Source organism: Eleutherodactylus coqui, chromosome 4 (assembly GCF_035609145.1).
Source record: "Eleutherodactylus coqui strain aEleCoq1 chromosome 4, aEleCoq1.hap1, whole genome shotgun sequence".
In the NCBI taxonomy this organism is placed as follows: Eukaryota; Metazoa; Chordata; class Amphibia; order Anura; family Eleutherodactylidae; genus Eleutherodactylus; species Eleutherodactylus coqui.
Window position 1 is genome coordinate 71,639,687 of NC_089840.1, and position 288,358 is coordinate 71,928,044.

At 43.8% G+C, this 288,358-nt stretch overlaps 1 protein-coding gene across 1 annotated transcript; it reads right to left on the reverse strand.

The window, feature by feature from the left end:
• Positions 1-7,645: 7,645 nt before the first annotated feature.
• NLK (nemo like kinase) lies at positions 7,646-153,048 on the reverse strand. The gene is made up of 11 exons (XM_066599640.1): positions 151,781-153,048; positions 82,779-82,908; positions 64,945-65,000; positions 45,756-45,862; positions 41,128-41,213; positions 36,794-37,003; positions 25,209-25,310; positions 17,749-17,835; positions 13,784-13,982; positions 12,479-12,572; positions 7,646-9,559 (listed from the first exon to the last, which is right to left on the reverse strand). The coding sequence occupies exons 1-11, from the start codon at positions 152,257-152,259 to the stop codon at positions 9,505-9,507; spliced, it is 1,605 nt and encodes a 534-aa protein (XP_066455737.1). The 5' UTR covers positions 152,260-153,048; the 3' UTR covers positions 7,646-9,504.
• Between the last annotated feature and the right edge of the window lie 135,310 nt (positions 153,049-288,358).

Here is a 288,358-nt window from a genome sequence, read left to right on the forward strand (position 1 = left end):
TGATTATTTTTTTCCCCCTGCTACTGGAACATCCGTTCCCTGCTGCTGTGACTCACCACCCTGCCGTTGTCAGTCTGCCGTCGTGCGGCTATCGGCAATGTGCTTTGGTCATCTGTCTCCACGGCGATTGCCAATGTGCTCTGCTCCTCCGTTGCGGTCAGTCAAGACCCCCGCTGCTGTCCTGCGCTGACAGTGTACGGCAATTGTCAAGATCCCCGCAACTGTCTTGAGCTGACAGTGTACGACAATTGCCAGCAGCAGGGTCGGGACACTGACAAGAGCGGGGTCTGGACGGCACACAAGATCAGACACCTGGAGATGGCAGGGCAGCGGGGACAGACACTCTATGGGGACAGTGACACCAGTGAGGTCTGCACGGCACATCGGAGCCGGAGATGGCAGAGCAGCAGGGACAGGTAATCAACGGCACAGTGGCAAAAGCGGGGTCCAGACGGCACATGAGGGCAGAGACACGTAGATAGCAGGGCAGTGTGGACAGCCAATCCCAAGCTTGGGGTGTCACCTGCATGTCAACCCAGCTCAATTAGGTCTCCACTCCTAGATTTCCGGTGGAGACAATACAACAGTACTGAATAGCAGTACTCTGCTGCTCTCTGCAAATTTTGAATTGAAAGTTTTCCAAAAACGCCTCAGGCAATTGGTATAAGTAACAGACCATTGAAAATCAGCAAGTCTGTCACTATACTGTAGTGACCATAGCCCGAGGACCATTAGGGACTTGATTCCAACACACACACGATTTCTTCCAGCACGCATATAAAGTTAAAAACGAAAGCAGACAGAAAAAATTAAGGTCTTACATGTTTCAAGCCTCACAAAAGCGGGCTCTTCCTCATTAGGCCTGGTCATCATGCATTTCTGTAGAACGGTCAGGTTTATAGAGTTCTATACGGACATGTATAATATAATTGTGCAGTATTTCTACAAGAGAGACTTTGCTTACCTTCAGAGGCCGCTTTTCTTTTTTCAGATATAGGAATACAAAAAGTTGACACGTTAGCGCCGGGGCAGACACTCAGGTGATTGATAAAGAGTTTTACTAATCAAAGGCTGTTATGACAAACATGTATGTTAAAGTCCCGACAGAATCGGGTTTTGAAGCCACAGTTGTGTCAGCTAAGCTCTAAATATATCCCCGGACTAGGTAGATGTCACCTTCGTAAATGTAAGCTAATGAATTGCTGTCAGTCACTGATCCAATTTAGGAGCTCAGTAATGAAAATCAATCTACAATCAAAAATTCTGTCACACCGCTCAGCGGAGAAACGAGCGCCTGTCATGTGACTTTATGTTCATCATCACTCACAGCAGGTGGCTCCGAGCGTACGACACATCCTGACTGATTCACCGAAGACAGATCCCCAGAGCGACAATCTAATAAAACCACGGCCAGCTTCAAACCAAAAATCAGCAGCCAACATGCCCTAAATCTCAGCAGTTGCATTATCTGGTGCGATCATCAGTCTGGGTCCTCCATTGATTTCCTGACATTACATCTAAAGCCCATGTAAAATCAGAGATCTCAATTTCCCGTGTTTCTCTTTACTTCTCAGTTCCTTAAATTTCACTTATTATGGGTGCAGAAACTTATTGCAGCCCACCCTGTACCGTACAGGTGATGTATAAGGCAGGGCATTTCCTCCTATGGGGGTACAGAGTGCATTATATGGCAATCAACTCAACATGCTGCATATTGGAGAATACACTCAACATTGAAATTGCAACGCCAAGAACGAGAAGCCATAAGTTTATGCAAAAGCGAGAAAGTAGAAGGTGTCGCTAAGATAGGCAAATGTTCACATTTTCACTTGGCTCCGATCTGTGGCATGCACGAGGGGCTTCAACACTATAAAAGCTAAATCTAATTTTTCCGGCCACATGAAACATCAAAAATCGGATAGTGTCTTGTTGTGGGGTTGGGCGATGGCTCCTGTTCACCAATGGGTCAGTTATTGCCACTTGTTGCAAACAGAGGGAATGAATTGTTGAACTGGAGACCACGTGGGCAATGGCATGAAGAGGCTTTTGCATTACCACACCAGTCCAACTCATAGGATTTTGGTGTGGGGTGGTATAATGCAAGGTAGCCGGGCCCCTCCAGTCTTCATTACAGATGCACTAAGAGCTCCCTCAAACGGGTGTATTTGTGCAGGCAACACACAGAGAACAGAACCCCTTGATTTTAATGGGTTAGTTCACATGAACGCATTTTGCGCATGCATTTGTCGCACAAAATATAGATGTAGAACATGTTCTATTTTTCTGCGTATATGTGACTTAAGGTCCCTAAGAAAGTCAATGGTGGAAGGGGGTGTGCGCAAATGAGCGTGAAATATACAAGGGAATGCGTGAAACACTAATTGCGTTGGAAAAAGAACCCACCTGGAACTGTAAGCAGTCTGTGCTACCATCGCCCGCAGCGTTGCCAGACTAGCCGAGCACTAGAGATGAGCGAGTATACTCGCTAAGGCACATTACTCGAGCGAGTAGTGCCTTAGCCGAATATCTCCCCGCTCGTCTCTAAAGATTTGGGGGCTGGCGCCGGTGAGAGGTGAGTTGTGGTGGGGAGGAGTGGGGAGGAACGGGGGAGAGAGATTTCCTCCCCGCCCCCCGAATCTTTAGAGACGAGCGGGGAGATCCTTGGCTAAGGCACTACTCGCTCGAGTAATGTGCCTTAGCGAGTATACTTGCTCATCTCTACCGAGCACATCTGGCATGTCATTGGTAGGCAATTGCAAAGGGAGCTGCCAGCAGAGAATCTTGTGCCCAAGTGCATTCAGCATGGCAGAACATCCCTACAGACAACCATTACCAACTTTATTGATAGCATGCCAAGGCACGCAAGCGCGTGTATTTCAGCGTGTGACACTTCATTTCGATACTGAATAAATAGAGACCTTGAATATTTTGTTCCTATTAATCTTGTAATTTCCATAAATCCACCAATGTTTGGGTGTATATAATGTAAGCCGTTTCAGTGCAGCAGGCAGAATACGGCTGGACTAACACTGTCTCCATATTGTAGAGCTGCTCCACAACATACTGTATACAAGTTACAGAGAGGACTTGGGTAGGGAAAAAGATTTGGCTACGTAGAAACCATCAAGCTTCTGCTAAAGGGGCTATTCTTCTGCATTTCCATACGATCAGGGTTTATTTGTGCCCTTTGCCCCCTTTCCTGACCATTCAGATTGTGGAGTTTGAGCCATGTGTTATTTTCACAGTAAATGGTTTTGTTCTCTGCTGACCTACATCGTTGTGCTTTTTCTTAGCACATATACAGTTTATATACAGTAGAAAGAGTGGAAGAAAACCCATCCAGCATAATTTTACCGAAAACTTGCCACAATTTTGTAATGTTTGTTTATGAGTGCAGGGGTCTTACTGGTAAAGCTACTACTATACATGTAAAAATCACACAGCCATAATCAAACATTCCAAAACCTGTGATTTCTGCTCACATCACCGCAGCACTTTGGTCTCCAGGTTAAAGGGGTATTCCAGGCTTTTATTATTATTTAAGACCTATCCTCAGAGTAGGTCATCACTGGCTAATTGTTGGAGTCCATCGCTTGAGATCCCCGCAGTGGTTGTCAGAGCCAGAAGTGTAATAGGCTTCAGTGGGAGTGAAGCCTTCTATTACACTGCTGGCTCTGGCCACCAATGCAAACGTCCAGCCCCGCTGCACCCCAAGTGGCAGATCCCCGCCGATCAAACTGATGACCTATGCTGAGGGTAGGTCATCAATAGTAAATGCCTAGAATACCCCTTTAAACTCTGTGATCTTAGCTGTCCTGAGACAGTGTGGTCACAGAGCTCCAATGAAGCAGTGAGTGTAAAGGGGGAAACTCTGCCAAGATATTTAAAAACATTCTACAAAGATAGCTGTTAGGAGGCAAAATGAACAAAATAAGTATTTGAACTTTTTTTTAAACAATGTTTTTTTTCCCTGTGCAGGTTAAAAAGTGTGTTCAATTGATTGTACAGGTCACTACATTTGTGGCAGTAGTAACCGTGCATTTTGTTTTTTCACACTTTGTTTTAATGTCCCTTTAGGGGACTTGAACCTGCAATTATATGATCGTTATGAGAATAAAATGCAGTACAGACGTTCTGCAATGTATTATCACTATTGCAAGCAATCTTTTTTTTTTTTTCTTTTTTTTTTAAAGCCAGAAGCCTCCTTCTATATACAGGCGCATAGGACGAGTTGTTGGCACGCGGTACATTATATATTGTGGTCCCGTAACCCTTTCCAGTCCAGTGTCGGAGTTCATCCAAAATTGAAATTTTGCTGCACAGCTCCCATGTCAGGTGAGGATCTAACACTTATGCAGAGGAGAGCTCGGACATCGGAGTTCTCTTCTCATATGTATATTACAGTATGCAGAGGAGAGCTTCGATGTCCGAGCTCTACTTTGTATAGTGTTAGGGCTCATGGCTACAACAGTTTTTTCACCGTGTGTATTGCATGGCCGTGTGCATGGAGTCAATGAATTTTCATTGACCCATGCAAAAAAAAAAAAAAAAAAGTGACGCTGTGCATGACCGCGTGCGTGATACGTGGCCATGAGTATTGCACTCACAGCCAAATGTGGTCCCTGCCGGATGATCCGTCATTACAAACAACCGTAAGACCTGCAGCATTTTACATACACGTTCGTGGACATGAGGGCTAAGCAACATATGATATACACATTGTATGCAGTTATAGCATGCCTCAGTATGGCACTGCATTAGATAGATACAATTAGAAATGCATAGTCTTATATGTATATAGGTATTACATTAATCTATATAATTACAGGGTTATTACAAATTATCTTCCAGATATGAAACACTCATAATTCACATTTAATTTTCAAAAAATTGCTAATAAAATCATGATAGTTCATTTTTGTGTTTTTTTGTTGAGTAATTCAAAGGAAATCAACAACGCGCTTCCCAACCCAAAAGTAAATAGGAGCTGGGGAGTGTGTGGGTGCCAGGGAAATTGATTGGAAAGGGTTAATCGTACTAAATCGGAAGGAGTCTGGGAGGTTTGATTCCTACCAAACCTTTATGGTCTATCCCATGTTTTACTCCCCCTCTGGTGAAGTTCAAGTATTGTCTGAAAATCTGTCTCTTTTCAGCCCACCGTACGTACGCTCTCCCATAAAGGTTTATGGGAGAGAGTGCACCTAGCGGTCTGAAAAGGGTCAGATTTTGAACAGTGTAGAAACAGGGCAGCGAGTAAAAGAAAGAAAAATAAATAAAAACACACCACTGTATCACCTCCCCAAACAGAATCATAACTTATCTTATAGAACTGTTTGAGGTGTCAGTGCCCCTTTAAGGACTGCGATTCCTCATGAAACTAATTGAATATCAACATACTAGCAAAAAACCTTGAACTCTGCAACCTACATTACAACCACTGGGTGGTGACAAAGACACGTATAGCCTAGACCTCATCTGAGAGCATCACCAAATCAGGTTCTAAAAAGCTGGCTCTCATGGCACTCATTGAGCCAAATGGATATGTGTGAACACATCTGTACATTATAGGACGCCGCCATGATTGGAGAATCATCCTAATAGGCGTTTACTGGTGTCTAAAAACATTCTATGGGCAGCAAATCAAAATGTAATCTAGTCAAAACATAACGCAACAATTCCTTCTTGTTGCCGGTCCGCTGTCTGCAGATACCACTGTGGCCATGAGAGATTATGTTGGTTTGGACGGCACGCCGTAACACATGCATCTGCCAGCGAGACTTGGCGACCCCCAGCAGCAGACTGGGCGCGAGGTGCTGCACTGAGCAGGTTTTAAAGTTCATTCTTGCACTCACAGAACTTTACTTTTAGGGACGATGCCTTAAAACATAGTCATAGTTTATACTTTGCATACACTTCAGACTTATTGGAAAAGATAAGTACACTTGTCTAATGTCCTAGGTATTCCTTTAACAAGGTGTCTGTGGTCCAGGTTCCTGCATAGCAGCTTAGGAAGTACACAGGTGTACTGCCTTCAATGGAGCCACGCCCAGCCAGCTCTTCTCCTGCACTGATCTGTGGAGTACTCAGCAGGCGGGGATTTAAAATCTCCACCTGCTGAATGGGCTGCCTCTGATTGGCTGAGCACTGTAACCAATCAGAGGCAGCTCTAAGTGGTCATTCATTTTAAATCCATGCCTGCTGAATACTCCTTCAGAGCAGTGCAAGAGAAGAGCCGGTTGGATGCGGCTGAGCCCCGGCAGCTGAAGAAAGGTGAGTATTTTTTTTTTAATCACCATGTTTTCTTGTTTTTCAGGGAAGGGCTTATATTTAAAGCCCTTCCCTGCAAAACAATTACAGGATGCCGGCAGCTGGATCCCCTACCGCAACTGTGACAGTTGTAGTGGGGAATTCTTTATTCCCCGCAGGGATGAAGAATTCCTTTGCTGCATCTGTCACAGATGTGGCAGGTGCAGCAGGGAATTCTTTTTCCTCGCGGGGATGAAGGAAACATCTGCCGCATGCTTCATCTCCACGGGGACATAGCAGCGGCGGACAGGTAAGTATTTTATTTTATTTTTTACACTAAAATTTTTCTTTTTTCTTCTGGTATTTTGTGCCGGACCCACAATAAAACCTCTGAAGGGAGGTTCCGTTGCAGATGTGGAACCACTCTTACACATCCAAGTAATCCTATAATTGTTTTCGCATGCCATATTGTACTTTATTTAGGTGGTAGAAGTAGACCGATGGTATTTTTAATATATACAAATCCTAACATTGAGGGAAAAAAAGAGTTAAATTTGTTTTTTAAACTTCCGTATGACCAATATATACATATACTCTGTACTAATTGTCTAGCAGATCTAACATTACCACTAATTTTCTAAGCACATTTGAAAAATGTTTTATGTTTTTGACCAATTTAGGAGAATTACTAATTTATCATTCATTTTTAAAATCTTAACATATATTGCTTTTAATTTTCATTTTTACTTAATTTATGACTTTTAAATGCAAATACCCAGTATTGATGATTAACTGATGTAGTAGCTAATTTATGTAATTATGTAAAAAGGTACTTTCACGTGTAGCAGAATTGGCGATTTTGTTCTCTGGAAAATCTGAGTCAAGTTCCGCATTACACCACTGGTGCCGATTTTGCCATAAATTTTGACGGTTATCCGCAACAAACGTTATCCCTACATTTGAAATGGGTGAAATCAGCTGCGGATCCGTGTCAAAATCCACACCAAATAATGTGGAGTTTGTGGCAGATTTTGGTACGGAAAATCCACAGCTCAAAATAGGCTTATAAAAATGGTTATATGTAGAGATGAACGAGCACGCTCGGTTACGGCTGCTACTTGAGTGAGCATCGCTCTTCTGAAATAACTGAATACTCGTCCAATCAAATGCGCAGTGGGGGGGGGGGGGAGGGGGGAGAGTGAGAGAGATCTCTCTCTCACCCACTCCCCCAGCATTTGCTCGGACGAGTATTCAGTTACTCAAGAAGATCGATTTTCGCTCGAGCAGCAGCCTTAACCGAGCGTGCTCGTTCATCTCTACTTATATGCAATATATCAATACCGAACAAATGGACATAAGTATAAATCAGCTTACAATAAATTAAAAGGAAGGAACAAGAAAGGTTTTATTGTCACATTTAATGTTTTCACCACTTTACTTCAAATCTACATTTTACAAAGTGACCATCGAGTGTCTCATATGACCATTATTTCAAGATATAGCCTTTCGGGTCTTCGGCTCCACTCATGGATAACATTTTCTTTGATGGTAAACTGTCTCTCAGATATTGTTGAAATGCTTCTTTTAGAGTTTGTTAGTAGGAGCCACTTTAAAAAAAAAAACAAAAAACAAAAAAAAAAAAGTAGAAAAGATACCATACCATTTCTTAAAATTTGGAATTCCAATATACAGTCTTTCACAGCAAGTTACTTCATTGAAGTTAAAACTTCCCATAAGCTTAAAAACCCAAAAACAGAAATAAAAACTTTTAGTCTCCTCCTATTACAATCCAGCTCATTTAGGATAAAAATATTATTCTAAAAGATAAATTACAATAACTTTAAACAATTAATAGTCCATTACAAATACCCTCCGTCTTCCCCTCAAAACAATTATTCTTGAAGTCATACAAGGCTAGTCCATTAAAATGTCTTGATATAGGTGAAAGCAAATCTTCTGTTTTATTGTATTGTAATGTTTACATATAAAAGTTGGAAGGAACATTCAAGTTTTAAAGTCTGCACACTGAACCTAAAAATAACAATTTGGAGTGAAACAAGCTGAGCTGTAAACTCCAGGAGGTAGAGGCCATCAGTTTGTATGTACATATACACAGAATATTCAGTGTTTTTTTTTTTCTCAAAGAAGAAAAAAAAAAAAAAAAAAAGAAAAAGATAAAAAAAAAAAAAAATTTTTCAAAAATTTCTACTGTGACATTTCAACACGTCCACAACAGCTCTAAGTACACATATACAATTAGAGATACTCCCTATGTTCAGTTCTAGCCTGGTTTTTGTCTGTCCTTCCTCATGTTGGAACTGTCCAGTGCAAGGAACAAAAAAAGAAATTTAAAAAATAAAAAAAATTCACAAAAAAAACTCTAAATGTGCCAGCTAGTGCGGCTTTGTACAGCGGGATGTGAAAAGGACCTTTACAAAGAAGCCCATCAATGGAATTATTTACACAGATGAATGATGACACATGCCCATGACTGAAAAGGTAAGAAAGAAAGGAAATCTAAGAAAAATAGATTAAATATATATTTTATATATTTATAAGGTGGGGGTGGGACCCAAGTGTCCCCCTCCCCTCTAATCACAGATGCACTCGTTCTAACCACAAACCTTCTGTCTTCACTAGATCAAAACAGCAACACGCTCCTCTAGCACAGTGCTGCAAAGAAGCCATCGAGTGTCGGAGACTGAACACCGGGTGACATCACCGTACTGTGGTCGGCTCCTGTTTTTGGGAAGTACTTCATGATTGGTCTCCAGATAAAATGTTTGTCATTCTTCCTAGCAATTGCTTGTATCAACATAAAATGAGGTTTAGGAATGGCTCAGTATAACAATGTTTTGCACAGTCTTTCATTAAAATATAAATAGAGCAAAAAATTCTTAGAAACTTAAAAAGCGATCTACAGAAACAAAAAAGGAAAAAAAAAAAAAAAAAAATCATTTATTCCACAAAATTTGGTGCAATTGTCAATTTGTTCTGAGCCTTAAAAATTGCTTAGAATTATTAAAAAGTAACCAATTGGGGGGCTTAAAATATCTTAAAACACAACCACTGACTTTGTCGGAGTGAAAGCCACCAGTACGCCATTCTGTCTTAAATAGAATATAGATTTTACATTTAGTGGTTGATAAGTTAAATCTTAATTAAGTAAATAGTACAAGCACGATCAAGCTTCAAGATTGCAATCCCCAGAATCCAGTGGAAAGCTACAGGACATCTTCAGTAGTAAAGTCTTCCAAACTATTCCCAAACCAGTGGAGATGGTGGCATCTCAGATGGCTGAGCAACAGTGGAACTGCAATGGTTAAAGAGCGCAAGAGTTAATCATAGCCATGGTGAACAGTGATCTCATATGCTTATCATTTATACATCTAAAAGGATTTGATTTCTTTGTCTACAAGGACATAACGTTTTTATAATCGGACCTAGAAACCCTTTTCTAGTGGTTGTCCACTGTTAGAAAAACATGGATGCTTTTGCCCGAACGGAGCACTCTCTTGTCCATAGGGTCGTGTGGGGTCTTTCAGCTCAACTCCATTGAGGTGAATGGGAACTCATCTGCAATACCAGACACAACCCACAGGCAATAGTGTTGCTGTGCTTGGAAGAAGGCAGCCATGTTTTTTCTAAACCCGACCACCACCCTTAAAGACCTCTCCAAAACAGGAGTAGTAGTATTTGACCATTTCATCATCCAAGTTACATGGTGACATCTGTAGCCTGTGTCCCAAAGGGGTTTTCCACATATGTTTAGGACAGGCCATGAATGTGTGATCTGTAGGCATCGGACCCTGAAGACTCCCCAATCAACAGAAATCCCACATAAATATAGGCCATCAATTTGTATTCCCACAAACCACTTTAAAGTTTCTCATTTCTACATTCTTGGGGTTTTGCCTATAGTGACTTTTACCTTTGTGATATCCTCATGCTTTTTCCGATTAAAGGGGTTGTTCGAGTTAAGGAAACCCCCATCAACGGGTCCCCCATGCATGAAAATGAAAGATGAGCAGTTACCGTTCACTGGACCGCCATTCATTTTCCACCACCGGCTGCGGTCTCCCTGTGAAGTCGCTTTGCATGCTGAGCCCGCCTACAAACAAGCTGCAGCAGCCAATGATAGTGCTCAGCCATCATGGCTGAGCTCTGGACAATGGCTGCTACATCAGGTTTACAGGACATCACAGCAGTCACAGGAGATGGCGGATGAAAAGGGGAATGTAGACAGGTGAGAAACTGCTGACTGGTTATTTTAGTGCACAGGGAACCTGTTGCCAGGGGTTTCCTTCCCTTTGACAAGCCCTTCAAGGGTCCATTTACAGACCCATTAAAATTCTAGGGTAGAATAGAGCAACGCGCAGCATTATTGTGTAAGGCACAATGCCAGACTCCCAATTACAATCAATGGGGTCCACAGGGGGCCGTCCCAATCCGTTGTACTGTAAAACAAATCCAGCACTTCTGGCATTTTCATTGTTTTGCTCCTACAATGCAGAAGAATGGAAAATGTAGTGCAGATGTGAATAGACCCCAAGGTTTAGTGCAGAGGTGGAGGATTCCCAGTGCCAATTCCACGTCACAAACCAAGGCAATATTACAGTGCAATACATGTGGACGGGGTTTTACAAATTATCTGTGTGGATATACCAGCCGGCTAGATGCTCTAATTCCCAGTTTGCTCATTTTATTTGGGAAATACACAGCTTTCCAACCAGAGATATCGCCTAGTTAATGTACAGGGGTGAAATCTGCAATTCTCCAGCAAAGTTTACAATTAACACAAGTGAACTTTGCCGTATGAAAGATATATGGATTTACACATTGTTCTTGTGTTACTGGACATTTTCTTTTATGTATAGTACCCTTCAGAAGTCTGTAATCCCCTTTAAAATAGAATATATGAAAGAAATTGTCAAAAACATAAATGAGAAGTATGTGTTTGTTGATGGTGAGTTACAAAAACGTAAGGCCCATTTACACGCAAAGATGGTTGCTCAAAATCCACTCAAAAGATAGGAAGATTGACCGTTTTGCGATAGTCTTGCATAAGCTGCTAATGGGCACTAATGCCCATCAGCAGCTTATTACATTCATTACCATGTAAATGAGCCTCCAGGAGCTGTATGCAGAGAACAGCAGGTGGTCTTTTCTCTGCATTCAGCTCCTTTGTTCTGCCATGGGGCTGCAAGTTGAATACAATGTAATCAGCACTCCCGTGGAGAACACAGCATGCGGTCCCTGCTATCAACTCTCCAGCCGAACAATGGATTTTATGCTCCCCAAAATTATCGTTCAGCCGAAAAGCAAACAATGGTAGCATTTACACGCAACGATTTTCGCTTAAAAGACGCATGTAAATGCTACTGTATTTTCTATGTTTTACAGCATCTCGCCTTTCTGCATACCGGTGGGAATTAGCGTTTGTCAGTACCTGCCCATATATCTTTGGGCTTGCAAGTATGGTCTTTTTCAGTTACTTGTGTATGGGCTATCCCTTTTTTAGTGATTTTCTTGCAACGTTAGTGTAAGGACTCACATAATATGAGGATTCTTAATGCAGGTTGTGAGCTCACATATTTGGGCCAAAGTATCAACTAATAGCTCCTATTTGCTGAAGCAGTTTGGCCCAGAGAGATCCTGGGGGAGCCTAGGGTGTCAGTACTCTGTGTGGTACATGCACAAGTCCACTTGATCTAATAGTATGGGCATTATTAATAGGCTGTAAGCCTGCATGGTGCACTACATATACTTGTGGGACTGGCGCTAAATACAAGCCTTATTTAGTATATAATACTAAGCAGCCCCGCCAGCAATGTGTGGTAGGTGTTTGAGTAGTTGTGCATCAGTGCTTCCTCCTCCATGTAGCATTTTGCCTTTCTGCATGCTGCTGGGTAGTGATGTTGGTTACTTCCCTTGCGTCCTTGGCCTTCTAAATATGGCCCTTTTCAGTGAGGTTTGTATGAATTTTACCCCTTCCATTTTTTTTTTCTTACTAATCTGTTGCAAGAAAAAAACAACAAAAAATGCTTCATCTTCCAAAGGACTCTTGGAATCTGGAAATAATGTCAATATATCAAACTGCTTGAAATACCCGCCCTTTGGCTGTATGACGGCCTTGCATACTCTCGCCATGTGGTGAATAAATGTTGAGGTTTATTGGTTGGGATCCTTGGTGGAAACCAAGGGTAACTGATCTAGTAAGTAATATACATACCTTATAAAGCTTTTAAAAGCAGCAGACTGAGGGTTAATGCACAGCGGCACTCGGTTCCCTTTTTGCTGCTCCAAAATGAACTGATGAATGATTTCTGTAGCATGAAAAAAAGTTAGGAAAAAAAAAAAAATCTTTGTGAATAATTTTTTTTAACCAGTGAACATATTCCAATTTTCATTCTCCTCTCTGAAAGCCTATTTCAGAGCGTCCAATGTCAAAATAACCCACTCATAAGCTTATTTAAAAAATGCTTAGTTTTCCAGATAGCCTTGTGTGTCCAATCTTTTTGTTTACAGCAAGTTGGCCAGCCAGGGGACATATGCACTTGCTATTCCCGCTTTACCTGGTGGCCAGGAACTCAGGAGCGCATGCACACTAGGCCCTGGCCCAGCCTCTGCTACCACTATCAATAGAAGGGCTTCTGGGTCGTGCCGCACTCGTTCACCCTGTATAGAGGCCCTTCTTTTGAATTAGAGCACAGTGGTAGTGGTGGCTGGGCCGCGAACTAGTGCGCATGGGCTCCCGAGATCCCGGCCAGCAGATGCAGAGGGATCGGTAAGTGTGCAAGCAGCAGCTACCTCTACTTGAAAGAAGGCAATAGAGTCGAAAAAGTGGACACAAGAATATCTGGAGAACAAGGCATTTTTTAAATAAGAATCCTATTGGGTGAATGGATTTCAAAAACACTGAAATGGGTTTTTTCAAGATGGGAATACCCCTTTAACACTTGAAATATGTTTTGCTACAAAGCAGAATCTTATCAAGTTTAGTCTTGATTTGCCTCTATTCCTTAGAGTTTTTTTTTAAGCTTTGCCATATCTAGAATTACCAGACTTCCATTTCTTCAGGGTTACAGCATTTTTGAAGTCAAGAATATCGCAGTTCCACAGTTTGCAGCACTATTCTTACCGTCAAAAACATCAGACCACCCGTGGAAACGAGATGGACCCCATTATAAAAGTCACTGGGATCTGTAGCAGAACAGACCTCCTACCCCTTAATAATAGGAGGAGATCCTTTTTTTGAGATGAATTCTCTTATTATTTGTGAAATAGTGATCATAAAAATTCATATTTTTTGAAAATTCAAAATGGCAGCAAACAGGACCGATTGAAAGGGATTTACTCTCCACTATAATTATATTTTAAGGATTCTTGCTCCCGGAATGCAATGGTTTGCTCGCATTATTTTGGCCATCTGTCAGACATATGCGACTGCATTGCTTATGTGTGTTTAGACACAAGTACATTCCTTCAAGTAGGAATCCATGACGGTACATCCCCGTCTACCGGAGACGTTACTTACCTTTCACCTGCCGTACAGAACTAAGGTTCTTTTCAAAAGTGTCATCGAATTTTGGATTTGTGATTGGCTCAAAGTCACTGGTGTAGACCCTGCCCGTGGAGGTGGAGAAACAGCATTTGCACATGCAGGTGTGATATCGCAGACGCCCTTCATCCAGGTAGGGGTGAGCCAACGCATCTTTAGCAGATATCCGCTTGGACTGCAGCAGAAGAAAGTTGGGATTTACTTATGTATTTCAATAAAGCTCTAAATACACTGGAAACTATAACTAGAAAACATCTTGTGAAAACCAGGAACTAAACCAAACTTTTCTTAAAGGAATATTACAGATACCCCTTTTCAAAATGTGTCCATTTCCGGCACCCCCAGCATTCAGGACATCTGAAATTCAGACAGAATGGGGGCTGCTAGCCCGGCCATTGTGGCTCATGGAAGGAATAGGATGTCCGAGGCATTATAGCCTCTCCATGCGTTAACTCCTTCACTCCTGAGCCATTCTTGTTTTTCATTTTGTTTTACTCCTCCGTTTAAAAATGAAAATCATAACTTATTTTTCAGTCGACAGCCATCTGAGGGCTCATTTTTTTGTGGGATGACGTATTTTTCAAGGGTACCATTATGAAATGAAAACCACAATTGCACAATTATTATAGCGGGGAAAGACGTTTTTACAGCATACACGGTGCGGCAAAACTGACAGATCACCTTTATTCTGTGGATTAGGATCACGCCGATACCCTATATAGTATTTTTGTTGTACTATTTAAAAAAACCCCGAAAACTTCCAATTCTTTGTCGCCATCCTCTGACTACTAGACTTTCATTTTTCCATCGATTAGGTTGTGTGAAGGCTTGCGTTTTGTATGACGACCGTTGGTTTTTATGGATGCCATTTTGGGGTACATATAACTTTTTGTTCTTTGTTCATTTTTTTTTTTTGGACACAGGGTAATCAAAAAAAACCTGCAATTCTGAGATTGTGTATTTTTTTTTTTCTTTCTTTCTGATGGCATTCACCGTGCAGAATTAACGTTATTTTAGGAGATCAGATTTTTATGGATGTGCCGATAATATATTCTTTATGTACATTTTTTTTTCTAATGGATTTTTAATTTAAGTCCCCAAAGTTGAGTTGAATTTTTATTGTGGAGGGGCCGTTGGGAAGCACCCTCCCTCTGCCAAGCCATTTAAATTCCACTGTTAGAATTGACCATTGCAGTCAATTGCTGGCTGTCAAAGACAGCAGACATCCGCCATGTACGGAGAGGGCTTGGCTCCCTTGGATACATGTACACCCTCTTATAGTAAGGGGTTAATAGGGCAAATTGACAAGTGTTGCCTTCATAAGATAAGCCCTGTAACTTATAGTAGTAGGCAACCATATGCTTTTCGAACACACCATCTACAATAAAATGTTGGCCACATAAAATTAGCCCGATACCCACTCTTGTGAAAGCTTTGGAAAACCGATCATATTTTCTCAGCAGTGAAATGAAAGCTGCGCTGTGATTGGCCGCTATGGGCAACACACAGATTTACTTTTAGACACCTTTCATAAGAGTGTGGTGCCGGGATACTTTTCCGTGGCCCACCTAGTACCACTTCTCTTATACTAGTTCTGTAACCGTCTCTCCACAGTTGATTGTTATAGCCCATGGATGCTTTCTGGGTAATGTATCCATGGACTGACTAAGAAGGACTAAAAACATGGTCTAGATTTAGCCAACCCAAAACCAATCCTCCTCCCACAAGGTTATTTATTTAGTAATAGGGATGGCTGTCTAATCACATGGCTGACACCAGGGTCCGTCCTATTCAGTCAGGACATGGCTGCATCATGCAGGATGTAAGAACGCTTTGTTAAATGCAAGTATATTAAAACACTTTTTGTAAAAAATTCCACGTTTTAAAGAATATGCTCAATAACTTGTGATCCATCCAATTCTACAGAAGATTCAATATGAGAAGCCTCACTACAGCCCTTCCTGAACCTTTCACACAGCAGTGTTGCAGTGTAGCTGTTCACTGACTGTAGGGTGTGACAATCAGAAGCCACTCCCACTTGACGGGCTGCAAGACAAATGCTTCCTGCTTTTTTACATTACATCACAGGAAAAATCTGCACAGGAAACGGCTGAGCTTTGATTTTATGAACTGCATATATGATAATTCAGAAGCGCTGGGAAATGATGCTTTTAGGTCTGAGATTCCCCTCAGGGGATGATACATGATGGGTTAATAATAGGCTTCCCATGAGAGCGAGGGCAACTGTGATGTAGGGAAACTAGAGTGTAGAATACACTGACAGAATTATGTGAATAACCCCATTCTCTATGATATATTGGAGCCGCTACGATGATGAATAAGCAGATTACGTGCTGGCTGCTGAAGATCCTACTTTACCTATACAGACCACAAGGGGGCGCTCAATACATACAGATCCACCAGTTAATTAAATAGTAACTGAATAAAGCCTAAGGAAAAAAAAAAAAAAAAAAAGAAAAAAGTTTGGCATCCTGGTAAGAGAAACAAAAAATAACCTTGTAGACATGATGCCTTTTAATGGCTGACAAAAAAAAAAGTTTTTGTGGCTACATAAGTCTGATGAAGAGGCCCGTGTAGCCTTATAAGCTTACTGAAAGTAGTAGCATTGAATTAACCTTTTCATACCGTGGTACCTTTAATAGGGGGAAAAGAAAAACACATGTCCCTGGGAGAACAATACCTGCCATTAGTACTTGGGTTTTTTTTAGATTTCGCTAATTGGGCTAGTGGTTATCTGCATTATAGCAGTTAGCTAATTTACACCACGTTGTATAGAGCAGAATGCACATCACACACTTGCACACGGGGCATAAGTGTTACCTTATGTAGGACTTTAAATGGAGAATAGTCCTAATGCCTTATGCATTGGCATTCCACTGATACAGCATCAAAGCTATAGATATTAAAGAGCTTTTTTTCCCCAGGCAAATACTATTGATGACGAATCCTAAAGATGGTTTCCAAGCAGTGGACCACAGCCAATCAGCTGTTCGGGCGACCGCTGTCAGCGCACAAAAGGGCATGAAGCAGGAGCGTATAGCTCTGACCCCAGTGTAGTGGCCAGGACTTGTAATTGCAGGCACAGCTCCCAATAAAAATCGATGATATCTGCATCTGCAATTACTAGCGCTGGCCACTACAGAGATCCGAGCACTGCGCTTCTGCTTCATACCCAGTGTTGTGGTGCTGACAGACCAATTAAATATCTGTTTGTGCAGATTTCACTTTCTGTTCTTTGGTAGCATTTGTGCCAGACAGAATAACGTACATTTCCAGGGATTCAGATGGAACCCCTGACAGGCGTTAACATTGTCTGAACAGTTTAATATAGAAACCCGTGATTGTTCCCAGCAAGAGAAACCAAATAATCTTATAGATCTGATACCTTTTAAGGGTTAACAAAAATACGTGATTTTACACAGGCCTTTGAGACCCACATGTATGCCTAACTCTCTCACCCTCACTGCCTCTGGCCTGCCTGAATATGGTGAGCAGGGCTTAAAAAAAACGGAAAGAAACGGAGTTGGGCCGTACGGAAATAAGTCAAAATCCTATAGCAGTCCATGGTAGTTATGGAAAGCAGCACCCTGGATTCAGCGGAGGTCAGACGTATGTAGGTCCCATAGACCAGACCCGCATAAAATCAGACCTTCAAGTCATATCCTTTGTACATGCCATTAAAGTCTTAGCGTGACGAATGCTTAACAGTGTCATCTGTCACCCACAGCCTAGGATAGCATCTGTTTAATGGAGACCTCATGACGTCCACATTTACCAGATGCCATACAGCAGTCGAATTCCTAGGGATGTGAAGTTTTTGCATTCAGCGTTCTATAAAACGGCTACGAGATGATTAATACATTTGTGATACAATGCAAGAAAAGCAAAAAAAAAAAATGTTGCATTCCAAAAATACTTACTGGATCAAAGACCAACATCCTGCAGAGCAGATGAACGGCTTCATGAGTGGCCTGGCTGGACAGTGTATACAAGACAGGAAGAGATGGCTGCAAAAGCAAAAAAAAAAACATGAGATATAACATGTCTGACTAGTGCATTAAAAGTGCTGAGTCGCTTCGGAGCCCTCCAGTTATGCAAGCAGACTGAAATTACCAATTTGGGTGATAGATGCCTGGAGTCAGCCAGCACTGCAGTTCTGTCTCCTCAATTTAATGTCAGCCCCGCACAGTATCGCAGCGAGGATCTTACCGTTTTGAAAGAAATCTGCCCTTGAAAAAGAACTACTGGTACTTTAGGTAATATTTATACTGCTGCAACTACCGTACTGCAAGATTGTGTCAATGCCTGGCACCGGGATCTCAGCACTTCGTGCCTCTGGTGATGAATGGCTGGTATATAGAGCTGACAACTTGCCATCATTCTTGCTGAGCCTACTTCATCAGAGCCTGTGGTCTAATACAGTTCACACCCAGGTTACAAAGTGCTGAAAAGAGGCCGCCGGAATTAACGACGCCGCTGAAAAACTGGGCTTTTTATGAAGCCACATGCCACCCAGGTGCCAAGACGGCAAGAAGTAGTACACGGGTGAGTCGTGTAAAGAGGCTTCCAGCTATAAGAGGGCAGGAAACAAATCATCCTGCCCGACTGGCACTTTATGGGGTCATTTAGTGGGTATATTTGTGCCTCCTATTTAAGTTTTATTAGGCTGTAAGATGGTAAAAGGTAAAAAAAAAAAAATAGGTTGACTGGAGGAAGGAAGGTTCCTTTTCAGATGGAGGATGAAAACCAACCATCCTCTAGCCCCATTTTATATTTCAGCTCATCCTTCTGCATTCTATGTCCAAAATGAGAAATTTACTAGATCAGAAGGAAAACGTCAGTGGGAAAAAACAGAATTTTCCCCGCTGGGTTGGAAAACTACAGCGGCCCGCTGCTAGGGTGGCCCGCTGCTAGCAGTCCACGCAAGAGACTAAGCCTTAGGAGTTTGGGATTTGAATGGCGGTACATTTCCTCTTGAGCTGTCCTGTAAATCATTGTGGAGCGCTGAAGTACACTGGATCTATGGCTTCATTCAATGCAGCCATGCAAATACGTAGCCTTCCCACCAAGGTTTCATACGAGCACTTTTTTAATACTCCCACAACTTCCTTCAGTATATTATAACCCAATAATCTTGGTACAAAAGAAATAGATTTGTCTGTCCAGGTGAGATCAGTCAGCAGACGCAGTCTACAGAACTGAAGCCCCGCTGCCACCAAGCACCCACCTCCAACAAAATCCATGGAGGCAATGTAATGCGGGTTGACAGCTGGTGGACACGGGTGAAGGGGGAAAACAAAGCTTTACACACGTCTACAATGCTGGTATTTGCAAGGAGGTTACACAGTGCAGAGGACATGTATAGCCTTGCAGGGTTTAACAGAATGTGTTACGCACTATGGGCAAGGTGGGCCAAGAAAACTCAAACCCATGTCGCACTTGCAAACCTGGCTTTTCTGCTGTGAGTGCGACGTCACATTTTTGGTGAGAAAAACATATTGTGTCACTTCAACATGCGATTGCATTTTTTATGAATGTGAAAATCGCATGTTTCAATAGGAAAAATAAAAGGGGAGGAAAAAAAAACAAACAAAAAACAAAATTGCATCACACTTTCTTAAAAAAAAAAAAAGCAGGCATGCTGCTATGCAAATTCTTCTTCTACCTACGACTTCACAGCAGAAATAGCTGCTGTCCTCACATGGGATTTTCCCCAAAGCGGGTGACCTCATGCCAACAATATTTCCCACCGTTATTTACCTTATGGGCTTTTATGTTTTTCTTCAATGATTTTTCTGAGTTGCGAGAGAATGGCGCAAATGTTATATAATGGAAAATCCACATCACAACAGTTCTTATGCCAACACCACAAAAACTGAATCCTTGGCGCCCTGCGGTGATCCTACACGGTCTACCCGCGGCAGACTTTTATACGTTTTTCTTTTCCATTTACATAGTGAAATAGGTTGTGGAAACTAAAAGCACAATCAGCCAAATAGCTAATCCTGACAATCATCACATATTTTGCCTTGAAAGGAGCTGTCAAACATGAGAGACAAACTGTCCTACTTTCCTAGATCTGTCCATCAGGCTCCATTTCACTGGTCTACATCAGGATGGCACATTGGAAGGGCGGTGCCCTCTGTTGGAGGCACAGTATAAGTGACAGTGGCAATCATGCCCCCGATGCCACATCAAGTCACAGGATTCTGTGCTCATCATATGGTGTCCCTGGATTTTGTGCAGCGCTGCATTTCTATGCTTCTGAGCAAAAAAACCCCAAAACAATAAACTTGACAATATTCAACTTTCTCAGTTTTCACACTGAATCACATGGAGGAAAAATTATCCTAACTGGTACATTAAATATTAACCCTTTCCAATCCACTGTCTGACCTCTGAAGACATTATGATTTAAGGCTGTACAGTTCTGATGTTGGAAGACGTCCGTCGGGGTTCTCTTACTGTATATTGCCAGCCTCTCTGCTGCCTATCCAATGTGTCACCTCATGCAGTACTGGCTTTAGCCAGCAGATAGCGCCGTTGTACGAGCTATATGATGTTTTGTATAACGGCAGAAAAAGAGTAAACCCCCTAGGAAAACCAGAATACAAATTGGACTGGAAAGGGTTAAAGTTGTCTATAGCCACCAACCATCTTCCAGGTCTTATATTTAAGAGGCCCATGAAAGAAGACATCTAACTGGACGTCATGAGCATTTGCCATTTTTCCTTTGCATCGGTCTTGATCAATCTTCCCATTGGGTGACTCTCCCAATATGGTCAACTTTGGAGTAGAAAACAGGACTCTACGGTGGAACATATTTTAGGTCAATGAGGTCTGTTGGGAACAGTCAGTGAAATCTGCTGCAGATCTGCCCCAAGTCAGTTGTATGTGAACATGTCCTAAAGGGTCACGGATAGATCAGGGACCAATAACTCTCCGAACATTCATTCAACCAATTGTCAGTTTGCGTGAAGGTGCCAGTAATTAGCCAGAAAAACGTTCCTCTGTTGAATTATCCATCTTCTATGGGGCACCAAAACTCATCTGTTAGCAGCACATCGCTCTGTGTAAAAATGGGTGCAATGCTGACAATAAACTGCCAGAATGATCATACTAATGGTGATCATTTGGGCATATACAGATGTGTGAATAACTCCATGTTTAACCCTTTCCAATCCACTGACGTCTTCCTACATTCTGATTGAAGCTTGTACAGCTCCAATGCCAGAAGACGTCTGAGAGGGTATTCTTACCCTCTATTGCCAGCCACTCCGCTGCCGGAGTCTCTCTGGCGCACACACACTGGCTTCAGCCAGCAGTTGGCACTATTGTATAACAGCAAAAAGAGAAAGCCTTTAAGGAAACCCTGAATCCAAAATTGGATTGAAAAGGGTTAAAAAAAACTAAGCGAGCACAAAAAAACCCCAAAAACGTGAAGACCTCAATCTGTGCCCTTTCCTGGCAGAAGATCAGCTGGTATAAAAGCACCTTATGGTGGAAAATGATGGATAGAATTTCTATTAACTTGGTAGAGCAGAGAAACGTATTTATATTTCTATGCTTTTTACATTCTGCCCCACATTTCTGATCTAATCCGGAATGAGCGCACATAGATCTAGCTGATCATGATGACGGACTGGATCAGACATCCCTGAATTCTACTCCCCTTTGCTCCTCTCCAGATTTTATGTCCTTGTACTATTGCAGCGCAGCCATAACATTCCAGTTCAATTTGGAAGTATAATAGACTTTTTTTCTTCTCATTGGCTTCAATGATTCCTGATGTAACGGCCCATTCCTACGCTCCTGAAAAAAAACTAACTGGTTTATTGAATTTCTAGTTTCTTGTGCTTACTGATTAAATTGTAGGCATCGCTCTCGTGGACGTTGCGTTTCCTGCTCTAATGGCTCCGATCACCCTATTCCTTCACCATCGGTTGGTCCTGCCGCTCGCAGCTTTTCAGCGCTGACAGATGGGGACTGTGGCTTAAGGGTTGGTAATACTCAGATTTTCTTTGCCTGCTGGGAAATGGATTTCTCTATTTTTTTCCCCTGTAACTATGTTTTTTTTTGTTGTTTGTAGAGTGACCCATTGCTTGGCTTATGACAAGCCTTCTGGTTACAAGGCAGGGATATTGTCATTTGGGCAAGGTGCCAAACTGATGCCCTGCATTATCTGTCCTGTTGGAGTATTAATGGAATCAGATCACAATAAATGAAAGTGACAGCACGCTGCATTCCACAGTAAAGCACAACTGGGTCAGCTAAAATAAACACATGATAATGGCAGCGCACCCTTAAAACGCAAAGGCCATGCTTTCCACGGATCTGGGTTTTTGTGAAGGAGCAAACATAGTTGCCCATTTGCAAATGTCAAGTTTCTTGGCAGTGAGTAGTGGCTTGTCCAACAATGGATGTACCCCCGTAGCAACCAACCAACACCCACTTGTGTCAAACCATCTAAGGAGTTTTTCTGACCAGATCTGGACTGTATGAAGTCACAGTCAATCTTCTGAACTCAAAAAAAGCAGCAAATATGGGTGTCAGGATGAAAAGTGCTTCTGAAGTGGTTGAGTGAAAATGCATCTGAAAAGCTTGACCGCTGGAGAAGCCATTAGCTGGCTTACTACGCAAATAAACAGCACTGACCCAGCTATGGAATAATCTGCCCTTTATCACATGGAGGCAACACAATTATATGGGACAAAGAGGGGGAAAAAAAAAAAAGTTAAATATGGCAGCATTTTTTAATTCTACACCACTAAATGAACCCTTAATACATAGGCATAATAGTACAAATAACTAGTAAGCGTGTCATTAACTGTGTATCGATTTCATTCTCTCTCTCAGACAGAGAAAGGAACGGGTATTTAAAGTAAAAGGAGTGCGGTGATGCGGTGGCGGCCGCTTGCTCCGTAAGACCACCTCTCGTGATGCGTGCATCTGGTCATATCTGTATCCAGCTTCCACTGATCTGATGACATCCACGTCCCTAAAGTGGCTGTGCCAAGGATTAAAGAGAGGAAAACCACAACTAATAGCCACTGCACAAGAACTCGACAGCTGCCCGGTCGGGCCGCCATATGCTCGCCTCTGATGCAATTTGTCGTGCACGCTGCCTATAATCAGGTTTACAGTAATGCTGGGTTTACAGACGTTTCTTCTTTTGCATTTTTTATGCTCTGCTAATACTAGTAAGTATAGAGAGTTTCTATAAATCGAAGGTCTATAAGGTGGCCCGCGGCCGTAGAACCACAAATAACGAACAATGCGAGAAGTGGGAGATCAGCGGTGTTATGTCCGAGTATCCCGGGTGCCCTGTAATCCCATGCAGAAGGGGTGTGTAGATTAAACGAGAATCGATGGGGGGGGGGGGGGATTATGAATGGCCCTGTTTAATGAGTGCAGATTAGAGATGAGCGCGCGTACTCGGCCACGCCCCTTTTTCGCCCGAACACCGCGATTTTCGAGTACTTCCGTACTGGGGCGAAAAGATTCGGGGGGCGCTGTGGGTGAGTGGGGGGTTGCAGCGGGGAGTGAGGGGGAGAGAGAGAGAGGGCTCCCCCCTCTTCCCCGCCGCTACCCCCCGCTCCGCCACGCCTCCCCCCGCCCCCCCGAATGTTTTCACCCGAGTACGAAAGTACTCGAAAATCGCGGTGCTCGATCGAGTAATTACTCGAAACGAGTATACTCGCTCATCTCTAGTGCAGATCAATTAGCGCTCGTTACTAGCATTGTATGTGGAAGAATCATGGCTCATCCAGTGGTTGTCTCATACAATAGCATTAGGCGGTAGGACATCTCGGTGTGTACATAGGGAGATCTGCCGGCAACATGCAAGCATTTTTATGCTTGGATACAAGACCAATTTAGTCGACAAGCAAGCAGTTTCTTATCGAGGGCACAAACAGGCTGATTGGGCACAAATGTTTTTACCCAATTGACCCACATAAAAGCGCTCGACTCTACGTTTCTGAAGAAATTACATTAAAACAATGATTTCACTGGACACAATCTTGCAGATCTGCTAATCAGAATGCGCCAGAATTCCGCCTCCTCTTGAATTAATATTGTGATCCATATACCATGTGCCACATTTATTACGCTTTAGGTACTTTTTGCATGGTTTCGGGGAAAAAAAACAAAACGGTGTGGCTCAGTGGAAATGGGTCTTGCTTAACCCCTTAAGGACCTATATATAGGTCGCAAGGAGCTGTATGACGTGGGCTGGGGAGCAGAGCTCGTTGCATATCCAGTGGCTATCAGCTGCTTAAGACAGCTGCCTACAATGGCTGCATTCAGCGTCGGCTCCGTTCGCAGTCGTTTAACTGTTAAAGTGCTACGGTCAGCGCAGACCATGGAGTCCCAGCAGCTGGCCGCAGGAGCGCCCCTCTCCAAGCATCTCATCATCCCGCCTGCGATGCAATTGTGGAAACTGATGGATTCTCATGACAGCCTGGAGCCTTGTGAAAGCTCCCAGGGCTTTTCGTGTATTTCAGGCTATTAAGCCTTCCCTGCAGCCGGTCACAGAGCGCCAAAGATATGCTGAGTTGTTCTGCAATTTGCTGATCGCTAGACACAAAAGGAGGATACCATTTACCTCTTCTCCATAGTAGACAATAGGGATATTGGTATTAACCCCTTCTCTATCCTGGACTAAAGATACTGCTATTAACTTTTCCAGTGCCTTAGACTTCACTGTTTGTTGGCGTTAACTCCTTTACTAACATGAAAGTGGCAGCTTATCTCTAGAAGTCCCAGGGTAGTAGGGTGTATGGGTGTAAAAGGATGAACAATGCTTGAGACCACCCTCTATGAGCCAAAGTCACCACCCTCTGGAGGACCGGGCATCTTTGCAGTTATCCTGGGAAAACTACAAACTGTTCCTACACTTGGGCCCTCCCCGTTGTCCATGTCAGCAATACAGGGGGCAATACAGTTCTATTTCAGTCAGGTAAGCAAATCCTAAAAATGTGCCGTATGCTAATTTCGGTCCAGATAGTAAAGTAAATAGGTTTTCATTGCATTCTGTAAGCAGTAATGGCAAGTGATAAGTGTGAATCCTGGATGCAGTAATTCTGCAATAAGCGGCTTCTTTGGACACCAAGACTGAGGCAGAAATGTTTAATTACAAGGCAAAGCACATCTGATGCCAATCCGAGGTGCCCGCTCAGTGGTTTGGCCGTTATCAGCTGCTGAAATATTACCATTGTGCATTTAGCCTTGAAGAAACTGTACGGAAAATAATGTCAGAGCTAAGGTTTTTTTGTTTGTTTTTTTAAATACACTTTTTTTACCCCTTCTATTTACTTGTACAGATGCATAATTTCCAATCGACTTAGTTTAATAACTCGTACAAAAAATCTGGGATTACCTGTTTATGAGGACCCCTGAGTATATGTGCCTTGGCGCCTTCACACGCTGTCCTCATTGCTTCAAGTGATGGTGTTCCCAACAAATCTGTGATCAAGTCCAACTGTGAAATCAACAAAAACACACCGTGAGCTCGAGTCTACTTTCGGTTGCAAGAACTTTACCCGAATTGAATCTGACACCTGCAGATACTCAATAGCTTTTCTGGCTTTGACTTGAAACGGCATTGAAGCCACCTGTATAATGCAGCTGCGTTTCCAAACAGGCCCTAAAGCACCATAGCTATTAAATGTTCTGCAGCTCACCCGGGACATCGGGCGTCCTTTGCATGTATGTAAAACAGATACAAATATTACTAGTACTATAACCTGCAGCAGTTGGACAGTCGGCTCAACATAATTCCCAAGAGGGGAGCATCGCTGGAGCCCTTTTGGTAAAAGTTTTTCAATGAAGAGTACAGTCAACACTAGACTGCAGCTCAAGGAAATGAAGAACAGGTTAGTTAAGGGAGACTCCATGCCGCAGCGGCATTGTAGTGTACAAAGTTCGGTAATCAATCCATTACAGTCACAAGGCTATGTACATCTCCAACCTCATGGATGACCATACACCACCACCCCCAGGTGATAGATGAACCCCCGAAAATTGGTCAGGGCATTAAAGGGTCAACAGCTCCGATGAGCGGCGCGACTTATCGGAGCTGTTGCGGGCGGATGTCAGCTGTAAGAAACAGCCGGCAGCCACGCTGTATAAAGCAGAATCGACCCCTGATCCCCCTCCATAAAAACCCCGGTACAGACATACATGCAAATGCACTTACAAACAGACTCCTGAAACGGAACGTGTTCGTAAGTAGGGGACTCTATCTATACGCCATATTTTTTGCTTTATAAGACGGACCTGATAAGACGCACCTAGGTTTTGGAGGAGGAAAATAAAAAAATATATATTTTGAACTCCCCCAGACCAGGCAGGGAGGTATTACAGGAGGAGTAAAGAGCAGCAGCAGTTGTGTATGTGTGTGTATATGTGTGTGTATATGTGTGTGTATATGTGTGTGTATATATGTGTATATGTGTGTGTGTGTGTGTGTGTGTGTGTGTGTGTGTGTGTGTGTGCGTGCGTGCGTGCGTGCGTGCGTGCGTGCGTGCGTGCGTGCGTGCGTGCGTGCGTGCACACACACACTTTCTGGACAGAATTTGTGCTCCTTATAGAGAAATTGGTGAGGATTCCAAATTTGTGCTCAGATGTCGTCAGGGCAGATTTATGGATAATAACTAGAGACGAGTGAGCACGCTCGAATAAGGCAGTTACTTGAGCGAGCATTGCTCTTCTCGAGTAACTGCATTCTCATCCGAGCAGGCTCGGGGGGGGGGGGGGGGGGCGGCGGTAGTGGAGAGAGAGAATGCAGTTACTCGAGAAGAGCAATGCTCGCTCAAGTAACTGCCTTATCCGAGCGTGCTCGCTCATCTCTAATAACCTTAACGCTGGGTTCACATGGGGCAGATTTGCCGCGGAAATTCCGTGCAGAATTTCGCTGTGGCAAATCCGCATGCGGCTACTAATCCCGGGATTAGCCAGCCAAGTGGACAAGATTTCTCAAAAATCTCGTCCACACGGGACGGCAAATCCGCTGGGGCTAAGCTGGCAGAAGCCGCTGCTGCGCCGCAGATTTGCCGATCGCAGCATGTCCATTCATTTCCGGCCTGGCCGCAGTGGAAGAGCGAGCGGCCCGGCCGCTTCAAAGCCGCCGCGGGTTTTGCCGCGGCGGTTCTCCCGGGAAGTTGGATGCAATGTTTGCATAAGGCACATATCTTATGTCCACCAGTGTTCTCCCTTGGAATATTCCAGTAGTGATCAGTCGGCATCGCCGGCATCTACTTTCCTCCATACAGTTTTTCAATTGCACGTATGTCCTGCTGAAATCCTTCACCATCATCATCCGATAAGACAACTGCATCTCTGCAGGAAGTAATGTTAGGTAGTTTCGATAAAGGAGGCCGGAGGTTTAGTGGTCAATATTCTCTAACAAAATCATACAATACTAATTACCCTACTTTTGTCTATAACTTCATTATCTATTCTGACAGACAATTTAGATTGCTGTTTTTGGATTCAGCACCCTGAATATAGGCAAGAATATTTTTTACACAGGAAAATACACCCTTGTAATACACTTTCATGGATAAAAAATACTTCATCCAACTATCAGATGAAAATTTTAAACGCAGGAGCAGACCTCTTTCCACGCGACAGTGTCTATATGGTCCTTATAGACGGGACGAGCCAGTGAGCAAACGATGCCAACACTTGTCCCAGTGATGCTCGCTCCTGTCCTGTTAACACAGGAGTATCGCTGGCATCGCTCACAGCACTGCTGGAATTGAGGCAGAGCGGACCAGGGAGCGTTCTCCCCCCCTCCCATCCCCCGCCTCTAGTCACAATAAGCAGACAGTCGTTCAGAAGTGAACGACTGCTGTTTAACACTGAATGGCTCGTCGTCCAGTTTTCTGCATGCAGAAACGTAACGACTCAACAATTTCTGCTTCAGTTGCTGCATGCATTTATTCAAGTGCACGAATTCAAGTCTCTAGGTCCAGATGAATTACATCTTAGGATACTGAAGGAAGCAGCAGAAGTAACGGCTGAACCACTTGCCGTAATCTTTGAAATGTCCTGGAGAGCAGGAAAAGTCCCAGAAAATTGGAGAAAGGCAAATGTTGTCTCTAGCTTAAAAAAAAACAAAACTACAGGCCTGTGAGCCTGACTTCTATACCGGGTAAGATCTTGAAACAAATTAAACCGTATGCATGCAAGTACTTAGATAAGAATGGATTAACCAGATTAATCATGCCAGGCTAATATAATTTCCTTCTATTACAGAATCACAGACTGGGTTGATCAGGAGAATTCAGTAGAGCTAGTATATCTTGACATTAGTAGAGCATTTCACAAAGTTTTGCATACCATCCTTATTGGAAAAAATGACCAAATAAAGGATTGCCACGGCAACTTAGGTGGATTCACAACTCTGTGTGATCGTACTCGAAGAATGATCATAAATGGCTGCACATCCAATTGAAAGAATGTGTCAAGTGGGGTACCAAAAGGTTCTGCCCTGGGCCTAGTATTGCTCCACATTTTTATTATTGATCTAGAGGAGGGAATTGAGGGGAAATTGATCTAGTTTGACAACAACATAAAGCTAGGAGGGATGGCCAACACTGGACAAGAGAGGATTCAAAAAGACCTGGACAAACTAGAACAGTGGGTGGCGACTAACAGAATAGTATTTAATAGGGAAAAATGCAAAGTACTACATTTGGGCAAGAAAATGAAAATAGCACATGCTGAATGGGAGGAATTGGGCTAAGAAACAGCACATGTGAAAAAGACTGAACAAGAGTCAACAGTGTGATGCAATATCAAAAAAAGGCTAACACAATTCTGGGATGTATTAAGAGAAGCATAGAGTCTAGATCACCTGAATTAATTATCCCCCTCTACTCTTCCTTGGTCAGACCTCATACGGAATACTGTGCCCAGTTCTAGGCTCCCCAATTTAAAAAAGTCATATTGACAAACTGGAGCAAGTTCAGAGAAACGTTACCAATATGGTGAGTGGTCTGCAAATCATGTCCTATGAAGAATGGGTAAAGGTTCTGAGAATATTTAAGCTTGAAAAAAAGAAGGCTGAGAGGAGACTTAATAGCGTCTACAAATATCTGAAGGGTTGTCACACTGCAGAGGGATCAGCCCTATTCTCATTTGCACAAGGAAAGACTAGAAACAACGGGATGAAACTGAAAGGGGGGAGACACAAGTTAATATTAGAAAAAAACTTTGACAGTGAGGGTGATCAATGAGTGGAACAGGTTACCACAGGAGGTGGCGAGTTCTCCTTCAATGGAAGTGTTCAAACAAAGGCTAGACAAATATCTGTCTGGGGTGATTTAGTGATCCTGCACTGAGCAGGGGGTTGAACTAGATGACGATTAGGGTTCAGATTCCCGCAGGAGCACATAAAGGGCCATTAGTTGACTAAAACGATCAGTATTAGATTTCACTTAATAAAGAATTGTTTTGGTTGAAATTGTCCATCTGCATCAACTCTCGGGTCCTTTGACATGGAGCAATTTGCTCTCGTATACAAGCACTGATTAACTAGATTGCTGCTAGTGTATCTGGCCTTTATACAAATAGATTCAGACTCCATGCAAGACAAAGCAAAAATCAATCAATCATCGCTGTTGGCGGCACATTCTCCATTCACAGGAGATATGCAGCAGACAATTCTTTTCGGCAGCACAGAATATGTGATGAGCTGATAAACAAGTATTTGCTTGCTCATCGGTGCAGCTTTACATAGTCTGGCAGTTCATCAAGCGGGCGAACGTGTCTAATTGTCAGCCCATGTAAAAGGGCCTGTAGTCGAATATGTATGGGCCCCTTTATGTGGGTCTTCAGCCTACTGCAGTTAGTGACAGGCAACTGGTTGGCAACCGCCATACAAACAAAAAACAGGGATCAGCTTGGAGATTCATTAAAAGCAGGATACACATGGCTAATATCTGTGGTTGTTACCCAATGCCCATTGCTGCTCTACAGCAGAATAGTCTCAGGGTTTTGCACCATATATGGAAATAAGGGAGATGGAATAAAACCTCTACAGTGCCACCTATTGAAAGGCAGCATTCCTTCAAGCCAAAGTCAGACTTTTTATACAAGCCTTGTAACAATGACTGGGAGAAAAGATAGCGTTTCTTGCACCATATACACACGCATATATAAAAATGGATCTAGTATAAATGTGTATACCTCATAAGATCCACATATAAATGCTTCTCTTTACCACAGTATGCCCCCAGTTGTAGGTTAGCGGTACTGCATTTCCAGAAACCCTTCACTCATCCCATTGCCCTAACAACCTCTCGTAGGATACTATTTACAATCAGGCTGTGAAATTGTCCGATACAATGTATTCTTTTAGTTCGCTCCCTTGACGCATCATCTCCAACTGTTCTTTTCCTATCCCGAGTTGTCGCTCGACTGAACACTTGCCAAATGACTCTTGAAAAGGGAAATAACATGAGGAGGAGGAGTCCGATATTTTTTGGCGTGGGAACGTCTGCATCACGGAGATAACAGCCACTAGCTGCTAGAAAGCTGTTAGAACCTGCAGATCTTTCATAAATGCGCAGGACGTGACAGCAGGCTTCAGATTTGACTTGGGTTTTCTTTAAAAGGTCTTCCAAATTCCGTAACAATATCTCCAGCATGGGTGCAGTCATCCCCCGCGAGCCTGCTTAAGCCTCTATTCCCGTATACTAGGAGCTTGCTTACTTTGCTGTGTGCAGGGGAAGGATGCACACCCAAGAGTCAAGGATAGAAGGAAAAAGCATTAGTTCTGGGAGTTGAAAGGCTTCCAAAAACAGCCTCTTTAAAAAACACAAAAGCTCCTCTATAAAAAGATCTCGGGCAGCATGTTACTAGGTGGAAGGTGTGTAAGATGAGTCACAGGGCGGGCAGCGCAGAGTTAAAAGCCATCAGTAGGCAAATATACCTGTCAGGGAAAGAAAAGGGTATAATTCAACCTCTATCAGTAGGGGTTTGTGCACCTGGTCCTCGGAGCTTGCCAAAGGATTGTTGTGAATGCTGCAGCTGAAGTAGTAATCGGAACAAATTTTCCCCTGAGAACGGTAATTGCTACAAAACGGCTCGGTGCGGCGTTGCTTAGGAGAAAAAGTCACCTGGGTATCATGTTCTTTTGAAGGGCTAAAGAAAATTAATAACATTTGTGAAGTAGAGTTTTTCTACTTGGGCGCTTCTTAAGAATGCATGTCACCTACTTACAAGATCTGCCACAGGACTGTCAAAAACGATGGCACCAGGGCTAGAACTCGGGAGGAAAATGCAAGTGTTGCACTTAGGCTACCGACACACTTACCATGTGTCAGGGGTATACTGGAGGCTCGGGTGCAAGTCGCCACAGACATCTGAAGACAGCCCGCACATTAAATGCATTTGGATGTCCTAATTCTCCTCCATGATGGGAACAAGAATAGGACATGCAATGGGTTTTTGTAACAGTCCATGTCTATGTGAAAAAGCTGGTAGTAGTGTGCGCTGCCGCGCTGTAAAATAAAGGGCCATACATTTGTGTCGGATGGTTTTTTTTAAAAAATCCAACACACAAATAAAAATGGCGAGTGTGTCAGAGGCCTAAGGCTGTATTCACATGGATGATTTTTGGATGCACGTTGTCCAATTCCAAGATGGACAGATCTCTCACAGGACAAGAACCCCTTCATTCGAATGGATTCATTCACAAGAGTGATTTTTCTCTGATGATGGTCCATTATTTATAGATAATGAGTTATTTTGATAGATCGGACTTTTACAGACGTGGTCATACCAAACAGGTTTTGGGGTTTGTATTTTGATTTCTTCTCATTATGAACAGGGGAAATTTTTTTTAACAGCCTTGATTTTTTTTTGTAGAATAACTTTTTTTCCCACTTATTTTTCAGTCTTCTAAAAGGGGCTTGAACTTGCAATTGTTTGATTGCTTATACCATATACAGCAATACTTCAGTATTGCGATAGTAAGCATTTCTGCAGGCAATTTATTAAGATGTGTTGTAGGCACATCTTAATAGACAGAACTACATGGCAGCCATGGGGGCCATAAGAAGGCCCCCAGCTGCCATTAACTTGGGCAGCACTCTGATCTCATAATAGGGGGTCACTTAAATGCCACGGTCAGAACTGACAGCATTTAAAGAGTTGACAGCTCACCCCAACTGTATATGAAGCAGACTGCTTTGAAGCTTTCTCTATAGGATGCAAAGGGGTTAAGCTCTCCGGGTTTGCCAGGGCTTGCCCGTGCCCGTACGGGTTTGCCAGGGCTTGCCCGTGCCTCTACGGGTTTGCCAGGGCTTGCCCGTGCCTCTACGGGTTTGCCCGTGCCTCTACGGGTTTGCCCGTGCCTCTACGGGTTTGCCCGTGCCTCTACGGGTTTGCCCGTGCCTCTACGGGTTTGCCCGTGCCTCTACGGGTTTGCCCGTGCCTCTACGGGTTTGCCAGGGCTTGCCCGTGCCTCTACGGGTTTGCCAGGGCTTGCCCGTGCCTCTACGGGTTTGCCAGGGCTTGCCCGTGCCTCTACGGGTTTGCCAGGGCTTGTCCGTGCCTCTACGGGTTTGCCAGGGCTTGTCCGTGCCTCTACGGGTTTGCCAGGGCTTGTCCGTGCCTCTACGGGTAGTCTGCTTTCCTTTTACTCTCTGGAAACACAGCTACAACATTTGGATTCCTGCGACAATGACCCCAATAGGGTAATTAGATTGTGAACAGAATTCCCATCAGATTCAGGATGGGCGGTGGAAAAAAAAATTCTGTGGAATAAGTTGGAGCTATTTAAAGCGGGGGAAAAAAAAAACTGGTATCTTTTTATAGCTTTCATTGATTACAATAATGGGGAAAAAAGGGTGTTTAGAATACATTTTGTGACAAACCAGAAGGACCAACCAAATAAAGATTGAAAACACCAGTGACTAGAGAGTTGGGGTCCTTTTAGAAGAGTCAATTTATCAATTGAACAAGCGAATGACAGAGTTATCTCATGCAGCCTGTAAGTAGGCAGATTCATCGCCGGCTCGTTCTAATGAGAAATCGTTCATTCTTTCATATTCGTTCTATTAGCGAATGAGAAGGACTGAATGAGCGCCGTTTAGAATTTAACAACAAGTGAACGAGCCAATGATGGTTTTTATGTCTGTATAAAACGAACAAAAAGTGATCGTTCATAATTGGCGCACGTTTAGATTAAAAGATTACCATTCACTTTCGGCCGTTTGAAAGGTAATCGTTTCGTCTAAAAGCACCTTAAGGCCTCGTTCACACGGCAACAGCATCGCCGTGAGAAAACCGCAGCGATATCGTATCACTGGTCCGTGCGATATCGCTGCAGTTTCTCATGGTGATGCTGCAACTTTGTGACACCACATGCGAGGATTTTCGGGGAGAAGACACGGCCGGGCTGACAGCGCTTCTAAGGTGATGTATGCTGTTTTTTTAATTTTTTCCTTGCAGCTAGGGCTTAGATTATAATTGACAGTACGATTTCCTACTGTCAAAGTTGCATCGCACTGCACAAAAATCACGTGTTTGTGCGATGCAACAGAGGGGAAGGCTCTATAGGGAAACATGGGCTACAAAACCTCACGAGTCGCGGGCATATCACCGGACCCGCATGGTTTTTGTGTCGGGTTGTTGCAGGCTACAAAACATCATACGTGTGAAGTAACTCATAGGAAAGCATGGGCTTCACATACATGCGAGTTGTAGCAACGCGACAAAAATCGCATGACTGTCTCTTGTGTGAACGAGCCCTAAAGCAAGTGATAATTATCGGTTATCACCGGAGACCATTCTACAGAACCAGGACTGCTAGACATCTGCATGATCTAGGCAATCAGCTCATCAACAGTCATGGTCTGAGGACAGATCTTTCCCAAGCTTTCCACTGATGAATTAATTCGCTAATTCCTTCCTCTCTTTCAAAAATGTTTCTGAAGGGACTAATAAGTTACAGATCAAAAGTACTTGAGGAATTGTACAAATGCCGTCTGAAATCTTTGATCTCATTTCAAAGCTTCCTTTCCATATATCCAAACAACTGCATGAGGAATCACAGGCGGAACAAATACTTTGCTACTTTGATATGTTAGGTGAAGAAGAGAATACACTGAATAGAACGCTAATGAGCAGGTTTTGGAAATCTAATTACTTTTTGATTTGTCAATTTTCCGACACCCTGCATACATAGTCGTCTCACTTCAATAGTTAGCTATTTTTGTTCTTTTTTTAATCCGTGACATGATGATTATGTTCTTGTTCAGTCTTTCTACTCTTCTTAGATGTTGGGTCAGCGTTACTTTTTGGGATGGTGGGACTTATTTGGAGTTTTACTTTAGATAGACATTTAGTTTTCTATAGCAGTTCAGCAAATGTTCCTTTAGAATTACGGATATGAAAAAAAGGAAAATAACTCCAAGTTCCAAAACGTAGAGATTTTATAATAGAAACCGGGGAGGGGCCACAACTGTAGGAGTCTGTCTTACAAATTAGCAGACAATCCTTTTTTAAGCCTTTCCAATCCACTGATTGAAGGCTGTACAACTCTGATGTCGGAAGACGTCCGGCAGGGTATTCTTACTGTAGATTACTGGCCGCTCTGTTGTCAGGGGCCTTTCCAGCATGTCCCACGCCGCAGTACTGGCTCAAGCCAGCAGATGGCGCTATTGTATAATGGCAGAAAGAAGAAAGACCCCTAGGAACACCTGAATCCAAAATTGGATTGCAAAGGGTTAATCTATAGCTGTACAGCAAGATTTTGACTAGTTTATAGAGGCTCTTGCCTCATTTAAGGCCATATTCACATGGCCGTGTGCAAGTTGCTCCTGTGAAAAACAAAAAACACAAAACATTGCACTCTTGTACAAGATGAAGAATGGGAATAGGAGATGCTGCAATCGGTGCATAAAAAAAAGTTGATTTGTCATGTTGGAATTTTTCACTCACTGGTCGGGTCGTTAATGCCAAATGACAGATCTATACCCAACCAATGGAAGAGCAGCCTAGGCCCCAAGATCACGGCAGAGATCAATCTAATTGATTTGTAGAATTATTGTTTTAAGTTATGGCATTGCTGTCCAAGATAAGAACCTTTACAGACTCAACATGAAAAATAAGTCCTTCAGAAAACGCCCATCTGAAGTCCCCAATGTATGGCAAGCTACAATGGGTTAGGGGCGCTCTGTCATTTTTAATTTTCTGCTCCTACGAGGGAACAGAAAACTGGACATAATGCAGATGTGAACGCCCGATCCTGAATAATGCCCCATGTAAACATGGCATCGAACAGCTGACAAATGCTCGTTGCCAGCTGATGGCATCTGTATGTGCACATAAAACGATCATTTGTTGGCAGCACATCTCTGTAAACGGGATTTGCCATCAATAATGGAAACAAAAGGCCACACAACACAATTGATCGTTCGTGCAGCCATTCATCCCACACACAATTGCCTATTGTAAACGGTCCTAGAAGAATCCAATATTTTGCAGTTGCAAAAACAGTCATTGCCAAAAGCACATCTCATATAAACAGGCGATGTGATGCCAATACATGGGGGATGAACATTGTATATATGATAGTTAGTCCCCCATAACAGTTGGCCCATGCGAAGGCCCTTTAACGAGCACCTATGGACTGGTTATATTATCGTCAGGGGCCAGAAATTCACCCATGTAAATGGACCTTAAAAAGGGTATATTAAGCAGTCTTTTAAGAAGCAAATGCTGGATACCCCTTTACTTTACTTAGAACGGAACAGAGCCAAAAGTGGTAGGATTTCCCTCTATTCCTGTTCAGTTTGGTAACTCCGGTGGGAAGAGGCCAGCTTAATGCCCATTTAGACAACGATTATCGCTCAAAATTCAGCCATCTTTTGAGCGATAATGGTTGCATGTAAATGTACCGATCTTTCAGTTTTCTGCTGAATGATGGATTTCAGTTCAGCTTGAAATCAGTCGTTCAGCAGATTAGCTGATAAGACGTACCGCACGCTGTGCTCTGCCAGCAGGCTCTACTCTGCCTGGGGACTGCTGATAAACAGCTGATTGCATGGTCTCAGAACAGCAGGTGGTCCTCTGAATACATTCAGCTCCCAGTGGCTTACACACTACTAACTGGTACTAATAGGAATTAGTACCAATTAGTCGATTAGGCAAAAAAAAAAAAAAAAAGATGGCTTGAGCCATCTGTGTCTAAATGCACCTTTACTGCACATAGACTAAATGCATTCTTACAAACAGGTCTTAAGACAGCAGCAAACAAATTACATAAATTGCAATCTATATGAATTGCAAATTGTAAGTTGATAAATGACACATTCCTGGACAATGCTGTCAATGTCATTTCCTCTATATATTTACATTAAACAATTGGAATTGGCCTTCTTGCAAGAAATCACAGAAAACCTACTATCTGTTGAATTAAGGATCTGGTTACTATACATCTATATCGGCTGGTGTTATACTTTGGGAGAAATCACTGACAAGAGTAATGCAGCCTGATTGCAGTGAAAGGACCATTGCAAACCATTGCCCTCTCCATGCAGAATGATGCTGATACAATAAAGTCAAGTTGTTTGCACAGATTTCTACATTCACTATGTAGCAAGTACAGATCAAAGCCAAGTGTAGGTTGATACAACCTCTTGTATCCAATGTTAACCATTCCATATGCTTTCCCCGAGATGGTAATCTGCTAAACAGCTATGACTTTAGACTTTCCTATTGCCAAGCACAGCTGACGCCGTTTTGAGATATGGTAAGAATCCGACCGACCTGATCATTTCTTCTACCAATGGAAGGCATCAAGGAACTGTCTGGTGGCCATAAAACCATTAGGTAACCAGCTGGATGCAAATACTAAATATCTAGAGTTATGGAATCTACATATAATTATGGGAATTCCCTACAACACAGAAGTTTTATAGATGACAAGAATATAAAAAAAGTTACCTGCTGTATTGGACTTTGTGCCTGAAATAATATTCGTCGCCCAAGCAGCTCTGCAAAGATGCAACCTACAGACCAGATGTCTATAGCGTTAGTGTAATGACGACTCCCCATTAGGATTTCAGGAGCCCGGTAATACTGAGTGACAACTTCCTGAGTCATGTGTCGAGATTCATCAAGTTCTTCTACCCTTGCCAATCCAAAATCACAAATCTATTAAAGCAGAGACAAAAAAAAAAATGTAGGCAATTAACAGATGTACTTTGTAAAATGAGGCTTGATGGGAACAAATACATGTTGTCCACTTTATCTGCTGGTCCCCCGATGTTTATATAGGCCGCAGGACTGGATACAATGTGATTTAGGGCCATCAGTCCTAGAAGGCGCTGGTGCATCCATTCCTGCATCAGTATATGATTTAGGCTGGGTTTACACAGGGCGGATTCCCGTCGGAAATCTCGCGGTTTGGCCGCAGCAAAAACTGCGAGATTTCCGCCGGGAGAACCGCCGCGGTTTAAGCCGCGGCGGCTTTGAAGCGGCCCGACCGCTCGCTTTTCCGTTGCGGCCAGCGCTCCCATAGAGGAGAGCGCGGCCGTGACATAAACAAAAAAGAAAAGGTAAATAGACATGCTGCTTCTTTTGAAACCGCGGCTGCGGCGGCCGCAGTTTCAGCCGGATTTACCGCAGCGGATTAGCCGTCCCGCGTGGACGAGTTTTCTGAGACATCTCGTCCAGATGGCTGGCTAATCCCGGGATTAGCGGCCGCGGGCGGTTTTGCTGCGGCAAATCCGCCCTGTGTGAACCCAGCCTTACAGGGGTGAGAGAAGAGGCTCACAATCTATGGAAAACCTGGAGTGGTTAAGGGATCGGACTAGGTTGACCTGTGGTTAGTGTATGTCCTGTGTAGGGTTATATTTTAGCACCAACCCCATCCCTCCACAGCTACCATAAGTTATAGGATTCTAAAAAGGTAGAAAATGCTATTTTCCAGTGCATCTAAAATGGAAAACTTAGCAACTACAAGTCCCTACGCAAGCCTACAATCACCGTATAATCTCATTCTGTAGTCACTTTTTTTCCCTCTGTTGCCTACATTTTACTAATCTAATGAATGAAGATGGTCTCTCCCTCCTTGAGAGCATATAATCATAATCTCCCCTCCAAATTGTTTCTTCTCTCCTTCACCCAAGTAAAGCCCCATTTACACGCAACGGTTATCGTCCAAAATTAGTTCAAATGATGACTTTCGAGCAATAATCGCTGCATGTAAATTCTACCATCGTTTACTTTTCAGCCGAACAATGATTTTTAGTTCACCATAAAAACCATCGTTCGGCCAGCCAGCTGATAGCAGGGACCGCACGCTGTTAAAACATAAGTGTTTTCAGCTGCTGTCCTGCGGCAGAATAATGACGCTGTATGCAGATAACAGGCCACCTGCTGTTATCTGCATACAGCGAAGTGAGGCTCTTTTACATGCAAATAAAGCTAATAAGCTACTAATGGGTATTCGTGCCCATTAGCAGCTTATGGAAAACGATCGCTCAAACTGTCATTCTTTTGAACGAACTTTGAGCTTAAAGGGGTTGTCCCGCGGCAGCAAGTGGGTCTATACACTTCTGTATGGCCATATTAATGCACTTTGTAATGTACATTGTGCATTAATTATGAGCCATACAGAAGTTATCAAAAGTTTTTCACTTACCTGCTCCGTTGCTGGCGTCCTCGTCTCCATGGTTGCCGTCTAATTTTCGCCGTCTAATGGCCAAATTAGACGCGCTTGCGCAGTCCGGGTCTTCTTATCTTCTCAATGGGGCTCCGTGTAGCTCCGCCCCGTCACGTGCCGATTCCAGCCAATCAGGAGGCTGGAATCGGCAATGGACCGCACAGAAGCCCTGCGGTCCACGGAGGGAGAAGATGCCGGCGGCCATCTTCACCGGGTAAGTAAGAAGTCACCGGGTTTGAAAAAAAAAAACAAACGTTTTGGCGCGGGACAACCCCTTTAATACAGTTCAAACTGTAAGTGTAGAGAGGGGAAATCTAAAAGCAGTTGTCCCCCTTCCAGCTATTGATGACTCATCTTCCTCAGGATAGTTCAACAACAATTGATTGGTGACCCCTAGGAATCCTTTGTTTCTTGGGGCGGATATCTTTTATACAGAGATGTAGGAAGCAGACAGCTCCATTCTTTCCACAGTGGCCCAGTTTGGTACTGCAGGCTGAGTCCCATTCACCTCAAAAAGAACTCAGTACCAACCCAGGCAACTGTGCAATGTAAGGAATCGTTTTGCTGCAGGAAGCAAAGACACTGAACTGGGGAAACAGCAAATCCCAGACGGTCCCAGGCAGCGGACTCCCATCAATCTGCTATCAATATTTTATCCTGAAGAGACATCATCAGCAGGTAAAAGTATGACAACCTCTTTGACCCCTTAATGCCACAGGGCGTATGTGTATGTTCTGGCTGTGGGGTACCTAACGCAACAGGGTGTACCCTTACGTCCCGTGGATAGCGCAAGATTAGGAGAGATTCCGCGCTATCCAGCAGCGGAAGACGGCTGTCACCTATAGCCGGCCTCCCACTGCAACAGCAGGGGTGCATTGGGACAGCGCCTCCACTGTTAACGCCTTCCCTGCCACAATCCATGTGGATTGTGGCATGTAAAGGGTTCACAGAGAGAGCGCGTTCTCTGTGATGTCATCAGACCCCTGCAAAGAAATCACGGAGGATCAACGGGTTGCCATAACAGGATGCCAGATACAGGCGCCCTGCTTTGCCATTGCCTATAATCGCTATTAGAAGCAATAAGGCACTGCAGGACTTCTGTCCTGCAATGCTTAATCATAGCAGCTATGGTACAAGTCCCCTACAAGGACATAACTAGTGTAACAAAACCACAACCTTTTTTGTGCTTTTTTTCCCCTCCATTAGTATAAAGAAAAATTTAAATCCCACATATTTGATATGGTCGTATCCATAATGACTCGTACAACAAACTGAACACATTTTTTGATTCTGCAAGGCAAAAAGCGTAAACCCCCCCCCCAAAAAAACTAAGGGAAAATACTTATTTGTTTCATTTTGCCTCCCAAAAAAAGCAATAAAAAGTGATCAAAATAGCCGTATGCACCTCAAAATGGTGTCCATAAAAACTACAGCTCGTTTCGCAAAAAGACAAGCCCTCACAGAGCTCCATCCATGGACAAATAATTACCAAAAAAAAGGGGGTTTTAATGCGGAAAAGCCACCACTAAAAACTACAGTTCACCACGCAAAAAACGGCCTCATGCGGCAGTGTCGACGGAAAAATAAAAAAAGTTATGGCTTTTAAAAAGTGGAGATGAAAATCCTCCCCAAAAATTGTAGCGTCCTTACACATAAAATAGGCCATGTCCTTAAAGGGTTAAGACTATGCAAGACAGTTGCTTCAAGGGGAAAAGTGGCATTGTGTGAAGATGCCGAGCACCATGTTTAGTGGTTGCAGCGGTGCCCCCTCCAGTGGGAAGGGGTGATGTGCAGCTGCACAGATCGCACACTAAGGCCGGCTCTAGGAAAAACAATGTAATACTTTGTGATAGTACGCCGTATCTTATAACTTTTGGTAGTGATTATTTCTATTTAGTGTCTTGCTACATATTTTATAAACGTTATGGTAACAGAGTCCCCTGCCAACACTATAATTTGTGATGGCTGCCGAGTGCACTAGGACAGCACGGAGGTCACACTACGGTAATCCCGTGACTCCTGCCCAACAGACGGAGCGCTGAGTGATTGACACCCACCCTCCAAGTTTCCGATAACTTGAGCTCAACTGGTGGGTCCAGCATCCGCTGTAGTAGTATTCCAGCGTGTAGGATCTTACTTTGCTGGCGGTGTACTATTATAACGCCGACATGAAATACAAAGTCGAGCTGTTACAGCACATTTGTGTCGTTTGCACCAGTTTTCTAATGCGACGTACAAGAAAGGTCAGGAACGGATGGCGCTATTTTCAGGCAGAAGGCGACGAACGTATAAGCAGAGTATCATCTACCCTGCTCCTACCCAAATGTCCAGCTCCCCCCCTCTGCACTACTCTGTACTATTAGATGCGCTCTTCTGACAACACTTAGTAAATAGATATGTGAACATAGTTATTATTTACCAAGATGGCATGAAACGTACTAATCAAACGGTTTTGAGGTGAGAAGTATTCTAGATTAGTGTCCGATATCATCAGCCATCCGTATAGGTTACATAATCAGGTGCACTGGAAGGATCACACACTCCACATCTACAGAAGAACTACAAGGCGCTTAATTACATTTGCATTAGCAAAAATGGAGAGGAGAATTACCTTGAGCACACAGTTGCTGTTCACGAGTAGATTCCCTGGTTTAATGTCTCGATGTAAAATGCCGGCTGAATGTAAATATTTCAGACCTGATGCCAAGAAAAGGAAAGAAGGAACAACACAGTTATGGGGCGGCCAGAAAAGGCATGCAAAGTGCAGAAATATGGGAAATACATGTAATAATCATTAGGAATGCACAAGTGTTTCAGTGTAGGTCCGTCATAGTCAATAGACTTCATAGATCCTGTACGGTGCACATGGAGTCCGTATAACCATGTGCTGGCATATAATGCTCCTATGACGCACCGGAGAACAGCTGCTATAGAGGAGAGTACCTCTGTGGTGATGAAGCATGCCATCTAATCAAAATAGGAGTTGAGTAGGGTCTGACTGCCAAAAATATTTCCCTCCACCTTAGAGAGGCACTATTTTGTTAGGGTTTATTCACTTTGGTGCAAGGGCTCCTTTACGGTTTTGCATGACTTTTTTTTTGAAAATTCATTGAAAAGTAAAAGAAAAAAAAATAAAAAGTTAATTGCCAGGGATCCACTTGATTGGCAGGCCCACTGTCAGTACAGCGGACCAGATGTGCATCACAGGGGCCAGGAGAGAAAGAGCCTTAGCTAGCTTCAAATCACTGAAATCAACGGGAGCTGAAATGGCTATTACACTTCCACCTCCGACAATGGGGTTTGACACGGAAATGCCAGAACGGTAATCGCTACTTCAGTGCTCATTGGCTTCACTGGGAATGAAGTCCACAAGGGCACTTCCTCTCCTGAACCTATGACCCATGTCCTGCCTCTTACACTGACAGTGGACTGGGCAATCGGGTGATCGCCGAGGATCCCAAGAGGCGGTACTCTGGCAACTATTAATGACCCATTCTGAGAATAGGACATCAATAGTTTGTGTCCAGAAAACCCCCTTAGTTCAGTTTCTCCGTTCCAAAAACACAACAGACAAATTCACAACACTGGTGTGAATGAGCCCTTAGTCAGGGGGGTGGGGGAGGAAGGGTGTTCCAGTCTGGAATAGAACCCTAAAGTTTCACAATGAAATACTGTAAATACTTTAGAAAGTATGGTGAACCGTTCCTGTAAAAATATTTCCCCCTATACTTCATATATGAAAAAAATTGAAGTCCAAAAACCGAATTGCCAAAATGCCTATTCTGCATGAAGAAGCAGTGCAACAATTAACAGGACTGACATTACAGGGCTAACTTTCCCAGACCCCGAATGGTAAATGGGCGCCCACCCCAGTATGGCTGCAATGCAGATGTGTAATTCAGCACTGTGCAAAAATTTATTGGGTGTCAGCCAGAAATACTTATGATAAAAAGTCAAAGAATCTAACTTTTGTTAAAGTCCCTCAATTACCTGAAGGGTACATCTGCTCAGCAGTGATATGTAAGGGCAGGGCTGGGCTTCCTTTTACCACAATGGTTTCACATCTTGTGTCTCGGTCATAATTTGTAGCAGAATGCTAATTGCCAGGAAGTGATAAATGGGGTCACACAACTGTTACATTAAGGCAAAGTGTATATAAAAGCCATAACTAACCTGCTCAGCAGTACAGTCAGTCCTTGCTGGAAGGTGACAATACGCTGCTGCTGGGACTTAATTCTAGGGGAAGGTTTTCCGCCACGTTAACATCTAGCCCGTCAGCGTACAGTAACCCCTATTTAACTGTGATAGTTCCCCAGTAACAGGTAATTATAACCTGTTATAACATTGTCGGCTGCTTGCTCCAGATCTCTCCCACACTCTCCTCCGAGCCAGCAGAGATTCATTCCTTACTTAGTGTTCACCAAGTCCTTGCCTCTTGTGAAGACACAGCTATGTTATGGCGATGCGGGCCTCCGCCGCGATAGGACTCGCTGTGTACCATGTTATGGCAGGGTGGACCTCCGCTGCGGTAGGACTCGCTGTGTGCCATGTTGTGGCGATGCGGACCTCCGCCGCGGTAGGACTCGCTGTGTATCATGTTGTAGCGATGCAGACCTCCGCCGCAGTAGGACTCGCTGTGTATCATGTTGTAGCGATGCGGACCTCCGCCGCAGTAGGAGTCGCTGAGTACCATGTTGTAGCGATGCAGACCTCCGCCGCAGTAGGACTTGCTGTGTACCATGTTGTTGCGATGCAGACCTCCGCCGCGGTAGGACTCGCTGTGTACCATGTTGTAGCGATGCAGACCTCCACCGCAGTAGGACTTGCTGTGTACCATGTTGTTGCGATGCAGACCTCAGCTGCGGTAGGACTCGCTGTGTATCATGTTATGGTAGGGCGGACCTCCGCCGCAGTAGGACTTGCTGTGTACCATGTTGTAGCGATGCAGACCTCCGCCGCAGTAGGACTTGCTGTGTACCATGTTGTGGCGATGCAGACCTCCGCCGCAGTAGGACTTGCTGTGTACCATGTTGTAGCGATGCAGACCTCCGCCGCAGTAGGACTTGCTGTGTACCATGTTGTGGCGATGCAGACCTCCGCCGCAGTAGGACTTGCTGTGTACCATGTTGTGGCGATGCAGACCTCCGCCGCAGTAGGACTTGCTGTGTACCATGTTGTAGCGATGCAGACCTCCGCCGCAGTAGGACTCGCTGTGTACCATGTTGTGGCAATGTGCACCTCCGCAGCGGTAGGACTTGCTGTGCACCATTTAATCCTATCAGGACAAGCGCTTCATTTCATTTATTCTGTAACCTTCTGTATGCAGCCTATCTGCCATACTGTAGCTGTGACCTGTCATTCCCACTGTCAGCAATGTGCCGGTGTGCACTGTTTGGAAGTACGAGGCCTTTGCATCGTCAATGCATCAGGCTATAAACCCCTTAGTGACCAATACACCTTTTTACGGCGGTCACTGGTGGTCTTTAAACCTGCAAATACATCTTTAAAGGCAGTGGCTTAGCCCGCTACTGATCCTGGCCAACACCCAGGATTGGAGAAACCTCAGATCCTGGCAGTTTAACCCCTTACATGCTAAAATCAATTAGCAGCTAAGGTAAAAAGGAGCTCTGTTGCATCAGCACCCTACAGTAGGATCGCAAGGTAGCAATGGGCTTACATAGCAGCCGGAAGCTTGACTAAGGCCTACAAGTCTGCCATACAACTAAGCCTATTAGGATGGATGTTGGCTATCTTGGCACACAGCCGCAGTGGCTGGCATAGGAGAGAACCTCATTCCGAACTGCTAACCGTTTAGGTGTTATCAATTTTTACATTAGCATTTAACTGGTCCTATAGAGGGAGCAGATTTCCTCTGTCATCTAAGCGGCCCACCTACGACCAGCAGTATACTGCAATACCGAAATGTATTGCAAGCTTAGGTTCCCTGTGAGGACTAAAAATAAAGTAAAAGACTTTTACCACAAAAAAAAAAAAGTGGGAAAAGGAGGATTTTTTTTGAAAAGGTAATATTTTAAACATAAAAAGGCAAAACAAAACTCCAAAACATTCAACATCACTGCGTTAGAATTGAAGTTTCTCTGGTCTTCCCATCTACAAATGTAATAAAAAGTCCACAAAATAGGACAATTTAAAAAACTCTGGCTCGCCTTGCAAAAGGCAAGCCTTCACACACAGACCTATTGATGAAAAAAAAAAGTTAGAGTTCAGAAGATGGCAACCAAGTTTTTTCTTGAAAAGATTTTTTAAAAATAGTTCAATAATAAAAACTTTATAAATTTTGCATTGCCATAGTCGTTCTGACCGACAGAATTAAAACAAAACAAAAAAAAATAAAAATTTCAAAAATAGGCCAATTGCAGTTTTTAATCCCATTTCACTCCACTTAGAAATGGTTTCAAAAATTTTCCAATACATTATATGGTACATTAAATGGTACTAGAAAAAAAAACACAACTCGTCCCCCAAAAAGCAAGACCTCATGTGACTATGTAGCCGGAAAAAAAAAATTAAACTAATCTTTTTGGGAGAGGAAGGAAAAAAATGGCCCAGTCCTTAAAGAGTGAAACATTCTTTTCACCCTTAACTTCTCAAAGAGGAGCAACTAAGCATTGCATGGTGCCCACTGAATCCAAGGTGCCAACTGTGTAATGCACAAACATGCCAAGTCACCCTGGGAGAGAAACTTTGTTGCAGCTGTGAAGTAAAAAAAAAAAAAGGAGTACAGAGAGCGCCCCTCTTACTGCCATATTACAGTCCATAGAAAAACTATTTGAAAAAAAGCTGACATTTGCAACTTTTAATATTTTTATCTAGTTTACCAGAGACGCCTTCGCCATGTATATACAGAGGGGCATCATTTCCATGGGGTAATTAGCTTGACTTGTCAAACTGATCACAAAACTTTATCACATGCTGGGCTCTGCAAACAGCTCCTGCAGGTCCTTTTACATGCAAATGAAAGTGATAAAGTGTTATTGGACATTAGTGTCCATTAACACTTTATGCAAAATGATCGCTAAAACTTTCAAACTTTTAATATGTTGAAAGATGGTCTTTGCATGTAAACGGGCCTCAGTACATGATCTTCTGTTGCATTCTAGGACCCTGCGGGGTTACCTACGCATCTTATCTTTAGCACCGTTAGATTTTAAATAGTAAATCTGCCCTACTGTGGCTAACACATTTTGGGTAACAGCATGCAATGAGAATAAAACTTACCTCTTAAAATCTGATACAAAAAAACCTTGACGTGATCCGAGCTGAGTGGCTGAGGAGAGACGATGATCTTATGGAGGTCGCTCTGCATTAACTCGGTGACAACATATCTGAGCAATCAGTTAAGGTGAACGCAGGACACTGGAGGTAAACAGACCTATTAACTTGAAAGGGAAAGAGATTCAACATAGTCGTAATCATCACGGCTGCAACAGCAGGAAAGCCGTGCAAACTCAACCCAACCTGACCGGAGAACAGATCTGAATTACACGTGGATGCGCTCTATTCATCTCTATGGGAGCTTTCCACTGTGGAATAATCTGTGCATGCCGTGGATGTGAGGCCTTAGTCTGCAGCACGGACTTGCTCGATATCTTATATAGCTACTATCTGGGCAATCCCAACACAACATTTCAGGCGTGCTCGAAAAACACACCACTTCATCGAGGCATAACATATCCCCCTAAACCAAACCCTTTTTACTCCCCCTGATAACATGCTCCCTGTCCTACCGACTGCAATCCACCTGACCATTGCCTACGAGTATAGCGTCCCTCACTCTCCAACTCGCCATACCTTGCACATCTTTACCTTCTGTATCACCCCATTATCTGTAGTATGTAAGCTCGTTGGAGCAGGGCCCTCACCCCTACCGTCTCCAACAGTTGATTACTACATGCAACCATGGTTTTTGTATCTGTTCTCCCGTTTTGTAAGAACTGCGAAATAATCTTTATATAGTGCCAACCTTATTAGCCATTTAGGAGCGCTATAAAGCGCAGAATACAGCAGCACTAAATGATATATATTATGGCTTCACTCTCCCAGGTTTGCTAGGCAGGGGTTTGTATTTTTAATTCCTATGCCTCTTCGTGTTAATTTAGTTCAATAAAAGTTAGATTTTAATGAGGGCATTCAAGCGGGGCTTTTATTGCCCTCTGGAGAATTTTGGTGTTAATTAATGCTCCGTCCATCTGACAAGACAGCGGACAGTGCAATGAAGCCACAAATAAGTCTCATGGTTCCAACACGTACAACTAGCGACTCCATGACTCCGGAAGCCTTAAGCGCTGCCATTCTAGAGCAGCGACTTACATACTGCACCACAGAAAGGAAAGTCCAACATCACAGCAGAGTCCCAGTAAAATATTGGGACACATTTACTAAGACCGCCTATGCATGTGTTCACACTTTGCAGAAATGCTGCGTTTTTTTCTGCAGTGGAAACTTTCACTATTAGGCCTCCTTCCCACGAGCGTGACGGGCTCCGCAGCGTAATATTCCGCTGTGAAGCCCGTCACGGCGCCCCCCAGAGCCCCTATACTTACCTGCGGGAGATAGCGTGAAATCGCTTCCCCGCCCACCACCGCCGCGTCACCGCTCGTCACCGCTCGTCACCGCCCACCGCTCTCGCGTCACCAGCCGTGTCACGTGACGCGGCCGGACCGCGTCATTTGGCGTCATATGACGCTCGGCGGTGGGCGGGAAAGCGTTTTTTCACGCTATCTCCCGCTGGTTACAGCGGGAGATAGCGTGAATGGACGGCTTCCATTGACTGCAATGGAAGCCGTCAGTGCGTACAGCCCGTCCTCACCCGCAGAAAATAGAGCATGCTGCGGGTGAGGACGGGAGAAATCGCGGTGCGTAATTCCGCGGTGGAATTACGCATCGTGAGCATGGAGCTATTAGGTTCAATAGAACCTAATAGCTGCGTGCAACGCAGCGGATTTTCGCCGCGAATTACGCGGCGGAAATCCGTTCGTGGGAAGGAGGCCTTAGGGCTCATGCCCACGAGCGTTGCGGGATTCACACTGCGATTAAAAACGCGACAGTGCCTGCGAGTGATCGCGGATTTCAGCAGTCTCCATTAATATGCTATATTAATAAAGACCTCCCGCAGCATAAATCCGCAGCAAATAGAACAAGCACAATTTATTTCCCGCTGCAGAATTCCGCAAATGAGCAGTGGTAGGCAGAAAGCTATTAGGTTCAATAGAACTGTAGAAATCCGTCCGTGGGCATTCACCCTTAGGGCTAATGCCCACAAACGGATTTTCACCTTGGTTCCCGCAGCGTAAATCTGCGGCTGAATTCTGCTGCTATTAGGTTCTATTGAGCTTAATAGCTCAGTGCTCACATGCGTAATTCTGCCGCGGATTTCCGCCGCGGGGAAAAAAATTGCGGCATGTTCTAATTCACCGCGTTTTTCCGCCGCGGGAGGTCTCCATTAATAGAGTATTAATAGAGTATTAATAAAGACCTCAGGATTTCCGTGGCAGAATTATGCGATTTCTTGCAGGCACTAGAGGTTTTTAAACGCGGTATTCCAGTGGCAGAAACTCACGGTTGTATCTCGCTCCGTCCGTGGGCATCAGGCCTTAAAGTGAATGGGATTAAAGCAAATCCTGTTGACATGTAAAGAAAAAAAAGCTCTGGCTTTTCTCCTGTAACTCCAACCTGTGGTTTTGTTGCGTTTCTGCTGCGGAAGTCTTGAGCGCACCGTACGGGTTAAGACAGTGCAAAATGCGTTAGCTCATCACAGCCGGACGGCAAGTTTGTCGAATTTTAAGACTGTTCAATCTCAGGTTTTATACCACCTATTAGTTGGCTTCGTTTACACCGACAATTGTGCCAAAAGCTTTGGCGCAACTGAGGGCACAACAGTTTTCGAAAAAGTGTTGAAAAAGGGTCAAAAAGGGTCTAAAAAACACAAAGTAAATGTGGCACAAAGCATATAAGAGGGTTTTTCAGGACCGTTAGATTTTGAATAGTAAATCTGCCCTGTTGTGGCTAACGCGTTTTGGGAGTTCATCTTCCTCATAGCCTATGGCCTTTAAGATCCAAGTGCAGACATACTTATTCATTTCCGACCAAGACCAGATATTTTATTGGGCCTCTGCCAAGACACTGGGCTTTCCTCTTGATGCTTGGGGCGAACCCTGATCTTTGGGCTAGGATCCCTGGAGGAGGTGAGCTGACCGAAGTTTTTGTTTTACATACTACAGTAAAATAAACCATGCACCAACAATTTTGACAAAAACAGTCGATGGTTTGGGGGTAAAAGTTCCCTTGCAAACAACGTCATATTAAAAACACATTAGGAAACATATCGATGGCCTCGCCACTGCATGAGAGTCCGGCCCCCAACTTCTGGTGGACACTGGGTGACAGAAGTTACCAACTAGCTTGAGTGTGGCCAACACTGGTGTAAAACTAAATCCGGTAGAGGAAACATGAGCAAATAAATCCAAGACCTCATTATGTTTCTCAGCAGCAACCACACAGATAATTTAGAAATAAATATAGCTGAAAAGAGCCAGGAAATATAAAAACAAAAAAGCAAAAATTTGACAGCCCATTATGTTGCGGCTCAGCCTTATTCCTGGTGTAATTAGGTCCAATCAGAAGCCAGGAAAACATGTTGCTTAGAAAAAAATGAACTAAGAAAACAATGTTCTTTGTTTAGAGAATCAGATGTGAGTCACAGAAAGACCGGGAGTTCAGTAGGGTCAACTTTTTGATGAAGGACTCCGAATTGACTTGTGTAGTATACACAGCTGGTAGCGATATGACACAATACATTCCCTGGTCTTTCGGGTATTCAATAACAAAAAAAATAAAATAAATGAAAGCCTCCAAGTATCTACTGTATAATACATCCCATATACCAGGCACTCGATGACACCTGCCCGTCTTCATGCCCGAGGTGCACTAAGTGGCACTCGCTTGAACGAGGCTTGAAGGTGCCATTAAAGTGAAAAGAAGCAATGCGATTATCGTCTGTGGGTAATTTAATGAGGGCACCAGAATAGGAATGAGTGACGAGAGCGTTTGATGTTCCTGCTTCCTCTAGATGCGACAGCCTCTCAAACAGATGGTGCCCAAGTGGGTTAAAACTTCCGTTCAAGCCCGCAAATGTGAGAAACAGACAGGAAAGCTGGCATCGTCCTACCAGCAGATTTCATTCACAAGCACTTCTATTTATTTTATCGCTGGCGTAACAGGTGACGAGTGAAAATAAATGATCCATGTTCACAACTTCAAAATTAGCTCATTTCTGGGACCTTTACCCACGTATTAATCATAGCTCGGGGAATTTAAAGAACGCTGTTAAAGCTCTTCAACTTGTTTTAAAGAAGAAACGTGCGCCAATCATTTCTGCAGAGAACATAGAAAATAAATACTGCAAGAGCAGCGGAGGAGAACATCTTTTTCTTTTTAAGGCAGGTACTAGAAAGGTCATCGTTCTAGGTGCTCCCATTACCGTGTTTCCCCCAAAATAGGTCCTACCCTGACAGTAAGACCTACTGAGGTTTGTGGGGTGGGGGAGGCTTGAAATACAAGGCCTCCCCCCAAAATATGACCTAGCTAACATGCACCCCCCCCCCCCCCCAAAAAAAAATCCTCAACTGGTCCACAGCATCCCGATGGTCTCAGGCGGTGCTGCGGCAAACTGCTGAGTCCTCCCCGTCTACTATCTCAGCTTCTGCTGGTGATCGGGATTTGAATACTCCGCCTCCAGCAAAGCGAGCGCTGTGCTTGGCTAATCAAGCGCCAGCAGCCAATCACAGCCATTCAGTGAATGACATTACTGAATGGCTAGGATTGGCTCATAGAGCGCCGGCTGAGATTGGCTGCTGGCGTTCAATTAGCCAATGACGGCACTCGCTTTGCTGGAGGCGGGGTATTCAAAGTCCTGTCACCAGGAAGCTTAGTTGTGAGAGGACACAGTTTACCGCAGCACAGCCAAAGACCATCGGGGGAGGCATCGGGATGCCGTGGACCACGTGAGTATAAGCCCCCCCCCCTCCAAATCCCCCAAAATAAGACACTGTGCCCTTTTGGGGCAAAAATTATAAGGCCGTGTCTTATTTTCGGGGAAACACTGTAGTAGGCTTCCAATATTTATAAATATGGGGAACCATGAGAAGTAAAGTCCCAAACCACAGATACAAAATCTTAAATTTACTCACTCCTTTTTCTTGCACCGCACTTTGACCCCTTTGCCTGACCTTTGGTGGACGATTGTGGTGTCATTAGATTAGTTACATCCTCACCCTGCCATAAAATCATTAAATTTGAGTTTGCACAAAACAGTCTGGTTCTTAAGGGGTTAAGTGGACCATAGTTACACCAATTTCTCCCAAAACTAATGATTAGTAAGAAATACAAAGATTCATAGACCCCCTCGTGGAAAGCAGTCCTTTAGTTGGGTGCAAATCAGAGTTGAAAATCCTTGGTCAACAAAAGCTGTACAAAAAAAAAAAAAAAAAGGCAGCACCTTAACCCTTTCCAATCCAATTTGTATCCTGGTTTTCCTAGGGAGCTTACTCTTTTTCTGCCGTTATACAACAGCGCTATATGCTGGCTAAAGCCAGTACTGCATGAGGTGACACATTGGATAGGCTCCAACAGCAGAGAGGCTGGCAATATACAGTAAGAGAACCCCGACGGACGTCTTCCACCATCGGAGCTGTACAGCCTTAAATCATAATGTCTTCAGGAGGTCAGACAGTGGATTGGAAAGGGTTAAAATTACGTGTTAATTTGGCGGATGTGCAAGATTTCAGCCATCGTGAAGGCTTAAATCTATCTGCAGCCATCTATATATACACGTATTTGCCACCAATTTTTTAATTCCTACTCAAGTTGGAACATGCAGGTCAATAAGGAAAAATATTTTTAAAAATTTTAAAAATTTTGACTAGTTCTGCATGAAAGCTTTTCTTCCTTATTAGCAGACTGCAGATTTGTTGTGCAACATAAATATCCTCCCCATCAGGGTACGCTGCAGTCACACCGCTAACAGGGTGTGTGATATTTTACTCCGTTCCGCTACATTTGTCAGAGCGGTCTCCTTCAGGCAACTTCAATGCATTGAACTCTTTATGGAGGGAAATAATGAAGTCCATAAATTCCGCTAGAGCATAAACTGCGCAGGTATTACAACAACTCAGTGGATAACGGACATTAACACCAAATGTCAGCTTCTCCACCGCTACCAAGATTGGGCCTTAAAAGGAAATGTTACACTTTTATTAAAAAGGGAATTGTTGTAAAGCAGCTCCTAGTACTCGAATATGAACATCTGTATGCGTCTCCCATGCTGAAGCCTACGGGTACCTTCAGACTTGCGAGAAAATTGCGTAATTTTCACGGGATGCGAGAGTGAGTGAAAGCGTTGAATTATGAAACCAATGATTTTCAATGGTTTCTTTCCCATTTGTGAGGTTTTCACTCGTGCGATGTGTGATTTTGACGCGATTTTCTCGCAGTGATATCGCGATCACCAGTGTGAAGGAACCCTAATGGTGCTATTACACGAGAGCTAGCGCTGTCTATTTCCTAAGAACTGTGGGGCGCCACCTGTGAACGCAGATGCCACCCAGCAATTAGTGCTGTTACAGCTCTTGCGCTAACAGTTGCCTCCCAGCAATTGCCAGGAAAATGCTAACACTAGCGCTTATGTAAACAGCACCGTAAGGTGTGCGCTTCATTAACACAAGATCCTGCAGCTGCATCTCCCTCTTCCCTTTCTACTTTCCTCTATATCAAAATATTGTCCACCTGTCCATCCGCAAGTTATGTGCTCCGCCCTTGATACATGACAGTGACCTCAAAGGTCCTCAAACATAACAATGTTGAGCCTGACAGCAGCCCTGTGCTTACAGAACAAGTGATGTCACCGTCATGTGATCAGTCACCTGGGCTCTGTGTCCATGAGTGAGTTACATGCCTCTGATCAGATGACTGATGTCATCACATGTCCTTCATCCCTGTGCAGATTACAGTTGGGCTACATCCCCTACAACCCCCCGCGGCTTCAGTTGCTAGAGAAAACTAACGACCACCTGTCTAAGTGAGTACCAGTGCCCGTTACATATGAAGAGGTCACAGTCATTGGGATCAGTAACCGGGGCTCCGAGCTCTGCCCCTGATGTATGTAACAGAGCTGTGTGTGTGACATGCATGTAGCAGAGCAGTGTTTGTTTGACGAGCGTGTTTCAGAGCTGCGTAGCACCACCAGAAATACCGATGTTATAATTTCCTATTACCAGTATTGTTTTAACAGACTAATTGCTTTAAAAGTTTTCTGAACATTTCCATGGTGTCTGCAGGCAAAAAAAGGGGAAATTACAGGGTACTGGGTTAGCAAAAATCAGGAGGGCCTTTCCAATGGGATGACAATTCTGAGGGAGAGACATATCTTTGTTGAGTCCAGGTTAACAAAAAAAAAAAAAAAAGACCAAAATGGTCACGATCGATTCATACATGGAATTTTTGCAACCAAAATATACATCGATAAAGACTGGCATTTCCCAAGACAAGCAGATATCACATTATTATTAACAAGGCCAACAACACACACACAAATAGAAACATTTTAAACCCCCAAGGCACCCCATTATACAAATGAGGCTATAAAGGATTGTGGAGGTGCCATGAGATTTTAATTTTTTTAAAAGCAAATCCAAATAAAAATAATAAAAAGTAGCACTACTTACCAGTCCGCTCCAGTGCTGCAGCTCCACGGCCCTCCTGGTCTTCGTCTTGGAACACCTACAGCCAGATAGAGGCCACAGTAGTCGATTGCCGTCCTCCTAGCATCGCAGCTCCCAACACCTCAGCGGTGATGCCAGGAGGATAGTACCCGACTACAGTGGCTTCCAATTTGGAACAGTTACCACCTGACTGCAGGGCTGCAAGGTTGGATTGCTGGGAATGAAGGAGAAGTATCGCTACTTTTATTGTTTACAGATTTGCATAAAAGTTAACAAAAAAAAAAAACCCTATGGCACTCAGACAATCCCTTTAACACAGCACAAAAAGTCCATACTGAGACAATTTAACTCATGGATGTCAAAAAAGGCACAAAAAGTACAAAAACAGGAGAAGACACCGAAAGCTCAAAAAGTGCCTCAAAATAAGCAACAGATATTGATAAGCAAAATGCAAAGCATCAGAAATGGATCTAATTAATCCAGAGTGATCTGACCTCAGATAGGTAAGGAGATATGGAAATGCATCTGAATTAAGGTCATTGTGTGGTGGAGTCCCACGCGCATCGCGACTGATCCAGAGGAACCTGTGGGGGCTCTCCTGCACTGCATTTGGTTGTATTTCCATACAATCTTTGTACCTATCTGAGGACGTATCTCACAATGGAGCAAGTACCTATTTTGACATCACACTACTACCACTTTATTGCAGTGGATTCCTTCCTTGTTCCATACATTTTCTTTATCCATATCTGATGATTCTGCTTATTTTAAAGTATTTTTTGTACTTTTCTTAGTGTCCCCTTATTTTTGTGCATCTATTAGCATCCATGATTTATACTGTCTTACTGGTTGGGGCAGGATTACAGGACAAGTTGCCAATCAGTAGGGGTTTCCCCACTCAGACCCCCCACTGATCCGTTTTCCCTCTGCCTGTCCCCACGCTGGCTGAGCTGAGCATGTGCGTTTGGCGTTCCATAAATTTTAATGAGGCTGATGGAAATGCCTTGGTTAATCTTCTGCAATCCCACTGAAAAAGTGAAAGGAACAGCAGAGCGCTTGCGTGACAGTCGCTCCATTCAGTTCCTCCCTGTGAGAGTGTAGTAAGCACGCAAGGAAGGACAGAGGACACCTCTGTGGGTTCAGCGGCGAGACCCCCTTACTGATAAGCAAGTTACCCCCCCCAAGTCCACAGAATCACTTATGATCTTGGTCAATTCCTTTAAGTAGGTTTGTGCGATGTTAAGCCTCATAGTATTATTGGGCATCTCTGATAGGTCTTGGTGGTTTAAAAATAGGTTTTTAAACTTATTTTTATGTTGTTGGCTGTTTTAATAAAATTTTGATATCCATATTTCTTTGGGAGAATGCAATTTTATTATTTGGCATGGCTATTCTCACAGATTGTAATATCCGTAAGTGTGTCCGGTCTCACCTCAAAAATTCCTTTTTCAAAGCCAATTCCGAACCAAGATTTTTTTACATCTCAGACAACACTTGTTTCCAAAGGTAGGGGTGGTGGGTGGCAAATTGGGCCATTAGCCAGAGCCCTTGTTTCCTATGTGAGCCTCTACCAACAGTTACCCGAGGAACAACCTAAAGCCCAATTTACATGCAAAGATGATCGCTCAAAAGATAGATGATTGACAGTTGGAGTGATCATTTTGCATAAGCTGCTAATGGGCACTAACAAGCTTATTAGCTTCATTTGCATGTAAATGAGCCTACCTTGGCTGTATGCAGATAACAGCAGGTGGCCTGTTATCTGGATACAGCCCCTTTGTTCTGCTGCAGGACTACAGCTGAATACAATGTTATCAGTGCTGCTGTGGAGAATCAGAGTGTGCAGTCCCTGCTATCAGCTCTTCGGCCGAACGATGGATTTTAAACTCAACTAAAAATCATTGTTCAGACGAAAAGCAAACAATGGTAGCATTTACATGCAACGATCATCGCAGAGCGAATTTTGAGCAATAATCGTTTCGTGTAAACGGGGCTTTAGTGGAGCAGATAACATTATAACCAGCAGTTCTGACAAATTAGTGGAAATGATCCTGGAGCATAATCAGCAATCTGCCCTAAATAGTGAACTACAGTTTAGGGTTGGTCAATCACTGCAGCAGAGTCCTGGATGTCTCCTGTATAATGGAGGAAAAAGGGACTTCTACTTTGCTCGTTTCCCACATGCTGCGTTACAGCAAGTGGTCAGGGAATGTCGCCCGAGGACATCCAACTAGGTAGATCTGAAGTGGTCATGAATGAAGAGATGTCCAGATCTACAGAGCCGTTTCCCGCTGTAGCATAGCTGCAGTTCCCACATATGAAGACAACTTATGAGTGGATATTTATTCAATTTACTTTGGCGTCTCTTGTACACTGAAACTATATAACATTAACTCCTGCTATTTACAGCTCATATTGATTTTACAGCTTGGCTCCATTAGAAATGTGAAGGTCTATTTCACTACTTCTTCCCATTAACACTCCATTACATTTGTAGCACAGTAATCAACAGGGAACAGGCTTACAGCGGCTAAAAGGCCAGCTTTTCGCTTAAAAGCCGTGATAATGGGGGGGGGGGGGGCGGGCAAGGGGAGTAATTCAACAAAAAGTTTCAACGCCACCAGTGTGTTCCACCCCTAGGGGAAAGGTGGAGCCCATAACGGAAGTAACGAACGCTGCTCTAAATCTGTTCATCCAGAAAATGGCAGAGGACTCCAACCACGTGGACATCGGACTCCTCCTATCATACAGGTTAATATGGAGGCAGGAGGATTAAGTGGTCATTTGCCTCATTTACCCCAAAACAGGTGGGAGAATTGAGGATCGAACAGAAAAATCCAAAAACTTGCCCAACTTTATCTAGAAGAGCGGTATGACAGAAGGGATCTTGGGACTCCTGGTTTTCCATTAAAATGATTGCCGCCGCCGCCCCCCCTCCCTTCCAGCTGTTTAACTGCCGGAAGCAGACAGCTCCTTCCATTGCACAGTGGCCCAGGTTGGTACTGCAGGACGAGTAACGAGTTATGATGTATATATGAAGTGGGCTAAGGAGCTGAAGTGGCTTCATACGTGGGGACCATCAGCTGTTTGACAGCTGGCATCAATGGCCGCAGTTAGATCCAGCTCCAGTCATGGCCGTTTTAACTGCTTACATGCCGTTGTGAAAGCAGATGATTGGTACTGATCAGCTGGCCTGGTAGTGGGTGGGTGGGGCACCTCTGGCTTACCATCGGCCTATTTGCAACGTGATTGTAAGAAGCCAACGGGCTCACATGACAGCCCAGAGACTTGTGAAGACTCCCAGGGCTGTCATGTATTTCAGCATATTAAGCAAGAATAATTTTAATTAAAAAAATAAAGAGTGCGTATGTGTAATGTAAATATATTATATATATATATATATATATATATATATATATATATATAAAATATAAAATTTATTCATTCATTCATTCATGTAAAAAATAGATAAAGTTACATAAAATGGTATTGCTATGTCCGTCAGCCTAGGTGCCTCCTCCCCGTACACAAATACCCACAGCTTTCCTTAAAACCTAAAAGGGATTTTCTGAGATTTTGTGTTTTCCATTATTTAGTCCAGGACTGCTGTCCCAGTCACCCTAGGGCTGGTTCCAGAAACTCCTGCAGTAGTTCCTTGCTCATGTGACCACAGCAGCCAATCACTGGTCTCACAGCAGTCATGTGTGCATGAAGGTCTCCTTCATGCACAACTCCCTCCCTCCTTCTCACTGCAGTGACTTCTGTACATAGACACAGAAGTTGTTTGAGGCGTCTCGGCAGACAGAGAGATGTCTGGCAACTAGTGAGCAGAAGCACAAGCCATTGATGCTTATCTCTAGGAACAAGTTGTGAGCCATTCATATATCCTTAAGTAACAAGACAGCGTTCTCCATAATGCAATGTGGATGGTAATTTGTGGAAATTGTACTGTTTGTACATTCATGTGCTATTAACACCCAAGTGCACAAGGAGCGGATGCAAAGCCATCTAATGAATTCTCCTCAGATCTTACAAGTGCAGTGAAGTAGGGACGGCCGCGTTAGTAGAGAACAGATTCTGTGATGCACTTAGCAGGCAAATGGCAATTTAATGTTGTTAGTTTCATGTTCCATTAGATCACTGATGAACGTTACACACTGGATTCCGGCTTTATTTTATACTGCAGACAACTCCCAGAACCTCCCTTGTATTTAACATGTAAGGACCCTGTGGAAAGGATCGGATGTTTTATACATGCAACACAATTTAGCCACAGGCGGACTTTAAAGGGTTACTGGTACACAAGGGCAATTAAGAGGAAACAACAGATTGCTACATGGATATTACATGACATCCAGACTGTTATCTAGAGGTCATGAATATATGTAGGCGGGGCTTGCTGCATTCGCTCTTCAGATATTCATTTATATATATTTTATTGCTGCTACTAATGCGCTATAGAGTATTGGTAGTGCGAGACTTTCACATTTTTAAAGGGGTTGTCCAAATTAATTTTTTTTCTAAATTCCTGCTCCCTACATGTAAAAGTTTTATACCGCCTCTCACAGCGCCTCCACCGTGTTCAACACTGCAGCTCTGGGCTCACCCTATGTTGCTGTGCTTACATTGCTTACATGCAGCAGCAGACTGCATAGGACATCACAGGCTGCTGCAGCCAATCAGAACATTCAAGTACCAAGGTCTGTGATAGGCTGCTGCAGCCGGTCAGCATGGACCTGACAGAAGGAAGCAGTGATGGTAACTCCGAAGAGCCAAGAAGAGCAAGTAAACGATTGTTTATTATTTTTACAAGTGGAGGAACAGGGAAAAAAAAAATTATATAATATATATATTTTTATTTATTTATTTATTTTTTACTTTTTCCTGTTCCTCCACTTGTAAAAATAATAAACAATTGTTTACTTGCTGCTCTTGGCTCTTCGGAGTAAGTATGTATGTATAATTTTTTTCCATTTTCTGCATCCACGTTCATTTTGTATAGGACGTATCATATACTGCTTACTATACATTTTCTCTTATTAAAGTGAACCACCACAAAAAAAAAAAAACACTTAAAATTTTATATATATTTAAAAAAAAAAAACTATGAAACAAAAAAGGCCATTTTCATCGAATTTATAAATTCGCTAACCCGCATTGCCGCGCAGACCTGCACCTCAAACATTACAAGACTTGCTACATTGATCAAATGGAAATTCATAAACGGCCCGTGTTAGCGCACACTACAATTACCAGACCTGCAATTATCACTCTTTTCAATAAAGCGCAGGCACTGAAAGTAATGATTTGTAATCTTACAGACGGGGCCCCGAGCCGCTCGTATCCAACACCCAGCGAAGAAAAACGATTTCCAGTTGTGAGAAATAAAAATAGACCATGAAGTAGTAGGACGGTATTATAGAGCGGGGATAATTATTGCTTATTCTACTCATAAACGTGACCTCCAAACATGGTTTTCCAACTCCAAACCACATCAACCTCATAGAATCACTGGCTAGCAGAAAAAATGTATAAATATAATTGCTTTCTGAAATAAAGCCATGCCCCACATCACATCCAGATAATGATTTGGCTGAAAGAAAAAAAAAAAAAAAAACATAAAAAACACACAGCATGGTATGGAAAAGCTACAACTTAAAAAATAAATAAATTGTAGAAAAACGTGCAGTATCAGTTAAAAAAATATAAGCATCTCTCACAAAGTATAACCACATTTGTGGTTTATATTAAGCAGGTGGGGCCCAAAAACTGTGTTTAGAAGAAAAGGGGGGTATTGGGCCTTTTAAAATAAATGGCATATTGTCGAAACAGGCCAGCAATATTATATTGGTGAAGATCTGACACCCCAGCCAATCAGCTGCAGTCTCTTAAGGCTGGGTTCACAAGAGGCGGAATGTTCGCACGGAAATTCCGCATGCATTCTTAAGCCTGAGACCAAGCAGGATAGTGGTCGCGATTTGAAAAAAATACACGCTGTGGACAGTTGGCGCGGATTTAAAACCCCCGACATGTAAATTGCATCGCCGTTACCACTGCGGGCTCTCTTCTCCCTATATACACAGCCACAGAGAACAATGACAGAGTAAAATAGAACAAACTGCATTTTATTTTCCACGAGAGGATTACGCAATTTTGACACGCTAATGTGAGTGAAGCGGCGTAATGCAACGCATTTGATTAAATGGCGTATTGCCGCGGATCATATGCTTCAGGAACCTACAATTCAAATTTGGTGATGTGAGACCGGTATAACACCATGTGTAGGCTGCGTTCACAATTGGCATTTTTTGCTGCGTTTTTGAACCCCAGCAAAAAAAAATGTAGAAAACACAAGTGTATCAAAAAACACAAGCATTGTTTAACACTACCAGTAGCTTCTAAAAGCACATAAGGTTTTAATAATGCATACAGGTTTAAAAAAAACAAAACAAAAAAAATGTTTAAAAAAAAAACAAAAAAAATACAACTTTATTTAAAAGACAGGGAAACAAAAGATGAGGGCAAGGCCAAGTCCACATCAATTAGTCACAGACATAAATAGACTATAAATACAAATACAGACAATATATTGAGCAGTTCTGCATGATGAAAGAAATTAGGAGCCCAACTGTGAACCACAGCCCCATCCCTGAGGGCGCCCTATATCTAACAATGAATAAGAAAATAAAACAAAGGAAGAAGAAACAGGAAGAGCAGAAGCAGGAAAGGTGAGGAAGGGAAAAAAGAGGGGTGGGGAGGGGCAAATCGAGTGAGTCAATCAGAGGTAATATAGACAGGAAATTAGGTCGTATCTCCCAAAAGAACACAATAGTATGGAGTGCATTGAAATTCCATCCAACGCGATCAGGTCTTATTAAAAGTATTATGCAGGAAGGGGGTAATAGTCACCATGCACTTAAAGGGGTTGTCCGAGTTATGAAAGGGCAGCATAAGGAGTTTCCAATGGTGTGAAGTAACAAAACAGCCGATACCGCTCACTGCGCCAATTATTGACGAGTGCTGTCATTGGCTGCAGCGGCAAGTTTCCGGGCTGACTGCAACCTGTCTACAACAAGACAGCGGAGACCGCCGATGAGGGATGTACACAGAGTATCAGCCATTTTGCAATTTAACACTGCGGGGGACCCCTTCTGCTGCCCTTTAATAACTCGAACAGCCCCTTTAAGTTAGTTTTCCTTGGAAACCCATAGCGAGGTTATGGGAGAAGTCTGCTTCCATCACTGAGAAATGCAAGCTCGGGCAGCTGGTACTGAATGGCAGAGAAGGGCTCCCTCTTCCTCAACACCATATCAACAGGTAGGATCCACACTCGGCATAATTGTATGAAGATGTGATGGGACCCTGTACCGGTGACCTAGTAACTTGTACCTCGCTTCCTGAACACAAACTGATCGGAGACCTATGTGTGAGTATATAGCTTTGTTCTCTGTTCGGAGGTTAAGGCAAGACACAAATCAATTTCCAGTTTAATGTAAAACCGTGAGGAAGTTGATCCGGTGGGGATTGAACGCGATAAAGGTAATATGTCAGGCAAAAGACTGGAGTCAAGGCAAAGCTGTTCGACAGAGGACAGCGCTTGAAGAAAAGACAACCCGGTAGGGAGAGAAGGTAAAAAATGGCGAAGCTGAAATATTCTCCAAATCCCTAGAAGCACAGTCAGGCCAGGACAGAGGGCCAATCAGGTCTGTCCCCAAAATATACAACACAGAACAAATTTGCCGAAATCCATAAATTGAAGTCCAGGTCTTCCAACCCACAGAGGAAAAGCCAGATAGCTCAACATTGGAAAAACAGGGGAGGGTAGAGGAAGGATATAGGACTAAATGCTAAAATTAAGAGTAACAGTGAATTGTCGCCTCAGAGGTTGGGTGGGAGGACACAATACTTGATAACAACTTGAGCCACAGAATTGCCAATAAAAAAACAAACTGAAAATGACTAATGGGCACCCGGGGCTGAGGTTGGCTGTGGCAGAACCAATCAATTATGTGGGATAGATGAGAAGGAAGCTGGTATGACGTAAATGTTAGATAGCCCCACCCCCCTCACCCTCGGATCCACAAAGCAACACGTGTTTAAAGCCCATTTGGTCACAATGATTATCGCTCAAAAGCGGTCTTTTAAAGCGATAATCTTTGTGTCTAAATGTGCCCATCTTTCAGTTTTCTGCGAACAACGGTTTTCAGTTCTGCTTGAAAGCCATCCTTCAGCAGAACAGCTGATAAGCAGGACCGCAGGCTGTGCTCTGCCCATAGAGAGCTGCTTACAGAGGATAACATTGTATCAGCTGTCAGCCCCGCTGGCAGAGCAAAGCGAAAGTAATCAGGGAGGCCTGTTCCCCGATTACAGCTCCAGGCGGCTCACACGCTGCTACTTTGTACTAATAGGCATTAGTAGTTAATGCTATCTTTTGAGCGATCATCTTTGCAGTGTAAATGCACCCTAACTATTGTGGGTTTATTGTTCCAGACAAAGGAGTTTTGCATTGAAACAAAAGCTTTAAAACAAAACAAGCAAACTAAAAAAAATTAAAAACATTTAAAAAAAACCCCCAAAAACAACTAAAAGCAGGCCTTTACAGAACGGACCAGAGAGGGAGAAGGAGTAACACTTATGGCCTCACATTTAGAGAGGTTGATTCTGGAGAGCTGACCAGAATTCACACATCACGCATGCTGCTTTTTGATGCTGTTGAAAAAACTCAGCAGAAAATGCCAAGTGTGACCCGAGCCTAAAGCCGACTTGTATTGTCCTGCTAAGATACAGCATGATAGACCATTTGGGCGAATTATTAAGTTACACAAACTGAAGACAGAAGTAAATCTACATCATTGTATTACTCACATCTTTATGTGAGAAGTTGCGGACTACCATCAGCCTGGCATTTCAGCAGGTGAGGTTGGCAGTTTTGTCTACAGCCCACTTGAAGGCTAATGGATTAGCAAAAATATAGTAACAGATTATGACCATCTTCGCATAGCAAAAGTGAGGCCAAGCCAGTAACAGCTGCTCCCCTTTTAACCTCCTTGAAACGGGCAATTACGCTAAAAGTGCGCACCCACAGAATGAAAATGGGTAACCGTAGGATCAGACAAGCGAGCGTGCCACTCTTGCATTCATTTACTGCCTGTATATGGCAACCAGCGACCATTTTACCAGATGGGACTGAAGCCCCCCATTCAGGAGATAAGTGTGGGTCTCAGAAATGGGACCGGCACCTATCAGACATTTATGCCATATCCCGGGGACATGCCATAAATGTCTATGGGTGCTTTTACAAGGGACGAGTTGTCGGGTACATGATGCCCGAACCCTTGTCCCAGCGATAATCGGTCCTGCGTTTTTACCTAGGAACAAACACCTCTGACTTCGCTGAGTGAATGGAGGAGGAATGGGGCCGGGAATTGTTCTCAATCGTCCTTCAGACGGTGCATCCAACTACACCAATGATTATTTGTTCAGCTTCTCACTGGATGCCTTATCAGGCGGATCTTAAAGCGGTATTACAGTTATAAGTAGAGATGAGCGAACGTACTCTGCCACGCCCCTTTTTCACTTGAGCACCGCGATTTGAGTACTTCTCTACTCGGGTGAAAAAATTCGGGGGGCGCCGTGGGTTGCAGAGGGGAGTGGGGAGGGGGGGGAGTGTTAGAGAGAGAGAGCCCCCCCCCCCCCCGTTCGCCACTGCTACCCCCCGAATCTGTGCACCCGAGTAGCCAGGTACTCGAAAATAGCGATGCTCGATCGAGTCATTACTCGAAACGAGTATGTTCGCTCATCTCTAGTTATAAACTATTGATGGCCCATCCTTAGAATAGGCCATCAATAACACACTCCTCGTTTAAAAAATAAATAAATTAAAAAAAAAGCAAAAAACAACAACAAAGCACATAGAAAGTTTCTTTCGATTCCGACAACTTCTATGTGCGATTGTAACATTGATACTATTACAATATCAGAGCAAAAGGATTATTTATTTTGAAAAATGGAACCCTTGTAGGGAAGCTCTTGTACCCGGTTGTACCGCCTGTAGCTTGGATACAAGATGTGACACGGGCAGGCTTGGAGGCTCTAGTACCCTGTTTTATCCAAGCTAGAGGCAGTACAATGGGGTACTGGAGCCTCCATGCCCGCTCGTATCACATCTTGCATCCAAGCTAGAGGCAGTACAACAGGGTACTAGAGCCTCCATGCCCACCCGTATCACATCTTGTATCCAAGCTAGAGGCAGTACAAGATGTGATACGGGCAGGCATGGAGGCTCTAGTACCCTGTTGTGCTGGACTTCCCAGCAGGATACCAGCTGAAAAAAAAAATGCCATCAGCGCCGCCTGCTGAGAAAATCAGCGTGCAGCACTGATAAATCGTTGATTTCTAGCTAGCTATAAATGAGCGATGAATGAATAGCGCACGAACAGTGCATGATGGCAGCGCATTTAGACAACGATTATGGCTCAAAAGATGGCTTTTGAATAATAATAGTTGTGTCTAAATGGGCCTTTACCAATCGCCTATTGATGGCCTGTCCTAAGGTGGAGTTATCAATCGTTTACAACCCGACAACCCCATTAAAGGGGGTCTTTTGTAATGAGATAATCCGTTTACGCAAACATGCTAAAAAGGGTGCACGATCCTTGTGCGAGATGAATGTGGTAAGAAATACATCCTGTTTCTCTGTGGCTATTTATATAAATGTCATGAAACATTGGTAACAAAATTGCTGAGTAAAACCTACTGAACATGTATTTGACATCGCTGCTGCATTAGACAAAAAGCATTACAAGAGGTCTGATCAAGATCATCAGGAGCTTAAAGCCCCATTTAGACGGGACTAATGTCGGGCAAACAATGCAGCATTAATGATGAGCGATGAGTTTAACTATGACAGTACAGTGTAAATAGCAGCCGTTCAGTATTGAACAGCCACTATGTTAACTGAATGGAGAGGGGTGGGGGGAGCGAGAACTGAGATCTGCTCCTGTCGCCCCGCTGTGAGCCAGCGACACAAGCTCCCGTGTAGGAGTACGGGAGCGTGTATGTAAGGGGATGAGTGGCAGGCATAGTTTGCCCGACATTCGTCCCGTCGAAATGGGCTTTAACTAGAGATGAGCGAGCGTACTCGGAAAAGCACTACTCGCTCGAGTAATTTGCTTTATCCGAGTATCGCTGTGCTCGTCCCTGAAGATTCGGGTGCCGCTGCGGCTGACAGGTGAGTCGCAGCGGGGAGCAGGGGAGAGCGGGCGGGAGAGAGGGAGAGAAAGATCTCCCCTCCGTTCCTCCCCGCTCTCCCCTGCAGCTCCCCGCTCCGTGCCGGCACCCGAATCGTCAGGGACGAGCACAGCGATACTCGGATAAAGCAAATTACTTGAGCGAGTAGTGCTTTTCCGAGTACGCTCGCTCATCCCTAGCTTTAACCCTTTCATGTAAATTTACTGGGAAAAAAAAAAAGTTTTACATTTAAGTTCTTATGTAACATAAATGGTACTCACTTCATGCATAAAAGCAAATCCACATTCACACATGCCGGGACCATTTGTATCTTTAAAAAACCTACGCAGCTTCACGTTCCTAAAATGAATGCACAAACCTTGGGAATGGTTCATTAGATACTTTGTATTATCCCACTACATTTCGGGTAGGCGCAGCAAACGCCTGAACACAGAGGATACATTTCTTCAAAATAATCAATGTGAGGCGGCTGGAGAATATCAAGTGCAGAGAGGACCTGCAAAGAAGAAAAGACAAAGTCACTGGAGTAGCGCTGTAGTATATTATCTTTATGGCACGGAGCAGGGATAACAATGTGCCGCATAAATTGATTATACATATAAAAGAATGCATATTATATTACCTTACAAAGGACATCCAGCAGCAGACAGACACTGTGCTGAAGATAATATATTGCAAGGCAGATGAATACACTGAAGACTTAAAGTGGCATTCCCATCTCCATAAGTCATCCGCTATACACAATATAAGTGCTAATTGCTGATCGGTGCGGTCTGACCACTGGGACACCCAGTGATGCCGAGATTTCACACCCAGTACATCCTGAAGTTGACAGCAGTGCATCTCTGCTGCCAAAACTTCAGGATAAACCAAGGATGTCACCTCAGGATCGACGTGCCTGACATGACCATTTTAGTTAAAAAAAGGGCACTAATGTTTCAGACTAGTTATGCTTATGTAATAGCCTGTGAGATCAATCTTGTAATACTGTAAATCAAGCCTAAAATCACTGCCATTAGGGGTCTCCCTTTCAGCTTGCCTGCAATCCACTGCCTGTTGCTAGGCATTGAGCTTCTCTAGATAGTTTGACGCTAGGAAGTTTTACTAGCTATGGGGGTGGGGGTAAATCTTGTCACGTTCTAACAGCTTTATAAGTGAGGTTTATGGTGAGGTATGGGGAGGTGATGGGGAGCCAGGTAATTTATTTATTTATTTTTTTTATACTCTCCCAATCTTTCCATCCCACGCTTCACCCGGTGAAGTCCACATGCGGCATGAAAATCTAACCGTGTGTTCGCTCTAGCATGGACTTCTGCACCATCAATATTAGATTGTTGGGTTAGGGAAGGGGTGGCACGTCTGTCAGCATATCTGCTAATCGGCTGTTTCAAGAGGTTGTGTTCTGATCACTGTTTACTAGGTACAGCGCTGTACTTTTACTAGTGGCTGTGACTAGTATTACAATACAGCTTTATACCAGTCAAGAGAATGAGACTGAGCTGTAATACCAGGCATAGCCACTATAAAACATCCAGGGCTGTGACTGGTAAAAAGACCCACGTCCCCTTCAATCAGGGTGCTGACATTTGGACCCCAACAGTCTAATCTGATAGCTTATACTCAGGCTTCTTTTATGTGGCGCAATTTACTCCTGTGGACGACTGGCAATTAACAGGACTGTTCTTTACATGTGCAAGTTCAGACTAACAAAGCATTCATGTGATAGTTTGTCCCGCATAGAGAATCATTGCCGTTGGAAGCGCATCCACAGTAGCAAATGGCAGCAAACTATTTTTTCAGCTGCACTGAAGTTTGAATTGCTGGCAAATGCTGATTACGTGCGGCTTTATGGGAAGGGGGGGGGGGGGGGTGAAAGTGGGGCAAAGTAACGTTCATACAAGGATTTGTTGGCCTGTGTAAAAAGGGCCCTAAGGGTAGGCCATCAATTTTACAAAACTTTAAGTGATGCACCTGTTAAAAAGAAGTCAAGCCAATTTCTCGATTCTGTCCTCTCTCATCAGTCACTTAAGAAAGAGCGTTGGACCAACATAATTACGTTAAGAGCAGTTACATTTTTTTGCTTGCCACAAAGAAAGCCAAAGTAAAAATGAAGTACGTAAAGCGTAAAGTGGATAATTTCTATCATCTAAATAGATATAGTTAAAAAGAAAGGCGATCACCATCCATTTGCACTAGCTACAGAAAAAAAAAAAAAAAGTCAGTTTTTTGAAAAATGTCGTACTATGAAAGGTTACCACCAAGAGCTGCATCACTGAAAAAGGCATTAAAGGCCATTTTTTATTACTTTATTGCTTCAATGCACCTAAAAAAAATTTTGAAGGGAAATCTAAGTATCCTACCTTTGTGTCTACAGCAGCAGAGCAGACCCATGTGCCTCCGTTGTTACAAACTACAAAGCCTGTATAATCAGTCCTGGATTTAAAAGTCAACCTGCCACTGGGTTCATGCTGTCCCAACCACAGGCAGCACGAAACCAGGAGAGATATGCCCACGGCCCCCCACTTATGAAAGACTGCAGTGCCTGCTATCCCGCTCGCAGCATTAAGACTTGACAGCCCCTTTCCCTTTTATGTAAAGGGAGAAAGCTGTCTATCTGCATTGTATGGGTGGAGAGAAGGCAGCTTAGCCCGCTTCTGACTCAGAAGTCAAACTTCAAAGTGCGCTTGTTTGAAACGTTGCAGTGTTTCAGAATTCAAAACCCCTTCGGGGGCAGTCCATATACATGTGCTAGGTTCATGCTGCCCGGGGTTCCCTTTAAAAGAGAGTTTACAAAGTTGTAAAAACATGGCTGCTTGCTTCTAAAAACAGAAGCTCGCTCGCCTGTCCATGGGTCATTTCTGGTTTTGCCGCTCAGCTCCACTGAAGTAAATAGGGCTGAGCTCTAATATCACAACAACATGGAGAGGTGTGGCGCCGCTGTAGAAATTAAGCAGCCATTTTTTATCCTGGCCATCCCCTTTAAGCAACACTCCAAACTTTTCCTCCCGCTGTCTTTCAAACTGATAGCGGCAGTGAAACAGTGAAAAGCTATATTTGAGTTGTGTAGTTCTAGGTGATGCATATAACGATTAGTAACTCACAGCTATTAAAGATGACTCTAGGACAAATTAAAAACATGACTTATTTTTAGGGTTGTGAGAATCGTGCACCACCCACTTACACTTTTAAAGCCTTACTTTTCCTACAGTACATGCAGATACAGTCACAGTTCTTACATATATCTTACTACCAGCTTACATGACGCTCAAAAGTCTATATACATACGTACACAAGTCGTTTTAATGCAGGTTGTGCAACAATGCATTGGGCCAGTGTTTCCCTAATTCCAGTCCTCCTGACATTCCAATTGGTCAGGTTTTCAGGATTTCCATAATATTGCAAGGCGATGTAATTATACTCGGTGCCTCAGACATTGAGACAGGTGTACTTATGATAGGATATCCTCAAACCATGACCTGCTTGGGGGGGGAAATTTTGGAAACCTTGCACTGGACCATTGTTGACCATAGCTGGGAGCAATGCGAATACCGGGCAAGATTCTATGATGATTCGAGTCCACAATGACCCAATCGCTGATGTAGATTTTTCTCCTGCAGCTTAGTTTGTGATGAAGGCCTTTACTTATAGCGGCTGTCGCCCGCCTGTGATAATTTCCTGTAGTTTTACTCTTTTTGACCCAATAGAGTATATGGAGAATGCTCCTGTGTACGTAAACAACTTGATGATTAAAAGAGTTAGGGGAGGATGTCAAGAATCGTTCTGACGTAGAGGCGAGCACAGTCGAGCAAACCCCGGTGCTCCAACTAACATGTCCAAACACCTCATTGTTTTATAGCACAGATGGGCTATAACAGCAGACCACAACGTTCAGCGCCATTGCTGTCCAAGAGGAACAAAAAGACAAGCCTACAGGAAGTAGAAGAGCTCAAAATTAGTTCACTTAGGCCTCCCGCACACAGGCATACGGCAAAGCGCAGTGATTTCAATCGCGAAGCTTCGCCGGGATTTTACTTTCGGTTGACAGCGGAGTTTAGCATACCTCCCTCTTTGATAATGTGCGCCAAACTTCCAAAATAGAACAGACTCCGCTCGAAAATCACGGTGCTGGAAAACGCCACAATGGAGCGTCTGTCTGAGAGACTCCATTGAAAACAATGGAAGCGTTATACCGCTATTAGCGGAACGCTGAAAATCACCCCACAGAGAAATTTTAGATGCCTACTTGTTTCGAGCAGGAGCTCGAAACATGGCGTAGGTTTTTTTTTCTTCTATATTTATTGCGGATCTCCCATGGATTTTATAATTAAAATCGGCCCGTGGACATTGGGCCTAACTCATTTTTCGAGTTTGCAATCAGCACCCAGCCTCACACAGAGGTGTCCTTCAGTGGAGCTCCTGACATGTTCGGATAAGCCTTTGAAATCTATATTCATGTCTGAGTGTTATTAGCTCTATATTTAGAAGCCGACTTGTATTACAGGTCAAGTGATCCTGTTATAATTAAATCAATTATAGTATTGTAGTGTGTAGTTAGTATTGAAAAAAAATTGCCATTACACAAACAAATGTGTGATTAGAAGGATTTCACTTAGATGAAGGTAGAAAAGGCATCCTGATAAGAGTCTGCCGGTTTTCTTGGATAATTACATTGAAGGTAGGTCATGTGTTCTCTTTCTAAATCCATTAGCCATGGCCATGCATAATCTCTCAGTACACAAGTCTTAAAGTGAATGTTTAATCGGAAAATGACCTATTGTATAAATCAAGTTTGTATGTTAAAAGGCACTAAACTTCTCAGACAAGCTATGCTCATCTAAATAGTCTATCTCAGCAATCTAGAAATATACCTTCAATAACTAAGTTATTGCTTTATCACTTAAGTCTACTGCCTGTTAAGTACTGAGCTTCTGTACTGACTAAAATCCTCCTGGGACAGCAGAGGAGTGGGTATTCAGGTACTACCTCCCGGCTGATTGGACCAGAGAAAGAAAGGAAGTGCAGGACAGTGAACTACTGGCAGAATGCTAGGCTTGCAACATGGCTACTGCCTAAAAGTCAATTACAAAACAGCAAGGAAGCAGAAAAATGTGGAAAACAACCTGAAAATCTAAACTTAAAATCAAGAAACAAATGTATAAATAGCAGCAAATGAGTGGGTATGGGGTAACGGTCATATTTTAGAATTTTTTTTAAACTCTGTGCGCTTTAAACACTTAAGAATTGTTTAAAAATGGTTTGTTTTGTATTTTCGATGTCACAAACTGTTCCAATTAAAAAAAGGGGAAAAAAGTATGCGTGTGCCCCCTAAAAGTATGCCATAACCAGTATAAGACGTCCATCTTGTGCTATGTATGCAGTCCTTGAACAGCTGTTAGTCCATACTGCTGTGAGATGTGAGCGTGTTGCGCATTTGGAAATCTAGATCCTGGATCTAAATGGGCAGCTTGCAACATCGAGATCCATTGACAACATGGAAACGAGTTTGCTGTTCACTGAGCAGGAACTCATTGAGAAAAATGAGGTGGTAGATGGTACCATGGGAGTGCAGGATGATCTGGCACTAAGCTGGGTGACTGTTAGGAGGGATAGAGGGAAAGTGCCAGGGAGGCTAGTCCTGAATTGGCACATCCCAACAGGTCTGCAAAGTAGGCAGATGGGGGGGGGGGGAAATGCAATTACAGGATTTGCACTATTGCAGCATGATATGCCTTCTAACCGCCAGGGCGAGGTCTGCTCCAGTAGGAAAAAGAATAGGAGCTCAGGGCAGGTTAGACAGGTTCGGCCATGGGAGACGCCATTATTATGGGGAAAAACAGGGCAATCCGTCACAAAGACCGGGATTGTCCGTGTGTTGTCTTCCTGGCGCTCAAGTTCAACACATCATAGATTGGTTTGACACATTAGGGGTTGGTGAGGATTCAGCAGTCATGGTACACATTGGCACTAATGGTAAAGTTAGATGTAGGTGGAAAGTCCTTAAGCTCACATTTTAGTTCCCTAAAATCAATCATTTTTAAGACAAGGACCTCTAAAAGTAGTATTTTCTGAAATACTACCTGTACCATGTGCTACACAGGTGCAGACAGCTGTTTAGGGGGGTTTACCCCGATATAATTGTATCTTGATGCCATCGGAAGCTAGGCGTTTGACAGGAGGAAAGACTGTCACATCCCTAGCTTCCCATTGGCTCAAGAGGTGAAGGTCCTGGAAGGAGGTAAACTGCCTCCGTGGCTGTTAACTGCGCTCTGTTTCGGCAGCTAACCACCTGTACCCCGGCTGTACTGCTGTTTGTGGCCCGCTGCTGTTTGAGTCTCCCGGCGCAGTAGGCTCCCGACACCTTCAGTGGCGCAGTCGGCAAAACCGCTTCACGGCCCTCTGGCCTCCCTCATGGCCACCCCGGTCTGCACTTCTACACAGAGCAGGGTGGCGGCTTGTGAGCAACCATCGGGAAGGGGTTTCAGGTGGGCCAATGCGCGGCTGCAGCGGGGGCCGGGAAGCATCGCAAGTGCAGGGCATCCTGGATTGCAGCTGCATCACAGAGTGGGGTGCCGACTTTGGCCAACCGTCGGGGAAGTGGTTTAAGGTGGCCCAATGCGCAGCTGGAGCGGAGGCCGGGAGGCAACGGGGGTGCTGGGCGGCCTGGATTGCAGCTGCACCATCTTAATGGGCTGGCAGGACCTGCAGCCAAGGCAGATGTCCAGCCAATCAGGTACAGGGGGTGTAAACCCTCCTCCCCTGTCAAGCTTGACTACACCAGGTTTTTCCTGCTAGCGGCAAGATACAATAAGTAGCGACGAAAATGCTGAACTTTAGGAAGGCAAAGTTCAATTGGCTTGGAGATGCCCTAAACCTTATTGACTCGGACAATGTCCTCCAAAATAAGTGTACAGACAATAAATGGGAAAGGTTTAAGAAGCATCTTATATACTCTGTCAGCAGTTCATACCTTACAGGCATAAAGGAATTAGGAATAGGGGAAAACCAATGTGGCTCAATGAAGATGTAAAGGGGTAAACAAACAGCAAAAAGAAAGTGTTTAAAGGGGTTGTCCCGCGCCAAAACGTTTTTGTTTTTTTTTCAACCCCCCCCCCCCCCCCCCCCGTTCGGCGCGAGACAACCCCGATGCAGGGACGTAAAAAAAAAAAACCGCTCAGCGCTTACCTTAATCCCCGCGCTCCGGTGACTTCTATACTTACCGGTGAAGATGGCCGCCAGGATCCTCTTCCTCCGTGGACCGCAGCTCTTCTGTGCGGTCCATTGCCGATTCCAGGCTCCTGATTGGCTGGAATCGGCACGTGACGGGGCGGAGCTACACGGAGCCCCATTGAAGAAAGCAGAAGACCCGGACTGCGCAAGCGCGGCTAATTTGGCCATCGGAGGGCGAAAATTAGTCGGCTCCATGGGAACGAGGACGCTAGCAACGGAGCAGGTAAGTGAAAAACTTTTTATAACTTCTGTATGGCTCATAATTAATGCACAATGTACATTACAAAGTGCATTAATATGGCCATACAGAAGTGTATAGACCCACTTGCTGCCGCGGGACAACCCCTTTAAAGTACTAAAACAAGAAGCCAGAAAAGCAGCACGAAAAACTTAAGGGAAAAAAAAAATTATGGAAAAAGCAGCAACAATGGAGACTGACACTCATTGCCAAAAAGAGTAAAACGAACCCTAAAAAACTGTTCATCTATATAAATAGTTAAAAAAAAAAAATTAATACAGAGTACTGGCCCCTTAAAAAAAACAATGTAGGAAACTCTGTAGAGAGCGATAAGGAAAAAGCAAAATCTGTTAAATATTTTCTCCAGTGTATTCACGGAGGAAAAGGGAATAGGTGAAATGTAGAGTTATAAAGTAAACTCTCCACTATATGCCGCTAGTTTAACACAAGAAGGGACGCAGAGCTGCCTTAAAAAAAAAAAAAAAAAAAAAAAGACAAAATTGCCGAGTCCTGATGACATACACCCCCGGGTTCAAAGGGAATTAAGTAATATGATAAACAGACCATTTTTCCTTCTACTTAAAGGATTCTTCAGTAATGGGGTCTGGTTCCACTGGATTGGCACACAGCCAATGTGATGCCAATATTCAAAAAGGGTTTAAAAAAGTGAACCCAGAAACTACAGGCCAGTTAGTCTTCTATTGTGGGTAAAATGTTTGAAGGGTTTCTAAGAGATGCCATCCTGGAGTACCCAAATGGCAATAGTTGTATAATATCAGCATGGGTTTATGAGGGGTCGCTCCTGTCAAACCAACCTGATCAGCTTCTACGAGGAGGTACGTTCTAGGCTGGACCAGGGAGAATCATTGGATCTTGTGTATCCTGGACTTTTCCAAAGCGTTTGATACTGTGCCACATAAAAGGTCGGTATATAACATGATAATGCTTTGTCTGGGCGAGATTATGTGTAAGGGGGTAAGGAACTAGCTCAGTGATAGAAAGCAGAGGGACTGGCTATTAATTGTACTACTCTGATTGGGTTACTGGTAGGGTACCAGAGAGAGAAATACTGGACCCTATTCTTTTTACATTTTTAATGACCTGGTAGAAGGATTGCACAGTAAAATATCTAATATTTTCATGGCAATTACTTTGCATAGTTTGTATCATCTGCAAAGGACAGTATGCGGTTCCAAATGGATCTGGATAAGTTGGAGAATTCAGCAAAAAAGTTGCAAATGAGGTTTAACATTGATTAATGTAAGGTTCTGCACATGGGCAGAGGAAATGCATGTCACCATTACACAATAAATGGGAAACCATTGGGCAAAACGGACTTGTGGATTTTAGCTCAACTGAAGCAACCAATGTCAGGCAGCTGCTGCAAAGGCAAATAGGATCATGGGGTGCATCAAGAGGTCTAGGGGCACATGATGAGAACATTGTTCTTCCTCTTTACAAGTGACTGGTGAGACCACACATGGGATATTGTGGAAGGACATACGGTTTGAACAGGATCAAAAGTGGGCAATAAATTGAATGGGTGGACTACAATACCCAGAAAGGTTATTTCGCTTAGAAAAATGACAGTTGAGGGGCGAATAGCTATGTGCAAATATATTATAAGATAATACAGAGATCTCTCCCATCATCTATTTATACCCAGGACTGCGACAAGGGGGCGCCCTCTACATCTAGAGGAAAGAAGGTTGTTTAAACTTCTAGAAGCATAAGATTGGCCTGGACACCCTGAGTGTTACAATACTATGTTGTAGTCACTAATTACTTCAGAAGGGTTGTTGGTCCGGAGATTTACTCTGATTGCCAGATTTTGAATCACGACAGAATTTTTTTTCCCCCTAAATGAGGAAAATTTGTTTTTATCTCATGTAGTTTTTCTTGCCTTCCTCTGGATCAACATGGTGGGTAGGGTGGGGGAGTCATAGGCTGAACTAGATGGACAAAGTAGGTTACAAGTAGGAAAAATCTAATGCTTGGACATATCAATGGCAAAAGAAGACCCGGCCGCCAAACATGATGGCTGATACTGGCATGGATATCACAAGTGAAAGAAGCAGTGCAAAACCGAAAAACATGGAGGGAGCTCGCCTTTAGGGTCGTAAACGACTAAACAGCTAACAATAAAGTAAGTTAAGCTGAAAAAAGACTTCTGTTACTATGTTAACAGACAACAGAAAGTGGAGGAGGATGATGAGAACTCATGCTGGCCATAGATGTATATGAAGAGAAGAGGATGCGGGGTGGGACAGAGCAGGAGGCAGACACTCACACAAACCTGGCTGCTAGGGCTAATGGTGAGCCATTTACTGCTCGACAGTCCCTACTGATACCACATCTACACTGCTCAGTACTACGCCAGCATCCTCATAAATGCAGTTTTGTGTGTATTACATTGAGCAGAATGTACGGTTTTCTCCATGTTCAGTGTATAGAAGACAAAACAGCAGGCTTCTCCCAACAGTTCAGAGAGAACTGAAAATTAGATCTACACCCTGCAGAGGGGAGAACTGGTGATAAATGCAGGCTACGAGTCATAAAATGGACAGATCGTGTTATTTCTCATGTATACACTTTAAAGTTGTTAGATTAAGTTTTTAGCTGTCATTAATCCCAATGTAGGTATTAAAATAACTTTTCAGTTTACTTGCATTACCAAAAATGCCTGAGTTTATGATCCAGCGATGATGTATTATACACTCATCTCGTGCTCCGCGTCCTGGATTCCACTCTGCCAATATATGGTACGTCAGAGACATGTCATTCAGGCAGCTGTCTCATGTAACATTTGGAATTAGGAGGCGAAGCGATGATTAATGTTTTTTCCACAGATATGCAGGATCTTGTGTAGTATAGTGTTGTAAAAAGATTTTATATATATATATTTTTTATATCGGTCTCACACGGGTGTAATTGTCGTGCACACATTTTTCCCCGAACACGTAATGCCAATAGTCCATTAATTTGCATTGGGCTTCTCACACCTGTGAGTTTTTTTTGTGTACTCGCACATACACGGCAAGATAGTTCTGTGGATTGGCGACACGACGCATTTCATTGTCTACTTGCTGTGTGCTCTTGCACGGCACGCCAGCACACATTTCGCGTGAGCGCGACCTTAGGGCTCCTACCCACTTGCGTTTTCTTAACGTTGCGTTTTTTTTAAACGCGATTGGCAATGGGACTTTCTAATGTTAAAAACGCATCGCAAGTTTTTGCTTTGCGATTTTTGCGATGCGCTTTTAACATTAGGAAGTCCTATTGACATGTCCCACGTTAAAAAAATAGCAAGTGGGTAAGAGCGCTTAGTCAACTTGCTGCACAAAAATTGGCATTTTTTTCCTTCATTTTTATTCCACTCAAAAAACTTTTATGGAAAATGACTTACTATAATTTACACTAAAAACTGGAGTAAATTAGGGTGTATATCTGTCACCCTATAGCTGGCACAGATTAGTCTTTCTGGTGCACAGACTGGACAAAGATACAAATTTATTAAGGGAAGTGCACCTGTCAATAAATTTGGCGCATTTACACCCGCGCACTGCTACTAAAGACTGGCATAAGGTCATCAGTCTTTACTAAATGCCTCCTGTGTCTAAAAGTTAAGAACTACATAAAAATCCAATGATAAATATGGAATTTACAGTCCTCCCTCAGCTCTTCAGCGGTTTAGTGCTTTCTTGGCTCTTCAGCGGTTTAGTGCTTTCTTGGCTCTTCAGCGGTTTAGTGCTTTCTTGGCTCTTCAGCGGTTTAGTGCTTTCTTGGCTCTTCAGCGGTTTAGTGCTTTCTTGGCTCTTCAGCGGTTTAGTGCTTTCTTGGCTCTTCAGCGGTTTAGTGCTTTCTTGGCTCTTCAGCGGTTTAGTGCTTTCTTGGCTCTTCAGCGGTTTAGTGCTTTCTTGGCTCTTCAGCGGTTTAGTGCTTTCTTGGCTCTTCAGCGGTTTAGTGCTTTCTTGGCTCTTCAGCGGTTTAGTGCTTTCTTGGCTCTTCAGCGGTTTAGTGCTTTCTTGGCTCTTCAGCGGTTTAGTGCTTTCTTGGCTCTTCAGCGGTTTAGTGCTTTCTTGGCTCTTCAGCGGTTTAGTGCTTTCTTGGCTCTTCAGCGGTTTAGTGCTTTCTTGGCTCTTCAGCGGTTTAGTGCTTTCTTGGCTCTTCAGCGGTTTAGTTCTTTCTTGGCTCTTCAGTGGTTTAGTTCTTTCTTGGCTCTTCAGTGGTTTAGTTCTTTCTTGGCTCTTCAGTGGTTTAGTTCTTTCTTGGCTCTTCAGTGGTTTAGTTCTTTCTTGGCTCTTCAGTGGTTTAGTTCTTTCTTGGCATTTCAGTGGTTTAGTTCTTTCTTGGCATTTCAGTGGTTTAGTTCTTTCTTGGCTTTTCAGTGGTTTAGTTCTTTCTTGGCTTTTCAGTGGTTTAGTTCTTTCTTGGCTTTACAGTGGTTTAATCCTTCCTTGGTTTGGATTTTCAATGGTTTAGCCGCCTTAAAACTTCACTCATTGTTTCCCTATAATGTCCTTGATGGAACTGCAATCTCAGAAGCATAGATGGAAAAAACATCATCCACTTCAGGGATTTTTTGAGCAGGCAAGAGACACAGAGCTCTTTAAAACCACAGAGAAATGGGAATTATCTTTATTATTTAGTTTAAAATATCACTAATTCCATTACTTTTTAATTCAACACAGACTTTTGTAATTCATAAGAATCAGCTGTTCAGGCTTTTTTTATTTATTTATTTATTAATGCAGACCCCCTGCCGGCACAGGTCTAGGACCTCATGGCCGAACTACTGAAGGCTTCCATGTCCACAATGGGGACGCATACTCCAAAGAGAGGGAACTTAGCCCCATTTTACATGAGCATATGCGCATTTGCCTCAGCGCAACACATTTGCGCACTGAACAACGTTTTGCATGTTTGTTTTTTAGCACGTACCGGCGTATTTTACTGTACTTTTTCCACACATAGGGCATGTTCATTTGCACATGTCAAACAAAGAGGCACCGATTGAAATGGCCAATTCATGTAATGAGTTCCAGATGTGTTTTTCCCAGCAGAATTATGCATCGCCTTGTGTATTGTGCGAGCATTTGTGCACAACCAATTGACTTCTGTTGGGACCTTTGGCGCGTAGATAGTTTTGTTTTTTTGCGCAATTGAAATGTACAGAAAAAAAATACACACATATGAATGAACCCACTGAAAATCAATGGGGTGTATTCTGTGTATTGTGCGCGCAAATTTTGCGTTCACAAATACGCCCGTGTGAAGGGCGTTTTAATGATGCATTTTTTTAGTCCCCAGAGGGACTTCAACTTGCAATCGTTTGATTGCTCTTACAGTATAATACAATACCATAGTATTGCATTATACCATGTTCTGACACGCAGTGTATCAAGACGTGCCACAGGCAATCAGAAATGGCAGCTGTGGGGGCTTGGCAGCCCCAGTTTGTCATGGCGACTGAATGGTACACCTCTCGATCTCATCTTTAAGGGCTGTTCAGGACTTCCGAACACTGATGAGGACATTTAAATGCCACTGTCAGAATTAAAAGGTTAACAGCCACGGTCCGTGTGAATGCTGATCAGGACAATTGCAGGTGTATGTCTTCTGTCAAAGACCTCTAGCGCCTGATGTGTATGGAGTGGGATCGGCTCGGATTCCACTCCATACAAACCCTGCGTGCCCGGGACATAACTGCATACCATTGGGCATGAACGGGTTAAAATTACCTTAGCATTTTTTGGTTAAAAAAGGGTCTCCCAAAATAAACGGTTTCCCAGCTGGGACCTCAGCAATGAGGGGTAATCTGGAAGTAAGTTTTCAATAATCGCCTACAGTGCCATCACAGGAGAAGTGAAGCATTACACACGTCTTATGAAGTCAATGGACTTTACATAATGTGCTCAGTCCTCCAGAAAGATTTTTTTAAAGTTGCTCTTTACTGCATTAACATAAAGGGCTCCCTGCATTCAGGACGCCGATTTAATCTAAAGAATTCCTCCCAATAGTGTACACAAAAATGGACTGTCTAAACAGACAACCCCTTTAAAGAGAACCTGTCACATTTAAGAAGCAGTCCAATCTGTAGACTGATTGTTATAGAGTACAAGAAGGCGCAGACTGATCTATAGGTTTGTGGGGAAAAGTTCAGTAAAACTGAGCAGTAATGAAAAAAACAAACATTCTAGGCTTAGGAGTCCAGTGGGCGGTCCTATGAATGACAGTTCTCTCTATCTACACTGATAAACAGAAGGTTGTCCCTCTAGTAAAGCTGCCCACTGGACTCTTAAACCCGAAGGAGCAGGAATTATAAATGATTTTTACGTTCTACTGAATCTTTTCCAGTAAAACTTTTCCAGTTTATCGTGCCCTATAAAAGCTGCCCACCGATCAGACTGCATGATCAACACAACGGGTTCCCTTTAAGGGCATGCTTTTAGTGATGAGCGAGCATACTCACTAAGGGCAATTGCTTGAGCGAGCTTGACAGGTGAGTTGCTGCAGTGAGCAGGGGGAGTGGGGGGGGGGGGAAGATATGGAGAGAGAGATCTCCCCTCCGTTCCGCCCGCTCTCCCCTGCCGCTCCCTGCCCGCCGCTGGCAGCCGAACCTTTTCTCTCGAGCGGGCAGGTACTCGCTAAGGGCAATGCTCGCTCGAGCAATTGCCCTTAGCGGGTATGCTCGCTCATCACTACATGCTTTAGTTAACCATGAGTATTTGAGCACATCCACCAGCAGAAGCCAATTTGCTGTGTCCTATAGGAGTTTTATATCTCCTGGCAGACTTTATGGGCAGCACTTTTACAGCCACTTATTAAACACGGGATTGCGGGACACATGTGATCACTACCTCGTGCGGCAATGATACGCTCATAGAATCTGGTGCCATCTAGCAGTATTTGTCATGAAGGGAAAATGGGAAGGTGGCAAGATTTGTTTTTGCCTTCATTAAACATTTGCTAAAAAGATGTAAAGAAAAAAAAAGTGCTAACACAAAAAAAAAAAGGGCAGTCAAACTAATTTCACAAAGCCGAGTGCAATATTTGCCATGAAACTCCGCCCCAATATTGCGCTCGCCAACATGCGATATCCCCACGGATGAGAGGCATATTTGTGCTAAAACCGCCTTCCATTACTTTGGGGAGATAGTTTTCAATGCGAAACCTGTCATTGCATCACGCGCACCTGGCACACAGTGCAATGCTTTGCCGGCCCCATTGAAGACATTGGGGGGTGCGATGCGAGGGCATGCCGCGATGAGGTTCATATTCAGGCGTTTCGCAACGCACAAATTTCACACGATTTTCTCGGTCATGTGAAAACCTACGTTAGGGCTCAGTTCAGGGTTTATGTCTCTGCTCCATTTTAGGAGGAGAGAATGTGAAATAAAATTTTTTTCAAAAAACAACCTTAAAAGGCTTCCTTTTGCTTACATTCCACCAGGATTCCGTTTTTCCCTTTCTTTTTTTTTTTATAAAAGAGAAAAACAGCGCTCTGTCGCGTGATTTTTCTGCCCAAAAATGGAAAGTTGACAGAATCAAGATGCAAGAGGAAGACTTTACATGTGGTTTCCCTTTTATTGAAACCCCCTTTAAATTAAAAAGGGCGGGGGGGGGGTTCCTTTTTTCCATTTTATATCAGTTCCTCGCCTCCAAAAACAGAGCCGGACATCCTGAAGTGAGCCCCAATACAGGTGTGAAAGCAGATTTACCAAGGTATACCACAGCATCCAGTCCCAGAGCCACTAATTCATCACCTGTAGCAGAAGCCTGGATGAAGCTTTGCTTGTATTTCAGAGTAATGCCATCTCAGCACTTCTATAATCTGCTTTATGAGCTCAGCAGAACAGGCGTTGGGCCTCCTTCACAGCGCCAGTTACACTTCTGCTCAGTTACAGGAGCAGAAAAATGAAACCGATGGAGGTCCCGGATTCCCCCTAAGCCGGACATACCCGAATGACTAACGGGGTCCATCAGGTTTCCATCGTGGCTTCCAGCATTTTACCAGAAAAAAATTAAAAAGTAGCGCTGCTGCACTAATCACCCCCCCCCCCCCCCCCAAGTAAATTTTGCAGACCTCCAACACAGACGTGAATGAGGCCTTAAGACTTTCAAAAGGTGAAACCTACAATTTAAGGGTCTTTATGATTACAAACTTACTCATTTACATATAAAATTTTAAAAAGTCAGTTTTATTGTTTTAACAGCGCTTACTCGTCCTCCAGCCAACGATCTAGCGCTGCTGCCCCTTGATCCTCTGGACAGAAGCCCAATGACCTGCCACCCAGTGGCCAAAGCATCATCACCCGTTCTCCTGGCATCAGTGCTTCCAGAGTTCAGAATGGTGACACTTTGGCCACTGATTGGCAGGCGGCAGTCACCTTACCTCTGCTGTCAACACAGACCAGGCAGATTGAAGAGCTGATCGCCGAGGACAGGTAAAGTAACCTTTAACTGTTAACATATTTGGATTTATTTTAGAAATCCAGTTTTTAAAATGGAAAACCTCTTTAAAAAGTTGACCCGATCTACTTTATACCAATAGCTGTTGCCAACCACCACTCTGTTCAATCAGCTTTGCTGGGCGTAAAATGTATCTCCATGTTCTCTGGTTGGCCACAACACATCTAAAATAAACGTATGGCCATTAACCTGTATATGCGTGGGGAAATCTCTTGGAAAACTTGTCCATGGGCCTTCATTACCCAAAAGGAGGCCAAAAGACTGTCCTTTTTCAATTCCGTCAGATGAACACATCGGCATACTTTACTGTACATGAACATGGAGCAGATTCTGCGATCCAACCCCGTGGGACATTTTTTAAAAATCCACTATACTACCCGGTATACCCCTTTTTGGTCCTGGTAGCCAGTGGTCCATGCTAGTCATTGCATGGCTTTACAGTTGCATAAGGCAAAGCTATAGGACAGGGAATACCGCCACTGCATAAATAACCTAACCGATGAGCACTGAAGCATAATAGTTGCTCCTCCGCTTAACTAAACACCCTGTAATGAAGGGACTAGAAAGGTTCACACAAACATGGCAGCCGCTCTCTTGTATTGATCATTTTTGTTTCTTCACAAAGGTAGAAGTATGGATAATATTGTGTTAAAACCATGCGCAAATATTTTTATGCAGATTAAGGCCCAGCTGTTGCTACTCAATAATACAAAGCTAACAGAAGAATGGCAAACCTGGGATTGTGAGAGATGGGAAACAAGAAGCAAGAGGCTAAACAACGCCGAAAACAAATTAATTAAAAATGAGAAGGAGAAAAATGAAGATGAGAACTTTGTGAGGCTCGAGTAATCTAATAAATGAAGAATACAGCACTGCGAGCGGTAACTAGTCAGACGCAGAACACGTCCATCTCCTCTGGCGGTAAGACGCGTTTCACTGGAACCGTTTATATTCCGCCTTTGGATAATAAACACAAAATTCAATACAATTATTTTCTTACTCAAAGAATGAAATATTCAAAAATCTTAATGAGCTACAAAGCTGGAAAGGGAAGGAACAGCTGCGATACGTAGTATATCCTAGTCCCCGATGAGAAAGTCAGCCAACTTTTTTCTTGTAGAACAGCAAATGTGTATATTGTTATAACTTCAAAATGTTCTACCCTAACTGATGCACATTGGCGTCACTCAAGGTCTGGGTGACCACTTTTACGGGCCATGTACCCGCTGCCGTTAGTGGCCATCACCTAAGATGTTACTTGTGTAGACCACGGCTTCTCAAACCCGAGACGAGGGCTCAAAAATGGCCAAACTCCAGACCAAAATTACAAACACTGATCAATTTTTAAGTGGCTTACACACTGCAGGCTCTTTTTTACTCGAACAGATAAACAATGACCACGACCCGATGGGAGCCTGCAGCAGAATCCGGTCTGCCTGCGGCTGAGAACAATGCGTACCTGTCCGGATCTTCCATTTTCTGGTCTGTGGATGCGTGAAGAAGCACCGGCCGGCGCGCATCGGTGGACAGGCCGCAGATCGGATGGCTTTGGTTGGAAGCAGTCCATGCAGGAACCGCACTGAAATAGAGCATCCTGCGATTTGATTCCTCATCCAAAGATCAGCAAATCAAATCCGCATGCTCTAATTTATTTGCGAATGTCTACGTTTCCCCCATGGGCAGCCCGAATTGCGGATTTGTGGGGACCCATGCTGATTCCGCAAATCAAGCCCGCCCTTAGACATAAAAGAATGCCGGTCAACACCACAGCAAGTCGATTGGCACTTGTTTAAAAGTGGTTCTGCCAAGAAGGCAACTCCTGTTCATATGCCCTGTTACGCATAAAACAGGAAATCCGCTTGGGACTCCCTCTATGGTCATGAATGCGTAACGATTAAAAAACTGATATCTCTGCACTGCTCTTCAATAAATGTCGTAAGACAGTAGGAGACAATACATTTATAAACTTAAAGGGGTCTTCCAGACAAATATTATTGATGACCTATTCTCATTGATCACCGACCGGCCTGTTGCCATTCCAGCGAGGCTGGAAATCATCCTCAAGGTCGGAGATGGAATTCTCAAGGAGACACTGATTTGAATGGAACTGAAGCCGCCTGTGACACTTCCTGCTCCGGCCACCGCTGCACTTACAGCGTGTCAGATGATCAGTTGATCGCTAGGGATTCCGAGTGGTAATCAATTATTGATGATCTATCCTGATGATCTGTAATCAATAGTTTTAGCCATGAAAACCCCTTTAACCTGAAGGTTGGTGATAAATACGCATCTGAAAACCCCTATAAAAGAAAAGTAAGATATAAGTTGCTTACTTACATTGTCATGCTTAAAAAAACACAACATCTTCAATTCTCGGAAGACCCTTTTGCAAGAGACTAGATTCTGGAAGACGTTGGGCATCTTTTTGAGAGCAACTCTCTTTCCATCTCGTGGATCTGTTACAGACCTAAAAATGAAAGGAAGAAGATATAATGAAAAAAAGTGACAGATCTGGAATTTCAAAAACATTGATAGACAAAAAGTTGCATCCAAAAGCCAGTCCGTTTCAGGGACTTTTAGACAAACGGAACGAAATTAAAATCAATCGTCCGATCACCACGGAAAATGGAATTTAACTTTACAAGTCAACACAAACTACAGTTGGCTGTCAGAAGAACACATCGTAAGGGTCAAACACTAGACTGACTTTTAATCCTTTTTATTCAAAGGGTCTTCAGAAAATAAGCTGTTCCCCGACCCTCATCAATAAGCCGTAACCTTACGAGTATCCTCGGCTGTACATTACACACAAGTCTTCTTGGCATTAACGGGCTCTCCATGCAGATCACAAGTCCTCCAAGTTTACAATGTGTGAGCAGTAATCTAAATACCCAAGTACGTATAGTGACAATTAAGGGGTTGTTCCCGATCTAAAAGTGTTTTTGTAAATGCAGGAAGTGTTTCGTCACAAGGAAAGAAGCTATATTCACCAATTCGATACCCAGGCAGACAATAGAGCGACGGCGTTCCGCTTCTCCCAACCGGACTCTGTGTACATGGCTACAGCGGACGTACCCATACACCCACAAGACTGCTGCAGTCAATCAATAGCTTCGTTCCATACACCGTTGAGGCCAGGGATTGGCTGCAGCAGTCATGCTGGTATATGGGCATGTCACGCTGCAGCCATGTAAACAAAGCCTGCCGGGAGAACAGGAGCAATGACGCTAATGATAGATTATTGTGCGTGCATCTAATCCAGCCTTTCCCAAAGAGTCAGAAAAACGCGTATCAGGATTTCTGCCCCTTTATTCGGCTGAAGTCTCACCAGCCCCCCCAACCAAATCAACATTGTCACTCTTTTACAAGAAAACTAAGTCAAATGGATCCCAACCCACACATTAAGGGGGTATTCTTGGCTTTTACCATTGATGACCTCCCCTTACGATAGGTCATCAATAGTTGATTTTGCTGGGCTCTGCTACTAATGATCACAGCTGATCCTCCAGCCCCACCGCACTGACAGCTGGCTGAACGTCTTCATTAGTGGTCAAGGCCGGAAGTATAATAGAAGTCTTCACTCCCATTGAAATCAGTGGGGGCAATGCCTTCTATTACACTTCCTGTCTTTACCTCCGATGACTACACCAAGCTGCACTGACAGCTGGTCAGAGAATCAGCTGATTGGCAGGGTTCCCGAGTGGAAGACCGCTGTAGATCAATGACCTATCCGGAGGGTAAGTTATCACTAGTAAAAGCCCGGAATAACCTTTTAAAGCAGACGATGCACAAAACAGCTGTCGGACACACTTGTTTCACCAACGGCCATCTCCCTTAAACAAGCAAGCTTCGATCAAGAGCCTCTAAAAAAGTATCATGTAGTCATGAGAAGTTTTGTGCCCTTTAATGTCATTAGGAAGGATGGGAAAGAATGGGATTTGTCCTTGGTGGTCAAGATATTATCCTCCTTACCAATATAAGATATTGGCGGTGGCTACCAGCAGACATAAGATAGTAAAACTTTAAAAGGGATGCATCAAGGGATGGTCATTGCTAATTAAAACAAAATAATTAAATATATTCCATTTTACTAATACTTTAATTTTCTGATTAAGGCTTTATTCCTCTCTGCACACGACTATAGAGGCAGCCATCTTGCCTAAACTGCAGTTAATGGCAATTCGAGATCTGCTTTACAGCAGTCCCATCAGCCAGTTACACAATAGACAGAAGGGTACCCACTGACCTTTATAGCATAGTGTTCAAGGCATGCTCTGTGACCTGCAGAGGTCATTGTGCAGGGAAGGAGAGGAGGTGAGCTGTGACCATCACCTATTGTGAATGGTGGACCCTGTGTTATCTACAGTATATAGTGGTTATCTTTCATAGTTATCCTGCCTGTGATATTGAGATGAATGATGAAATGTTCTCTCTATAGAACCAAGCGTCAGATATTAGGCTTCATGGGCAGTGTGAAAAATGCAGGGTTTAAGTATTTTTAAATAAGGGTAAAAATGGAAAAACAAAAATTCCTAACTGGGTTTCAGATAAAAACGGAATTTATACAAGAGGTTGTTTTATGAGGATACGTTCCCTTCAGTGTTGAGATTAGTGGCCCTTCAACATGGGACAGTTGTCTAAACGATGGCACAAGCGCTGCCGCTAAGGTAGTTAGCGCTCGTGCAAGCGTTTAGACAGAAAGGCTCATGGCGGGTTTCCCGCTCAGCGCTTCACTTTCTATAGAAAGTGCTGAGCGGGAAAATTTACACGGAACGGGAAGCCAGCGATCGTTTTTATGCTGACGGAACGTCAATAATAAGAAGTGGACAAATAGTGAGCGGCTTTTTTGCATTCACACTGCACGATTATCGCTCAACTTCATTCGTTTGAATGAATTTTGAGCGATAGTTACGTGTAAATGGTTTATAAAGTGTCTACTTCACGCTTGGCAGAAGAATTACGCCGTGTGAATAATGTGGTCATCACAAATACGTAGCTGATAAGATATTCATATAACGTGGTAAGACACTGGTAGAGTATTTACCACAGAGGGAAAACTAAAGGGGGTTACCAGAATCCCACCTCCTGCCCACAGAATAGGGGATAACTTGCTGATCCGTGGGGGGCTCACCGTAGAAACCCCCAAAGATTTCGGGAAAGGGCTTCCCATGTCCCCCATCGTCCTCACTTCTCGTTCTGTTTAAAACAGCGCTCATTCAGTTTTTCACATCCGTACACCAAGAGTATTGTGGGCATGCTTTAGGACCTGTGCAGGGAGGGAGGAAGGGAGGGAGGTAAGCTGTGACTATGTCCTCTATTTTAAATGGTGGATTCTGTTATCTATATAGGTTAGTGTTACCCTTTATAGTATTCCTGCCTGCGAGGCGACTACTAAAAACTAATCTCTACAGAACAGGAAGTGATGATGTGGCTCAGTGGTCAGGGTGAAAACTGCAAGATGTCAGGATATTTTTTGCTACATCATGAGAATTAGAAGATGACCAAAATCAATTTAGAAGCATTTCTCGAACTCCTCTCTTAGGGACAGAAGAGTTTCACAAGAGACAAAGTCTAAAGTGCAGCTATTTTTAGTGTAAGGCCAACGTCCTGTAAAAGCTACAAGTCAGACTATTTTGTGCCAATCACTAACTTTACAGCGTTCAGGAAAATCAGTAATAAACTGCAGGGCAGTGATGGGCAGGAGGGGAACTCTTCTACATATACTCCGTGTATCTGCAATAGCATTAGACGTGACCCCTCACAGTTTACAAGAGCTGATCCAATTATTGCCCCGACACTTATTACATACTGATACCAACATACTGGCTGTTAATAAGGGGCACATATAGAAGCAACTATATGTACAAGGGATGGCTTTATCATTAGACTCCAACTCAAGAAGACCCACTAATGTCCCTGGCTTGTGATTATGATGCTTTAAGGTTTAACTGTGCTTTTGAGACATGTCAAAAAGATTTTGATTGGTGGGGGTCTTGGCACCTCCATCAATCGTTAGAAAACCTATGGGCCTGGCTTTAGCTAGTGAGCGGTTCTATTGAGTCGGTCTTCAGTTAGCGAGCAGCAACAATGCAGCCCCTTTATTGTTGCGATCAGTGGGGGTATCAGTACTTGGACCCCCAGCAATCAAAACTTTTTTTTATTAATGACCCTACGACATGTCAAAAGTTTTTCAAAAACACAGTTACAATTTAAGCATGGAACTGCCAAATCTACTAACACACTTGGGGCATGCTCACACATATGTGTCAAAAGGAGTTATCCTGATTGGTCAGCAATATGCCATATGCCTGACTCTCCGTATCCCCATCCAGTAGCGTTTAGCTCTGTGGCCTCTTTATTGTATATACTAGCCACCGTGCCATTCATTGCAAAGCATCTGTGCCTGATATTGCTGCTCAATCCCATTCACTTGGATGGGACTTGGCTACACAAAGGCCATGTGAAGTCACAGGTCAGTGCTTACCAGAAGGTCGTAGTCTCGAAGCGGATATGGGGAGGTAATCCTGGAAAACCCCTTTTCTAACCATTCCAAGCAAGTAGACTAACATGGGTCAATAGTCGCCGAAGTAAATCGCTCAAAAGTGCAAAGAAGGGCAACTGTGATCCTGTGTAAACATGGGACCCGACAGGCCAAGTGAGCGAGAATCGCTCACTTATTGGAGTTGCTTGGATTTCAGCTGTCCTAAAAATCAAGCTGTCGCCCCGTGTAAACCAGAAGTTATCCATCTATAAAGGATTGCCCGTTTACTGTGAATGGAGGCGGACGGCCAAAAGAGATCTCTGCTACCGTTCGATGAGCGATCACCACTGTGTGAAATAACGGGAGCGCTAATCGTTGGGATATCCGCTGTCTCAAACAGAAGTACCCCAATAAGATAGTCATGGGCAACTGTACCCAGCTCTCACCGGTCAGGCTATGTCCACACCTCTATTCGGAGGTTCTGTCTGGGCCTTCCATCATAGAGGGCAGATAAAACCGTGTAGTAGAGCCTCGTGTTGCGCAGAGTGTAAGCTCTCACCTACGACCTGAAGGTTGCAAGTGTAATCCCTGCATGATTCAGGTAGCCGGCTCACTCAGCCTTCCATCCTTCCGAGATCGGTAAAATGAGAACCCAGCTTGGGGGGGGGGGGGGGGGGGTAATAAATAATAATTACCTGAAAGCGCTGCGAAATAAGTTGGCGCTATACACATAACAAGATTTTATTTATTAGTACGCCTCACTATTTTTCCCGGTAAAATGACTGACACCAGGACAGAAATCTGCCTGTACTCCTAGCACAGTAGTTCGTTATACGACGGATCCAACATCCCATTTTTTTTTCGTTCTCTGTTCCGAGGCACAATAGAAAAAAACTGAAATATTCAACGAAAATGTAAAGTGAGCGTCACACGTGTTTGTACATATCTCCCCCTTTACCCTGCATATCATACATGAAGTTACCAGGCGCATAAGATAGGGTGCAATAAATGGATATCTGCTCTACAAAACTACTAAGACGAGGGTGAAAAGTTATCCTCTAATTACTAGCAAATATTTGAAAAATGCTGGTATTCCATCTCTTCCCCCACTTCATACCCCTTGGCATTTGCTTAGAAGAAATACCCACTCATCCCTGTGTTTACTCTTCCTCAACTTGTGTCTCGTTAGACAAACATAAGAGGTGCCCTAGAGATGATCTCCGTGTCTCAAGGCCTCCACTCACAAACCACTAAGACACTTCAAACTGTTTGAGTTCAGAGCCGCTGCTTACACAGACACATGCCTGCCGGGGAAGGATTGCCCTCCTGTTCAGCTCTGCGGGTTAAAAGACAAACGTGGGAAATCTTCACACAGAACAAACAGGCAGAACTTTAACAAGGCTGCTTTTTTTTATTTTTTACCATCAGAAAAACGATTATAGAAGTAGCTTACATCTAGTCGATATAGTGCAGAACTGTGTCAGGGCTAGATCCCCGGGGCCGGTGGAGGCAGAGTGTCTCCAGCTGGCCTAGAAAACCCCAAAAAGCCAGGGAGAAAAAAAAACTATGCAGAATCACCTATCTAAAGAGAGTAAAAGGTAAGTTAAACATATACGGAACAGAATTAAACAATTAAAGGGGTTGTCACATTGAGTGTAATTAATATATATATTATATATATATATATATATATATTTTTTAAACTAAAGAGCAACTGCACCTTCAAGACTTGACATGTCTCTATGACCAGTCAAGAGTGAATTAATAGAGGTCCTGCTGCCAAGACCCCTGCTGAGCGCTACAATGAGGGAGGAGCTGCAGCTCTCACCCCAGCTCAACTCCCCTTCAGCTGGCTTCTCCCAGCAGCTTTAAAGGGATTCCTTCTTCAGCCACTGAGGGGAGCCAACAAGGGAAGTAGCACTCAGGCTAGTGCGGCAGCCCCTTCATTCAGACGATCAGTGGGGGTCTAAGGTTATTGTAAGTATGTGCTAAAATGTGTTCACCCGCAAAACAGAAGCACTTCATTGGGAGTTACAAAAACGGCGTAGCGCAGGGTGCTCTGCTATTTCCATCCTCCTGACCATCTCTGGCCACGGCATTCAGGGTGTCTGGGGGCCGTGGGTCCCAGAGGGGAGACCCACACTCAGACTTTTATGACATGACCACAGGATATGCCATACATGTCAGATGGCAATAGCCCTTTAATAGGGGTCCAATGACCAGCTGAACAAAAGCAATGATTGGGAATGAACGTTTGTACAAAGTAAGTAAATATGCCCAGACAATAATGTATACAAAAGTATTGAGCACCAATGGATTTGTTACATTGTTGATCTACGTTTGTTACAAGCAAAAACCTGGCCGTTGGGGCTCCCAACAAGTCCTTTGTGGCTAAGATTCTGCCCTTCTGCAACTACGGGGAGCCACACAATCTTGCCAACCTTATCGGCAAGTCTGTGCTTCCATGGGCTGCTGCAACAGAACATAATCCCCTCATCAAGCAGTTCTTGTTATGTGAGAATGTACCCTTGAAGAGGACCCTTAGGGTGTGTGAACACTTAAGATCAGGTTCTCGCTGGGAAATTTAACACCAACACTTTTATAGGATATAACAGCCCAATGTTTGGAGAGCTGTCCTCTTGGTATATAATCAAATGTTTGTCAACAGACCATTTTGCAAAAAAAAAAAAAAAAAATCCCATGGCCAACCTATTATGCCATGCGGCACCTAGCGATTGAGCATAGAGACGTGTGAACAAAACCCAGAACACATTAGGTTGTGCTCACAACAGGTCTGTGGTACAAATGCCTCCATGGGCTAGAACGGGCCCAAGAGCCTACCAAGAGGATACCTTGCGCATCACGTGTTATCACACCTCGTTTCACAGTACTGAAGCTTAGCTTATTCCACTTTACTAGAGGTATAACGAGGTATACAGTTTTAGTATGGACACCGTTGCATACGTTGGAGCCATACATTCGGGATATATGTAGATTATGAGCATGCACCTCCAGCTGTGTGTACAGAGCCTTTCAGGTCAGACAACCCTTCCTGGCAGCAGACTTCAAAAGCCATAAGCTGCACTCACATACTAATCTGAAGCGCAGCAGATGTCAAGCTAACACGTTGTACCATTTCATCATCAGGCGAGCAGACTATTCCAAGAACTCCATGGCTGTCAGCGACTCTTCATGTCACATGACTGCATGACACTTATCTTAGTTCCTTCGACCCCGGCGGTTGACACACCCAACATGAAATATTCAGAAGAGAGATATAGATCTACATAGATCTTCCGGATTTGAAGAAGGCGATTGCAACACACAAAACCTGAGAATATTAGTATACGATTAGTGATATATATATATATATACACACACACACACTACCGTTCAAAAGTCTGGGGTCACCCAAACAATTTTGTGTTTTCCATGAAAAGTCACACTTATTCACCACCATACGTTGTGAAATGAATAGAAAATAGAGTCAAGACATTGACAAGGTTAGAAATAATGATTTGTATTTGAAATAACATTGTTTTTACATCAAACTTTGCTTTCGTCAAAGAATCCTCCTTTTGCAGCAATTACAGCATTGCACACCTTTGACATTCTAGCTGTTAATTTGTTGAGGTAAGCTTGAGAAATTGCACCCCATGCTTCTAGAAGCATCTCCCACAAGTTGGATTGGTTGGATGGGCACTTCTGGCGTACCATACGGTCAAGCTGCTCCCACAACAGCTCAATGGGGTTCAGATCTGGTGACTGCGCTGGCCACTCCATTACCGATAGAATACCAGCTGCCTGCTTCTGCTGTAAATAGTTCTTGCACAATTTGGAGGTGTGTTTAGGGTCATTGTCCTGTTGTAGGATGAAATTGGTTCCAATCAAGCGCTGTCCACTGGGTATGGCATGGCGTTGCAAAATGGAGTGATAGCCTTCCTTATTCAGAATCCCTTTTACCCTGTACAAATCTCCCACCTTACCAGCACCAAAGCAACCCCAGACCATCACATTACCTCCACCATGCTTAACAGATGGCGTCAGGCATTCTTCCAGCATCTTTTCATTTGTTCTGCGTCTCACAAACGTTCTTCTTTGTGATCCAAACACCTCAAACTTGGATTCATCCGTCCACAACACTTTTTTCCAGTCTTCCTCTGTCCAATGTCTGTGTTCTTTTGCCCATCTTAATCTTTTTCTTTTATTGGCCAGTCTCAGATATGGCTTTTTCTTTGCCACTCTGCCCTGAAGCCCAAAATCCCGCAGCCGCCTCTTCACTGTAGATGTTGACACTGGTGTTTTGCGGGTACTATTTAATGAAGATGCCAGTTGGGTACCTGTGAGGCGTCTGTTTCTCAAACTAGAGACTCTTATGTGCTTATCTTCTTGCTTAGTTGTGCAACGCGGCCTCCCACTTCTTTTTCTACTCTGGTTAGAGCCTGTTTGTGCTGTCCTCTGAAGGGAGTAGTATACACCGTTGTAGGAAATCTTCAATTTCTTAACAATTTCTCGCATGGAATAGCCTTCATTTCTAAGAACAAGAATAGACTGTCGAGTTTCAGATGAAAGTTCTCTTTTTCTGGCCATTTTGAGCGTTTAATTGACCCCACAAATGTGATGCTCCAGAAACTCAATCTGCTCACAGAAAGGTCAGTTTTGTAGCTTCTGTAACGAGCTAGACTGTTTTCAGATGTGTGAACATGATTGCACAAGGGTTTTCTAATCATCAATTAGCCTTCTGAGCCAATGAGCAAACACATTGTACCATTAGAACACTGGAGTGATAGTTGCTGGAAATGGGCCTCTATACACCTTTGTAGATATTGCACAAAAAACCAGACATTTGCAGCTAGAATAGTCATTTACCACATTAGCAATGTATAGAGTGCATTTGTTTAAAGTTAGGACTAGTTTAAAGTTATCTTCATTGAAAAGTACAGTGCTTTTCCTTCAAAAATAAGGACATTACAATGTGACTCCAAACTTTTGAACGGTAGTGTATATATGTGTATATATATATATATGATTTTATATCATATTTATATATATTACACACACACACAAACAAACACCGCTCTATCTCGATATTATATATTTTTGTATTTTACCCCCTTCTCAGGTACAATTGTTGATTTTTTTTCCTACATAAAACACAACGATAAGAAAGCGAAAGAACTCTAAGGCCGCCTGTCCAAGGGTGTTTTTTGCATTGCGTTCCCTGCGGCGATCATCCGGCCGCAGGGAATGCAATGCTCCCCTACTCACTCCCACAACTCACCGCTCTCCCCCGCCGGCACCCGAATCTTTAGAGACGAGCGGGCAGATACTCGCATGAGGCACTACTCGCTCGAGACCTCACTAATGGGCTTTTAACTTTCACATAAACCTTTGAAGCAGTGGCTTAGCTGACTGACAGCCAGGTTCCTGCTAAAACAGGATCCTGGCAGGTCAACCCCTTACATGCCAATCAATAACTACAGCATTTAAGCAAATGACAGGGGGAGCTGGGTTCCTCCTATCACCCATTGGCACCCCGCTGTTTTGATTGCAAGGGGTGCCAATGGGTTACCATGGCAACTAGAAGCCTCACAAACACCTCCATATCTGCCATGCAGCTCAGTCTATTAGACTCTACCAGAGGTAAGGCCTAACAGGTTGCTCTCATAGGCTTAGTAAAATGCACTACCTAAGTAATGCAGTGTACTATCCTGGCGATCGAAATATCGCATCTTCAACTTCCCTTGAGAGACTAATAGTGTCAAAAAAGTTCAAAGAAAATTTTTAAAAAACAACACCCATGTATTGCGGTGTTCATAACTCCAAAAACAGTAGAAAGCGATAAAAAAAAATTAAAAATTCACATGTACCTCAAAATGGTACCAATAAAAACTACAACTCTTCCCCCAAGAAACAAGACTATTGACCAAGTACCAATATGGCGGCTGATCAGATATGTGTCAAGGGTACTTACTAGGACCCCGATGAGCCTAGAATATTTTTTGGTGAGATGAGCTTGTACTTCTATGACTACACAAGTGCCGCAGCTCTATAGACTTATAATGGAACATGTATGGGTGGATAGGATTGATGTATAATATTTTGCTATAGAATATTGTGTAAAGTTGAATGATAATTATCTCAGAATATTTGAACTTGTTTTTTTACATTACTGACTAATCGTGATACAGGACCCCCATCCATCACCTGATTGTCAGTCCGCTGTCCGATGCAGCAGGCTGGACAAGGTCATCAGCTGACAGAATAATGTGTGGGCGCCGGCTTCACCCTCATTGAAATCAATGGGAGAGCAGTGCCACAAGAGGTCGTAACAACATTGTTCTTGTTGGTTTTTTTCTTTGCAGACAGCTGAGTGTTGGTAAATTTGGCAAATAAACGTAATTTGCAATGGGATATTGAATTATTTTGCTATCAAATGTACATAGCCCTTTATATTACATGTGCATGGCATAGGAGAGTCAATGGAATAGATCAGTATGCATTCAATAAGTCGCTGCATGTGTTTTCACGGGCCGACTATCGATCAGACCCCCACGGGAATCTACAGGATTCTGAGCGATATAATCGTCCCGTGTACAAGGGCCATGACTCTTCACCCTTTCACAGGATAGGCGATAGAGTCTCAGTGGTTGGCGAAAAGTGTAGAAGTGGAGGCCCAAGAGTAGAGATGAGCGAACGTACTCGGATAAGCACTACTCGTCCGAGTAATGTGCCTTATCCGAGTACCGCTGTACTCGTGCTGAAAGATTCGGGACGCGCTGCGGAGCGGGGAGCTGCAGGGGAGAGCGGGGAGGAACGGAGGGGAGATCTTTCTCTCCTTCTCTCCCGCCCGCTCTCCCCTGCTCCCCGCTGCGACTCACCTGTCAACAGCGGAGCGTCCCGAATCTTTCAGCACGAGTACAGCGGTACTCGGATAAGGCACATTACTCGGACGAGTAGTGCTTATCCGAGTACGTTCGCTCATCTCTACCCAAGAGTCCCTGAATGACTCAAGCAACAGTCATCCTCCATTCATTTCTATGGGACCGCTGGAGACTGCTAAGTGCCATCTCCAGCATCATAAAGCCGAATGTGCCCTCTCCAGCATCATAAAGCCGAATGTGCCCTCCACCCTGCTAAATTCAATCAGGATACTCTCCCCCCTCATCCTTTCTACAGTGTCGGACTTAGAGTCGGACCTTATAAATTGTCCTGTAGATGGGTAAGCCATCTGTAGGAGACAATTGGATTCTGATACAAAAGCAGATGAGTTCATTGCCATTAATACAAGAGTAGGAAGATGATGATACTGGGTCAAAAAATGTACTAGGCCAACTAACCTTTACATCCAATATCGTTAACATAAAAACGGCCCTATAAAAAGGGCAAGTAAAAATGTGAGTAGCCAATGCCTAAAAAGTCTTCATTCCAATAAGCGGAAGGGAGTAGCCGCTTCTATAGACTAAAAAATGCCCAATGCCCGTGTCATTACTGGGACAATCTGGGATAAAAGCCAGTCTTCCGGGTCTCTCTTTTTATTCGGAGTATAGGCGTAAAACTTTGACAAAAAGAATCTTTTTTTTTGTAAGGAAACCATATGCCGTGTGGGCATACACAATACGGCCCGCGAGATTGTAGGAGGAGGTTGAAGAGTAAAAACAAAAAAAATCTTCAAAAAAGGTGTAAAAATACAAAATTATAACAGGAGCTCAAATAAAAAAAGGTCATAAAACGTCTTGATAAAGCATTCAGAAAACAGACAGAACATTCCATTGCCCAAAAATTCTTCATCTATCCCAAAGCGATTTACTGGGAACTGCAAAAAGCCAAAGTTCTAGGGAAGAAACGATCAAGAACGACATAATACGGCAACAGAAAGAAATGGCCTTATTTTAGACTATTTAATCAACCAAGTATTGTTATTCCCTGCGTAGCGCTGTATGGATACGAGAGCGGCGGTTGTGCCGACGAACGCTGCAGCTGAGCACATTTTATCAGAAGCGTGCAATTAGGAGCCTAAAAAGAAACACAAAGAACGCAAAAGAAGAAAATCGCTGTTGCCACATAAAGACTTGGTGAGAGAAGACGGAAACAATGGCTGCTGACAAAACACAAGCTTAACTCTGCAGAACACAGACGGATGTATTCCCAATAATACAACTACTGCAAAAACAATCAGCCTTACAGATGGCGCAATTCACGTGAGCTCTAGGTGTATTTACAGGTAGGTGGCCACGGCGAGTAACCATTTAGAAGAACGCAACTTCCAATTCATGTTAAACAGTATTAGTGCTACACTGGTATTAAAATGTATTCAACCCTTAAGAATAATCTAGCATTGCTGCCGTCCGCAAAGAAAAAAAAAAAAAAAAAAGGTCAATTTTTTTTTAATTGCGAAAGTCAATAGGACTTTCTAATGTTAAAATTTAGACTGCAAATTTGTTGCGTTGCAATAAAAATGAGGCTCCACAGAGAGACCTGGGCGATAAAGTCAAAGCACAGAAAGATAGAGCCTGCCAGCATATATATGTAGGACCATTGATGGTCAACGCGTTTTGGATGGAAACCTCCTTAGTAGAGATGAGCGAACCTACTCGTTTAGGGTGTTTTTGCACTCGAGCACCGCTTTTTCCAAGTAACTGACTACTCGGACGAAAAGATTCGGGGGGCGCCGGGGGTTGCAGAGGGGAGGGGGGGAGAGAGAGAGAGCTCCCCCGTTCCCCACTGCTACCCCCGGCGCCCACCGAATCTTTTCGTCCGAGTAGTCAGTTACTCGCAAAAAGCGGTGCTCGAGCGCAAAAACGCCCTAAACTAGTAGGTTCGCTCATCTCTACTCCTTAGTCATAGCCAAAGAGGTTTTTGTTCGACACACCAGTACGTAAACCGCGTAGCACGAGCTTACCTGCTGGATGGCTGTAATTGTAGCAGCGGTTTCCCATCTTGGCTATGAAAAGCAGAGGTGGGCATACCCCATTAATTCTTGGGCTGCAGCATTGGAAGACCCCTTCATATAGGCAGACCACCCCAAGCTTCAGATCATACACCATAGCCATTTGTACTTCAGCTCTGCCAGCCTTCTAACTCAGATAGGAAATATAGCTTGTGATAAAAAGCTTGTAAAAGGTTTTTTGTGTGTCTTTTTTTTTAAATTCACATCACGGTCTTGAGCTCTTAAAAAACATTGCTTCAAAAAGTGAAAGTCTTTCAAGGTCACAAAGATGAACTCAAAAAGTAAAAAAAAACACATTTAACTGAATGCCCACAAAAAACTAAAAACATCATAAGTCTCAAAAATTGTTGACAACTAACTTTTCCCCTTTACTCTCCCCCTCCCGATCCTTCCGTCACCCTAATTGAACTTTTTTACCTTGATTGATTTAGTATATTTGCAAAAAGTTTGAACAAACATTCAATTGGAAAAAAAAAATGGTGACGAACCCTCTGAAGTCTTGTATATGACAACGCATCAGTGCGCCCGGCCGGCAAGATGCCAATCATGTAGTTTGGCAGCAGGAAATCAAACATCACAAAACAGAAGGCAAATGACCACTAAAACAAATAGTGAAACACACAAGCTGCAAAAAACAGGAAGATTTAAAAAAAAAAAAAAAAAAAAGTGGCGAGCCAAGGCCTGCGGATCTGGGACCGCATCTGCCTGTTCGCAGGTAGCTTATCCATCTTGTATTACTCCTCCTGTATTATACTTCAAAAAAAGGGTTATCGGCAGCGAGAACAGAAGAGGGTCCTCCTGTCTATTCTACAACCAGGTTTTGACTCTATATAAGAGACTTGAACCCTACGCTGCCCCAACACAATGTAGGCCCACATTTTTTTTTGGCCAGACTACAGCAACATATTTAATATTCCATTAGCCAAACCTGTCCATCCTAAATGGCAAAACCGATTAACCGCTGTCCAACGGCTAACACACCACCTTGCTGTACATTGTACTGATTGATCATCTTTCTTTTAGGCCTCATGTCCACGGGGACAGATCCTCAGCGGGTGTCCCACACGTGTGATCCGCGCCCATAGGGATGCATTGGACATCCACAGGTAAAAACCTGCGGATGTTATTTTCCCTTGAGGCGCGGATTGCATGTGCGGGAAAACACAGCATACTCCATTTTAGTGCGGGTCTCCCGCGGGGACGGCTCCCGGAGGCCTCTATCGAAGCCTATAGAAGCCGTCCGGATCCGCGGCACACCCGCAGCTGAATTCCTGCTCTCTGTCGAGGGAGCGCGGGAGAGCAGGAGTTAAAATAAATAAATTCAAAAATTGAGTGCGCGGCGCATGGCACGCTGCCGGCGTGCCGAGGACATCCGCCGGGCCGAAAAAAAGAAGATCCGTCCGCGACAGAGGGCAGATCCGCAGCGTCCGGACAGGTAAGTAATGCTTACTTTTTAGCCTCATGTCCCCAGGAAAGGATGGTCCCGCTACAGGATTCTGCAAGAAGAATCTGCGGCGGGCCTGATTTTCCCCGTGGACATGAGGCCTTAAACTAAAAATGTAACTCTGCTGTAAGTATCCACAGTGCTGCGCTGACCAATTAATTGGCAGGTCTTTATATGTCTGCATTAACTGAAAGCCGACTGATAAGCAAGTCATCATAAGTCATGTCAGCGTTCATACTGGACGATTGTTCAATTTTGCACAAACCAGCGAATAACTGAATAATCATCATTTTGTATAAAATGGATTTGGAGATCCTCACAGCCAATTAGCTACAATTGTCCTTTGTCGTCATAACTTACTCTAGTTTGCAAGACTTCTTCCGTGCTGCACCTACGGCCTGGAATGGCTTTCCTCCTACGATCAGATTTGTCATTTTAAAAATGTTCATTTTCAGGACTCCTAGTTGCACCACCGCTGATGGGCCACAAGCTTACATGTTAGACCCGCTGAGAACTTTTGTCCTCCTGCACGCCAAGACTCCATGAACCACTTATGTTGGAACTTTGTCTGAAAGACTGGCCAATGTCACAATCTGGAGCGGGTGAAGGCAGCAGGTTTAGTTTTATTGCTAATGGGTCTTTATAATATTTGCTATTGTATATGTTTATTAGCCATCCTGGTTGTAATATATAGAAGGTTCTTGTGAACAATTTTTGAGGATGCGCATGCACTGCCAAGTTGGAAGAAACCATAAAGAAGCAGGAGCCCTTCTTTAAAGGTGTCTTTCAGGAGGATTCCGCATATCCCCAGGCGGTTGACAGCTGATGCTCTGCCAGGTACATCCAGGTCCTCTTCTGAATACTGAGTGCCATTTGTTCGTCTCTTGAGTTATTATCTTCCTGTCATCACTGTAAAGGCATAAGCTGCAGTTATAGCTAAACCAACTAAGAGTTAGAGTTAGACGAGAAAGTCTTACAATTGGACAGAGTTAGCGTCACTGCGATACATCTAGTGTATTCTAAGACTGTATAGTCTAAAGCAGGGTTTCCAAAGTGTGCTCTGCAGAGCCCTTGGAGGTCCATGAGTGATTGTCCGGGGCTCCAATGGAGGGTCTAGGTCCCCACTCCACTCGCCGCTGTAGCTGTTTCCGGAAAGCCTGTACTGAGAAAATGAGCGTGCTGGACCTGTGGTCGGCATAGCAACGCGGATCACATGAGCCAGCTCCGATCATTGATTTCTGCGTTGCTATGTCAACCACAGGTCCTGCACACATTTTCTCAGTACAGGCTTTCCGGACACAGTTACATAGTTAAGTTCTACTAGGGCCGCAATAGGGGTCACTACTCCTATTGGGGCCGCAACAGGGGACACACTACTCCTATTGGGGCCGCAACAGGGGACACACTACTCCTATTGGGGCCGCAACAGGGGACACACTACTCCTATTGGGGCCGCAACAGGGGACACACTACTCCTATTGGGGCCGCAACAGGGGACACACTACTCCTATTGGGGCCGCAACAGGGGACACACTACTCCTATTGGGGCCGCAACAGGGGACACACTACTCCTATTGGGGCCGCAACAGGGGACACACTACTCCTATTGGGGCCGCAACAGGGGACACACTACTCCTATTGGGGCCGCAACAGGGGACACACTACTCCTATTGGGGCCGCAACAGGGGACACACTACTCCTATTGGGGCCGCAACAGGGGACACACTACTCCTATTGGGGCCGCAACAGGGGACACACTACTCCTATTGGGGCCGCAACAGGGGACACACTACTCCTATTGGGGCCGCAACAGGGGACACACTACTCCTATTGGGGCCGCAACAGGGGACACACTACTCCTATTGGGGCCGCAACAGGGGACACTACTCCTATTGGGGCCGCAACAGGGGTCACTACTCCTATTGGGGCCACAATAGGGGTCACTATTACTACTGAGGCCACTGTGGGTATAATTATTACTACTGGGGCTGCAATGGGGGAGCCTTTTACTACTGTGGCCAAAATAGGGGTCACTATTACTACAGGGCCAATATAGGGGACATTTACTACTGGGGCCGCAATAGGGGTCAATACAACCTACAGGGCCAATATAGGGGACACCATTACTACTTACTTCTGGGGCTGCAATGGGGGAGCGTATTACTACTGAGGCCACTGGGAGGGGTGTCACTATTACTACTGGTAACAGACAGCAGATGATCAGTCGACTGGTGGGAATCCCAAGCGGTGGACCCCTGCTAATCAACTATTGATGACTTTTACCAAGGATAGCTCAATCGTAAATGCCCAGAATACCCCTTTAACTTATAGTATATTTCAAGGTTACATTGTAGTAGAAGAAACAAGCATCCTATCAGTACAACCTGCGCTTCTGCAGTAAAGCTTGAGCTGCAATCAGAAGTTGGCCAAACATAAAAGGCGGCCGGGGAGCACCTGGCAGACGGCAGCCTATCAAGACAGACAGCAATTTCTGCAGCTTCTTGTTATCTTTCCTGACTCGGAGTGACAAGGTGGTCTAGAAGAAGGGCTTATCTCTATTTACCAACCTGCGATCCATTTCTTAATTAATGCAAAAGGTCAGTGAAGCCTGTAGCTGGTAACAATCTAGTGCTAATGAATGGGAATGCTAGTAGAGTAATTTCATGCCATGTTGAATCTGCTCTCATTTAACCGGGGGAAGCAGCTGCTTCTAGCTCGGCAGACACGGTGGCACAATCACTAGTGACAAGAAGTTCCTGGAGAGGTGACAATGATAGTACTGGGCTTCCCGAATCTGCATGACATAGTCCATCACAGGCAATTAAAGATTCCTCAAAATGACTTGACTTTTAGCAACAGGTTACAATAAAACGATGAATATAAAGAAAGGAACGACTGCAAGAGAGAACGCTGCCTACTACCCAGCCAGGCAATTTGGAAGCCGTAAACTTGGATCATATGAGGATGCTGCGGACCATCTGTAGAATAGAAAGCAGGATGGAGAAGGTTTGTCAGTTTGCTGGCATAAATACACTGAAAATATGGTGTTCAGGCAAGACGCCACACCGATGAAGCCCCCGTGCCATTGTATGTTATATTAAATGTGCATTTATATCATGTCAGCATCAAATATGGCGCAAATGCATGAAGATCTATCACCGCATGGCGGCCAATGCGGAACGGCGTCATTTCTAAGCATGACTTCCATCAGCTGCTCTCCGGCAACGGGCTTTACAAAAAACCATCCTGCTGATGCCAACTGGCTGAAAGCAGCCGGCAGACAGCAGCGCCCAATTCTCCTTTTCAGCTTCATGCCAAGTATAGTATACCGTTCCCGAAACTTCGGTCCAGGGATCTGTATAGCCGTTAGCGCTGACCCCTCGTAACAGAGGAGACTACTAAGGAGGGAATTGTAGTACGCCTCGCACGCCACGTTCCGAAACGGTCCAGAACAGAGGACGGGTTTGATTGGAATGGAGTTTTGGAGCAAATTCAGGAAATTTAAAAAAAACACAAAAGAAAAACTGCTAAACTAGTCAAACTTACTGCAATAATTGGGAGGCGTAAGAAGTGGCTTCGCATTTCTAGAACCATTTAAATAGGTGACCAATCAGCAACATCCGACATTTAAGAAATTGGTCACAAATAACGGCAGTGTGGCCTCCAGTAACACTGACTTAAAGGGAACAGGCCACCAATTCCAAGCACTATAAGGGCTCATGCCTACGGACTGAGCAGGATACGCCCGCGGTTTTACGCCGCAGGGAATGAAAGTCTGCTGTCGATCGCGGAAACATGCACTTTTTACCGTGTTTTTCCGCGGTTTCCATTTCATACTATATTAATGGAGACCTCCTGTCATGGAAAAACGCGGTAAAATAGAACATGATGCAATTTTTTTCCCGTGGTGTTAATCCGCGGCAGAATCCCACATGTGAGGACTGAGCCATTAGGTTCAATAGAACCTAATAACTGCGTTATCCCGAACCAGATTTACGTCGCGGGGAACGCGGCACAAATCCGTCCGGGGGAATTAGCCCTAAGTTAGCTGATCTGGAGTCCACTCTTGATCTTTGCCTGGTCCACTGGCAAAGTAAGTGCATGCACAGCAAGCTTGGACTTTTCAGAGGGGTGCACACTTGTACCCCATTACTCTGAGAGGCGCGCACTCCTTTCTGAAAAAGGCAAGCCGGCCGTGTATTCACCGGCTACATCAGGAGGGCCGAGTATGAAAAGAGGTGCCTCGGACTTCACAGTATAGTCCTTAGATAGTTTCTGACGGGTTTCTCTGCAGTCTTAATAGGTCCTGCAGTTTTGTGGCTGGTTACATTGTAATCTACCTTCATCCGTTGCCTTTCTTTGCAGTATTTTTTTTTCTATGTTGTAATAGATGAATTCCTCTTTCTAGTGTGAACGCTGTGAAGAGAGCAGCTGAATTACAGGCAGGCCGGGGATTCATTAGAGAAAATGACTTATCTTGCTGAAGGACCCAACAAAATCCACCCTCTTCAAATGAGATACTATTGTGCTACAGCCAAGAGCCTCCGTTACCTTTGTAACAGTCTGGATAGCATCCGAGGGCAGCCGAAAGCCTTTATAGATCTGCGACTCTCCGGCTGTTGCAAAACGGCATGCTGGGACTAGTAGTCTCACAAGAGCTGCAAAGCCCCAAGTTGTAGACCACAGTTCTGGCTTTCTAGTTCCAAGCCCTAGAGGTCCCCATCACACTCCATGTATTAGATGCAGCTTGTCACAGGGGTTCACTAATTAACCAGAGCCCCATCATAGAGAATCCAAAGGGCACGGCAGGTACTTGACCTCAGCTTCACACGAGGGCCGCTAATAAGCACATTAGTAAATGTGATCTGTTAATTGTATCCAGCGAGCATGGTAAAATATTCATGAGATTATTGAATGTAACGGATGAATTCTCATCCCAGCAGACATGTTCGCATTTTCATGCCCAGCGATGAATCTGTGTAGGTCAGGAGGTCCGTTCAGACCCGAAAAATATTAGGCCATCTGTAGTTCCAGAATAAACCTGCATGGGGCGCCATGTTAAGATACTCACAAGGTCTGGCCACAGTGAAGGAGACTATAGGTTTCTAACCGTAACCTCTTTATAATCATATCAACCCTTCTGTATATACTAAAAGGACTGTAGCCACTATACTTAGGATAGATCATCCGTCTTTAAAGTTGGCCAACCCTTTTAAGATGCATTTCATAAGTATAGATCATCAATAGAAGACCAGCAGGGGTCCATCACCCAGGATCCCCGCCAATCAGCTGTTTGTTGGGTTACTGTATCAGTGTACAGAACAGGAAGCAAATGTATGCAGTGCCATACATTTTGCAGTGGCCACACATGGTATTGCAGGCACAGCTCCATTCACTTTAATGGTAGCAGTGTCCGCTGTTGGTGGCATATAAAAGGTCCTTTTAAACAGGGCGATTGTCAAGCGCCTTACAGTCATTCTGCCAATCACCACTACTGTACTTTGAACCAGTAGTGAAATGGGGCACTTGGTGGCAGGTTTTCATGCCTGCATAAACTGAATGACGATTGTTAAGCCAATGAATGTTCGTCATTCAGTCAGTCATTCATGATATCAGTGAGTTTCGACATTGCATTTATTTATTTTTTTTTTGGAAGGCATTTGTCACGGTCCCAAAATAAGTAAACTATATATGTAAAGTACACGTTAGGTTTATAGGGATACTAAATTGGAGAACTTTGCACGATGTGTTATATAAAAAGCTCATTCTTATAGAAGATACGAGTAAGCACAAACATTTACAAGACAACCCTGGGTACCTTTACCAGCAGTTATAATTGATCATGGGACTGAAGGTGTTAACCGGTGAGATCAAAGTTTTCTTTGATCATGGCAGTGCCCACGCAAAATCCTTGACTTAATAGTCCCTGGGGCCCTGGATGTCCTCTTATATCGGAGGAGGCGCTAAGGAGACCTGAACTTGCTTCTATTTGGGAACTGCAGCAATTTCCTAATACACTAGATGGAATAGGTCCTATTATATGCAGGAGAGTTCAGGAAGCCTCCTTCATACGCACTTCTATTCTGCATTTTCTGCTTGTGAAGAAGGCGCTTGAAGTCAACTATTTTTCATACTTTTTTCCTAAAAGCTTTATTTTTCAAAACATTTTTTTCAGGACCAATGGAGCAGGTTATGGGAATAAGAATAAAAACGCCATATCTGGAGCATCCTGCATTAGGCAAATCCATAAAAAAAAAATTAAAAAAATTAACTCATTTAGAAATTGATGGCAGCAACACATCTCAAAAAAGTTGGGACTGGGCTAACAAAAGTCTGGAAAAGTAAAGGCCCATTTAGACAACGGTTATTGCTCAAAATTTGCTTAAAAGCAATCTTTTGGGCGATAATCGTTGTATGCATTTACACGGCAAGATGAGCGCTCACAATTCACTCAAACGGCAGTCTGAGTGATAGTTTTGAGTGTTCACTTTGCAAAAGCGGGAGCGCTGTCTTCTGCATACAGCTGCTGTGTTCTCGGGGCGCTCAGCTGGTATCCAGCAGAGTGCTCCAAGCGGGGTATGCAGAAGATAGCTCAGAGCAATACTATCAGTGGTATCCCGCTGAGAACTCAGTGCGCGGTGCTGATAAGGCTCATCGCTGATGTTTAGCTTGCTAAAAGTTAGCGATGAGCGAATAGTGCACGATGCCTGCGAGATTAGACAATGATTATCGCTCAAAAAGATGGCTTTTGAGCAATAATCATTGTGTCTAAATGAGCCTTAAATGGTAGTAATGAAAAACAGCTTGAGGGTCAATTTTCTACTAAGTCACATAGCTATGTAGAATAAGAGGGAAAAAAAAGCATGTTAGAGAGTCAGAGTCTTTCAGAAGAAAAGATGGTCAGAGGTTCACCAGCCTGAAAAACTGCGTCTAGAAATTGTGAAACAATTTCAGAAAAATGTGCAAATTAAAATTGCAAAGACCAAGTACCCCATCATGTACAGTACATAATATCAAAAGATTCAGAGAATCTGGGGAAATTCATGAGCACAAGGCTGACGGTCAGTATTGGATACTCGAGCTCTACGGGCCCTCAGGTGTCACTGCATTGCAACCAGGCATGAACTATTATCTGAGCAGTATATAGAGGTTTTAGAACACCACATGCCCCATCCAGACAAGGTCTTTTTCAGGGAAGGCCTTGGTATTTCAGCGACACAATGCTAAACCACATACTGCATCCATTAGAACAGCATGGCTTCACAGAAGAGTCCGGGTGCAGAACCGGCCGCCTGCAGTCCAGACTTATCGTTAATAGAAAAAATTTGGCACAATATAAAATGAAAAATCCAGCAAAGACGACCCAGGACTGTCAAGCCGGTAAAATCCTACATCAGACAAGAATGGAACAATATTCCTCTCCCAAAACTCCAGCAAGACCAAAAATAAAAACACACATCTAGTCTGGTACTTAAAGAAAAAATTTCAGAAAACCCCTTTTAATTACCATATATACCTAGTTTTTCAGCACATTTTTTTTATGCTGAAAAAGCCCCCCTCGGCTTATACTCGTGCGAGGTTAAAAAAAAACCAAAAAAAAAAACCCGCAATACTCGCCTCCCAGCCTGCGTTTGTGTCCCCGGCGTGGTTGTCTCCCCGGCGGTGCGGCAAGCTGCTTGAGAATTCTCCCCGCTGTCACCTCCATGCTCAGCTTTGAATTCCCCTGCCGTCAGTGCTGTGTAGGTAAGTGCTGTGATTGGATAGAGCGCCAGCCAATCACAGCTGGCGCTCGATCATTTACAGCCATTCAGTGGATGACATCACTGAATGGCTGTGATTGGTTTATCGAGCACCGGCTGTGATTGGCTAGCGCTTGATCCAATCACAACACTTACTTACGCAGCACTGACGGCGGGGGAATTCAAAGCCGAGCGGGGAGATGACAGTGGTGAGTATTCTCAAGCAGCTTGCCACACCGCCGGAGAGACCATCGCGCCGGCTGGGAGGAGAGTATTGCATTTTTTCTTTACCTAGTGACTGACAGCCATCACTGTATACACAGGAAAGGTGATTACCCACTAAGTAGAGTCACCCACTGAACTCAAGTCCAGTTAGAACAGGGATTTTAAGGTGTTTTCCAGGACCATGAGATTGCTGCCCTATCCTCAGAAGGAGACGAGCAGAACGCTATATAGATTTGTAGAAGATAATTTGATTAGCATTTTATTTATTTGCAGGGGGTTTCTGGGACGAAGATATAGGAGTTAACCTCAGGATAGGTCTTCAATAACAGATTGGTTGGGATGAGCAGTTTAAAGATGCCACGATATTCGGGTGAGTGCCACAGCCTTTTCTCAGGCATTGACATGTTCATTGCTCACATGACCTTAGGGCAGCTCAGTCCCATTCAAGTGTACTGTGCCTGGTATGCAGAGAAGTGGCCATGCCACTCACCCAAGTGCTGCAATGCCTTCAAAACAGTTGTTCCGCAGGGGTCCCAAATGGCAGACTCCCATTGCTACAATATAGATGGTTGAAGACGACCCAATTTTTAAAATAATGACACAATCTTTTTAAACCCCTCCTGACTGCCCAAAAACTATAACCTTCCAGGTGACCCATGCCCATTAAGGAAGACCTCTGGTCAGAAAGTAGTTAGGGGGGACCTGTTGGCTCTGATGCATCAGTTTACATACATTGCTAGGAGTGTCCCTACATACTCTGCCCAAATAAGAGCAGACAGCATAGGGACGCACTGCTGACAAGAAGAATGGTAATCTAGGGATGGGCAATTAATCAAATTAATTAATGCCATTAATTGCCATTTTGCTGAGGCATAAATCTAACTTCTGTCACAATTACGAAATAAGAGATTAGCCCTACCCTGTGAGTGGGGCCAATAGGCTGAGGGAAAGTGGCGCGTGCAAGACATTGGGGAACGCAGCTGTAATGAGGGTAGTATATGGTATCTGCGATGGGGTGTGTGCAAAGGACACATGGGGTTGAGATGACTGGAAGTATGGAACCCCATTCTTTATATGATATATGTATTCCAGTTCTATCCAGTCAGTCATGTCCGACTCTTGGAAACTCTATAGACCAGTCCTCTCCATGCTTCTCTATTCTCTATGGCTGCTTTCAATGGCCTGATGTCCATTCCCGTGTCCTCCTTGGTGTCCAGCCAACGGGTCTTGTCTTCCCAGTTTCCTTTTACCACTGACCATTCCAAGCAGCATCTTTTTTCCCAGCGAATTCGCCCTCATCACGTTCCAAAGTCAGTCAGTCTATCCCGTGATCTTGCCTTCCAGGGGCATCTCTGGGGTGAGAAGGTCCAGGACAGCTTTGTTGGTGACCCTAGCTGTCCAGGGGATTCGTAGAAATTTTTTCAACCACCACAGCTCAAAAGAATCAATTTTTCTTCGGTCTGCCATCCTCAGTGTCCACATCTCACAGCCGGGAAGACATCCTTGCCCTTCCATATTGGATCCATGCTCACCATGGCTATACGCCTCAGTGCTAAATCAACACTTTATATCACCTGTCGAGCTGCCACTATGAGCGATGATTTATGTATATAATCAAATCCCATTCTTTTGCATAAAGGAATCACATACACTGCAATCTCTTGAGGATTGCCAATCAGAATTGTCCCTTTCCGGTAATATATTAAAGTAATTTTCCAAGTTCTACCATTTCTGTATATCGCGTACCCCGTGCAATAAAACAAATAGACATATACTCACCTCTTCCACTTTGTCCTACCGCGCTCCTCTCTTCATGTGTTTTTGTACGGACTGCCGTCCTGCCCGGTTGACGGGACATCACATGCGCTGCAGCGAATAAACAGAGCTCAGCATTTGAGCACCGAGCTCTGTGATTCGCTGCAATGCCTGATCAACTGGGGAAGCCTGTAAACTTGACATCAGAGGGAAGAGCCATAGGGATTATAGGCTTATTTGTTATTTTACAGCATGGGGGGTTGGATTAACAGAAATTGTAGAATTTAGGAATTGCTGTGTATGTGATTCCTTTATTGAAAATAAGGTGCCTTGGCATTTTTAGTTTAAACACACAAAAAAAAAAAAAAAATTGTAATCAAAAGTCGAAAATAAAAAGGAGACTGAAAACAGAAGTAAAAAAAGATTTTAATTTGCAGCCAAATTGCTCAATTTATTCCTACATTTCCAGAAGGAATAGGGGGAACGGCGCAGAGCCGATCTAAGAAAAGATGCTCCAAAAATGTGGTTTCACGGGGAATGCAGCAGCCTGAGATCCAGTGGATCCGATCCTCGCTCTCGGCCATACTTTCCCCTTTTCTTGTGCCGTCTCATTGTAGTTTCCCGACACGTTGTCCTCTTATAAATGGCGCACACGCACGGTGTGACTTGCAGAGGGACATCAGGCTTTATGAGGCATGCCGTACAGACATCAATGGAAATGAGCTGGTTAAAGTGTTCAAAGAAGCTGAACTGGGTGCAATCCAAACGTTAAGAGTTGGCTGTGCGTAATTTATTGTTAAGTACGCACTAATAAACTCTACCCTTTTTGCACATACAGCTTGAAAGCCATTATTTGGTTTTAAGCAGGGAGTGGAGAGGCAATAATAGCGAGAGACGGCGCAGAGAAAATATATTATTTGTAATAACTTTCCCGAATGTTGAAGTTGGCTGATTCCTATATTTTTGCATCTGCTCCAGGCAGTGTACAATGTGATCTTTAATAACATGCTGATCCTACAAATACAATGTAAAGGCAGCGACAGCCCCCAACTCCCCTTTTCTGCTCCTTCCGGAGGTCACAAAAGGGACACTGCAGTTCGGATTTGGTGACTGAGACATAATTATTTTACAGTGGGTGAAAACACAGCCGTTCTTCTATGGCTACCACATCTGGTGTACAGATAATTCCTCTAGTCTGACATCCCATAAACAAGGGTATCTGATGGTCAGAAGACTGCCAGATAATCTAGAATCCAAAAATAAAGAAATGAGGCAGAAGGCTAAAAGGGAGAGAAAAAAAAAAGTCTGATCAAAAGAACAAATGGCATAGTGCAAGTTGGCGCTTCTTTTGGGCTGTAAATTAAAGGGGTTGTCCAGTTGTAAACCATTGGGGAATTATAAGGTTAGGCCATCAGAGCATCGGTGATGGTCCGTTGCAAGGAATCCCAGCAATCAGCTGTTCTCTGGGCTGATGAACCTGAGCACTAAGCCGATTTCTGTAGGAAGCAGGCAGCTCCGTTCGCACTGCAGTGACCAGGCTTGGTATTGCAGATCCAACTTTCATTAAAATGAATGGGAATTTGGTATGTAAAATCAAGCTGGGCTGTCACCCAGGACACTCGCAAATTTACTACTGGAGGGGCTATCCTCAGTAGAGGTCAATAACTGGACAAATCCTTTACAGGGGTGTTTGGGAGACCGGGCAAAATTTTCAAAAATTTCCTTAACGTTTCCACTTAGTCATTATTCCAAACACTCATCTAAATCGTCAAACCGAACTCCAGTACCTTTTGTTGTTGACCTGCTTTCCAGCCAGCTTCAGATTGTCACACTATTTATAATAGCCGCTGGGAATTGCAAAAGACTACATCTCCCACAATACCCCATTGCCAGTTACTGACGAGTGCTCATTCACAAGCGTACAAACAGTCGTCATTACAGAAATTGAAGGCACTGGGGGGGGGGGGGCATAGATAAAGCCATATCTGCAGCTTTGTAAGTTATATTATGGGAGAGATTTATTAAACTGTCTAAAAGAAAAACTGACAGTTACACCTAGCAACCAATCACAGTGCAGCTTTCATTCTGTTTGTAGTGATTGGTTACTAGGGGCAACAGAGTTTTTCCTTTTACACCATGTCTTACATCTTCCTCTATATTGCAATATTACATGTTATCACCTTATAAAGCATATAAGCTTCACTCTGCATCACTGGAATCCCCCTTTAAGGAAAAATATAACCAATCTTATAAGGATTCCTTTAGGCACATATCAGGCTGCCTATACATCTAAAAAGAAATCTATGCCAGCTTGGATCTAGGGAAGATTTCTGGTATAACTTGCCACTTCTGGCATAAATTACACCCAAATCTGCCCACCTGGGAAAGCCAAGCCCCCTCCCAACAAGCCACATCCACTTTAAAAAAAAAAAAAAAGTCTAATTCAAAAAGTTCCAAAATTTGTGACTTTAGTATATCTGTTTTGCTTTCAAGTCTTTTGTAGTTTGACTATCAATCTAGAATATTTGATCATTTTATACCTATAAGTAAAGTCCCCTGCTGCAAGCACAGAGTCATGACTCCGAGGGTGACGGCACATTGTGACGTTTTCTTGCCTTCCCCAGTCATCTTTACCCCCCAGCAAGCTGGGTACTCATTTTACCGACCTCGGAAGGACAGAAGGCAACCTTGAGCCGGCTATCTACAGACCAAAATAGGTTATGTTGTGAGTTTTTTTCACGAGTGTGAAAATTGCATGTGTGAATACCCCAATGGAAATACAGCGCATATTTACTCCCACGTTAAGCAGAATAAAGTTTAGTTCAACAACAGCAATCCTGAAAATAGCAAAGAATTTAAACTCAATATATTAGAAACTTGCAGAACTGATATACTGATTAAAAGGGGTTTCCCAATACTTCTCTGCTGATGATCAATAGTTAAACAGGGTTATACTGCCTAGCAATCAGTTGTTTTCTGGTCCGCTCACAGCTCTGTCCATACTGCAGTGGCCCGGGTTGGTAATGCAGGCAGAGCTTGCATTGAATTCAGTATGAACTATGCTTGCAATACCAACCCAGGCTGCCACTGTAGGGACAAAGCTGTCTGCTTCCCGCTATGTCTGTACTGACATCGAGCCATGAAACCGCCGATTGCCCCAGGTGTCTGAGCAGTGGACCCTGCTAATGAACGACCTATCCTGAGGGCAGATCACCAATTCGAAAAGTCCTGGAAAAACTCCAAGCCTTATTTACATAAAACTAGAAAGTCAATGACCATCAGACATCTGCAATATATGCCTGTTCATTACATAAAATGGGAGGAAAGGCACTAGATGTTGGAATAAGGCAAGTCCTAGTGAAAAAAAAAAAGATTAAAAACATGAATAAATAATGAAAAATGTGGCGTGCAGGTGAGTGGCATCAAGCTTAACCCTTTCCAATCCAATTTTGGATTAAGGTTGTCTCTTTTTGCAGTTGGTACTGCTGTATAAAGCCAGTGTGTGTGCACCAGAGAGGCTTCAACAGCGGAGTGGTGAGCAATAGACGGTAAGAATACCCTGTCGGACGTCTTCTGACATCGGAGCTGTACAAGCTTCAATCAGAATGTAGGATGATGTCAGACAGTGGATTGCAAAGGGTCAAAAGGCAACCTGTCAACTAGAAGCACCAGAAACTAAGTTATGGCCTTTCTAGTTTAGGCGACGAGGCATCTTCTTTTCATGCTCACAAACCCCCGTCCTTGCTGTGGCCCCAGACAGAGTCCATGCGCATACAGCAAGTCTGACTTCATCGGGGGGGGGGGGGGGACACCACAGGAACGGGGGACCAAATGAGCATAAAACGAGGCTCCTGGGACTCCACATCACCTAAACTATAAGCGCCGTAATTTATTTTATGGCGCTTCTAATAAGCGACGGGTTTTCATTAAATCTAAGGGCTGCGCCATCGCTAAATATTAAACAATGTATAGCACCGCTCACGAACGGCATCTGTCAAGAACAGGGATATAAAGTTTGGCTGGATTTTGCTACGAATGCCAAACTTCTGACAGTTTTATTAACATCGCTCAGCTGAAGCCGGATCCTATACAGTCAGAGGTAATAAATCCAAGCCAACACCTGACATCAGCAATTAGGCACTCCTTGTAATAATTACCATCCTATTAAAGCTCATCGCTGCCATATCAAGCATAGGGCACGCAAGAGATTTGTCATGATGCCTGAAGAGTCGCTTATATGGATGACAGATGAGGAGGAAAACGCTTCCAAAAAGGGTCAGCAGCCCGTGTAATCCCGGATGGGCTCCCACCCGCAGTAGGGTGTCCGGCCAGCAGTGCATGGAGGGAAGATGAAGCTTAACCCCTTAGTGACCAAGCCTGTTTGCGCCTTAATGACCAGGCCAAATTTTGCAAATCTGACACGTGTCACTTTAGCATGGAAAAACACCAGAAAGGTTTTGCATATCCAAGCAATTCTGACATTGTTTTTTCGCCACATATTGTACTTCATTTAGGTGGAAAACAAAGACCGATAGAATTTGTGTTTATTTATTAAAAGCGCCAAAATTGGGAACATTTTGAAAAAATTGTCATTTTTTCACATTTCCAACTGCAATATCTCAAATATGTGCAAACATAATATAGAAATTTTTGCTAAGATTTATATTTCCATCCGTTTACTTCATTTTGGGCGCACATTGGAAAAACTTTCGGTTTTTTTTAACCATTTAGGAGACGTACAAATGTAACATTACTTTTCAGCATTTTGAGGAACACTTTGTAATCCTACACCAATCCAAGATTGGAAAGGCTCATAGGAGTCAAAATGATAGATACCCCCACAAGTGACCCCATTTTAAAAACGACACCCTTTAACGTATTCACTGAGGGGTGTCATGAGTATTTTAACCGCAGTTTTTTTTCAGGAGTCAATGCAATTTAGAAGAGAAAAACAAAAATTTCATATTTTTGCAAACATGTCATTTCAGCACATCGCAGAAGCCAGTGGGGGGTCCAGACACCGGCCGGAGAACATCGGCGGACCTGAGGTGAGTATTTTCACCTCCCCTCATGGATCCGATCCATGAGGGGAGGTGAAACTTTTCTTTTTTTACACTTTTTTTTCACTTTTCCGCGGTCCCCGCTGACATCTCCTGCCTCCCGGCTACCTACAGGAGCCGGGAGCCAGGAGATTTTAAATTTCCCGCGCCGCCGGGCCTTCTGCGCATGCGGCTGACGTAATGCCGCCTGGCGCGCATGCGCAGAAGGACGGCTACGGCGCCCGGAGCATCGGGACAGCAGGGAGTCGTGCGGCGGACCTCGGTGAGTAATTTTAGCTGCTCCGATGGATCCGATCCATCAGAGCAGCTGAATCTTTAACTTTTTGGGCACTTTTATTTACTTTTTTGCGATCGGCGCTATCCATTGCATAGCGCCGATTGCAATGCCGGGGGGGACTGCCTGCAGCCCGGGATGACAGCTCCATGCTGTCAGCTACCTGCGGGCACTGACAGCATGGAGCTGTCACGTCCACAGCCCAAGGGGCTTTATTCTCTGCAGGACACATGTTTTTACGTCCTCAGAGAATAAAGCCCACTTCGGGAGGACGTAAAAACACTATGGGCCGGTCGTTAAGGGGTTAAAACTGGCTAGCCGGGTCGTACATGCTTCTCTATATATATCCCTTTATGGGAAAGGATTTCATCTAAGGCCTCATGCACACATCCATGTTATGGAAACACGTCAAAATAATTAAGAAATTACAGAAATTTTTTTTTTTAAATAATTGTGGTATGCCCTGCTGGATCCCGTGTGTACGCAGCCTCTCTGCTAAAAGCATTTCATCTGGGGAGAACAGATGCATAGGTGAAGTCCCTGAAGTCTGTACAGCTGTCCCCGAACACAAGAACAAACTTATAGCCTAGACCTATTGATTTAAAGGGCTTTTGCAGGCAAGTGTAATTAATGACCTTGATCAGTCAGCTGTTCCGACACCCCGCCATCAGCAAAACACATGGGTTATGGAGTGGAAGCAGATGCTCCAACCACCGTGCAGTGGCCAGAGCCGGTAACTGCAGGCGCAGCTTCCACTAAACTGAAGTTTTTCCTGTAATTCCCAGCACCGGCTGCTACACTAGGGTCAGAGTGATCTGCTGTGTATTATGATCAGTTGGGGTTCCGAGGGGTAAACCCAGTTGATCAACTATATATGATCTATTCTGAGGATAGGTCATCCATAAGAAGAAAAAAAAAAAAGGTTACGGCACTTTAAGGCAGAATTCCTAGCTCCAGAGTATGTATAGTGGTGAGGAATAAAAGCAGGTTAATATATTGGTGTAGCTGAGCCCCCACACAAGTACGCCTGAACACCGGCCCCTGCACAGAGCTGACAGCCTCCCTTTAAATCGGTCCCTCTGGGTTCATGAATTTATGGTGCCGACTGACCGCATACACGGACACCGGGTGATCAATACAAGTCACCCTGCCATATACGCAATGATGAGATCCGATCAACCACCAGCCTACCAGAAATAGGTTACAATCCGGCCCCGTCTATCACCCAGAATGCCGACCTCCGCAGACCGGCCACAAATGACAAGTCATTCAGAAAACTGCCATCTGAAGTCACCGATGGGCGGCCAGCTTTGCTTTCACTAGAGAAGCGCCATCTGCTCCAGCCGACTCTGACCTTTACTGGGATTCGCCTACCAATTACAGGATCAGAGCCAAAAGTTTTCTTTAATCGTTATCCTTAAATACAAGACAAGTTTCATTTTCTTCATGCCAGTTATATCCAATACCAGAAAAGAGTATTCCATATCCCCAAGAGTCCTGTAAGAATACAAGTGCGTAACAGGATACGGACGCCTACTGGTCCCATGCCCTGGGCATCACTCAGGCGCACTTTCCTTGGAGCGCAGGGTTGGCTCGTCCTTCGTTATGCTGAAGGAAAATTTGTGAAATAGACAACTGGGTGCTACCATTCTTGTCAAAAGGGTGTGGCCCTACAAAGTTTGATACTGGCAGCACCCATTGCAGAGTTTCCGTGTTCAGGGACCCTCAAGCAGGTCAAAGGATCACAATGGTTTCCCATTAAGTTCAATGCGAAAGATCCAATCGCGCGGCCTGTGAGTGCCATGCGACAAGTTTTAAAGTCCCATTGACAACAATGGGCGAGGCGTTCTGTGGGAACGGCCAAAGAAAACATGCTGTGATTTTTTTTCCTTGCAGCATTGCTAAAGTCGCTTATGTGAATAAGTCCATTCAAAAGAATGGATTTCATATTCGTGCGAGTTTTGTGCGTCTCGCAATGCACAAAACTCACGCGAGGTTGTCGCCTGTGTAAATAAGCTTTAAGCTGGGTTCACACAGAGCGGATTTGCCACGGAAATTCCGTACAGAATTTCGCTATGGCAAATCAGCCAGCAGCCGCTAATTCCGAGATTAGCCAGCCATGTGGACGAGATTTCTCAGAAAGCTCATCCACATGGAACGGCGAATCCATCACGGCAAAGCCGGCATTGCAGCACGGATTCGCCGGTTGAAGCATGGCCATTTTTTTTATTCCGCTGCGACCACGCTCTCCTCTATGGGAGCGTGCGGTCGTAACGAAAAAGCGCGTGGCCAGGCCGCTTTAAAATTCGCGGCCAAGTTTTGAAGCAGTGCTTTCCAGGCAGAAATCTCACATTTTTTCGCTGCGGCCAAACCGTGAGATTTCTGCCGGGAATACGTCCTGTGGGAACCCAGCCTTAAGGCTCAGTTCACATCTAGGCTAACGCTTCAGTCATAATTCTGTTCCTCTTCTCATTCCTATGGCAGCGTGCAACAGAAATTCCGCGCAGAATCTCGCTACAGAATTTCCATCCGTGGGCATTGGGCCTAATGCAGATGGGAACAGAGCCTTATGAGAAAAGAGGATTCAGAATTGTTTTATCAGGGAATACAAGTATTTACCAAAACAGACATCAGGGAAGCCGGCAAGACCTCTTTAACCCTTTAGGGACCAACGATCACCAATGCATAAAAGTAAAAACACAAATACAAAAACCTAGCTAAAACATGCCCCCATACCTCAGCACAGCCTAAGAGCGAGCCACTGAAATAAAAAAAAACCTTTTTGCTGGCTTCTGTGTTCCAAAAACGAGCCTTTTGTTATCGTTTATGCTCGGGATCTGAGGGCCGGGTTTGTTTACTCAACTATGCAGATTAGCTGTGTGTATATGTATACATAGATATACACAAACAGGTGTGCGAGTATATACACAGGATAGAACAGTGTGCACTATATACAAACTACTGCAATAGAAGATCAAAAATGGCGTAACTTTATATAAATGAAAATATAACTAGTCAGCTATAAACCAAATGAAAAAAACCAAAAACTCCTACGATCAAAGTTCACGTACATTTTAACTCTTTCACACGGGCTACAAAATCTCGCTACAAAATGCATGTCTGTGAAGCCCATGGGTTCCAATGAGAGATGCTTTGTAACCTGAAAGAACCCATTGGAAACCATGAGCTTCACATTCATGCATTTTGTAGCCCGTGTGAAAGAGGCCTTAAAGCGTACGTAAACTCTGAGCGTAGGAGTGGAAGCTTCTAGATTGATCAAGCATATAAGAGAAGTTCATGACAGCAAGAGAAAATGTGCAGAGTTTCAGTGACAGAAAGGGTTAACTGTTTAGAACAGAGAAGATGGGCAGAAAGTCTAAAAGAAAAGCAAAACGATTAAGAAAACAAACCCAAAAGGATTAGCTTTTATTTTTAATATTTATTGTTTTCTAGAGTTTTGTATGTTTCACATAATTTTTAATGAGTGTTTTTTTTTATGGTAAAGTTCTGGGAGTCTGGGACGTTTTGCGTGATACAGAGTCTGAAGTGTTTCACAGTAAACTGTCTGGATTGCGCTGGCCACCAAGTTATGGAATACATTTTTAAGATTTTATTTTAAAGAATCGGTAAGTACATTACAGAGTATTCAAGCGGTAGACTCTTTCCACTAATCAGATATTGAAAACCTAGCCTAAAGATAGAGCGGTAGGGTTCCCTGGTACAAGCACCGAGTCATGACTGACTTCTTCGGTAATGTCACAGCATGACACGTTCTAGGCAGACTGTTTTCGTGGAGGGGTTTGCCATTGCCTTCCCCAGTCATCTTTCTCCCTCAGTTTACCGACCTCGAAAAGATGGAAGGCTGAGTCAACCTTGAGCCGCCTACCTGAACCACCCGGGGATTGAACCTGCAAACTTCAGGTCATGAGCGAGAGCTTAGGACTGTATTTCTGCTGCCCTAACAATCTGCACCACAAGAGGCTCATTAGGATAGATCTCCAATATCCCCAAGCACAGATCTCCAATATCCCCAAGCACAGATCTCCAATATCCCCAAGCACAGATCTCCAATATCCCCAAGCACAGATCTCCAATATCCCCAAGCACAGATCTCCAATATCCCCAAGCACAGATCTCCAATATCCCCAAGCACAGATCTCCAATATCCCCAAGCACAGATCTCCAATATCCCCAAGCACAGATCTCCAATATCCCCAAGCACAGATCTCCAATATCCCCAAGCACAGATCTCCAATATCCCCAAGCACAGATCTCCAATATCCCCAAGCACAGATCTCCAATATCCCCAAGCACAGATCTCCAATATCCCCAAGCACAGATCTCCAATATCCCCAAGCACAGATCTCCAATATCCCCAAGCACAGATCTCCAATATCCCCAAGCACAGATCTCCAATATCCCCAAGCACAGATCTCCAATATCCCCAAGCACAGATCTCCAATATCCCCAAGCACAGATCTCCAATATCCAAGTTTCAGAAAATCCCTTTAACAATGCAGTAGTACTACCTAGTGTGAGAGCAGTCCCTGTGGAAACCATCATTCTTCATTGGGCTGGAAGGAACAATATGATGGAAAAGCCTCTCAGATCCTCCCCCTTAAAATTTTTCGAACCACTGATAATTTGTTAAAAGTCTCAAAAATTGTTCAATATAAAATGTGCGTCAGGGCTTTCAGTTTCATGGTTCCCTTTTGGAATGGCGAAACTGAAATAAAAATGGAAATAAAGAGATCAGTTTCCCCCATTGATTTCAATAGGTTAGGGAAAAAAAGGGAAAACTAAAAATTTTAAGTTCGCTTCTGTCCGTCTGCCTTCAGTTTTTTTTTTGTTTTTTTTTTAAACCTATTGAAATCAATGGTGAAAAGAAAAATTATTATTTTCGCTTCACTTCAGTTTCTCTGTTCCAAAAACGGAACAGCCAAACGTAAAGCCCCAACGCAGATGTGAATGGGGCTTAAGCCAACAGTTTGAAGCCTCTTCAAGCATATGAGGCTCACTTACAGCGGCATCGCGGCTTCAGAATACCAGTCTTTAGTATTTGTCGTTCAGCTAACCATCTATAGCCGCGTCATTTTACTGGCAACCAAGTAGGTATTTTACTGAAAATTACTACTAAAGACGGGTCATTAAAGGCCATTCCTGTCAGTGCTGTGACATTAGTCATAGCGTCATTATAGCTGCCAATGACTTTGTTGCAACTTGCCAAATATTAAAGAAAAAACTAAAATAATAAGGCTGATGTGCGTCTCCGGAAACTAAGTTTTGAATTAAACTTTTTAACCTGCGATCCCCCCCTGAACCCCCGCTTCCCTCCATTACTCCACCAAGGGCAGTGATGACAGGTAGCAGCCGTCTGCGAGCGGCACTGAATAAAGTCCCAGCGCCCTTTAAAGACGGCAGAAGTTTTCTACGATTCATCCTTACATAGTTTTGCACAAAAATGAAATGGAAGCAGAAATATTCTTTAACTCATCAGTTTCCCTAAAATAAAAATCAATAATTCCCTGAATATATATATACGGTATCTATATTAAAAGCACAACGGCTTAAAAGCCTCCTCCATAATTAACCTGTCAAGCAGATTGTTGATTGCAAAATTCATTATGTAAGATCCAGGGTTTTGTGTCTAAGTTGATGAAAAATATAGTACATTTTCGTCAATTAAGTCAGCATGAGCCCACAGCAGGAGAAGGCCTTCACCACACATGGAAGCTGTGATTAACACAAACTAGGGGGAAAAACCATAGAAAAACACACAAAAACATGCAAACTGCTTGATGGCACATGGGTGCCATAGAATAAGCAAAAAAAGGTTCACATGCCCCCAAAATGATATACGTAAAGGGGCATTATGGCAAAAAAAAAAATAAAAAAAATTTTTCCATCCATGCCCCCCTCATCTATTTGCCTGTCACACGCTGATGTCTCCTATGTATATTGCAGTCACTTGCATGCAGTGCGGCCTCCTGTCTGATGCTTATCAGACACCATTGTAAGGCTGAGATTTCTCCCTGCTTTCTCTTTCACTGTTCTGTGCCATCTATTCTATGATGCATTAGCACATCACATGTTACATTCTGTACCATCTCTGCCTGCTGAGGGGACACTCATTACATTCTGTATTCAACTAAAGCTACAGACTATAAGTGTACAGTCAGGAGGATGAGCTGTGATCTCCTCTATTATAACTGTGTGATAGGGACTAAACGATTGCGAGAGGGAAGAGTTATCAGTACTGGGATTAGCTTAGAGTCGGGCAAAGGGAGTATTGAGCCGTCCTGGCTCTGGGGCAAGAAATCGAGAAGCTTCTCTGCGCATGCGCCAGAAGTAGACCAAACAGAGCAGCGCAAGACATCAGAGTACAGCGTGGCTAAAGTCTACATCATCATCCATGGCAGAAGGGGCTAGAGGCGTGGACCTGGGTGCAAAAACAACCAGCGAGTACAGACGGTCCAGCCTGCCTACCGGACCGTTTGCCTTCACTTACATACGGTGCAGGAAATTTTTAAGCCTCTATTACTCCGGTATGCCTTGATTAGCATTGATGGGAAAAGCAGTGTGGGAATGATAGATCCTGCACAATGCTAGCGCTGTTAGTGGTTAAACTGGTGACAGGTTCCCTTTAAAGCCATAGATACAATATAGCAATATAAAAATAAACACATTAAACCAGATTCCCCCTCTACATGATCATCATCAGTAACGGATAGGAGCGTGTGTCCCTTGTTGAAGAGCTTGTGCGGTAGGATCCATGTTATAGCATGAACTGCAAAACTGACTAATTTGAGAATACATAAAGCCAAGTAAATCTCAGCTAGTCACAACCACGATCATTTGACCACCTGAAGAGAAAGACTCCAGTAGTTTCAGATACAAAACTAACCAAGGTAACAGTAACTGATATATTATATATATATATATATATATATATATATATACATACATACACATACATACACATACATATATATACATATATATACACATACATACATACGCACACACTGGGGGAACTAAATTACATTTTTAAAAAAACAAAACTCACCCGATTGGCGCTTTAAAAAGTTTTTCAAAGTCATTAAAAATGAACCTCTAAAGCTCAGAAATGTTACTTACATCCATGCATTGACCGTGTATGTGAGGATATTGATGGGCGCACATTTGGCAAAGCTCTTTAGATAGAAGACAGCCATTTACAAGATCCGTTCCCCCATTTCATTCCGAATCCCTATAACCGCAGCTGGACTAAACTGATGGCAGCTTTACAACTTGTTGAAATGTTTTCAGAGCATTTGATGCTCGTCGCTGCATCACAACGTGCGACCGTGTAAATTAAAAATACAGAATTAGAAGATCTGTAAAAGTGTTAAAAGGTCCTGGTAGCCCTGAACATCTGCATTATTCAGAAGGTACAAATCACATTTAGCCCCTCTTCAAGGCTAATGAGTCCCCCGGGGAGACTGCAGAATAGACTTCAGTCTGTGGCTGTGAAATGCAGACTCCCTGCAGGTTCTCATTGTTACACATGGGAGCGGGATATCATGAATTAGACCATTTTTCTTTATTTAAAGCAGACACTTGAGTAATTGGGCCGGCGATGGCTATATGCACGGCTGTTTCTATCCGCATGGACCTGCAATAAGATGAAGTCATACAATTGGCTATTCAGACTCATGAACTTTTACGGATTAAAAACCTGGTAAAATGCTCAATTCTTCACTCCATTGAAATAGCCTTCTGCTTCTGCGCCATTGGTCCCGGTTTACATTGCTGCATTGATGACCACTAATCGTTGGCTGCCGTGGCCATATCCCACATAAACATCACCGCTACGGCCAATTCTGTGTCAGCCGGTATTACGTGCAAGGCCTTCACTGGCAATGAGAGGAGTCACACACAGAAGCTTAATGAAAGTAGTAAAGACAGGGGTCAGCCGGGGCAGGACAGATTAGGAAGAACTACAATCTGGGTATTAGTGAGCAGATGGATCAACTAGAGATCCAAAAGGGAGAAACAAAAACTAGGTGAGAGGAAAAAAAAAAAGTTTATGCTCATGAGCGGCTGCCCATATTGTGTTCAACATGCCAGGAATAAGAGCCATCGCTCGAAATACGTGTTTTTAAGCCCTATGAGTGGTTTTTACTCCTGTCCTGCATAAAAGCTTTTTCATGCGATTCCAGACATGCTGGATCTTATTCTAGTGCATAAAAACCAGGTACCTACAGATGAGGACTTTGCTTGTATTCACACGGGGCAGTTGGGGTTTGGTAAAAACTCCACATTCTTGACAATGTTTTTGCATTTTGTACAACAGCAAAAGCGTGGCAAACACGCCTGATGCCATTTTTACTACATCCCAAATACCCCGTGTGAATACAGGCTAAGAATTTGGCCTTGTATGGATCATTATGTAAAAGGTTGAATCGTGGAAGAGGAACAATTTTGGGAAGTGGTAGCGTGACGGCTCGGCTCAGCACTGGCTTCCAAGGGGGAGCATCAGCATGAAGTTTGTATGTTCTCCCAATGTTGGTGCGGGTTCCCATCAGATTCTGCAGCTTCCCCCTACACTCTAAAACCACACTGATAAAAGCAAAAATGTCATAGAAAGCTAATTAAAGGAAACCGGTCACCATCTTTGAGCCCCATTACCTTTAAGGGACTCAAAAAAGGTGAGGGAATGGAAAGTCCAGGGAGCCGTTCATACTCGCCGGGAGCCTCGTTCTTGCGCTGTATCCCTGTAAAATTGGCGCATGCACCCAGTGTGACCCTTCAATCGGCGGTGCGAGTTTTGCCATACAGATGAATAGCAGAGTCATATGAGAAGAGTCAAAATGTGTAAATGGACCAACTTCACGAGGACACGGTGAGTGTGAATCGAAGCTTCCTGGTGTCCCAGTTCTCTCACCTTTGAGCCCGATAATGTGGTTTTTGGGGTTCAAAGGCGACGGGTTCCCTTTAACCTCAAGTTTCAGTACAGTTGCCCGAAAACCAACAATCTACCGAGGAGACCAAAAACACATGTATTACTACTAAAATAGTCAACAAACTACAGGGCAACTACTATCCTTATTAACAGAGGGACCATTGAGGGCACTGGTACACTTGTTGGCTGGATGAGCCTTATTAGGGGGAAGGGCTGGTCCATTGGCACATACACAAGACTCAACTGGTCCAGTTAGCCTTGTTGGTGTGTATGCGCACCTTATCCTCCACTTCTAGCTTATTCTACTCATACCTGACTGTTGTACATATATGGGGATCTCTCAGTTTTGACAGATAGTTTCAGGGTTAGAAGAACGGGACACACTGAATTTCAATGTCTGCTGCTTTTGGGCCCCAGGAGATATTTCCCAACTAGTGGAGTCTAACTTCAGCTTTCCTCATTGAAAACCCATGGCCCCTTACCTGAGCCTAGCGTTCTGAGCGTACCGGAGTCTGAAGGAATCGCTGAAGGATAATGGGGATAAAGAACCATGGTACAAGCTACAAGGTCAAATAGTCCATCCATAGGTCACTGATCATTCACAGTCGGCCGCCTGCAGACAAGCGGAAATTCGGCGGCAGGATTTCCCGCAAAATTTTCTACAGTGGAAGCTGCAGTAGGATTGTGTTAGAAAACGCAATCCTATGCAGACGGCGACGATTTGTCCGTGCGAAATCTTGCGCGGAAAACAATCGCGGCATGCTCTATTTCTGTTTTATACGGGCCATGAAAAGATCCCGCCCTATTTTGATATGATACACAGCAAGCTCCCATAGACTTCTATGGCAATTGAAAAAAGGGAGGGGGAGGGAGTTACGCATCATACAACGCTGGGAAAAGACAGCTCGCCGTAATTAACCATTAATTGACATTCTAAGCATGTTATAGCGATTGCTGCTTGCCATCGCTTCAGCTTATTCTTGCAGCAGCGCCCCGTATGAATGACCCGAAATACGCAAATAAAGATCCGGTCAAATATTTATTCATTCATTCATTCATTCATTCATTCATGTAAACGCCGCATAAGGCCAAAACGCAGACTGTTGTATGAAGGAAGCCTTGGGGTACTCATACATGGCCTGATAGCCACCCGAGTTAGAATAAAGAAAACAGTCAAAGGAGTGATTACGGGTGACTGTTGTCTCATGTGACCACGGAACCCGGCAGGGAAAGGGAGTGAGAAAAACTCACTTGTCGGAGCCACTTGCTTCTTAGCTCCCCTAAAATCCAAGCGAGTGTTGTCCCATTTCAACATTTGCCCGTTTCTGCAAGTGGATGCGGGCGGCCAGAAGAGATCTCTGAAGCACTCAGTGAACCACTACTGATCAGACACTCAAAGGGGTTGTCCAAGAAAGTTTTTTTTAAGAGGGAACCCACAAGTTGGGAACATAATAAAGAGCCGATCCCCTTAAGCAAAGAGGACAGCGGCAGGGAGACCCAGAGCTGCCAGAGGGGAACAGGCAGGGAGCAGAGAGTATGAGCTCTTCATCATGTTTCCACACTGCAGGACCCCTTTAATCATGGAGAACCCCTTTAAGCTCCTAAAAGTACCCAACAGTTTGACAACTACAACTCCCAGCATGATCTGACACCGTGGCTGCTAGGTCATTCTCAGAGCTGTAGTTTGCAAGAGCTGGTGAGACGCTGGTTGGAGAAACCCATTAAGCAAAAAGTATGCTCAAAAGTTTAGGTCAGTCATGGGCATCAATGATGGATTACTTGAGAGAAATCAATACACAGCAGCCTGGAACATCATAAAGTACATTAAAAGAGGTAAAAAACGGAGATATTTTGTGAACAATAGAAGCCGTCTTATTGTCTTCCCTGTGGAAATGCTCTTTAATCTCATTACCACTTTCACAACAATCACCGACTAGAGAAGGAAGCCATGCATTATTAAGAATTAATGCACTCACTTGGATTAATTGAATATTTAAAGATGTGAAAAAATTCCTAAATCCATCCCCCCCCCCCCAACCTAAAATGATTTCCAGTCGGGAAATGATGAAAGGCAGAATAGAAGATCCTGGAATTCTCCAACCTCTCCGAGAAGAGGAGATGTCCTGAGCGACTTACACGCGCCGCGCCGGGTTCTTGGGAAGATCTCCGTAGCGTGATCACCCTGACTAGGGGATGGCAGCGCCTTGGCGGCAGCATTACAGTAGAGAACACAGTCCTTCACAGGAAATACGGATATATAGTTTGTAACGTAACACAGCGGCCAAAAGGCAGGATGACGGACGGTTATGACAGGCGTATACTAAAACGTACAAAAGTAAAAAGGAGACCGCCTGCAGGCTACAACTACTTTCTGCTGCAGTAAACAGTAAATAATCCGCACACTGCATTAAAAAAAATCCACGGTGTAAAGTAATCCTTGATGTGGATTTTAAAGGGATCGGTCATCAGAATTTGCGTTACTAAGGTGCCACCACAGCGCTGTCGGCCACTTGTGAGAGAACCGGGACTTGTGTTTGTAATAAAAGCAGAATAATAGTTTCCGTAGAATCTTCATAATCTCCCGCGTTGTATGGTAACTGTCTGCCGTGATTCACGGAAGGAGGCCGCATGAGCCTCGAGTCACAGCTTCTACCAAATATGTGCTCCCCCTGCCTATGTTGGCACCTCAGTACCAAACAGAATCCCTTGGAAGTCCGTATCCCGTCAGTTTATGCTGCATAGTACTCACAAACTTGTAGCGGATTTTCCCCATGGAGTTCACCGGAGAAAAAAGTCAAAATCCACAGCAAATCCCAATGCAAAATCTGCAGGTAGGGGACTATTTCTTTTTAATTCTATACAAAACCACCCAATAAGGGGAGAAAAAAAAAACAAAAAACAAGACATTTCCTTACCTTCTCTACGCTCCATTAAAATGACATCTCCAGCAAATGCACAAAAAAAAAACAAAAAAACACCGGATGCATTTCAGACATTGTCCTGACTCCGAAACGCATCAGCTGTTATAGGGTACCTACACTTTTGCATAGACTTCATAAAGTTTGGAGTTGTACCCCTCACTTGCAGACTGGCCATGTAATTTTGGTAGACAGAGTCTATTGTGAGAGCGCTGTCCCCACGTACTCATCTAGGGGATGTTTCGAAGTATGTGGTGTTGAAGCTGGCTTCCTCGCTCCCTTTACACTGGGGTGGTAACATACATCGATCATCGCTGGAGGCCAGGGCAGAGGGGTGCAGGACCAGACAATATATGATGCGTAGGGTAGATTGAGGTGGGGTGGATTTGCCACTATAGAATTTTCCAGCAAATTACGTAAAGGTAGCAACTACTCACGGTAGATTACTTATTTATTTTTACTGAAAGTGGAGATTGCCCAAACTACCAGACATCAGTGAACTCCTACAATCAAAGCTGCGCTTCCAGTCATCCACAACAGTCCCTCTTACATCTCACTGGCTACCGACCAGGTTGCACCAAAAAAAAAAAAAAAGTTATTCCGGGGATTTAACCCCCTGCCGTTGATCACCAAGGATCAGACGATCGGAACCAGCTGATCGCAGCCCCCCCCCATTTAGCACAGCAGGGGCGCAGCTGTAAGTGCCATAGAAGGTATAGCTTGCATGGATTTCAATAGAACGTATAGCTCCTACGGCACTTCCAGCTCCGACCCCAATGAGGATGAAGTGGTCAACATCCAGCAGCTGCGATCAGCCGATTGCCGGCGATCAACTAATTCTGACCTTTCCCAAGGATAGGTCATCAGTACAGTAAGGCGATTATATACCCGGAGAACCCCTTTAAATACCCAACCTTCCCTTTTCTCATCAGGCTACTAAACGCTACAAGGATTCTATTCTTACGGTTTGCAGCGTTCCGAGTAAGCCCGGCTTTTATTAAATTCCACAGCAAGACTCGGCTCCCCTTCCGGCTGGATAGTCTCCTCCCAAATTAATCGCACAAGGTTATTAATAAATAAATTGCGAGTGGCATGATAAATGGGACCAAATGTCAGCATGAATGAGTGATAACTGGCAGCTCCGCAGTAACGGGCCGTCATCGGAGCAGACACCAGAGCAGCTGCTTATGACAGAAAAGAGATCCGTCTGCCAAACAGGTCATGAATATTCAAGGCGGAGGGCAGGAATTACAATGAGGCCGGTGAAGTCTGCAGCTGCCGCATCAACGCCAAACACGAGCTGATAAATCCAAACACTTTAAAAACTGTTGGACGGGCAAAGCACCGATAGTTAAACCGATGAAACAAAGAAATACCAACGTTTAAAAAGCGAGTGCGGCAGATAATGCTCCGCCAGGCATTACCAGAGCGCTGGAAAATGGGCCCACCTGTGAATGGCAGATAAGGCCAATTTACTTTGCAATGCTAATGAGCTGCCATCTATTATTTGAGATTAAGGGGCAATTATGCATGTAATCATGACAACTTGGTCACAATAATAATAACAGTAATCACTGTCACAGCACCCTGCAAATGACTCAAATACAAAAATCTCAACTTGCACAGAATAATATTTGGTGTAACACTTCAAAGTCAATTTATTCAATCGGCGGTAATGTCAGGAAGCCGCCGATTCAGGATTGGCAATTTTGGGCACAACGGGACCGATCACCAGAGAAACGAATAGCAGCAGCCAAACACAGGAACGCCTTCCTGAACACTAAAAAGGGAGTCCCAATACAATAGAATGGCCTTAAAGGCTATGGACACCCTTGGGAGCCATATAGGTTCACCTTAAATGCATGGATCTGGGCAGACAATCGTTTTTGCAATAGGATTTAGTTAAAAAGTTTGCAATTTGCCTCCTGCAGCTTCTACATATCACTTTATATAGGCGCTGCAGTCAAAAATCTCAATAGGAGATCTGTCAGTGAGGCTGGACCTGGGCTTAGTTTCCCTTAGTTTTGCACCTTACCAGCTAATTAATGACCACAAGAAAAGTTTCTCTTTGCTGTGATCACAAATTAACACATAAAAAAAGTGCAGGAGAGGAGATAGCAGAGGGAAAGGAAGCCCCAAGGTCCAGCCTCACTTACAGATCTATTGATATTTAGACTGCAGTGTCTGTATAAAAACTGAAGCTGCAGAAGACAAACTGCACACCGTTTAATTAATAATCCTAAAGCAAAAATTGTCAGCCCAAAATACATGCATTTAACGTTAAATAAATTGCCCTCCAAAAAGGTGTCCATAGCCCTTAAGTCTACATACCTTAAGAGTCAGTTAGAAAACACCAGAAGCCAACTTGACTGTTTTGTGTGGCCTGAAAGTGAGAACTTTCAGATAGAACCACCAAAAAAAATAAAAAAATTGTACAAAACAACAAGTTTTAGGTTTTCCTGCCCTTTGAATATCCTGTGAAGGGAGCTACAACATGACTCCATTGGCGGTGTAGTAGACGGGTCATGGGCTCCTCTAGCCCTTCCCATTTCCCAAAAGGTCAAACCCCCGTAAATCAGCGCATTATGGCATATCGTAGTACATGACGTCACCGTCTACCTGGAAACAGATATTCCAGAAATTGCACTAATCCAGCACAGAACTGAAACACGGGACCCACGGGACTAGAAGAAGGTCACTGCATATTACATTTTAATATTTCATGCTGCATTCCTAGAAGAGTTATTAAGTTTTCAACGGCTACATGATAATCTATAATTCAAGGAATTTACCCATATTAAGACCGGGTTACTACCGATACATTGGCCAATATCTTCACAAAGGAGGCACTTTGGCAAATGATATAGGTAGCGCTGGTTTCCTTATGACAGCGCATACCTAATGGTCTATTGGGGTACTAGGTCAAATTTAGTAGGTGACACTTCATTTAGTAAACCAAACATATAAGGAGAGCGGACATGCCCTCTACAAATAAAAGTAAGGCCTTCCCTCACACATGCGTTTGCCGCGTTTTACCTTTGACGCCAGCTTTTAGCGCTCATCATTGATGAGGAGCGCTAAACGCTCGAAAATACAACAGACACTGCTCGAAAAGCGCTGCAATCAAGGGGCTCCCATTAAAGACAATGGGGGCGTTATACTGGGATTAGCACAGCGCTTTCAGAGGTAAAGACCGCCTGTGTGAGGGAGGCCCAAGGCTGGCTTCACATCTGCGGTGGGGAATCCCCTGGCCGAACGGGTCTTCTTATGAAGGAACTGAACAGCACCAAACAGACCCAATAGACTATAATGGGGTGTATTCAGTTTCTACCCATGCTTTCGCACTTAAAATCTACACAGTTTTCGCTTTCTATGGAACGCCAATTTTGCCTTTTCAAGCAGCAAATATCCATTAACCTTTTCCAATCCACTGTCTGACGTCTGAAGACATTATGATTTAAGGCTGTACAGCTCTGATGTTGGAAGACGTCCGTCGGGGTACTCTTACTGTATATTGCCAGCCTCTCTGCTGTCGGAGCCTATCCAACGTGTCACCTCATGCAGTACTGGCTTTAGCCAGCAGATAGCGGCATTGTATAACAGCAGAAAAAGAGTAAGCCCCCTAGGAAAACCAGGATACAAATTGGATTGGAAAGGGTTAAAACCTGCATACAAGATGTGTGGATTTTGTGGTAGATTGGATTGCGGCGTAAAGTTCTACCACATGTGAATCAACCCTTACAGTAGAGCGTATAGAGGACCTGTCCGCTCACCCGAATGGCTACACAAACGCTGGTATCCTGTATAAGGGCTTGTTCACTCCCGCGGTCAGAGTTTGTCTGAGCTTTCCATCGTATGTCGGAAAGAATAGCTCAGCATGCTGCACTAATTTCTTTCAGTTACATGGACATCGCGATGGAAATCTGACAGAAGGCATTACAGGACTCCAGATGGTGACTGAAACGGTCACCAATGAGACAAGAGTTTGCAGATGGCCCCCAGGCTTTTCTGTCTGGTTTACCTTTTTTTTGGTTGTTATTGTAATTCGGTGATCAGCTACTTTTTTTTTTAAGCAGATTTTAGAAAGGTTTACAGAGTCTCCTCAAGGTCAGGGCCCGCCCCCAAGGATCTGCGGTACTGCCCAGGAGGATCTTAAGTGGAGGCTTCACTCCACCACTGCATTGTAAGTAACCAGTCGCACCATCAGTGGGTCCTCTGAAGAGTGTGGGGGGGGGAAGAGCAGAGGAAAGGCTCATTGCTCATTGTAGGCGATGTTGTAGAGATGCAAGCTGGTTCAGTATCTGAATGGCTGGGAGGGGGATTGCGGCCATCATCTGTTTACAATGGGAAGTTGAGTGGAGGAGGTTCAACTATTTAAATGGCAGGGGAGGGAGTCCCTGACCATTCTGCATGACAAAACCTTCACTATAGAGTCAGTGATGCAGTGACGTATTTTGGTTGCCGTTTTGAATCCATAATACTAAAGTGTGTCCTGACCCGACCCCAGGTCTCCTTACCTGTACTCTGAACATAGGATGTATGATACCCCGAGCTCGGGTCAGGCTGGGACACACTTCTGTATTACGGAGGCAAAAATACAGTAGTGTGTCATCGTCTTAGGAAGACACTTACTTTACCATAACATATACAGTAAGGGAGAGTTCACACAACGTTCTCTAACACGCTGCGGGGTTAACACAACCATTCACTTGCATTAGAAAATAGACACCACTTCAGTGTCCGTTTGTTTCTGTGATACTTGGAGTATAGAACAGTCAATTAAATTATTCTTTACCCCAAATAAAGTAGGCAAAGAATGGCAGCCTGGTGTTTCACTAACGCAAGTGAATGGCTCAGTTTGGTTCCATTCTGGGGTCCCATCACAGTGGGGCCCTCTGACAATCATGTATCGTACTAAACACTGCATAACTGGCAAGTGCTTGTAAAGTCCAGTGTACCCTTATTTAATGGCTGCAAAAAATAAAATAAAAATCCACAGGTTACCCCACGGGCGGATTTCTTTTTATTGAATCCGCGCGGGAGATTTGCAGCTCTAGCATTGGGCATCCACAATTCATTTTAGGCCGCCTGTCCATGGGCGTAGCAATATCCTGCCGCAGATGTCCGTTGCAGGAGCCGCTGACGGGGAGCACTTCGGTTCATCGCGGAAAATCGCGCTGCCAATCTATACTGATAGGTTACTTGCAGCAAATCGTAGGATGCCAGCAAATCGTAGGATGCCGCGATTTTTGACGCTTGTGGATATTTGGGCTCCATGCTCCATTTTACTGCGGATCTGGCTCCATTCATCTCTATGGGAGCTTAGGCTCCACAGTGCATCCGCAAATACAATTAAATGCATTTGCGGATCCGCAGGACTTAAATGAAGTGTGAATGCCCAATGCTTCTCTATAGGCTGCTAGAGCTGCGGATTCCACAAATCAAATCCGCCTGTGGACATTGGGCCGTGCTCTTCAGGTGAAAACATGTTCCTACTCCCAAAAAGGGATCATTTTGGACAACTGGGATAAAGCCATTGCTTCTTTTGTTACCACCATCTATGTATAAACACCAGCTGGCATCTGCCACCAAAAGTGTTATTTTGGACTTGTTTTTACTTTTAGGCCGAATGCTCACGGACGGATTATCTCTGCGGTAGTCACGGTCAGACACCCGCCGCAAATTCCGTAGCAATGTCCGTCCATAGACATGCAATGTTAAAAGATTCTCCCATGTGTAAGGAGAATTTATGCGTTTACCAAGGAGAAGACAAATCAGATCTCGTGTAGAAGTGTGGACCCAGAAGAAATACAAATCACACCAGTCTTCTTGTAGTATCAAATGATTTCTAATGTATTCAAAAGGTGCATGTGGTTTATATACCATAAATGACATCACAGGAAAAGTACATACCTCCAAGATTAATAAGAATACATGATAGAGTACAACTAAAATGTTTAACCTAAGTAACACCTCTTAAGGTGTAACTATAAACATACAAAGAAACTGTTATGATTTCAGTGAGAAGGTATGCAAGGGGGGTCTGAGAGACTTATCTTTTATCTGTCCCTCCAGTACCAAGCACTGGTATAGAAAAAGCTTTCGTTTAACCCCTTCACTACTTATACTAGCATCATGCTATATGTTTCTAGTCTACAATCTAATATAAAAACAATTATCTGATACATTGATCTACAATTTTCTTAACACCGTGCCCACGAGCGGAAATAAACTGATTTTTCCGCTCACGGGGAATAATCGCAGCATGTTCTACTTTGAGCGGAAAACCGCACGGACAGCTTCCATTGCAGCCAATGGAAGCACTGCAGAAGTATCTCAGGAATTCGTATCACAGCCCGGCACCAGACGCTCATGGCGGATCCAGACAGGGCGAGTATAGGGACTCTGGGGAGCGCCGGGTCCGACTGATTCTGCTGCAATATTTCGCAGTCGGAATCCAACCTGGCCATGGGCATGAGGCCTTCTAAAGCAGGAAAAAAAAATACACTAGTGCAGTGTGCTTTTAAAGTAAGTTATTAATTGCCAGCAGGTAAGGCTGCTTTCACACCTGTGCTGGGGATTCTGCTTTCCGCTCCGGGAGCAGGACAGGGGAATCCCCACAGCGGAATGGTTCAGTCTCTGGACAGAACCGAACACTGCAAGACGGACCCCAATAACTATAATGGGGTCCGCCTGCTTTCCGCCCAGTTGGCTTTTGGACTGAAGAAAAGCTCTGCATGCAGCACCTTCTCTTGTGGCATTTTTCAGCTGCATCTCTGACCTCCAGCTGGCGGTTCCAGCACAGATGTATGGCTTTGGGTAAAAGGACATTTCACATGTTGCTGTAACTTTGACATTAACTTTAAAAAAAACCCTCAAAAGTACTTAAATTCAGAGCTTTTATGATTCTGTGTGTTATAAATCAGTTCTAGGGGTACAGGTGAAGTCCGGGTACAGTTTGAACTAAGTCAGACTGAACAAAACTTTTCAAAAGTTTGCTTATGTTTAGTCAGACTAAAAATAAAGTTGGAATCACAGCACATAAAACATCCTGTGACAACTTCAGTACATGAGCTCAGACAGCGGCCACCGGGATATGAAGCCAAGGAGAAGACATGGAGAGGGGGCTGCAAGAACAGAGAGAAGTATATGACAGTGTGTGTGTGTTCGTTCAGCAGCGTCGCCATAGGGTGTGAACACAACCTTAAAATGGGCTTTAATCCCTGCCCAAGGGGCTTGTGGGGGTGACTGACTCCAAGAACAGACAGTATTTAAATACCACCATAATTAGGCCAATGAATGTCAGCATTAATGAGTCCTTCCAGCACATGAGTTTCTCTCGACAAGGGTGGGGCCGGTGATACAGGTGCACATTTGGGGAACCTGTCCTGCCAAATAAAAGGAGTGCATGACACAGAAGCATTAATTATGAGCTCCCTTACGTGAAGCACACACACACACTTTATATTTGCTCCAATTATACTTTGAAGAACTAAGAATGCAAACAGACTCCCAAGCAAGAAAAAAAAAGCTAGACTGTGCAAGAAAAAAAAAACAAAAAAAAACACGACGCGCCATATAATGCCCAGTAACGACCTTAAATCACAGAAAATTTCCTGCGCAGATTCCATACCATAATCCGTGTCATTTTCGCATCCGACTGACACTGTGCAGATTTTTAAAAAAGGAAAAGTAAAATTGATGCTAAATCTGCATCATACAGATTAGAAACATTGAATACAGCTAACCCATGTGCAGACCAGCGGCATCTTCACAGGTAGACCCAAGCAGACATTTAGAGAAAGGGAACCCCTTGAAGGAGAGAGAGAAAAAAAGGGGGTGAATAAGGCCCAATGCAAAACAGCCCAACGACGATCAGCTGCCCAACAGGTCAACCCAACGACGATCAGCTGCCCAACAGGTCAACCCAACAACGATCAGCTGCCCAACAGGTCAACCCAACAACGATCAGCTGCCCAACAGGTCAACCCAACAACGATCAGCTGCCCAACAGGTCAACCCAACAACGATCAGCTGCCCAACAGGTCAACCCAACAACGATCAGCTGCCCAACAGGTCAACCCAACGACGATCAGCTGCCCAACAGGTCAAGCCAACGATGCTAGTTCCTGTGCATTTACACAGAAAGGGAGTATTTGAGTGAATGGAGATTGAGTGAGTCGGGATCGTTCCGGCCCGCCCGCCTCTACTTACAGTAAACAGGTAGCTGTTCATAAACAACTGCCTGTTTACACGGCACTTTGTAATTACTGGGTGTGCACACTGGAAAAAAAATCCATCTCAATTTAATATTGGCCACAAAATCAGAGGTACTCTAAACAAAAAACAAAAAAAATAGGCCCTACATCTAATATAACTTCCGAGAAATGATCCTATATTCACAATGTACTGATTGAGAGTCCAGGTTGTTCTTGCAGCTTATACAGCGTGAGGTTTCTCCACTGATTGTACAGCCAGGTTATATATATCCAGCAAGACTCCGTGATGACTAAAGCCGTGTTCCATTTCTCTCCAGCTACCGACTGCTATTATATTTTATCTTCCCACTATGTCATGACAGAAATATCTCCTCTGAGATCTTGCTCAATGTCTGGAAACAGATCCAGCCTTAGCACCCGTGTTGAGATCAGTAGCATCCAGCACAGCTCCGGGGAAGCTGTCAAGTACTGCACGGTTAAAGACTTTATTATCAATTACAATATCTATTACAGATGAGAAAATGCACCACTAGCACTGAGAAAAGGCAGGCCCCCGCACAGGTAGGGAGAAATACAGTGTACCTTCTATAAGAGGCTGGAGGAGAGCGAAATCGGCCCCGAAATAAAGAGTTAACGATGATCAGAACACGCAGGTTCATCAGTCACTTCCCATCATCAGGGAAACTTGGGTGAAACCCCCATGGGAACAGTAATAGTAAGCAAAGCAAGACTAATCCAGCTCTCCCGGAAGAGGAGACCGGCTTACTGGAGACTCTGTATCTAGGACCTCTCCACACCCCGGCAATCAGACAATTAAATGTGATTTGACCCGAAACTTAAAAGCCCCATTTACATGCATCGATTATCGCTCAAAATTCATTCAAACTATGGCTTTTGAGTGATAATCGTTGCGTGTAAACGCTTCTTCCACTCTTCTGCTGAATAATGATTTTTAGGTGCACCTAAAAATCATCGTTTAGCCGAAGAGTAAACGATGGGAGCATTTACACGCAATAATTATTGCTCATATGCCATTATTTTAACTAATTTTGAGCTGTAATCGTTGCGCATAAATGGGGCCTTACATCTAACAGGGAAGTCCCACTTCCTCCCAACAGTGTAGATACACAGCCAAGGCTTCTCTTTTGTTTATACCCCTCCCCGTTTCAGCTCTGATACAGAAGCTGGCAGTGTGAAGGTGTCAAGTGGGTGGTCCCTCCTGCAATCAGTGTTGCTTTTGACTTTACATTTTTTGTGCCAGAGTCAGACCTCTGATGATAGGCCATCAATTTTTAAGCCCAGGTAACCCCTTTAATATAAATCTATTAAATTACAATAAGTCTCCCTTCATCAATGGGATTTAATAGACACTGGATTATCGAACAGTCAAAAGGAGACATTTACGAAGATTACAAAGACAAAAAAAAAAAAAAGAAGTTAATAATAATCTTTATATAGTGCCAACATATTCCGCATCGCTCACAAAGATCAGGGGATACAGAAAGACAAAAGGTAGAAAAATATGTTAGGCTAACTTCACACAGGCCAGCGTGATATGCGGCAGCGAATCCTGCCCCAAAATCGCTCTCGCCATCCACGTGAAAGCTCTGAGAAGCTCACATGTGAAAACAGCCTCGCATCAGTTCGGGGAGGAAGGGATCCTCTGCCACGGCTGTCACAGCTGCTGCAGAGGTTCGCGGAGTTCTCCCATTGCTTTCAATGGGGCCACAAAGAGATCACGCAGCCAGATAGAACATGGCATGATTGTTTTTCCCGCATAGCATCACAGGGCTATGCAAGAAGACATCGCTCAGGAGTATGAATGGGATCAACTCCCTGAAATACCAAATGCCAGAATAAAAGGAATTTAACCAGCTGATTGTCTTAAAATTCCCCATTACAATAAAGAAAACAATCCTTTTTAACCCTTTCATTCCACTGTCTGAAGTCTGAAGACATTATATAAGGCTGTACAGCTCCGATGTTGGAAGACGTCCGTCGGGGTTCTCTTACTGTATATTGCCAGCCGCTCTGCTGTCAGAGTGTGTCACGTCATGCAGTACTGGCTTTAGCCAGCAGATAGCGCCATTGTATAATGGCAGAAAAAAAGAGTAAGCCCCCTAGGAAAACCAGGATACAAATTGGACTGGAAAGGGTTAATATAGTCATCATCCAAATAGTTTCCTCCTCTGCTGCCATCTCTCTCGTTAGGACGTTACGGCTAAGTGACCCATGAGTGAGCTACTGAAAACCTGGTCTTGGGTAAAGGGTCACTAAGGGTGACAGATCACTGTAGCCTTCATCACAGGGAACCAGGAGGGCCGGCCAGTACAAGCCAATAGAAAAACACTCCCGCTTCAGAATACGGGCATTACATTTTAAAGGGGTTTCCCCAGGGAAGTCCTATAATAAATGGCTCATGTAATTATTATACACGAGCCATTTATCAGGTAGTCCGAGGGGGAAGTTTGGTTCATCGACTTCACAGTCCTGAAGCTAAAAGATTAATAAAGTTCTTGATTTCTTCCTTCTACAGGTTCTCAGGATTGTCCAAGAATCGTAAGCACTCAGACAGAAGATACAATGTTACACTTCACACATTTGTAGCACTATACAATGTACAGTGTGTACAAACCTTTGCTTCTCCCACCCCAAATCGCCCCCCAAGGCAGAAGCGGCGAGTGCGGACTGCGCAGTATTTTGTAACGTTTTTTAACTTTAACTTCGGCATTTTATCAGATGTGAACATAAGGGCAGCGATCCCCGGGAAGCCGGGCCTGATTAGTACTTCAAAAACGGCTTGTTTTCTTAAATTATCTGAGGAAAACAGAGGAAACCCGACAGATGGCAGCGGCCTAAATGTGCTACTTTACTGAGAGATGACAGAGCGGCTTTGTAGACCATCATCTTATCTTAAGAGCAAAGACTCCAAAGAACGCAATGTACGGGCTTTAATCAAAATGGCTCGTCATGGCGGCCGGAGAAGGAGCGTTTCATTTTATGTTGTCAGGTGGCGACCGAAACGAGTCAGTCTTCTGAATACACGTTCCTTCTTGCCCGTGCTTAAAGGGGTGCAGAAATAGGGGGCATTAGCTTAATCAGGGGAAGGTGCTCTACACCCTATGGCTGAGACCTCAAGAATGAAGAAGTTTGAAGGTTTGTGGATTTATAACCATGTCTATAGATACTCTATAGGTATGCTTAAGGGATTGATGTCTATGGGCAGCATGTGACACTAATCGAATGACTGCAGTAGTTCAGGAGAAACTTGTATTTTATCAGAAGGAGGACTACTTGTAGTCGTCCTGGGTATTCATGAGCTGCAGGCTAGTCCTGCCCTCCAGCCACTGACTGACAGCTGTCTGCCTATTACTGCGCATAGAGAGATGAGAGCGTTATTTAGCTCCAATAGGTGGCAAACCACGAAAACCGCGCCAGATCTGCCACAGGATGAATATGGTGCCCGACAATAATGGAGTCCATCGGGTTTCCGTCATACCACCCTACCTTTTACTGGACAAAGCAAAAGTCCTGTACCAGAGACTCCGCAACTCTTTCATATATCTATAAGGTCCAAGTCCAGCCTATCCTTGCCATATGGAATCTGCACTGAAAACAGCAGCTCAGTGGGTCAGTGTGCCATTCAGCAGCCACAATGGCCACCTGCCAGCAGCCTAGCGTTAGTTCCAGAAAGCAGCTGGGTGATTAATCTGACCTAAGGCCTCGGTTCCATGTATCAGGATATACCCTGTTACCAGTGACATCAATCACACACAAGGATGGCCCGCGGCCAGTGGGCATCAGGGCAGAGCTCCCAGCGCACCGTATTGTCCCAGGCTCGGGTATCAAGTGCCTCACACGTCACCCTGACTGCGCCAGTCGGCCACCTTAAATCCGTGTGTCGAAGCAGCAGCAGCTCCGTGCCAACGGCTCCGCAGACTGCTGACATACAACTGCAATATTATGCTGACCCGATGAAATGCCTGGAATTCATTACACAGAAAATTAACAGAGGGATGGCTTAAGTTAATATAGCAGCCAGAGGCTCCCGGTAAGACGCGGCCGACTGCGCTGCACACCTTGAGAAACATTTCAAAGTGTTTCATAACTCCCAGAGGTCCATTATGCTAAAGCGGAACACAAAAGATACTTAAGACATTAAATAAGTATTCCAGCAATTGCTGGAGCCTATCAAGATGCCGACATCCATCCTCACAAAAGAGCTGTCTGCGCGGAGGAGATTTCCATGCATCTCCCAGACACGTTTTATAGGTTTCATTGTATTTACCTTAAAAGTGCTGCAAGCTTGAAATCTAAATTAAAGCTCCTCTGCCTAATGCCGCAGGTTTACCGCTTTCATTTTTTTTTTTCCGCTTTGTAATTTCTTTTCTTTGTGTCAATTTACGTCTCGGAAATAATTACGCTATTAAAAAAAAACCACTATAGAATAATCGCCACGTCCACCGCAAAAAGGAATAACTTATAAGTTCTAAAGGGGTTTCTGTTTAAAACAGACTTCAGATGTATATTTTGCGTGTGCAATATGCTAGTCGCGCGAGACCAGAACATGCAGACGTGCGGTCTACCGCGCAACTCACGAACGGAGTATCTGTTCTGTGCGGTAGATGACGGGAGCATACGAAAAAACATCACTCAGCTCCCTGTCACGTCCTTCAACGGCGCCATCACTTTGTGACAGGTTCCCTTTAAACAATTGTCATACAAACACTTTACCCTCCGAGTTTAATGATAGTAAAAGCATCGCATAGTTTTTGGGTTTTTTTTTTTGGGGGGGGGGGGGGTTTAGTACCCATAAAACTATTGAAGTAGAAATCAAGGGGAGCGCCGTCTATCACACTTCTACTACCAACCCCGATGTCCGAGCCGGAAGTGCCAGAAGTGCAATAGAAGACTTCAGCTCTCATTGACTTCAATGGGAGTGAAGCCTTCTATGATGCTTCCACCTCCAACCCCGATGACATCCGGCCCTGCTGTACTAACAGAGGGCCAAATGATCAGCTGATCGGTGGGGATGCAGAGTTGTAGGTCCCTGGCAATCAACCATTTAGGACCTGAGGATCGGCCAGGAATAGAATTTGCCCAGAAACCCAGTTTAAAGACCCAAAGCTATGCAACCGGACCCCACTGTCATGACGACATGGAACTTCAACCTTAGTGGTCTAGATGGCTACCTATAAACTTGGCCATTCTAATGGAGCAGTAATATGATTTAACCAGGGCCAAATAGCGATGGACAAAAAGTATAAGACCTTATTAGAGTTCTCCTCCAGAGTATCAGAACTTCTGAATGATCCAAAGAAAGTCCATTGTCACCACAGAATGTCACACATCAGGCCATCATATAGAAGTCATTATACAGCAAAGATAACCAGGGGTTACATATACGTAAAAAGAGGGAACACAATACACTGCCTGGTACCTGTTGCACAAACCTGTGTATAGTCATAACCTCATACAGACCACAAGCATGGTGTAAGACCGTACAGGACATTACTACACTGCAGCGGTATTGCAAGTGAAGCCAGTAGGGAGGAGCCTGTAAAACGAGTGGACGAGGAGTGAGCAGGAGTCCGATCAGGTGCAATAAACTACTTCAAGCCCTTTTACAGAAACGGATTATCGTCACGAGCAAATGAGCGAACTGTCATTGTTTTCTCCTGTGAACAATGGTTCGCTCCGTGTAAAAGAGCCTATGAATGACGCTAAAATCTGAAGAATGGGAGCCTCACACGAACAGCGTCTCTTTGGCCGTTTTCACATAAATTTGCAAGATGGGAGCAAAAATGTTACGCTTGTGTGAAGGCAGCATTTTTCTAGTTTTAGAAAATTGCCAAGACTTGTTTAATGTGGAAGGAGTTAGGTCAAATTCACAAGACTATACACGCAACTGCGCTGAAATGCTTGGGCAAAAACGTGCGCGAACACATCCATGTGCCGTTGCATCTCCATGACAAATGGACAAAGAATAAGACACGCAATAACTTTTTTTTTTGCGTGTACAGCTGCAAACAAACAAATCCCCATACACTATCTTGGTATGTATACGTGCACAATACGTGTCGAGATAGAACAGGTCGCCCTTTTCGCATGCTGTTTGTGAGGCACCATTGAAAGTAAAGATTATTACAGTGTATTACGTGTGCAAGCGTAATGATACGAGAGCCCGTTTACAGACAACTGACGGTTGGGTGTGATATATAGCTGCTGGGACTTCCTGCTGAGGTAGAGGGGGAGAGCGCTGCTTCATTCACAGCTTGGAGTATAAAGTTGCTCACTTGGCTGCTGCAGAGGCCAAACAAACATTTGGGGAAAAAAGAAAGAATCATGATATTGTGACCAAAGTAGTTCCCTGCATGTACTTTGTCATGGGTGTACGTAGGATAGGGGCTCATTGTGTTTTCAATACCATTTGCAAAGTTAAAAGCGTTTAGCTTTGCAAAAGTCAAAAAGACCAACATCAACTTAACCAAAAAGAGAAGCTGCAATGTGCGATTAATGGTTTTGCTGTTTATTCAAAGGCGAACAGACCTTAGAAGTTGGCGACCAGTTAGTAGTGGCAGAAGGAAGACACAAAAACTTCCCGCCGCCGCAGCCGCCTGTACTATGCGTCCCATCTCAATATGGAACAAAATATTAAAGTAGGCCAAAAAGAAAAAAAAAATTAAACCCCCTTTCCCCGGAGTGACATGAAATTTGTTAGTCAAGCTCCGGCTGCGTTTATTGTTCTGTACGCATTCAGCCTGACATACAGGAGGTAGAAACTTTCATTATTCAATTTACTAGGGAAGGGCAAAGGATCAAGAGCGGCTCTTAGTGAGTAAACCCCCCTCCGCTGTGTGCGCACACAAAATACACCTAATCCTGGAGGATTAGGAAATGTTACAACAGCAACTTTAGAAAGAAGTCGTACAGAACAATAACCTACTTTACTCATTTAGAGAAATACCGTAGGGGAAAGCGAAAGAACTACGAAAGACACACGGCCCAAACTGTACAGCGATGGCATACCCCCAGGATGCCACGGGTGGGGGGCAGACAGGCAGCGGGGGTCTCATCAGACCCCTACTGACCACACCATATAAAGCCGCACAGAAATCCCCCGACCATATCATAGGGTATTTCTGAATACCTCTACACAAATCGATGGGGTTTGAGCTCTCTGTATCACACCCGTGTGAATGATCCCTTTAGAGTACTAAATATATATGATCCCTGCATATACAGCAATCCCCTCAAGTACTATTCTATCAAAAGTAATTGGACACCTGAACAAGACTCAAAAGTAGTATTTATCTACATATGTTAATAACTTTGTGGGGCTCCTTTGGCCCACTTTCTAATAACCTCTGATACACTTAATCTGGTATTTCCCTCCAATCATCCTGCAAACATCTGGTGAGTTCTTTTAAAGAAGACGGATGCTGTTTATATTTCCAGACTTGAAGTTCCAGTTCGCCCACAAAACGTTCAGTAGGGTTCAGGTCGGGACTTTGTGCAGCCAGTCCAAACGTGGAACATCTATATCCTCAAATCAATGTAAACCAGCGTTGGACTTGTGACAAGGCCGTTGTCTTGTTGGAAGTATTGCTGACCATTCTCTAAGTATTACAACATAGTCTGCAGCACATTAAAGTCTGGAATGACAAGGTACGTGGTTCTTACTGCTACTACAGACAGCAGTCTGACACCATGCCATGTAAAATATCCCCAAACCATAACGGGACCCCCCGCCGCACTTAAGTGTCGGCACAATACACTCAGACATCCTCTACACCCAGGTAGGTCCATCTGATGTTAGGATGCCGTAGTGCGATCCGTCACTCCATAGACCGTTCTGCCATTGCTCAACTGTCCAGTGACTATGCTTCTTGCCCCATAGTAGACGGGCCAATGCATTATGCTTCACGATGGATGGCTTGTGTGCAGCGGTATAACCCAGATATCCAATAACTTCCAATTCCCATCACAAACTATGGCTGACACCTCTAAGAGTCCGCATCTTAAGTAGCATGGCTTAGGACACGTGATGTGTTAATAAGACAATACAATCTACTGATGGGGGGGGGGGGGGTCCAAATACCTTTGGTAGGACAGTATTATCGCAATCACTCCATTTCGCAAGAGTTCTCTAATAAACCTACAGCCCCATAAATCTATCTGCAGAGTACCGGCCTCGCTTATGAAGGGTGACGTGTTATTGGATAGAATCTGTCAGCTTCTGGGCCCCATAAACCTAAACGTATGTGCCGATAGGGTCGGACACGCTGAGTCCGGGTATAGGAGTCTTATATACTTACCCGCCCTTCCCTTGCTGTGCGCTTTCAAAGCTGCGGTTACAGCGCATCCAGCGGACTATGTAGTGCTTGCAAAGGGTGATGAGGCGCTCTGTAGGCCGTGAGATGCATTGTAAGTATTAGACTCACACCCCCGCACTCAGCGTGTCAGCTCCTATGGGCCCATACTACAGTACTGTATGTCATAACCCAATGCAATGAAAGTCTGTCAGTGCTTCAGGTCTAGCGGGAAAAGGGAGAAGCAGTTTGCAGCAGCACAGAACAGCTTCTCCTTACTCAGCACCCACAGATACAGCTGCCGAGACCAGAAAGAAATAACACTTGATAGGGACTAGATCTTAGGGAGAAAAAAGGTTGGGGAAAATATGCAATAAAACATACCGTTTCCCTGAAAGTAAGGCCCTCCCTGAAATAAGCCCTAGCTGCATTACAAAAAAGGGGGGGGGGATTATAATACCTAGCAGGCTTGCTCCAGGTTGCCCACAGAAGATCACTTCCTGGTTACGGGATTCATAAATCCCGCCTCCAGGAAGCAATGGCTGCGATTGGTTCTTGGACTGCTGCTCAACCAATCAATGTAGCGCCTCGATGAATCAATGTGATGGCTGTGATTGGTTCATCGAGCACTGCATTGATTGGTTTTTCAACCGCTGCTCAGCCAATCACAGCCATCACATTGTGGAGGAGGGGTTTATGAATTGGCCAATCAATGCCGTGGCTCAGCCAATTTATAAATCCCGACTACACAATGCGATGGCTGTGACTGGTTCTTCGACCACTGACTGCTCAGCCAATTAATACAGCACTCGATGAACCAGTCACATCCATCGCATTGGTTCATCAAGTGCTGCATTGATTGGTTCTTCGACCACTGCTCAGCCAATCACATCCATTGCTTCCTGGAGGCGGGGTTTATAAAACCCGTAACCGGGAAGTGATCTTGTATAGGCGGACGAGGACTGCCGGATCCGCGTTAGGGCTCTGGAGTGCAGCGGGAGGGACCTAGAATGAACCTGCTAAGTATAATAAGACATCCCCCGAAAATACAACCTAGCACCTCTTTTGAGGCAAAAATTAATATAAGACAGGGTCTTATTTTTGAGGAAACTCGGTAGCAGAAGTATATTAACACACTTTTATATGGAACAGTTGTATCTACAGTAGAAAAACAAGTTATGCAGTTACATTAACTAGCTGAAGACTGATTTATCAGCCTTGGCTTCACTTAGCTGCATGGCTGAAGAGGGATTTTATACGAAAAAAAGTACAGAATAGGCTGATAAAACATACAGCAAATACTTAGAATAGCCATTCTGCATATTTAAAGAATGCAGTTACTCTTTAACAAATTAACCTTGTAACGATACATTAAAGCCATGATACATGAAAAATGCCAAATCATCCTACACTAAAAAAAGTCATTCCATGGGGGACTGTAAGGCCGTCCCCCTATCACCCCGTCCCTATTGGGAGGTTTCTCTGTTAAGGTCAATAGAAGTCTCCCCTCTTGGCGAGGTCTACAAGTAATTAGTACACAGGGACAGATATACATAGTGAATCTTAAAACTAGTCGTCGATGAGGTATAAGTGCTTGGGTAGCAGTTACTAGTCCCGATCATTCTCCTTAATCTGTAGCCAGTCGTACATTGTATTTGGGAAGGGGGAGGCACTTCTAGACCAACATACAATCCAGGCTTCATTTCCTAAATAAGACAAGCCAGGAAGCGTCCGGCAGACGTCATCTGGATTAAAAATCAGTGCGTTCTCCCCAAAATAAAGTAGGACGTGTACGGCGGCGCTAGTCCTTCCATTAACAAAAAAATAGCGCTGAAGTTTAAGTGGATTCCCTGAAGCACATCGAGCTCTGGAAGGAATGATGGAGGCTTTTGGGTACAAATCAGAATTAGAACAAGATAAATAAAAATTGTCACAATTATTTCCCGGCATTAAATATTGATGAATGGCGCGTTTATTGCGGCGCGGTCTGAACTATTGATGGCAGCGTGTCCTCCGCTCCACTTGTAAAATTGCATCCTTTACAGAACAGAGCTTCTATTTAGACTGAGAACTTCAAAGCCTCTTAAAACACTGACCTTGCGGATAACCCTCCTCTGATTAAAGCGCTGGGCTCAGCACGCCGACATGGTACCGACACGTGACCGCTCACATCAGGGGAAGGCAAACGGGGCTTTTAAAAAGGATTCCCCAGGGCATTTCTTTCTTCAAATGACACAAGTCAGTCTAAGGGTTTTCCCACAACTTAAGATTTCTCCACAATCACTCTGTTCTTCTTGGTTGCTCCTGACCAGGCTGGCATGTGACTGCTGCAGCCAATCACTGGGCACAGAAGGTCACTGCTATGGCCAGCGATTGGCTGCAGCAGTCACATGTCCTAGTTAGGAGCAACAAGGAGGGCAGAGTGGTTGTGCAGCAATTTCAAGTTGTGGGAAACCCCCTTTAAGGGTAGCGGACTCCCATTAGGAGACGAGACCCCAGTGCACAAGTATCAAGTGGCATGGTGTCATGTGATGCTTTACAGGAGGGATCCCCCCAACTGCTCTTAGATTTGGACCCTGCATAGCTAAACCCCGCATGGTTAGACTCCCGGAGTGCAGCACGCTGGCTCAGTTGCTGGGGCCCAGAGCTCGAATCTGACCAAGGGCAAACATCTGCATGCGCAAACTTACTCCACAAACTTTAGTTTCCTCCACTCTTCCAAAATAATAACTATTGCTTATAGGGTAAATTGTGCAGCACTGAGGGGTATGTTGGCGCTATATAAAGGATTAGTGACATAGCTACATTAAGAGGATACCATTGTGAGATATTAAAAATTATGCCCTCTATGTTCAACATTTGAATATCAACATAGCAGGTGAGGGTCCCAGGTGAGACCTCGTTCTGTAACCCCATAGATGCTCAAGATGGGAATACCTTTTTTAAGGGGTTACACTAGGGCTGGGCGATTTTGACCCAAAACTGAAATCCCGATTATTTTTTCATTTGCGATGTATGGCCGCCTGCACACAGGCGGGTCGGACCCCGCACTCGCGATTCCCGCAGCAGAGTTCGACCCAGTACTCGGCCGGTGACCCCAGCTTACCTCTTCGCCATCTTCTCCTCTGCTGCGAATGCGCCGGCCGCACATGCGCAATACAAAGGATGCCAGGTCATCGCCATAGAGCAATTGATTTCCGCTCATGGGCAGGAAATCGCGTTTTTTCACAGCATGCTATGGGCTGGATTTTTTGCAGAAACTGGAGGCGGAATCCCGCTCCGGATTTGCATTCCGGACTCCGCAGCATATACTGCCCATAGCATTCAATGGCAAAACACCATTTCATCGCCACGAACGGAAATAGATTGCGATTTTCCATTTACGAAGAAGAAGTCGCAGCATGCTGCGATTTTGTGCAGGTTACGCATGGCCGGATTCCATTGAAGTCAATGGAAGCTGTCCGTCCCGCAGCACTTCTGCGCTGAGCACTGCGGAAGTATTGCGGGATACGCGTCACCACCCAGTGCCGACGCAGCAGAAGCCGGACAGATATACAGGGGGCACCGGATGGACACCGGGTCCAACTCTGCTGCGGGAATCCAGCTTGCGGGGTCCGACCCGCCCGTGTGCAGGAGGCCTTTGGCCTATTGCAGACGGCTGGGTCGAAACCCACTGTGAGAATTCTCGCAGCGGGATCCAACCCGTGCTCCCTGCAGTGACCACTGTGGCTCCTCTGCTCCCGGCGGCTCTCCATTCTGCTATGTGCCCAGTGGGCAGTGCGCAGAGCAGAGTTGGCACGTCAGTAGCAACGTTTCTGTGCGGGCCTCTGCGATGCTCTCACAGAAACAGGGCATGCCGCGATTTGTTTCCCACGTGTGTTTTCACGCGGTCAAATCGCGGCTGTCTGCATAGGACTGCATTATCAAATGCAATTCTATGGCAGCGGGCACAGGCAGAAATTCTGCGGGAAATCCCGTCGCAGAACATCCGCCCGTGTGCAGGGGGCCAAAATCTCGAATTTAATTTGTTGCTAAACAAGCTAAAAATACCAAAACCCTTTTTTTTTTTTTTTTTTTTTTTTTTTTTTAATATGAGGGAATTGCATACACTTCTTTAATATAGATTATCAGAACTGAACAAAACAATATGGATGGTCAGCACTCATGAAGCAATTACTGTGTGATAACACTAATGGGACATGAAGGATAGGGCTCCACACCCCACAGTCACCCCAGCCCCCTATGTCCTATACCCACAGCCCATCAGTCTCCAAATACTGTATACCGTACACATCTAGGACTCCTAGGGGGGTGTAAACATGCAGTGAGGAGAAGAGGGGAGCGAGGGTACTTATAAAATAGTCTATGAACTGGAGCTGAAACACACCGGCTCTAATAGCTGGAATAATGGCGGCACTTGTTTCTAAAGATTCCCACAACACCCCCTGCCCTGACAATCAGGCAACAGACGGTGTTAAACCCATTCGCAAAAACACAACCACATGAGCAAAACAAGCAACGGGCTCGGCACACCGGCCTAAACTTCCACTGGAGTCATCCTTTAAAGCGAAGCCAGAGGAAGAATAGTTTGGCGGCAGCGGCCTGTGACCGCTCCCCGTATACCGAGGTCTTTAGAGGACTGCCCAATCTTTCATCTGCAGTCTCATATCTTTCATGAACTCCCCTACTCTGCCATCCCAATATATGCCAGATCCAGGGAGATATGAGGGCAGGTGAGCTGCCAGACTTATCACTGCATCAGAAGCGCAACTTGAAGCTCCTGGGCCCCAATGCAAAACCTGTAACAGCCCCCCCGCCCCCTCAACTATAAACTACTCGGCTGCCTATACAGAGAAGCGAGGCCTTATAGACCCCCTAAGGCTCCTGGGCCCGGGTGCAACTGCACCACCTACAGTTACACCACTGCACTGCATGCAGCCTCTTGTCTTGTACTGGATCTGTAGGTCAACCTTGGAAGACCCAAACTCCTACGAAGTCCTAAGTGCACCCAGAGACCATCCATCTATACAAGGCTGGATTATTCTATGCCAGTTATAAACTTCATTAGCGGCCATTGCACATTGCTCAAGAGCGCTTTAAGGGTACGCTCACAAATAGCAAATTTTGCTGCGGATCCATACCAAAATCCCAACTATTTGGCTTTTGTCCAATCTGCAGCAAGTTTCACCCTTTTTCATTTGAAGGTGTGAAATCTGTGGTGTCCGTGGCAAACGCTGCCACGGATTTTGTATTGAGTTTTTCACTCTAGAAAACCCACAACAACGCGGCTACATGTGAGCGTACCGAGGCGGTGAGCACAGGGCATTCTCCAGTCCGAATGAATCCAAGACTGGCAGAACTCGCATGGGAAAAGCACCCGGACATCGGATTGGGTTAATTAACAAGTCGCGGGGGAAAATAAATCGCTGCATTGATATTCTTGTCAAGAATTGCCCAGTATATTCTATTGAAACAGAAAATAAAAAAATAAATTAAAAAAAAAAAAAAAAAAAAAAAAAAAAAAATCGCAATTGCATACCCTGCAATTTGCATACAATTGCGATGCTTTTTAATGCATGTTACTATGGGAACCACATTAAATACATACAGGAAGTGCAGAGCATTGAGGAATGCATGCAAAACCGATGTAGTGGGAAACAAAGTTGCAAAAACGCACAACAAGCATGCAAATCCCACGGCAGTTTTTCACTGAGCAAAAACACATTAGCCCATGTGAATACCGCTAAAGGTATGGTCACATGGCAAATTCCGCGTCCGCTAAGTATCCCATTCACTTGGATGAAATCCGTGCATTTAGTCTATACAGCGATTTTTTTTTTCTTTTTTCAACCACACTGGGGGGGGGGGGGGGGGGGGGACACACATAAAAAGTAGTGACATAGATCCCACGCCAAATCCACAGACAGATGAAAACCCACAGCCACCATGCAGGTTTCTGTAGTGGTTTTCGCCCATGTGAACGTATCCCAATTCTAAAAGGTGAACAGGTAAGAGATTACCTGCAGCAAGTCATCATGGACAAGGTAAATGCTTACTACACTTCTAGGTCACATGCCATTCATACCAGTATTACCACTGAAGCCAGTGATTGGCTGCAGCAGTCACCTGACCACTACAGGAGCTTCTGGGACTAGAGCGGCAAAGTAGCTGTGCTGGCCTAGGAGGGATTTAACGTGCTTTTATTTTATATATGGTTTTTAGCAGATTCCCTAATTTAAAGGGGTTGTCCCGCGCCGAAACGGGTTTTTTTTTTTTTTCAAACCCCCCCCCCCCCCCCCGTTCGGCGCGAGACAACCCCGATGCAGGGACTTAAAAAAAAAACAGCACAGCGCTTACCTGAATCCCCGCGCTCCGGTGACTTCTATACTTACCGGTGAAGATGGCCGCCGGCATCTTCTCCCTCCGTGGACCGCAGCTCTTCTGTGCGGTCCATTGCCGATTCCAGCCTCCTGATTGGCTGGAATCGGCACGTGACGGGGCGGAGCTACACGGAGCCCCATTGAAGAAGGCAGAAGACCCGGACTGCGCAAGCGCGGCTAATTTGGCCATTAGACGGCGAAAATTAGTCGGCTCCATGGGAACGAGGACGCCAGCAACGGAGCAGGTAAGTGAAAAACTTCTTATAACTTCTGTATGGCTCATAATTAATGCACAATGTACATTACAAAGTGCATTAATATGGCCATACAGAAGTGTATAGACCCACTTGCTGCCGCGGGACAACCCCTTTAAAGGAGTTGTCCCATCTTGTAAAGTGATTGTAAATCACATGAGAAAGAAGTGATACTGTGTCACTGGGCTATGCAGGAACTGCAGCCAGACCAATTCACTGGAATTGGGTCACGCTGCCATTCCCTGCAGGGCAGGTGCCAAGGCCCACTTGGCATGGAAGAAAACAGTGACTGGACACATCGCTATAATAGCACTCCAACCACTTTACTCTGAAAGCTTAGCCGCCCGACAATCATTAAAGGGGTGGTCCAGTTGTAAAAAGCATTGCAGATAGGCCATTTATAGTAGATCAGCAGGGGTCTGCCACCCAGAACGCCAGCCAATCAGCTGTTTGCTCCTGCACTGATCCTATTTCTGCAGGAAGCAGACAGCTCTGTTCTCACTACAGTGGCCAGTCATGATATTATAGGCAAAGTTCCTAATCCCTTCAATGGGTACATTGTAATTCCAAGCCTGGCCACTGCAGCAGGAACACTGCTGTCTGGTATCTGCAGAAATCAGCTCAGTGCATCACACCAGTTGGCAAACAGCTGATTAATAGCGGGCCTGGGCTGCAGGCCATTAAGAGCAGAGCAGCAAGGGTCTATCTATCAGTGGTTCACTACTGGACGACCCCTCTAAGTGAAGGCATAGTGTACAGATATGCTATCATTTTATAAAGAGAAAAGCATTTTAAAGAATTACTGGAGGTTAATGTACAAAACTTAAATGATACATTTACAAATGTATATGTGAGAGATCTGGAGGTTCTCAGACCTAAAAATATATAGTGATCATGGGTCGGGAGGGGGGCAGATATTTTACTAGGCTTCCCTTCAATCACATTCATCCGTTCTTCCTTCCCATTTTTGCATCAGGTTTTATTTCGGAGATGGCAGGAGCCATGCAAAAACAACAGGGGGGGGGGGGGGGGGCACCGAACAGATACCGGAGTGCAGTCACTTGGGTCTATTAGGCGCCATTCAGTCACATGGTGGTTTCATTTGGCCAGGAGTTGTAGCTTCCTGTCCCCCAAACGTAGCAGGAGAACTGAAGCTCCTGGTGCTGATGTGAAGGAGCCCCTACAAAGCCAGCTCTGAAACAGCCAAATGGAGAGGACATGGAATAGTGAGGGGTATCACAGGAGCGCTCAGTCTACCAACATTATCAGAAAGTTACAAAGTATCTCAGACACACAAAGTGCTGCAGGGGTCACCAGACTGAAAAAATTAATAAAATTTGGATTCTCGGGTAAAAAGCAAGAAGGGAACAGCCAATACCCAAGAGTCACATTAATGCCACCAGGATGACCCCTGGGGCAAGTTGCTTCTGATCAATACATGTAGCAATAGTGATGCAAGCAGGAGGGGGGGGGGGGGGGGGTGGATGGACACCATCTTTTATTGCTCACATTCCCTTTGCCCAATACCAGATTGTGTTTAGACATCAGGAACCAAGGGAGCAAAAATGAGGACGATGCCCGGACCACAAATATAACTTCCCGAACTTGAACATGGTGACAAACTTCCAGATGCCGATTAGTTCTACTAAAGGGATAAGGTAAGACGTCAGAGGAAGCCAACGAGAGAATTAGCTGCTCTCCACAATCTCATCCAATAGTGGGAATTATAAACCAGATAAAGAACATTAATGCGGCCTCCGAGAAGCAAACAAGCAACACTTCACCCATCATTCATAGCGAGGGAGCTGCGTTATAATGTCAAGGTGATCCTTCATACTTCACAGTCTGATGCTGGAAGGAGCAGGGAACAATGTCGTTCATTATTAATAATAGACTATTAGCCCCGCGGCCGTCATAGATGAAGACTTATTAGTAATGAGACTTTTCACACTACATCTGAGGTCTACCAGCCGCCCCATTGTAGAGGAGCACTACACCCATCATACACACAGAGGTGTGGAGGTAGAACGGTAAGGGCCAATTCACACGGGCGTAATTTCTGTCCATGTCTTCTTATAGAGGTGGCAGGGACAGCGACTGTTCTGGCATGGGTGGGCTTTAACAGGAGATGCAAGGGTTAATGGTCTGAGGAAGGGGTAGCAGGCTCAGATCCAGCATAAGGTGAGAGGTCTCATCTTACAGACATCTCAATGACATGTCAGGAAGTGATTTACGGTGACCCTCCAACCAACCTGCAACGGCTGATAACCGAAGAATCCTTCAGATTTGTAGAAGACAAGACTTTAGCACAACCAGAACACTTGTGTGATTGAAATGTAGCAGAAGAAAACCCTAGCGAGAACCAGGGAGGGGGGATAATTAAGTCCTGCCAAAATGATATCAGCCTGTAATAATAAACCTGTTTGAGCATCGACAGATCTGAGGAACCTTCAAAATGTAATAACTGCAATTAGCCACAAAGCAGCAGATGTCATCTGATTACAAAGCAACAGAACAAGAATAGGGCACCACGTCTCCAGCCCAGAGGTAGATCTTAAAGGAGAAGGAGCATAGAAGGGAAGAGAAGAAAAACAGGACACAAGTGACAACTACATCTCCTCTGAATAGGAAGACACGGAAACCCTACAGTGTTCAAGGACGTCAGCACTGAGGAAGAGTCTGCCATGTACAGATAGCAGAGATAGGACACAAATCCACCCTCCTGGAGCCTCATTACCCAACTTATCAGCCAGCAGGTTAGGGGGGAAATGAAGCATCTGCCAAGAAGACAGCAGAAGGAGTGCAAGAAGACGATCAACTCCGGCCCAATGGTTATGGAAAGTTTATAGGAGTCTTAGAAGTTGTAACAATAAGTGTGATGTTAACAATGTATCACTCGGAGGCCGAACACAACAGTAATGGCCTGGCAGTAGATCCATTAGGACACAGACAGGTGAATTATGGCTAATTAAGTGACTTGATCGTCCCAATGATTATTGTACCTCTGCTTTCACACAGCAGTGCCAATGGTTCAGGCAAAGGGGACGGAGCGCGGCGGATATCACTTCCGGCCGCCGACATACAAAGTAAACAGGCAGTCATTCGAAGATGAGCGATTGCCGGTCTGCAGAGGCTGATCGTTGTTTGTTATGCCTTCAACTGCCGGCAGTGTTTACACTGAAAGATGGTTTAGTTTCACATGATCCAAAAATAAACTGAGCGACAAACGTTCCGTGTAAACGGCGGTAGTCACACGGGTGACTTTTACACGCAATTTTCAGGCAAGAAAAAAAAAAAAAATCAGATTGAACCTTTTTAATGCACGATGGGTGCATTTTTTTTGTCAGAAAAATGGAGCCTGCTGGTTTTTTTTTTTTGTTTTTTTTTTTAAGCAAGTCCAATTTTTACTAAATTTTCTGACAAAAAAATTTTTTGCCCATTCAGTTGGGTGCATTAAAAACGGATTGCACTCACATGACCCATGTAACCATGACTTTTTATAAGTTTAAAAGGACATCATTTGGGGGATTTTTTTTTTTTTTTTAAACACACGTGAAAAATTGATAGAAAAAAGCAAAAGCAGAACAAAAACACAAAAAGCGTATATTAAAAAAAAAAAAAAAGGAGAGAAAGAGGACCTTCTAATCGATCGCCATTGCTTATGTGAATATAGCCTTACAGCCGCCTTTCCCTACACTTAGGTCCAGAAGGGAACGTCCTCCATAAGGGCTCATTCACACGGGCGTAGCATATCTGGTCACGGAGATTGTTGCGTGTTTATGCAGATGAAATGCGTGTATTCCTTCCAAACTTTTGTTTTTGGCCTGTATAAACAGTAGATACAGAATATTTCTCCTTCCTTCATGCATATTCCATCACTCTCAGACCCGCATTGGCCATTTCAGTTCATAGTAAGACCAGAATAGGCCATGCTGCGATTTTTTTCCCCCATGCCCATAACTAATGCATGTTTGAATACCCCAATGGAAGTCTAGGAGGTGTCCACAGTCCTCTCATATGAGCGAGCCCTTAAGAGTTGGGCAGCTGAGGATTTAAAGGTCCAAGGAGTCTGCATGACAGCGAGACTATTGCAGGTGACAAGTCACAAACTCAACGTCTACTGTTGGCCCCATCACCTGAAGAGGCTGTTCTGATGACCACCAACCACCTCAATCCTGAAAACCAACCAGAAGCAAATCTCTACTATTCTGCATCCATATGCCACCATACAATGAAAGTCCTGAAGATAGAAGCAGATATGACCTCCGTTTCTTCAAGACACTTCTCAAAGGAGTCTTCATACGCGACTACAACAATCCACCATATGCCACCAGAGGACTGACGTGGTCGACAAAGTTTGCAAAAAGTTTATTTTGGCACTTACCAAACTACACCGAAAGCTCCGTAGCCAATGGGTCGATCAGGTTCAATATCCAGTTGTTGAGCGTGATGAGCGTGTTGATGATGATGAGCCTTCACCGCCGCCGCTTGTACTTGGGCAGGTGCCACCGCCGCTGCCGGTCCAGGGGCTTGTCCCGGAGCAGGAGATGGGAAGTACGGTTGGGCCTGGCCAGGGTTAAGCATGGCAGCAGCCGCCGCTGCGGCCGCCGCTGCTGCAGCCGCCGAGGATGAAGAGGAAGCAGAGGAAGAGGCGACATGCTGCTGCACGGGATGCACAGCGGCGGCTGACCCCGGGTGCAGGTGATGCTGGGGATGAAGATGATGGTGATGATGCAAGTGAGGAGGGGGCAAGTGGGCCAGGTGGTGGTGGTGATGATGGTGGTGCCCCCCAGCCGCTGCTGACGTACCCCCATTGTACGCCGCCATCATTTTTGCATTGGCCGGGGTACTACAAAGAGACATTCACGAAAAATGCCCTCGGATGTTGCTTACGGACAGGTCACCCTGTCACTGGGCCAAGCGGAAAAGATATTTCATCCTACAGCGAAAGCTTTGCCCGTATCCTCCACCAACATAAAACCAAAAGTCGCCAAACAATCGCCCTACTACCCACTACTAAAACGGGGATCAACGATGCCCGCTTCCCCCCACCCCCCCGAAGACTGCGCCGCCTCAATAAATACTAAAACGCCATATTTTCCGTTTTTTTAAACGAGCTGCGCCGACGTCTCCCTCCAACGTAGTGGTGCGAGCGGCCCCAAACTGCAAGACTTAGGAAGTAAAGGACAAGCCGGCCCGTCCATCCCACATCCTCCTCCAGCCTGGCACACAGAGACCCCCTACCAACCCGGGTCACCACCCTGGCATGCACATAGAGAGGTGCCCAGGAGGAACTGCAAGCTGCTACCACCCTGGGGGGCACAGCACCATGGAGCAGGATGATGAGAGTTGTAGTTCACAGGATACAGGGCCAGGAGCCCAGCAGGTAACCCCCGGGGGGGCAAGGTGAGTGATGAGGGAGGGGCAGGGGGCACAGGAGACGACTGAGGGAGGCTACACCGGCCACACCATCCCTGACAGTCACCCACACAGCTCCCCCGGTGCTCTCCTACCCGGGCTGCCGCTCTCACAAGGAATATCTCCGGGGAAGTGACGCCGACCACCGAGAACAATCCACACGGCTCTAATCCGCCACAGTCCGACCAGTCACAGCGAGCACAGACTGCTAGACGCGGGCAGCCCCAGCAGCCACCTGACGCCGCGTCTGACTGACAACAACCCCGACCAATCACAGGAAGCGATTCTGTGACCGCCAACCAATGGGCAGGGGAAGTGGGCGGGTATCGCTGTGCAAGCAAAAGAAAGGAGGAGATCAAAACGAACCAATAGGAGAAGAGAGGAGGGACCCGTGAAGGGAGATTCCGTGTGATGGACGGGAAGAGTAGCCAATAGTCTCTGAGAGTCTGCAGACGGAGACACGCCCGCAATGACCTGTGCGAAGAGGTAAAAGAGTTAACCCTTCCCGTGCCGCGGCAGAGGTGACGGCCGGGATACTGCGGCTTGTACTGGCACAGACTGGAGAAGTCACGGGGAGAAGGACTGCTGTACGGCCGCCGAAGGACAAGACGTGCTTAAACCTATAGTGTAATGCAAGCTGCTGTTCGCTGTTATCAGCCATTTCAAGCTGACTGCAGTGTTTTATGCTGGTTTACTGTATCTTCCGGATCTCCACTACTGTGGCATAAGCGGAAGGTCAAATCAGGGCATGTCCACACGTGGAAAAACGTACAGGAAAAAAAAGTGAAAAAACATGCGCATTTTAAGCATGCGTTTACGTTTACCAAAATCGTATGCGCGGTATACGCTTCAATCCATTTTTGATTTTTCACTGTAAACTCTTGTCTCTTAATAAAGTTTTGTACTTCAACACTTTTTTTTCTTGAAGGCATTTAAACGTTTGCGTTAAGCGCATGGAAACGCAGCACCGTATGGTTGCCATTGAGTGCAATGTAAAAAAAAATAGGTATACGGTTTTCTGAACGTAGTTGGTTACGTTTTACAATCCCACAAAAAACGTACAGAAACGTATAACCTTGCTAAGCGTAGTCATTGGACGGCTTCACGTACGTGCAAAAGCGTTTGCCGCAGCGTGTTTTCACTTTGGACGAGGTAGATTTGCGCGAGTGCTGTGCTTTTTGCGCATCAGGGCCAGTTCACGCACGTGACGCACCTCTCTCATGGTTTGAAAGGCTGATTAGCCCAATGAGGTCCAGATGTGTTCTTTTCCCCACAGTTTTGCGCAGTGTTCACACATCCCCTTGCGTATTTGCGCACCTTCCATAGACTTCTTTGAGGCCCTTTGCTGCGCTATACGCAGGAAAATTGAGCAGGTCCTACTTTTTTCCGCACGCGTAAAACACGCTCATGAGAACGAACCCATTGGAATCAAGGCGCTCTATTCCCCGTGTTTTGCGCGTGTAGATTTTGCACGGACAAACGCAGTCATGTGAGGCTCATTAAATGCTATGTTTTCATCCGTTTTTTGGAGTAAAAGTGTGTGCGTTTCGCGGATGACCATAAGACAGTGCGGTTAAATAGTCAGCGGACAAATAATGGATGAATACGCTGGAGATTCAGGGCGCCGTCACGCGGTTCGTATTTTTTACTGGCTGAATACGGAAAGCTCACGGATCCATCACATCACATTGGCAGATACAGATGCGCATTTTTTTATGCAGACCAATGTTGCACATAGAAAAAAAAATTGCAACGTGTCCCATTTTGGTCCACATTCACGCCGGAAAACCGCGAGTTAAAGTAAATGGGTGCGCAAAAAAAATATTGTGTTCACTGCGTTTTTCTGTGCACCCTGTTTTCTGCGAGTTGTGACAAAACTGACATCACTTGGGCCTTCTTGCATTTTTATTGCTATTTTGCGCGCGTGAAAAACAGACGCCGCTCGAATGCAACACATATGTTAAAAAAAACGCAGCAAACATGCATGTAACACGCACATGCAGTGAAAGCGGTGCATTCTTTATGGACCAAAATAGCATACACCCACGTCAGTGAGCTGTAAGGGACTTTTCACGTAGGACAGAATTAGTCCGCGCGGACATTTCCGCATCACAATGTTATCCCTATGGGGTTTGAATTTCTACGCCTGATATTTCCACGTGTCTGCTGTCCACGGGCGGGTTTGAATTGCGTTCCCAACAGCGATAATCCGGCCGCGGGGAATGCAATGCACGCTTTCCATAGCGTTGCTATGGAGAGCACCTCGCCCCTGTCCACGTGGAGAATCATTGCGATTCTCCGCTCGCGGGTGGAAAATCGCAGCATGCTGCGAATTGCTGCGATCCTCTGCGGTCAGCCTATCTGTCAGATAGGCTGGCCGCGGAGATCCGTCTGCAGGCTCCTGCTCCCGGGCAATGGCTCCAGCGGCAGAGATCCGCCGAGGGATACCGCAACGCCCGTGGACAGGCAGCCTTACTTAAAGACTGCAAGATTAACCCTTTCAAATCCAATTTGTATCTTGGTTTTCCTAGGGGGCTTACTCTTTTTCTGCCATTATACAACGGCGCTATATGCTGGCTAAAGCCAGTACTGCATGAGGTGACACGTTGGATAGGCTCCGACAGCAGAGAGGCTGGCAATATACAGTAAGAGAACCCCGACGGACGTCTTCCAACATCAGAGCTGTACAGCCTTAAATCATAATGTCTTCAGACGTCAGACAGTGGATTGGAAAGGGTTAAATCCCGCAGCGGAAAAGCTTTCTGTTTTGGAGTTAAAGGGGTTTTCCCACCACTTAAAATTGCTACACAACCATTCTGTCCTTCCTGGATGCTGCTGACCAGGACATGTGACTGCTACAGCCAATCACTGGCCAGAGCAGTGACCTTCTATAGCCGGTGATTGGCTGCAGCAGTCACATGTCCTGGTCAGCAGCAACCAGGAAGGACAGAGTGGCTGTGCAGCAATTTTAAGTGGTGGGAAAACCCCTTTAAGAACATCTTGTAGAATTGTTGCGGATTTCTAACATACAGGAGATGTAATTCTTCAAGGAAAGGCCCATTTACACGGGATGATTATCGTTCAGAGTTGCCCACATACTCGCACTCCCGCGGATATTTGAACGATAGTGTAAATGCATGCAGAGACTGGTGCACCCTTCGAGAAAGAGGCGGCGATGCGCATGCCTGACCATCACTCCACTTACTTCTATCTAGAGCACCACTCACACACATAGGCACCACCACTACATTCACTAGGAGGACCACTGTTCTCATGAATCCTGGGGGTTCCCGCAGTCAGATCCTCACTGATCCAACATTTATCACTAAACATATGGATAGACTATAAATGATGTTGGTGGGATAACCCCTTTTGTATCTGCAAAATCACCACTAACACAACACGGCGACACAATAAATAGTTAAAAATGGCAAAATCAGCCGTGTTACATTAGTAACTAATGGATGAAGAATTAGGTCAAAAGTCTTGGCTGCTGTGTATGTCTAGCTTCAGGGCTCACTCACATGTCGCCTTCGTATTGCTAAAAGCCCATTGATTCCTATTGGGTCACTCACCTACGTTTTTGTCATGCACATATTACATATGTTCTATTTTAGTTCGTATTACATATAGGCTATTAGTATTTAACATATGCAGCTAATACGTATGTTCATGCATATTTGTTGTGTACTACATATTTTACACTCATCAAAAATCCGTAAGTAATACGCAGAACACATACACCCCTGTGAGTGAGCCCCTAGAGAAAGCCATATCCCTATGCCGATGATGGAAGCTAATCAGTGATCCTGTTGATCTCTGCCCGTAGACAAAGCTGTAACCTGCCAGGCAAAAGATCCCTAATAGGGAAATAACAGCTCTAACTAACAAATATACCAAAAAACGTAGAGGAGTGAAGAGGAGTTCCCCCTGCTGGGGAGTCCCAACATTACTGGGGCGGCTTCAGTGAATGGTTCATTCATCACTGCTGTCATGTTCTGTGGCTTTCTCAACAGGCAAAGGCGCCCCTGCGACACCCACCTACACCGAGTGTTGTGTGCAGTCTGAGATGTCATCTTAAAGGGAAATCATAAATCAAGTCACATTAGTTCAGTCATACATCACCTACATGAGCAGAAACACAGGGACACCAACCCAGCGGCACAGATTACTGGTGATTAAGTCATTGCTTGGACCTCATGATATCATTCAACTGTGTAGGTATAGGGTGCAAAACTTTGCAGCCGTGATCATAATTCACACACATGTACACTGACATGTTAACAGTCATGGATTAGCAGTATGTAAATTGATTATGAATCAGGTGGCGGCTTGGGAACGTCCACACCTGTATACGTTGTGAGGTGTTATCTTGTGAGTGAGATTGGACAGCGCGACTCATGATAAGGCAACATGAATTATGGAAGTTCGAACATGGCATGAAAGTGGGTGCAAGACAGATGGGACGTTCCATTTCCGAAGTTGTGTGGGCATTCAACATTCCTTGAGCCACAGTGAGGGAGATGGAATAAATCCTCCACAGTGCCACCTATTGAAAGGCAGCATTCCTTCAAGTCAAAGTCAGACTTTTTATACAAGCCTTGTTACAATGACTGGGAATTAAAAGCAAAGCCAGACCCCATGTACATACAGCTGTTTCCAGGTTATTGCCCTTCATCAGTGTACAGTAGGAGTCTGGCTTTTTGCTAGTGAGAGGCCTGGGACGGGGGTCAGAAACGCTCTTTTCTCCTTAGGGAGAGCAACTATATACTATAAACTAAGTGAGGAGACTCAAATGGCCAAGCACGCTCATCTGGGTAATAAGAGGAGTGTGCTTGGCCATTTGAGTCTCCTCACTTAGTTTATAGTATATAGTTGCTCTCCCTAAGGAGAAAATAGCATTTCTGACCCTTGAGCCACAGTGTCACGTGTGTACCGAGAAAACCTCATAGAAGGCGTCATTACCTGCAGTGGGCGCCCTTGAGTGCTTAATGGTCACAACTGGCAGCGTCTGGCTAGAATTGTCCCTGCAAACAGGCAAGCGAATCCAGCAGAAATCACAACCTCATTTGATGCAGGAGGCCTCACACACACATATCCCGCAGGTCAGCAATCTTTAGCTTCCATGTCATAATGGAGCAGAAGAACCACCAGAGCGCCTCTATTAACGCCATAACACCAGAGACAGCACCTCAACTGGGCTTGTGAGGTTGCTAACTGGGCTCTAGAGGACTGGCATGATCCGATTAGTCACAGTATAAATTGTTTCGGATTGATGGTAGGGTTTGTGTGTGGCGCTGACCCCATAAAGCCTAGTTGTCAGCAAGGCACTGTGCAGGCTGGTGGTAGTTCCATAGCTGGTGTGGGATGTTAGGTCTGCTACCTGTGTCTGCCACCCGCTTGCTATTCCGAGCAGTCGTGGGCATTGCTCTGCTCCTTCTGTATGAATATACTCTTTGTTTCTATTTTCTTCCAGCAATGTACCAGTTAACCCTGCTCAAGTGCGCATATCCTAGCTGCAGCTCAAGTGGCAATTGCCTTACTATTTAAGGTAGCTGGGGACACCCCACCCATGCCTCAGAATTGATGTGTGTTTGCTTCAGACACCCAGCACAACTAGGTTGTCATAGGACTGTTCTGTCTCCTGAGCTGGTATATGTTTCTTTTGTATAGTCTTTACCTTACGCTTTAGCCTGTGTGCGTCTGTCCATTTCTGTCCAGTTTGCACATTGCTCCTGTTTCTGTTGTAGTCAGTCCTGTTCTGTGTTTTGTGTACACTATCCCTGTTCCCTGTCAGTGATAGCCAGACCCAAGGTTCCAGCGCGGGGCCGTCCTTATTGGGGCGATCACCCTGCTTGTAGGCAGGGCCCTTTCCCATCTTCCCGCTTACCTTAGGGCAAGTTACCCATCTGTAAGTGCCTCTGTCCACTGGGAACAGCTGCCAGCTTACCAGGTCTCTTCTAATAGCCAGGTTTGGTTGGTCAGCACAGTGGGTCCACACCCAGAGCCCTAACATAGGGTGTGTTCTCATGGCATGAGTTGGGTTCACTGGTCCACCTCTACATCATTGACTGGCGCCTGCTACATTTCACTGCTTGATGATCATTTTCAGGCCTTTATGGGCTTCATGTAGCCCTACAATGATGGGATATTCCAGCAGGATAATGCACCTAGCCACCAGGCCCAAATTATCCAGAATTTATTCGAGGGGCACTCCGGAGAGTTCTGACACGAGCCCAGTCTAGCATTTATGGGATGTGGTGGAGAGGTCTGTTTGCAGCCGACATTCTGCACATACAAATATCACAGAACTCTGCATGGCTCAACATCCCTCCAGATGTTTTCCGTCCACTGTTGGAATTGATGCCACATCAAGTTACTGTACTTACCTAGAGAAGGTCCTACATTGTGTTAGTTGCGGTCCTATGACTTTTGGCATGTCAGTGTATCTATCTCTCTGCCTGCCTGTCTGTCTATCATTTATTTATCTATCTACAATTGTTTTAGGAGATATCCCACATGTTGTTTATTCTATTGGTTAACTCAATACAAGAAACTTGATGTACATAAATGATACCTTGTGACATCATTAGACTCATGCAAAAAAGTTGCATGATTTTATCTGAAAACATAAAAACTTTGAAAACCATCAACTCACAAGGTTACATCATATGGGAGCTGAGCCCCATAATTTGTTTTGACACAGAAATAGTGAAAGACATGGCTTCCTGAGCTGGTATATGTTTCTTTTGTATAGGCTTTTCCTTATGCTTTAGCCTGTGTGTGTCTGTCCAGTTTGCACATTGTTCCTGTTTCTGTTGTAGTCAGTCCTGTTCTGTGTTTTGTGTACACTGTCCCTGTTTTCTGTCAGTGATAGTCATACCCAAGGTTCCAGCACGGGGCCGTCCTTATTGGGGCGATCACCCTGCTCGTAGGCAGGGCCCTTTCCCATCTTCCTGCTTACCTTAGGGCAAGTTACCCACCTGTAAGTGCCTCCGTCTACTGGAAACAGCTGCCAGCTTACCAGGTCTGGTCTAATAGCCAGGTTTGGTTGGTCAGCACAGTGGGTCTACACCCATTCTGATTAATATGATTTATTGGTGATAACACTCATCAATGTGGCCATGCCTTGGCCATTTCTCATCTGAGAAAAAGTCCAGAGACCAAGACCATCATGAAGGTTACAGGCTTTTGTCCCTTATGTGAATGTGACCTTCGGACATGTCTCATTGACATTTTAGAAAATTTTGTGCAAAAACAATGCCAGGGCTAAAACGGATGAGTGGATGCACAAATACACTCGCCGCTATGCTGCATATTCGTGCATGAACAAGGTAAAATTATTAGGTTTTTTTTTACGGCTCAAATATCATGCGGGTAAAAGAAAAGCAAGAAGATACAAAACTACGTGCCAGAAGGATAGGGTAGTTCCTAATTTTCTCCCGTGTTAATAATACCCGCTAGTCAAAATGAAACCACTGGAATCAATGAAAATGCAAACCAGAAACCAGCTCCTCTGCAGTCGTTCCGATGCAAGGACTGGCTGAAAACCACAACAGATGCACAGGAAAAGGAGGGTAAGATAAAAAAATAAAGAGAGTTTTTAACTTACACTGGACATACTCCCTTTTCCTGTGCATCCATTGAAATCAATGGTTTCCTTTTGTTATGTTCTGCATCCATGATGTTCCTGGCAGACTTGGGTGTCACTCTGCTCCTTCTGTATAAATGTACTTGTTTCCTCTACTTGCTATCAGCACTGCACTAGTTAACCCTGCTCAGTGCTGAAATCACCTTCCTATTTAAGGGAGGTGGGAATCCTCCCTCTTTGCCTCAGTATTGATGCGTGTTTGTCTCAGATACGCAGCATATCTAGGTCGCCTATCTCAGGACTGTTTTATCTGTTTGATCCTGTTCCTGTATGTATTTATTCTGTATGTTCTTTGCCTTGTGCTTTTGCCTGTGTGTGTTTGTCCATTTCCTTCCAGTCTGTGCATCGCTCCCGTCTCTGTGGCAAGTCAGTCCTGTTCTGTGTGCCCTATATTCAGTACTTCGTCCCTGTGTCCTGTCAAGGATAGTTAGCCCTGAGGTTCCAGTGCAGGGCTGTTCTTATCAGGATGCCTACCCTGCCTTTAGGCAGGGGTCTTCCTGTTTTCCTGATTAGCTAAGGGCAAGATTCCCCATCTGAGTTTGCCTTGCAACTGGGGTCAGCTGCCAGCCACACCAGGTCTGGTCCAAAAGCTGGGCTTGTTGGTTAGCACAGTAGGCCCACACTCGGGGTCCCCAACACACTCCCTTATCCAGATCCAATTTTCTGTGTCAAATTTTCGATACACTATGCCTATTGGCCATATTATTTGAGAAAACCAGACCGCCCTAGAAGAACTCGTTTCTATGCCCTATGGAATACTCATATCCAAGAGATCTTATTTTATACTCGATTCAATTTAATTATCCTTTCTATTTAGATTGATTTTCGGTCATACCGTGGATCATTATCCTCCATACAGATCTGTAGATTACTGCTTTCTTGGGTTCACTCAGACTCATGTTGGTGTCAGATTTGAAAGTACCAAGCCAATGAGTTCTTGGACGGCTTATCCTCCTACTTCCACTGACCACTTCCAGTATATGACTTGGTTAAAGTAATATAGTTTCTGCTTGGTGATCTTGACATATACTAAATAATAAGTACTGATAGGTTACACTAGGTAACAAAAAAAAATCACAAGGTTTTATTGCATAAAAGTGCAACATGCCAGATCGCAGTGGGGTGGGCAGATATAGTAGTCACAGTGGTTTGGCTGCTTTCACTCACTGGCAGAAGGTGGCATGCAGTTGTAAAAATATAATAATTTAGTTTTTGGCTCTTTAGGCTACCCATGAAGTTGGATAGGGTAAGATAGTAACTTCTGTCAATTTCGTGAATATAAATGGGAAAAATAAAAGGAATTTGTCCTTTTCCCTGGAGTGTAGTGTGGTACCTCAGTGCAGATGTTATGGTGGTAAGAAGAGACTCCAGGAGGCAAGGTTCAAATTTTGAATCAGTGGAACAATTTATTCAGGAGAAGAATCTTTCATCATCTTAAAACACTTCACATTATTTCTTTACTTGAGGTCGATACGCTTCTATTCAATATGCAGGCATTAAGTACTGAAACTTCATCTGTCGAATAGGGTACTCCACTAAGTGAAAAGCACAGGAATCCTTTTCTATCCTCTATGCTTTACCCTCCTGCTTCTCTCACTGTTTATTCTATTTCTTTCGGTATAAATCTACTTCTCCTCTTTAGTTACTATTCTTTAATCTGTTCGCTTCTTCTTCTGTATTTACTTAAACTGATTCTTTTCTATAATCCAATGCTTTGTTTGAACTCACACTGTCCTCCTTCTCACCGCCCTGTCACTCCTGCTTATTCTCCTTCTAACATTCCATCTTGTCTCTCCTCTTTAGAATCCCTCTTAACTGCACCCTTCTCTTCTTTTTATCTGATTTCTTCTAACCAACTCATGCATGAGTCTTATCCCCCAATCCCAGGACAGCTATCTTCCATATAGCTAACCAACCAATAGGGACAAGATAGGGTTTTCAAACATAAAGTGAGTGACAAAGCAACCAAACTTTAAGGCCTACTTAGACACAATGATTATCGCTCAAAATTTGCTCAAAAGCCGTCTTTTGAGTGGTAATCGTTGCATGTAAATGTGCCCATCTTTCACTTTTCTGCCGAACGATGGTTTACAGTTCGGCAGGAAATTCATCGTTCAGCAAAACAGCTGATAAGACGGACCACACGCTGTGTTCTGCCCCGGGAGAGCTGATAACAGCTGATTACATTGTCTCAGCTGTCAGCCCTGTGGCAGAACAAAGAAAATAATGAACCTCAGTTGTATACAATACTCTCCATTGTTGGCTTTGGGTGTTTCTTCTATTCTTGGCTTTAATGAGGACAAGTCTAACCCTATGTGACTACCTCATCAGTGAGTATAGATTGTAAAGGAAATGTAATGACCTGTGCTAGGACGAAATTTATCCTAAAGGGGTTTTATACAGCAGATAGAAATATGTAAACACTGTGTAGAATGAACTTCCATTCATTTCCTTAGATGTCTTGTCATGTTTGCAACAATTATAATTTTTCGTTAATATCGATTCTTTCTTTCGAAGAATTTCCATAACAAATGACATGAAAGTTGTAGGAGAGATTTCATCAAATCTCAATACTTTATTATAAGTTTTGTATAAGTTTATTATTTCCTACGAGTATGAATTGCCAACCAAAATTACAGCATGTCACATGCTGTAATTAGGTACATAGGGATTATTTTATAAAAATGCAGAATTTTCTAAGGAAAGCAATAACACGGTTCCAGTCACAACTGAAAGCTTCTGAACTGAAATGCAAAATCAGTAATAATAATAATCTTTATTTGTATAGCGCCAACTTATTTCGCAGCGCAGTAAGAAGGCTTCCAACTACCATGTGTCATAGAGTTACATATGGCTCCCTCAGATACAATGGCTGGTTGTGACTCCTACTCCCTTGCATAGTGATAGTGTCAGAAACTATGACAGCAGCAAGGTCTTCCCTGTAGCTCTAGCCTTACAAAAGATGAGTTAAAGTATTAACTTAATGTAAAGGGCTTACTAGCACAATAATAAATATATAAATGATAAAGATTTTATTGGTTGCTGACATTTGATGGTTGTGGTCTACAACATTTTTAAAGGGAAGCTACTTTATGGGGATCAAAGGTGATGACAAGTCCCCTTTAACCTTGAGAGTCGCTTTTAGGATAATATCCATAGATTAGGCCATATTCACATAGTCAATATTCTCACATGACTGCCGTCCACCTTGGACTTGGACAGAACTTGTGTAAGAATATTGACTGCGTGAATAGAAATCGCACTGAAAGTCATCCAATTAATTTGAATGGGTTCATTCACATGAGCGATTTTTCACTCGGAATGATGGTCCGAGTTTGAAAAAAATCTTGCATGTCCTATTTTTGTGTGCGCTAAGGATGGCCGCACATGGGCGTAAGCGCATATACGCTTGAAATAGTGCAACGTATATGCAGGGAGCGTCATTACGTGCTATCGCAACCGTATTAGCTCTTTTTATTTCACTTTTTTGCACTGCCTGGACCGCTCACATTGGTGCGGTCTTGGCAGCACCATGTTTAAGTAGGTGGGCCAGCCTACTTAGTTCCAGGCGTTATCCATTTCCTGCACGACATTGTTCAGCTCAATACGCAATTTGATGCAGATGGGGGCCTTTGGTGCACAGCTGCACACCAAAATACAGCATTTGCATTTTTTTTGTACACACGCGGAAAAAGTGTAAATGAACCCATTAAAATCAAGGGGTTATTTTTGCTGTGTTCTCTGCGTACAGATTTTACATGCGCAAATACACCCGTGTGCGGCCGCCCTTACACAAGAGTGGGGCATGTGATGTGTGGAGTCTCGCACAGCAAACGGATGGGGTGTCCATGTCCTGTGAGATGCAAGTTGCACCCCAAAATCTCACGTGCAACTCTATCTCGGACGTGTTGATATGGCATTAGAACTTAGACTCCACAAGCTGCATATAATTGGCATTGAAACCAATCAAAAGAAAACAATTATGGGGCAAGTAAGATTCACGGCAGTGCGTGGAGGCTGCACAGGTCCTTATTATGGAGCCATACAACTTCAGTGCACTCTTGTACAGGTGTAAACTGAAGGGTAGGTTGATTTGGATGGCGCAGAAATAAGGCAAGTGGAGAGAAAGTACAGTTTGCAGCACACACTTAAACTTTTGCTGTACATTATATTACACATAATCTGCAGGGTTGATCTGTGCAAGTATTGAAATTTTCCATCAGCCCTTTCATACTACCTTATGTACAAAGTTCTGAATGTTACGGGGGAAACCATCAAGCAAAAACTGATTATCAAATTTGGCAGCTGCCAAATAAAGTCCCTGAGGGACTTGGGGACTACTTGCTTCTGTTCTGTTTCCTCCATTCAGGAGACTACAGACGAGCTCCTGCGTGGACCTTGGAAGACCAACCTCCTTCCATGGGTGAGAACAAGCACATCAGCATTACCAGCCCATCACACAGTGTGTAAAATAGTTATGTTTTGAAAAATGTGGGGGAACACGTTGCTCTAAATCATTGGTCCCCAAAGTGGTCTATATGGACTGCCAGGGGTCGATTTTGACTTGCTGGGGGTCCATGTCAGCAAGAAACAAATTTGAGGGTGCACGAGATGTAAATGGGGGGCCACGTGAACGGACTCTATTTAGGCAAGTCATAATCAACATTTAGGCTTTCTGTAAATGACATAATACACCTTCCACAGATTGTGTACATAATATTTATAATAGACATAGAAATTACTGATCGCGTAGCTATTTCATAAAATTGTTTATGTAGAGTTTGCGCAAAACTTCTTGGGCTCTGGGGACAGACAGAACAGACCTGCGCAGAAGCTGATTTACCTATAACGTTTCTACTGCATTGTTTTCACGTGATACGCCAGAGCCCAAGAGGTATTGCGCGAACTATACCTATCTGCTTTGTGGTGAGCTATGTTCATGTGCAGGTTTTTACACATTTTCATACCGGCAGCAACGCATCGCACGTACCTGTGGCTTATCCTGCATTATGGACTATCGCAAGAAAGTTTTTGGTAGCTTTTCCATCTTCATACCTCGTGGAAAGGGGATTAACGTGGTCGCCAATCTTCTTACGAAAAAAAAGAAATCTATTGCAAATCACTGGAGGTGGAGATTTGAGACTATAACTTACTAATCAGAAGCCAAATATTGACCAGTTGCTATCAGAGCATCCCACTCATCCCTCCCATTAACAACATTATTTGTGGATTCATTTTATGTAAGAATTTTACTAGATTCTGATTTGTTTCGTCCCAAATCCAAATATTTACTTGCATTTTGTGTCTTTTCAATAAAGATCTGAATAAAAATTGCACATGTTTTTTGTTTTTTTACAATTGTCCACTGTACAAAAAACCCTATCAAGGTGAGCAGCACTGTCAGCTGGGAAAAAACATTTGACTTTAACCCCTTAAGGACCAGGCTGTTTTGTACCTTAAGGGCTTATTTACAGGAGCGTATATTGTCCGCCACTTTCACGGCCGGCCGATATACGCTACCATCTGAGCTGTCTTCCCCCTTCCCTTCCCCTCGCCGGCTCTCTGCCTCTCTCCTCCCCTCCAGCTGTTTTCAATGGGAAGGGGCGGTATGAGGGTGGAGCTAAGCATCCATAGGAGCCCCAGTCACAGTAAAACATCCCTCCGTAGTGACAATAGTCACTGGCAGAGCTGATCTGGGTCTGCTAGGACCCTGTAGCTTAACTGTAACAGGGGGCTGGCAGTCACATGACTGCCAGCTTGGATAGTGGAAAAAAACACTTCCACTTTCACTCTTTAGTGTATAGGGATCATTGAGCGCTGTGTACTAAGGAAAAGAAGAAGGCAGAAGGGGTTAAAAACTTACAGTCTTTGGTCCTTAATGGGTTAATAAGTTAAGGAAAATTCAATATTAGGCCACCTGTATATGGCCAAACTTGCATTGCGGAATGCGGAACAGGCGTCAGCTTCCGGATTCTGCAGCAAATAGCGCCCATAACATGCTATTGAAATATGCTTTTTTTCTGCTCATGAGCAGAAATCAATTGCAATTTTTCTGCCCGCGAAGGAAAAATCGCAGCATGTTCTATTTTTAAGCAGATTCTGCGTGGACGGCTTAAATTGAAGTCAATGGAAGTCATCTGATCCGCAGCCCTTCCACAATTGACATTGCAGAAAGGTCGCAGATTCTGTGCAACCGCTAGATGTGGAAAAAGAAGGGGTTTAAGAAAAAAAACAGACTGCACATGTCAATGCAGATCAATCGCAGTATGGAAAAGAAGAAGAATTGACAGGTACGCGCCGATGCCAGCTGGGCACAGGGTCAGATTCCGCTGAGGGCTCCTGCATGCAGAATCTGACCCAGTCGTGTGCAGCCCGCCTTAGGTAGGCAGGGGGTCTATGGAAAACAAAAAAAATCAGCAAGTGGTCTACGGGGCAAAAATGTTTGGGAACCTCTTAATAGTACTGTGTAGTCTGATGTGTGCAACACTAAAGTTGTATTCTGATAGCAATTACTTATATAATCACATTTATTGTATTTTACACCTTTCAGTGCCCAAATTATCCCTTCACTTTCAAACAAGTTGTACTTCTGTTATAGCCTATGTGATAACTAGCAGAAGAGCAAATCACATTGTTTACCTAATATAATGTTTTGTGCTAAAAAAATCTCTCCAAAATGCTGACCACTGGAGTCTCCCTTCCTTCTAATTTGCTATCCATTGCCTATCATCAAAGAATGCCAATGTTTAGTAACAGAGATAACAAAATGGAGGAGAGGAAGTGTAGTGACCTGGTGCAATCCTGTGTACAGCAACTAATAAATCACCCCGAAGCTGAGAGAAACTGTTTGCTTTTACAAACATAACATCCATTCAACCCAGCTCTGCTTTATACCGGACAGCAACACAGACACAAGCTTCAGACGAGCAGTAGAGAATTTTCATAGGAATTTCGTGAGTACTGGAGAAATATTAGCTAGTGTTTCAGGTTGGCAAAACTGTTAGTGGAGTTTATAAGGGGTTTTTAGATTTCATTGGTCTTTCTATAGCTTCCCCTTAGCTCAGATGCTGCCTCCCCAAGGCTTTATCTGTGCATAAATTGTTAAACTGTGTATATGCAAGTTGTATATGTAATTTGCTGGTGTTTAAGATTATTGTAGACTGCCACATGCCTGAATGTAAATGGTGTGCCTGTTGTTTACTCACAAACGTGTGTTAGTCTTATTTTGCTACCAAGTGCTTTTAATCCAGGCACTGATGTCACGATCACCTAATTCCATTAGTCGTCCAGATACTGTTGTATACCTTTACTCAGAGCGAGCTGTACTCATCACCACCATGACACGACCCCTCAGCCACATCTTAGAAACCGCTCAGAGTGCAGGCCTCATCCCATTTGTTGCATGTTGCAGACGTGAAGGAGAATGGTGACTCATGCTGTCCACAGATGTCTATAGGGGGAACCTGCAGCAGAGGGAGACAGACTCACATAGATGTGGCTGCAGCTAGTAGTTAATTGCAACTATTAAAATCACATCTGAATTGCGCAGTTCTGCTGTATAACGTCTTCAATGATACTGTTATTTCTGTGTGTTGTACAGAGAATTAATGGGCAGAATCTGCTGTTTTCTCCATGTGCTATGTATAGAGGACAGCATAACAACAGTTTCCACCCACCAGTTCAGAGAGAACTGAAAATTAGAGATAACCAGCAGAGAGAAAACTAGTGATAACTGCATGATAGCAGTCATATAAGGGCTAGATATGGTGCTATTCTTCATGTACACATACAGTAGCTTATTCTGAAAAGTCACCTGAAAGTGCCGGTATGCTTTAAATGAGTTATCCTTTGAAAAATGTTATCCCCTATCCACAGCTCTGAACTCTGTCTCCGGCAATCTCATTGAAATAAATGGAACAGAGGTGCAGATATTTGTCATGACCTTCTCATGTTTATTTGTTCTTTTTGGGTTGATTACATCTTGGTTCTCACTTTACTGCTTTAGGGCTCGGTCAGATGAGCGTGTGTTTTGTGCGCACATAATGCACGCTTCTAAAAGAACCAATGGGTTCCTATAGAAACATTCATATGCGCAGAATTTGAAGCGCAAAACAGCGCGCACCTAAAAAAGATAGGACATAGGTGCGCGTTTTGCAGGAGTTTCCATTGACTGCTATGGGAGCAGGAGTTAATGGAAACTCCTGCGCAGGAAATAGCTTCCCTGCTTACAGCGGGACATTTAAAAGGTGCTTCTGTCCATCTTTGGCGTATCTTCTCCCCGGTTCCCCTGCACTATTCTAAAGCATTTTCTTCTGGCCGGGGATTTAAAAATCACCTCCTCCTGAAAGCGCTGCCTCTGATTGGCTGAGCACTGTGACCAATCAGAGGCAGCGCTCAGCCATTCATTGAATGACAGATGAGTTGCATTCCCTTGCTATATGCTAATGAAAAATGCCCCTTTTGTGGAAAATGCTACTTCTTAGTTACATCTGTTTCTGAAAAAGTTGAACAGAGAAAAAGCTAGCTTCATTTTACGGGAGCAAAAATTCAGTTTTGTGCTCCTTTTCGCTAAAGAGGAAATAAATCCCCATATGCTGATTATGCATGTGTGGATTTGTTTTACTTCAGTCAAAATCAAGTTACTTCGTCCGTGGCACTATATCTATGCGGCAGCACCATTTGATGAGGTTTATTGAAGGGGTGTTCTGGGACTTTGTTAACATTTTTTATTGATGACCAGCAGGCCATCAATAGATGATCAGCGGGGACCCGCTGTTTTAATCCCCACTGATCACTTGATCCCTGGTACTGATGTTACTATAGTCAGTGGAGAAAGCATTTTTTTAGCATGTGTAAGGTGCTATATTGTTTAACTAGGAAAATATGGGGCCTCATTTATCAAAACTGTCTAACAGTAAAACTGATAGAGAAGGATAGAAAGTAAGTCACAGTGTAGGTGCCGTTGCAAGTGTGTGCTGTGCTGACTGAATGTGGGTATGCGCCGTGACTCCTTCTCAGGGCTGGACTGGCATCACGCACATGCGCTGTCACCAGTGTGTCACAAATGCATTGAAAGTGGAACGGAAGACATCTCCAGTCTGCAAAGCTGGAGACATCACTGAGCAAGGAAATGGGTGCTTTTTAGTAGACTAGGCGGGGAGAGAACCAAGACAGCTGGCAAAGGTGGACCACCCATCGGACGTTCCGGCATATGAGGAACTTCTGGGTCTATAATTCAAAATGGGAGCCAGATTAAAAAAAGACTAACGATACCGCTGGACCCTCATGTCGTCACACATGTAAAAAGTATATTGTATTTCTAGGCCAAAAATGTGGTGGCAGGCTCCCTTTAAAGGGGCAGTTGTAATAATAATGACTTAATGAACAAAAGACAAATTATTTGATAACTTGTTTCTTCTTCTTTAGTGGAAACTCCTGTGGCTATGAATAAAGACTTTATGGCTCTGTGTATGGTTTGGAGCGATGGGTGTGAGATATTTCAGATTTCTGCGGCCACTGCCATCTTCTTCCCCCTTTGTAATGTTCTTTTTTAGTGGCCTGTTACGTCATATATAAGTAAGTATTATAAATACCGCATCTTCAGTTTATCACGTGATCCACTAAAGGGTATATTTTAGTATACACGTCTTGTGGCTCGGGAACATGTCCTTCTAGAGTCGTGTATTGGGGGTGACCAGATGGGTACACATTGGACTTTTATGTCACAATGCAAAGCATTGTTGATCGTCATACACTAGATGCCAAATATGACTGACAGGTAATAGTTCTACAGATTACATTACATCACTTAATTACATTCTTCAACATACATAATCACAACGTAACTTCTAGTTTTACAATTTTACAGAGAAAGGAAGAAGAATGATGGCAATTATGTTGAAAGCAACCATTCTAGAGACACCAGAACAATTTCAAGCAGTAAATGCAGCTTGAAAAATCTGCCATACTAATATCTATATACATACCAAGGGTTACTGGTGCCTTTAATATCACAGGGAAGCAGCCCACATTGTGATGTCTATTAAATCCACAAATTTACCCTGTTGTTTAACTTATATGCGGAAGTGATCATGCAGAAAATGGACCTAGATGAATTGGAAACTGGGGTGAAAATAGGTGGCAGAAACATCAACAATCTCCATTACGTGGATGACATGACTCTGTTTGCGGAAACAGAAGCTGATCTGAAGCAGCTGGTATGTAAGATTAAAACTGAAAGTAAAAAAATCAAAATCGACAATGAGGCCATAGGATGCATGCGAGACTCAATGTTCTTTAGTTCGAAAATACTAGAATGTAGAATCTATGCCAGAGATAAAACACAGGATAGAATTGGAGCAAAGCGCAAAGCTAAACATTGGAAAATCTGGAAAAGTAGGGATTTCGGCATAGCAAATCAACGCATGATAATGCAACCATTTTTTTCCCCATAGCCATGTATGGATGTGAAAGCTTTACTGCAAAAAAAAAGGTGATAGAAGGAGTATGGATGGAGCTATGGTGCCGAAGAAAGCTGCTGCATATACCCTAGATGGTGAGAGTTACACACAGAGAAGTCCTGAATCGTATAAGACCCGATACATCACTGGAGGACAAGTTAACCAGGCTTAGGCTCACGTATTTTGGCCATGTAATGCAAGCAGAGTCGCTAAAAAAATCTATAATGCTTAGGCAGATCAGTGGTAAAAGAAGACCTGGGGCCAAAGGACACGGTAGCTGCTACTGTCAAAGGTGATACTGGCATGAATATCACACAACTGAAAGACGCAAAATGTAATAAAAAACTATGTCAGGACAGCGCCCACAAGGGAGTTTCAATAGATATAGCCCCTAGGGCTAGGAGAGAATGTATAAATGGACTTACCCGGTGTTTAGCAGGACCCTAAAAGGGACCCACTAACACCCCATATCCACGTTAACTTCAAAACTGAACTGCAAATATATTCTTCCTCCAGAGATCCTTTTGATCCTGTCAGGCTAGAGACTAGGAGAGCCAGCAGTATCCATAAGCCGTATCCTTGCAGGGATCCGTGCACAAAGTAAAACGTAAGCGGGAAAAAAGAACACCGCGCTCAAGGAAAATATCCTCTGGTATCAATAATCGATATAGCACCCGTTTATTCTGTACAACGCGTTTCGTCACTTGGACTTTATCAAGTACATACAAATGCAAGCAGAGTCGCTAAAAAAATCTATAATGCTTAGGCAGATCAGTGGTAAAAGAAGACCTGGGGCCAAAGGACACGGTAGCTGCTACTGTCAAAGGTGATACTGGCATGAATATCACACAACTGAAAGAAGAAGTGCAAAACTGAAAATATGGAGGGAGCTCGCCTTGAGGGTCATGAGCGACTAAACGGTTAACAACAACAACAACAACCCATATGAAGTTTAACTGTTTTTGCTGCACCCCTACCCACCTTAATTACCCATTAATGTTTTCCATTTTTTTCACTGTGCATTGTACATTGTGCAGTGGCCTGGGTTGGTACTACAGGCTGAATCCTATTGAAGTGAATGTGACTCAGCCTGCAGTACCAACCCAGGCCACTGCAAAATGTATGGAGCTGTCTGCTTGCTACAACAAAACAGCTAGAAGTGGAACAACCCCTTTAAAGATAGAAATGTAACATTCCCCAAGTCTTCAAGTGCCTTACATATCATTCCCTTTCACCTCAGTGTTGGATGGAAATGCTGATGCTTCTATTCCAGCTCTCCTAACTGTTACTTGAGGTATATAGTCACATCACAACACAGGAAATATTCACCATGTGAATACCTATATGAGCAGAACAGCTTTTTAAATAATGGGTCATGTCTTATTTGAAACATATGATATAAAGGCATCGAATGCTACAGAATATACAATAACAATGCCCAACATATCACAGTGGTTGGGAAGATTATAGAAAATATGAAATATATATATATATATATATATATATATATATATATATATATATATATATATATATCTGCTCTTAAAAAGGTTTAACTTATTTGCCTCTAAAATGTTTTCTTCATCCAGGAGGTGACCTCCCATAATATCTGGGGTGAAGATCAAAGTTCCTGCCACCACCAGTAGGGTCCACCACCATCAATCGCCATGATCAAATACGCTTTCCCAGAAAAGCGATCACTAAATACCATGCATTTCCACTGGCGACTACCTGCCACCAAAAAACACTGTCTGCCACTAAAAAATGCCAGAAACCACTTGTTGCCACAAAAGAAAACAGAAACCACCTGCTCCCAACAAGAAATACCAGGCACCAGCTGCCACCTTCAAGAAACACCAGAACACATATGCCACCACCAAGGCATACTAGAAACCACTTGCTGCCACTAATAAATACCAGAAATGACTGCAGCACTGAATAGGTTACTGTCTGGGTTATGTCTAGAAATGCATCGTTTGTATGTCATGTAACCTTGTTTTATGTATGTGGTTGCAAGGTGCATGAGTGTGGTCTTTCCATCAGCCTTCTGCTTGAGATACCCAAATCAGGAGCCTGTCTGTACTCCGACATCTTCAGTCTGTGTGTAGGGAAGATGGAGGAAGCTGAGTGGATCGAATATGTGTGTCTTGGGTCCCTTCTACCCAAGCTGAAGAGCAAGAGAGGAGCCACAAGTCCTGCAAGACCCCACCGTGCAGGGCTGAGTGTATGTTCTTTCCCGTCAGTGTGAACTGGTAGAGAGTTGGAGAGTGCAATATGAAGAGTGGCCAGGACCAGAGAACCACAGATAACTTGGCTTGTGTAATCCCTCTGTCCTCCCATGATTCCTCCCTGTCACACCACGAGTCCTCTTGCACCAGTGTCTTGCCGGGGAATGTAAATTGTATGGACTGTTCCCCAGGTTTATTCAAGTTTGTTTTGCAAGTAAACGGTTCTACCGCCCGTTTCAGCCTTTAAAGATCAACCTAGTGTGCGTGGATTCTTAATTGCATCGTCTAGAATTCACCGCAGAGGACGGAACGGTGGCATCACACATGACAAGAAACAAAGGTAAACCACAGTTCGGTTTACCCATTTAATATCCTGTCCTCAGCTCCTTGGACGTGTCCCTGGTTACCCTCCGACTGGGAGACGATAGAGCCCCGTGACAAGGCCCAAACTCTACCCTGCTGTCTCCTAGGCTGGGGCCCGCTCCTCAGATGCTACAAAAGCTATACAGTGGGCTGCGTATTAATAATATTCCTTTCAGTGGCAAAGCTATAGGGATCACAGCGGTCACAATTGTGACCAGGCCCCTGAGCCTGGCAGGTCCACGGACCTTCCTCACCACACTGTACCTCATTAATTATGGTAGCAGGCTGTATCGTCTCTCCTTGTCTCCTGAACTTCAGTTCCCTAAAATACCGGAGTTGCGTAGACAGGGAAGGATGATACAGTCTCTCATGCTGCTGTGTGCCAGCGCCTCAATCATGAGGTATACTGGTGACTATGTCTATGCACAGAGCCCCACCAGAAGCCCATTGCAACCCATCACAGCACGGATTTCATTTTACCTCAGCAGTATATGAAATTAAAGGGGTTTTCCAGAGAAATACTATTGATGACCTATCCTCAGGATAGGTCATCAATAGTTGATCGGCTGGGGTCGATTGCTCGGGACCCCAACCAATCAGCTGAGCGAGCGCATGATGTCAGCACCGCAATAACACAGAGGTCCGAGCGGAAGCTTCCGCACCAATCTCTGTGTAGTGGCCGGCACTTGTAACTGCAGGCACGGCTCTCATTGAAATCAATGGGAGCCGTGCCTGCAATTACAAGCGCTGGCCACTATAAGGAATTTGGTGCAGAGGCTTCTGCTCCGACCTCTGTCTATTTGGGGCGGAGATCTCCATGCCGACCTCCCAATTAGTGGGCAGCGCTTGTAACTGCATGCACGGCTCCCATTGATTTTAATGATAGCTGTGCCTGCAGTTACAAGCGCCGACCACTACACAGAGGTTGCCACAGGGACTTCCACTCCGACCTCTGTGTTATTGCAGTGCATGTGCCTGCTCAGCTGATCTGTCAGGATCCTGAACGGGGAACTCCGGCCAATCAACTATGGATGACCTATCCTAAGGATAGGTCATCAATAGTATTTCCCTGGAAAACACTTTTTAATTTCTTATACTGCTGAGGTAAAATTAAAGCTGCACTGTGATTGGTTGCAATGGGCTTCTGGTGTTCCCCCATCACCACAAATAACAGTGGGGCTCTGTGCATAAAAATAGTCACCAGTATACCTGTGTTATTGCGACGCTGATCGTTTGCGATGGACCCTGGTCGATCAACTATTGATGACTTATCATGATGATAGGTCATCAATAGTATTTCCCTGGAAAACCCGTTTAAAGCTGTGCTGTGATTGGTTGCTCTGGGCAACAAAGACAGATTTCCTTTTACACAGCTTACATAACAGTGTGATGCCTGCTAACTTTCCGTATTCATCCTTTACAGCAAGCGTCATTGGAATGTTGTTTACCAAGAAACATTTTAATCAGATATGCTAACAATAAATGAGAAGCCTGCAGAGGCTTTCAAAAAATTCCCCGTGTCTACAAAAGTAGGCCAGTGGGGCAACACACAAAGGGACCTCCACGTTGGTTTGTCCTGAGTACCTTGTGTATCAGAAATAGCTGACGTCTCTGTATTATAACTATCATTCATTAATTCCATGGAATTATTTAGTGAGCATGGAGATTTCTATATGTATATATTGTAGTTATCGACGTGGCATGGGCTTTCTACTAGAGTATGTATATATATATGTGTGTGTGTGTTTGTATGTGTATATATATATATATATGTGTGTGTGTGTATGTATGTATGTGTATATATATATATATATATATATATATATATATATATATATATGTGTATGTATGTGTGTGTATATATATATATATATATATATATATATATGGTGGATGTAAAAAGGCTACACCTCCCTGCTGAAATGCCAGGTTTTTGTCATGTTAAAAAATCCGACAAAGACGAATAATTTCAGATTTCCACCTTCAATGCGGCCCATTTTCTGTACAATTCCATTGATATAGAAACTGAAGTCTTTTAGGGTGGAAAGATAAAAATAATAAAACTAAAATAATGTGGTTACATAAGTGTGAACACCCTCTTATATTTGGGGATGTGGTTGTGTTCAGAATTAGCCAATCACATTTAATACTGTTGAATAGTAGTCAGCACTCCGCTGTCATTATTTACAGTTATTCTGATTTACCTCATATAATGTTCAACTTTTCTACTAGGATTTTCCTGACATATTCTTAGTTGAATTTCTTTAGCAAAAGCCATAAAGAGCTTTTGTTAAAAAAAAAAGAATGTCTTTGTCAGAAGAAGATCACAGTTTTGGAATGTCCCAGCCAGAGCCCAGACCTGAATTCCATTGATAATAGTGGGGTCCATATATATACATATCTCCCCACAGTGTGTATATATGGATCCTCCCCCTCTAACAGTAGGTTCTCTCCCTGTCCCACACCGCCACAGGTCTTCCATCCCAGTGGCTCCACACAGCTCTTCTCTGCAATCCGCCAGGTTCCGCTCACCTGTTACACAGCATGGAAGGTGTGTAGAGCCATAGGCAATCCAGAGCTGCTATGTATGAAGAGTGGGTGAGCCGGCCGGGCATTGGTAGGAGGCTAAAGCGATCTTCTGGTGGAGGATGCGGGTGCTATGATGACACCGCCTGCATTCTGAGATGGTGTTGCATCCTGTGCATCTGCACAGGTTGCACGCCTCTAAGTCCAACCCTGCTTAAGAGACCCAAAGATACAGCAGAAAGTTGGAATCACAACGTATAATATTAAAATATTTCTTGCAAAAGGTAACCAATAGACTAAAGGGTCAATGTCTCTCTCTACTGCCAGTTCCAAGTGGGACAACCCTGATACAGGAGTGATATTATAGATGGCTATCTTAGCCTGGTGTCTCCTCTTCTAGAGTGGTGTCCACTCACAAGAACATCATCCCTTCTGCAGTTCTGTGGCCATTAACCCTTTCCAATCCAATTTTGTATTTATGGTTTCCTAAAAGGCTTTCTCTCTTTGCTGTTATACAACGGTGCCATCTGCTGGCTAAAGCCAGTGTGTGTGCGCCAGAGAGGCTCCGACAGCGGAGTGGCTGGCAATAGACAGTAATAATACCCTGTCGAATGTCTTCTAACATTGGAGCTGTACAAGCTTCAATCAGAATGTAGAAAGATATTAGACAGTGGATTGGAAAGGGTTAAGAGTAGAGATGAACGAGCACGCTCGGTTAAGGCAGTTACTCGAGCGAGCATCGCTCTTCTCGAGTAACTGCATACTCATCCAAGCAGATTCAGGGGAGCGGCGGCAGGGGAGAGAGAGATTAGTGTATCTTGACGCCACCAGGAAGCTAGGGGTTTGACAGGAGGAACGCCCCTGTCAGACCTGTAGCTCCCGATTGGCTCAAGAAGCAAAGGTACTGGAAGGAGGTATTAGCCGGGGACGCTACTTACATTGCGGGGGAGCCGAAGCAGAAGTCATGCAGCAGGAGTAGTGGGACCCAGGGACGGAACTTACAGCCCTGCCAGCTGCTTTGGGCGCTGGGGAAGCTGAAGCATCTTGCAAGATTTCTATTCCTGCAGGAGTCCTATCAGGGAACAGCAGCGGCAATGCCAGTAGCAGCTGTACCACATGCTGTGGCCACAGGGCCAGCGGCAGCGGAATAGTCCTGTGCAGATGCTGGGTGAGTGACAGGAGGGGACAGCTGCGGAGACGCCACTGACAACACTCCTCTGCCTGCTTCGGCCGCAGGGGGAGCGGCAGCAGGAGCAGACACTGCCGGGGAATGGTGGGGGGGGGGGGGGGGGACACAACTCACAACGCTGCAGCCTGCTTGGCCCTTTGGTGCACTGCAAAGGGGAGGCAACTTTGGCGGTATTGCAGGAGTGCCACCCGGGGACACGAGCGCCGAGGAGACTTACACCCAGGCGGAACAGTAGCGGGGGTGGGGAAGAGCAGCGTGCCATCTTTTATTATTTATGTCAGGGATGGAGGGTTGGGGTGAGGGGTAAGCGTCACAGTTAGGTTTATATTGAAACTGTAAGGCTAACTGTGACACTTATCCCCACCTTAACCCTCCATCCCGGACAACAATGAAAAATGATGCCACACTGCTCTCTGCCTCCACAGCTGGCCTTAGTGGGCTACAAGGACCTGCAGCACAGCCCGCTGTGGAACCAATCAGGTACAGGGGGCGTCACTCCCTGTCAATCTCGACTCCACCAGGACTTCCTGGTGGCATCAAGATACACTAATACTGAAATCTCTCTCACTCTCCCCCCCTCACCGCCCCCCCAAAAACTGCTCGGACAAGTATGCAGTTACTCGAGAAGAGCGCTGCTCGCTGCTCGGATAAGTATGCAGTTACTCGAGAAGAGCGATGCTCGAGTAACTGACCTTACAGAGCGTGCTCGCTCATCTCTAGTTAAGAGCTGTCACATAGGGCAAAGCATTAACTGTTGTTAATCAGGTGGTACTAAACCTGTTGCTATGTCCTTGCTTCCTGGACCCCAGGTCTCTCACCTAGTAAAAAAGCGAACTTAATGTAATGGAAGTAAACCAAAAGCTTGCTAACACAGATGTGAGCGCCCCCTTCACCATGTCTGTCCAAAGGGAAAACATTTTTTTTTTTTTTAAGGGAAATGATTTTCTTTTGCTAAATCCTCAATTATGTGGGTCTGAATGTGTAGATATAACAAAGCTATAAATAATCAGTTCAATGACACTCCTTTCTTTGTTCCCAAAATGCAAATTTTTGTGAATAATAAATACAACTTGAAAGTTGTCTGAAGCCATTGAACCACTGTGCATAGATTACAGGGGATTATTGAGGAAAGTAAGTCGAAATTCAGTGCTGCTGAAAGTAGTGATTATGGTGTTCAAGTTATTTTGGGATCATTTTCTGCCTTTCTATGTGGTATACGAAAAAAAAAGGGCAAGTATTTCTTTGCACCTCTCATTCATGCTCATGAATCGTGTGCGCAGCTTTGGTGTCATTGTCCTGAGATTGGTACAGACAGTTCTGGTTGGGAAGGAAATTTAGACGTTATTCTGCGAATCTGTAAATTACATACAGTTAATAGAGCTCCTCTGAAAATAGCTCACAGCTTTATCCTCCCCTCAGTGACATAATAGAGAGAACATTTCATGCTTACAAGGAACAATCCATGGATAAAGAAAGATTGCATGGCTGACGTGACATAGCTTGCAGCTACAAAGTAGATAGTCGTATTGTGGGAGCAATACCAATGGCTATAGATTTCTATTTTATCTGTACAATGAACAAGTCCAATAGTCAGATTTTTATGACTTTGCTTTGTGCATACAGAATTGGGTTAGACAGCTGTGCCAAGTGGCTCCAGTGACATCTTTCAAGTTTTGTGCAATTCAGGTTGCTCAACTTTCCCTTACCACATATAAGCAAGCAGAAATTTTATTTCACTGTTGCATAATGTTGTCGATGTTCATTGATTTATGTGGTATTCTACTGAAGAACAACGATGCAATAGCACACTAAAAGTGTAGTAAAAGTTTTATGAAAACAGACGCTTTTCTAATGTACTTTTTTACTTAATGCCATAATACAATGCCAAATAATACTTCTCTACAGTGCCTATATAACACTGCCATTCAATGCTTAAATAGTGTAGGAGTTAGTGGTGAAATCCCTAGTGGTCTAGGATAGTGAAGAGGTTAATGGTAAGGCCCTAGGTGGTCTATGGCAATAAAGGGTATTATGATGTATGACATCGGTAGATTCACCCATCTTTGCGTGTCAGCTTCTGTTCAATGATATCAGCTATACTCATGCCTGGTAAAGCTGAATTAATTAAGTGCAAATGCTCCGATGTACATCTTGCCACAAGTAAAAGCGCAATTAATATATTTTTTAGACTTCCTGACACACTTGAATAGGAGTTTTCTGACCCCATCCTCTGCCTTTGTAACTTCAAGAATTTGGCAATTAGCATAGCTATGGCTTTTAGTATCTCCATAATGAAATAACCAGTCAGCAACAATCCACAGACCCAGACAATACATCCTAGGGATGAAATACTGCTATCAATCAAGAGAGAAATTAATAACTGGGATTATGAGTCAACTGAGGGGTTTAGCCAGGAACCAGTTATATTTTAAGAACTGGGAGTCGACTGCGAACTCAAAGCACCCACTCCCGTTGTTGTGCAATTTCAGTAACCTAAGGAATGGCATGCCTGCTGAGTTAATCATCTTTCATGTATGATGCTTGACATGTTTGTTGGTAAATTCATGCTGTGAAATATAGTCTCCATCCTGACGTGCCTCCTAGGGAAATATGGCAAAATATTTAATTATGTGTACATCCGTGAAATCTGTCCATCCACATGACCATCCTCTCCCTGATGTCATGGGGGGAAGGTCAGAGGTGCCGTGCAAAGAGCCCTTAAAACTGTCTGTGCTAGGTTGTACCGCTGGGAGTTACTGTTCTACATAAGTTTCCAGCAGCGCAGCCCACCTGTGAGGGGGGTTGATTGACCTGGCTAGGCATGGATTTCTTCAGCCAACCAATCACTACCGGTCTGCTGCTCATATATACCAGCTCCTCTGCTAGAGGATGCTGGGCTTTCCTCTATTTAGTGTGAACAATGTCATGTTCCTATGTGTGGTGTGAACAGTCCTGTTCAGGGTGCATGGTTGCTGTGTTGTATGCAAATCCCGGGCATGTTGGTGTGAGCTGTATTCAGTCCTGGTGTGTTTTGTTTGTCATCTAGGTCTAGGTAGGTCCCTAGGCTCCAGTGCAGGGCCGTCCTTGTCAGGACGAATGCCCCGCATGCAGGCAGGTTTCATGTGGAAGTTGTCTCGCTAGAAAAGGGACCCTTGAGACAATGAGGAGCCCCTCCTGAGTGTGTGTGTTATGTCTGTCCATGAGTCCAGTTCAAAGTTTTCTGTGTTCCATCTGAGTTCCGGAGTTATTGTGTGAACTGGATTTAACAGAATGTACACGTACTTAGGTAGGAGTGACTAGACGTAACAGAATGGTACCCAAGAAAATTATTAAAACAAACCTAGACAAGGCAGAGAAGAAAGGATTCAGTTCAGATAACAGTAACTAAAGAAGGATATTGAAAGAAGAATTGTATTAACATAAGAAGGATATAGAACAAAGGAATGTATTAGAAGAAAGATATAAAGACAAAGATTATAATAATATGCTGAAGGTTAGAGACTGAAGATCACAGGAAGAAGGACAGAGAAGGATGAACTGTTATATTTTAAAAAAGAAAGTAAAGGAAATAGGCAACAGATCTCTGTGTGTGTTGTGCTTTGCTCTGTTCCCTCTCTTTATCTATATATAAAGGTGAAAGCCCTCACTGACTGACTGACTCGCCACTAATTCACTAACTTCCCGGTGTTGTACAAACATGAAATTTGGCACGACCATTCTATAAGTACTGAATAGGAAAAGTAAAGGGGTCACAACTTGATTATTCAATGCTAATTGCAAAAGTAAGTGCACCCCTATGTAATGTACCTAATCTAATTCTCTAACTTCCTGATGTCGTACAAATGTGAAATTTAGCAAGACCATTCTTTAGGTCCTAAATAGGAAAAGTATAGGGGTCACAACTTGATTATTCAATGCCAAGTGCAGAGGTAAGTGCACCCCTATGTAATGTAACTTCCCGGTGTCGTACAAACTTGACATTTGACATGACAATTCTATAGGTCCTAAATAGGGAAAGTAAAGGGGTCACAAATTGATTATTCAATGCTAAGTGCAAAAGTAAGTGCACCCCTATGTAATGTACCTAATCTTATTCTCTAACTTCTCGGTGTCGTACAAACTTGAAATTTGCCGCGACCATTCTTTTAACTCTAATAGAAAATGAAAGGAGTTTCAACTTTAATATTCAATTCTAAGCATGAAAAACTGTGAATATCTGTGGTACATGACATAGTTCTTTTATCAAAAACTATAAAGCTTAAGGTAATGATTTGTATACAGAGGAGAATGTAAAGCTCCTCTATGTGTATATACTGAGGAGAATCTAATGCTCCTCTATGTGCCTATAATGAGAAGAAAGGGCTGCAACCTCCAGTCTGGGGTTAAATTTGAATAAAAAGGGGTGTTACCTTTAAAAGTAAAAAGTGAGGAGAGTGGGAGGTGTGGCACATTCTGTAGAGGGACATCAGTACATGCAGACTGAGGAGAATCTAACGCTCCTCTATGTGTATACATATTTTATTCCTCGGTTCCTCTGAAGTAACCATGACTCCATCACATTTTCCATGCGAACAACAGGTAAACACCTGTACCAAGGCGAAGCTGGGTATATTAGCTAGTCTGTCGTACAAGTATACCTGTATTAGGCCCATATGGATAAGTCCTGTACATCATTTTGTCAGTCTAGCTTATGTCTGCTTTCTGTTCTATGTCAGGAGACTTGTTCTCTTTCACTTGGTGTTTTGTGTGCGCATTGGCGCAGTATGTCTGCTTTCGGATCTTGCGCATCCAGTTTGGACTTGTCACGATGATCCACCTTGTCTTTGCACCAGACCCCTGTGTGTTGGGTGCCTGTGTCTCCGGAGGCCCTTCTTTAAGGGAGAGGTACTGTTAGGTTCCAGCACAGCACAGCCCCTTACAAGTGGGGGTTAATTGAGCTAGCTGGGTGTGGATTTCTCCAGCCAGCCAATCCCCCGGGTTTCAGACCCCTGAGTGTTGGGTGCCTGCATCTCTGGAAGAACCTCTTTAAGGGGGAGGTACTGTTGGGGTGTGCTGCTAGCATCTGTTGTTTTACATGGGTTTCCATCAGCACAGCCCCACAAGTGGGTGTTGATTGACCTGGCTGGGTGTGGATTTCTCCAAGCAGCAAATGGACCATGTTTGGGTGTATTTTAGGCTCCATCTTGCTCAAATGCACGATCTGGAAAGTTGGGAATAAGTCTATTCTGTGGTCTTCCCCTGAGCGCCGTATATCACAGGTTGCTGACATGGGCCCCTTTACCATGACAAAGTGGTTAATGGTAGAGTTACTGGTGGTCCAGGGCAATGAAAGTTTATATTTTCCACTTTTAGGGCTTAGTCACACGGGCGTTTTTTCACGCGATTTGCGGATCGCATGACGGATGCGCATCCGCAAATCGCGTGACCGTTGCGCGCAAGTCGCCCGCAAATCGCCCGAAAATCTGCTCCTAGCTGCGTTTCATTAGAAACGGGCCGGAGCTGTCCAGCGCATTGCATTCAATGGAGACGGCAATAGAGCCGGCTCCATTTAAAGCAATGCGCTGCGGGCGAGCCTGGGATGAATTGTCGGGAAGGGCTTAAATATATAAGCCCTTCCCTGCAATTCATCCTAAAATGTGTAAAAATAAAAAATATATATATACTCACCTTCTCCCGGCAGCCGGAGCTCCGCGCGGCCGTCCTGCAGTGGGTGTGAAGGGGGTGTGAGTCAGACCTGCCCCCTGATTGGCTCAGCGCTGAGCCAATCAGAGGCATGTCTCACTCACACCCATTCATGAATTCATGAATGGATGTGAGTCAGACCTGCCCCTGATTGGCTCAGCGCTGAGAGGCAGCAGTCACTCACCCATTCATGAATTCATGAATGGGTGTGTGAGTGAAACCTGCCTCTGATTGGTCAGGGCTGTGACCAATCAGAGGCAGATCATTCAGCAGGCGGGGATTTTAAAGCCCCGCCGGCTAAATAGTGCCGAGAAGCAGTTCAGGAGAACTGACAGCGGCCGCGGCTGGACTCCGGCTGCAGCGGAAAGGTGAGTATACAATTTTTTTTTATTTTAACACATTTTAGGATGAATTGCAGGGAAGGGCTTATATATTTAAGCCCTTCCCGACAATTCACCCCGCGCACGCCGGCAGCCCATTGCTTTCAATGGAGCGGCTGTATTGCCGGCTCCATTGAATTCAATGGGCAAACATCGTTCTTCTCTGTCACAGCTGTTACAGCTGTGGCAGAGAAGAATGATTTGTCTTCTATATGTTCTCAATGGGGTCGGCGCTGCTGCCGCCGGCCCCATTGAGCGCATATAGAGAAGAGAACAGGAATCGCAGATCGCAGATAGGTGCGATCTGCGATTTCTGTTCTATAATTTATCGGACGAGCGCATAAAAAGCGCTCATGTGTCCGATACCATTGCAAAGCAATGGTTTTATAAAATCGCCGGACGCATGCGCATGCGCAAATCGCGGCTAAAAACGCCCGTCTGACTAAGGCCTTAGGTTGCTCCTGTGGCTCCAGTCCTTGAGGGTTCATAGGAAATGGGGACTCTGGGCAGTTGCTGCTTGCACTGCATATAAAATTGTAAGAGTTTTGTATGGCCTGGATTTGGTTTTAGACTATATAATGTCACACTAGTATCATAACTTCCATTTTTTTAGCAGCCATGTCAGATATCACACGATCCATATGACGGATCCATTTTTGTTCCAATGGCTTCTAACAAATCAGTATTGTTTCTGTCAGGCTACTTTCAGGCCAAGTTTTGCAGTGCTTTTAAGACTTTGCAGTGCTTCTTTGGCTTACTTTTTCATTGCTCTAAAACACCTGTCTAAAGGGTCAGTCACTGATTTGAAGGAATGCTGCCATCCAATAGTTGGCGCTGCAAAGGTATTGTTCCATCTCCTTGATTTGCATATTACCCAGAGGAGCATGGATGGCCTTATAACTCTCCTTACCCTTATTGGGGCTCTCCTTAAGGAGTGATGCTACCCCTCCCAATCTTAGACTATTTCAGTACATTGCATTATCTTGTTCCGTCGTAGAAAGAGAAAAACAGAATACAAGCTGGAGACAGATAAGTCACATGACACACATAAACGGTGCCTGACAGACCCCATTGATTATAATGCAATCCGATGGGTTTCTGTCATGTCACCTGACATTTTATTGGATAAAATAGCACAGCATGTTATGCTACAGTACTTTGTTCATGGCCTTTGTGCCTCTGACAGAAATGTGAACATGACCTTGGAGATATATGTTGTGAGGATTTCCTAACCAACATATGCTTTCAGCAAATGCCACTGTATAGAGTAGGCATAAATGACCCAGTTCTGTGGGGTTTGTAGGATAAGAAACCTAATCTGATTCATAGAAGCAGCAAAACTGGTTAAATTTGTGTCTAGAAGTATGGCTACTCACTCTGTAAATCTTGCGGAAAAAGGATTTTAAAAATTGTGATATTTATGTCTAAAAATGTATAATTGTTTGTTAGAATTTTTCTTCCAATTTTCCTTTTATTATATGTATCTGGTATAGTGATTAAGGCGAGCCAGTAACAATTGAAGTTGATTAATCAGATTTTTGTGTAACAGATTAGTAGCGTGCTGTAGGAGATCACTGGAAGAAGGTATATAAAGAATATTTTCGGACTGCATAACTTATAGTAGGAGTAGGAGATCTTCCATGTTTTAGTCTTTTTTCCCTCTGAACACTATCTTCAATCCATGATGGAAAGGGACCGATTTTTGAACCCTCAATTACTGGTCTCTTGGGTACTACTTGACTGCCCAATTGCTTTGTATGCCCACTTACATAGTTTAGAGCTAGGGTCCCTATGGGAATAGTTTAGTTATCATAATTGCCTACTTAGAGCCTTCCACAGAGACTGCTAAGAGTGGCTTCATTGTATGACAAGAGGCAAATAAAGTGTACAGATAGGTGTTTGTAAGTAAATAATGATAATCTTTATTTATATAGCGTCAACATATTCCATAGCGCTTACAAGACAGGGGAAATATAAACAAAACCAGGGTTACATGAAGTAATCAATTGCTGGAAACAATAGGGGTGAGGGTCCTGCTCCAATGAGCTTACATACTACAAATAATGGAGTGATACAGAAGGTAAAGGGGCTAGAGATGTGCACGGTATGGTGAGATGAAGAGTAAGGGATGCTATACACATAGACAATAGTCAAATTGGGCCGTATAGTGGCTGAATCGGTATGACTGCAGGTTCCGGTTGAATACGGCTAGCAGGAATTGCAGTCGGTATGACAGGGAGCATGTTATCAGGTGGCGTACAGAGTGGTTTGGTTTATGAGATGTGGTATGCCTCCCTGAAGAGGTGCGTTTTTAGAGCACGCCTGAAGTTTTGTGAGTCAGTGATTGTTCGGATAGTTTGGGGTAGCACGTTGCAGAAGACTGCTGCTGTTCTGGAGAAGTCTTGGATGCTGGAATGAGAGGTTCGAATTAAAGGAGCACTTGGTCTGATTTAGTTAGCAGAGTGGAGGGTGCAGGCTGGGTGGTGGATTGAGATGAGGGAAGCAATGTAGGGCGGGGTGGGGCTGTCGAGCCCTTTATGGAAGAGGGTTGTGAGTTTAAATTGCATTCTGTATTTGACGGGCAGCCAGTGAAGTGACAGGCACAGGGCAGAGGCGTCCGAGTAGCGGCTGGACAGGAAGATGAGCCTGGCTGACGCATTCAGGATGGATTGGAGAGGGGAGAGTCGGGTGTGGGGGAGGCCAATCAGCAGGGAGTAACAATAGTCAAGCCGAGAGTGGATGAGGGCAGTAGTGAGCATTTTTAGCGTGTTCACAGTGAGAAAGGGTTGGATTCTTGCGATATTCTTGAGGTGCAGGCGAGAGATTGGATGTAGGTGGTAAAGGAGAGATCAGAGTCAAATATAACCCCAAGGCAGTGAGCATGCTGTCTGGGAGTTATGGTGGTGCCACATACTGAGATGGAGATGTCAGGATGAGGTTGGTTAGTAGAGGGGGGAAACACCAGTAGGTCAGTTTTAGAGACGTTCCGTTTTAGGTAGAGTAAATGAATACCTGGTTGGAAGATGTCTTATAAAACTAAGATATTGGCTGCATATACACACAGTAAACATCTTGTCCCCATTATGCCAATTAGGACTGAAAAGTGTCATGTACTATATACAAATAATGCCACAGTTCCCAACCTCTGGAGAAAGGAAAGTGTCCAGTGTCCCATATATTAGTGATGGGCACTTAGCCACCATAATAAATCCCACATTTAAGAGGACAAGAACAAATTATATGAAATGGAAGTAACCTTTCATAGGAGCAGAGGGGTTGTTAGCGTCTAGTACACCCAATCTCTATACTATGGTACCCAAACCGTTGGCAATAGATATTAGTATGACCAAAGGTAATAGGTAAAACATTATTAATTTTGAAGAGGAAAGCAACAAATTCATTATATTTCATAGCAGGTATGCCATGTTGTCTGAAATGTGAAGGATTGTAGGATTTTATGGTGCAGTGGACAAACACAACCAACGTTCCTGATGTTTAAAGAGACCTAATTCTGGAAGTGAATACCCAGGGTGCAGAGCAGATGGCAACAAAGGAAATCCTCGGGAGCCAGGATTAAAAAGCAATTTTGAGCTTCTTTAAAAATGCTCTTTACATTTAGGTCAGGGAGATTAACTCCTTTACTGCCACCAGGCCAGCAAAGGCATTATTGTGGACTACATTGCATGCCTGTGCCTTGTGTGTTACCTCCCGTTCTGCCAAAAACTGCATCAATATTAAAGCAGATGCTAAATATAGCCTGAATGATTATAAATGTACTGTACCGTGATGAGACGAACAACTCCGACCAATTTCTTCGTGACAGACACATTAATATATTCAAGACAATAAAAAATAAATGCAAACACAGCTTTAAGTAATATCAAAATAGGAAGTGACATATCCCAGTATGACTTACGTACTGCCCAAACTATGGAGACACATCTGATATAAACAAATAGCGCCATAAAAAGTTTAGGGTAAGTGACCAATAACATTAATAGCAATAGGTCTGTGTGGGTAACTTTGTGTAGACTCATATTCGTAGCATGAAAGGTCAAATTTCAAGTGTTTCAATAGCTTCAATAGTGACGCATAACTTAAGTGCGATTGCTATATAAAACTTTTTTTCAACCCCGTGTTTCACTAATTGATTTATGTTTCATGACAGATGAATTAAAATCTCAAAAAAAAAAAGTATAGGCAACTCACTGTATTCCTATGGACTGCAATTGTACCGTGACGGTTCAAAGCGGAGCTGTCATGCTACATAAAATGTGAGTATCGCGCTGGCCTAAGTAAATGTCTTTGAAAACTAGCAGTTAAGTCAAATGGTTGCTTGTTTCTTCTAAAATATTGTTCATTTATGACTTGAAGAAGAATGGTCTGTAGTAATAAAGACATTCAATAGGGTACTTGATTTTTTTTTATGGATCTTTAAAACCTAATTTTGGAGTTCAATGTCTGTAGATTACTTATTAATGATTATAGGGACAAGACTAAGCAGCTTATATAAAGGGAAGGTTAACAAGCTGCGGAACTATCACCATAAAGGCTGCTATTGAATCTCATAACTAAAAAGATGCACATGTCCCCCCCACCCTCCCCATTTGGCCCTTGCACATGAGGCACCAGTCATAACAGGAGGTGCAGTGATGGACCCCACCATCTGAAGCTGACAACTATTATATCTACTTAAGAGGAAGGAAAGGGAATCTGGGCAGAGTACACCAAAAGGGGAACATACAGTGGAGATGGTACACTGGTGTGCTGGTATTAGAAGAGGTAATAAGAAAATTTATATATAGCAGGTTCTGCTGGCCTAGTACGCTGGTCGACCAATGGTCTAGTTAGCATTAGAGAGCATAGTGAAGAGTGGGCTAGAAGCTAGTATGGTAGAGCAACCTGTTGGCAGGTGTCAACTTAGAAGAGAAGTGGGGTCAGCAGGTTATGCATTTCGAGGTTCACAGACCTCTTCACCAGGCAGCTGAATGAACATATGAATGTATGTTAAGCAGTCCTAGTCCAAAGAATGTACAGCAATGAAGACTGTGAGCTTCCAGTGGTGGAGATCCTAATGACTGAGGGCTATGTTTGTTATTGTGGCTTAACCCATTCAGTTGACCTTAATTATCTAATTGTGCTGATTGGACCCCATCAATCAAACACCAATGGTCTATCCTATGGATAGGTCATCAGCATTAGAGGGGTTTTGCCACTTTTTTACTGTTGAGGACCTATCCTCACGATAGGTTATCAGTAGCAAATTGGCGGATATCCGTCACTCAGAATCCCTGCCAATCAACTAATCCTCCAAGCCACTATCAGTCAAGCAGAGCCAAACATTTGCATCAGTAGTTAGGGACGGAAGTCTATAAGCCAGCTTCATGGTCATTGAAAGCAATGAGAACAAAGCCATCTATTGCACTTCTGCACCTGACCAATGGGAGTAAAGCCAGCTATTACACTTCTAGCCTTGACCACTAATGTGGATATCCAGCCCCGCTGCACTGACAATGGCCCGGAGGATTGGTTGATTGATGTGGATCCCAAGCAGCAGCTTATCCTTAGGATAGGTTATCAATAGTAAAAAGTGGCAAAAGCCCTTTAAGGCACTGGCATACCACTAGGGGTCGCAGGGGTCACAATTGCAACCCAGCCCCCAAGCAAACAGGGCCTGTAGGGCTCTTTGCCAGATGCAGTATCACTGCTGAGGCCTGGGGAATGACTGTGGGTCGCATTCAAGGAGGGGAGGGCTGTTATCAGGGAAGCTGGCAAATTACAGGCTGCTGACTCCCCCGGCACGCACTTCTCCATTCCACCGAGAGACTGCACTTGTGATTGCTCCATCAGTGCACTGCTTACTGCATCATTGGTCAGTGCACCACCAGCCGGACCAATCACGTGGCCGTAAGTGTTGGGGAGCGGAGGAAGAGACCAGAGGAGGTGGTAAGTACTGTACATGGTAAAATATGTATAGCTGGTATAACTTATACCAGCTGTACATATATAGTTATATATAGGAGATAACCAGGTTATACCAGCATGCTCCAGATCACTATATACAGGTGGATGTACATCTACTGTATATAGTGATTTGGAGCATGCAGGTGTAACCTGGGTATCTCCTATGTATAATTATGTATGTACAGCTGGTATAAATTATACATCTCCTGTATATAGTGATATCAACCATGCTGATATAAACTGGGCCAGGTTATACCAGCATGGTCCATATCACTTTATACAGGAGATGTATAACTTATACCAGCTGTACACATATCATACGCCTATGCTGGGAATTCCGCTTTCCTGCTCTGTTTGGGGAGCAGGAAAGGGGAATCCCCATGACCAAATAGGTCTATCTCTGGATGGAACAGAACAGCGCCCGATGGACTCCATTGACTATAATGGGGTCTGTCCGCTTTCTGCCCAGCCGCTCGGCTTTTGGACGGAAGAAAAAGTGCTGCATGCATGCCTCGCTTTTTTCCGGTATTTTGAGCTGGATCTGTGGCAGAATCTCTGCTGGTGGTTCAAACACAGATGTGAGACCATCCTTGCACCAGCATGGCCAATATCACTGTGTATAGGAGATATATATATGGATGGACCATGCTGGTATAACCTAGGTATCTCCTGTATATGATTGCACAGTTTAAACACAATCAAAAGATGCATGTATTATATAAATCCACATGTGGTTTTTAATAGTGTATGCAGTGTTTTAAAAATGCATGAGGTTTTTTGATATGATTTTAATTGTGGTTCAAAAATGCAACAAAAAATATCAACCTAAGGCTAATTTCAGATGGGCAAGTATTATATCGGGCTGTGAAATTCAGCCCAATATCACCCTCGCCAACGTGCGATGTCCCTGCGGATGCGAGGCGCTTTCTGTGTTAAAACTAATTCGCATCACTTCGGGAGGTAGCGATACTTACACATAATCGTAATGAAAAATCATTATGGATCATTATTATGAAGTATGAAGCTCCAGATTTCTATCTTCAGCCGTTTATTAATAAAAAATATATATTATTTTTATTCATATTTTTTAGTCAAAGAGCCCCCATAGATTTTATGTATCAGATTTTCTTAAGGAAATTAGCTCTGCTAAGATGTGATGTTTGCAGGAAAATATTACTGTTCTGTAACCTGCATGATAATCATCATTTTTTAAATGTCATTTCATAGTTTAGGCTCTGTTAATATTACTGTATGGGTAAGGCAACATTTGTGTTCATAGACCTTCGGCTTGTACTAACAGATTTTCACACTAGAGAATACAGGTTTTCAACACATCTCTACCTTCATATGTACAAATCAGGCTTTTCTTTTTACCCACAATTCGACTTTCTGTTTAGAAAAATCAAAGGACAGAAAGAAAATTGTCAGGATTTAAGGTTTCTTATTGACTTTAACACTTTCCAATCCAGTGTCGGACCTCGTCTGATATTCAGATTTCCCTACATGGCTCTGATGTCGGGCAAGGTCCAACATGTTTCTAGGCAAGACAGTTCTCGGATGTCGGAGGCTGTTCCGCGTATGTATATGTATAGGGAGTGAATTACAGCCCTCTGTAATAGTAGTTTTCTCGGCTCCCTGTCCTCTTTATCTCCTCCAACATCCCTCAGCACTGTCATACAGCTTTCTGTAATAGCTCAGTGGAAAAGCAATGAATGCACATTCACAAGGGGGAAGCAGGCAAGGAAAGGAGCTGTCAGTTTACTCTGACTGACCGAATTTGCTAATATTTCAGTACCCCAGTCTGCAATGCCTTGGAACACAATACAAGCACAGAAATTAATCAGAAATTTTTAATGGAAACCAATTCTAAAAAGTCATAGTTTCCAAAAACACTCTGATTAAAAAAGACTGCAGAAGTGGGTGTACATAGCCTTTAAGTCTTTCTTAGTATAGCATGTGTTGATTTAGTGTGTTTTATTTGCTAGGATTTTGACCCCTTACAGGGGTTGTCCAAGAGAAATCTTTTATTGTAAAAACAGGTCCCTCATGGCTAAAAAGTCAAAATAATAATAAATTTACACTCACCTCTGCCAGGTCCCTATGAATCCTTTGCTCCAGCTCCAGGTTTTCCTTGTGATGTACTGTGCGCAGGACGTCACAGGCTGCTACAGCCTATCACAGAGCCCAGCTCAAGCATTGGGCTCTGTGATTGGCTGCAACAGCCTGCAACATCCCGTAAACAGGCTGTAGCAGCTTGAAAACAATACGCCACCGGGTAGACCTGGAGTTGGCATAGGATGAGTGTGGTCTCCAGAGTGGAGTGTATAAGCTGTTTTTTTTTTAATTTTTATTACTTTTTATCCATGAGGGAACTGTTTTACAAAAGATGTTTTATGTTGGAGAACCCCTTTAATCAGCTAATGCCTAATATTAAATGTACTGAAAAATGACATATATTGCACATTAATGGTAAATTTCTTCCATCCACCTTTCGTCAAGATCTAAGATTAGTAAAATATGATAAAAATGTAGGAGAACTCTTCATTGGGTTAAACCTGTATTATGACTGTGATTAAATCATGTAGCTGATCTGATTTCATTTTCCGTTATACGGTCCTGTTTGTTCCTGGAATCTCTGTTTCTGGCAAATCACAGACCTAATCAGTGACATGGATATTATAGCTTGATTGGTTTTCTCCACCTGCTTCTTCTACTTTATCATGTACTGTTTTCGGTAAATGCATATTTTCATGATTTTCTATCTTCTCTGTAGAAATTATTAATTGCCACAGAATTCAGTTGTACAATTTAGCCAAAAGGCAGTTTCCGATGAAAAATGCATCACTGTATTAGATGTTTTATTATATTGGGATTGCTTGACCCTCTTGTTCAATGCCTTCAGGGGTGTTCAATTGATAGAGAGATGATACAGCACTTTACTCACTGATAGGCAGCTGATTTGGGGGGAACTGAGTGACAAGTTACCCAAAGGTGATTAGTTTTTATAAGAACCTTCACCTAAAAAGGAGTTATTCATACCAGCGAGCTTGTTATGGGAGAAGTCAGAAAAAGGATTATTCAAACCTATAGGCTTTTAGCAGATGGACTCAAAATTTAACAAGGGCATTAAAAATGATCAGTTTATCTAATGGGGCACACAATCTAAAAGGATTATTCAAAGTTAGGTTGTCTCAGAAAGACCCACAACCCTAATAAAGTGTTAAAGGAGTATTTATGTCTCTTGCATTTATGGCATATTCACAGGCTATGTCTTAAATATCTGATTGATTCAAGTTTCACCTTTGGGACCCACACCTATTGCCAAAATGGGGGTGCCCAACCCCATTTCAGTTCCACTCTGTGACTGGGATTACGGTAACAGACAAACTGACTGTTCTACACTATTTATGTAACTCCTATAGAAGTAAAAGGGAGTTACAGAAACAGAGTAGCACTACAAGCTATACTGTTTCCATAATTTTGGAATTACAGAAGTTTCATAGCGCTACTCTACTCAGAAGAGTAGTGCAATCCATAGCCATTATGCAACTTGGATATAGAATTGTTTATCCATTTGTTTCTGCATCTTCCAATTCTAATTGTCAGTTTTTCCTGAGCTGGTGAGTTTTTCCTAAGCTACCCTACACAGCGCACATAGAGAAGAAGAGATTTTGCTCTTGAATATCTCTATAGTACACCCTCAGAAGAAGCAGCAGCATGGAGGACATTATACAGCAATATGGAGCAGCATAGATGTGAATCCAGCACTGAAGTCACATAGAAAGTTTATTAGAATCTGAACCAGTGTATTTGTGTGTTTCTGTGTCCCTTTGCAGTTGAAACTGAGGAACACACTTACAGAGCACTTGAAACTGAGGAACACACTTATAGAGGACTTGAAACTGAGAATGTGAAACTATTACACAACACTATGGTGCTGCCTAGTGAAGAACAAGGAAAAGAAATTCCAGAGACTTCGACTAAAGCAGGCTTCTACCCAAGCAACGATCAGGAACACTCTGAGTCCAGCAGGATTGAACAGAAGCTCCCACAGGACACGGACACAGGTAAAATCAGCTGTGTTATTAAGCTGTCATCTGACAACCCCACTAATGTGGAGCTCAGTCTCCTCTCCAGGGGACTTTCATTCTGTCCTACTAAAACGCTTGATAAAATAGAACTCTGCAGTGACATGGAAGGATATTTCTGGAGACTAAGGCTTAAAGAGTTCTTCCATGACAAAGAGGGCACAGAACTTCCAAGCACTCAAACACAGGAGAATCTAGGGTCCAGGAAGAAGTTTGATTGGACCCCCCCTACTGGCCGCAATCCCACTTTGAATAAATATATAGACTCCTTTAGACATAAGGTGCAGTCTGCTATACTGGACAAGGAGAAGAAAAAAGCATTTAATATCAATATGCAGGAAAGAAGGGCCATCTATGCACTCAAAAACAACAAGGAGATCACCATTAAGCCATTGTGGATAAGGGTGGTGCTATAGTCCTCATGAATATAGCAGACTACATGAAAGAAGCAGACAGACAGCTGACAGACACCAGATACTACGCCAAACTGGATCAAGACCCAACTCAGAAATATGTGAGGGAATTGAGAAGGGTCATCAGAAGCCTGTCCATGGGCTCCACAAAACTTTTGGACTTGATACGAGAAAATCCCAGGGTTGGAGTATTCTATATGCTTCCCAAACTACACAAAACTAGCAACCCAGGGAGGCCAATTATCTCAGGTGTGGGAACCCTCACTGAAAAAATCTCAGGATAGGTGGAAGGTGTCCTCCAACCACTGGTGAGGAATACAACCAGCTACTTGCAGGACACCACAGACCTACTGAACAAACTGTCAACCATAGGTCCCCTCCCAGATGGCGCAATCCTGGCCACCACGGATATGGAATCCTTATACTCTAACATCCCACACAAAGATGGACTGATCGCCTGCCAGGCACATCTTGAGGCCTATGGGGGTTGCCTCTGCACCAATGTTACAACTCACAAGATTCATTCTCACACACAATTTTTTTCTTCTTTGGCAAAGAGATATTCCTGCAAATCACGGGAACTGCCATGGGCAGTAAAATGGCACCGCAAAATGTCAACCTTTTCATGGTAAAACTGGATAGTGACTTTCTGGCCTCCTGCCCCAACAAACCATTAGCCTACTTCCGCTACATTGATGACATCATAATCATCTGGAGCAACACTGAACAAGAATTAATAAAATTCCATGAGAGATTCAATGCATTTCCCCCACAATAAACCTGACATTAAGCTACTCGTATACATAAATCAACTTTTTGAACACCACCATAAAAATTTCAAACAACTCAATACAGACATACCTATCCCGAAAACTAATTGATTGACCCACATACCTCAGATGATACAGTTCCCATTCTAAGCACATCAAAAAGTCCATTGTCTACAGCAAGGCCATCAGATACAACTGGATCTGCTCCAACCCAACAGACAGAGAGGAACAACTGCACAATCTCAAAAATACAATTTTAAATCAGGGCTACCATTCTACCTCAATCGATGACCAAATCACCAGAGCTTCCAGGATACCCAGGAATCAACTACTCTAATACACGGAGAAAGAAAAAAACCAATGTGTGCCTCTAGTAGTGACCTACACTTCACAGCTAGAGGTACTATGGAAGACTGCAAAGAAACTCCATCATACCCTACACAAGGATGACCATCTGAAAACCATATTCCCGGACCCTCCCCCTTTGGAGGTTGCCTTGTGTTACAGTCAACCTCCAAATCTGAGGATCTTTATAATCAGGAGTGCATTGCCCTTTGACACACAAAAAGGAACTTATCCCTGTAAGGTAAGGAGCTGACCACAGACAGGATACAGATCCCCAACACACAGCAGGACTATCAGATCCCTGGGACATTCACATGTTCCCTGTCAAATGTTGTATACCTGATCCAGTGCAGTAAATGTCCTGTTGGGGGGCTTTGTATTGAGGAAACAGGACAAAAGCTGAGAGCCAGGATGAGATCTTATTGCCACTCAATTAGAGAGGGAAATATGGAATTACCTGTGGCAAAACATTTTTGTGGTCATGGACACAGCATAGATTAGATGAGAGTTATCATACACAAGGGCAACTTCAAGTCGCAGCATCACAGAAGAATTTGGGAGTATAAATATATGGCCATTTTTGATACCCTCAAGAATAGAATGAACCTTGGAGTGGGATTCTTGCATCAGTGGAGTATATGTAAGGTCTGAAGGAGGTCAAGAGGGATGTCCTCTTCCCAATCATTGTTTTTTTTTTAAAACTTCATAAAAATTCATACATTGATTTGATGGAATGATGCCATCCAGCAGGTGGCATTGCAGAGGTGTTGGTCCATTTCCTTATGTGCAGGTCTAAAGGAGAGATAGCACACATCATAAAACTGTCAAATTCCTTAGCTCAGTGGACTGATTAAGTATTTGCGTCTCTGCTCAGCTTATCTGGTATTGTTTTAAGTGTAAATCAGTCTTAAAATCCTGTGTGTGAATATTTGTATTTAGGTCAAGAGGGTCGTCTCTGCATTTGTATGTATATATGCCCCATCCAAATCAGTTTCATTAAGCCCGAGGAAGGGTCCATAGAAGATCCGAAAGCTTGCTATAACATCATGTATTTTTGTTAGCTGTTAAAAAGTATCATATCTTCAAGATTACTTGGTTTCTCTTACTAAGAACAATCACACTTTGCAGTTGCTCACACTTTCCCTTCTGCATAGACTTATGTGGGCAGCATGAAATCTGATCCCTCAGCTGCTAATCCACTTGGTCTCAGAACAATATTAGCAGTAAATTGAGGGTGAGTGATCAGTACAAGGGAAAGGAGAGGAAATGGCTGATAAATTGAGAAGGAAACATTTTTTAAAGAATATATATTATAACGTTATATCTACTTATACTATTGATTTATGCAAAGTTTGTTGAAAATACGATATCTGTTTAAGGCTCTGAACACATCACTTTTATGGCCTCTTTGTTAAACAGATGCTTCTGACAGTGACTTCCATCACCCATAGGTTTCCATCATAAAAAAGCTGTTAGTTTAATATGTACTTTTTTTATTACTTCACTGCCGTTGAATTAAATATTGTGGTCTACTACACTATTCCATCTTCTTTTTTTTAGTGATTTGTTTATGTATACAGGGTAGATGGTGGCCAAAAGGATATTTTGGCCTCTCTTAGACTAATGTAACCCATATAGAGGGACTGCACAGTAAAATATCAATATTTGCAGATGACACAAAATTGTACAAGATAATCAATGCAACGGAGTACAAGGTACGGCTACAGATGGACCTAGATAAGCTGGGGGTTTGGGCAGAAAAATGGCAAATGAAGTTCAATGTTGATAAATATAAGGTTATGCACATGGGCAGCAGAAACTGATGCCACCAATATATACTAAATGGGGTACTGCCAGGGAAAAGTGTTATGGAAAAAGACCTGGGGGTACTAGGGGATTGTAAATTAAACTGGAGTAACCAATGCCAGTCAGCTGCTGCAAAAGCTAATAAAGTCTTGTAGTGCAATTAAAGAGGCATAGGGGCGAAGGATGAGAACATTATTCTACCACTATATAAGGCACTTGTCAGGCCTCACATGGAATGTAAGGTTATGCACATGTGCAGGAGAAACAGATGTCACCAATATATACTAAATGGGGTACTGCTAGGGAAAAGTGATATGGAAAAAAAGACCTATTCTTCTCCCACTATGTAAGGCACTTGTCAGGCCCCACATGAAATACTGCGCACAGTTCTGGACACTGGTGCTCAGGAAAGATGTTACAGTGTTTGAGGGGGTTCAAAGAAGGGCAACTAAATAATACATGGAATGAAGGGACTGGAATACCCAGAGAGGCTATCCAAATTGGGATTATTTACCCTGGAAAAATGACGGCTAGGGGGTGATCAAATAACTATGTATAAATACATGAGGGGACAATACAAGGATCTCTCCCATGATGTGTTCATACCCAGGACTACGACGGTAACAAGAGAGCATCCTCTACGTCTAGAAGAAAGCAGGTTTCATCGCCAACACAGAAAAGGGTTCTTTACTGTAAGAGCAGTGAGACTGTGGAACTCTCTGCTGGAGGATGTGGTGATGGCAAAATCCATAGAGGAGTTTAAGAAGGGACTAGATGTCTTTCTAGATTGGAGCGATATTACAGGATATAAATTTTAGGTGACCAGTAGGTTGTTGATCCGGGTATACAGACAGGTAGGAACTATTAGGGGTTGACCCAGGGATTAGTCTGACTGCCATTAGGGAGTCGGGAAGGAATTTTTCCCCCAAAAGGGCTAATTGGCTTCTGCCTCTTGGGTTTTTTGCCTTCCTCTGGATCAACAAGGAGGTTAAACAGGCTGAACTAGATGGACACTGTCTTCATTCGGCCTTACATACTATGTTACTATATTACTATGAACACATTCTAATAAGAAGCCAGAGATATTACTGGTAGCAAGATAGTGTGGGACAATTTATTTTTCTAATCACGCCTCTTAGCAGAAAGCAGTGCATTCTGGAAACTCAGATATCTTACGCACTGAGAACTAAAGTCACACTTCCACAATAACATTAACATGATATTAACGTAAAAAACAGTAACGCAATTACTTACAATTATTTACATTTGAACTGTGAAATTTTGCATGCAAGTATATAAGAGATCACAGGAAACTTTGTCTGCTTTGAATATAATTGTACGGACAGTACTTAATGCAGGTCTACAGTTATTCCCCTATCTGGATGGCATCTAAACATTACCATTCAGTATGTTCCATTCAGATTTGGGAATGTTAATGTCATGTCGCTGACTGTGCTGTCACTTCCGGGGTGCGCAGATGGCCCGGAGTGACGTTAGCCGACAGCCTTGGACCATGTGATGCATTGTGTGATGTATGCGCAGTATCATTCGGTGCTGGACACTGAGCAAGTAAGAGCTTCCTTTGGTTCCAGCGCTGATAGACTGGCTGTTTTTTTTTAGGCCCAGTCAGCCCATCAGCTTCCATGGTAAGGTTTTTAAACTGGCCCCTTGGTACAAGGGGTGCCAGTTTTACATCCAGCGTACTGGCCATCACTCTGTTCAAGTTCTCCTATGATCCTGTGTTCAGAAGTGTTGTTAGAAGTTAGTTTTGTGCTTAGTTTCCCTAGTCTCCATAGTTAGTGTTCAGTATCGGTAGGGCGCTTCAGACTGGTTCCCAGTTTCATTCCTGCAGTAGGGTCGCTCTTTTTGGGGCTGGTGCTCCGATTTGAGCAGTCCTGGTATACTAGCTTGCCAAAAGTATTCTTAGTTCATCCAGATAAACCCAGATCACTAGCACTCTGCTCAGATTCCGTGTTCAGTCCTGGAACTCCTCATCCGGTCGTTCTGTCTGGTTGTACCAGATAAGGCAGTGAGGCAGTCAATAAGGTCTCCCGGGTGCCGTTTGTTTCCGTGATAGGACGGATCCGGCATTCTGTTCTCCATGATGGAACAGGAAAACAGAAACCCAAAAGCTTTTGTCAATCTAGCCTGAAAACATGCTAGCACAGAGAGTGAAAAAGCATATAGAGAGTACATTAAATGCACATTTCTCTTTAATCAATCAATACGACCAATGCCATCGTATATCTGTTTTTATTTTATAAAGTAAGATTTGTTGGATAAGGGGATCACTGTTATGAGTATTGTGACCGGATTTTTTAATATGATTGATTTGACATAGTGGTCTCCTCCATGCCGTATTGTTGGATGGTTGTTGCTTTCTGAAGACTTGCCCAACGGAGCTGCTGCGGGCATTTAAGAAATCCTCTCTATGCTGAACTTAGATGCCTGAGCGAAAACACAATGCAATGTTTTCAGGTTCACTTAGTCAATCCAAGTTCAATATGCAAGCAAAGGAAAGAACATGTCAGATTGCTGAGACAGAGGATATTTGATCTAAGCCCCAGTGTCTGTGGCCTGTAAGAGTATACTTATCTGTGATCCATCTACACAACAGAGTGTGGAGCAGAAATGAGGAACAATAAAAATAGCGCAGTAACATCAGTGTAATGTCTTAAGAAGTGCTTTGAGATACGATGCCATCTGAACTTGCATGACTGACGTGTAACTCACTCGGCATTACCTTTTCACATGTTTTTCAACAGTATACGTTTGTATTATTCAAAACGCGATACAATTATTGAGAGTAACATCAATGTAATGGATTTGGCCATGTGGCAGTAATAAACTGTCTTTGTGGAAAACACTAGGAGTAAATGCTCAGGGGTGTAAGGCCTCATGCACACGGGGGAAATTGAACAGCGGATCCCGCTGCTCAATTTGCGCATAGATGTGTGTAGAGATTCCAGCTACAGTGGAAAAGTATCAAATAAACACCCCAAAAAACACATGAATGTCCCCTAGGAGGTCTTATATGATGTCATAGAAAACATAGATAATTATAAAAAAAAAATAATTACATAAATTACATAAATAAGTAAAACAAAATTACAGATTAAAATAATAATAATAATAAAAAAAAAAATATATATATATATATTAGGACGTGTGACCTCATCCTATGGGGACAAATTTAGGGAGTATAACACAGTCCCACTACCCCTGGTGGGGTGGGGGTGGGGGTTGAAATTTCAGAATTGCATTTGAGCAGATGTTTTTTATTTCACAGTCTTATCTAACACAGGCGACCTCCTCCTCATCATACACTGATCTATTACACAGGCGACCTCCTCCTCAAATATTTATATGTTACACAGACCTCCTACTCCTCAGATAATAATATCTTACACAGACAACCTCCTCCTCTGCCCCAACTACCACACAGCTTCCCCCCAGCACTAAGCCACTATGTACCACACAGAAATGAGCCCAGCACCCACTCTTATAAAAGCTGTCCAAAAGGAAATCTGTGTTGCCCATAGCAACCAATCACAGCGCAGATTTCGTTTTACCTAAGCAGTATAGCAAGTTAAAGCTGAGCTGTGATTGGTTGCTATTGGCAACAAAAATTACAGGGGGAAGTTGGTGAATTTTTGATTTTTAATTACGCCAGTATTACACGGACCTCCTGCTCCTCAGATAATAATCTTACACAGACAACTTCCTCCTCCTCAAATACTAATATTACACAGACGACCTCCTCCTCATATACCAATATATTACACAGACGACCTCCTCCTCATGCAGTAAGATATTACACAGATGACCTCCTCCTCATATACTAATATATTATGCAGATGACCTCCTCCTCATATACCAATATATCACACAGACGACCTCCTCCTCATATACTAATATATTACACAGACGACCTCCTCCTCATATATCAATATATTACACAGACGACCTCCTCCTCATGCAGTAAGATATTACACAGACAACCTCCTCCTCATATACTAATATGTTACACAGACAACCTCCTCCTCATGCAGTAATATATTACACAGACGACCTCCTCCTCATATACTAATATATTACACAGACGACCTCCTCCTCATATACCAATATATTACACAGACGACCTCCTCCTCATATACTAATATATTACACAGATGACCTCCTCCTCATATACCAATATATCACACAGACGACCTCCTCCTCATATACTAATCTATTACACAGACGACCTCCTCCTCATATACCAATATATTACACAGACGACCTCCTCCTCATGCAGTAAGATATTACACAGACAACCTCCTCCTCATATACTAATATGTTACACAGACAACCTCCTTCTCATGCAGTAATATATTACACAGACGACCTCCTCCTCATATACTAATATATTACACAGACGACCTCCTCCTCATGCAGTAAGATATTACACAGACAACATCCTCCTCATATACTAATATATTACACAGATCACCTCTTCCTCCTCATGTACTAATATATTAATTCAATACACACACATATTTAAATTCTTTTTCGTGTCTAAAAGTAAAATACACGGGCAATGCAGGGTAATCAGCTAGTATATACATAAAAAAGAAAATAACCCAAAGCCGACGCCAACTAAAACCGCCGTCATATGTGCCCTGTAATCCGAAACCATATTATATATCAAACCGTACGAAACAAAATGAGGAACCCGTTCCCGTATTTTATTTTAGCCTAAATTTACTAATTAAAAAAAATAACTGTAAATGTTAAAAAAATATTTTTTTTAGCTTTTTACCCCCCAATAAAACTAAAAAATGGAAAAAAAGATATAAAAAAAATCCCTGTGTGTCACAAAAAAAACCCAGCAAAAATAATTTTGGCAGCTGAAGGGGAAAAAAAGGGCAGTTAAACCACCACATAGGTAAAATCCCTAAAAAGTGTCTGGTCCTTAAGGGGTTAAATAGAATTTATCGTCAGTTAGTTGTTGGTATCATCATTATGAGCAATTGTTCTCAGTGAGTGCAGCACTACTTGGAGTTCACTGAGCCATCAGTGCAAGAATGATAGGACAGTGAACTAGTAATGGTGCGGTCAGTCACACTGTTTCCATCATCAGGGCTGCAGACTGCCTGACCCTACAAAGCTGGCATTGGGCTGAGTCTAGTCTGTGCAGCAATCCTGGCACCTAACCCCTCCCTTCTAGTTAAGCTGCCGCTTCATCATCATCATCATCATCATTACCATCATCATGCTTATCAGCAAGTGACATGCTGCAGTCAGGAGTCTGCAGCAGCAAAAAGTGGTAGGACAATGGTGTCAAGACTTCTAACTGCTGCGGTTGTAACTTGTCTGCTGATAATGAAGGACTGAACCATAAGCTTGCTGATAATGCAGCATTAGGGCGCCCACCCACTGGCGTTTGCGATTTTCGTGCGTGAAAAACGCAGCGTTTTCGCGGCGTTTTTTGCCGCGTTTTCGCGGCTTTTCCATTAATTTCCATTAACTTTCATGGGTGCATTAGGAGAAAAATAAGGACACATATGCAACTGACAGTTCCTATGTTAAAAAACGCAACGCAAAAAAAAACGCCAGTGGACAGGAGTACATTCAATTCTAATTGCTCTTGAGAAAAAACGCAAAACGCAAAGAAAAAAAATCGCCAGTGGGTGGGCGCCCTTAGAGTGCAAGCACTTGTCTTTGGTCTTCCAGTCCCTGCGGCAGTGCTGCTTGAAGTCAGGCAGGCAGCTAAGCTTGATGAGCTTGCCGGGTATCTGCATCAACACTCATCATTGAGGATTTCCGTTGCAGATGCCCAGAACGATCTTCAAGTTGCCTGTCTGTCTTCAAGCAGCTCAGCCATCAAGATTGGAAGCCATCAGGACTGGAAGAAAAGTAAATGTTCACACTCCGGTCCTGCCGCAGCTTTGTTGGAAGGACATGGGAGTGAGGGCAGCTCAGTCAGAAAATCCACAAAGGCTACAAGGGAGCGGTTTTAATTGTGTAACCGCTCCCTGGTGTACGTGTATAGACCCACATTACTGTGTGAGGCTACATTCAAATGGGCAAACGCGATACTGGGCCAAGAAACTTGGCCTGATATTGCGCTTACCAATATGCGTCTTACACATGGAAGCAAGGCGTTGTTCATTCAAAAACGCCTTGCATCACTTTTGGGAAATCGCAATCCTCAGGCGTGTGTTTCATGCGCACTAGAAGATCACAAGTGTTTCCCATTGATTTCAATCGGAAACATCATATTGCACTCACATGCACATTGCAGAAAACACACGCGAGATTTTTGCTTATGTGCATGTAGCCTTAGAAGGCTATAGAGTTATAGTAAGGAGGTGCGCCAAATTGCGTGCCAAAATCACTGCTTGCGCCAAAATTTGGCATAGTGGAACTGAGCATGCTCACTGAGCCCCTGTTGATTGGATGAGGTTTAGACTATAAAAAGGACAATTTGTGCTGTGCAGTTAGCCTGAGCTGAGAAGAGCTGTTAGCTGTGGAGTGTGCTGAGCTGATGCAGGAACTGAGCGACTGAGTGTTTGTGCTGTGGGAATCCAGAGGAGATAGCATCGCTGTAGCCCTGACCTGGGGATTGTGTTACTGATCCCCCAGGAGATTGTGGACTGTTTCTGGCCAGCACCAGATACGGCACCCAATGTGATGAACTGTAAGTGAGGCCGGCCTATAAGAGAACTGTATATGTGCACACATCAAGGGAGAGTTAATTAGTAATAACCAAGTCTGCAGCATTGTCCACAACATGTAGTTGGAAAACGCATTATTATAGGACCGAGAGACTTTTTCTGGGAGAAAACATAAAAACTGCTTAAGAAGTGTATTTTGTGTCATATTCCTGTTAGACCATCATGTTATTAGTAGGGTATTCAACATTTTGCATTACTGTGCTTTAGTTACTAGTATGGTGTCTAAAGAAGTGTTTCCCAACTCTAGTCCCCAATGCACCCCAACAGGTCATGTTTTCAGGATATCCTATAGTAAATCCCTTTTGCAAAATGTCTGAGGCACGGGCAATACTGAAAAAATCCTGAAAACATGACCTATTCGGGTGCCTTGAGGACTGGAGTTGGGAAACACTGGTCTAGAGAGTCAAAAATGGAAACTCGGTTACATACACATTACTATTCATTTAATTGCTTTTATTGTAGTGTTTGCAATAAACACTTTGCATTCCGTTGGCTCCTTCTGCTGCATTGTATCTTGGTACTTGGGCGCCTGCTGCACGGCCCGTTACATATATCCTTGCAAATCAAGTAAGTGCTCACACTCTGGTCCTGGCGCAACTTCTTTGGAAGTACATGGGGGTAAAGGAAGGTCTGGACTGTCCAGATAGATGCTCAGTCAGAAAATCTGCAGAGGTTGCAAGGGAGTAGCTCTAACTGTGTAGCTGCCACCTTGTGTACATCCCTGCAAATGCTTCTTGTGATTTTGATGGCTGATTTGGCAGCTAATGGCTGAATATGTGCCAACTGGTGACCAGTCACCTTATACCTCAGTAAGTTACAACATCACTCTTGAGTAGAGATGAGCGAGCATACTCGCTAAGGCAAACTACTCAAGCGAGTAGTGCCTTATTCGAGTACCTGCCCGCTCGTCTCTAAAGATTCGTCTGCTGGCGCGGGTGAGCAGTCAGTTCCAGGAGTGAGCAGGGGGGAGTGGGGGGGAGAGAGTGAGAGAGAGATCTCCCCTCCGTTCCTCCCTGCTCTCCCCAGCCGCTCCCCGCTCCCCGCCCCCCGCCGGCAGCCGAATCTTTAGAGACGAGCGGGCAGGTACTCGAATAAGGCACTACTCGCTCATCTCTACTCTTGAGATATTCAGTGAACACAAGAAGTGAAAGGGTGACAGGCGGATTATACAGAAACATCAAGAATAGGCTAAATCAATGTGAACAAAGAACCAACATAAAGTACAAGTAATATACAGAATGAAGTTTGCCAGTGCAAATACGGAGTATGGATCAGGACAATATGAAAGTGGGAGGGAAAAAAAGTGAAAATGTTTTAAAAGAGCATCAAGTCTGCTTTATCAGCATTTGTTGTACGGTTTATGGTAATCTATTGTTGTTATATACATTAGGAGGAGAACTGCTAACTGTAGTGTATGTCCTTAGAATCACTGACAGGAAGTCCAGAAATCTGTCTGCTCCCGTGATCACTACATATATCCAGTCCGCTTGAATGCTAATGAACTACAGTACTAGACACGGCCCACGAGCAAAAGCATTGTTGTTATTTGATAAAATGCAGGTCCAACCTGGCGTACATTTCTGTCTACCGTGTTTCCACGAAAATAAGACACTGTCTTATATTATTTTTTTTGCCCCAAAAGAGGCACAGTGTCTTATTTTTTGGGGGGAGGGGGGACTTATACTCACCTGGTCCACGGTGTCCCAATGCCTTGCGATGGTCTCCGTCGGCGCTGCGGAAAACTGCAGTGTCCTCTGCTCTGATATCTCATTTCCTGGTGACAGGGCTTTGAATACCCCGCCTCCAGCAAAGGGAGCGCTGTGATTGGATTGAACGCCAGCCAATCACAGCCACTCTATTCTTAATGCTTAGTAATAGAGTATTTTTGTGGTGCTTTTTAAGACTTGTAAAAAAAAACGTCATGAATTTCATGACTTTTTTATTAGTGTTTTTTGCATTAAATTTTTTTTCTAACACATACATGCATCCTTTCTTGGCCAATTTTTTTAGAGAAGTCTTTTGGAAAACATCTAAAAAAAGGACCACACCTAGAGTATGCTGAGCTAAAAGAAAGTGCCAAGAACCTCCCAAATACTCCCAAAATAAGGAATAACAACAAGAAAAACAAAGTTCGTAGTGTGTTTTATAACTTTCTATTGCCTTATAGTTAACATCTGGCTGTGGAGATTTTTAGCCACATAAACAATTAACTTGCCATTTTTCTTGTGACACGACCCACAGAGATTGTCTCCGTATACAAAAATATAGATACAGTATATTAGTGAATCAGAAGTTAGAGCTGTAGGAAACATTTGTTAATTATGCTTTAGTTACATACAGAGATATTGGCATTTTTTTGTCAGTTTTTATTGAATATGATGATAGAAGAAAATGTTTGTCAGTTTCTCAGCAGCTAATTTAATAATGAAAACCAACATTTTTGTACTTCCTGTTGTCACAGATGATCGCCGTAAACACTCATGAAAATGCCAATATATTGTAAGGAAGGCCCAATGTCCATGGGTGGACCTGATTTGCGGAATCCGTGTAGGTGACCCACGCGGAAGATCCGCAAATCAAGCCACCCATAGAGATACATGGGCGTCCGCAAGTGAAATAAAGCATGCAGGTTTGATTTGCGAATGTTTTGGTCCAAAAAAAAATAGCAGCATGCTCCATTTTAGTGTCGATCCCGCGCGGACAGGTTCCATTGAAGTCAATTGAATTGTGGACGGGCCACGGATTCCGCAGGAAAGCAGGAGTTTAAAAAAACAAAACTCTGTTGCGCATGTACGCATCAGCAGTGGAGAAGATAGAAGACCCGCAGAGGACCCATACGGGTAAGTAGAACACCTGCATGCGGAATCCCATCCACCAGTGGATATGAGGACTAAAACAGACGTAATAAAATGACTTTTGCGAGTGGAGAAGATAAAGTCTGCCTTTTCTACAAACAGCGCTACTCTTTGCATCTAGTTTTGCACTTATTCACTTGAAATAGGTGTGTTGCAAAACTAGACAAAACCGTTGGACGAGTGATGTTGTTTCTGGACAACAAGGCAGATCTTTTTTTCTCTAAGCCCTAACGTCCATCGGCGGGTCGGATGCTGCATGCAAGAGCCCGCAGTGGAAACCGACCCTGCCGACAGCGGCATCCGTGCGTACCCCACATTTTCGGTTTTGCGAATGGTTGGCACAGCTCGCCGTCGGACATGCGCAGTACAGATTTTTTTTAAACCTCCTGCTTTTCTCGTGGTATCTGCGGCCCGTCTGCAATTTTAATTGCAGATAGGTGGCGAATTGGACAGCTTCCATTAACTTCAATGAAAGCCGTCCGCATGGAATCCGCCCTAAAACGGAGCATGCTGCGATTTGTTTTCCGCACGCGGAATCCGGAAAACAACTCTGCATGTGTTAATTGAGGTGCGGCCACTCATGCTTCCCTGTGGGCAGTTGGAACAGCGGATCTTCTGCAAATCAAATCCGCCCGTGAACACTGGGCCTAATACATATATGTAAAACCTTTTTAATAAACGTTGGCTATTGCTCTAACGTCTGATTTACTAGTGTATGGCCATTGTTACATTTTGCAAGAAAATCCTTTTTAATCGCTTATTTTTACTCTGGTGAAGCACCAAGTGCAAAGGTGGCCCTGTACACAAATATGTATAGATGAGCTACAGTCATGTAAAATTCTATGGTTCTACATATCAGAAAATAAAAAAATCATCTGGTGCTTAGAAGGGCTTAAAATTTGGAAAATCCAACCTCAGATGAACAACACATAACAAATTACATTGTGTTATTCTTTATTTTACAAAAACTAGATCAAAATGCAGAAGCAGTGTGTGAAAAATTAAGTGCATCCCATAAATCAATAGCTTGTAGAATCACCTTTGGCAGCAATAACTTGAAGTAATCATATTCTATATGACTTTATCAGTCTCTTACATCATTCTGAAGGGATTTTGACACTCTTTTCTTTACAACGTTACTTCGCTTTATAGAGGGTTGTGGGCATTTGTTTACGTGCAGCTATCTTAAAGGGGTATTCAAGTTGTGAAGCAAATTTTCAAAAATTCCAGATATGCCATGTTTATTCACAGCTGTTTATGTGTATTAATCACACAGCCAATACCTTCTTATCCTATCCTCCATTTCTGATGTTTCCCCACATCACTATTTTTCAAGTGAATCTCTGCTGACATGAACATATGGCTGCAAACTACATTTACCAGAATTCCCTGTTCTGTACTTCCTTCCTCTGCATGCCCACACTAAGCATTGCCCTGCTGTTGGTCAACAATCTAGTCCAAGAGCGGAATAGATAAAAAACTGTCTCTGGTCGTTCTTATTGGGGTAACCAGTGAATGCACCCTTCTGAAATGAGAGAAGATAATGATTTTTAGAGTTACAGGCACAAAATCCAAAGCAGAGCCACACTGCAAAATTTAATAACATTTGATCAGCATTTATTTGACAGCAACTTTACATAACTGAATACCCCTTTAAGGTCCCATCACAGCATTTCAATTAGGCCATTGCAACACCTTGATTCTTTTCTTTTTCAGCTACTCTGATATATATTTGCTGTTGTGCTTGGGATCATTGTGCTGTTGAATGACCCAGTTTCGGCAAAGCATAGCTTTTAGATAGATGGCCTCATATACGGTATGACTCGAGACTACTTTGGTATACGGAGACTTCATGCTTGATTGATTGCAAGGTGCCCAGGTCCTGTGGCTACAAAACAACCCCAAATCACCCCTCCACGACTGTGCTTGACTTTTGGTATGAGGTGCTTTTGCCCATATACTGTGTTTGGTTTCCGCCAAATGTGGCCCTGGGCATTATGGCCAAACATTGTACAGCGAGCTGAAATAGAACGGCTAGCGACAACTGAATGACTTCTCGCTCAGTGCGCTGTCGGAGATCATGGGCTGACATTTGGCCAAAATCGCTCATTTGAGCGATTTATATGCAGCCCATTTAAAGGTACCTTTACCCTCCTAATTCCTATGGAAGCAGAATGGGTGTACTAATTTTTTCACATACTGCGCCTGCATTTTGGACTCGATTTTATTAAATAAATAGTAACACTGTAATTTGTGATGTGTTGTTGTTCATCTGAGGTTGTATTTATTCAATTTTAGGATCTTCTAAGGTCCAGATTTTTTAGAATTATGTTGTGATATGTAAAACCATAGATTCAAAGAGGGTGTACTTAGTTTTTCTCATGACTATATGAGAATTGTCCACAAATTAAAGGGGGGCTGACATTTTTCATAAATTCATAGCAGTAAGCTGGCGCTTTCCATAGGGTTTGTGGTTTACTTTCTTATGATTGGCTGTTTGCCTGAAGAAGTTCCCTTTCATTTTGAATTCTTCACAACAGCTTCTTTACACATTACTACAAAGCCTTTGCTATGTGGGTTACAGTATAAATGTAGGTATAGCAGTTGTCCCTATCAGAAAAGAGAATGAAGCTAAAGATATATTTCATTCTGTACACTTGACATCAAGATAAACCATTTGCAAACTATAAATAATATGGTCATATAACTTATATCAAGGGCTTTGCTCAGTGAGGAGACTTATAAGGCCTTATAGAAACAATAGCGTTCCTGACCCACATCACAGGCCTCAGTTGTAATAGTTGTCACCTACTGTGGCCCCAGTAGTAATAGGCAACCCCTATTGCCGCCGCAGTAGTAATAGGTGACCCCTATCGCCATCTCAGTAGTAATAGGTGACCCCTATCGCCACCCCAGTAGTAATAGGTGACCCCTATTGCTGCCCCAGTAGTAATAGGGGATCCCCTATTGCGGCCCCAGTAGTAATAAGTGACCCCTATTGCGGTCCCAATAGTAATAGGCAACCCCTATTGCGGCCCCAGTAGTAATAGGTGACCCCTATTGCGGCCCCAGTAGTAATAGCGACCCCTATTGTGACCCCAGTAGTAATATTAACCCTACAGTAGCCCCAGTAGTATTAACCCCCTCCGTAGCAGTATTAACCCGACAGTAGACCCAGTAATATTAACCCCCTCAGTAATATTAACAGCACAGTAGCCTCAGTAATATTAAGCCCCTCAGTAATAATATTAATCCCCTCAGTAATAAAAGCCCCCTAACCCAATTACTTACCTTCTCCTTGCAATCAGCGCTGCTCCTCCTCTTCTCGGCACTGATCCCGCTGCACACTGACAGCAGTGTGTGAGTCTGGAATGTTTCCTCCCTGAGTCCTCTCCTGCAGAACTTAGGAGGAGAGGACTCAGGGGAGGAGGATCCCGAGTGCACACTGGTGATCAGCGTCGCTGCGTGATTACCGGCAGGGGATCTGCGGCAACCTGCCGGTAATCACTACAGTAGTGAGCAGCGGTCGGCAAGCGTGCCACAGGTTCGCCAGTACGGAGACCCTTGGTCGGAGCCCCTGACTGTCACTCACAGAGCCCAAAGGGCTGATAGTGGCGCCTTGGAACATTAGAGCAGAAGAGCGAGCTAGGAGGAGAATGAATCATGTAGTTCCACCAAACACTGCCGCATGGAGAAAGATCATCTGTTCAGGTGGACCTAACTGCACAGGTTGCATATAGCCAAGCTGGCTGTGGTTGTATACCTGGGATGCTATACTCATGATTATATGTTATAGGTTGATAGATTACGATATCATATATGGCCATGGCCTGGCATATCAGACTGTGGGAATATTTATTATAATATACATTTGCTGTGCAGTTTAAAGTATTTATGATCTGAACTACTCTGCATGCCAACATCTGTTAGAATACGTCTTTTCTGCTGGCTGGGAAAATACTATGGATTTCAATATGCTGTATGCCAGGACCCCCTTTAATCTCTTTCTATGGTTTTTCCCTTTGTGCCCATATATCTTAGGAGCCGCAATAGCTTAGATTTCATAAACAAAATGGGGGCCTATTTATTGGATTTGTGAAGATCAACAACGTATCAAATGAATGCAGCAATTTCACTAGCTTTATGTTTTATTCTAATTTGATTCTTTTTTTTTTTATATAATTGCATATTCAAATGCCTCCTGTTATAATTCTTCCTTTCTTCTGCTTTGAAACCAAGATCCAATTACCCTACAGCAGGATAAAAAAACACAATGGCTCTCTTATTAAATACCAAAAATGCTGGGCATTTAATCATTTGTTTAACTCTAGCATTTAAAGAAGCACTTAAGCATGGTGATAGCAATTCAAAATGCACAGTGCCATTATCTGCCATCTGCTATGTAATACAGAGGGCACACACTTCACTTGTATATTCATGTAAGTCTAAGCTTTTTCTGTGACACTCAAAAGGAGTTAAAGGTTGGAAATGCTATTAAATCCCTTGACTTTTACTTTTTTGCTTACATGTTTCCTAAACTTTGTTTTTATGAAAAAAACCCTTACCTGACTTTCAAACTAACACTGAGTGTGAAAGTCAGGTAAGGGTACTTTTACACGGGATGACTGTCGGGCACAAAGGTGCCTAACAGTCAGACCAATGACTATCACTCCTGTGCTTTCAAACATCCAGTCGTGATAGTCATTTAGTGAATAGAGGTGGAGCGGGCCAGAGATCTCTTCCAGCTGCCTCTTCTTTCACTGTAAACAGGCAGTGGCTCGAAGATGAACGACTACCTGTTTAAACTAAATGAGAAAGAAAAGTTGATCACTAGTCATTTGTTTCAGTAAGCTGAAGTGATAGTTTTTCGGAACTAACTGAACCCAAGTTGCTAGGTACCGTGAAGTTGCCTAGTACAACGAGGCCCCTCCTTAATGGTGTGTATGCTAAGTATTGTGTTGTCAGTGTCTTTCAAGTCGCAAGATTGGTGTGCATTGTACAGCTGCAGCACTGAAAGGGTTAAGTGTCTGGTGTGTTAGATTATTGTCTGGTTTTGTATCTTTTTGTCCGTCATGTGATGATGCTTGATATATGTGTTTGCAAGCTGTGTGCAGAGGCTGTTCTGTGTGAGTCCTGCCAGAGAGAGGAGTGCAAGGCAGCTGTCAGTGGGTAGCTTCAACCCGCAGACACAGAATGGAGGTGTCCGAGAGGCCTAGAGAATGTGGGGACTACTACTCCCCAGAAATTCTGCAACATGTTCCCGTCCGTGAATGGGAACCGGTAGAGAGAGAGAAGCGTGGTTCCCGGGCCAGGACCTACGGATAACTGTGGCTGTGGTTTATCCTGACGTCCCGTGAGTCCTCTCTGTCACATCACTTGTCAAGAAGCTGCTGAACTGTTCTGTTTCTGAAGTTAGGTAAAACGACCAGTCGCCCGTCCATTTCCAGAGGCTGTGTCTTAAACAGTATACGTGTGTGTGTGGATTTACTCCGTCATCCAGGAATCCCCCCACGGAAGCTACATGGGAAGGGATTTACTCCATCATCCAGGAATCTCCCGCTGTGGAAGAAACGGTGGCGTCACTAGACAAAACAGTACTCAAGGTAATCGATTACTTGGGTTCCCTTTTATTAACTTGCCCTCGGCCCTAGGATGTGTCACCGGTTACCCTCCGGGTGGGAGACGGTGGAGCGATCGTGACAAGACCAAACTCTACCCCACTGTCTCCTAGGCCGTGGCCCACTCCTCGGTGACTACACCTGTATCCTTGGAGGCCCCTCTTTAAGGGGGAGGAACTGCTGGGTAACTGTATCCTTGGAGGCCCCTCTTTAAAGGAGATGTACTGCTAGGTACCTGTATCCCTAAAAAAAGCCGCTCTTTAACCCCCTTCCCGCTATTGGACGAACAGTTACAGCCTGTGAGGTCCGGGTATGTATGAAGGGAGATTGCGGGGTGACCTCCCTTCATACAACTTGGGCTCCAGCTGTTTAATACAGCTGACTCCCGATGGCAGCAGCTCCATTCAGCTGCGCAGAGCTGTTAACCATTTAAATGCCCCGATCGATGTTCGGGGGTCCCGTACGGCCCCCCGCAATGAGTTCACAGTTCTGCAGTTCATGTGCTGGTAAGACACTGAGTGTTGATGTTCCAGTTTGACTTTACACAAGTAAAAGTCTACTTAGTTTCCATGGGTGTGTATCCCAGGAATGAATTGAATTAGAAAGTATAGACTTCACTCAGCTCTAGATATTCCATTTATACTGATGTTAAATAGTGTACGTTTTTTAAAGGGGTTTTCTGGGAATTTACTATTCATAACCTATCCTCAGTACAGGTCAACAGTAATTGATCGGTGAAGGTCCACCACTTGGGATCCCTGCCACTGTCAGTTCAGCTGAGATGGATGAACACATGGTGGTCAGAGCCAGAAGTCAATAGAAGGCATCACTCCCATTGAAATCAATGGGAGTGATGCCTTCTATTACAATGCTAGCTTGTACCATACTGAGGGATCGGAAGTGTAATAGAAAGCATCACTTCATTGACTTTGATGGAAGTGAAGCCTTCTATTACACTTCCGGCTCTGACCCCAATGAGGACGGGAGGATCAGCTGATTGGTGGGGATTCCAAGCGTCAAACCCCTGTTAATCAGCTATTGATAACCTATCCAAGGATAGGTCATCAGTAGTAAATTCCCAGAAAAACTCTTTAATATATCATCACTAAACCAGCAACGTGCTGAATAATGAGATTTTTTAGGTTGTTGGATTTTTATAATGTTATACAACAAATATATCAGTTTTCATGTTGTAAAAAAATAAAGAAATGAAGTGGGAAGATGCCAAAAACAGAGCCTGTAGGGACAACTTACAAATTTGTGGCCTCCCTGAAACTATTCAAGACCTCCAATCCACCACAACGGTACTGTTCTAAGAACTATGCCCTAACATACCCATAGGGAGGCTGGAGATGGACAGAGTCCACAGAGCATTGTGGGCTCGCCAGACAGGGGGCCCTCCAAGGGACATAGTACTAAAAATGCATTTCCACTGCACCAAGGAACAACTACTGGGAGCAGCCTGTTGTACTTTAAAACTATCTTTTCCAGGACACGAATACCAATTGTTCCTTGACCTAGCCCCCTCAACACTAGCAAAAAGAAGAGCCCTCAAACCCAACTTAGAGATTCTACAGCAGAAACAAATTCAATGGGGTGGAGGTTCCCATTCAGATTAACATTTACCTTCGACAACAAATTCCATACCTTCTTATCCACAGAGGGTGCTTGATGTTGCTTCGAGGACCTACAATTCCAGCAACCACCTCAAGAACCAGGCTCCCCAACCGCATTGCAACCTCCTATGTCTCCCTGGAAATTAAACAGGAAAAACAAAGAACCATAATTTCAACCAGTACCCCCCATTTGGGACACCCGGTCACCAATAGCTTCCTCTTTTAAGATTACTTTACGAGAACTAAATCACTCATGGTTTCCTGACCTACCACCTCCGGCATTCATGAAAAAGTGAGATCTTTTGACCCTATATGTGGACTTGGCAGAATAAGTGCAGTCTATACAGATGGGGACACTCACTAGGACTGACATGCGCCAAACTAGTTGCAGTACACACCATCTCTTCCCAAGAAGGGATTTATTGCTACTACAAAGATCTACAGTACTGGTAATCATCTCCACGACCAAGAGTTCCAACTTCAGCGCTACCCTCTAGAGCCTCCCGAAGTCCATCCAACAATGAGGGGATATGATTACAGAACGCTGCCACTTTTCTTGACACATTAATCCTGTAGTAACTTATCCAGAACAGCATGAGAACTTTCTGGAAAAGTTACACCTCCTCTTTAGAAACAGAACAATCCGTATTTTGATACTAGATCAGAGTTCGGGTAGACGTGTCCCTCTGTAGGAATATCCCTTTGCACTCTAGTATCAACAGAATAGATACTTTGTTCATTTCTAGTTCAACAGCAAGACCTCCACGATATATGAATGTCCTTAAGTTATACTGACAGGTTTATTGCCTGATTGAAGAGAAAGGTTTTAACAATTGGTCCCAATTGATTGGTAATCAATCTACCACATGCTTAATATGTGTTAAAAACTGTATCACCCCCCCTCTCTCTTTATTTTCCTTCTCTTTCTTCTTCTCTCCTTTTGTCCTTTTTACCTGTCTCTTTTATGTTCGCCCTTCTCCTTTTTACTTTTATGTTCCCCCCTTTAACTCTCATTACAACTATTAGACTCTCTCTGGCACCACTGCAGTGTGCCGTTACCGTTAGCAGTTGCTGCTTTGATTACCACAGCAGCTCTTACCAGATGAGTTACTTGTATTGTCTCAAATGTTACTTTAGTATGTTGGCCATCCACTCCACTCCCCTTCCACCCCTCCCTTCCCTCGTCCCCCTCCCTTCTCTTTTGGGGCTGGGGCCCCCAGATATTGTCCATTTTTTGTAACTTTTTATACACCCTCCCATGGAGTTAAAAATTATTTCGCACAATGTGCAGGGCTTCAACTTCCCCCAAAAAGCATCCAAAGCTTTCCACTATTATAAAAGCATCCCAACTGACATAGTATGCCTACTGGAAACCTATTTCTCCACCCACTTCTCCCCGTGCTACCTCTCTCTTCATTTCCCTACGTTCTTCTCGTCAACTATTTCGGACCCTGAAGGCTATTTCCTAATACTCACTGGGAGTGAGTAATCCAAGACTTCCCAGTAACCATTGTCGCATACTATACCCCGAACTCTAGACAAATCAATTTCCTTACAAAACTATTTGAAACTGTGGAGTCTAACAAGATTGGTAGAGTCATCTTATGCGGGGACTCCAATTGTATCCTAGACCCGAGCCTGGACAGGAACGCCATATCCCTCCCGACACTTCCACCCCAACACTCCATATCAGATAGCTTTAAAATACTCCTCTCACAATACCACTTAGTTGACTCTTGGCGGGAAGTTAATCCCACTGTCAAAGGGTTCATGCATTTCTCAGCTCTACATTCCTTATATCGGAGAATAGATCACATCTTAGTACCCGCCTCTTTCCTGCCACAAATAACGCCCTCCAAACTTCTCTCTGTTTCTTGGTCAGACCACAGTCCGGTATCAATAACCTGTGACTCCTTAATGACCAAACCCACTAATACATCATGGTCCATCAGCGACTCTCTTTTAGCACTCCCTGAAACAGTGTCCTTAATAACACTGCAACTCAAGGAATACTTTGCTATAAATAGCCCTTCTGCTTCTCCTCTCATCTCCCTGTTGGAAGCCCATAAAGCTGTACTCCGAGGCTTCCTTATCTAAATATCGTCTCGGTGAAAAAAAGAATGCCTACGTAGGCAATTAGAATTAGAACAAAAAGTCTTACAGGCAGAAGAAGCTGCCAAAAAATAGCCACCCCGAAAGACTTTGAGAGTACTCTCTCAGGCCAGGACAGAGCTAGACTTATGTATTGCGGATCTAGTTGAGAGGAAATTACGATGTTCCAGCCAACTGCATTATATTTTAAACAATAAACCAACAACACCTCTAGCTCATAGACTCTGAGCTAACCCACCGGTGAGCCCATTCTACAGGCTCCGCACAAAACATGGCACAATCACGGCAAACCCTTTGACAGTAATATCGGAATTCAGGCAATTTTTGGCCAAACTATATTCCCAACTACATCATACATCCCCAGAGCTACTAACCACATACCTTTAAGACACCACACTCCCTGACGCATTTTTCGATCACCTGGTGGCAAAAATCACTCCAGAAGAGGTCAAGGACACAATAAAAACAATTAAAGTCAATAAGCGCCCTGGCCCAGATGGTTTCTCCACCTCCCACTTTAAAAAGTTCTCCCCAACTCTATACACGCATCTTGCAAATTATTTTGATGCGATATGAGATGGTCAACAGGTGGGACAGATTTCACTTATGGGAGCTATCTCAATGATCCCCAATCCCGAGAAAGATCCAATGGATAAACAGAATTACTGGCCTATATCCTTAATAAATGTAGACAAAAAAACTACTCATTAAAACCTAGCTTCACGGCTAAATGCGGCTTTACCGTCTATAATAGGAAAAGATCAAGTAGGTTTCATACCCGGCCACCAGGCTCCAGACAGCATCCATCGGATAACCCACCTCACACATATCTGTCAAACCAGAGGCATTCCTGCAATGTTGCTCTCCTTGGATGTTTATAAAGCCTTTGCTAATTTAAGCTGGTCATACCTGTTTTCAGTATTGGAGCATTGGAAGTTTCCCTCCAAGTTTCTAACATGGTTGCGGATTTTTTACAACTCTCCTAAAACCTTTGTTTGTTATAAAGGCTTTTGCTCAGGCACAAGGCAGAGCTGCCCACTCTCCCCTCTCCTCTTTATTCTAGTCGTAGAACCATTAGCTATAAAAATTCATAACAACCCAGATATTGAAGGAATCGAAAGCTTTTAACCTCACGGTGCCCTCATACACACTCTCCCTACTCCAATCCAACTTTCTCTTTGAATAGATGACCGGGTCGTTGGGCTATTTGGGTATAAGTTTGACAAACTCCTATGCCTCATTATATGCGCAAAATTATATCCCACTCCTCCATAAACCCCAACTACTATTTGAAAGTTGGGACCAATACCATATATCATGGATTGGAAGGGTAAATTCTCTAAAGATGACATTTCTTCCTAAACTCCTCTATTTTTTTTAGAGTTCTTCCAGTACAGGTACCTAGGCATATCCTGAAGACACTTCAGCAAATAACCCTCTGCTTTATCTGGAATAACTCCATTCCCAGGGTGTCACGTTCCACTTTGTATAGACATAGACTGTGACGGTGTTAGAGCCTGAGCCTCCGACAGGCGTCCTCCCTTCCTGATTACATCTCGTCTTTTCTCACTTCTCCACCCCTCCCCTAACCCGCCCATTCTTTATTCCTTCAACTACGAGCAGGTTAGGGTGACAGGAACACAGACATATTACAGTTTGATGACTAAGCCAGAAGCCTTCTGAACACTGATGAGGGGCAATCACCCCGAAACAGTCTGTCTGTACATCGTTTTCTGGCTTGGTTTGCGATTTCCAATCATTGATAAGACTTGTTATAAGGTCGCTTTGATTTGAAGGAATGCTGCCATCCAATAGATGGCGCTGTAGAGGTATTCTTCCATCTTTTTTAGTTTCATGGCACAAACACTAAACACATACAACAAACAAGAAGGAGACAAGAAAGAGTTGTGGGGTCCCTATTATACTCTGGGATACTACGTTAGTACCTTTGTTCTCTGAAAACTCTAGGTAAAAACTATGAAAACAAGAAGAAATAGGAAATTATGCAATATTCGCTCACAACAAAATTAGTAGTGGAGAGAAAAAAGGGGTTATTGTGATGGCTGACGGCAGCACTTTCTCTCTCCTATTATTACCTGAATAGCTCATGCACATAAAAGGGTTGGTTTAGGTTGTGGTTCCCTAATATACACTATCCTATCAAAAGTAATTGTCCTTTTGGCAAGAATCAAAAGTATTTATTGCCATATGTTAATACTTAGTGGGGCTCCTTTGGCCCTAATGACATCGATACTCTCCAATGCATACTTTCTACTAACATCTAATACACAATGTGGAGTATTATGATTCACCACTCCTCAGAATGTTCTTCCATTACTCAACTGACCTATGACAACACTCCTTGCACCATTGTAGATGGGCCAATGCACTGCTGCATCCTGCCAGATATTTGCAGGATGAATGCATGGAAGGAAATACCAGCTAACGTGTATCAGATGTTAGTAAGAAAGTATACCGCAAAGAGTATCAATGTCATTAAAGCCAAAAGACTCCCACTCCTATATTAGTAATTATTAGGAAATTATAGTACCAGTGTTTCTGGTGGCGCAATGCACCACACAGCTGTGCTACATGGTACATGCATTAAAACACCCCAAACATCACACACGCAGCTCTACTACATCCGTCATGACCCCACACATTACACATACAACCCATTACACACACAGCTCTACTACATGCCACACACAGCTGTAGTGCATCCATCTTGATTCCCACACATCACAAACACAGCTTTACTACATCCATCTTGATTCCCACACATTACACACACAGCTCTACTACATGCATGCTTACCCAACACATCACACAAAGCAACATTGCACGCACAGCTCTGCTACATTAAACGACTATTTACATCCATCCTGACCCCACACATTACACACACAGCTCTGCTACATCTTAATTCACACACATCACACGCATCTCTGCTATTCCACACTTCACCAGACTCCTCGATACAGTGATCACCCCTGGTCATATGATTCTTGACTCCAACCACACAGGTGATCACATGATGGTGAAATCATCACAGGTCCTGGTAGTAGCTGCTGTAGGTTTATCCAGTATGCATATTAGCACTTTCTGCTTAGCTTAAGCAGCGCTGCTGATTAGAGCCACCTGATTGGCTATTTGGCACCACGTGACTACACAGCGTGCACACGGATTGCCTTCAGCAGCCGTGCACTACACACTACACTTAAGCAGCACGGGCTTAGGGTTTAGGGTTAGGGTTTAGGGTTATGTTTAGGGTTTAGGGTTAGGTTTAGGGTTAGTGTTTAGGGTTAGGTTTAGGGTTAGGTTTAGAATTGGGGTTAGGGTTTAGGTAACCCTAACCCTAAACCTAACCCTAAACCTAACCCCGTGCTGCTATCAAACTGCACAATGGCTTCTCCCACAGCAGTGATATCACCACAGGCCCTTCAACTTACCAGATCTCTGTGGTGGCGGTAGGTCGTTGTCTTCTGTCAGGACCGCTGAGTTGTGTCTGAGATAATAACAGCTTATTTATATTCTCATTTTGTTATTTTTGTCCTCCCCTTTTCAGGAGCCCTATCTGTTTTGTTCTTCTGTAGGTCAGACTGTGTTCAATATATGTAAGACCTTTGATGACGCCACTGGGGAGTGGAGTGATGTCATCACCAGGGGTGGAGCATGAGAAGCACTCACATACTAACTGACAAGTGGTCGTTAGTAGTTTGATGTAAATAAATACTACTTTTGCTTCTTGCTCAAGTGTTCAATTACATTTGGTAAAGTTCAACATAGAAGTAACACTTTGATCTTATTCACACATCCGAGTGTGACTTTGGTCAGTAAAAAACCGACCAATTTCTTTGTGAGTGTATATGCATTTAACATCAGTTTTGTTCAATTTTTAACATGTCACGTGAATGCAATTTGTTGTTCATGTGCGTAAAAAAAAGAAAGGCCCAATTGATGGCATTTGAAACTTCTATTAAAGTTAGTGGGTGCTTGAAGAAAAAAAATGGAACACACTCATATGCCAAGCGAGCGTGATCCGTTTTTTTGTAAATGCAGCCATTGACTGCATTGGGCGATTCTACTGCGAGAACAGAACATGTTACGATTTTTTTACAGAGCCCATCAATCCATGAAAAATATAGCACAAGTGAATATACATATTAACTTTAGTTCTGTCAATTTCAAACACAGACAGAACCCTAGATGTTAGGGTGCATTCAGACGACCGTATATCGGCTAGGTTTTCACGCCCAGCCGATATACGGCGTCTCTCTCTGCAGGGGGAGGAGGCTGGAAGAGTCGGGAGCAGTGCTCTGAGCTCCCGCCCCCTCTCTGCCCCCTCTCATTGCAAATAGTGCAGAGGGGCGGAGAGGGGGCGGGAGCTCAGAGCACTGCTCCCGACTCTTCCAGCCTCCTCCCCCTGCAGAGAGAAACGCCGTATATCGGCTGGGCGTGAAAACCCAGCCGATATACAGTCGTCTGAATGCACCCTCAAGATGATCCATGTGAATAAGCCCTTAGATTCTGATACTAATGGATTATATTGATGGAGATCCAGCATCGTCCTGTATGATATCACAGGACCAGAATTAATAATAATTAATTTTAGAGTCATGTCATTTTTGCATTCTGTACAGCAGGATTTGACTTTTGCCTACAGAATGTTGCTAGTTATCTCTGTGAAGTGATTTAGTTCAACGTGTGTTGTGCGGCATCTCCTGATTGCTGATGTGAAGCCATGGTGAGAAGGATACTTGAGTCACAGTTGCTGCTGATTTTATTTTTCTGCTTGCTGAAATTATTTTTATTGTGTTGTATCTTAATTACCCTCTTTCTGTATTTATGTCTGCAGTCAAACATACATGAACTCATCAATATCTCCCAAGCAAGCAGAGATTCAGCAGAAACACACCCGCGCCTACCTCTGGGAGAATCAATTACCGAGCAGGTGGCACAAAGATGGCTTTTTTTTCAGTAGAAGATGCAACCTTCCAGGCTTATTACATCTCCGATCTCCAACATGTGTTGTACAAATTGCAGACGGTAAATAAAGGCGCACGCAGCAACACGCAGGAGACTTGCCAGCTTTCATATGATATATCAGAATAATTCAGATTTTGTGGATTGAATGTGATTTGTCAATTTTTATGGAAACGTAGCAATTTTAAAAACATTGTAATCGCAACCGAGCAGCATGCTATTCACAGAATAAGGGCTCCTTCACGCAGGCGAATTTTCACGTGCTTTTGCACATACAAAATTCGCGCATGCAATACGTGCAGAATACAACCCACTGATTCCGTTGGGTTCGTACACCTTTCCTGTTTGCGTGTACCAAAAAAACGCTGCATGCACTAGTTTTTTGCTCTCTAAAGTTCGCCGTACAAATCTTTGGGAAGGTGCACAAATGCGCATGTGATGGGACGTGTGAAACACTGCGCAATTCCACTGGACTAAGAACACTTCCGAAACTTACTAAGCTAAATAGCCATTTAAATTGGGGCCTTGTTCATAGTGCACACCTCGCAAGGCTCCCTCACGCGGACATAGGCGCCATTGCGCACACCTCTTTCAAACGTATTTGCGTAAAACATTTGTAAAAAAGTATTTTTTGCACGTCTGCATAACTTAACGTACATTTTGCCCCCGCAGGCAGACATAACCACACCCTGATTTAAATGGCTATTGGGTCTAATGAGTTCCAGATGTAGTCTTTTTCCAACAGTATTGCACCTCCATTTGCACCCCCCCCCCCCCATAGACTTCTATGGGACCCTGAGTGCGTAAATGCGCACAAAAATAGAGCATGCTGCATGTTTTTTCATGGGCACGAAATGCACATGCAAAATACGGAAGCGTACAAAAACCTATTGAGATCAATAGGTTGAAATCACACATTACAGACATATGTGCCCCAAGAACGACAGCTGTGATAGCTGCACTCCTACAGTAAGGGCTCATGTGAAAACACCCTCATGGATGCCTCAGAAATGAAAGCCCAATGTAATTGATGTCCAGTCAGTACTCCATGAGTCCTGTGACAGTCTACTCGTCTATTCCCCATTGCTTATGAACTAAAATACCACCACTCACCAGCTCCGTAAGCTTTATTCCATGCTTTAGTAAAGCATAAGAAACTCACAAAAACCAATTAATCTGTGTTCTTGGGAGACCGACTCATCATCATCACAAGTCACAGAAAGAGAACTGCCAGTAGTGTGCGGAGGAAATTCAATATGGGTCTAAAACATAACGTTTACTAGGTATGATTGAAAATCAATTGAAATTAAAAACTATATATATTTAGTACTGTGCAATAGGCCGCCTGCACACGGCCGTGTCGGATCCCGCTGAGAGAAATCTCGCAGCGTGATGCTACCCATGCCCCAGTATTGAGCTTATACTCACCAGAGTCTTCTGTCTCTGCACTGCAATGTTCCGGCTGGCACACAGTAGCAATGTTTCTGTGCGGGCCTCTACAAGGCTCGCACAGAAATAGGACATGCTACAATTTGTTTACTGCGCAAGTTTTCACGCGGTCAAATCGCAGCTGTCTGCTTAGGATTGACTTAATTAATGCAATCCTATGGCAGTGTGCACGGGCGGAAATTTCTGTGGAATTTCCGCCCGTGTGCAGGGGGCCATAGTTGTAGGCAGGTGTTGAAAAAAGTCTACAAAGTACAAATTGTTTTTCAAAAATAGAAGGTATCTGATTAAATCCAAATGTATTCTACAGCAAGACAACAACCCCAAACATAAAGCCAATGTCATTAAGAAACAAGGAGACCACAGGGGTTGAGCCTGGACTCTTATATACAAGTTTTGTTTTGGCTTCTTTCACACGGGCGACGTGATATCGCCGCAGGGGTTCAAATTCCCCACCTCCAGGAAGCACTGGCTGTGATTGGCTGAGCCGTGGCACTTAAGAACCAATCACAGCCATTCAACATCCTACTGCAATCTGACAGGCAATCTAGCAAGCCACCCCACGGAGACTGCATGATAGGCAGGCCCCTTTCAGAAGGCCCCTGGCTGCCACGACACCTGCATGGCTCACTGCGATCTCATCATGGGGGGGGAGGGGGGAATGCCGTACAGGACCCTCAAACATTGTTAGGGGCATTTAAAGGGTTAGTAGTGTTGATCAGCCACGCGGCTGATTGCAGCTATTGTCCACGGCTGTCAGCTGTAATAAACAGCTGATGTCCATGCTGTATGAAGAGAGGTTGCCCCGCGGTCTCTCTTCATACATAGACCGCTGATACAGGCCATCAAAAGGTGTTTTGGCAGTCGTTAAGGGGTTAAGGGCTTTTACAGTAGGCTTTCCTACTGTAAAAGTTGCATCGCACCACATGAAAACCACGTTTTCATGTGATGCAATGCAACAGAAAGGAAGGCTCCATAGGGAAACGTGGGCTACAAAACATCGCAAATCGCTTTAATATTTAGCAACTCACATTTTTTTCTCTCGCAATGTCACACATACATGCGACTTCTAGTACTGTCGCATCGCGAGTAAATCGCAGGATTTTGTTGCCCCATTGAAACTGGCCTAAAGCTATTTCTGGATACATTGAAGCGCAAATAAGTATTCCTGTTTTTGTGTTTGTGCTCATTTTCTGGTGAATTATTTATATAAAATTAAACCAGTGACTCAGCTAAACTCTTTAGTTGAATGTAATACACAGGGAATGAAGTTCTAAAAATGGTCACTAGATGGCAGAACAATGTAGTTGAGCAGGAAGGTTACCAACATGAGTTTATCTGTACTGTTGTTTAGTGTTTGTTGTAATCTGCATGAAACACTTCTCTTCATTCTTACCTCAGCATATTGGTATTTTTTGAGTTTCATTCACAAATACATTACCAGAAAAACATTATTAAGTTCTGGGTGTGATTTTTTTTTTTTTTTGTATTTAAAACCAGACAATATTTGGCAATACTGTATTACTGTCTATGTAATAGGGCTAGTATCTCAGAAATGTAACATAATCGATAGAATCTGATTCTTCCACTAAATTCAGCACCCCAAAATTAGTTAAAGCACTCTGTTTTCAAACCAGATACAGAATTTTTTTTTGATTTGCTGACCAGTGTTATTAACCCACTACTAGGATCAGCGGTCTCCGACGCCATCCACAGCACTCCGGTAAAGAGGGGCGTGTTTATCAGGCAAACCCCGCCTACTGGACTTCCCTGTTGTATTTGAATACCGCGTGGGAACATTTTAAAAGAGAATTTCTTCAACAGCCATAGCAAAATATGTTTTGGAAACAGCATTACGTCACTATCCTGTTGCTATAGGCGGTTTAATATGCTGACCGGTTCCCTTTAGGCCTCCCTCACACAGGGCGTTTTATACAGCGTTTAGCGCTGCCTTTTCAGCCCAGCGCTAAACGCTGTACAACACTCCCATTCATTTCAATGGGGCTGCTCACACAGGGCTGAAAACGCAGCGCCTTGCAACGTTGCGCTTTGACAACGATGTAAGTTCTATTTTGGGGCGTTTTCAGCCCTGCGTCGCCCATTGAAATGAATGGGCAGCGGTTTTAGCACTGCTGAAAACGCGGCAACACTTGGTGCTGCATTTTTGGCAGCGTTAACCGCTCGCCGATTTTCGGGGCGAGGGCTTGCAATAGAAGCCCTACCCTGAAAATCAGCCCCAGCTAGGTAGAGAGAAAAAAAGAAAGTTAATACTCACCTAGCGGCTGCAGTCCGGGTCGCGGCCGCTGGTCTCTGCCGCTGATCCGGGCTTCCCCTGCATTCACAAGTCTATTGCCCTAGGCCAGGTTTGAGAACCCTGCCTCCGGCAATAGAGTGCTGTGATTGGTTATCGGCACGGTCGATGCCCAATCACAGCCCTTCATTGAATGTCTCAGCCAATCAGCGCCGGCAAGCTCGGATTGGCTGAGACAGTCAATGAAGGGCTGTGATTAGGCATCAAGCAAGCACCGACAACCAATCACAGCACTCTATTGCCGGAGGCGGGGATCTCAAACCTGGCCTCCGGCAATAGACTTGGGAGTGCCGAGGAAGCCCGGATCAGCGGCAGAGACCAGCGGCCGCGACCCGGACTGCAGCGGCTAGGTGAGTATTAACTTTTTTTTTCTTTTCAGCATTCTTGGCTGCGTTTTCAGCCGAGCTGAAAACGCAGCCAAAACGCTGGCATAAAGTATGCCAGCGCTGCTGAAACGGGGCGGAATCTGCAGTAAACGCAGCGTTGAAAAACGCTGCGTTTCTGCAAACGCCCTGTGTGAGGGAGGCCCTAGGGTGCCTTCACACTTGCGATCGCAATATCGCTGCGGTTTTTTTTACACAAATCTCAATAGGACTTTCTAATGTTAAAAATGCCTCGCACAAAGATCCAAAGCACAATCTTGGGATTTGTGTGCAGTGCGCTTTTAACATTAGAAAGTCCCCTTGATATCCGCGTTAAAAAACGTAGCAATATCGCGATCACAGGTGTGAAGGCACCCTTTAAAAAGGAAAGACAGGATAATTGACAAATACTAATTCTGTTTTTTGAAGCTATTCCTGCTTTGGCTTCGAAAAATGAATTAAAAAAACTTGCCCAAAAACCGCACGTGACAACACCTAAGCCTAGCAAAGCTGTTTAACTGATTCATGTATCTTGGCCAATTCTAAGCAACAAGTCAAATTAGCAATTTTAGCATAACATAAAAATGTGGATTAGCATAATGCATGATGAATGTGGCACTGCGCAGGGAGTTTTGCAGTCTGATGAAAACAGAGTATGTGGAAATTGATTCAAGAGTCAGAAGGCACACGGCAATCAACATTCCTTCTCCGAGCGGCTGTGTACAGAGGTGAACTTTTATTACAGAATTCCTCATGTGAAGAAATGATCCGCATCAGCTGAGAAAGGAACTGTCAGAATGAGCCGAGCATTCAATAGGATTGTGACAGATATGTCAGCTTTCCCAGATTTCCCCGCACTCATCCGGTTTTCATATCGCCTCACATGGTCACCCAGTCACCTTCACCGTTCACCCGATCTGTGATGTAAAGAGTCATTAAATGTTTTATTTTTTTTAATTGTGGTACCTTCACACAGAACACATTCTCTGGTGACGTTTTTCAGCGAAAAATGGTCAGCAAACATGCAACAAATCCATAGGGGCCAAATTTACACATAACGTAGTGTGTAAGGCTGAAGAAAGACACATGTCCATCCGGTTCAGCCTATTGATGTAGAGTAAGGCAAAAAAAACGCAATGGGGCAGACGCCAATTTACCCCATTTGGTGGAAAAAATTCCTTCCCGACTCTATAATGGCAGTCAGAATAATCCTTGGATTAATATTTGTAAGTTTGTACTTGACCCGGATCAACAACCCTTTTGGTTATTTAATGTCTATATCTTGTAATATTGTTGCGCTCCAAAAAGACATCTAGTCCCCTCTTAAACTCCTTTATGGATTTTGCCAACACCACGTCCTCAGGCAGAGAGTTCCACAGTCTCACTGCTCTTACAGTAAAAAAAAACCCTTCTGTGTTGGTGATGAAAGCTTCTTTCCTCTAGATGTAGAGGATGCCCTCTTGTTACCGTTGCAGTCCTGGGTATAAACAGATCATGGGAGAGATCCTTGTATTGTCCCCTTATGTATTGATGCATAGTTAATTGGTCGCCCCCTAACCGTCTTTTTTCCAGGGGGAATAATCCCAATTTTATTAGCCTCTCTGGGTATTCTAGTCTAACCATTCTATTTATTAATTTGGTTGTCCTTCTTTGAACCTCCTTAAGCACTGCACTGCTTTCCTGAGCACCGGTGTCCAGAACTGTACACAGTATTCCATGTGGGGCCTGACAAATGCCTTATATAGTGGAAGAATAATGTTCTCATCCCTCACTCTAAGACTCTATTTGCTTTTGCAGCAGCTGACTGGCATTGATTGTTCCAGTTAAATCTACAATCCACTAGTACCCCCAGGTCTTTTTCCATCTCCCGTTTCCCTAGCAGTACCCCATTTAGTGTATATTGGTGACATCCGTTTCTCCTGCCCATGTGTATAACCTTACATTTATCAACATTGAACTTCATTTGCCATTTTTCTGTCCAAGCCCCCAGCTTATCCAGGTCAGTTTGTAACTGCACATTGTCCTCCATTGTATTAATTGTCTTATATAGTTTTGTATCATCTGCAAATATTGATATTTTACTGTGCAGTCCCCCTATCAGGTCATTGATAAATATGTCGGACAGAATGGAGCCTAGTACTGAGCCCTGTGGCATCCCACTAGCAACGGTTGCCCAATCCGAGTATGAACCGTTTATTACCACCCTCTTCTTTATATCTCTGAGCCAATTCTTTACCCAGATACACACGTTTTCACCCAATCCGAGCTGCCTCATTTTATATATTAACCTATTATGCGGCACGGTGTCAAATGCTTTAGAAAAATCCAGATATACGAGATTAATAGACTCTCCCAGGTCCAGCCTAGAGCTTACTTCATTGTAGAAACTGATCAGATTGGTCTGACATGCTCGACCCCTCATGAACCCATGCTGATGAGGAGTTAAGGCCCATTTAGGCACATCGATTATCGGCCAAAATTCGCTTAAAAGCCGTGTTTTGAGCGATAATCATTGTGTGTAACTGCACTGACCGTGCAGTTTTCGTTATACCGTCGTTCATCATTGTCTTTCAGCATCCTGAAAGACGACGCTAAGCCTTATTAGGGATTCACAGCGGGATACAACTGATACTATTGTTTCACCTGTATCCCGCTCCCTGATGACAGGCTGGGTATGAAGAACACAGCGGTCCAGATACACAGTAAGTTAATAGTTAAAGAGTGCCCTATTACTTTATAAAAGTACTATAACTGTGGAGCACAGAAAGGATCAAATAGGGCAATAATTGACAAATGGATACAAGGGAGCACTAAAAAGAAGGGCACTAAATAGGCAATGAGTGTCAATTCAGCGGAAGAGAGGCACTGAACAGAAGCAACAATAAATGACAAATGGTCACATAATTCAGTGCCTCATTACTGGCCCTGTGCTATATATTTCCTTTATAAACCATGTTCACATTAATGATCTATACTTGGTGTGTACGCCAGGAAAAGCTCCTGGTGTACATGCTAAGTATATTCATAGAGGTCCACTCATCCAAGGTAGACCAAAAGAGCATCCTTTTGGCCTCCGTTGTGCTAGTATAGGTCGGTGTACCTTTTATTGTATAGAATAGTGTAGTAGACTCCTCTATTCTATAGAAAGAATGGCATCTTAACCGTTAGAAAGAGGAGGCTCCTTCTGTCAGCCTATCGGTGCTTCTGCAACATGATCATTTAGTTCTGCTACTATATTTATGTTATGAGCTTGGTTCTGGTGCTGTAACTATGTTATGAGATTTGCTCTGGTGTTGTATCCATTTACTGAGCCGCTCTGGTGAGGATGTACTCTGATGAACATGCAGAATACAGGCCCACTAGTCATCAGTGCAATATGTAACCATTTTTTTTTCTTATGACCAGGGGGTAAAAAAAAAATCTACATAGGGTGCCATTTAACTCTTTCCAATCCAATTTGTATCCTGGTTTTCCTAGGGGGCTTAATCTTTTTCTGCTGTTATACAGTGGCGCTATATGCTGGCTAAAGCCAGTACTGCATGAGGTGACACGTTGGATAGGCTCCGACAGCAGAGAGGCTGGCAATATACAGTAAGAGAACCCAGACGGATGTCTTCCAACATCGGAGCTCTACAGCCTTAAATCATAATGTCTTCAGACGTCAGACAGTGGATTGAAAAGAGTTAATCTAAAGCCAGCCCTAGAGGGGGATAAGTTGCTGCGAACGATGCATTGGCTTGTTGAAATCAAGCATGCAGATCCTTGTTTCTATTGTACACATGTGGTGTATTTAAGCTTTATGACAGCAAATATTTATAACTACAACACTGATCTGAGCATCGAGGTCACTATATCTAACGATCTACCTACTGGTAACGCATCATTTGCATTTTCCTACAGTATACTAAAAAGTTGACATAATCACTGTACATAAATTCAGGCACAATGCTATTTATTGTAAGCTCATGCCACCTGTATGATGGCTCACATGACATGGTGTTTGCATATAAGCTACACTTGGCACAAGTAATGTCTAGACTTTTGTTTGTCACAGCATAATTTGCATAGCAAGAACATTGCTGTTATACAATGTAGTAATCCTTAGAATATTTATTTGTCCAAAACAGCATTAACCCTTTCCAATCCACTGTCTGACATCTGAAGACATTCTGATTGAAGGCTGTACAGCTCTGATGTCGGAAGACATCCAGCAGGGTATTCTTACTATATAATCCTGGCCACTCTGTTATCATGGGCCTCTCCGGCATGTCCCATACCGCAGTACTGACTCTAGCCAGCAGACAGCGCCATTGTATAATGGCAGAAAGAGAAAGCCCCCCTAGGAAACCCTGAATCCAAAATTGGATTGCAAAGGGTTACCTTTGATAATACATTTGATAGGTCAGGTTTGACAGCAGTTTGATCTCTCATCATAAAGAAGCAAGTCATAGATACAGGCAATGATAGGCACTCTCACATAGATATTTGCATCATTGTCTCTATAAATAGTGAGCCCTTAAAGAGACTAAAGCCCCTATATTTTAAATTAATTAAAACCAGATAGAGAAATATATTACAGTTTCTGACTGTAGAATTATTTTATTCTGTTGCCTATACATGACTATGGAAGCTGCAATCTTGTCTGAGCTGCATTTAACAGCATTTAGAGCACTTAGAATATATGCTATATAGCAGCTATATAGCAGCCTCATGGGCCAGTCATAAAATGGACAGGAGGGGACCCATTGACTATGGGAGACTGTTCTAGGCATGCTCTGTGACGTGTGCAGGGGTCATTATGCAGGGAGGGCAGTAGATGGTCATAGCATATCACATATTGTGAATGGTGGATCCTGGGTTATTTACAGATAGGTGTTACCTTTTAGTGTAATCCTGCCTGTTATGTTAGTGAGATGACTGCTGCAAAGCTTTCCCTACAGATCAGGCAGTGACAGACTAGTATTAGGCTCTATGGTCAGTGTGACAAATGCAGGATTTTAAGATGTTTTAAAATATATTGTTGGTGCCTGATAGATTTAAAAATAACCCAAAAGTCTTAAAACATAGTTTTAATTTTTGATTTGATTTATATAATATGTCATTTTCTAATGGATGACACATTCCCTTTAAGTTACAATGTCCTCAGGATACAATATTTTAAACGTACAATGGCCTTTTATAAGCCATTGCAACTTCAACCCACATTTAACGTACAATGTCAGACACTCTTGATCTGCATGAAGTACATTTTTGTGGTATATCCAACCAATCAGCATGGATATTTCACTTGTAAAACCCCTGTTTTACTAAAGTGCCTGCAGTGATTGGCTGTCTAGTAGCACCTCTCTACAGTACAGTGCAGTACTACATGTCCTGTACTGTTCTTTACCTGTGCCAAGATGATGCTATGCTTAGGACACCAGGTGAGCTATGCTTAGGACTCCATGTAATATTTCTGGTACATTGTGTGTTCTATACAGGAGCCTGAAGAAGTTGTTCCATCTCCTTATTGCTCCTAGTGGATGCCAATGAAATAATGAAATGGAACTGGATTCTAGAGGTGAACAACTGACTACCTTGATGGTTTGGATTTATAAACCATGGAGTAAATTACCTATATTATGGACTACTTGCTAGAGACGGGTTGCACCTTACAAATATAGGAAAGCATATATCTGGCAGGCGCCTTGCTACACTCATCGAAGGAGCTTTAAATTAGAACAATATGGGAAGGGAAGTGTAAGGCCAGGTAAAAATATACAGCTAATGAATACATTTGAGAAGCTTGCTATTAGAAGTGGAAAGGAAGAACAAAGACAAAAAAAAATCAGAAGGAAAGTAGAGGAGCAAGAGACATCAATCACAAACTAAAATGTTTATATAAAAAAGCCCAGAAATGCCCAGAAATTCTGCAAAATGAGATTCTCAAAGTACAATCGTTAACAATCACTAAAAGAAGGAAGAAAGTCAAGCATTTAAATAACAGGATGAAGGAACATATAACTTAAACACATGTTAAAAAGGAAGAAAAGAAGTTTATCAAATGGAAAGATGGGACATATCAAAAGAAGAATATAATGCAGAAACTGTAGGGCAAATGTCAGAATAGATAAAGCTAATAATAAATTGAGGTTTGCAACAGAGTCAAAAAGCAATAAAAAGGATTTTGGGGTTATGTCAGAAGCAAAAGAAAAGTCAAATATGCTATAGAATGCTTACAGGATGAAAATGGTGAATTGGTTAAAAATAATGTTGAGAAGGACGAACTTTTAAATTCCTATTTTGTATCTGTTTTCTCTCAGAAAGTAAACGTAACATCAACTGATCTTCCCTGTGCTGTTGGGGTAATAAAAGAATGCAGGCTGTCTACAAGCAGAGATATGGTGAGGGAACACTTAGCTGACTTAAATGAATTTAAGTCTCTAGGATGAGATGGATTACATCCTATGGTACTGAAGAAGATAGCTGAGGTAATTGCTGAACCACTCACCGTAATCTTTGAAAATTCCCGGGGGACAGTAGAAGTCCCAGAAGATTGCAGAAGAACAAAAAAGGGAAGAATGTGGACCCAGGAAACTACAGGCCTGTGAGCCTGACTTCTTTTTTCTGGAAATATCTTTGAACAAATTATTAAACAACATATATGCAACTACTTGGATGAGAATGGGGTAAGTAACCAGAGCCAACATGGGTTTATAGCAAACAAGTCATGCCAGACTAATCTAATTACTTCTATGACAGAATCACAGACTGGGTTGAACAGATAGAATAGATATAGTACAGTATATCTTGACTTTAGTAAAGTAAAGTGTCTCATATCAGCCTTATTGAAAAAATGACCAAATATGGGATTAACAAGGCAACTGTTATGTGGATTTACAACTAGCAGAGTAATCATACTCAAAGAGTATTCATAAATGGCTACACATCCAATTGGAAGAATGTGTCAATTGGGTACCACAAGCATGTGTCCTAGGCCCTGTGTTTTTCAACATTTTTATAAATGATCTGGAGGAGGGAATTGATGGGAAACTGATCAAATTTGCCAACAACACAAAGCTAGGAGGGATAGCTAACACTAGAGAAGTGAGGGAGGATTCAAAAAGATCTAGAAAAGCTTGAACAGTGGATGGCAGCTAACAAAATGATATTGTTAGGTTATGATCCTGGGAACTGTAGTTCTATGGGTTTCCAGGAGCACACCTCCACAGGTGTCAGATGTTTGAGCTGGCTGGGTGTGGAGTTCTCCAGCCAGCCAATTGCTGTATGTGTTTGTATTCATGCATGTTTTGCTATAAGTGTGAATAGCGACGTGTTCTGTGTGTCTGTGCAGGTGGCTGAACATGTGGTGTGAATAGTCCTGTTCCATGTGTTATGCATTCCCTTCATGTGTTGGTGTGAACTGTGTCCTGTTCAGTTTGGATCGTTTACCATCTAGGGCAAGCCAGGCCCCTAGGTTCCAGCGTGGGGCTGTCCCTATTGGGACGATCGCCCTGCTTGAAGACAGGACTCTGTAGCTATTCCATCTGCTTACGCATGTAGGTATGCCAGGTTAGTGTTTTGGGGTTTGTTTGCTCGTAAGTCCCATTTGCAATTCGCTTTGTTGCGGTGGTCAGCGTGTGTGCACATTTTCCTATCCCAATCCTTCTTTCCAGCCTATATTTTGGTGTGCAGTTAGCTCATGTAGAAGGAGATGTGATAGGTATTTAACAGGGAGAAATGCAAAGTCTTATATCTGCGCAAGAAAAATGAAAAAAGCACATACAGAATGGGAGGAATTGAGTTAAGCAGCACATGTGAAAAATACTTGGGTATACTAATAGATTACAAACTGAACAAGCGTCAACAGGGTGATGCTGCAGCAAAAAAGGCAAACAATTCTCGGAAGTATTAAGAGAAGAATAGTCTAGATCGTCTGATGTAATTATCCTCTACTCTTCCTTGGTCAGACCTCATTAGGAATACTGTGTCCAGTTCTGGGCACCTCAATTTAAAAAATACATCAACAAACTGGAGCAAGTTCAGAGATGAGCTGCAACCTGGGTATCTCCTTTATATAATTATACGTATATGTACAGTTGATATAAGTTATACATCCTGTATATAGTGATATAGATCATGCTAATATAAACTGGGCTAGGACATGCAAGCATGGTTGATATCACTATATACAGGATGTATAGCTTATACCAGATGTACATATATAATTTTATACAGAAAATACCCAGTTTTGGCTGGTTTCACAACTGCACTGGGGATTATGCTTTCCTGTTTCGTTTGCAGCATTCTACTCATATGCCCATGTAATGAGCCCTTACACACAATTAAAAAACGTCAAAAACCTGCATGCAGTTTAAAAAAAACAAAACTGCATGTATTGTTTATATCCACATGCAGTTTTTAATAGTGCATGCTGCTTCTTAAAAATGCATGTCGTTTTTTGATGTGATTTTAATTGTGGTTCAAAAATACAACAAAAAACATGAACCCGGCCTAAGGCTAATTCCACACAGGTGAGCCTGATATCGGGCAATAAAACTCAGCCCAATATCACACTCACCAGGGTATGACGTCCCCATGGATGCAAGGCATTTTTGTGTTAAAACCAACTTGCATCACATCGGGGAAGTAGCAATGGGTAAACATCGCATCGCACTTTCGTGCACCTAGTATGCCGTACAATGCTGTGCTGGCCACATTGAAAACAATGGGCGATGGCAAGGCATTCCAAGGGAATGCCCAAAGATAGGGCATGCCACGATATTTTCCCGTGATGCGGGAAAAAGAATCGCTCATGTGTATGACCACATTTAAATTATTGGGGTACATATTCGTGCGAGTTTTGTGCATCTCGCAATGCACAAATCTCGTTATGCCAAGGGTCTAAATCATATATGTAAATTTGTTTTGCAGCTGTATGCAGAATGGCTTAGGTATGGGTATGGGTACAGGGACAGATAAAGGGAGGGGGGCCCCAGCTGAACTTTTGCACTCGAGCCCCTGAGCCTTTAGTTACACCCCTGCATCTACCATTTGCATGGAAAGTAAGAAACACCAAAATACATATTATTGTAACACATATTTAACATAAAAATGTGATTTGTACAATATATAAGTAATGTGATAAAAGAAAACACTTATGAAAGGCTTTGTGTCAGAATACTGGCATAGAAAAGTCACACATTTTCGTGCAAAATGTGATTGTTCTCAGTAAGAGAAACCAAGTAATCTTGTCTGGTATTGTTTTAAGTGCAAATTAGTCTTACTATATCTGTGCCTTTTCATATATGTACATTTGTACAGATTTGTTTCATTATGCCTGAGGAATGATCCTGAGAGGTCCGAAAGCTTTTAATTTTTAATATCTACAGGATTACTTGGTTTCTCTTACTGGCAACAATCACATGTTGCTCTACTGGCTAACTTGGTACCAAACCTTTTTTTTTGTTTTACATTTTTGTGCAAACACTGCTTAAGCTAAACTTTTGTGACTTTTCTTCCTTCTGCACTGGCCTCATAACTTTTTGGAAAAGTGGATGGGGCTTGTCAGAAGGGAGCATGGTCACCCAGGAGCGACAGGTTTATATATAATTCATGTCAGAAACTGGTGTAAATTACACCAGAAATGTACGCCAGGTCCAACCTTTCATTTCTAAGAAGGTGTGCAGAAGAGTCGGGGATGCGCTGAATACATGAAGACATGCGCGCCTCTTTGTGTATTCAGTGCACCATGTGCAGCATCTGAGGGACAGGCCCTCAGCCAAGGACACAGCAAAGTAAAGAGAATAGAAACCTTGTCACTGGGCTCTACTGTCTCCTCCTAGTGGGTGGCTAAGAATCCGACCTCGTTACTAACCAGGGGGAGATCACATTAGTAACCTGGGTTACCTTAAGTTCCTGTTTTGTGACTGTGATGCCAATGTTCTTAATCAGCAGTGGATCACCTCACTTGAAATAATAATTGTCCACACACTAAAAGTACATTTCCAACAAGAATCTGGAACGTTCGATCTTGTTCTTTTACTTTAAGTAATTCTTGTGATAACAGATAATTAACGAGTGCAAATAACTTGTAGATTAACAACTGGTTAGTATCAGTGAGTTTACACTTCTTGCCTGCTTCCTTCCACTCATTTAGTTTGGGTCTCCCAAGATATTTTGTATCCACAGTCCCAGTTATCTGTCACATCTCACTCTCTTGGTTGTAACTCTCTCAACTCAACAAAACTTTTGCACACTTGACTTAAGCATCAGGCAGTTACTCACTTTTTCACGCTTAACTTGCGGTTTGTTGCTGACTAGGTACATGCGGTTCCTGCTCTCTCACACCCACACCTACTCGAAATATCCTGCGCTCCAAAACTTCTTTATATGGAAGCACTCCGGCATTGCTGTGCTTCAACAGGAGTAGCAGTCTCTCTCTCCTCCTTCTCCATACTACACTCATTTCCACTTCACTTCACGCGAACTTCACCTCCAACAACTAACTCCCTTCTCCATCAACTCCTAACTTTCTTCTGCACATCTCACTTACAACAAATCACGTGCACATCAACCAATCCACGATTAGACAAAACTATACATTTTCCAGACACTACCAGACATTAACCCTCTCATGTCTGTAAGCACCCATACACCTATTACTAACTCATCTAACACTTATGACAATGACACAAGACATGCATATGGCATGCATTCCAAAGTGCTGGAGGAGACCCCAAACTCTGGGCCACTACACATGCACTGGGGAAAATCAGGGAAATGCCAGGCTTAGTAAATTTCCCCCAACCTCTGCATTATACATGGCTCTTTTGGTTGTAGCAACAAGGTCTGGAAGAATAGAAACACTCCATTCTTATATGATTGTCTCAAGTATATTAACTTCATCTCCAACCAAAGTTGAGAATTGATTTATGCAAAGTTAGACAAGGATGGTCTAATAAATGTTGCACCAAGCATTACAAAATGAGTGTGCTGTAATTTCTATTAATGGCTGATAATGGATTAAATGCCTTCTGCATGCACTTCAAAACTAATACCCTGCCGCAGCCCACCATCATTTAACTGGAGTTTTGATTAGGCAAAGTCATTTTCTCGAATTGTAATGAGCAGCAGGGTTAAGAAAGGAGTAATGCCTTATGCATGGTACGGTACCTTAGTCAAATAATGAAAGAAATAAAAAACGAATCACTGTTGGCAAGGAGGCACTAAATAATAGTCTTGATTTATAAGGTGAAGGCTCAAGTTTTTGAGAAGAATAGCTTCAAAATTCCATTACAACATAAAAATGCAGAAGACATCTGCTGTATACATCACGGCTTATAAAAATGCATGAATATAGATGGCAAAAAGGAATGTTGTAAACTCTAGAACAAAAAGATGATTTCCTAGTAGTGAAAAAAATGCCCCATGTGGCTTTCTGAGTATTGGGGTTAATTGGCTGCTGTCAACCCTTGTTTCAGCGGTTGAATGTCTTGATATGAAATGTAAATTGTCACGGCACCTAAGAAAACTGGGTGATGGGCGAGGACTTCTGGTGTCTTCCTTTGTTCTTGTCTTTTCCTAACAAGTCTTTATCTAAATGCAAATGATATTGTACTTTCTGATGAGGGCATTGTACATCCAAGCAATTCAGAGAAAGCACAATTACAGTCTTATTTCGGTTCTGATTCACAATGTCTTTGACTATGAAAGATCTTTTGTTGAGTCACATGCCTTTCTCCTGACTTCTAGCTTGCTGCTGATGCGACTATCATAATGCTTTAGTTCATGGCATGCAGTGTCACAAAATGTTCGGTGAAATCGCTGTCTGTGTTTAAGGTGTTTTCCCCTTTGCTAAAATTCACATTAACAAAGTTGCATAAGAAAAGCTTCTTTTGTAGTTTTATAAGTTCCACGTAGCTGAACAATCAAGCTTAGTAACAATATGTCATTATCTCCAAATTGTGGTAATTCAAATTTCACATTTAACACTAGTCATTTTCCGAAAGGCTGGAATTTACTATGGAGTACTATTATCCTGGAGGCTATCACACAAGATATCTTCTTCACTTATGTGCAGGCGGATGAGATGTAAATCTACTTTTCAATAGCATCCTACAGAAAAAAAATATGTCAGCAGACAATATGGCAGCTTAGTGCTCAGACGCCATGTATCTTGTGTGATCTATTGTTTTTGTCTTTCTTCAAAAGTGGGTTTCCTGTCTTTGAACAAGTCTGCTACTCTTCTCATCTGGTAGAGTTTTGAGTCTGACTTTCATGTTTGTTCAAGGCTGGTAACTTTAAATCTAGTGAAGCTAAAATAAAATGGACCATGGGATAAGCTAGGATTAAAGGAAGCCTGAGAACTAAGTCGTCATTCACATAGCAAACCCTGTTTGAGGGTTCTGTCCCAGGGATGCATTTTTGGCCATACAGTCGGAACACTGGACAAAACCATAAACTGCTATTAGTAAGAGCGGGAGACCAAAACTGCAGTCTTTGGTCTCCATATTAGTAGGTTTTTGTTCCATTACAGCATTTGGTTCAGCTAAAATAGCATAGTTGCCTATACTATTCTGCCAGCCAAAATGCCAAAATGTTCTGCTCCTACATTTCATTTAAAATTAAACTCAAGGTGACAAATTGTCCCCTGCTGGGTTTGCCAATGGACCATTTCAATATCACTTCAAAAAACAAGGAACCAATGATGCAATGCTGGCTCTTCTCCACCATCTATCCCTCCCAGGGCCTTTCATGAATAACAGAATGAAATCTTCAAAAGACCATGGAGATCTGGAGGAGTCATCCATCAGCTACATCCTATGTCCCTGAACAATCATTACCCTTAAAAAATAATTGAATTGACAAAGTCCAACCTCTTTATATAGCTGCAATCAAAATTATTCAAACCCCATTGCAAATTACGTTTGTTTGCCAAATTTACAAATTTTCAGCTGTTTGTAAAAATAGAAAACAACAATAGTCAAACAAAAACAATATAAATAGCTCAACACAACTATTATAACAAGTGGATTCTCCAAACACATTTCTTGAATTATGAATTTCTGATTTTGAATTGCTTAGTCCGGTTTCACATCTGCGTTGGAATTTCCGGTCGTAGGTTCCGTCGCTTATCCAGCAGAACATACTAGAAGAAAAAGCGCTGTAGAGCCATTCAGTGATGGGGATTCTGCTTTCCTGCTCCCGAATGGAGCAGGAAAGACATAGTAACATAGTATGTTAGGCTGTATGAAGACAACTTCCATCCAGTTCAGCCTGCCTCAACCTCCTTGTTGATCTAGAGGAAGGCAAAAAACCCCAAAAGGCAGAAGCCAATTAGCCCATAATGGCAGTCAGACTAATCCCTGGATCAACCTCTGATAGTTCCTACCTGTCTGTAAGACCTGGATCAACAACCCCGCTGGTCACCTAATGTTTATATCCTGTAACATCCTTCCGCTCTAGAAAGACATCTAGTCCCCTTTTAAACTCCTCTATGGATTTTGCCATCACCACGTCCTCAGGCAGAGAGTTCCACAGTCTCACTGCTCTTACAGTAAAGAACCCCCTTCTGCTTTGGTGATGAAACCTGCTTTCTTCTAGACGTAGTGGATGCCCTTTTTGCTACCATAGCAGTCCTGGGTATAAACAGATCATGGGAGAGATCCTTGTATTGTCCCCTCATGTATTTATACATAGTTATTTGGTTCCCCCTTAGCCATCTTTTTTCCAGGGTAAATAATCCTAATTTTGATAGCCTCTCTGGGTATTCCAGTCCCTTTATTCCATGTATTAATTTAGTTGCCCTTCGTTGAACCCACTCAAAAACTGCAACATCTTTCCTGAGCACCGGTGACCAGAATTGTACGCAGTATTCCATGTGGGGCCTGACAAGTGCCTTATATAGTGGGAGAATCATGTTCTCGGCCCTCACCCCTATGCTTTTTCTAATACACCCCAAGACTTTATTTGCTTTTGCAGCAGCTGACTGGCATTGGTTACTCCAGTTAAATCTACAGTCCACTAGTACCCCGGGTCTTTTTCCATCTCACTTTTCCCTAGCTGTACCCCATTTAGTGTATATTGGTGACATCCGTTTCTCCTGCCCATGTGTATAACCTTACATTTATCCACATTGAACTTCATTTGCCATTTTTCTGCCCAAGCCCCCAGCTTATCTAGGTCAGTTTATAGCCGTACATTGTCCTCCGTTGCATTGATTATCTTGTATAATTGTCTGTCATCTGCAAATATTGATCCTGTGCAGTCCCTCTATCAGGTCGTTGATAAATATGTTGAACAGAATGGGGTCTAGTACTGAACCCTGTGGCACCCCGCTAGCGACGATGGCCCAATCCGAGTATGAACCGTTTATTATATGCTCTGCTTTCTATCTCTGAGCCAGTTCTTTACCCAGATACACATGTTTTCACCCAATCCGAGCTGTCTCATTTTGTATATCAACCTATTATGCGGCACGGTGTCAAATGCTTTAGAGAAATCCAGATATGAGATCAATAGACTCTCCCAGGTCCAGCCTAGAGCTTACTTCATCATAGAAGCTGATCAGATTGGTCTGACATGATCGACCCCTCATGAACCCATGCTAGTGAGTTAAGACGGAACCCCTGATGCAAGAGTGAAACCACCCTTAGGCTGTACGTTGTTTTGTACAAGGAAAATTATTTGTAAGTGCAATTCCAAAAAAGCAATAACATTAAAGTGATTGTAACTCCTACTGCTACACCTGTGATATGATATTTTCTTATGGGTAGTTATTGTGTACAATTCACCTTTAGGCCACCTGCAGTTGGCCGGGTCGGACCCGACCCGAGCTCCTGTAGGGACCAGCGCAGCACTCACCTGCTCCCACGGCTCCGGCTCTGTGATGTGTCGGCTGCCGCCCAGCCGGCGCATGCGCAGAGTGGAGGCAGCAGCCGGGGAGTGACATTTCTGTGCGGGGCTCTGCAAGCCCCGCAAAGAAATAGAGCATGCCGTGATTTGTTTTCCGTGCGAGATTTCGCACGGACAAATCGCGGCCATCTGCCTAGCATTTCGTTTTCTAATGCAATCCTATGCAGCTTCGCCGGGCGGAAATTCTGTGGGAAATCCCGCAGCGGAATTTCCGCCCGTGTGCAGGGGGCCTAATGCTTATGGCCGGCTTTCTGTTAGCCTGGCCCTGCCATGTAATATAGAGTCTCTCATTCAGACCAGTGGTCCAGTATCCCCAGCCTTTAATTCCTCCATTCCTTGTACATCAGAAAACCCTGAGAGCCGCTGGGACTAGGCTGTTATTGATTTTGAGTATCTGGGGATTACAAGTCTTGTGGCTCATTAAAAAAAATCATAGAGTACCTTTCTTTTGAATACAAATGGCTCCCAACAGCATAGTAATGAGGGCTATATACCATGTTATCTGAAAATAAGACAGTGCCTTATATTAATTTTTGCTCCAAAAGATTTCACTTTTTTACATGTATAGCTGCCTGGACACTATTTAAATTGGCTTTTTTTTATTAACGGTAACTAGGGTTTATTTTTGGAGCAGGGCTTATATTTCAAACATACTCCAAAAGCCTGAAAAATCATTCTGCATCCTTAAAAATCCTGAAAAATCATACTATGTCTTATTTTGGGGGTAGGTCTTATTTTCAGGGAAACAGGGTAGTAGGGGTCGATAAGACCTGCTCTCATGTGACCTAAATGTATAATTGATTCAACTTTTTGGAAAGGGAGCAATATGTCTACAAGACCACCATTTGTGTAAATGTGGGCTCACATCATACTCGCGTCTCCAGCAAATGTCATAACACTAAGGGTATATTTCATGTAGGCATATTGCTTTTCTATACCACTTTATAATAATTTGTATTTTTTTCTTTTGTAGTCTGTAGGAGATGGTGGGTTTATGCGTAAAAGTGAAGCTTCTGAGACCTAACAAGTCCTAACAAATGGGATAGGGCAACTCATCTCAAGTTTATTCAATAACACTGCATTTGACGTGAAACATGCATAACATCCTAGTGGCCCACCCCATTGGATAGACAATCTTTAATTTAATTATCTCTGCTCCCCAATTTTCCTTACCAACACCTTATATCTGTGTGGCAGGTACCATTTCTTCTTTAATGTAATCAAAGGAATTGCACATTGAACATCAACACCTAATATTATTATTGCCTATTCTGTCACAGTGTTCAATTGTTTCCGTAAAGAAGTTTAAAGGCACAGCATTTTTTTGTAGTTCCATAAATAGTAACCCCCATCAATGGTGCCCAAGCCGCCACATACTTCAACTAAACGTTGGCCTACCTTGCATTGCATACATTAAAGAATATGAATATAGAATGTACAGGTTGATTCAAAAGTCAGGGCCATCTGGAATATCTTCTGAAAGAAAATGGATAAAAGTCGGAAACTTTGTGGAAAATGTAGATGGATGGGAGAAAACTTTTTGGCATTATGATGGTACCATTTGGCAAGCTTAGTGGCTATTTTGGATTTAGCCCAAGAAACGTAACTGAAAAGGAGTTCATGGGATACATGATTCAAGGGTAGAATTTCATCAGAAATTGATAGATGCAGTCTTTTTTTTAATCCCTGTAAGCATTTCCGAGATTTGGATGATGTCTTGTTGAGTATTAATGAAATTGTTATGTTGAATTATAGGGTCTAGAAAACACAAATCGCGTGTCTTTTCAGGTACCAGAAGATGCTGTTAAAGGGATTGTCCGAGTTCTAGGTCCAGTGTTAAAGCAGTTCCCCAAGAAGTAACATAACAAATACGCTTATAATCACCTCTTCCCGCTCCTGCTATGTTCCATGGCACTCCTTTGGGTCTGCCCTCTGACATCATGTTACAGGCTGCCCCAGTATGTTCATAGGATATCACAGGCTCTGCAGCCAATGACAGAATTTAACGATCGATTGCTGAGCTCCGTTATTGGTTGCAGTGCCTGTGACACCTGTTAACTGGGCAGGACTGCAGCCTATAAACATGACATCAGATGGGAGACCTGGAGCAGCGGAGATGTATGAACCTATTTGTTATGCTACTCCTTGAAGAACTGGTTTTACACTGAATCTAGAATTGGACAATCCCTTTAACAATCCAGGACAGAAGTGAGATCACCCTGATGGTTGCCAATAAAAGCTTAATACAGTGAGGTGGCTGAGGCTTTCAATCAGGCACAACCAGTGAGTGCATGAACTGTCAGGAAACTGATTCAGAAGTTTAGGGAAACTGGTAGTGTCCAGGACAAATCAAGGACTGGCAGTTCGAGCAGAATTTCTGATCCCCAGGTGTTGACAACTGTGCTAGCTGTTTTCATGAAAAGTCCACATAAAAGCACCAGGAGAAAGGCATTGGAGCATGGTATCAGTCAATCAACTGTTATAAGGATCTTCAAGACACACAAGTGGCACCCATACAAACTGCAGCTATAACAGAAGTCGTGTGAAGATGACACTGACAGACACTTGGAATTCTGTCAGCAGGCTTTACATATTGTGAACAAGATGCACAATTCACAAGTTCTGTCTTGTCTGGTGATGAGGCAAACTTTTTTGGTTTATGAGGAGGTTGATAAGTAAAACCACCAACACTGGAGCATTGCAAATGTAAACTGGACGACCCCTCAAAGATCCAGAAAACCGGTAAAGTGATGGCGTGGTGCAGGATTTGCAGCAAAAGCCTGATTGGGACATTTTTTATCGATGGAAACCTAACAGCAGATGCAGAGGCGTAATGTTACGTCCATGTGGCACACTAAAGCGCCACGCCTAAGTATGGATGCAAGATGGTATCCTATTTAAAACTGCAAACACCTCTCATAGTGTTGCAAGGACCAATTGCACCTTTCCAGGTCAATATGGAAGGACACCTGTCCCTTACTAATCAGGGAAAGTGGGAAACCCCTACCTAAAAGCGGGGTAATCGTCCTGATAAGGACTGCCCTACTGTCTTCATCTGGGGCCTGGTTATCCTTGATTAGGAACCTGGAGATAACACAGGGCATGACACTGTTCACACACACAGAACACAACAGTTCACCTCATGTCTGACCACTTGTACAGACATACAAAGCCCGTCTCTGTTCACACCAACACACAGGGTTATGCAAACCTCATAGAACAGGAACGCCACCCAGAACTCACATGCATACAGATAGTAAACCAAAGCTAGTCCAAATATCCTCACAACAATGGGAAAGAGAGTCAGCCACCGTGCTGACATAACAGGGGACAGTGTCACCCATTTGACACACTCAAAAGACGTTGGACATCTGGAGACTGCACCTGTCAAAGGGAAGGGAAGAGGGGGTCTGCGTATGATGTAGACAAGGACTACAGGTGTCCAGACCGTCCTCAGGGAAAGTGAGAGACACACAACAAACTAGACATGCACAACACAGCTTAAGGTGGGATTAACACAGAGTGCATCAACAAAATAAAAATGACCAGTATCTTCTACCAAGAGATGCTGGTATTTAAGTGTGGCAGATCAGAGGGGATTGGCTGGAGAAACACCTCACCCAGTCAGCTCAATTAAGCCTTGCCTGTGAAGCTGTGCTCATAGAAACTTGTAGAACCACAGGTCCCAGACGCACAACCTAACACATAACTTGAAGCTTCTGGGCCGCAGTGCAAAACCTGTAACAGGGCCCCAACTATAATGTTTTATTCATAGTACTGGGCTCCCTATATGGAGACGTGAGGCCTTATGGGCCCTCTAAGGCTCTTGGGCCCAGATGCAACCGCATTCTCTGCATCCCCTAATGTTACGCCCCTGAGCAGATGCATATTTGTACCTGCTGCTGGAGGATGTCTTCCCATCATAGTTAAATGAAGATAGCATGTTCTTCCAACCTCTTCATTACGGTGAGTGTTGCAGCTCGGTCGTTTTAGTGATTGATTAGTGGGGGTCTTAACAGTGGGATCCTCACTGATCAAAACTTTTGACGTGTAACTCTAACATGCTAATAGTTTGAAAAAAGTGCAGCTACTCATTAAATTATCCTAATGTGTTAAACTTCAGGTTAATACTTGCTAGATCAGTACATAGCACCTTTCCAATGCAGGTATTTTATGTTGGCTAGTTTTTAGTGTGTGTTTGTCTCGCTTTTTTTGTATTCTACCTAGTCCTTTATCATTGTGCTTTAATTAAACCTAAGTGCTAGGATTGATTTTGTGCCACAAAGACAATTTCTTACTTGTAATTGCAAGGCTATGCAAGACCTTATCAGAAATCAGCTTAGTTAGATGAGAACTGGTACTAATACATAAAAAAATATGCAAAAACATTCCTGTCCAAATCCCCATTAACTGAATGAATGGAATTTTATTTGCTATAAAGCAGTTTGACTATTTTTAAGGAAATTGCGCAACCTATTTATCAAATTCTGCATTAGCCTAATGGAACATGTTCTAAATAATGTATATAAATATACTTCAGATCCAGGCAGTTCTGCATGAGATGATTTCAATTGGAGACTATTTTTACCCTCCATGGAGTTAAATAAAAGCCATTTTATCAAATGCTGATAAATGATTTGTTAGTGGGCATATTCTAACCTTTGTAGAAAAGCTAAATTCCCACTGTGTTTGGACATTACATTCAGCATATATGTCAGGAAATGCCTGCCATGTGTATGCCTAACGTGCCCAAAGACTTCTGAGTATTCACCAACTTGAACATGGTAGCCCCCGCCCTCCTCCACTTTGACACGCTGTTTACTGGCAGGGGCTGGGGCTTGTGGCCAGAGCTGCTTGGCTGCTCAGGACTTCAGTGGAAAAAACAAGAGCCCCTTCCACACTTTTCTATAAACCCAAAAATATATACAGCAACTTTCAGTGCTAGTTAATAGATATACAGTTAGGTATGACTGGAACATACACTGTCCCCCAAAAAGCAATCGAATGCCTGAGCATGGATCAAAAGTACTATTTATTGATATATGTTAATACTTAGTGGGGCTCTTTTGGCCCTGATGACATCGGATACTCACCGTAGCATACTTTCCACTAACGTCTGTTACATTTCAGCTGGTATTTCCCTCTCTCTACCGGCTGCATGAAGACCAACAGCTCCTCTCCCTGCTTGTGTATAGGGAAAGAGATGTGGGCAGGGAGAGGCTGGTGCGGTCTGCCACGCTGATTCGAAGCTCAGCTCTAAGTCAAACTTCAAAGTGCATTTATTCTAAAATGCTAAAGTGCTAGAGAATAAAGCACTCATGAGGGCAACAGGCATCCTTATTCTGGGTTCATGCTGCCCGTGGGTGAGTCAGCATGAACCTGATGACAGAATCCCTTTAAAGGGACACTGTCACCACCCAACAGCACTAAAAACTAAGCTATAGTGCTCTTCTGGTTAGTGTCGGGGAGCCAAGGGATATATTTTTTATACTCACCTGTTTTCAGATTCCTACAATGTCCTCTTGTGAAGTCTGTGCACAGTATGAAAATGTGACTCTTTTCAGATCGCTGTGCAGTGTACGTGTTCTCCTATACAAGTGCAGTGACCCAGAGGGTCCACTCAGGACACGAGGCCTATGGGAGGGTAAAGCTATCATGGTGGCACTTACCAGACTATTTCCTAGAGGGATAACACGTGACCTCGGCCATAGCACCACGAGGCCTCTTCCGGACACCTCTTTGCTAGGGATGGCCAATAAACACAGAACAGGAAAGTACTTGCTTGTCACGCGTGACGCCACTGTTCCCTTCCCACCGGTATAGGACTTCGGCAGAAGAAAGAGTCCACAACTGTATAACTTTAAGTACCTAGTTCCCTGGGAACAGTCAGGGCCTGGTAAACTTTACTTGGGGAATACGTGATACAAGGCAGAAATACAATAGACGGCCATGTAGGCAAAACAGTAGATTGGAGGTCAGGGAGGAAGCACAGGATGACACCAGTCCTGCAGGCCAAGATATCCGACAAGAACCGCTAATGGAAGGGGAACTCTCCGGAGGAGGAGGATAAGGGATAAGGTCGCTCTACACGGTTATCTCAGCCTTGACTGCTCACGCTCACTCTCACACACTCTCTTACTTCTCTCTTACTTTCTCTCCTCCACAGTTCCTGGCATAAAGACCCTCAGGAACCACTCCTCTTCTTCCATTCTTCCTCTTCACCACATCATCTGATCTGCTCTCATCCACCTTCTACCTAACTCAAGTTGCTCATATTTATAATCTCACACATACCATGTGACAAGACATAAATTATTACATTGCAGACATCTCCCAGTCTCATGCAGACATTAAAGGGGTTGTCCCGCGAAAGCAAGTGGGGTTATACACTTCTGTATGGCCATATTAATGCACTTTGTAATGCACATCGTGCATTAATTATGAGCCATACAGAAGTTATTCACTTACCTGCTCCGTTGCTAGCGTCCTCGTCTCCATGGTGCCGTCTAATTTCAGCATCTAATCGCCCGATAAGACGCGCTTGCGCAGTCCGGTCTTCTCCCTGGTGAATGGGGCCGCTTGTGCCGGAGAGCTGGTCCTCGTAGCTCCGCCCCGTCACGTGTGCCGATTCCAGCCAATCAGGAGGCTGGAATCGGCAATGGACCGCACAGAGCCCACAGTGCACCATGGGAGAAGACCCGCGGTGCATCGTGGGTGAAGATCCCGGTGGCCATCTTGGTAAGGTAAGTAAGAAGTCGCCGCAGCGCGGGGATTCGGGTAAGTACTAAACATTTTTTTTTTAAACCCATGCATTGGGTTTGTCTCGCGCCGAACGGGGGGCCTATTGAATAAAAAAAAAAACCCGTTTCGGCGCGGGACAACCCCTTTAACCTCTCACTTGATGCAGCTGTGCAATACACATAACAAGAGACAAGACACTTTGCACAGTGCACCTACACAAAAGTCATGACATGTATGACATCTATGGAGGGGCCAAGAACAGACATTCTAGGCCACTACACAAGTCTATAGGAGAGCGCGCACAGAATGGTCTGAAAAGAGTAAAGTTTTCAGACCACAAACAGACTTCACAGGAGGACACCATAGGAACCAGGGAATGGATGAGTATTAAAAATACATAATCTCCTGGCTCCCCGTTACTACCCTGACGCGGCACCCTAACTAAGTTTATGGTTCTGTACACTGGTGACAGTGTCCCTTTAAGAACAGCGGAATCCTGTGCTTATCATAGCAAAATTAAAACCAAGCTCTGCTACCATAACACACTTTGGAATCAGCATGGGAAATACTCCAGATGCAGTTCCTTTACAATCTCCTGGGTGGCTCATTATACTTTTTTCCTTTTATGACATAAAGGGCAATTTTTTCATACTGATGTTATAGTAATATCATTTTTCTTTTTATTAGTATCAAAGAGTAAATTGTGCAAAAATTAAAAATAAAAATTAAATGTATAAATCTTTAATGTTAAAATGTTTTGCGTTTTTTTTTTCTTCGTTTCTAGGAACAGTCTTTTAACCCTTTCCAATTCAATTTTTCTGCTCCCCCACCCTCATATTCACCAGCTCTTCAACATACATATGAACTCACCCGATGATTTTATCTATTTTAGGTAACATAAAATATTTAAAGTGTTTTTATTTATTTTTGATTACAATTTTTTTGAGTGTGTTACAGTGGTTTCACAATTGCACTCGGAGGTTCCTGTTTCCTGCTCTGTTTAGGCAGCAAAAAAGGGGTATTCCCCTGGCTGAACAGGTCTGTCATATGATGGAGCCAATTACCACCAAACTGACCCATTGACTATAATGGGGTCCGTTCTCTTCTCGTTCAGTTGCCCGGCTTTTATCCAAAAGAAAAAGGGCTGCGTGCGGCACTTTTTCTTCTGGCATTTTGTGCCAGATCTATACCGCACCTCCGACTGGAGGTTCCATCTCATATGTGAAACCACTCATACTTCTTGAAGCAATCTCCAGGATGAAGTCCAGCCTTCCTATTGCATGTCTCACAATAGAAAATGATTTCTCTCCTTCACCCTTTCTCATTTCCTCTGCTGCAAACCATGCAATCCGTTGTTGCTTTATTTCTTTTTGCATTATGAAATGCATCTTCCAATTTAGCCTTTCCTCAAGGTCAGAAGATGATGGTCTTCCCTTCGTTCTTACATTTCTGTTTCTCACATTGCCCACAAGCTGAAAGATACTTATCTCGTAAGAAAGGTGTGTCTGCATTTTTTTGCCCTTCAGCTTATTTAATGAGTAAAAGACGTAGCTGTTCACAACTACAACTTGAATGAGCCAGAAGAATACTTTTTCCACCAATAGCTGAGAGTTGCCCCTGATTGGTCCCTGCGCTGAGCCAATCAGAGGCAGCACTCACTCACCCATTCATGAATTCATGAATGGGTGAGTGAGAGCTGCCTCTGCCTCTGATTGGTGAGGGCTGTGACCAATCAGAGGCAGCCCATTCAGCACATGTCTTCTGCGCATGCGCAGACCAGCTCTCTGGCGCGAGCACACCGGAGCAGCCCCATTCAACAGAGCAGAAGACCGGACAGCGCAAGCGCGTCTAATAGAAGGAGAAGGCAGCTTTAGTCGGGGCCATGGAGACGGGGATGCCAGCAACGGAGGAGGTAAGTGTATAACTTCTGTATGGCTCATATTTAATGCACGATGTATATTACAAAGTGCATTAATATGGCCATACAGAAGTGTATAACCCCACTTGATTTCACGGGACAACCCCTTTAAGTTTTTGGCCAAGCACTTGGAAGAAGAGTGAATCCTTGTAGCGTAACAGAGTACAGGAACTTTAGAAGATCACCATCACAATAAATCTTCTAGCTACCTGTTACAGGTTGCGTATTATGGTCACCTTCTTCCTTTAATCTCATTGTCCTCCACCCAACAATATCTTCATCACTTACACGCTTCATCCCTGCCATTTTCCTACATGGTTGGGCAGGCACTGACACCGGAGCGGGTCAACAGAAATAACAAAAAACCATGTTGGACGTCTTCTGGCATCAGAACGCTATAGGAAAATCATAATGTGGAACGAGGTCCAACATTGGATCGGAAAGGGTTAACCCATGCTGTACATTCAAAGCACCTAGGTGCATAGCCGTTTTTCTTTTCTACATGGCCATACAACAATACACGGTCCTCAGCCTAATAAGATTTAGAAAGAATACAATTATCCTACGGCAAATCTGCTCTGACAATTTAAGGCCAGATTTATAAAAATTGTTAAGAGGTTTATATCCGCGCTAACATTCTGTGGAAGGAAACAGCGGCACGTCTCCAGCACATGCTGTCCCCTGCGTCTGAATGCTTTTTCTCACCTCTTCAGCCATATGTCCCTCATGAAATTCACAGGAGAGGTGAATTTAATGCCGAGGCTTTCAATATTATTTACACAAGCAAAGCCTTTAAACTGCAAACTCCTGGTGCAGAACAGGCAATCAACATAAATAACACAACAACTCGCACTATTTCTCAGGAAAGAGAAAGTGAAAAAAAAGAAAATCAACAACTGTAATTTTTCCACTCTTTCCAGTAATTGCACGTTTAGTGAATAAATCTTTTTATGCAGAGATTCCCACTGTGAACCGAATCCAAAATATTTATACGTAGCGTGAGGCTTCAACGTTTAACAAAAGATCTAGTAAATTCAGATTTCTGATATATGCAATCATCACTTCTCATTTCTCTATAATGTGCAGGAAATAGGTTGTTTCTTGAGTACTAAAAAAAAAATCTATATTTTGAGGTCAGTATAGTAAACACAAATGACACATTTTCTGAAAAAAAAGTAAACCTTTTTTGGCATTATTTAGTTCTGGTGTTTATCAGAATATACCAACACGACCAATTTTAAAGGGTCAATAAGGCTGTGACATGATAATTATTTTTATCTCTCTCACTAAAGGCCCATTTACATGCAACAATGTCTTTTGAGTGATAATTGTTGCGCGTGAATACTGCCATGGTTTACTTTTTGGCCGAACAATGATTTTTAGGTGAGCATATAATCCATCGTTCGGTGGGAGAGCTGATAGCAGAGACTGCACGCTGTGTTCTCCATGGGAGCGCTGATTATATTGTAATTGGCTTGCAGCCCCGCTGCAGAACAAAGGAGCTGTATACAGAGAACAGAACACCTGCTGTTCTCTGCATATTGCTCCCGGTGGCTCATTTACATGCAAATGAAGGTAGTAAGCTGCTAATGGGCATTAGTTCCATTAGCAGCTGATGCAAAAAGATCACTAAAACTGTCAATCTCCCTATCTTTTGAACACATTTTGAGTGATTATCTTTGCGTGTAAAAGGGCCTTAAGTTGTATCTTCAACATTTGATGTACTAAGCAACCAAGATAGCATTTATAAATCAACATCTTTACTTAAAGGGGTTGTCCCACTTCTAGCTGTTTTGTTGCGTGAGGCAGACAGCTCTGTACATTGCAGTGGCCAGGATTGGTTTTGCAGGCTGAGTTTCATTCACTTCATTAGGACTGAGCCTGCAGTACCAACCTGGGCCACTCCACAGCTGTCTGTATCCTGCAGAAAAACAGCTAGAAGTTGGACTATTCCTTAAAGGTACCTACACACTGCTATTCCTCCCAAACTCCCCTTCCCTCCCAACCATGCATATGCATGCTTGGTTTGGCTTGTGAGAACAAAGATCTGGTATAGGTAATACGACATGCTTAATCCCTCTTTCCCCTGACATTTGCTGTTGAGGAAAATCACTCCCATACAACTTAGGTGACCAGCTAGTCCTGCTAAAAAGAAATGGACTTGGGTGACGTTCATGTAATGTGTATGGCCACCATTAGAACTAAATTGACAACTGAGCATTACCATACCTCTTGTCAATAACGTGCCCCTACAAAGTTAGCACTCATTAGACAATGTTAGAATGTATAGGGACAGCTCCACGGACAAGCAAAATGTTAACACCCAGTTGTCAATTTCTTCATGTATTTCTAGGGGGGATTACAGAGGATCAACTCAAAATTCTAAGGAAGTTGCAATTTCATAGTGAATAGAATTACTTACTAGAAATGACATTGTGGGGGAAGAAGCAATCCAGGAGTGACAGAGGGACATGGGAACCCTGTTCTTAACCCCTTAGTGACCACCCTATAGTGTTTTTACGTCCTGCAGCTGCAGGACGTGTATGGAGGGAGGTAGCGCCGCTATCTCCCTCCATACAGCACGGGCGTCAGCTGTTTATTACAGCTGACACCCGCGGGCAATAGCCGCGCTCGGCTGTTCGGACGATCGCGGCTATTAACCCTTTAAGTGCCGCCGTCAATTCTGACAGCGGCATTTAAATCCCCCGAATACTGTTTGGGGGTCCCGCACGGCCCCCCCGCGGTGAGATCAGGGGATTTGTGCAGGTGTCATGGCAGCCGGGGGCCTAATGAATGGCCCCAGGGCTGCCTTAGCAGACTGCCTATCAAGCTATCCACACAGGGTGGCTTGATAGACTGCCTGTAAAAAAGCAGTATGACGTAATGCTATAGCATTACGTCATACTGCAGGAGCGATCAAAGCATCGCATGTTAAAGTCCCCCAGGGGGACTTCAAAGTAAAGTTTAAAAAAAGATCAATAAAGTTTTTTAAATTGTAAAAAAAAAAAAGTTGTAAAAGTTTAAATCACCCCCCTTTTGCCATGTCAATTACTAAAAAATCTAAATCATAAAATAAAAATATGTATTTGGTATCGCCGCGTCCGTAAAAGTCCGATCTATCAAAGTAGTGCATTATTTTTCCTGCACGGTGAACGTCGTCCGGAAAAAAAAAATAAAATGCCAGAAATACACTTTTTTAGTTACCCTGTCTTCCAGAAAAATGCAATAAAAAGCGATCAAAAAGTTGTATGTATTCCAAATTGATACTATCGGAAACTACAGGACATCCCGCAAAAATTGAGCCCTTGCACAACTACGTCGACAGAAAAATAAAAAAGTTATTGCGCGCACAAAATGACCGCAGAAAATAATTGAAAAAATTAAATAACTTTAAAAAAAAATACAAGTACTACAGCAAAAAAAAACTATATAAGTTTGGTATCGTAGTTATCATACTGACCCATAGAATAAAAATATCAGGTCGTTTTTGTTACAGTTTGTGCGCCGTAGAAACAGGACGCACCGAAAGATGGTGGAATGTCGTTTTTTTTCCCATTTCTCTCCGCTAAGAATTTTTAAAAAGATTTTCAGTACATTATATGGTACAATAAATAGTGCCATTGAAAAATACAACTCGTCCCGCAAAAAACAAGCCCTCATACAGCGACGTCGATGGATAAATAAAGGAGCTACGATTTTTTAAAAGGGAGTAGGAAAAAACAAAAATGGAAAAAAGCAAAAAAGCCTGGTCACTAAGGGGTTAAGATTAGAGATGAGCGAACGTACTCGTCCAAGCTTGATACTCGTTCGAGTATTAGCGTGTTCGAGATGCTCGTTACTAGAGGCGAGCACCACGTGATGTTCGAGTTACTTTCACTTTCATCTCTGAGACGTTAGCGCGCTTTTCTGGCCAATAGAAAGACAGGGAAGGCATTACAACTCCCCCCTGTGACGTTCAAGCCCTATACCACCCCCTGCAGTGAGTGGCTGGCGAGATTAGGTGTCACCCGAGTATATAAATCGGCCCCTCCCGCGACTCGCCACAGATGCATTCTGACATAGCTCAGGGAAAGTGCTGCTGATGGTGGAGCTGCTATAGGGAGAGTGTTAGGAGTTATTTTAGGCTTCAAGAACCCCAACGGTCCTTCTTAGGGCCACATCTGACCGTGTGCAGTACTGTTGAGGCTGCTTTTTGCAGTGTTGCACTTTTTTTTTTTTTTGTATATCGGCCGTGCAGAGCATTGCGTCCTCAGTCTGCAGTAATTTTTACATAGTCCAGGGCCAGTAGTGGTGAGGCAGGGACAGTGAAAGAGATATACTGTGTATATAGGCAGTGGGCTTTTCCAAAAAAATTTGGGAAAAAACATTCTATTTGGGCTTCCTGTGACCGTCCTGAGTGTACTGCGTCTCTGCTGGGGGTAGTAGTCCTAATTAATACGCAGCCAGCTAAGTGTTACAGCAGGCTTGCACAAAATTCTTTCCTGGCTTTGCTGTGCGTTACACATCACCGCTGTCATCCTGTCCAGAGGGAAACAGTCTGCAGTAATTTTACATAGTCCAGGGCCAGTAGTGGTGAGGCAGGGACAGTGAAAGATATACTGTGTATATAGGCAGTGGGCTTTTCCAAAAAATTTTGGGAAAAAACATTCTATTTGGGCTTCCTGTGACCGTCCTGAGTGTACTGCGTCTCTGCTGGGGGTAGTAGTTCTAATTAATACGCAGCCAGCTAAGTGTTACAGCAGGCTTGCGCAAAATTCTTTCCTGGCTCTGCGTTGCCCGTCACATCATTGCTGTCATCCTGTCCAGAGGGAAACAGTCTGCAGTAATTTTACATAGTCCAGGGCCAGTAGTGGTGAGGCAGGGACAGTGAAAGAGATATACTGTGTATATAGGCAGTGGGCTTTTCCAAAAAATTTTGGGAAAAAACATTCTATTTGGGCTGCCTGTGACCGTCCTGAGTGTACTGCGTCTCTGCTGGGGGTAGTAGTCCTAATTAATACACAGCCAGCTAAGTGTTACAGCAGGCTTGCGCAAAATTCTTTCCTGGCTCTGCTGTGCGTTCCGTGAGCGAAGTCAGCCTCCAACCACAGGCCAATAAGCGGCACATTTAATTACAGCGTTCTGTTTCTGCACTACTGGTAATACACCATGCTGAGGGGTAGGGGTAGGCCTAGAGGACGTGGACGCGGCCGAGGACGCGGAGGCCCAAGTCAGGGTGTGGGCACAGGCCGAGCTCCTGATCCAGGTGTATCGCAGCCGACTGCTACAGGATTAGGAGAGAGGCACGTTTCTGGCGTCCCCACATTCATCTAACAATTAATGGGTCCACGCGGTAGACCTTTATTAGAAACTGAGCAGTGTGAGCAGGTCCTGTCGTGGATGGCAGAAAGTGCATCCACCAATCTATCGACCACCCAGAGTTCTGCGCCGTCCACTGCTGCAACTCTGAATCCTCTGGCTGCTGCTCCTCCTTCTTCCCAGCCTCCTCACTCCATTACAATGACACATTCTGAGGAGCAGGCAGACTCCCAGGAACTGTTCTCAGGCCCCTGCCCAGAATGGGCAGCAATGGTTCCGAATCCTCTCCCACTGGAGGAGTTTGTCGTGACCGATGCCCAACCTTTGGAAAGTTCCCGGGGTCCGGGGGATGAGGCTGGGGACTTCCGGCAACTGTCTCAAGAGCTTTCAGTGGGTGAGGAGGACGATGACGATGAGACACAGTTGTCTATCACTCAGGTAGTAGTAATTGGAGTAAGTCCGAGGGAGGAGCGCACAGAGGATTCGGAGGAAGAGCAGCAGGACGATGAGGTGACTGACCCCACCTGGTTTGCTACGCCTACTGAGGACAGGTCTTCAGAGGGGGAGGCAAGTGCAGCAGCAGGGCAGGTTGGAAGAGGCAGTGCGGTGGCCAGGGGTAGAGGCAGGGCCAGACCGAATAATCTACCAACTGTTTCTCAAAGCGCACCCTCGCGCCATGCCACCCTGCAGAGGCCGAGGTGCTCAAAAGTCTGGCAGTTTTTCACTGAGAGTGCAGACGACCGACGAACAGTGGTGTGCATCCTTTGTCGCGCTAAGATCAGCCGGGGAGCCACCACCACCAGCCTCACCACCACCAGCATGCGCAGACATATGATGGCCAAGCACCCCACAAGGTGGGACGAAGGCCGTTCACCGCCTCCGGTTTGCACCGCTGCCTCTCCCCCTGTGCCCCAACCTGCCACTGAGATCCAACCCCCCTCTCAGGGCACAGGCACTACCGTCTCCTGGCCTGCACCCACACCCTCACCTCCGCTGTCCTCAGCCCCATCCACCAATGTCTCTCAGCGCACCGTCCAGCCATCGCTAGCGCAAGTGTTGGAGCGCAAGCACAAGTACGCCGCCACGCACCCGCACGCTCAAGCGTTAAACGTGCACATAGCCAAATTTAGCAGCCTGGAGATGCTGCCGTATAGGGCTGTGGAAATGGAGGCTTTCAAAGGTATGATGGCGGCAGCGGCCCCGCGCTACTCAGTTCCCAGTCGCCACTACTTTTCCCGATGTGCCGTCCCAGCCCTGCACGACCACGTCTCCCGCAACAGTGTATGCGCCCTCACCAACGTGGTTACTGCCAAGGTCCACTTAACAACGGACACGTGGACAAGCACAGGCGGGCAGGGCCACTATATCTCCCTGACGGCACATTGGGTGAATTTAGTGGAGGCTGGGACAGAGTCAGAGCCTGGGACCGCTCACGTCCTACCCACCCCCAGAATTGCGGGCCCCAGCTCGGTGGTGGTATCTGCGGCGGTGTATGCTTCCTCCACTAAACCACCCTCCTACTCCTACGCAACCTCTGTCTCGCAATCAAGATGTGTCAGCAGCAGCACGTCGGCAGCAGTCGGTGTCGCACGGCGTGGCAGTACAGCGGTGGGCAAGCGTCAGCAGGCCGTGCTGAAACTACTCAGCTTAGGAGATAAGAGGCACACGGCCTACGAACTGCTGCAGGGTCTGACAGAGCAGACCGACCGCTGGCTTGCGCCGCTGAGCCTCCAACCGGGCATGGTCGTGTGTGATAACGGCCGTAACCTGGTGGCGGCTCTGCAGCTTGGCAGCCTCACGCACGTGCCATGCCTGGCCCACGTCTTTAATTTGGTGGTTCAGCGCTTTCTGAAAAGCTACCCACGCTTGTCAGACCTGCTCGGAAAGGTGCGCCGGCTCTGCGCACATTTCCGCAAGTCCCACACGGACACTGCCACCCTGTGCACCCTGCAACATCGGTTTAATCTGCCAGTGCACCGACTGCTGTGCGACGTGCCCACACGGTGGAACTCTACACTCCACATGTTGGCCAGGCTCTAAGAGCAGCGTAGAGCTATAGTGGAATACCAACTCCAACATGGGCGGTGCAGTGGGAGTCAGCCTCCTCAATTCTTTACAGAAGAGTGGGCCTGGTTGGCAGCCATCTGCCAGGTCCTTGGAAACTTTGAGGAGTCTACCCAGATGGTGAGCGGGGATGCTGCAATCATTCCTCTGCTATGCCTCTTGAGAAGTTCCCTGGAAAGCATAAAGGCAGACGCTTTGCGCTCGGAAACGGAGGAGGGGGAAGACAGTATGTCGCTGGATAGTCAGAGCACCCTCCTGTCTATATCTCAGCGCATTGAGGAGGAGGAGGTGGAGGAGCATGAGGAGGAGGGGGAAGAGACAGCTTGGCCCACTGCTGAGGGTACCCATGCTGCTTGCCTGTCATCCTTTCAGCGTGTATGGCCTGAGGAGGAGGAGAAGGAGGATCCTGAAAGTGATCTTCCTGGTGAGGACAGCCATGTGTTGCGTACAGGTACCCTGGCACACATGGCTGACTTCATGTTAGGATGCCTTTCTCGTGACCCTCGCGTTACACGCATTCTGGCCACTACGGATTACTGGGTGTACACACTGCTCGACCCACGGTATAAGGAGAACCTTTGCACTTTCATACCCGAAGAGGAAAGGGGTTCGAGAGTGATGCTATACCACAGGACCCTGGCGGACAAGCTGATGGTAAAATTCCCATCCGACAGCGCTAGTGGCAGAAGGCGCAGTTCCGAGGGCCAGGTAGCAGGGGAGGCGCGGAGATCAGGCAGCATGTACAGCACAGGCAGGGGAACACTCTCTAAGGCCTTTGACAGCTTTCTGGCTCCCCAGCAAGACTGTGTCACCGCTCCCCAGTCAAGGCTGAGTCGGCGGGAGCACTGTAAAAGGATGGTGAGGGAGTACATAGCCGATAGCACGACCGTCCTCCGTGATGCCTCTGCCCCCTACAACTACTGGGTGTCGAAGCTGGACACGTGGCCTGAACTCGCGCTATATGCCCTGGAGGTGCTTGCTTGTCCTGCGGCTAGCGTCTTGTCAGAGAGGGTGTTTAGTGCGGCTGGGGGAATCATCACGGATAAGCGTACCCGCCTGCCAACCGACAGTGCCGACAGGCTTACACTCATCAAGATGAACAAAGCCTGGATTTCCCCACACTTCTCTTCTCCACCAGCAGACAGTAGCGATACCTAAGCAATACGTATGCTGTACCCGCGGATGGAAGCATCGTTCTCTATCACCATCAAAAACGGGGACCTTTTAGCTTCATCAATCTGTGTATAATATTCCTCCTCCTCCTCCTGCTCCTCCTCCTGACACCTCACATAATCACGCCGAACGGGCAATTTTTCTTAGGCCCACAAGGCTCAGTCATATAATTTTTGTAAACAATTTTTATACGTTTCAATGCTCATTAAAGCGTTGAAACTTGCACCTGAACCAATTTTTATTTTAACTGGGCTGCCTCCAGGCTTAGTTACAAATTAAGCCAGGCAGCAATTTTTCTGAGGTACATTAGTACTGTTGGTACACCAATTTTTTTGGGCCCTCGCCTACAGTGTAATCCAATTAATTTTTTGCCCACCTGCATTAAAGCTGACGTTACATCAGCTGTGCTGGGCACTGCAATGGGATATATTTATGTACCGCCGGTGGGTTCCAGGGAGCCACCCATGCTGTCAGTCCACACGGAGTTGTAACTGCATGTGTCCACTTCTAAAGAACCCCAGTCTGACTGGGGCATGCAGTGTGGGCCGAAGCCCACCTGCATTAAACATGACATTACCTCAGCTGTGATCGGCAATGCAATGGTATATATTTATGTACCGCCGGTGGGTTCCAGGGAGCCACCCATGCTGTGGGTCCACAGGGACTTCACAATAGGGAGTTGTACCTGCCTGTGTCTACTTATAAAAAACCCCAGTCTGACTGGGGCATGCAGTGTGGGCTGAAGCCCACCTGCATTTAATCTGACGTTAGCTCTGCTGTCCAGGGCACTGTAATGGGATACATTTATGTACAGCCGGTGGGTTCCAGGGAGTCACCCATACTGTGGGTGCACACGGAATTCCCATTGCGGAGTTGTACCTGCCTGTGACTATTTATAAAAAACCGCGGTCTGACTGGGGCATGCAGACACCTTGACAGAATGAATAGTGTGTGGCACATAGGTTCCCCATTGCTATGCCCACGTGTGCAGCTCCTGATGGAGGTGGCACAGGATTATATTTCTCATTGCTTCTGTACAGCATTGTGGGCTATCGTCCTGCCCCTTTTAAAGAGGGTCGCTGCCTAGCCGTGCCAACCCTCTGCAGTGTGTGCCTGCAGTTCCTCCTCATGGCAGACGCACTTATAAATAGACATGAGGGTGGCGTGGCATGAGGGCAGCTGAAGGCTGCGCAGGGACACTTTGGTGTGTGCTGTGGACACTGGGTCGTGCGCGCGCGCGCGCGCGCGGGGGGGGGGGGGTTGGGCAGCATGTAACCCAGGAGAAGTGGCAGCGGAGTGTCATGCAGGCAGTGATTGTGCTTTGTTGGAGGTAGTGTGGTGCTTAGCTAAGATATGCATTGCTAATGAGGGCTTTTCAGAAGTAAAAGTTGTTGGGGGGGGGGGCCCACTCTTGCCGCTATTGTGGCTTAACAGTGGGACCTGGGAACTTGAGATGCAGCCCAACATGTAGCCCCTTGCCTGCCCTATCCGTTGCTGTGTCGTTCCCATCACTTTCTTGAATTGCCCAGATTTTCACAAATGGAAACCTTAGCGAGCATCGGCGATATACAAAAATGGTCGGGTCGGCCATTGACTTTAATGGGGTTCGTTATTCGAAACGAACCCTCGAGCATCGCAAAATTTTCGTCCCGAGTACCGAGCACCCGAGCATTTTGGTGCTTGCTCATCTCTAGTTAAGATCGATGGGGGTGGGGGGGGGGGGGGGGGTGGGGGGGGGGGGTCACGAGATCCCCACCGAGCAGCAAGTTATCCTCTATCCTCTGTATAGGGTATGAATTATGATACTGGTACAACTCTTAAGGATATGTACTTTATATTTTCATATTAAATACCGCCAGGGCAGAGGAAGTCTGTGAGTCTTATTTTTTCCAGCTACAAACAGTGATTGATAGCTTTTTCTGTATTTAAATTCATAAGGAAACACTGTCAATCAAGGACTCAAAGGCTTCCTTTGTCCTGGCAGCACTTAAACAGCTATCTACTTTTATACCGTATGCTACCCTCAGATACAGTAGCATGGGGAGCTTGATGAGAAGCTGATCTGCTGATGAGCTAATTGTCGCAAATCTAGCTTCTCTAACCCCCAGCTGTTACGCCAGAGGAAAGTGTTTGGCTGAACACTTCATGGGCTGCTTCAGGAGGAATGCAGCTTTACATGCCAGTCATTCAAATCAATGCCCTGTAATACATGGATGAGCAAAAGCTGCCGGTAAGAGTGCCCCTCCTTGTTAGCAACTCTCCACCCTGGTTTATAGAGGGGGTCCTTAATAGTGTATACTTTATGTGCCAATGTTCCCAAATGGAATCATTAATTTTAAAAATTTTTCAGTGGCCTAAACTTTACCACTTTTGTAAAAAAAAATTGGCCACTTTTTGTAAAAAAAATGTGGCCTGTAAAAGGTTAAGAGTATAGTGAGAGTGGTTGTATTCATAATTTAACCCCATAAGTACATTTCTGCAGTGGAATTTCCTGGGCAACAGTCCTGGGTGTAAGGGTTATCAGCATTCATCATTTACATGTCAGTAGTAGGCTTTCTTTCAGGAGAGACGCCTATGAGCATGGGTCTACAAAAACATGTGTCAGGTTATGAAACGCAATGCAGGTAATGAAGAGGCTTTATATTACTGCATTTGAGCAAACAATGCTTTACTGAATTATAAAGAATAATACGGCAATATCATGTATTAATTGGATACAATGCAAATAGTTTGCTAACATTCGATTCATTTTATAACTCGGTCTGTACCCTAAGAATAGGGTATCCTTAATATGATGCACACAATATAGAATCATCAGAGTCAATCAAATGGTTTACCCTGGCCAGGGATAATTAGCTTCATAGATGGTGGTTCGAAATAGGAGTCTCCTCTGAAGTAACTTAGTCTTGCAGGAGCTTCAGTTAACCAAATTACTGAATCCACTAAATGAAATATGCATTCAATGAACAAATTATTAGCACAGTATCTTTGGGGAGGTTGTACAATGACGAAGTCAAAATAATTCGCTTTACTGATGAAGAGTCTGGGGGATGGTCCTCACGATTATATACCACCAAAACCTGAATAACTGGATACTGGCTGTCAGTCTATCTGCTCTCACTGGTGGGCTCTCAGCTTGGCATTTGTGGTAGGCACTTGTAGCTGACATTTTCTTGAACAATTGGCAGAGTTCCCTCTGGTTCTCACATTGCAACAGCTTGGGAGCACCACTCTAGGAATCCAAGTTACACTCTCTCTCTCTAATACAGGAAAGCCTAGCTCTCTAGCAGCACTAAGTCAGCTTACTCCTCACAAGGTTCTCTGCAAAAATTTCTAAAGGTGCATTTACACGGCAAGATGATCGCTTAAAATTTGCTCAAATGGCAGTTTTAGTGACAGTTTTCAGTGATCACTTTGCATAAGCTCTTAAGTAACTAATTAGCTACATAAGAGCTTATTAGTGTGTACATGAAGGCTTCCGCTGTTTGCAGAAGACAGTGGGAGCGCTGTTTTCTGCGAACAGCTGCTTTGTTCTCGGAGGTGTTAGCTGGTATCCTGCTGTGCGGATAACAGCAGAAACCACTTTGTTCTCTAAACTATCACTGAGAGCTCCATCTGGGATGCCAGCTGAACCAATGCTATCAGCTGGTATCCCACTGAGAACTCAGTGCGCGGCGCTGATAAGGCTCCTCCTTGATTTTTAGCTTACTAGAAATCAGCAATGAACGAATAGTGCACAATGGCCATGCATTTAGACATAACGATTATCACTCAAAGGATGGCTTTTGAACGAATTTTGAGCGATAATCTTTGCGTCTAAATGGGCCTTTAGTCACAAGACAGCCCATAACAGCCCCTGTCTATTATACCCAGCCCATCAGCCAATCAACAAGCAGCAAAGTTGGAGTAAAAAAAACTGTTATCTGACCTATCTAAAGGTTCTAGAAAGAATATATATAAAGTCCAGCAATAATATACATAGATGTATGTGCATGAGTATTTATCTGCATTTCTGGATTGCTGAATGGCAGATTACACTTATTTAATATCTTTAGGTATCACATATGTATATTTACGTGTGTGCAATGATATACACACATTTGCAGTCTTTTGCTAAAGTTTGGGATGTCACATTACATTTTGTAGTACAAAAATTATTGGTAGCACAACCTCCTTTACCATTTATTTGCTGAATTTATTATAATGGAAAAAATGAAATATAAGGTTTGATTGTGCCAAAACGTATAGATCTCGTCAGTAAATACTTAGTAATGGTAACAAAGCAGAGGAAGGAGAAATCTCACTCTGAAAATGTTTCAGTTTATTGACTAACTATAGGACAATTGGCTTCTAGGACATAAGGCTGATTTTTAGTAGAAGCCATTCATCCCTCTACAATATTTCCAAAGCTGCTGTCTGCCACGCAAGCAAAAAGCATAAGAGAACGACTCCATATTTAACGGCTGTCAAGGTGCTTTTGTCCAGAAAGTTCAAGCTTTGTCTCATAGCATGTAGGATGCCCTTGGGGAGGGGGGCACAATTTATGGATTTCTTTTTTTTTGTAGGCAATAATTGGCATTTACACTTCTAACCGCTCTGTGTTTCCTTTTAGTATCAAGAACATTATGGATTGACCAGAGAGATGCAACAGGGGACAATCTAATGAAAAGTCTGTCAGACAACTATCATGCTGAACTTTGAGAGACTGATGGGGGCACATGCTAAAAGTAACAGAGGTTGTCCCATTTCTTGTTTCATGACGTACTGGAGGTTTTGACCTTGGAGAACGGATCGTATGTAAGACTGTTTTAAGATTGCTAAATTGACCCGATGTTTGCTACGCAAACATAAAATATTTTAAAAGTGGTGGTTGTGAATTATAAAATCTGCTTGGTTAGGTGATTATTTAGAGTGCCACTTTGTATTTGGAGCAGATATCTAATATAAAAAGCCTACAGGTCTCTCTCTGTTTGTCTGTCTTTCTCTCTGTTTGTCTGCCTTTCTCTCATTCTGTCACTCACTCTGTCTCCTTCTCTCTGTTTGTCTCTCTAATTGTGTGTCTCTGTTTGTCTCTCTCTCTTTGTCTGCCTCTCTCTATGTGTCTCTTTTGTTGTCTGTCTCTCTCTCTGTCTCTTTTGTTGTCTGTCTCTCTCTCTCTGTCTGTCTATCTCTCTGTCTTGGTATCGCTCTGTCTGTCTGTCTCTTTCATTCTCTTTCTGTCTCTCTCTGTCTGTCCCTCTCTGTTTGTCTCTTGCTCTCTCTGTCTGTATCTATTGCTCTCTCTATGTCTCTCTATTAATTTCTCTGGGTCTCTCTATCGCTCTCTCTCTGTCTATCTATTGTTCTCTCTGTCTGTCTATCGCTCTCGTTCTATCTGTCTATCACACTCGTTCTGTCTGTCTATCGCTCCTTCTCTGTCTGTTTCTCTCTGTCTCTCTTTTGCTATCTCTCTCTATTTGTCTCTCTATCACTCTCTCTATCGCTCTCTCTGTCTCTATATGCTCTCTCTCTCTATCGCTCTCCTTCTGTCTGTCTCTCTATTGCTATCTCTGTCTCTCTATCACTCTCCCTCTGTCTGTTTCTCTATCGCTGTCTCTCTGTCTCTCTATTGTTCTCTCTATCACTTTCTGTCTGTCTATTGCTCTCTCTGTCTGTCTGTCTCACTATCTATCTCTCTATCGCTTTCTTTCTGTGTTTCTATCGCTCTTTCTCTCACTGTCTCTCTATCGCTCTCTTTCTCTATCACTCTGACTATCTATTGCTCTCTCTCTATCTCTATTGTTGTCTCTCTTTCGCTCTTTCACTGTCTCTCTCTCTGTTTAGCTCTCTCATTGTCTCTTTATTGCTCTCTCTCTATCGTTGTCTCTCTCTCTCTATTGCTCTTTCTCTCACTGTCTCTCTATCGCTCTCTCACTCTGTCTCTTTATCGCTGTCCCTCTCTTTGTCTGCCTCTCTATCGCTGTCTCTCTCTCTATCTCTCTTGGTTGGGCAGTGAATGGTCCAGCTTAGCAGTGTTTGCTGTGTTGCTTAGCATTGCTTCACTCATTCCAGCTTATGCCTGAAAAACAGCAGCGTCACCCATAGACTTAACATTGTAACTTTTAACCTGCCTGACAGGTCCCTAAAAGTATTACACTCACATTTGATAATTTTACGGCATCGGTGAGCCTGTGTGTCATCTAATGATACCAACATCATACACCAAAGTTAAAGCAAAGGGGGCAAAGGGTGGTGCAAGAAAAAGCATGTAGGCTTACTTAGGGTAGATGTTTTGCTGACTAGCACTGGTTTCCTCCCAGGCTTCTGTCTTCTATGCACCAGAGAATCGTTACTTCCCTGAAGTGATGCGATGCGTTTTTGACACATCTCCTGAGTTTCACGGCCCAACATCGCGCTCACCCATTTGAAATTAGCCTAATTCTTTCTTCTGATGGCTTGTAAATGCGAGTCATGTTTGTGCAAACTGTACTGTGGACCAGTATACCACTAATGTGGTGGTCCGCGTAGCTGACTTGGGTATGGGATTTGTCTTGGTCTTCCAGCTCTAGTCTAGAATTTTGGGGTAAATTCATACATGGTGTAAATGTTGCTGTTTTTTCCAAAGGAATTGCCCAGAAGGTCAAGGCAAGTGGAGGAGATGTTAACAAATCACATACTGCAGAAATTTTCCACATGGAAACTAAGCTACTATGCGGCTTATCAAATCGACAGCACATCAATTTTGGATGCAGAAAGTTTGCGGATTTAGGACAAAAACACATGGGCTTATGCGCAACTACGCTCGCCGCTACAGAGTGTATTTGCACATGAACAAGGTTTTTCTTAACCTTCCGCGTCAGAAGCACAGGAATTTGAAAAAAATAGTGGGAAGATCGGTCCTGCCCTATCTTTCCTGTGCGTAGTATTAACTACGTGCGAGAAAGATAGGGCAAGTCCGCTAATGAAAATGAAACCAATGCAATCAATTTTCTTTATTTCTAGATCCTCAATCAGCTGCTCAGTTCAGTGCAAGCAGAACACCCTGAAAGGCCTGAATTTATTGCATCCTGGAATTTTTTTTTACATCTGATTTGAATTAAGGCCTAAAAGTTATTTAAAGGAATGCTGCACAGACAATATACAGTAGATGCTTATAACAAATTAACCTCAGCATTTTCTGTTTAATATCCTCCTCTCATTTGATGACATTTTTCTCAAATTTCAGTCTAAATTGAGAAGCCACAGGAATTCTTGCATATGTGTTCCAGGTGACCAAATATTTTCCCACTCTCCTTCTTACAATACTACGTGTTGGCTGTAAGGTGGCTGGCTGCAAAAAAAGCCTAGCAATAGCAGATGATAAAGGTTAAGACATGTTCCTAGGCTAAGTCCCACCCCCCAGACACTTGCCAGACAGAAATGGAAGTGATCAGAAGATTCAGTCAAGACTATTTGCTTCAGGAACATGCAGCCTTATAAACATTGGGTTTAATTAAAAATGTTGCACCATTTGTCTTCTGCAACTTCTACATATCACTGTATATAGTAGACATGGCTGTCTACGTCTCAATAGGAAATCCCTCAGCGAGGCTGGACTATCAGTTTGTCTTCCCTTAGCTGTCTCTTCTAAACATTCTTATCAGCTAATGTATGACCACAGCAAAGTTTATCTTTGTCGTGGCCATAAATTAACTGATAAAAAGTACAGGATAGGAGCTGTAAAGGCCCATTTACACGGAGCGATGATCGCACAAACATCGCTCAAGCGACAGTTTGAGTGACAGCTTTGAGCGATCATTTTGCATAAACTATTAAGTAGTTACTCAGCTACTTAATAGCTTATTTGCATGCACATGAAACCTTTAGCTGAAAGCAGTTAATAGCCTGAGTGCTCTTATTTGCATTCAGCTCCTTTGTTCTCTGACGGAGAACTCAGCGTGCGGTACGGATAAGACCGCATGATGATTTTTAGGTTGACCTGAACTTAACGATCAGCTAGTCTTGCACAAAAAGTGCATGATGGGCACGCGTTTAGATGCAACGATTATCGCTCAAATGATTGCTTTGAGCGATTTTTGAGCGATCATCGCTCCGTGTAAATGGGCCTTTAGGGCTGAAAACTCAGCAGTCAGTCCAGCCTCATTGATGACTTTCTTATTGAATCTTAAAGGGGTTGTTTATGGTAAGAAAAACATGGCAGCTTTCTTCCAAACACAGCACTACCCTTGTACATGGGTTGTGTGTAATATTGCAGCTCAGCTCCATTGAAGTAAATGGGAGCTGAGCTCCTATACCAGACACAACCCATGGACAAGGATGGTGCTGTGTTTGGAAGAAAGCAGCAATCTTTTTCTAAACTTATATAGTGCCTTATTTTCCAGCTATTATATGGTTGATAGTCATCCCATGTACACAAAGCAACCGACAGGGTACTGAGTGAGAAATCACTCACTTGTCAAAGTCTCTTGATTTTTAGCACACTTAAAAACCAAGCAACTATCGACTTGTGTAAACAGGCAGTTGTTCATCTATGAAAGGCCCAATGTTCACAGGCGGATCAGATTCTGAATGCGGGAGCCCACAGCAGAATCCGACCCTGCCCACGGCCGAGGACCCTGCTTACCCATCCGGGTCTTCTGCATGCCTGTCTGGGTCTTCTATTTTATTCATCGTGGACATGTGCGAAAGTGCCGGCCAGCGCCACCGAACACGCGCAGTGGAGTTTTGCTTTCTTTTAAACTCCTGCTTTCCCATAGAAGCCGTCCGTGCAAGTACCACACTGAAATGGAGCATGCTGCGATTTGTTTTCCGGACCATTAGGTCCGCAAAACAAATCTGCATGCTTTAATTCATGTCCGGACGCCCATGCTTCCATGCTATGGGTGGCTTGATTTGCAGATATTCCACGCGGGCGACCCGCGCTGATTTCACAAATCAAATCTGCCTGTGGACATTGGGCCAAAGACTGCCTGTTTTCTGTGAAGGAAGGCAGGCGGTCAGAAGAGATTTCTGGTGTGCTCTGCCTCCATTGTCTGAATGACTATCTATCTCTCCTGTGTGAAAGCATGGGTTTAACAGTTGTAAAAGTACCTTTAGACTGCAGTTTCTATATATACAATGATATTGTTACATTCCTGTTGGCTAGTGAGCACCAGGCCCACACAAATGTTACCGATAGGGAACACCAGGTGAAGCAACCACTGATTAACACCTTTGCTTATCTTCTACAAAGGAAAATGATCAAGGACCTACCTGAGTGGAGACATCGCCCAAATAGGGGGCGGCCCAGCAGTCTTCGGATCTGGGCCCTACTTGCCCCTAGGAACACATGCACTCAGGCTAGGATGCATACCCATGCCACTACTGACAGGGACAACTTGACAGAATAAGAAAACACACAGAGCCAAAATCACACCAAACAGCAGCCAATACGCGAACACTAGTAGCAGATGTTAGCTATAAATGCCAGGTATTTGTTGACATTTTGGCCAAAATATGGATGCTAGCAGGCCACGTCATGGCTCCCGGCAATACCACTAGTCCCTACACTAACCAGGAGTCCACAGACATAACCAAACAAAACCCAAAAACACAAACCTTTTTTGCAGCCACCACACATAGAACCAGCTCACATCACAGAGAGAGAGAGAGAATGAGAACAGAGAAAGCTGACCACTCCCACACCTGGGAAAACAGCTTATATGTGTCCTGACCTGGAATGATTGGCTGACTGGAGATACACACGCACACAGCCAGCACAATCCTCCACACCTGAGCAGGAGGACTCCAGAGAACCTGTAGAACCACAGATCTCAGGAGACAGATGTGACAGATATGTAGCAGCTTCAGAAAACAAACTATGCAACATTTGTAATTAAACCTTACTGAAAAAGTGATTGCCAGCTAAAAATACATGGAGTAAAGTGAAAACAAATTCTCCAAATGTGTCCACAGTCCTAAATCTTTGAGATTTTAAAATAAGTACACATCTGCTACAATATTAATGTTTTTTTTTTTTTTGGGGGGGGGGGGGTTGGGGGGTAAAATATTTTACTGTAGTTAAAAAACTAAATGCATGAAAAAGTGCAATACATTCACATGTGAACCCAATAACGCTATTGGGTCAAGTGAAAAGTTGTCCAAAGTTTGTAAATTTTAAATATAAGGCTTCCCATAGAAGCAGTTCTAGAGACTTTCTCTACAAATAGCATTTAAAATTACCACCAATTGGGACAAAATTGCAGCTAAAAAGTAGGAATCATTTTCTTGTTCTCTGTATCTGCTGCAGGCTTTAAATTAATCTCATCAATGAATGTCTATTTCATTCACCCACTTGGGAAAGTACAAATATTTAGATGGATTGTGTGCATGATAGAGAATGATAGATGAGAGAGAAGGAGGAGCGAGATAGACATATGACTGCATATCACTGCTGAAGGGCTAATCACTTAATCTGTTGACGGACATCATGCTACATAAAACTGCTGATTAGTTTACGCTAGACAGATTACTGGGTGTAAAGATTCTACTGGGTATTTTACTGTGAAGAGCTATTAAAACGATATTTCTAATAGTTCTAATTATCACTCTTAAGCCATATTAATAGTCATTTTTTTCCATATATAACGACCCCAGCTGCACATAAATGAACTTCAGTTATGCCGGTTGCCTTTCTCAGGTAACAACATCTCCCAGTACTCAAATACCCCCAGGATTTACTGAATTATGTCACAACTGGACAGTCGAATGAGCAATAATATGAAGCATGTAGGCAAAGAAGATGCAAGAATAGGAGTTCGACTCTCATTAGATGAGAGAAAAAGATTTGTGATGGTAATTGTTAGGAAATTGAGGCCCCTCAAGATGGGTTTATGGTCACTTTTGGGTGTCCATGGCAGTGATGAACAGGGCACACCAATATTCTTTATGATTTTGACTCTAATAAGCAAAGGATTCTCACAAGTACAGGGCAAGGCAAGATGGCTAGAATCAGGATAGATTAAGGACAAGACACTTAAAGGAACAAAACAAGGCACAGCATGGGGGCTTGGGTCATGATACACCATGGACAGGATATTCAGGTACAGAGCAAAGCAGGGTGGTTTGAGTAGGTATACATTAGGCTGGGGTCACACAGGGCGGATTTGCCGCGGATTGCCGTTGCATATCCGCACTGCGGCAAAACCGCTGCGTTTGCAGTGCAATGCAGCACAAATGAGATTTGCCAAAAAGCTGTTCTCACAGGACGGATTTTTTCCGCACAGCCGCAGTGCGGAAATGCAACTGCGGCACGGTTTTAAAAGATGCAGCATGTTCATTCTTTGGTCGTTTCCGCAGCGCTTTTTTGTCCATAGACCTCTATGGACGCAGCCAAAACCGCACCAAATCCGCACGAAAATCCGCAGCAAAATCCGCAAGCCCAAATTAACCTTTGAAGCGGTTTTGCCACAGAAGCAGTTCTTCTGCGTCAAAACCGCAACGGAAAAACCGCAGCAAAACCACAACAAATCCGCCCTGTGTGACCCTAGCCTAAGGAGAAGATACACAGGAACAGAACAGGTAATCCTGGACTAGAAACACTGGAGAACACTGACCAATAAGCAAGGTACCAAGGAAGTGCAAAGTATTTATAGGAACCAAACAGTAAATGGGAAACAGGCAATTAGGCAGAGTCCAGAGCAGAAGGTTAACTGCTTGTTAGCTGAATTTGAACACAAGTATTCGGGTCAAAAGCCATATAAATAGCATAGTTCGTAACAGTAATCAGATGATGGCGCAAAACGGATGATGGTGATAATAGTCAAATAATGAATCACTTGGGTGATAGCAAGCAGATAATAACAAACTGACACACTCTAACTTTCCCTGTGTTAGCGCAAATTCGCTATATCAGATATACTGTGTGTTTCAAATTAGATAATATGTGCAGGCCTGGAGAGCCTTTCAAAGACCACGAGTCTACATCATGTGTCCCCAAAAGAATCTGCCTTTATTCACGCGCGTAAAGTTTAAATAAAATCTCAACACAGGAAGTGAAGTAATTTAGGATACAGTTACATTATTTAGTGAGCTGATAGGTCATTCTCAGAGGGAGGTATTTGTGAGGTAGCTTGTGAGGTCATCCATCTGGGAGGAACTTCGGTGAGCACGCTCAGTTCATTCTTGAATTTGGTCTCATGAGAAGAACATCCTGTTTCTCCTCTCTGCTTGTCAAAGACAAAGACATTTCTAGATAGGTTTCTGCCAGTTAGAACCGGTTTGACCAGTTCTTGGACACACACACTGCTCCTCCAATTCTTGTGGAGGTGGGGGCGGCGATGTTCCCTTCCCCCAGAGGTTTACATTATAGAGAAAATATAGTATCTTAACAGTTGACAACAGAAAATACATACAAAATGGTGAACCTATTGGAAATCTCCCACACCTGAATCTTCCCCTAAATCCATCTGACCCTAATACCAGACACCACTGTCCCTGAGTATTCTTAAAGATATCCCAAATTGAAGCCCTATCTGAAACACTGACCCTGACAACCAATGAGAGGGTATTGGAACCCAGAGAAAGGAAAACCAAACTGAGCAGACCTGGACTAGGAAGCAAAAAAGACAGATACAAACAGAGAAAGATCTTTCACTAAAGAACAGCGATTAGAGATGAGCGAGCATGCTTAGATAAAGCAGTTACTCGAGTGAGCATCGCTCTTCTCGAGTAACTGCTTACTGGTCCAAGCAGGCTCGGGGGGGGGGGGGCAGCGGGGGTGAACGGGGGGTAGAGAGAGAGAGATCTCTCTCACTTCCCATCCCCACTCACCCCTGCCGCCCCCCCCGAGCTTGCTCGGACTAGTAGGCAGTTACTCCAGAAGAGCGATGCTCGATGGAGTAACTGCTTTATCCGAGCATGCTCGCTCATCTCTAACAGTGATCTTTTTTTAAATCTTGGATTTATATATATGAATTGCAGTGGAGAACTGAGCAGCGAAGCTTTGCGAGTATCTAGCCGACAGCCTAAGTTGGTGTTGCACGGAGAGAGATGGTGAGCTATCCATATTTTTTCTTGCTATTTTACTGGAACAATCTACTCTAACAAGAAACAAGGCTAAAGTAGGAATGAGATACTAGAAGCATACATGGAATACTGAATTAAAACACACATAAATTATGCTATAACCAGCAACACATTGCAGAAGTAAAAAATATTTAAAAATAGGCTATCCTATCAGGAACTACTCTCCAAATGAGCCTGGACTGCAGCAATGTGATCAGATGACTCACTTTAAGACAGGGCTCACACAAATAGGTTGAATCCTACTTGCAGCGGAAGACCTGTGAGTCATCACAGAAAGGAATTGCGGATTGTTGCGTATTCCTTACAGGAATAAAAGACTTAGTAATAGAAGAAAAACAAAATGGCATAATAAAGAGGTTAAGGGGTCAATAAACAGTAAAAACAAAGTGTTTGAACTACTAAAACAAGAAGGCAGCGAAAAAGCACTAAAAACCTAAACAGAACAAAATTAATTATTTAAAAATCAGTTAAAGCAGCAAAGATGGAGACAGAGAGACTTACTGCCAAAGAGAATTTAACTAACCCTAAACTCTTCTTCAGTTATTTAAAAAGTGAAAGGATTAATACTGAAAGTGTTGGTCCTTTAACAAATAATGTAGGAAAAAAAGTATTGGGTAATGAGGAGAAAACAAATATTTTAAATAGCTTTTTCTCAAGTGTATTCACAGAGGAAAATGAAATGTCAGATGAGATGCAGAGTGATAATGTAAACTCTCCACTAAATATGACTAGTCTAACCCAGGAAGAAGTGTAGAGCTGTCTTAAAAAGATTAAAATAGACAAATCGCTGGTTCCCGATGGCAAACACCCCCAGGTTTTAGGGAAATTAAGTAATATGATACACAGATCCTTGTTTCTTATATTCAAGGACTTTATAGGGACTGGGTCTGTTCCACTGAATTGGCACATAGCCAATGTGGTGCCGATATTAAAAAAGTTCACCTGGAAACTACAGGCCGGTAAGTCTTACTTCTATTGTGAGTAAAATGTTTGAAGGGTTTCTAAGAGATGCTATCCTGGCGTACCTCAAGGAAAATGACTGTATAACTGTCGAAAGGGGTATCATCACTCCTTAAGGAAAGCACATAGACGATGTGTTGTGGAGTAACATTAACTTGGTGGTGGATAACTAGAAGTTAGAGATGAGTGAGCATACTTGCTAAGGGCAATTACTCGACCGAGCATTGCCCTTAGCGAGTACCTGCCCGCTCGGAAGAAAAGATTCGGCTGCCGGCGCAGGGGAGCGGTGAGTTGCGGGAGTGAGCAGAAGGGAGGGGAGAGAGGGAGAGAGAGATCTCCCCTCCGTTCCCCCCCCCCCGCTCTCCCCCGCCGCCCCCCGCCAGCAGCCGAATCTTTTCTTCCGATCGGGTAGGTACTCGCTAAGGGCAATGCTTGCTCAAGTAATTGCCCTTAGCGAGTATGCTCGCTCATCTCTACTAGAAATCCTTTATGCACACTTTTCCGCATATACACAATGTGACACAAATCAGTATATTTACACAGAACAGAACTTAAAGGGGTTGTCCCGCGAAAGCAAGTGGGGGTATACACTTCTGTATGGCCATATTAATGCACTTTGTAATGTACATCGTGCATTAAATATGAGCCATACAGAAGTTATTCACTTACCTGCTCCGTTGCTAGCGTCCTCGTCTCCATGGTGCCGTCTAATTTCAGCGTCTAATCGCCCGATTAGACGTGCTTGCGCAATCCGGTCTTCTCCCTGGTAAATGGGTCCGCTCGTGTCGGAGAGCTGGTCCTCGTAGCTCCGCCCCGTCACGTGTGCCGATTCCAGCCAATCAGGAGGCTGGAATTGGCAATGGACCGCACAGAGCCCACGGTGCACCATGGGAGAAGACCCGCGGTGCATCGTGGGTGAAGATCCCGGCGGCCATCTTACTAAGGTAAGGAAGAAGTCGCCGCAGCGCGGGGATTCGGGTAAGTACTAAACGTTTTTTTTTTTAACACATGCATTGGGTTTGTTTCGCGCCAAACGGGGGGCCTATTGAATTAAAAAAAAACCCGTTTCGGCGCGGGACAACCCCTTTAAAATCCCAGTAAGTAAAACGTAGGACTTTCTCCGCACATTAAATCCTTCTATGACATCCATATGCTATACTAGTGCATATGGATGGGGATTGTCTTGCTTTTTAATGTGAAGCATCACTGGGTTTCCAGCTGTACACAGTTATGTCAGGCCAAAAATGTTTTATTAGTAGGAGTTAGACAGCTGGGATCCCCAACAATCCTAACAGGGTCCCAATATCCCGTTTGCGGTGGCAAAGTAGGTGCATATTACAGTAAATGTGAGCTATGGATCTGAGCATGCTCAATTGGCTACTTCTAGGGAATATCTCCCATGGACTATAAGGAGGAGCGATTGGGTATATATGACCAACTCTCTGCTACAAACAGAGGGCATGATATGACATTGAATATAACGCTTTTTCCTCTGCAAACGTCAAGGGCTCTATTTCAGTCCCATATAAAGTTAGAAGTTGACCACCACTAAATTAACAATTACACATACCCTTAGAAATGTGCTAACAATGATGAATTGGTAAAAGTAAAATGGCATGTAAAATATGAGCCGTTGATGATAGAGCTACATATGCTGAGATCAATTTGTCTAATTTTTAACTGGAAGATGTAAATGGTGGAAAGAAATGATTAAGTCTGCTTCTGCATATATTACTGCTGATAGAGTGATTTATATACTCCAGTAAAGTTGAATATAATTATACTAATGAGTGATACCTCATTGATGCCAGTCTGTAAATGTCTCCAATCAGCATAAAAGGGCTCTTTGACCTGCAGAGAAACCACTCTAATTCTATTTTTTAGGAATAAAAAAAGGGCCGACGTCCGGGAGGCAAAAACAGCGTTAATTTTCTGCATATTTAAATCTGAAAAATCTGCTATGCAAATGTATGCGTGAGTAGCATTTGTATTCTTCAGTGTAGTTCTTTGAAGTTCTGCATCCTTTTCATGTGCAAGTACACAAGCTTTTGTCTTTGATGCTCTAGGTGATGTTTTATAAGAACATTTCAGTCCCCCCTCCCTTACATAAAGCAGATGGGAGACATATGCCGAGAAGCAGGGTCCATGTATGATATATATTGATCACTGAACATTGTTCAAGTAGCTGTCAAAAAAAGAGATGCAGTGGCAGTTTTTTGAAGTGAACTGCAAGATGCGCCAATAATATGAATTTAAAATTCTGTGTTTATGCAAAATAGCAAGTAACTAAAACTGAAGGGGGAGAAAAAACTAAACAAGAAACAGCATATTATACTGTTTAATTTGTAGCTGAGTATAAAGCAGTGGAGATGGCTAAATAGATGAGAAAATATTGAGAATTCCCTTACAATAAATACACATACGCATCTTCTGAATCCTCCTATGGCTCTTTTACACAGAAGAACTGTCGGGCACTTAAGCACCTGACAGTCGCCCAATGATTCTGTTAGGTCTGGCAGACGTGGGCGTCGTTCTCTGAATCTGTGATTGCCTTTTTCCAGCACATCCATGGTTAAATTGGCTCTGCCTCTTCCACCCAGCTGCAGATTGTTTGTCATCTCTTCACCACTATATAGAGGCCTCAGACCTGACAGCCCCTGCTGCAGTGTTGGTGTATGAGTTCTCACATGTATTCACGTGTCGCAGTTGCTTCTGTGTTTGCAGTTGGTGCTTGGTCTTCAGTTTGCTCAGTACTTCCAGCTTGGTCCTGAATTTGCTCACTCCTTAGTTCTGCAGATGACGTGGTGTTTTTCAACTTCCTGGCTTTCTGGTGACCAGTCCTGACAAGGTTAATCAGCACCTAGGTTTCCTCTTAGGGCCGCCCTTGTCAAGGCGAATTCCCTGCTGTTGATAGGCAGGAAATTTCCATCTCCTGCTTCCAGCATAGGGCTAGATCCCCTGGTCACCTTTACATTCCAAATCATGCCCCCAGCGGTGAGCACCCGGGTTTCCAGAGTCGGCTGTCTGCCCTGCCGGCCTGATCCACCTACTGGTTGGACAACACAGCGGATCCACATAAAATCGCTAACAGATTCGCTCCCTGTGTTTTCATACAGCAGCGACACTCATTCATTAAATGGAAGCAGAGCACATGGGAGATCTCTTCCCCACACCAGTCTCCATTCAGAATAAATAGGCAGTCATTCATAGATGAGTGACTGCCTGTTTACACTGGAAGATCATTGTTTGAATTTATGCCTGCCTAAACTTGAACGCAAAATCATCAAACAGCGGCTCTCATATTTTGGACATATCATGCTAGTCAATTCTCTGGAAGCATTGATGCTCGGCACAGTTCGCGGGTCATGAAGTAGAGGATGACAAAGGACACGCTGGCTGGACGCAATCCAGGCTGATACAAACATGCCTCCAGACCCTTGTTAGGCCATCATGATTGTTGAGACAAAACCTTGATTCGCTGCTGAACACCACACTATGCTATTCATCATTCCAGGTTGCTCTAGGGCGACACCATTGTCAGTGTTGTGTGAGGGGCAGTCTTTGCAACAGACAGCTTGACCACAAACCTGCTTAAGTCAGTCTTTGGGAAATTGTCCTCATTGATATTGGATCATCCAAATCTATCTGTACACGTGCAAAAAGCCACCAACTGTAAAACCTCCATTGTATGACACCGGATGCATCGATCTATGCATAGTTACATTTATCACAGTGCTCCAGTGCCACTACGATGATGCACATTTCATTATGTTGGCAACTATCAGCAAATTCAGCCCACAGTTGTGGTATACCATTGAGTTTCTGCCACATTATGACTCAATGACCAACCAACTATACGTAGCCCTATGAGGAAACCTTTGGTAAACTCATCCATTTAATGAAAAGACTCTCGACAGCATCTTAGATGCATCTTCAATCCTTAACCCCTTAGCCCTAAAGTGCATACATATATGTCCTTTGGATGTTGGATTTGTATGCAGCTGGATCAGGAGCCAATCCTACTTCATACACGATGGGTGCTTGCTATCTTTGACACCTGACACCCACCTCTAGCGTTCACACTGACAGCAGTTGCTAACCCTTTAAATGCCACTCTTAATTCTGACAATGGCATTTAAATGTCATGATCAGGGTCCCAAATGGCCTTTCGCGATGAGATTGTAAGGTGCTATTAAGTTGTTATGGCAGTCCAATGCCTTCTGAAGGCCCCCAGGGCTGCCATAAATGATCGCCTGTCACATCTTGATGGACTAATACTCAGAATACAACATAATGCTATATTTTGGTAGTTTGTTAGACTGCATGAAGAATGAAACAATTGGAGGTTCAGGTCCCTTTCGGGGACTCAAAGGAAGTAGAAGTTAGAAAAGTTTCTCCCATGCAATAATATCACACAGTAAGTTTCTACTGTGCCATATGCACCTAATGAGCCCTTGACCATCCAATGGGTCTTCCACCTCTGTCAGTCGTCAGGCTCTCTTCCAGCCTATTTTTTGTTAAAAACCATCCCCTTTCTTGCTGAATGACGCCTTCAGCTCTTCCCACTGGAAGCGTCATGCATTCCACCTTCTATGCACTTGTGCCGCACTGAAGATGACACATGTGTGTAACGTCCTTAGAATGAGTCCCTACACAAGCGCCCGTTTGCTCTGTGTGGCGTAGGCATATTGGAGGTAGAACACATGATGTCTCCAGCGGGAAGAACTGGAGGCATGACTCAGCAAGAAAGGGGGCGGTTTTTAGCAGAAGAGAGAGCCCGGACTGCTGGTAGAGAGCCTGGACTGCTGACAGAGGCGGACCGACCATTGGACAGTCTGGTGCTCATTAGCATATGGTTGATATCTTTGCATAGGAGACACTCTGGCAAAAGATAAAGACAACAGTGGCTTCCTTATAACAGCACAAACATAACAGTCTATTGGGTTACTAGGTCAAATTTAGGTGACTTCCTTTAAAAACGTTCAACCGTTTTTGGCTTCTGCAACTTCTGTGTATTCTGAATAAAAGGTTAAAATGATGTGAGTTGAACCTGGAATATTATTTAGTAGGATTAGCGTGGCTTTTATGTCGAGCAACCATTTTCTGCTTAAACAAACATCCGCCTGCATTACTTAATAATGTCATTCAGTTAGCTCTTTTCCTCTTTATGGTCCATAAAAGAATGCATCAAGCCATTCTTTATGCTGTGTATTAACAATAATGTCCCTTTTAAAGTAGTACAGGGCATGGTCTTCAGATGTAACCGCCTGCACAAGGGTATCTATTTGTCAGGCTTTCAATTGGAAAATAAATGACATTACAATAAAGGGGGAAAAAAATGATCTCGATGTTAGAGGGAATCAGAAAGTTTCAATGTTTGTTTCCCTCTGCTTTGAAATCAGTCATGCGCTGAGAAGCTGGCATTACCAGTCAGCATGACAAAATCACAGCATTCACAGATTGATTAATCATTTTTCATCTGCTTTACTGCTTGCATTCTCAACCCTCCTCCTGTGACCGAGTCTCTGTTGGGTGTATCTGAACTAAGAGCTTTTATTCCTAAGAAAACAAGTCAACTGTTGTCATCATAAATCAAACACTATCTCTCGTATGCATCTATCCGCACTCTTAATTGTATGCCATGTTTATTTTATAAAGAAAGGGAGGAACAGGAAATCTGTTAACGTGGGAAATAGTTTACAGAATGGATTTTTATTAAATACCATACATCATTAGGGTCTGAAGAGTTAATGTTCCTTTCTAAATGAGTTATAGCAATCCAAGTCCTTCGAGGAGCCACGTCAATGAGCTGAGAATGTTCAGAATTCTGTCCTGGCCTATTGTGCACTGTCATGGAACATGGCAGTTTGCAAGCAAAGGTCTGTTGACCCCACCAATAAATTCACACGTATCCCCCTCAAAATGATGACTATTGAAGTAGTGGCAACATTTAATGATGCCAAAATCTCCAATGTCACCAGCCTGTTGTTGCTCTGTTACCAGAGGAGGAGGTGAGCCCATAGAGGATTATTCTTTATATAATGCTGCTTCAATTTGTAATTCCTAGTTTCATTTTTATTTGGCTAATAGTCTACAATCAACAAAGGTCAGCAGTGGTTTTCCCAAGAATAGGTGTTAAGTGTTAGATTATTGACAGTACAACCACGGGACCTCCAATGATTTCTAGAATGTAGGACCCCCTATCAAACTCGGAGTGGGCAATAAGGAAGCTTTTGAATTCCCCAATGGGCCCTTGGACCAACCACTGGACCTCCCTGTTAGAAGCTCCTTCCAGGTACTGGCAATAAACTTCTGCAATCTCAGTGGCACACACTACTATGCGGGGCCCATCTTGCCCTTTCTACTCGCTTTTGTTTCCCTTGAGGGAGAATGTACAGTCCTAATGCTGCAAGATGCAACCACTATCGTAGCCCTTTGGGAACCTGTTGCTAAAAGCAGCTAGTATAGGTAGTCCTTACTAAGGGTGCGTTCACACGAGCGTAGGCGTATTTACGTTCGCACGAGTGCAGCGTATAATCGCCGGAAAGAACGTTTTTCACCGATCACGACCAGAGCTAGAAAGCGTATTTTCGTTTGTTCCTACTTTGCAAACTATCTTTTCGGCCATCGAATATGCGTTGGCGCGTTTTTCGGTCACATATGTTCCGTTTTTTTTCGGGTTGCCGTTTTTACGCGCCGTAAAATCGCCCGTGCGAATGAATACATTGGAAACCAATGCCTCAGATGGTCATGTTTATACGATTGGACGCAAAAACGCGCCGTTTATGCACTCGTGTGAACGCACCCTAAGCAGGAGGGTTCCTTCTGTCTGACAGACTTCAGGATAGGTCATCAATAGTGATTAATAATGAGGGTCCACTCTTCAGGATTCCTGATGATCAGCTGTACGGTAGGCCTCCATCAATGTGGACAGCATTGGAAGCAAATAGCATGGCCATTGAATTAAATGGGAGCGCTACTTCCATCCTGAATGGTGGACCCCACCGATCAAGAATTGATAACCTATCCTGAGGATAGGTCATTAATAGTAAAAATCCCAGACAAGCCCATTAATAAAACCTTTGCACTACACCTCATGTGATTCTGGAAGTTGCCTCCAAGTGTGTGTCATCACATGTTTTTTATGTTGCTTGAAAAAGGGCTCCAGGAATGCGTTGCATTGTAAACTTTGACAAACACTTTGAACTACACCGCATGTGATTCTGGAAGTCTTAGTCATCATGATCCAGTAGTCTTTTTGACTGATCAATAGCCTTGTATCATATTTCCCAGGTCTGTTAGTTTCTCCAAGACGAAGAGAGTCTAATGCCGGCTGCATATTTCCTCCGCTTACTAAGTTTATGTACTTCATGTTTGTTGTGCCTAATCATTAGCACAAGATTTTAAGGTGAGCCTCTTATAATCCTCCCACTGCACTATTGTAGCACTCTGACGTACTCACCCTATGTGGCGCTCTTGTATGTTCTTTCTCTTTCTTACAAGCTAAATTTGGAAGCAATTGTATGTTTAGTAATGGCCCCAAGCCAAAACAAGGCTCGTAAAAAGTATTTTCTAAAGGTGAGTGTAGAAAAACTTGGCTGACTGACAGAGTCTTGACTTCACAGAATGAATTGAAAGGTCAGTAATTGACCTTATTAAAGGGGTTAAAGGTGACTAGGGCTTTTTAACACATTAGAATTTCAACTCAACCCTTCAAACGTTACGCACTGAATCACCCCCCCACCCCCTTTTGGCAGCAGTTGCATGTACATGTTCCACCTCCTTCTCTCCCTTCATTCTACGGAACCAAACAACTAAATGCAATAGACATGGCGCTGTACAAATAGAGGAGGTCATATGGGCACGGTACGGGCAAGAAGGGGGTATGGGCTGAGCCATGGCTGCAATGTTTGCCTTATTTCAACAGTATTCCATAACTCTACAAGGTAAACATACAAAGAATCATAAGTACTTGGCTAATTCACTGAAGTAGATAATGGAAAGTAGTTATAAAGTATAAAGAATTATACTATAAAGTAGTTGTGGAACAATTCATTTCATAACTCTTGTCCAAATAAACTCGAAAGCGACTGATTTAAAGGGGTGGTCTCGCGAAACCAAGTGGGGTTATACACTTCCGTATGGCCATATTAATGCACTTTGTAATGTACATCGTGCATTAAATATGAGCCATACAGAAGTTATTCCACTTACCTGCTCCGTTGCTAGCGTCCTTGTCTCCATGGTTCCGTCTAAATTCGCTGGCAGCTTGCTTTTTTAGACGCGCTTGCGCAGTCCGGTCTTCTACTTCCAGCACGAGCCGCTTCAGTGTGCTCCCCGCTACAGCTCTTCTGCGCATGCGCAGACGAGCTGTCACTGCTCGGGAGCGCGCTGGAGCGGCCATTCTGTACCTTCCTCTGTTAGAGGAAGGTGCAGAAACTGGAGCTGCCGTCCTGAGAAGCCGCCCAGGTGTCCAGCTGTCCCGAGAAGCCGCCCAGGTAAGTGATGGGTCGGGGGTGATGTTCACTGACAGGTGAAGGCCCCGGAGCCCAGCGCTGGGCTCCGGGGCCTTCACCTGGGCTCCGGAACCTAGCGCTGGGCTCCGGGGCCTTCACCTGGGCTCCGGGGCCTAGCGCTGGGCTCCGGGGCCTTCACCTGGGCTGAGGGTCTAGCGCTGGCGAGCCGGGAGCGTAGCGCTGGGGAGCCGGGAGCGTAGCGCTGGGGAGCCGGGGGCTAGCGCCGGTTACCTGCTGCCTGGCGGTGGGTGACTGGTCGGCGGCTGCGGTGGGTCCGGTCGGCGCCTGCGGGGCGTCGTGTTGTCATGGAGACACAGCTGGCAGCGTCTCGGGAGCGCGCACGTCGGGCTGCAGCGAGCGACGGGAAAAGAGCCGGCGGCCATCTTGGGGAAACTTTTATAAGTTGCTGAAACGCTGGAACGGTAAGTAGAAACCAGCTAGAAATGTCATTTACAGGGGGGCTTAGTAATGTATGCTTAATGGGGGGGACTGGGCAAAAAAAAAAATTCACTGCTTCCTCGAGACATCTCCTTTAAGTGAAAATATACTTTGGTTGAGACTAAATAAGTTCGCAGTCATTTGCCGAAAGGAACAGAAAAAAAATTTGTTAACAATGCTGTGGGAGTTTTCAAAATGTTTTTTTGCAAAACTGGGTGTTAGTTTTCCGGCAGCTCAGAGGTTAACCGAGAAGGATGTATTTTAGGAGAACACGAAATGCCAGCACTGCTGTGGGGGAACAGACAGACATGTGATTAAGCTTCCCATCTTCTTTATTTATAATTATAGATTGCTCTAAAACAGGAAAATACCAGCGTCACTAGTAAATTTAGTGCCGTGACAGAGGTTGCATGTCCATAATTTTATGAAATTAATCTAAATAAAAGCTTCCAACCATACCCAACAATTGTCAGCGTGCTTTACTCTCTCTCTCCCTTCTGTCAGTTTAAGGAAAGGGAAGACAGGGTTTCAGAGCAGGGGAAATGGAGTGTAATAAATACATTCCAATTTATGTTTATGTCAGTGGCAAGTGCTTAACAAGCCTTCTATCAAAATGCAGAATTGGAATTTATTTAAAGGAAACTCGGCTTCATCTGTGGATAGGAATACTGAAATAGCCTAATCTCCTTTTCTTGCCAGTTTCTGAAGTGTTTCAATGTTTCTTAGTATGTAGCAACTGTTTTATAGCCACTTTATCATATTTTGTCATATAAAAGCATGGCCGGATTCTCTGACAGGCATTGTAGACAAGGACAAGTCTTGCTTGGACCTCTTTCCATTTTCAAAGATGTTTTTTTATTTGCCCCGCTATTTTGTAATTGAGGCTTCTCAAACAATGATCAGTTACAGTTTTAATCTTCTGCTCTCCAGGGTTATAGAAGGCTGTCTATATAAATGGGACTTCCGCTTAGATTTTTGGGGGGTTTTCAGGATTTTCCATGATGAGATTATGCTTGATGGTACCTTCGAAACGCGTCGCACTTTCTTTTTCTGTATCTATCTAATAAAATGTTGCTCCAGAAGCTGTAAGTGTGGACTCTATATATGACACCTGGGATAATTTCAAGGCATAACTAGGATTTCTGGGGGCAGGGTGGGTTTGGACATTGAACCCCACCAAAACGTAAGTGACAGTCAGAACTATTTGACACCCTTCTGTACAGATTGATTGTCTTATACTGTACCCCGAGAGCGCGGGAATTTTTTATCCTCTGATTGACCTATCTCTTCGCTTGTCCAGGGTGTATTCCACCTGTGGAAATTCCAAAGACGCTCTCCATTCTGTGGATATCCAGTAAGTATGGGGGACTTTGACAGTAGTTCAAAACTTGAGTCTCAAGACAAACTCAGACGATAGGTGTGACAGCCGTGGGGAAGTGACTGTTCAAACCAGGTGAGTCACCTCTGATTTAAAATTCTGCTTGTTTTCAATACACCATTATTTTTGGAGCGCTGCCCTCGCTTTAATTGTACATTTCTAATCTTGGTATTATAGAGCTGTACAAAAGAAAGTTAAAAGATAAACAGCTCACCGCCTGTTTCCAATAACGCATTCATCCAAAGAGAGTATGTTGGCGCATGGACATGCACTGAGCTGGATCTCAGGTGAAACATGAAGTAAGGGCAAAAACAGATGGGTACATGTGCTAATACCCTCACAGTTAGGCCTTAGTCAGACGGGCGTTTTAAGCCGCGATTTGCGCATGCGCATGCGTCCGGCGATTTTTTAAAACCATTGCTTTGCAATGGTATCGGACACATGAGCGCTTTTTATGCGCTCGTCCCATAAATTATAGAACAAAAAATCGCAGATCGCACCTATCTGCGATTCCTGTTCTCTTCTGTACATGCGCTCAATGGGGCTGGCGGCAGCAGCGCCGACCCCATTGAGAACATATAGAAGACAAATCATTCTTCTCTGCCACAGCTGTAACAGCTGTGGCAGAGAAGAACGATGTTTGCCCATTGAATTCAATGGAGCAGCAATACAGCCGCTCCATTGAAAGCAATGGGCTGCCGGCGTGCGCGGGGTGAATTGTCGGGAAGGGGTTAAATATATAAGCCCTTCCCTGCAATTCATCCTAAAATGTGTTAAAATAAAAAAAAATTGTATACTCACCTTTCCGCTGCAGCCGGAGTCCAGCCGCGGCCGCTGTCAGTTCTCCTGAACTGCTTCTTGGCACTATTCAGCCGGCGGGGCTTTAAAATCCCCGCCTGCTGAATGATCTGCCTCTGATTGGTCACAGCCCTGACCAATCAGAGGCTGAAAACCCTCACACACCCATTCATGAATTCATGAATGGGTGAGTGACTGCTGCCTCTCAGCGCTGAGCCAATCAGGGGCAGGTCTGACTCACATCCATTCATGAATTCATGAATGGGTGTGAGTGAGGCATGCCTCTGATTGGCTCAGCGCTGAGCCAATCAGGGGGCAGGTCTGACTCACACCCCCTTCACACCCACTGCAGGACGGCCACGCGGAGCTCCGGCTGCCGGCAGAAGGTGAGTACACAATTTTTTTTTATTTTAACACATTTTAGGATGGATTGCAGGGAAGGGCTTATATATTTAAGCCCTTACCGACAATTCATCCCGGGCTCGCCCGCAGCGCATTGTTTTCAATGGAGACGGCTGTATTGCCGTCTCCATTGAATGCAATGCGCTGGACAGCTCCGGCCCGTTTCTAATGAAACGCGGCTAGGAGCAGATTTTCGGGCGATTTGCGGGCGACTTGCGCGCACCGGTCACACGATTTGCAGATGCGCATCCATCATGCGATCCGCAAATCGCGCGAAAAATCGCCCGTCTGACTAGGGCCTTATGGAGCGTATTAGCGCATAAACTGTTTTTTTTGACTATTCAAACTCAGAATAAAACATACAAGGCTGCACTATCCATACCTGTCCCAAGTTCGTGTTTTCCATGGTTTGGGCAGCTAGAATCGGGTGACAGGTTCTCTTTAAGGGCACCTACACATGGATGTATTTTTGCGCACAATAGGCAGAGAATAGAACCCTTTGATTTCAGTGGGTTCGATCTTACTCTAGGACATATTCTATTTTTGTGCACATTTGCGCTCCAAGGGTCCCCATAGAAGCCTATGGGAGGTGCACAAATGCGCACTCACTATGCGTGCAGATGCACAATACATTGCGCAATTCTGCAAAAATAGAACACATCTGTACTTCACTAGGATAAATAGCCTTTAAATCACCAATGTGAACATGCCCTGCATGTGCAAAGAAGTACCGTAAAATTCACCAATACACGTGCAAAATGCTTTGTGCTAAATCGTGTGCAATTGCGCATATGTCCGTGTGAATGAACCCTTAGTCACATTCTGAATGATTATTGCGCAATTATATTATAGTTTAAGTCTTTATGGATGCGAAAGATCAATATTCTGTATAGTATAAGCAGCACATTGCAGGTTGTAGTCCACATTACTTTTATACTATATCTTCAATGTGCTTATGAACGTTTCCAATTTCTTAGCCTGCAGAGTATTTCATTAATTTCAGTAGTAGTTTGGGCTCTTGGATTCACCTCTTGTCACAATGGTCAGTCATTTTTAGGTTGTACAGTCTTCTGGCCACAGTGTCTCTTACCTGCATACAAATATACACACTTCCATGCCACCTGCACTACCCTACTTTTCTCTCATGTCCATTAATCCACTAAGTATATTATTCCTATAGTCATGGATTTTTGCCTTATGTAACTGGACAGTTAAGTTTATGAAGTACAAAGTAAATTGGACACCTAAGCAAGAATCAAAAGTAATATTTATTTACTTCTTTGGCCCTAATGATATCAGATATTCTCTGTGGCATACTTTTTAGTAACGTCTCATACACTTCAGCTGGCTTTTTCCTCCATTCATCCTGCAAACATCTGACAAGTTCTCTCAAACAAGACGGACGCTGTTCATATTCCCTGACCTGATGCTCCAGTTTGTCCCAAAGATGTTCAGTAGGGTTCAGGCTGGGACTCTGTGCAGCCAGTCCAGTCATGAAACATCCATATCCTCAAACCAACGTAAAACAGAGTTAGATTTGTGTAAAGGCACGTTGCCCTGTTGGAAGTATTGCTTACCATTCCAAGAGTATTGCCACATTGTCAGCAATACATTATTATCTAAAGTGTCATGGTACACCGCCGTGTTCCTGGTTCTTGCAACTACAAGCAATGGACCAAAACCATGCTACGTACAACATTCCAAGACCATAACGGCATCTCTGCCGTGCTTAACTATTGCCACAACACTCCACTAAAAAGCATTCCCAAGGCATTCTACACACTCAGGTGCATCCGTCTGATTTAAAGATGGAATAGTGTGATTCGCCACTCCATAAAACGTTCTTCCATTGCTCATCAATCCAATCATGACGCTCCTTGCACCACTCTAGACAGGCAAATGCGCTGCGCCTCATGATGGGTTGCTGGTGTGCAGAGATGCAACCCATATGTTCAATAGCGTGAGTTACCATCACATACTATGGCTGACATCTCCAAGAGTCTGCATCTTATGTAGTATGGTTTAGGACAGGTGACATGCTATTAAGACACAATTCAGTCTATTGATAGGATGTTGTGTATTGAAAACCTGCCAGTCCTGTTGAAGGGGTTGTCTGTGTTAAGGAAACCCCTGTCTCCCATGCACTAAAATAACAAATCAGCATTTACTCACCTCTCCTTGCTAACCCAATCAATCCCAGCCAGCGGTTTCAGTCTCCCTGTGATGTCACTATACAGGCTGCTGTCAGCCTGAGCCCATCTACAGACAAGCTACAGCAGCCAATGACAGGGCTCAGTGATCATCGCTAAGCGCTGTCATTGGCTGCTACAGGAGGGTTTATGGAACATCACAGCAGCCTGTAAACAAAGACAGTGAAGACCTGAGCAAGTGGCGGAGGCCGAGCGGTGAACAGAGAGAGGTGAGTAACCACTGATCTGTTATTGTAACACAACAAAGACCCGGCGACAGGGGTTGCCTTAACGTGGACAACCCCTTTAATATTTTCTTGACCATAATTTTGATGTCAGCTTTAAATTTCCCACGGGGATGATATACAATCATTTTAAGCTCCTTTGCTGTTCACAGTTACGGATTCATGTCCCGCTTACATTTTACAACAGGTGTTTAATGTCTTATTTACCCTGCAGCATATGGCAAAGGAACTATAAGCTGAGACACTTCAGTAAAACTACTGTTTAGTAAACTAAGGTATAGTTGCTTGGATGGAAGAACGTCCACCAGCACTTAATTAGTATGTTTATATGATAATATTTTCCATTATTTAGATAATAGCTAATGTCATGCAGAAACCCAGAATAATTATGTTTCATCTTACCGTAAACAGTATCTCTAAAACTATCATTAGACATAGTATACGAGGCATGACATCAAGCCATTAGCCTGTAATAGCGATGCAAGCTATCAATTATTATTAAAATAAACATAGTTTATTAGGCATGTCAGCTCTGTAACAGTTGACTAGAGGAGGGTGCATGTTGATTAACATTCCCTGTGTGAAACCAGGGAGGCGATTAAATTCTTGCAAGCAATATATCTTCAGTATTCCATAGAGATCACTAATGGAGTTACTTACCTGTAGCTGGCTAATCAAATAGCAACCATTAATTGTTATTTTGATTGCAACAGTATTCCAAAGACTGCTTCAACTACCAGTTCCCTACTGCACATATTGGCACCTGTATCATCCATACAGTAGTCCTATCTGTGTTCCTCATATAATGGTGCCAAGCACTGAACAGTGACAGTCATAGTGATCTACAAGAGTATTGTGTGATTGTTCCCGTTCAGACTGGAAGGAGGACCTGCGTTGTAGGTGGTTGGCACTACTAGCTCCATTTCAACTTGCTCCAGCATGCCCGCTTTGGAATGTTCTAAGGTGCGGAAAGGGGTCCCCCTTCTCAAGTGTGGAGTTATTTTAGAGTGGTTCCACACCTGTGTTCGAGGTTCCACTTTCTTGCTCTGTTTGGGGAGCAGGAAAGGGAAATCCCATGGCTGAACGGACAGAATCGACCAGTGCCAAACTGATCCCATTGGTTATAATGGGGTCCATTCGATTGTTGCCTTGCTTTTAGCCAGAAGAAAAAACGGTGCATGCAGCGCTTTTTCTTTCAGTATTTGAGGCAGATCTGCAGCAGAACCTCTGACGAGATGTTTAGCTGTGAAACTGCCCTTAGGCTGCTACATTAAAGTTGGAAATGTTTTATATTTTCCTGTTTTTAACGCTATGGACATGTTTGGGTGGCAATTTTTTCACTTAAATATATGTATTTTGATCTGACATTCAATTTTGCAATAAGGCTTAATTTAAAAATTTGCACCATTGGTCTTCTGCAGCTTTTACATATCGCTGTATATGGATGCTGCAATTTAAGGTCCCTTACACACTGCAAGGTAAATTGAAATAAGCATGTGGCCAGTGATAAAAGTGGCAATTGTATATTGGTAGTTTATTGGATCATAACCACATAATCCTTCTGCCACCGCTTTCTATTCAGCAAATTGTTTTAATGCCTGTTTATACCAAAGGATTTGCAGCAGACAAATGATAATTTTTAGGTCCCCGTAATTTAACGACTTATCGCTGATCGTTCGGTCACTGCATACGTTTATACCTAACAATTATCATACAAATCACTCGAACTAACGATTCACCCAATAATTGTTGCATGTAAAAGGGCCCAAAGTCTCAAAAAGAAATCTGTAAGCGAGGCTGGACTGATGGCTTTATTCCCCTCTGCGTACTCCTCTCCTGCACTTTCTTATCAGCTGCACTTATCAACCTGTACTTTCTTACGGCTCATTTAAACGCAAAGACAGTCTTTCAAACGATTGAAAGATTGACAGTTCTAGCAATCATTTTGGATAAAGTACTAATGGGCACTCCCCCGCCGGCACCCGAACCTTTTGTCTCGAGCGGGCCGGTACTCGCTAAAGGCAATGCTCGCTCGAGCAATTGCCTTTAGCGAGTATACTCACTCATCTCTATTTGTTAGTGATACATTTTCATCAATAAATGTTGTCTTCATTAACAAAAAATAAATAAAAAATTACTGAAAATTTGGAAGAATTAACAATTTTCAAACTGAGTTTTTCTGCTTGTAAGGCAGGTTTTAATACACCATAAATACACTCTTTGTTAAAAAAAATGAAATACCCAGGAGTTGTCGTTTTGCTGCAAAACTCAGCATGCAGTTGTGGTGTGATTAATGAGGCCCTAAAAGTGGTTACACCCTTGGCCTATAAAAAGGCTCTCAGAGGCTACTTGTGTGCAGGGGCCTCTTTTTCTCTTGTGTAGAGCTTGTTGACCACTAGACATGACTCTACGATGCCATTGAAGAGATTAACAGAGTTTGAGATTGAGCACATTAATGGAATGCAAGAAACTGGATGGTCGCATCGATGAATTGCCCACCACCTAAGCTGTTCTGACCATGAGGGTACATACACAAAATGACCAGGCTCAGGATGCCCTCGACAGACCACCAGTAGAGAGAATCATCTGATTGTCCGACAAGCACAAGCAGCTCCAAGTGTTTTGTTTTCTGTAATCCAGTGGCACCATCGTTACAGGCCCTTGTATCTGTCAGAAACATTTACAGGCACTTGGCTGAAGGACATCTGGTCTCATGGCACCCATTTTGTGTATTGCTTTTGACACCCACTGTCACAGATGGGCGAGATGGGTAGACCTTGATTGATCTCGCCTCTATCACCGATCGACCACTCCAAGTGCTCTGACCACTGTGAACACATTACATGACAGAGCCTAGATCAATCACTTGAGCAGAATTGCAAACATGGAATCGTTAGCATGCAGGCGGATTTGTTCTCGGCTTTCCCAAGCTTCTGCGCGCATGCAAAACAAAGGTTCAAATCACCACCTGATCCGGTCTAACAGCTCCCACACTCTACAATACCCACACACTCACTGCCACCACCAGTTTTTGTTTCCCAGGTAAGCTGGGACATACACTTTTGAATTATTAACACAATCTTCGGAGTTATGGTTCGTTTTAGAACGGACAAGTTTTGACTAATAAATTGCAGATTTATTCTAAAAAAATCTAGCAGTGCTAAATATTTATATATGTATAAACATATTCAGAAAAAGATGTTACAGTGTAGATAAGGTTTACAGGTATACACAACAAACAGAACTTAAAATAAAACAAGGAAGAAATAAAGAAGATGCCAGATTTGGGATGTTTGGCCCACCCTTATGATAGTGTGGAGTCACTGGAAACAGGAAAGTCCTTATGCTGTGGCGTATCTCCGAAGGTCTAACAACTGGGTCTCTATGAGGCCCTAGTTTTTAAAGTTTCCCCAGAACACACCTTCCCCCGCCCCCTCTGAGGTCATTCATAAAAGGGTGGGGTAAATGAGTATGTACCTATGAAACTCCATAATTCCCCATTTCGGCCATATCTCCGCAGGAGATCCTCCAATCAGGAATACATGCCTGGTATATTTCCGACCATGATTTTATCTACTCAGCAATATCAAAAGGG

Coding starts and splice junctions, on each gene's coding strand:
- NLK (XM_066599640.1), bottom strand. CDS start 152,259: ATGTCTCTTTGTAGTACCCCGGCCAATGCAAAAATGATGGCGGCGTAC. Junction 41,214..45,755: donor TTTGTATCAGATTTTAAGAG/GTAAGTTTTATT, acceptor TCTTGGCATCAG/GTCTGAAATATTTACATTCA. Junction 17,836..25,208: donor TCAGGGGTCCTCATAAACAG/GTAATCCCAGAT, acceptor TTGCTTTTGCAG/CCATCTCTTCCTGTCTTGTA.